The sequence below is a fragment of the Drosophila mojavensis genome, unplaced genomic scaffold, assembly GCF_018153725.1.
Source record: "Drosophila mojavensis isolate 15081-1352.22 unplaced genomic scaffold, ASM1815372v1 contig_16, whole genome shotgun sequence".
Taxonomy (NCBI): domain Eukaryota; kingdom Metazoa; phylum Arthropoda; class Insecta; order Diptera; family Drosophilidae; genus Drosophila; species Drosophila mojavensis.
In genome coordinates, this window is record NW_025318693.1 from 7,008,651 (window position 1) to 7,286,237 (window position 277,587).

Below are 277,587 nucleotides of genomic sequence, written 5' to 3' on the forward strand. Positions count from 1 at the left end.
GGCTGCAACTATAACCAATATTGCAATTACGAACACAAATGCGCATATTAGAGTTAAGAACATTTGATTGCAGAAACACGTTTAATGCATAAAATACGCCAGACATAAAGCCAGCAGCAGCAGCAACAACGCCTACAAATGCCGTCTCGATGACAACATAAATAACTAAATAAAATTTTTAAAAATTAATAAGTAATCCTTCAATTAGAATACAGACTACATAATAATGGCCAAGAGCAACAAAGCCGTGTATCACACCCCACAGTCAAAGTCAATGCTGAAGTCCGACTCTCAGCCAAGTTCAATATCAAATGTTAGACTTCTGACAGACGTGGCTCAATGAGCTAGATCCAGAGGCTTGTCACACACACACTCGCACACATGAATAACAGGAAGCATTGGGCGTTGCAGCACTATAAATCAGATTTATTATCAACTTTGGCTAACACGCCCTTTTTTTTTGTGGCCCCTTCGAGCGGGGTGAACGGCTAAGCTCGCAGTCAAATGCAAGCTAAACTCCTGGAGTGGAGTGTTAGTGACTTTAAGTCGAAGAGTTGATACCCTGTAAGTAGCGATGCCTCCATGAGCAAGTGCAAAGCTGCCGAGGTCGAGGGATACTTGCGAAGAAATCCGAATTGACAGATAGACAGAGGCAAACAAGTAGCAAAACAGACAGGTAAATAGATTGCTTTATGCCAGTCAGTCAGACAGACTGATCGACAGATGACAGACTGAGACAAGCAGACAGCTGGACAGACACGTCTAAATCAGCTCGTCAACAGCTCCACTCTATACTCTACATATATCATCAGCAAAGTCTTCCATCTATGGTTATCTAAATTCGTGCAAAATCAATATACCCCATTTACACATTTTTACGAGGCATAGCTACAACCGTCATTTACTGTAATAACAACTTCCGTATTTAATTCATGAGTCTATCATTATTTAGCTCGAACAGCAACAACAATCGCAAATGCCACACACAAAACTCAACTCGACTCCGAAAACTGCATTTGAATATGTTTCGAGATTCGATTTGCATTGACTTGCAGCGTTCATACGATCTAAGATACTCACTCGACTGGCGAATTTTTGTTTATCTACAAATTGACATAATTTGTTTATAAATATTAATTGAAATAAAAAAAAAAAAAAAAAAAAAAAAAAAAAAAAAAACCAAAACCAAAGACTTGACGTAAATCCAAATAACGTCAACAACATTGCAGATACTGAGTGTGCTTAGCATACTTTCGCATATACCCTTACACAAGTTAATTGGGGTATATTGATAAGTGAAATGGGAATAAGCGAAACTTTAACTAAGCTAAATATAGCACTCAACAAAGCAGAATAAAGGTTACATTCTCATATTTGTTATTAAATTTTGAAATTTTTTATTTATTACTTTTCACACATATACATAAATGGATGAGCATCTGCTAACAGTTGATACCCTTTGGTATGCTTCGAGCACTTGTTTAAATAAATAACTGAGCCGACAAAAACCAAATGCTAATTCAAACATCAAAGACGACGAATCGACACGCCCCGACAAAATATTCGGCTATAAACTGAAACACTTTATGAAACATACAAGCGACAACAATTAATTAAGAATTATAATTATTTATTGAGCATGCATACGTATGATACTTCGATATATAGTATTTACATGTTCAGCTCGTTGCGTATATTTTTTTTATTTTACATTAAAACTGGTATGAAATCGCATTAAATTGCAAATGATTAAAAAAATAATTTGATTGCATAATACAAATTGCCAAAAATGTACAAAGAAAAAATTATAAAATATTAGCATATTAATTTCTTTAGTATGGTTTATATTAAAAATAGACTAATTAGAGATTTAATGGAAAGATCATTTAAAAACAATTAGCTAAGTGTCATAGACAATAAATCATGAATTTTATGAAATCAAACATTTTGTAATAAATTATTATTATTTAATTTTTTGTTTTTTTATTATTTTTTTTTTATTTTATTTTTATTTTTTTTTTTTTGTATAGGAAAAAAACGAAAAGAATAAAACAAACATTGTCATATTGATAATAATAATGGAAATATTTAGCTTAATATATATTGTATTTTATGGTTATATATATTCTTTTTTGATATCGTAAAATAATCAAGTTTTGGATTTGTTTGAAAAGTGTAAATATATATATATAAATTAAGTGAAATGATGCTATTAATATTTATTTAAAATTAAGTTGCGGCCTCTTGACGCACTTGCACTTGGCTAAAAGCCGCACTTGAGTGCCCAGGAAAACCAGTTAGCTTGTCTCTTAATCGCCAAATGCCCATGCCTCTCAATTATTCGGCACACTTTTTAAATTTGGAGCCAGTGCGACCTGTTCTGATTGTGGATTATGGCTCCCCAAACAGATCCAGGCCCACATTCAGCTCATGCCGCCCAGCAGCCAAACAGAGGCTAAGTCAAAGTCAAACTCTGACGCAAATGGAGTTAACGATTTGTATTTCCAGACAAGCAGACGCACTTGAATATATATAAACGATTTTATATACTCTCTCACATGTATATACATATATAAATAAATATTATAATTGCACGTATGAGAGGAAAAATGTCAAACGGCCAAGACTTTGGATTCTTGGAGAGTGCGTGTAGAATTTAGCACCGAACGGAAGCTGTGCGCCTCGATCTCGAACTCGAACTCGATCAATGTCGGATTGGAAACGCTTAATTTATGTAGCAACAACAACAGCAACAAAAGCAGCCGCAGCAACAAGAACAACGACAACAACAACAGCAACAGCAACAAAAATGACAACAATTATTACTACATATTAACATTTGTAACATTCTTACATACTTAATACATTATTATAGTAATTTAATAACATGTTCTCATGGTCAACCTGCTGGCCAACTGAAGTGCCCCATGGATTGGATTCGATTGAATCGCATTGTCGTACCCGATGCTCGGGCTAATGCGATGCATATTTTAAAGAGTTGAAACACACATTGTAGCACACATTGAGACACCTCTCGACCCAGCTCTCCTCTTGTGATCTGATCATAATGAACAAGATTTTACGGGCGTTTACGTGGCCAACATGATGGCTCGATCGTTGGAGCCGGCCGGGCCGGGCCGGGCCGTGTGCCATGTCAAAGATACCACCAGCACCGCATAACACATCAAAAATATCACGATTTTCAGCTGTCAACAGTTAGGCGGATGTTGCGCTTTATCTATATCTGTATAAGTATATGTATCGGGTGAAAAGTGAAAATGCATCGTTCTAATTATAAGGCATGATGATATCATCAGCATCGCTTGATTTACGAGCTTATGTTTGCGGATCCAAAGATCCGGCAACAATTGGCTGCACCTGATCGCATTCGCCTTGCCCCACCCTGCACCACCCAGCGCTGCCCAGCTCTGGCCCGCTCAAGTTCAATGCGAAACAGCAAACGCGAGACGCCAGACAAGGCAAACCCTTGAAAATGGACGCGATTCGGATCGACTCGACTCGGCTCGACTTATCATAATCTCTGAGCACGGCCTGCACTTGATACCAGCTACGCTTGGCGACAATGGATCGCTGTCGCACTGTGTGTGCTGGGAAGAGATACGGACACCCAAAACCACATAGCGGCGGCCTCGTGCACACTTCGTACTTCATATGGAAATGCGGCACCGTCAATGCGCCAACAACGTGTAGGAAAAAAACAACAGAAAAAATAAATAAAACGTTTCAATTCCATTTCTTTTGCGAATTTCATTTGTTTTTTGTGTTTTTTCTTTTTGCGACAATTTCTGTTTATTTTTGCTAAATTGGGTCTAGTATATGCGGTTTGTTTATGAATCTGACCTCAGTCATGATCATGAATAGCTCTTTTTCTCATTTTGGGGGACATTTGAAGCTATGAATGGGCTGCGGCTGGGGCTGCGGCTGTGTTATTAGCGTGGGCTACAGAACGTCTGGCGTGTTGCATCAGAGGGATTGCAAATAGGTGGATATGAATCATTCATTAAAGACATTCTTATATAATACATGTATATATTATAGTAGATTGATTAAGTGATTGATTGATGATTAAGAACTTTTGGGTTTGCATTGATGATAGAGCATACTCTTATCAATTGATTGATTTGATTTGAGTAATGGACAGAGTCAGAGCAATGGGATAAATAAGGAAAGTACTATTACTACTGATTATTACACATTCATATATGCGATTGTTGATTGACTAACTGATTAATTGTTTGATTAAACAGCTATGTCAACTATGTAGGAATGATTGTCTGATTGACCAGCCAAGTAAAATAAATAGTACAACAGACTTGCATTTATCTCAATATATTTTATTATTGATCGATAGTTTATGTAATGATTGGCCGTGATTGGTCAACTTAATAGTATACTCAAAGCATAGACGCTTGACTGATTAGTTTTTGACTTTATGATTGACCAACTAACAAAGTCAGTTGCTTAGTAAGATTGATTGTGTCCTAAGAGAATGATTAATGGGCTGATTAAAGCAATAAATAATTAATTCATTCATTCACACCGTACATGAGTAATTGGCTGACTGACTGTACTTCGCACTAACAAGCTGATTGACTGACCAATTGATCGATTCATTGATTGACTATTGCTTGTCATCAACTTACATCATTTGTATACACAAATAATCAAATCTGGAATCCATTTTCTTATCGGGATTCCTCACTCAGTTAGACGCAGATTCCACAGCTCCATAGTTTATCTACTTACCATTGTATTTGGCTGAGCCATAGACTCGTCCATTGATTTATGGGTGTCGTCTCTATATTGCCGTTTTCAAACAAAAAACAAGCTCTAAATCAAGTTCAAAGTCAAACAAATTAACAACAATTTAGCTAATCAAACGACTAACTAGCTGACTGACTGACTCTTGTGGGTGCCCCAAACGAAAATGCCCCACAAAAGAGAACCGAAACATGTTTGCAATATTTAGAAACAGAAAACAAAAACTGCACAGTGAAACAACCTATGTAAATTGATAAATTATAGTAGATAAATGCAAATAAATAATTAAAAGCAAATATAATATAACGAAGCGCAGTCGCAGCCGTAGTCGCTGCTATAGCCACAATTCACAGCGGCTGGCTATTATTTTGGCAATAAACTTGTTTAATTTGCATAAAGCCAATGCCCGCCCCAGCTGCCGCCCGCTCGCCCAGCCACCCAGCCAATGCAGATCGTATCGAATCAGCGTCAGCATCAGCATCAGCTGACGCGGATGCTGGGATAGCAGACAAACAGCAGCATCTCTCCAGCTGAAGATTTTGTATAGTTGATATATACATGCATACCTACATGCATATACATATGTATGTATCGATATACAGATATGCACAGATCTATATAAATTCTTCATATTATACTATGCACTTCATTTTCGGCATCGGGAATCTGTGGCAAAACTAGTTCGTCGCAACGTTTAGTGCAGTAAACAAAACAAGTGGACCTGATCTAGTCAAGAGTTCGCGACTATCAGATACCCTGTAGAGCTGGCGTTAAAGCTTGCCTCAAGCTTATGTTCAGCTTTGTTTAAAAAATTATTATTAATATTTTGTTTATTCTTTATTTTTCTTAATTTTTCAAACATTTTTTGAAATTATATATTTTCCCTGGTGGTCAAGTACTATATTCTAAAAATGTTTTTAGCAATTTTAGATAACATAAACTATAAATATATCTCTTTAGATATTATAACAAACAACTTGTTGATCATTTGATGAAAAAGAAAATAAATATAATACTCGAAATAAAATACTTGATATGATATCATATATCTTAATATATCTTAACTTAAATGATACTTTGCCTTAATACAGGGTATATAAAATAATAATAAAAAATAAAGAATTAAATATGCACGTTTATGGTGAAACACAAATATAAATAAAAACTTGTATATAGTGTACAAATATAAGTATATACAGTATATTCTTGTACATATGTACTTGTCTCCTAAATGTATCTTTATTTAGCGTGTTCTATTGAAAGGACAATAAACTTTAAACAATACATCAAGGTCAACCACTCGCATTAGATGATATTCGTGGGCCCCTTTTGATTATTGTTTAATTCTTCAATTTGATTTAAAATTTAAAAGTGTATTATGCAAATCCGAATTTAATCGTGTTAATTTGCGATTTCCAAATTCCAAATCTCAAATCTTTAATCAATTCTGTGGCTATTCCAATGTTCTAGATTTATATTTATTAGAGATGAATGGAATTTTAGTTAGCTGAATATGCATACATGCATAGACAATTGGATATATGATCAGTATATTAAGTATATTAATTGATTAATATTATCAGCCAGTATATTCTTTACATATGATTTCTAAACTTTTGCCAATTTTATTAACATTACAGTTGCTGCTTTATAAATTGTTAACAATGCTATAAACTATCATAATTATTTCAACAATTATGTTTAGCGCATTATTATTATTGCTTGCATATTAATATTAAGTTAATTATTTTCGCCAAGTAATTGTGAGCAAATTATTTCATAGAGACTAAATTCTCTTTTTGAGCAGCGCTTTGTGGAATTTGTATTTATTTATATATGAATATACATATACATATATATTTGTTTTTTTTTAAATATGTATTTTCCTTTATTTTTAGTTTTATTAATTTGTTTTGATTTCTGTTTATCTGGCTTAATGTTTGCTGTTGTAATAATTTTAAAACATTTACAGCTGTTGGGAACTATTTTTGCAGGGCATGACTCCCATATATATATATGGGTATATATAAATACATACGCACACATACATATATATGTATATGTGCATGTGCGTATAAGATTTACATTTCTGTTTTACTTTGTTGTTGTCAGCTATGTGTTCAATGCCCCCAACGTGTTCGTTGCTGTTGTTGTTGTTGTTTCTGTTGTCGACTTGCGATTAAGTTGGTTCTGCGCTGCAGTTTTGTTTACTTTTGATTTTGTCGCATTTTTTGATTAAGTGCAACGGGCGCATAGCCGGAATAAGCATGTGTGCATATATATTTGTATATATACAGATGTAACTGGCAGTATCTGACAACTGTTGTTGCCCTCTGCAGTTGTCGTTGTTGTTGCTGTTGCTGGTGTTCCTGGTGTTGCTACTTCGAATGTTTCTTAAGTTCAACGTAATCAACGCAGAGAATGTCACATTGAAAGAGGTCAACCACCAGCGCCTTGTCATGTCATTTATGTAATTGAAAACAATTTATTTTATTTGCTAACGATATTACGATTTAATTTAATTAAAGCAGGAAGACAATCATCAGCAGCCGCAGCCATAGAAACAGTTGCCGTAGGTAGAGTACAAAATAAGGAAAACAATATCTAGTCGATATCGATGAATCAGTCAATCAGTTCATCAGAAAATCAGTCAAACTGCTGGTTTAACATTTAATCTGGAGGTTAATCAGTCAGTCAAGCAAATTATGAGTCAGTCAATGGGAAAATTTATAAATAAGTTCATCACTCTTCACTCATCAGTCACTAGTCATCAGTCATCAGTCATCAGTCACTAGTCATCAGTCATCAGTCACTAGTCATCAGTCATCAGTCATCAGTCATCAGTCATCAGTCATCAGTCATCAGTCATCAGTCATCAGTCATCAGTCATCAGTCATCAGTCATCAGTCATCAGTCATCAGTCATCAGTCATCAGTCATCAGTCATCAGTTATCAGTCATCAGTCATCAGTTATCAGTTATCAGTTATCAGTCATCAGTCATCACTCAATCAATAATCAGTAATCAATAAATCAGTCAATCAACTGTCTATCAATCAAAGTATATGTGTCTGCCAATAGGTAAATCAATCAATCACTCAGGCTGCTCAGTGCAGAGTCTTTCAATCAGTCAATGCACCTAGCTGTCTGACGGTAAGTCCCTCTGCTAATCTATCAATCAATAATTCACTCAGGTCAACCAATCTATAATATATTAAAGCTGTCCATAGCTGAATCAGTCAGTCAATCACTCAATGCGACCAGTCTAATGCACATAGATATTCAGCTATATGCTGCTATGATATATGTAAGCTTCTGCATGACTGACCGATCTTTTGGGGCGTGCCCTAAGTATGGGTTGCAAATAAAAAGCACATAATAAGCGTTTAAATGCAATTTTCGTAGCAAAGCGAATCGTTCAGGCCAAATATCATAAGGCAGCTAAGTATATGTTTTGTAGCACATTGATTAGAATGAAATATGTGGCTAGCCCAACAACAACAACAACTACAACAAGAACAACAGCGGCAGCAGCAACAGCAGCCACAAAAAACTACATCAAAAAGTCCTTTTTCTTTCTAACAGAAATATTTAGGTAGCATTTAAGGAGACAGACACACAGACAGCTCACAAATCGGACTGTTTCTGTTTTAGTTTTACTTTTTCTTATATATTTTGTATTTCTTTTTTTTTTTTTTTTTTATCTTTTTGACTGACGGTTCCTTCATTTCTTGTGGCTGCTCAATAATTTTGTGAGGGTGCCGCCAAAAAGGGCGCTCGATGTTCTTTGTTTCAAATAGATTATGGTCAATGCGAATACAGATGAACATATATACAAATATATATGTATAAACATATTTCGTCTGCTGCGAAGTTCAAGGATTCTGGACATTGGGTTCATTGAACCAGAATGCTGCTACGGCCGGAAATATCGAATTCGCTCTAATTGTGATCGAACAAATTAATAATGTTGATGAAAAGTGAAAGACAATGATCACAGATGTCATCGTCATCGTCGTCGTCTATGCGAATTGGGAAAACCAAATTGCGCCAGAGGAAGTGAAAGACATCCAATTCAATATCCGCCTGCTGTAAGTGTGCGCCCTAATGACTTGGAGGCGTGGCCAGTTGAGGAAGGTGTGCACAAAGGGTTGCGAGAGCTACGTAATACGAGCTGTCCCCAGAAAAGTGAAGAAAGTTGAAACTAGGCACGTGCCAGGCCAGCCCACAGCTGTCGAGGATACAAACGAAAGCGAACTACGACGCGCTGCCATAAGTCAAGTTGCCACGAGCGAGCGAGCGAGATAGCGAGATAGAGAGAGAGAGAGAGAGAGGGAGAGTGAGCGAGTGACGCAGTCGCAGATCAAGATCACAAATGCTGATGGCACACTGATTGATCTTGCGACTGGTTTGGATTGTGCCAAGGAATTCCTAAGAATATGGCACACACACACTCACGCATACACAAACACAAGCTGGAAAACAAAGCGAAACTAAACACGCAAAAAACTGAAAGGGTGGAATACAATATAATAATAACAAGGAGCAGGGCAGCTCGTATTATTTAATTTGGCACTGAGAGTTTTTTGCCGCCGAGTGTATCAATGAATCGAAATGAAATGCGAATGTCTCGATCGCGTGCGGCAAACATTTCCACGGATTGCTCTGCAGATCCCGCGTTCGGCATTTATTGCTGCTCTAGCGCTGGATATTATGAATTTCTTGAGAGCTATGTGACGCATAGCTAGAGAGTGCAAATAACGTATATTTGTTTATGTCTAAGTTCTTGATTGTGTTTATGTCTCGTTGGGGAAACTAGAGAGGTATCAAAATACATGTTTATGTATGTGTTCATATATCTACCTTGATCTGATTTCAGTGCATATATGGTAGACATAACAAATTGTGTATATAGATCAAGATTACTTCACATATACATACATACACATACACAGTACAAACAAATATTATGTTAGAATTATTGTAAACGAAAATCAATTAGAGTCAGTCAACTACAATATTTACTTCATTATAGTTAAAACATTAGCTTTTTATTTCGCAATATTTTGAATAATTTGATAACTTAATTGCTTAGCTTACGAATATGCCAGATATATCTACATAGAATATACATATATTCGCTTCTATATCAGTGCTTACAAAACATATCCAAGTAGTGTATTTAATCTTCGGCTTGCTCTTTATACTTTTTGTGGCGCAGAGTTCCAGAGTTTTGATTTGTCTTGCCTGATGCTGAAACGATTGGCTGATTATTATTTATTTTTTTGTAATCTGGTGGGTTGTGCCTTGTATTTAGGCTGCAAATGCATATAAAATAGGTTTAACCCATGGCGTCGCAGGGGTCAATAAGACCGCAACGATTTCAAATGAACGCAATAAACATTAAAATTTCTAAATTAAGGCTTTTTAAATGCATTTATCTAATATATAATAATTTTTAACAAAATTTACATAAATCAGTTCGTAGCCTATTGCATTTTATTCAAATATTTTGAAGTCATTCACTGTGAAGGGTTAATCGACATAGTTTTTTCTGTACATATCAAACTAAATAATATAATGCAATAATTTTGGAATATTTTTGCCGTATCAATTCTGATGACTAATACGCATGCAAGTTCCAAGAAAATTGTAGACATACCACGAATAGTTTTGGGACCAGGCAGCGCCGTCAACTTCTTGGCTCACATGCCAAATTGCAACTTAATTATAAATTGCAACAACAACAACAACAACAAAACAGAGAAAAAGAGGAAAAACGACTGAAATGAAACACAGACAGACCAAAGTTTCGGGCTGCACTGTAAAATTGTAGCGTCAGAGAGCCATGAAGCGCCATACAAAACAAAACAAAACAAAACTGAAGGAAAAAAAAAAACTGCTAATTTAACTGTTAGTTTCACATGCACTCACATACACACTCGCACACTCTCACATACACATGCGAAGTCCAATGAAAATGCCATGAAAATGCAGTCAACTTTGGGAAATCCATGAAATGTGCGAGTACAAGTATTAAAGCAAGCAAATCTTCCGCGTTTGTGTAATGCAGGAAGATTTTGCATGATTTTTCGCTTTTATTTGAGCATTATATATAAGTCTGCATATATATATTTATATATATATAGGTATATCTATGTATATGCTATAAAGCTGCAATTTGTGCATGAAATCATTAGGTATTATGGGCCTGTTTTGACTAGAGCTGCATAGCTTTGTAATATTAAAACCCTAAAATTAATCAGACAAAATATTCTTGGTGAGGTTCTTAAGGAATTACATATAAATTAATTAACTATTCACTGCCCATCATATAATAATACTCTTACAATTTTCTATTGGTCTTTACAAAATATATACAAAAAATTACTTATTTTACACTTTTAGCTCGAGCTAAAATTCAACCTTCGATCCGCTTGAACTTAAATTTATTTTGCAAATATTTTGAAATTGTTTGCGAGTGTTTAGCTGTTGAGCCGCCTAGTGGAGACCATATCAGACTGCATCCTGAAAGGCTGTGGCCAACTGAGCGCCGCAAGTCCGGTGAGAGCTAGAGCCAGAATAGTCCGCCATTTGAATGAAAGCAGTGAGAGCAGCTGAAGCGGGCGTCGCATTGCAAACCTGAACCCACGATAGAAACAGACCCCAGCGCAGTAGCCCCTGTTCAACTCGGATGGCACCTACTGTCTGCTAACCAATGCCTGGTCCTCCTCCTCACCCCTAGCCCGTCGGCAAATGCCCGCTAAATCCCCACAATCAACAAGCGCTGGAAGCGCCAGCAGCTAGCGACGTCAGAGACAGCGTGCGAAAGTGAAATCGAACCTTTGCTGCCGGCGTTTGTGCTTTTAACAACAACAACAACAACAACAACAGCGGCAGCAGCAGCAACAACAACAAGAAGCACAGCCGGTTTTAGAGTGCTGCGAGGGGCACGACTGTGCGGCTGGTTGGGGTTGGGGGGTAAGGCAAGGCTTAGGTGGCTTTAGCTGCAGCTTTGGCTGACAAGTGCGAGCACCACCCCCTCGCCTTCAATTAGTAAGAAAAATACACTCACTCACACACACGCACACAGTCGACGCTTTCTGTAAAAGTTGCGCATTTTATTTTTAAAGAGGCGACGTAGAGGTTGAATGAAAATTTCATTTCGTTATTGCTGGAAGAGATGGAAAGAGTGAGTGGGTGGCGATCTCTCGCTCTCGCACTCCCATTCTCTCGCTCTCTCTCTCTCTCTCTCTCTCTTTCCGATTCCGGTCACTGAACTTTGTCCGACTGGACTTTCGTCATGAAAATTTGCATACGTACGCTCGTACGTTCGCCAGATGACGCGACCCCCACTTGTTGGGCGCACTGAAATTGGATATTTTTGGGTGCTTGGCCCGGGAATGACGCGTCAAAAGTGAATTGAACAGGCGTCATTGGGGCAAGCCCCGTCACTGGGCGCACCGTCAGCAAGGGGGGAGAGGGGGAGGAACAGCAACTGCTGCAACTGGTCTCTTGCGCCTAATTGTGCCATTCTATAGGAAATAAATTTTGCATCTTGGCAAAATATGCAGATTTAATTAGTTAATAAGCACCGTTGGCTTGCAGCTGGCCAGGATTCCTTAGATAACGTGGCTAACGTGGCGCTCGGCCAATGCGAAACGCTGCGCGTCAAATGGGCGTCGCGCGCAATTAGCGACATATATCAATTACAATACAGAAATAAGAAATCTACACTTATTACGTATACGACTCGCTGGCCCGTTAAAATGTTTACATTATAAATCATTTATTCAAATTACACATTAAAGCTGCCTCCATTCGCAGCGGAACCGGAGTGTCTTGGTCAGTTATACAGCGGTTCAGTGGCTGGCCAGTGTGGCGGGTCAGCCTGTCGCTAGCCAGTCGCACCACGACGGCGTCTACCCAACAGCTGATCGACGTCTGGCAGCGGGCTCTGAGCAATTGGGCTCTGATTTGTTGCTCCATATGCTTGTTTGGCGCCCGAGTCAAGTTCAAGAATGTCAAGAGGTTCTTTAATGCATTTATTACACACACACACACATACGTCGATATACATGCGGCTTATAACTATGTAAATGCAATTGTGAAACATACTTTGTAGCATTTATTGGATGTTATTTTTGTTGCTCTTTTTCGTAATTATTTAAATGTAATTTCTTTTTAAACTGTGTAGGAAACATTTTAAAATATATATTATATTCAAATACAATTTTCACTTTGCACTACATTTCCTAATTTAAAACTTTGTTAATTTTAAATTTATTTTCGTTTCCTTCATTTTTTGCAAATGTATTTTTTTAATGCATCTAAACACATGTTTTTATTCATGCATAATACAATTGGCCTATATAGTAATTTCCATGACATTGACATAAGAAGCGCTGGAATACACTTGGTGTGTCATGTTTCATATTCTTATAGTCTACTTTTGTGCGGTGCGAATCGAGTTAGTTACAAAATTAGCCGCTGTGTGCAGTGGCGGCGCTAGTGTATCAAATCGATCAAAGCGATCGAACCTCTCATATCAAAGTTGACAAATAATCTTCAAAAATTGTAAGTCAAAATACATTCTTCATATAAAGTACATATATATATATATATATATGTATATATCAATAGACAATTAAAAACACTTATATAAATTGTTTATAGTGTGGATTGTTTCTTCTACAAGACATTTGTATATATTAATGTTTAACTTCTTTGAACTTAACAGCGAAGCAAAGCAGGATGTGCTCCTATATCTAACAATCCTAAGGAGGACATGCATTTCTATGCAAGGAAGCTATAGGCTAATGCCACATACTCAATTATTACAAGTACAATTACATAATTGGAAGTTAACAGAGTGTGATAACAACTTAGTAGAGGTTTTCCATGTTAATTATATTTTATTTATCTACTACAGCTGAGGCCTGCTGGCATATACGCAGATATTATCATTACGGTCTCTTGCTCTAAATATTTTGCTTATATAAAAAGAATAAAATGTACATTTCTAACACACTCAAATTCACATTAAAATGGGCTTCCAATAGATACATCGTCTACAGAAAGATACAACTACAAGGGTAACGTAGCTCCTATTCAACTATCTAATAGTCACGACTATGCCAAGGGTTTGACAAGGATGCGACAAGGCTCAAGTGGACTAGTCGTTGGGATCTGTGCGGAATGTTTATAAACTTTCTTTTGTCTTATTTACTGTTGTTATTGTTGTGTTGTTATTGGTCGGTTCTGTACTTGTATCTAGCTCTTTGATAAATGGTCTATAAAATGTATTACAAGTCTCTATTCGAGCTAATTCGTTGGTGCAGTTTATTTTTGGACACGCTTCAGAAAGCATCGTTGAGCTCCACAACTGACATTCGCAGTTCCCCTAAGGGCGGTAGCTACTGCGGCCTCGCCAGCATCTCCAATCCGCCCTCCTCCTCCATTTTGGTAAGGAACTTCGTCACTCGGTACTGCGGCTCCGATTGCCGCACCATATCGATTAGTGCCAATAGCTTCTTAATGCCAATCCATACGCGTGCACCGTTAAATTTGCGGCCAATCACTTGCAGCTCTTCGGGACTGAATAGATCGGAGTCCTCCAGCACTGTTAGCACATGGTCGGGATTGGATATATTGGGGACATGCAGAACGGAGGTGAATGCGGATAGCATTTCCATCTCCTCAAGCACCTGGCGCCTGCTTGAGGTGCACAAGATGAGCAGTTTGCGACCCTTCGGTGGCTGTTTCTTGAGCAGCACCAGCAAGGCCTGCAGTGTTAGGTTGGAGTAGCGCGGTCCGATGGGTCCGTAGTCGAGCAAACGTTCCACATTGTCCACCACAATGCAGCTGAGCGTGGAGCGGTAGGCATCATCGAATATCTTGCGTATGTGCAAGCACTTGGCGGACTCGGTGAAGCCCACCATATCCTCAGGCGAGCACACCTTGACAAAGGGAAAGTCACTCATCTTTGCCAGATTGGCGGCCAGCGCCGATTTGCCCGAGTTTGGCGCGCCCTCGATGAGCACGGACACCAAACCGGAGCTTTCCGTTGCCTTCGCCTGTTGCACATACAGCATGCCATCCTCCAGCACACTGGTCACTGGCGGACCCCAGTTGATGACGCCGCGGGCGAGCATGTTCTCAATCATCTCCTGAGCTGCACCGAATGCGGGCTTGATGTCATTTTCCAAGGCGTGCATAAAGTCGGAGCGCGTTACTTTTAGCTTCTCCATGGCCTCGGGATCTACGTGCACTTTGGCGTCGGCTTTGATCAGGCGATTCATGGCCGTGGACTGAGCAGCACGCACCAGACCCTCGAGCTCAGCGCCGCTGAAGTTCTTTGTGCATGCTGCAATCTCCTTATTATCCACATCGCTGGCAATCTTATTGAACTCGCGCATTCGCTTTGTGTGTATGTTGAGGATCTGAACGCGCCCCTCTTCGTTGGGCAGGCTAATTTCCATTTGCACCTCCAGGCGGCCGGGCCGAAGCAGCGCCTCATCAATCATATCCCTGCGATTGGTCATGCCAATGACCAGTATGTTGTTCAGCTGTTCCACGCCGTCAATCTTAGCCAGCAGCTGATTGACCACGGTGTCATGTACGCCACTGTTACCGGCCACCGAGCCACGTGCCTTACAGATGGCATCGATTTCATCAAAGATGATTATGTGCAGTCCACTGTTCGGGCCTAGACGCTTCTCCTCCTCTTCGGCGTCGGCAAACAGACGTCGAATGTTGGCCTCCGATTCACCCACATATTTGTCCAAAATCTGTGGTCCATTCACAATCTTGGGTTCACGTGCGTTCAACATGGTGCCAATCTGTCGAGCCATCAAAGTTTTGCCCGTTCCTGGCGGTCCATAGAGCAATATGCCTTTCACATGCTTAATGCCCAACTGTTCGACCAGCTCGGGAGGGAACACTCGTGAGGCAAAAGCACGTCGGAAGATGGCATTGAACTCCTTATCTAGGCCACCAATTCCCATTTTGCCAAAGTCCCAGTCGGGATTTATGATGGGGCTTCGTGTAATTTTGCCCTTGGATCTGCCCTGTAGATTGAGCACCGAGTTCTCGGCCTTCTCGAATTGCACCACCGTGTTGCCTAGCACCCGGCCAAATCGTACATTCCGCGTTTTCGCCTCCTTGCCATCCCCTATGGTTCTGGGATCTACAGCCTCCAACGTCTTGACCGCCAGACCAAGTAATTTCTTGTCCTTGAAGTGAAAGACCAGTGTTTGACCCACCGTCAATGCCATGCCCGCAAACTGCATAATGAATTCCTTGGCCATTTCATCCGAGTCGTAGGGCTCCTGGGTGATGGTCTTCTTTTGCAGAAAGTCCGTTTCGAAGGAGACCGATACAACGATGTCAGAGCTGGCATCGAATCGATAGGGGCGCACATCGATCTCCTGATTGATGGAGAGGGAGGCCCATTTGCGCTGCACCAGAGAAAAGCCCACATGCCCACGTGGCAGATCGGCGATCTTCTCCAGCGCAAATATATAATGCTGTCCAGGTCCCGGCGAGATGTCAACATATCTGTTACGCAGCAAATAAAACACAAAACGGTGATTAAATAAGCTTCACTAGTGACGCCCCCACTGAGCTGGCGTCATTTTATGAAATCATTCAAAAGTCAAACAAAAATCGAAACCCAAACTGACTTTACTTCCTCGGTGAAATCGGCAATATTGACGATAGCCTTGTTCGTCAGAGATAGTTCGTCTGTGGGGCATTTGATGGCCTTCATTTTGTGCGCCATTTCGTTAGCCATTATTGCAGCACAATTCTATTATAATTAGTTTTCTCGCTCAATTTAATATTTACGAGGCGAAATTGTTTCCAAATACTGACTCACCAACAGCTGTTCGCACTGCTGTGCAGCCCTGGTTGCAAAAAAGAGAAACCAGCGCATTATTAGTGTACACACTGGAAACGCTGCTGCGTTGGAAGCGTAAACAGCTGATCAGCAGAAAGTGGAAAAAAAAAGTTGTTTGTATCTTAATTTGCCAGCATAAACCGGCAATACTCTGCTGAGAGGCAAATAATTTGAAAATTAATCATTTCTATCTTCATAGCTATTTAAAAAAGGTGTCAAATATATTTAGCATAAATAAAGGCTATGATGTAATAGATACGAATTACAATTATTGCACTTTTGGGCTGTCGCGCTTTGCCAATAGAATTACATTCTCTAAGGTCACGTCGCGCGACACGTAGAACTTGAGGGACGCCTGGTAGCCATTCGCTCGTAAATGCTCCAAACGGCCGTAGTCCAGAACACGTTTGCATTGATAGCCAATAAGTTCGCGCTGCTCACGGCTTAATCTCTGTGTGGGCTCCTGTTGGGGCGGCTCCTCGTGTGTGGCTGCCTCCGCCATAGCCTTGCGCCGCTCGCGGCTAATACCAGTGCCACACACAGCCCAGCTCACCATCTTGGTGATGATGACAAAGTCTCGTGGCGTGATTCCCGCTGTTTGGAGCCACTTCTTGTCCACGTAGGACCGCCAGGAGCAGCGATGATGGCAGCAGAGGGCAATCAATATGTAGTCGGTATTGCATTTCTCTTTGTCGGCTAACACACAGCGCAGCGTCAAATCTGTGGCAGCGCCACACAGATGTTTCGACAGCGCCACATTGCGCTGGGTACGCTGCAGCTCTGGAAGTTCGGACATCTTGAGGTCCGCAATGTCTGCGCGTATTCGCTGCACCAGTTGCTTGTTGGTCAGCTTATTGTCCTTCTTGTGGCGCAGCGAGAGGCGATCCACCAACACCACCTGCGATTCGCCCAACTGTTTCGTATCAAGTGCCGTGGCTAAGTAGAAGGCCAGTTGGCCCTTGCCAGCGCCAAATTCAATGAAGCTAGTGTTGTCAACCAACTGTTGATCTTGCTCGAGTATGCCCAATAAAGCGGACGTCTGCACCAGATGCTTGCGTGTCTCCGGGCCATATTCGCTGTGGCTCAGGGGCTCCTCCAGTGATGAATGTTGCAGCTGCAGCTGCTCAATGTTGCCGTCTATGTGAGTGTCGTACAGCTGCTTCACTTTGTCTATGACTCTATAGAACTCTTCATCCTCCAGTTCGTGCAGTTTTAGCTTCTCATATTCACAGATCTCTTGCAGGTTGTCCGAGTCCAGTTCCTCGCCTGCATTTATATTTTTGTGTATGTAGGGCAGGTTGCTGATCTGATCTCTTGCATTGCAAATGGTCAAGTGTTTCGCCAGCTTCCGCTTGAACACTGTGTGCTTGGGATCTAGCGGGCAGGGTATGCGCTCTGCTTCGGCATTCTCTGCAGTCGCCTCACTCGGCGGCTCGTGTGCTCCACAAAATAAACTGCCCTTGTTCGGTTCCATTTTGCAGTAGCGCTTCTTGCGCTGTACCCAGTGCGCACAGTTGGCAGCTACCGGCTGAGCCGGCTTTTCATCTGGACTCATCTTGGGTTTCTTAGCGGGAATTGCTTCGGCCATGCCATCTATAAATAATCCTGCACGTGCCTTTGTTTACAATAATAAATGGTGGTGGGTAAAGTGTGACCGCATGCGATAAATCATATCATTCCATATATCCAAAGAGAACATAATTCTGCATTTAGCAATAAGTTTGTAAAATCAACATTGATTGATGAGCAATAATGCATTAACATTTGTAGGATAAGAATATATGCCGTCTATTTATCCAATTTATTCAAGAACAATTTTTAAATAAATGGCATTTCGCCTTAGGTGGCAACGCTTCGGAGTTAACATCGATAGTTTCACATAAAGTATCGATAGTTTATATAGCATTTGGTAGACACGGAAAAAAGCCGCGAGGACCAAACGTTTTGGTAAATAACACTTGCTGTATATATTTTTCATAGGCGTTAGCCGTATTAATAAACTGGTTCCATTAGTACATCAAAATGTAAGTAAAACAGCAGAGAGCGTCTGTACGGGACGGCTTTAGCGTACAGCCGGCATGCTTGGTGTTGTACCAAACAACTGATAAAAAACAAAATTTTTGCAGGGCTCTCGTTAAACCCAAATCAGAGCTCACCCCCGAGGAACTGGCTCGCCAAGAGGAGGAGGAGTTCAACACTGGCCCGCTGTCGGTGCTCACACAGTCGGTGAAGAACAACACACAGGTACTCATCAATTGCCGCAACAACAAAAAACTGCTGGGCCGCGTCAAGGCGTTCGACCGCCATTGCAACATGGTCCTGGAGAACGTAAAGGAGATGTGGACGGAGTTGCCGCGCACCGGCAAGGGCAAAAAGAAGGTGAAACCCGTCAACAAGGACCGCTTCATATCGAAAATGTTTCTGCGTGGCGATTCTGTAATTCTAGTGCTACGCAATCCATTGGCTACGGCAGCGGGCAAATAGAAGATATCACGTAAAACAAAAGCAACCTCATTCATTCAACTACAATCAATAAAATTAAATTGCAATTTTCTATAATGACGAACGATGTGTATTCCAATTGTGTCTTAAAACTATATGATGCTCATCAAAGTCGCTCAATGACCGGATAGCTGCTTGCTCAGTATGGGCACATACTCGTCGTATTCCGCCATGAAGAAGGTGCCAGCTATGGGCTGACCCAGGCGATGATGTTCTGCGAATTGTTTAATATGGAACTTGGTCCTGGAGCGGCGACTTTTGTTGCTAACGCGATTTCCGGAGAATACGAGCTTCTTCGGTTGGGCGTACACTAGAAAGACGTAACGATGCAGACCCGTATCCTTTGGCGGTCCGGCGCCCACATATTCAGCCAGCGCATCACCCTGGGCCACATTGTTGCCAGGGATATTGACCACCAGCCAGTGCTTGAATTCACGCAGCTTGGGACTCGCACGGCTCGGCGCATCCGGATCGACCATCGCGAGCGTATAGTAGGATTCTGGTTCGGCTGGCCACTCCACAGTTGGAGTGTTCTTCACCTGTGAGGGCGTCACAATGGCGCCGTTCATAATCATAAGCCGATCGTCGTAGGTGATCTTCAAGCAGAAGAAAAAATATGCCAATTATATTCCAGATGCATATGAAACTTTCTTTTTAACGTTGTGCCACACCTTTAGCATCTGATTGGGTGGCTGGGCCACTACATCCGGCACGACGCCTTGCCACTTGAATGCGTCCGTTTCTGGGTTGCATTGCACAGCAGCGAGAACGCAGACCAATGCCACAGATTGCAGTAACATTTTAATTGTTGTGTCAAATGAATTACGCAAGGCTAAACAGAAATTTACTCCGACTATTTATGGGCGTAGATTGTTGTAAACGTGAACTGCTCGCTAGCTAGCTCTGTCCTCAACTGAAACCAGTTCGTCTTGCGGCTGGGCTTATAAAACGCAGCAGCCATTGCTGACGGCAGCTGTGATTGAACATTCGTGGAAATATGTTTAATAACACCTTTTATTTATTTCTTTTTCAACAATGCACGCCAATTGTGTACTTGCCAATTTATCAAAGAAAAAGAAAAAAGAAAACCATACAGAATTTATTTATAATAATAATAATAACTCTTATCACTTGCCCGACAGCTGTTTGTACAACTTGGGCACATAATCGTCCCACTGTGCCTGGTAGAAGTTGCCGGCAATGGGATTGCCCAGCTGATATTTGGACGCAAACTTGGCCGTATTGAATTTGCCACGCTTATCGCCGCTAGTCTTTGGAATGCGCGGCTCATTGCAGGACAGCTTCTTCGGCTGCTTGAACACCAGGAACACGTAGCGATGCAGTCCCGTGCCCTGCGGCGGTCCCGAGCCCACGTAGGCGCTGAGCACCTCGCCCTTGTCGATCTGATTGCCGGGCACATTGACCACTAGCCAGTGATGCCATTCGCGGAACTTGGGCTCCTTGCGGCTGGGCGCATCCGGATCAGTTAGCAGCACAGTGTACAGGGCGTCCGGTTCAGTTGGCCACTCGAGCTGCGGTGCGGCCTTCACCTGAGTGGGTGTCAGCTCATTGCCACTGTTCGCCTCCACGCCGCCCGCATAGGTCACCTAATGTGAGGCATTCACTATGTGAGAGCAAATCAATCAACTAACGAGAATCTAGCGAAGCTCACCTTGAGCAGCTGCATCGGTGCCACTTGCAGCACATCGGGCACAATCTTGTGCTTCATAAAGAACTCGGCCATGATTATCGAGCTAGGAATTCAGTAAAATTTCTGGTTGCTTTCAATTTGCTGACTGACAGTTTATGTATGTATTTTTGTTCGTTTGTGATAGAAAATATTTACAGTGTATCTGATTTGACAGTTAGCTGAGTTCGTAGTTGAGCTTGAACTTAATTTATGCATTTCTTTGGCAATCCAATTAAAAACCGGCCAACTTGGTTTGGCTTGGTTCGTTGATTACCTAAAACGACAGCGGCCTCCCCTCAGTCTCGTGGTTGGCCTTGTGCAGCGCGGGCACATCGGTGCTCCACTCGCAGGTGAAGAAATTTCCAGCCAGAGGAAAACCCAATTCATATTGCTTTACGAACGCCTTGGTGCTGAAGTTGTGGCGGCCCTGGTCGCTGTGCTTGGGCACAGGTTCCAGATTGAACTTTAGATAGTCCGGCTGCTTGTAGAGCAGGAATACGTAGCGATGTAGGCCGCTGCCCTTGGCGGGTGTGGCGCCGGTATAGCCAACGCGCACATCGCCGAGGCCCATTTGATTTCCGGGTATGTTGACAACCAGCCAATGGAGATACTCATTGGGCTGTGGCGGCACCTTCGACGGTACGTCCGGGTCGGTCAATATGAGCGTATAGTAGTAATCCTTGCCGGCAATCCAGTTGACCTTCGGCTCATCCCTCACCTGCAAAGCCTGCAGCTGGACGCCTCGATCTGCATTTATATTACCCGGATATGTAACCTGTTTAACCACGAGGCGGAGAGATACGACTGAGTGATTGTCTCTATTGTGATTGTCTCCTCTGTTGGAGTTGAACTTACATTGAGAAAGTCTTGCGGGCCGACGGCTATGACATCGGGTATAACGTCCAGGTGCCTGAAGAATTTGCTCACATCCGTGTCCCGTATCTTTCCAGTTTCGGGCAGGCAATGGGCCTTGCCCAGGCACAGCCACAGCCAGAGGCAGAGCAAGCGAGTGCGATTGGTCCACATTTCGGTTTCAGCATCGATACTGGCCGATATCTGGCTGTGGCAGCGCTTTATGTAGGCGCTCGCACCCCGGCCAACCCAGATTGCATTATTGCTGAAAAACCGGCTGTCTCGGTCTAGGTCTGGTGGCCAGTTTGCCCAGTCTGTCGCTCGACTCGGGCTGTGCTAAAACAGCTGTTGGTCTTTAAGCCCATGGCGAAGTGTCTGACTGGATAAGCATACGGCTGTTATGATTTAATATGCATTTTCGCTAGATTGGGTATATAGGCTGGACGACTAGCTATGTAACACTATAAACTTTGGTAGAGCATGTAAACATCAATTGCTGAGTCGATCAGCATATGTACATATAAGTATTTATATCCAGTTGACTGACTATTACTTGTTAGAAGAAGAAGTTTTGCGTTAGAAGAAGCATCTACTTAGTACCACTTGTCTTCATATATGTATGCAGGATAGAAGTCTTAAATTGAAATTTTCAAAGACTAACCATTGCTTCCAAAGTTATAATATATATGTACATGAACTTCATATTGTTCATATATGTATAGATATTCATATTTTGAAGATATGGGAATTCAATACTTTTAGGTTTATAGGAACTAATAATACACCTAGTCTGAGGATAAAATAATATATTTAATAAAATTATCATTTCCTTAATTAAATGTAAGGTTTAACAAACTAAAGCCCGGAATTTCTCCTTACAATAATTATTTTAAGTTATGAAAACAAACAGAAAAAAGCTTGAATATCTAGGAATAGATTATAATCTTGTTTTAGTATTACGGTGCTCTGTTAGCTGCTGAAATTGAAAAGCTTAGCGTGTGTCAACGCAATTTTCGCTCCGAAATTTGCGTGACTCTGGAAAAAAGAAAAGCCGACAAAAATAAATCATGAAATTTATATACATATGTACGTATATATGCCAGAAACAGTTAGTAGGTCATTTAGTTCTATTTTATTCAGTGTGTAGGTAATTGGCGCTGAGCTTCTAACATGCTAACTCATAACATTAAATCCGACAAATGCTGGCAAATATCTCTATAGTAGCTCTTGAATTGTGTTTCAAAATTTAGCTCTTTACCACTTGAAAACTGGCGACAGCTATAGTAACTATAGAAAAGTTTATCTAGGGTATCACGAATGTTAGTTTTGTAATCAAATTTAAGTGTGGCAAATTAGGCAAATCGATTTGTTTGATCTGCAGTCATCAAATTAAAATTATTTCTTTTTTAGGTATTTAATATATCCGGCTAATATAGAAAATAAGTGAATCGAAACAACGTGTATTATTATTTGAATAGAACCTATGTAAATAATGTGATCAAATATAATTTGAGCTTCCTAATAACTTCCCATATAATCAGAACTGCGATAATTTTACGAAAATTAAAGCTACTTTCGTGATGGGCAAAGCTTACCTTATTATAATAAATATTGTTTTTATTTTTCAGATTTTTAAATAAATTACTTTCTGGTATATTTATAGAAATATTTTTCGTTTATAGCTGAGTCAAAACTGAACAGGTTTAGGTGCTTTAAACCTTTTTCTGTAGACAAATATTATGCATTCACGACATTATATAAAATTAAAAACCCATATTTACTTTTCAATTTTTGCAATTTTTAATAAATTAAATAAATAATATTTCAATTAATTTTCTTGATTTTTGGTCGATCTCTGAAGGGTAAGAAGGAGAAGGGTTTAGCTAGAGGTAATGCAGAGAAATGAAAGCGAAAGCAGTTAGGAAGAAGCGATAGAGAAGAAGCGTGAAAGGAAGCGGAAGATGGTAGATGGAGTAGATGGAAATCAATAGAATGGCTAAAAGTCGAGCGCTTAAACTTAACAACTAATTTTATGGCCTAGGCATGTTCCGGTTCCATTTGGTCTGCTTACTCAAAGTGCCACGCCCCCGCGGGCAGATGGTGCGGCACTCAGTTCCTTGGTATGTACATTAACAGCGGAAGTGTGATCTAAGATCTAAGATGAGTTGCTGTAGCTGGAAGAGGTGGAGGCACCGGACGATGAGCCGGAGCTGTACGAGGAGGAGCTGCTGGGGTGATATGAGCTATAGGCCAGATTCTGTGAGTCCCAACGGGCATATGGGCCACCGCTCATGGGCTCCCAGCTGCTGGGATCGTACGAGGAGGCAGTGGTGCTTGGCACACCGTATTCAGCTGCTGGCATTGGTGGTGGCATGGGCACCATGTTCATCTTCATGCCACCCAATTTCTGGATCAGATTGTAGATAAGGAAGCCAAGCACCAACTTGATGGCGATCTTGGACAGGATCAGAGCCTTGGTGGCCTTAAGACTGACCAGAGCCAACAGAATGGGCATGATGACCTTCAGCTTGAACTTCATGAGCAGCAACAGAGGCAGCAAGAGCTTGTCCTTGTTCTTCTTCTCAGCGCGGCCTGCCAAATGGGAGAAACAGTTGAGATTACGAATCTGGCTGAAAGCAAAGAGCTGAGCGAAGCTGACACACCTTCCTCTTTGGGCAACTCCAGGTCGAAGCCACGATCGGAGCGATAGGAAATCACTGAGCTGGCGAAGAAGGTCTCTGGCAGCTGGAGGCGCAGCTCGTTGGTGCGCAGAATGCGTGCCAGACGATCGACGATGACCTTATCGATGACATCATCATTGAAGGCGCGACCGCTGACCTCCTCCTCAACGTTGGCGACCGTGTCCAGATAGGTGAGCACCTTCTCCTTCAGGCAATGCATGGCATTGGCATGGAAGCACTTATCCACAATGGTCGAGATCAGCTCATCCGAGCTGTGGATGCGGGGCGTGACCGCATTATCAATGGCAGCACCCTGAACAGACGCCGCCAGCAGCAGCACACTACCGAACGCGATGAAGGATGTGAAACGTTGTGCCATCTTGACAAGATTTTCAAATATCCACTTGCAATATATATATACTATCTATATATAAGTATGCCTATATACACTACCAGAGCGCGTAGTGTTCACTGCGATGCCGATGCGACGACAATGTTGAGCACTTGTGGCACTACCGACGATTTTATACTGAGAGACGCGACAGAGGAGCCGTAGTCACTGCACTCGACATAAGTTTTGGAGCGCACCGATATATTTTTGGACAGCGGCAGCAGCACGCAGCACGCAGCAACGTCGGGCTGACGAAAGCCGTTGCCGAACCTTGGCTCTGGCTCTTCGGGGTGTCCAAAGTTTTTCACCAAACTGTGTTGGATCGGCTTTTTGATATCTGGGTTGACCAGCCCAGAGACTCCCTAGCCCTAGCCCCACATGCAAGCTTTCTCGCTTTCCATACCGGCTATACGAACACCTCCGACCCCGCAGCACCGCCATCACTCAAGCCCCCGCTCGCAGCGCGCTGATCAAAGTTGCATTATCGACGACCAATGAAAATAACTTTTGTTTCCCTCAATTAGTATGCGCGGAGGCAACTCTTACGCGAACAGCACATGAAAGCCAGACCCAAGACATGGCCCATGGCGGACCCAGGTCCAGGGCACGTACATTTTTCAGCGTATTGTGTCAAATTTCGATACATGAAATCAGTACGGAACTTGTCTACGCTTTGGTATTGGCCATTTGTCCATTTTGGCCATTTGATACGCATTAGGCCATTTGTTTATCGTCTATGCGGAACTGCGAATCGAATTATTGTCAATTTGCTTGCTTCTGTTTCTGTGCGGGATTACGAAATAGGATTTCTGCTGGCACTTTTGACACATATATTTATGACACGTTTCAGTGCTGCGCCACAGCCCTTCAATGTGGGTCAACGAAAGTGAAGAAATCAATAAATTTAATTTTCTTTACACATTTCTTAACCTTCTCATTGATGAAGGAATCTAATTTAATTTTCTCTGATGAAAACTTTGTAAGCTTCTGAGTCGCTTGAAAGTTTGTTGACTAAGTAACAGGAAAAGTTCCTCTAGATGAGGTCAGGGCTCAAAATCACAGCAGATGCTTGGCAGTATAATTGTTGTTGCCGAAGGACTCTGGGGGACGTTCGTTATTGTAGTTTGCAGGAAAATATGCTGGACATAAATTAGAAAGAAATGTTATATATATCTTATAGATATTTTATGTGTTTTATATAATTAAATTTACTATATTGTTTTGCGGAAATAGGTATTTAATGCTCTTAAAGTTTGTATTAAAATTTAATTATATTAGTTTTAGTCGTAATACGTAATACGTTATACAAAAATATATGTATATAAAACATAAAGTCTCTAGGTTCAATAATCTGTGAAAATCATTTTCAATTTACCAGGTATATATATATATAGTTCCTTAGTAAATAATAAAACAATTGTATGCATTTTCCGATATATTATCGTATTTTATTGTTTAAATATATACCACCAAAAATATCGTCTAAATCAAATACAACAGAATCTGGTTATAAGGACACTCAAGGAGCCGTCGTTATACCCGAAAAATAATCATACAATTCTGCTGTAATTAAGAAAATAAACTAAACATATACTCTCAATAATATTGGAATGTGAAATGAAATTATGAGTCGAGTGCTTGGCATTAGGAAAACTTATTTCTTATGCAGCATTGATCTTCGTTTTCTACACATTACCGGAGTTTCTATTTATTATGACAATATTTTATAAAATATACAACTCATCATGTCCAATTATAATCGAAAAATATATTAAAATTGCTCTACATTATAGAGCAGTTCCGATCTCGTAATATCCCTGAACAAAAAAACCTAAGCCATGTAAACAAATAAAAAAGCAAAGAGTTAGCCGCTGACACCACGCAGAGATTACCTAACTGATAATGTGAATAATGCAACAGGTGTCGTTGTCAGCGTCACACGATCTGTTATCATCGGATAAAAGAAATTTCGTTGACACTTCACTCAATGCGTGCCAAAATTGAAAAACAATCGAAACTGCAGTCGAAGGAAATAAAACGAAAAATGAAAATGAACAAGTAAAAGTGACACAAATGCCTGACTAAAATATACCTGGCAGATAGTTCGACAGAGCCCAATGCCGATGCCCCTTTTGAATAGATATTTAGTTGATATATGTATGTGGTTAGTTAGAGTCATATACATATATAGCTGAATGCCTCTAAATCTTGGGTATTATAAATAATGTACGCAGATAAAAGAATATATAGATAAATAGAATACACAGATAGATAGATGTATTACATAGCCATAGTAAATATAGAGTACAGGAAGTAAAACCGTTTGTAGAAATTCGTAGATGGAACTAAGGACTGCACTCCATCATTTCGACGTCATTTACGATCTGCCTTTCGTCAGTGATCCTTGGGCAAAAGTAGTTGAGCTTTTTACTATCCACTTTTAACGAGTGCAGGACATTTCCGAGTGTAAACAAGCCATAAATATTCACTTGCTCGTGTGGCTATGCCATTTGCTCCTGAATGCCAACTTGTTATGAAAGCAACGCAACGAAGTGCGAAGCCAACTGTCCCACAGCTTTAGCTTTCCCCCCCCCATCCACGCACGAGCATTTCAAATTGTCAGCTGAATTTTTAAAGTTTTTCCACTTGGCCAGCACGGCCTAGTGGCTAGCTGCTCAACAATTTGTACGGTTTATTGGCCAGAGGAATGCGTCTGGACCAGCTGCTGGTATAATATTTGTCCTTTATTGCTTGCTTTAAATGAAACGCAAATGTGTGTGTGGAAGTGTTCAGTGAAGCCTAAGAATTTTAGGTCGACTCTTGTCATGCGGCGCTGCACTTTGGCTGCGGTCCATTCTGCCCCAGCGACCGGTTATCGATTAGAATATGCAAAGACTTTCACTTTCGGGCGCAACTTTCATCGGTCGAGTGAAACGGAGTCACTTAAAAATTAAAATTAAAGGCAAGTTCATCGCATTAATCGAGCCAAGTGTGTAGACTGGAATATTTAATTAGACGCGCAGCGCCAAAGAATTTGAGCCACTTAAATTTGGCTAATTAGGACGTCCCCAAGTGCGTCTTGGCCCCATGCATAATTGAGGCTCAGTGAAACTTTGGGCCGGGCCCACTTGACGGAAGGCAGCCAGCCCTAAGTAGGCTACACTAAATTAATATAATTCACTTAAATTTTTAAGCATTTATTTGTGTTGTTTTGGTATTTGTGTTTTGCTCTTTCTCTTCTTTTCTTTTGTTTTTTTTTCTTCTTTTGTTCTTTTCAATAAATAAATAAATAGTTATTACATATACATATATATAGAGGGGGGTGTCTAAAGAATGCGCTCAAATCAAGTCACAAAAAAACAAAAACAATTTTCATTTTCTAACAATCAACAACATTTTTGTGGCCTGCTTTTGCGGCTTCAGGAATTAGGCATAGGCCTGGTAGGCCAGCTCCTGGGCCTGTTGCTGGGGCTGCTCCACGACGGCGGCGGGCAGCGCGGCGCCAAAGCTACGGCCGTCCCACGGTCCGTGGGCGGTGATGTGGGCGGTGTGATGGTGATCATTCGCAATCTGTGTGTGTGTGTGAGTGGAAGGAGAGAGCAGAGCAGAACAAAGATTTCGTTTTAATATATGAACAGCATATTTTGGGGTTTGCTTTTTGTGCTTTTTAGTGGGTGCTTTTAAGGAGGATGTAGAGGAGGAGGGTTGTGGACTCGGGTTGCTTTTTGCTTTTCTTGGTACAACTTACCCAGAGCACGCGCCCTTTTCTTTTGTGTAACTATACATACGTGCTAATATTTATGTAATATTGTAATTGAATATAAACCCGCCGCCCTCTCCTCTCCTCTCTCCTCTCTCCACTCAACTCAATCAACTCTTCTCATTCGCACTCACTAATTACCACAGCCGGCGAACGCCTAAAAAATAACAGAGATGCGGTTTTTAATTGCTGAACGGTCTTACCTTTTTGCACAATTGGAAAATGGCCAAACCAACCGAGACAATGAAGGAGAAGAAGCCGAGGGCGAGCGCATTGAACGCCTTGATCTTCAGTATGCCAATTGCCATGGGTATCACGGTGATGGCCTTCAGCAGAATGAGCACCAGAATGGGCATGGCCAGCTTGCGTAGACGGTGCTTCTTGCCTAAACATAGAGGATGCAGGTGTGCAGGTGTTTGTGTTTCAGTTTAGCTGCTTATTCACTTGACTGGAGGTAACCCACCCTTCTTGAAGATGTTGCCCTTCTTACCCCTGGCTTCGATATCGCTGGCATTGTCATTGTTCAGCTGCAGATTCAAGCTCAGCTCGTCGTTGGCCAGATTGCGTGCCGAGACGGTGATCTTGGCATCGGCCAAGGGCAGATTGAGGCTGACATCATGGCCGCTCATGTAGTTCTCAATGGCATCCAGGAAGCCGTCGCTGGTGCTGGCGCGTGCCTCGCTGACCGGAGCCACCTTCTGGCCATTTGTGTGCACCTCCAAGTTGGACAGCTGCAAGTGTTGACAGATGAATAATGAAGAGAACGATATAGAGGGAGGAAGAGGGAGGGAGGGAAATGTGCGTGTCTGCGTACCTTGAAGCTGTCTTGGCTCAACACGTTGTCCACGAAGCGCATGGCACGCTCTTTGATGCACGCCATCGAGTCTTGGCCGCTGGCGCATTTGCTCTGCTCCTCGGCTATCAGGCGTTGCAATTGCGGCGCTGTGGCGCCCTGAGTGGCTGCTGCCAGGGCTGCAATGCCCACAACCAGAAGAAGGAATTTGGCCATTTTGTTTGGTTTGTGTGTTTTATTTTTATTTTTTTGCTTTTTCGTATTTGTAGTTGACGCTGGGCACCACACAACAGACAACTCGCCTCACTGCTGGCACAATTGAGTTTAATAATCGTTTTTCTATCGTTCACGATTTTTATACTTGCCCAATGTTTCTGTGTGAGACTCGGTCGGGCCCCCGCTCGGCTGGCTGGTCGTACGCAAAGCAAAAGAAACATGGCGGAAGAAGACATAAATGAAGCAGACAACGAAAGAGGCAGAGCAACATTGCATTGTTGTTGTTGCCGTTGTTGTTGTTGCCGTTGCTGTTGCTGTTGCTGTTGCTGCTGTTGTTTGTGAGCAGCGCGTGTGCGTGCCCGAGCACCACGTGTCGTATACTTAATACGGTTTTATTTCAAACGCGTGCCGCTCTCCGCCTATCGACTCGAGCGTTGCGTTTCATTTGGTTAACTTTACTTTACTTTGATATTAAATGCATTTTCCTGCTGGATTTTGAAAAAGGTCTGAGACGCCAAACTGTTTCCAAACATGGCCCAAGGAAATTGAAGAAAACTCTAAACGAGCAGCAAATGCTATTAGGCCACCATTTACGTATGCTATTGAATAGTTAACTAGGTTTGCGTTTGAATTGCACGTTATTCACTCTTTAAAAGGCAATGTGAGGGAGAGGACTTCAGTCAAACACTCTGCACACAAATGCATTTTAAGCTGGCTAACTAAGTTTAATGTTTGGTTTCACTGCATCATTATGATTAATGAATGCAAGATTTGGCTGCTACAATGTCTAAAAATGATTAAACAGTTGAAAGTGAGGGCTAGGACAAGCTAAATTAATGAATTTATACAGCTGAAATAAATTGGAGGTGCTGGTTTGGTATAATATGTATAATATGCTGGATAGTTAGGTAAAAGGAAATCAACTATTGGGCATATAGAAATGGATGATGTATTAGAATATCATCAACTATCATATATATCCGTTATTTTTGCTATGGATATATTTTAAATTACTAAACCGATATCTAACTCTTTTATTTTCCTATTTATAATTTTATTAAATCAATGTATTATCCAAATAAATTAAACACATAAACTTGAAGATTTTGAGTATGTTTAGCTCAATAGAAGAATATCAGCTTCTGAATCTGTATATTCAGATATAGACTATCTATATTAAATAAAATGTGTAAAATGTGCTAAAGCAAAGTATTAAAGTGTTAAGAACTAAAATGTGCTAAAGCAAAGAATCTAGTATATACTACAATAACTAATTATTTGCCAAGTAATATATCATCACCATATCAATCATATTTTGATTGCCATAAAATATGCTCTAGACAGAATCCCCAATGAGCAAAAATCTCATCCATAAAACTCCACTCTAGAGTTATCATTCCTGCCACATTGTGTGGCAAGCAGAAATATAGGCAACATTTATTTTTTTGATAAGCAGCACGCAGCGAATAGGCATAGGCCGTTCAGAGGTTGCTCAAAAACTATTCATAAAATAAATGCAACGCATATTTTATACAACAAATTGTGTAATTAATAAATACAACAATTGATAATTAATAATTAAAAACTGAGCTGCGGCTCGAGCCAAAGTTGAGCAACAGCGCGACTACGCTGAGTCCATGCCAATGATGTAGAAAGTGTTTTTCCTGAACGAAAGCGAAAGTGACAGCAGATGCGCTGTAGATACGAAACGCCACCAGCGCGCCACCTGCACCACCCAGCCACACACAGCCACTTAACTACACACGCCAACGACACGCGCTGCATATCGAAATATGCGTGTTGCAACATGTAAATTATGAATCTCGTATATTGATTACGCTTTTTGGCCTGCCACGAAATTGGAATTGATATCAGTTTAATTCAGTGCATATATGTTTTTTATTTTTACTTATTTTTATTTATTTTTTTTATTTTTTTGGTTGACTGTTAACTCTTTTGGTGGAGCCAAAGTTTCACCACGCATTGCCCCTTGATTTGCAATTCCGAGCGCATTTTGGCAGCCGCTGAAGCCCTAACATTTGCCAATGAAATTGGAAAAGTTAATTTTTTGTATTTTTTATTTTTTTTATTTTTTTTTTGTATTTTTTCGTTCATTTCGCATATCAAATTGTTGCGTAGAAACGGCCAAGCGATAGCAGTCAAGTCAAATATCAATGAAGTATTGGCCAGCACGAGAAGCCATATACTCTATAGTCAATATTTACGCCCTGGATGTGATTGCAAAGGGCTAACGGTAGTACGTGGAGTAGGTGGCATCAGACATCAATTTATTTATTTTTTGACTAGCCTTTGACAATATTTGTCAATGCATATGCTCATCTGCTAAAGTCTGTCTTTCAGTCTATCTATTTATATTATACGCCTAACAGCCTGTCTACCGTCTACTGTACCTGTTAAATTCGCCAGACACTCTAAATTTTATATTTATATTTTCGGCATTACCATAAAATCGATAATATATATTTGGATTTTTTTTTTATCTTTGCATAGGTCGTAGACTTTTGTAGTCGAAGTCTTTAAATTTGCTATGTATTTAAATGCATTTTTAGGATGCATTTCATTTAAATTCGTTTTCAATACTTTGCCATCTTTTCTTGAAAAATAAATGTAAATAGTCTTAGTTAATATTTCGGTAATTGAATATAGGAAAATCAAAATTATTGAACCAAATGTAAGCAATTTCTTCAAAAAGCCGTTCTTATAGAGTGTGGGACTTTTCGAGAGCAAGAAGAAGCATTTTTACACTGAATAAATGTAGATATAATTTTATATAACTGTATATAAAGAACTGTATATAAAAAACTGTATATAATAATGATATTTGTGAGCACGTAAACATATATAAGCGTATATCAAGTAACTATATGAGGGTATCTTCCTGTCGAGCACATGCGCTCAGAGCAACCTGAACTATTGTTGTTGTTGTTGGTGTTGTTGCTGTCAGTGTTTGCTGTCAGTGGCGGCGTTGTCACTGCTGTTGTGGTTGCTGTGGTGTCTGTTGTTGGCGCTGGCGCCATTTTGCATAGTTGCACGCAGCCATTGTTGCTGCTGTCGCTGCCGTTGCTGCTGTCTCTGGCGCTGCAGCTTTCTCGATGGCCACGTGTGAGTGCTTAACTGTTCCATGGGCAGTTGAGTGATATTGAAAAATATGCGGGGCGAAAGGCAAAAATAAAATACCTCAAAAAGCAAAAAAACCAAATTAAATTTCATTTGCTTCACGAATGTGCCGAAAAAACGACAAAGAAAAACAAATACACAAATTGAAAATGGGCCGCAGGATGTGGCGCCTGTCAAGTTGAGTGCGTGGCACGTTACGCTAAGGCTCTGCGATGCAAATACTTTAAGGCCGCAGCCGTTGTCGCAACTTGGCCCAGCTGGAGTTGGACTCATTTACAGCTTACATTCGGCCAACTCTTGTTTGCCTTTTGGTTTTTTCTCTTTTGTGTTTGTGTGTGTGTGGGTGTTGGCCATCAAAGGTTAAGTGCGCTAAGACCCTGGCTAATGCAAGCATTAGCAAGTAACTCGGAGTGCCCTAATTAAGAGCCTGTTACATTTGCTAATTACAGTTCACGTTGGCCCCACAAACTTTTGCGTCCAATACCTTCAATTAGCCAAATGACTTTTGCATAGTTTTTATTGCAGTTTTATGCCCGCCCCTCTCAGCTGTCTGCAAAACATGTTCGGGATTTGCCTTTTTCCTTTTATGGATTTTATCTTACTTTCAGATTTTTTTCTTTTCTTTTTTGTTTTGTACATTTCATAAATAGTAAATAAATAAATAAATAAATAAATAAAAACAATACGTTGCACTACTTAAAATAGAGCCAATTGTAAAAGTCCTCGCATCGTGTCTTCGATTGTCGATTTCAACGTCTCTTCTGTGCTGCGTAGGCCATGTCTTGGGCGTCCTGGGGCTCCTGGGAGGAGCGAGCCCAGGCATGTGGGTCCCAGGCAGGCGAGGGATGCTCCAAGTGCTCAATGTGCTCCACGGGCAGATCCACATGATGATCCAAGTGGTGGTCCAGATGGTGATCGATGTGATGTGGCACGATGTGCTCGATGTGATGGGGCACAATGTGCTCGATGTGGTGCGGCACCACATGCTCCACCTGATGGGGATAGTGCACCACCTCGTAGTTAACGATCTTGGGCTTGGCGATCTTGAAGATAACCAGAGCACCGGACAGCACCAGCGAGAGCAGACCCAGAGTCATGGCCTTCCAGGTCTTCAGCGCGATCAGGCCCAGAACCAGCGGCATCAGCACCGTCGTCTTCAGCTTGAGGCCCAGCAGGAAGGGCAGCACCGCCTTGCGTATCATGCCACGTCCTGGGGGAGTGTATGCGTATGAGTAAGCAGATTAAAGCTGCGGCTGGGATCAGACTTACCCTCATTGGCGGCGCCGAGTGGTATCAGACCGCCTTGGGTCAGGGGATTCTGCAGCAGATAGTCGGGCACCAGGGCGCGTGCCTCGGAGCTGCGGAAGTATTCGGGCGCCTGAATTCTGAGGGCGTGGCTGGCCAAATAGCTGTCGATGCGGTCGAACAGCTGTTGCTGATGCTGCTCGGCGTTCAGCGCACGACCAGTGGTGCTGCTGGCCTCCGGCTGCTGCTGTGCGGTGCGCACCACCGACAGGCGGTCAGTTAGGCGCACCTCATTCTGTTGCAGCGCCGCGTTGAACCACTGCAGCGCCTTGGGGCGCACACACGAGATGCTCAGATCCTTGAGGCAGCCATGGTACATGTCCAGGGCCAGCTGTGTGGCCGATGGCGTTGTCGGCTGCGTTTGGGTGGTGGCGCCCTGGGCGGTGGCGGCCAGCGCGGTCAAGGCGCCAATTAGCCAGACGTAACTCTGCATCCTTTCAGTGTTTATTCAGTATATCGCTCCAAGCTGCGCACGCGTTGGCGACTCAATGGGTTATGCAAATGTGGCCCGGCCAGCGCTTGGTTTTTATACGTCGGTACTTTGTTAATTGAATTGCGTATGCGACATACGCGCCGCTCTTTGCGGCCTCCGCTTCGGCGCTCAGCTTTATTGGCCATTGCGTTTTGTTGTCAAAGTCATGGAAAGCGCAAGTTGTAGCAAGTTGTAGTTTCACCTGTGGCCAGCCAAAGGGCCCAGGCCTCCACACTCACGAGCTGCGCTCTCTGATTCTATAGACTATGGTGGACTGCTTCTATTGGGTCGACGGCTGGGCCCTTTATGGTCATGCCTCGGGCTAACTGTTCGTCCGTCTGTCTATCTGGCTCTGGTTTAATCAGGCATAATACTCACCATATCATTCCACACATAATTGAAAGTTATTTTATGGCTTCTGCGCTTCGGCTTTGTCGTAAAATCAACTTCTCCAAGCCAATGTGCGTGCCTGGCAACTCAATTAGAATGCGATGCGATACGATACGATTCGGTACGAAGCGGCTGTATCTGCATTAGCCAAAGGCCACCTGTAAAGCCCACCAAATGCACCTGAAGGCGTGGCTCGCGGAAAACAACTTTACTTCTGTCCAAAGGCCTACTCTAACGGGCAGGGTATGTGGAAATCTCAGCAGACTTGGGCATATTTATATATCAAACAAAATATTGAAATTATATCGGGATTTCACTTTTAAAAGAGTTTGACTCTTCAGATTATTAAGATATTTTTTCAGAGTATCAGACAATTTTTAGCCAAATATATGCATCAAATGTTTCTTTTGGGATAATGTTCCTTTCTGCGGGAATTAGGCTAGAATTCTTTAACCAAAAGGCGATCGTTAAATATTCGTTAGAAATTTTGTCTTTCTTGTAGAATAAGCTAAAATTTTAAATATATAGGCCTATAAATAGGAATGGTTTTCAGCCTCTTGCAAACTTTTTGGGGAGCTCTAAATTTTATCCTGTGCAATAAAACTCGTGAAATGAGCCTTTAAGCCGGCGCCTGCCAAAAACCGCAGCCCGAACCACAGGCAATTTTTGTTGTCTTCAAGTTTTGATTAAAGAATGAAATATTTAATACAAATAAAACTTGAAGTAGCTATATAAAAAGTAGCCAAAGGAGCCGGGCGTATTTATTCAAGCAGACACTAAAGCTCATAATTTCCCTTAAAATTGCAGCCATCTAATATTTATAGTTCGTTCTGGCTTAAGTCTGCAGGAGGAGTACCAGAGCAGTTGTACTTAAAGTTGCCTGAGGCTAGCCTGATTATGCCAGAGTGCCAAGTGTACTTAAGTATATACCAGTAAAAACAATCAACCTCAAATGCAAATTGAAACCAATTCAATTCCCGTTATTGCCCTAAGTATGTTTTGTTTAAATTCGAAGCTAAAATTCGGTTGCTATTGGATTGAATTGTATAGGAATGAGACTTCCACGAAATAAAACGCCCACACAGCGACACTTAAATGATGAGCAGCTCCAAAAACTTTGTTGCCAACACTTAATATTAAATGAACCCTTAAGAGCCTAGTCTGTAGAAGTGTCTGCTCGCAATAATTAATAATAGAGTAGATATATGTCAAATACATAGACATTGTTTTTGCAGCTGGTGAGGGTGTGTGTTGCGTCGTTGCTACCCCGTTCTTGGGTGTGCTGCTGCCTATTAACGATTTCTTTTGTTTGCTTGCTTCGTCTATGCATTTGTTATGGGCTGCGTATAACGGAAATATAATCGCAGCGCCCAAAATTAAGCCAAGCCTATGTTGAGCTGGGGCTAATGAGGCAAGTGGGCGGACAGATATCAGCCGGAATGTATTCAAATACTTTTACTGCTGCCGCACATAATAAGCCATCTGCGTAGCAAATGGTGTTTCGATGTCAATGCAGTCAAATAAAAATGTTTTCTTGTGCCTTTGTTTCCGCTTTTAGTTTCCTTTTCTGTTCGAGAATTCTTTTGAGAAAGTAAAAGCTGTGACATAATTGCGCACTGTGATTCATAAATATATATATATATATATATATATATATATATATATATATATATATATATATATCCTTATATATGTGTTTATATATAATATATAATTATACAATATATTCAAAGAATTTTATTTGACATTTTGTAGAGATCAAAGCTAAGAAATTTCAATAGCTCGCCTAATAAATATTTTATGCTAATGAATTCCTTTTAATTTCGGCTGTTGCAACAATTGGCAGCACGCTGTTCTGGGCCGTCCTTGACGCACTGATTTATGCAAACGGACTTATTTTCATTCCGTAGACGCTGCGTATGAGGGATTTCACAGCATGACTAATTTTATGGAACCAGATACGCCAAGGAATGTGCTGCAAGCAAAGCAAGCCAAAGAAAACCAGCCCCAGCACATTAGCCAAACTCAATACACATGTGAAAAACACAAGAGAGTGCTTTAGTATGGGCTAAACGACGTGCAAATACCCTGTATGTGGTGTCTCTTCAGTTAATTATATTTATGCGTCCAGTAAGAGAGTTGATCATGTGCATATTAGGCAATACAGATTCATTCGCATGCGTGCGCCAGACAGTCTTGTTAGCCATGTCATCAAATACTGAATGGTCTCAGACCAGCCTAAAAAGGTAGCGTGGACTACAAATGATGGTGCAAGTTATTCAGGTATTTAATTTGCCACGGTACAAGTTGGCCAGAGCTGTTCTCGGAATTTGCCTCGAGTAAAATATACAATGAAATCAAGTTAGCCAATGCAGAGACTGTTATTTTTATTTATTTATTTTTTGTTGCTGTCATCCTGAGCAGCTAATCTAAAGCCGAGTGATAAGAGGAAAAGATATACAAGCTGAGTGGAAAATAGCTAATGTATTCTGAGCTCAAAATTTGATTAGTGTTTGTTTGTCGGGCTCAAGCTAAATGCTGCTAATTTTTGTTTCTATATATAGAATGATTACTATGACAGTAAGTCGTGATGGGAGGCCTTATAAATTTAGGAGGCTAATGCAGATTGACCCCTACTTTTCAATTTGTTGACGCTCAATAACTCATAGATGGATGATAAAGTATATGCCCAGTTTAGCATTTATCGTATTAAATTGATTTCTTATATATCTTGAGGCATGCTACATAGCAGCTATGTATAAACAGGGTGTGTTAGGCCTTTAACAAATTATTGAAAACGGTTTCTACTCATTTACTCACCTGTCTCAAAGGGTTCGTTACGACAAGCTCTTGTCATTGTAACATATTAAGTTTAAATTCCTTGCTGCCAAACAAATATACTCTTGGTTTCCTGTTCTCAGGAAATTGGTTCAAGCGTTTCCATAGTCACATGACAGAAGATACTTAAGAGATATATGTGATATGTGATATGAGCTGATGAGATATCTGATGCGAAGTCAGCGGCAATCGTTAAATAGAACTAAGAATAGCCACAGTGGAAGCCAATGCCAGTTTTTTTTTTTTTTTTTTTTTTTTTTTTTTACATTTTTCAGTAAATTGTATTATTTTTATATTAAAAACCTTTTTATCTATTGTCTTAGCAGTTCACCTTTCAGTAAAATAATAATGGCTTCTATAAAATTCCAGTAAATATTTTAATATGTCCATGGCAACAACAGGCTCTCAGATCATAGACTTCCCATAGACTTCTTTAAATTAGAAAAAAAAAGTATTTACAATTTGATATCAGAGCCGTTTCTGGACAAGCGTTTACGAGCCAATCGAATTTGTAAGCTCCTATTAATTGTATATTGGCTTTTCAGGCTAACGGCATTCAGTTGCAATGAAATACTAATAAATAACTAATAATAAAGTAAATAAAATTAATTAGTTGCTTTCATTTGTGTAATGAAAATTTAAAATTAAATCCCAAAAGGGACTATATTTATGTGTATGTGTATGTGTGTGTGTATGTGACAGTAAAAGTCCATTTGATTAATAGGCAAGCGAAGGTTTGTTTGTTTGTTTGATTCTCTCCATGAGCTGTGGGAAAAATAATATACGTAATCATTGGCCCATTTGTTTTTATTGAAACAACACACCATGACAATTAAAATGCAGCCAGATATACAGATTGTAATTGATTTTTCGTATCTTTGTATTTTAATTTGTTTCTGTTTTCCTTTGAACAAAATGTAAACAACAATAATTCGATGTACTACAGAGCTGGAGGCGATTTCTCTTTTTAAGGCTCGATTGTCTTTTAATTAATGCAAATCCTGATTTCATTTCAGTTGTTGTAAATGACACAACAGTTATGCCCGCTGAATCGCAAAATGTTTCACAATAATAAATTATGTAAACTTGGTAAATTTGAAGTAAAAATTGCAACAAAATCAGAATGAATATTAATTAATTGAGGACGGTCGACTTAAGTTAAACACACACACACACAGGCTTATGTAGACATTCAATAAATACATAAATACATAAATAAATAAATATAAATATTAATATTAATATAAATATAATAAATAAATAAATAGATTAACAATTAATTTATGCTTAAATTGTTTAAGTAATTCGCATATTCACAGTTCGATTTAACAAGGAAATGTTGACTCAAAATAATTGATTGCCGCTGCAAGTGGTGCAAGTGGTGCGAGTGGTGCAGCTGCAGGCAAAGTTGATTTATCACTTCGCTGGCATATTGCACTGTGGATAGAGGCTGAGGCAATCCTTTTGGTCCTGGCCGTCGCGCGCCGCTTGGATGAGTCGGTAGAAGCGACGCACTGCCTCATTCGCATGCGTCACGGGCTCCAGCTCGCTCGTCTCTCTGCGCCGCACAAAAGAGCCAAAAATAATTGAAAGGAAAATGGAAAATTGCGTTAATTCAATTAATTTGATAGAGCAGCTGCTCGACTACATGGCAAAACAGTCCGGAACTTGGCTAATTAACTTTGCCGCATTGAAAGTAAACTTTCGCTGGCTATGCCAAAGAAATTTCGCTTTCACTCATACTATGACCAAATCCCCGTACGTGTCCTCTGTGAGTGTGTGGGTGTGTAGGTGTGTGGGGGTGTGGCTGTGCGTGGCTATCTAACTAAGCCAACTTTGCCGTGCTCTGCTCGTCTTGCTCTCTGCCTCCCGGATATGCTGTGGGCCATTGTAGTTTTGGCTTTGCAGCTTTGCAACAATGCCAAACAACAGAGCACTGCAGGAGCTAATGGGTTTCTCTTCGCCACTGAGTTTCGAATTCATATCCTGCCGAAAGGCAACTAAAATGCTACTTAAAGTGCCTGAAGTACGAGCGTGATGTGAGACGAGCTCACGCACACACACACAATGCTCGAAGGGGGTGGGAGGGAGTGAGGGAGGTGGGGCCGAGTCCTGATGTGAATGTCAGTTAATGTTGGCAAAGGAATTTATTTTGAATTTCATTAAAAATACTTTAAGAGACTTGCATTTCAATGTTAGCGGAAATTTAAATGCAAAATTTAATTCCTCTTCAGCAGAAATTTGTCTAAGTGTATGCACCTGAGCTGGGAGACTAAGAGCGAAACGGAATGCCAATACATTTTATTTATGGATTCAATGTCTTGGTTTAAGACGCTTTTTATTTAAATAGTTGAAAGTCTGTTGATTGTGCTATTTTGTTAGTCAGTTGGAAGCCTTAAAGCACTTGGCTATGCTCTGCTCCTTCGACTCCTGCTATCTCCTCTCAGAACAGGAGCGAAGCAATCGCTTTAACGGCTCTCAAAGGCTATTGCCATTTTAAAACTTATTCTCGTTGTTTCTCGACGTTGGCAGCTATTTTAATTAATTTTCTAGCGGCCCCCATTGTCTTGTCCCCACCGCCCCGACCCGCTGCCCACCGTGCTCCAACTTTACTCGCGGTTAGGATTTGTTTTCGTCTGAAATTCTGTTTTTGTTGTATTGTTATATGTTGCTTGAATCCCCGAATGCGTCTGATAAGATTATTGAACGCACTTGGGGCATTTAATTAATGATGTGGCATTAACATAAACGTTCATAAATCATACAATGCGCATTCGGCCAGCGCCCACGCGACGCGCCTGGTGGCATGCCACATTGTCGCCCCTGGCACAGGCCAAATTTGAGATTTGCTGTTAAGTGTCAACAAACTTATCAACAAAATTTTACGATCCAAATGCGCGCTCATTGTCTGAGCCATCTGCTGCGTGTAGACATTAATGTTTGTGCAAAACAAAGCCAACTAGAGAAGCCGCAAAAGCCACAGGAGCAGACCACCTAAGGCTGACTGATGTGTAGATACCCTGTACAGTTGATGTTGTCTGTAAAGTATCTGCAAGTTATTTCACAGAGCTTTAGCTAAGACAGGCTTACATATATTCGACTCGACACGAATAAACTTAAATACTGATAGAAGCTATAGATACTCCATATAAATCCGATGTTTTACAGATCCTAGACATTTTAGCATTGAATGGTATCAGCTTAGAAATTGATCGAATATGCATTTCAGATGGCTTACATCAAAAAGTTTTATATTCCAGCTCATGCCCTAATTTGAATACCCTGTATTATTTATTCAGCTTATGTAAATAGCCAAAGATGAATGCTTTGATAAACATTTAGACTAGCATGACTCGGCTGTTGATTGCATTGCAAGACTTAATGAGAAGCTATCAAAACATTCCTTGGGTAACGAAAAACTGAGTGTCATGCTGTTTACAGGGTATTTGAAAAATATGAATACATTTATCTGGCCTGTGGCACGCATGAGCGCTTTTCAGTTTGCAGTTGACCGCCGGCAGTCAATTATGAAAATGCGTCGCGTTGCGTGTGGGTAGGTGGTGGGTAGGTGGTGGGTAGGTGGGCTGGGTGGCTCGAGTGGGTGGCTCATGTTGACGCGCGCTTTGATGCCGCAACGTGGGCTTTCCACATGGCTGCCCAAGTGCAGTGCGCAGTTTGCAGTGCTCGCAGCTTGCAGCACGCTTAGCAGAAGAGATGAGAAGACAGAGCAGAAGATGAAGCGTGCTGTGACAAATGTTGCACGCTTGTTGTATGGGAGCAGACGGCGCGGGGCAGGGGATGCGAGCGCTTTCTTTGTGCACGCCCATTGATTGAAAAGTTTTTCGTCTAAAGTTTTCACCTCGGGGTAGAGCGAACACATTTGTAAAACTTGGCAAACCCATGAATGACATTTTGACTGGTCGACATTACAATTTGTTGCGCGCGACTCAAACTATTAGAGCACAAAATCCCATTTATAACACTTGACGCTTTAATAGAGCTGACAGCATTGCAGCCAGCTAAGCCAAGTTGAATGCCCAAACTGACATCTGCTCTAATTGAACCCTCTATACGCACCGACTGAGCTCCGCGGATATGAAATTACTGTGCGGGCTATATGTGGCCGGGTCCTTGTACATGCTGCATACGACGCGTTCCTTGCACAGATCGCTCTTGATGCCCATTTGCTCGATGATTTTGTCGATCTTTAGCAGTATGGGACTGTAGAATGGATCGTAGTTCAGCGGGTACAGTGGCTGCAAAAAATAAATTGAAAGTTTCAACTCGTTCGACTGCTGCATATGTCCACTATCAAACCTGTCCATCCTGCACGAAAGGCTGATGCTCCAGAATTTGTTGCTGCTGCTGTATCAGTCGCTTCTCAGCCTGAATGCGTATGGCCTCCTTCAGCTGGGCAGCCAGTTCGGGCTGTAAACGAGACGAAAGGTGGGTCAGAAAGATAGTTTTGTAATAAAAGAGATGTTAAAAATAATCATATGTTAGCTATATAAAATAATTAGAAATTGTAGAGCGAAACTCGAAATTGCCTTCTCTGATATTTAGGAATGGCAGAGAGAATCTTGAAAAAGTATGATTGGTGATCAGCTTATGAACTATTAGTAGCAAACACTTATAATTTATTTTACAAACTTTTCGCAGCTAATGAACTCTAATATAAGCTGACATGCAGAGAAAACCTTGAAAAAGTAGAATTCTGCTCAGCCTATATATAGAGATATTAAATTCATCCCACAGACAAAAACTATAAATTAAAATTTAATAATAATAAAAATTTTATGTATGGTAATTAACCGCGGAGAGAAACTTGAACAGCTCTCTTTGCTGACAAGCTTATATAGCTAGTGTATCATGTCTAGTATTAACAGCTAAAGGCCGTCATTTACTTTAAAAAGTTTCGTTAGCTTAAAAATAAATTTAAAATAATATATGAAAATACACATGCAGAGAGAAACTTGAGAAGCCTAAATGCATATTTTACAGCAAATGTAAGTACACAAATGTTAAATACGAGCCATGTCTCTCAGCATTTAATGTCTTTTAGTCATGAATGTCAAAAATCTGACGCTCAACTTAACTAAAGCTTCAGACAGCATAAGTACAGGGTGTATCCCCGTAGTACTAAATACACTGCAAGTTGCATTTAATAACATGGCCGGGAGCATAACTCAATTAGCGCTCCACGAACTGGACGGTCGGGTATTTGCAAAAGAGTTGGCATACTTTCCCAACGCACTGTCGCCAACAGTTGGTTGCACTGTTGCCCCGTGGAGTGTTTTCTGTTGGCCTTTCGAAATGTGCACTCATTTCATTAGGCCGCAGCGGCGCTGGATTTTGCAATTTAGCTCGATGCTGGGCCCTGTTAGAGTGCAATTTAATTATGGCCAAGTTAACTGGGCCCGGTGTGGCCCGCATGAAGACACTTGAAAGTGAAAACTGTCGGTGACCCAGTGCAGCTAAGCTAAATATGTGCACAGCACTTGAGCGTCGCACGACAATGCAATTTGCAAAGAGACACTAAACAAGGTCAGCCCGAACGCTAGAGCCTCAGAGACAAGGCACAATGTAAACCTTTGCAACAGAGAAAAACTATCCACACCTTAGAGCCAAAGTGAGCAAAATTGTCAATAAACACTTGAAGCCCATGCGGCAGTCTAGACGTCGCACTTGTTCAGAAGTGAAACTGCAGTCGCTTGATTGATTATGTTGTCCCACGGCTGTACGACCCCGTCCCCTCTGCCAACCCAGCCAGCCCACTAATCAGACAGCTCGACTGCTGTGAAAGGAAAGCCATCTCTCAATCATCTTCAGCGCTGGCACAGTAATTATGCATTTTAAGCCTGACATCAATATATGTATACCCGACACTAGAGCCCAGGGTACTAACTATAAGGAATTAAGGGACTTGCAAACAAAAGCTATAAATAGACTTTGTAAGTTGAGTACAGTATGAGCAAATTATTAATTAGATACGCTGTCAGTCCGAATATCTTTAATTCCTTAAGCTATGACGTTTGAAATGTGTGACATAAATGAATGTATGAATAGTTAAAGCGTATTTATCAGCTTATAAATAAAGCATTATTGTCTAATTCTCTTTACTATGTATATTAGTTTGAGTATATTTGCATTATTTTGTACTTTTACTTGATATTATATACCCTATGAATATGATTAGTAAAAGCTATATACAGTTATGTCTACCAATGCTAATTAAAGTATTATATTATACTACATTTTGAATAAACTAAATACTTTCTAAGTACTGTGTAATTTTTTGCAATTTATTCAATTTGTATCCCATATATCCTACTCAGCAATTAACGCCTCCGCCCAAACGACTCCGATGTCACCACGTCATTAGATGCCTGGAGCCCTTCACCCAACAAAACTCTCCCATATCCTCGAGTACACACTCTATTAACACCAATGACACTACCAGCCACATCCCTCAAATCGTCACTAATCACCTACTCAAAGTAGAAATCATGAACTCCTTAACTGCGAGAACATGAACACGAACACGCTTTAGGGCATGTAAATAAGTCTTGCTAACGTTGTTCACGTAGTCTGGTTTATGCATTATAAATTTGAATTTCTTCGTACTATATGCGTAAGACTATCCAAAGCTAATGTTTTCACTTTCATGAATGAAAATTTTCATATGAAGTATATGTATAATAGTTACATAAATAATAAATATTCTGCGCATACTAACGTTTTTATCACATGTATAATAATTATAATCTTTAAATATAGTTTGACAAGTCGAAGGTCCCAGTAGCCACGGCTTAAATTTAAGTTAGTTTAAATTCTACATAACCTTTAACCTTATAATAAAAAATATAAATAAAATATATCAAAAATTATTAAATATGTAGTTCTTCTATATATTACTATAAAATCACATCAAATATGCAGCTCAGCCAATTTCATAGCGTATCATCACCAACATATTCTGTATCGAAATACTATACCGTTCTCTATTATATTCTTTCTATAGTTATAACGTCTATATGCGTTATTTAATATAAGAACTTTGATGAAAAACCTGCTCACCTGTGCCCACTATTCACCTGAAGTTATACAAGATAAACCATCAGCTCATTAAAGATTAAATTATATGGATACCTATATCTGCATTTTCTAGAGTATCTCTGGTACGACTAACCAAACATCTATTGTATCTATTCCGTGCCATGTCGAATTGGCGTGTGGCATAGTTTATAGAACAATTTCCAACACACATATCTATCACAGTCAGCTTAGGATTTAATTAACTCTGCTGCCACATGCTGTGGCCAGGCACTGCTCACCGAAAGTTGTTGTTGTTGTTGCTGTTGTTGTTGTTGGTTATTGTTGCGTGCTGGCTCGTATTGAGCGGCAATTTGAGCAGCGGCTGTTAGGCTCGGTCCATGTCCGTGTCCTGGGCCCGGTCCTGGTCCAGGTCCAACTCCTGCTCCAGCGCCTGGCGCCGCGACATAAACCGGATTGTGCTGTGCAAACGCCGGCCTTGAGCTGCAAATGGCCGTCAAATATGGAAATGCGTGTGTAAATGCAAATTGTTTAACAATTTGTTATTGTTGTTTACATTGAAAGTTAATTTCAACAAATTTATATTTGCATTCGGCATGTATTAGTGTTTGTGTTTAGTGTTAACAATCGTTGGACATTATAGTGTTTATAGTACGATTAAGCAGGCTGTGCGTGTGTGAGTGGGTGCGTGCGTGGGTGCGTGCGTGGGTGCGTGCGTGTGGGTGTGTGCGTTACTTGGGCAGTTTATACCTTTGTTTGTCCAGATTGTGAAATTTGTTTAAACTGTGACTAGAGGCTTGTGCTTTTTGTTGAAAACTGATTTGTTGCTGTTGCTGGTTGTTCTGCCAACGTTGTTGCTGCTGCTGCTGTTGCTGTTGCTGTTGCGGCGATGGCTGCTTTGTGTATGGCTGCGTGGTGCCCAGACCCCAGGACTGCAGCTCATTTGCATCGTTGGCCGTGTGCGGCTTAAAGTAGTTCGCATTATCCCCCACTTGTGCATCACGTTTCATAGCGCTTATGTATCTGAGCGTGATGAACAGTGTGTCAAATGTGCGTGTAAGTGTGTGAGTTTGTGTGAGTGTGAGTGTGTTCAATTATTATAGACAGACATTTAACAAAGTTAAGACACACAAAGTACTTGTCTAGATCCAACTTACTCAGAGCCTAGTCCGGGTCCGCTGTTCTCCCAGGCGCCTTCGAAGTGCTCGTGCCCTGGTCCGGGGCCGTAGATCTCGTGGACAGGCGCGCCGTGCAGATACGCGGAGGGATGTCCCTTGGGCGGGTGCGTGTAAATGATTTCTGGCACACTATGATGCTCACCACTGTGCCAGGGCGGCACCACCTGCGGCAGACAGAAAGAGAGAGGGAGAGGGGCAGTGAGTAAGAGAGATGGGCATGAAATTAAAGTCAGGTCTTAAATTTTTCTAAAGCTCCCCTCATTACGTTACATTACAGTTATTTTGAGCAAATTTATACGGCATTTTTCGACGTTTTTTTCTGGTATTTCATTTCGGCTTGCCTTTGTGTTTTGGTTACTATTTATAGCCTCGCCCTCGAACAGATCCGCATTATTTTGGTTCGACGAGTGCTCGAGTTTGATTTCGGTCCAGTTCAATGACTTTTAAATTGCCGTAAACAACGAATCTGCGCCCGGTTGCCGAGAAATGTGGCCAAATAGCAGCCATTGCCAGACAGACAGAGCACGGCTCAATATCTTTTTCCATGAATTGAGTATTGTTGCTTTTCAATATCCTCGACACCCAAGTGACTCGATAGCTACCTCTGACACGGCTAAGCGCTTATGAGTATGGCTATAATGTCCAACAATTCAGTTTTCTTGTTTAGTACACGAGTCTGAGAAATTGTATGGAAATAATGTAATAATAATGAGCCCCCTTCTGGCTAGGCAAAAGGAAGTCTCGACTCAATCTAGATATTTCAAGTTCAAGCACCACAAATGCTATTCTATGGAATACCTTTTTAAGGATGTTTCACAAGACTTAATGAACCAAAACTCAGCTTCTACTTCTGGGAATGCTAATATTTAATTCTTCAGCTAAATTTAAGCGTCTCGCACTTCGGCATTGAATTTCTGTCTTTGACACACAATATCTTATTCAGTCTAATATATGTGTATATATGTATATGTATATTAATGGAGTATATGCTGTCATTACTCAAACTGCTTTAAGTAGCATCTGATGGCCCGGCGCTTGCCTCTTTCACCTGCTGGTTTACATATGCAGCTCGTTTTTGCCGCAATTTGTGTCAAATATTTCAGTTTTTAGTTGCCTCACGTGTGGCTCCTTAAAGGACGAAACTTTCGCCAGCTCCAGACACACAAAAAGAAAAAAAATAAAGAAAAAAGAAAAAGAGAAGAGACGAGCAAGTAAACCAGAGAACAGAGAAGAAAAAAATGGTGACAATTTTTGGCACATCTCCAGCAGATGACAGGCGCCTCGAATTACGCCAGACAAACTTGGAGCGCAAAAGTAAAGTTACAATATATATGAGCTCTGTAATACATTGAGGGGGACATAATTTAATTTATGAATACCAAGATTTGCGCCCTCTTGTGTACTGCGCGCTGGCTTAAAGTTGCCACAGCAAAGCTTAAGGAAATTGTTTACCTAGTTTAATTTACTCGGCACAGACAAAATGAAGTTGTGGTTAATTCAAAGATAAACTGTTTGAGGACTTAAATATGCCGTGAAAGCGTTGTAGAATCTAAGCTGAAATGCGGCCAGATAGTTTATTCAAATTTGTCTTTTAAAACAAGTAAGAACGTTGCAGTCGGGCGTTACCGACTGCGGAATACTCATTCACATCCCATCAACAATTTAGTAGTTAAGTTTCGCTCTAATACTGTAGAATATACAGGTTTTTCCGATTTGCCACGCCCCAACTGGGCGTAGACACCTCATTTTTGGTCAGTTTTTAGAAAGAGATAACGGTACCCTAACTGCAAAGTTTGAATGCTTACCCTCAAAAAATGTGAAAATTACAGGGTATTTTTCGATATGCCACGCCCCTAGAGGCGAAAAATTATTTTTGGGGAATCGATAGAGGAGGCTACCAGTAACTCAACTATCCAAATTTGAAGCTTCTAGCTATTATACATTAGGAGATATAAACTTTTGCGGTTTGCCACGCCCCCTGTGGGCATACATATATCCGATAAAACTTTTTGGTCTTGGGTGATCAGTCCGAGTATATATACAAAATTTGAGGTCTCTGCCATCAATAGTGTCCAAAATATAGGAGAATTTAAAAAATCACTATATCTTCAGGTCCGATTTGCCACGCCCCTAATGGGCGTTAACTTATAATTTATCTTCAGACTTTATAGAATCATACCATTAGCTGACGTGCAAAATTTCAGCGTTCTAGGTTTACAAATTTAGGAGATACAGTTTTATCCGATTTGCCACGCCCCCAATGGGCGTAGATATATCCGCCATAGCTCGTGATCTTGGGTGGTCAACGCGGACCTACATACCAAATTTCAGCTTTCTAACTCTTCAACAAACATGATTTCTGGTATATCGGAAAATGCATTTTCCGATTTGCCACGCCCCTAGTGGGCGGATCGGGAAAATTTTAACACTTTATAAATCGGAGATATACACGAGTATGTGTTCCAAATTTCAAGTCTCTAGCTTCAATAGCGCCGAAATAGATTGCGTTCATACGGACAGACGGACAGACGGACAGACGGACGGACGGACGGACGGACAGACGGACGGACAGCAAGACGGACATTGCACAAAACCAATATACTGATTCACTTTCGTGAATGAGTATAAAAACTTGAGCTGCCAAAAAATATTTGAAAAATGAAATATTCTAAATATTCCATGGGAAAATCCACAGAGAAAACTCCATTTCAATTGACTAAGTCTAGGCCAGGCTAGGCCATGTGTTAGATTAGCAGAGTAAAAACGAAATGCATTTACAGTGCTTTAGCTTAGCATCGGGGTAAAGTCGCATTATCATTTCATAAATTGGAAAATTTTCTGCTCAAGTTGCATGCCAATCAGAATTAGACAGAGTCTGCCATGCTGGAGACCAGTTTGAGCCATTAAAACAGAATTCGCAGACTGTCGAAGTTTGCTTAGCCAAAGTTATGACTCGTTTTGGCTCATCAAAACGCGAAGACGCACAAATGGGCAGTTCATAAAGGCGAAAGCAACTGCTGAATCCAAATTGAACCCAGACGGGTTCAAAAAACGCAGCGTAGCCATGTTTATCCTAAAGACGCATGTGAAATGTGTGCCAATGGTTCATCCAATTATCTAGGCTTATTCTCATATATTTGCATGTGTGTTTGTGTGTGTGTGTGGGTGCGGGTGTGTGTATATGGGGTGTCGATGTGTTCAAATGTCTGCCAGTGAGTGGAACGCTAATCCTTGTCAGTGACAAACATTCATTTGAGCTGTGAATGAAAAACAGGATTTCATTTGATGAAATGTCAAGCAGTTATCTCTTTGGCATTAGCGATGAGCGTGTGTGTATGTACGTGTGTGTCTGAGTGTGGCACATCTTTAAGTTAAAAGCAGCACGTGTTCGAGTTTTCTTGGCGTTTTTGCTAGCCCAAATTCAATTAGATAAATTTCAGCATCCACGCATTAGACATTGAAGTCTGTCATGTATTTGTTTAATTGCCTTTGAAGAGCGATTCGTGAGCGTTTTCTTATTAATGAAATCAAGAAGAATAACGAAAAAAAAGTGGGCGTGTTAGGCATAATAAATAAGCTAAATGAGATAGAAATCCAAAAAAGAAATTGTGTTATTTTTTCGAGATTTCAATGAAATTCCACACAAAGCCGAAGACAAAAGAAACAAAATTTAGGAATAATAAGAAATTAAAGATTGAGTGAGAGACAAAGAGAGAGAGAGAGAGAGAGAGAGAGAGAGATTAACTTACTTCTCTTTCGTGTACTTACCGTATGATGATGATTGATCAGATGATGATGATGATGATATTTGGTGCCATGATAGGGCTGTTGATAATACGAGCAGAGCTTGAAGAGATGCGACAGCGCGGGGAAGAGGAAGAGCAGGAACTTGAGCAGCAGCTTTTTGGCAGCCCCCACGCCAATCACAATGGGCAGCAGCCAGAACAACTTGATCTTTATGATCTTGATGATCAGCACCAAGGCAATGAACGACAGCAGCAGTTTGTTGCGCAGAAATTTGTCTACGGAAACGAAAGTTGCACTTGATGAATAAATTTTAATTTCATTTGTTTTGCTTCTTTTTTTTTCCTCAACTGGATGCACACTTTCTGCAGCCGTCCAGTTTGGCCAGTTTTGAGCTGCAGTTGTGTTACTTACTGATCTTCTTCTTGATCATGGCACCAGCCAGTCGGGCCTTGACCAGCTGCTTGGGTATTAGCTCCAGTTTGGCAATGATTCCGTTGCCTTCGATGGAGCGCGGCGAGATGCGAAATGTGGCTCCATTGAAAACGATCTCGGGCAGATCTAGCTCCATATCGTGTGTCATTGCGAATTTGATTGTTTTGCCATAGAGCGCATTGGAGACTTCCTCGATGGGGGTTTCCGGACTGGCTGCAGGAAAGCAAGAAATATGAAAGAGGAAAGTGTGTTGAGTGAAAATCGAAACGAACTACATTTAACTGACAGTTCTATGCTAATGAAAGTTGAAATGGAAGTTGAAACAGGTATACGAAATACCGGAGCTTGCATAACACTTAATGCACGTTTATTGATATTGCATTAGCCAAAGAAATCAGAAATCCGAAATCAGAAAACAGAAAACTGAATACCGAATACCGAAGACAACGAAATCAGCTGCTGCGAGCCGTGACTCACATTGAATGCGACTCGCATTTCTTGCCACTCAAACTCAAACTACGTAAAAATCAAATCAAAATGCGCCAAGTGAAAGTTGTGAGTGTGAACGTGCCAAGAAAAATGGTAAACAAAACTCAGCCAAAGAATCGAATGCCGTACGAGATGTGAAAACGTTTCACAAACACCACAAAAAAGCCAATGAAGAAGAGAAGAGGAGAAAAAAATACCCAACTCAATGAAAGCGAAATGAGCCAAGGGCTCTTACATAATAGACTCATAGATGCTCTAATGTTAGAGCATTCAATTAATTAGGAATTGCGAGCAATGAGCTAAGCCTCCAATTGTTAGTATTACAAGAGCTATTGAATTAAGATGGAACATATGTATGTCCATTGCAATATTTTTGAATTAGGTAGCCATGGAAACTATAGACTCGTAGTCTTCATTTCTATGATATTGACTGACTAATAGACACGTAATAATTGGCACGTGTAGAAATGTCTTGTCTCATACGATATCAATATTTGTGGGTATGAGTACGGTATATTAAGGCTGAGAAAAATATATCGACAGACAAAGCATGTTTATAATTGATCAGATTTTGAGCTTAATGAAAGTTATTAAAATAAATTTTTAGCTGAAAATGTAAAGAGAATGATTTCAGCGCAGTTTGCAGTCTGAGAATAGATTGAGAGATTGATATAATAATATAAAATATATTATTCAGGAGTAACTTCCTTTCATTTCCCATCAACATTTCTCATTTTCTTTACTGTAGAAGCAATGAATATAAAATATCATACACCTGTCTCATATGTGTCATCTAGATTACATAGAGGCTAGCTAGTCCCAGTTTCTCTCGAGTCTCAACTCCTACAGTTTACCTACATGGCAACAAAGTTTACTAAATACTAATAAACTCTTTTTACGGTACAAACAAGCATATGTTTGTATATGGATGTGTATGTGTTAGCATTTGTGCTTAGTGGAAAGTTACCTAAACTCTTACCGGAACGCGCCTCGTTGGTGGCCTCCTCCTGCTCCGCATCGTACTGCACCTTATTCCTGTAGAACTTCAGGCGCTGCGTTATATTTACATCCTGTATGTCCAGGGCGCTATTCAAATAGCTGTACACGTTCTTCTGGAAGCAGGACATATCCGGCTTCAGGTAGCATTCGCGTATGAGTCCATCCCAGAGCTCATTTCCGCTGGAAAACCTGCGCGCAATGCGCAGCAGCAGCGAATCGTTGCCATTGGGAAGCTTCCTGGTGGTGGGCGCTCGAGTGGCATTCACAATGGGCCGCCTATCCTCAGTGGTCAGGGCACTTGGTGTGAATGTTGATGCTGCTGCAGTCGGTGCAGCTGCAGATTCTGGAGGTGTTCCTGTTGCTGTTGTTGTGGCTGTCTCTGTGGTGACATCAGGTGTTAAAGGTGTCGTGGACAGTCCGCTTTCATTCGCCTTCGCAACGCTGAGGCAGAGGAGCGCGGAGGAGAGCAGCAAGAGCCAATGCAGCCAGTTGCTGCACTTATTGGCCATGTTTGAGTGATTTCTAATGCGATGCTTTGGTGTTGATTTTGTTGTTGAGGATGTGCACGGGCTCTCTCCCGTTGGCCAATTACGGTGTCTGCTGCTAAGTGCAGACTCTTGCATTTTCAATTTCAAACAATTTACACCTGGAGCCACAGCAGTCGGCGCTGTCCGGGACTATTTATCTAGACCCGATTGAGCTGCGGCACACTAACTGGGCCAAGGGGCAGCTCAATTACAGCCAAACAATCGGCGATTGTTGTCGCTTTTGTTGCCTCGCACAAAAACCGATTAGCACGCAAACACAATTTCAGCAATTGCTGTGGCTTTTTTTCGTATTGTAAAATATATTATTGATTTTCACAAATTTTTTTGGCAGTGCGTAGCGCGCGCAGCTTGGCTTTCTTTTCTTTTTTTTTTTTTATTTTTTACTCTTCGTTGGTATTTTGGTCGCGTTGTTTACAAATTCGCTGCAGCATTTAGCACATTTTCTATTTGAGTAAACAGACAGACGGACATTCGAAATGCCAACGGACAGCTTAACACTGTTGCCAACTTGTTGTTAGCTGCAATTACTTCATCTGTGCGCGAAACACGCCCACGGAGTAACGGTTGCTTCTTCAATTTATATCAACGGCGTGCGCATGCTTACGCGTCTGACCGACTACTGACTCGGTCGCTCTCAATGCCAGTCAAGATCACGGCGAGGCCAAGCTGCCGGCTAGCTGTCTCTCTATGCTTAGCGCGCGCTCTCTCACACACTCTCTCAGCTTTCGTTAAGTTTGCGCGCTTCGTTCAGTTTGTGCATTGCACTGACTGCGTCGGCTAGTTTCTGCCGCTGCTGCCTCTTCGGTCGCACGCGGAATTATCCAGTTGAAATTCTTCCGCAGCGCTAACTGTAGTGGCTGCTCTTCGCTGTCGATAACTTCGCTGTTGTTGTTGTTGTTGTTGAGGTTGCTGTTGGCTGAAAGTTGTTTGTGCTTTGTTTACGTTTTCCAGTTAGTTGTGATTGTTTTAAGAGCAGTTTGTCTGCTTATTATATCTTGCTAGCTGCGCTTTTCACGGCTATTTCAGATTCGCCTGGAACGAGTTTTTCTCCTGCAAAGGCAAAAGAGTTTTGTAAGCGGTTTGACTTTTCGTATACGATATGCATCGTTTTCAATTATAGGCCACTATGTCAGGGTTGCTTCGTATCAATTTACATAGCTAACGGAAATTGTGATGGAATTGTGTGCTATAATCAAATATGGAAAACAAAATCATCAAATGGAATTTCAATTAAGTTAGAAGAAGTCATTTAAGTAGACTTCATTTAAATAAGAAATAAATAAAGATTCTAGTTTGTTATTATGTTAATTGTTTTTAGGAATTATAATAGCGAATACCGTATAGGTATAGAATGTGAAATTTCCAAATACATATGAATTAAATTTTATCTCAAATAATATTATATATTATGATATATCTTATATGAATTTTATGACGACTTTTCTGCTTCAGGAAAAAAATTATCATGGTGTATACTTAATATACAAATACTTGATATGTAAATACCAAAACACTCAAATATAATTCAACTTTAAGACAAGACAAGAGTAATTGAACTTTTGCCGAGGGCACAGATGCCACGCCCTTCTTCATATATTATTGATATAGCCAACGCCTAATGTCATACTGTAATCTACCGAATGTGGCCTAATTACGCACCAGCTAATGTCCTCTGCGTACCCAGTCGTGAGCACACGAGCACAGACAATCACAGATTTACATACATACATACGTAAACTGAGCTGGCTTGATGTAACAGACTGGGCCATTTATAGCGTCTAGTATAAGAAAATCAATTAGATTAAATTACGAACACAGCTGCAGCTGCAGGGGCTTATTATGAGCAATACGAATTATGAATGTGTTTTTTAATGAGCTCGCTTGTTGTGTGGCTGCGGCTGCGGCTGAGACTGCGGCTGCGGCTGCGGCTGCGGCTGAGACTGCGACTGCGACTACGGGTCGAATGAGCAATGCGCGTTATCAGCGTCATATGCTCTAAGCGGCAGCTGTGATTGCGTTTATGTCTTTTCATATTAAATACACATATTCTTTACAAGCGACCGTGTTGCCTTATGCAATCAAATGCGAAATGGCCATAAAGCATTTCAAACAAAACTGTCATCAAAATAATGGCCAGCAAAACAAGTTTTGGCAACGAACAGAACTCAAGTTAGGTGTTACGTATGATAGGGTCTGTTGCATGATTTGTAGTTTCCAGTTCGTTTTGGGCTAGCGGCTAACGGTCGGCGCTCTTAGCCGAGAGCGGTCACAGTTCAGAGTTCAAGAGATAACTAGAACATTGCGTGAGTTTTCGCTCTTAGCAATTAAAACGTACACAAAATTTTCTGTGTTTGGTTATATAATAGCCGACATGTTAGTTCAGCTGGACTATTAATTGATGTTGGCTATTATGCTTTCACTGGATGAAGCTGATTACTCTGGCATAATGATTTCATTACATCTTTCTTAATGACACTTGGCTGGAAAAGTGGCCAAAATGCTGTGTGGCATATTTATAATTCGGTAACAAGCTTTCGCTGTCACAGACAACGTTTTCAGTCAGAGATTTTATTGCATTTTTATGTGACAATTTTGTATTAAGGTATTTTTCTCTTTTTTTGTCGAGCAGACGATGGTACAACACAAATGTGAAGTAGATGCGGGTATCTGGTTAGCAGATACCCCGTTTTCAGCATAGTCTTACTGTTACGTATTGCGAATAACAAATCTAGTTCGCTATTAGGCAACGAGTCAGCTCTACGCTGTTACCAGTGTCATGGTAGACGTGGTAATATAATTTTTAAATTACAAAATTCTCTCGATAATTCCTTACAATAAGTAACCCAAAACAAGAATTTATTAAAAAGGGAAAACAGGGAGAAAGGTAATGGACGAAGCAGAGAAGGACTAAAGACAGATTGAGAGAGAGAGAGAGAGAGAGAGAGAGAGAGAGAGAGAGACAGGCAAAAATGGAGAGAATGAGAATAATATTCAAGGAGAGAGATGTAGAGGCAGAGATATTAATTTAGGCAAAAAGTATGGTAGAGAGTAACAGAGAGAGATAGAAAGTGGATAAGAAGAGAAGTATATGTATATGTGAGAGAGAAGGACAGAGAGGGAATATATACAAATATAAAGAAAGCCAGCAGCAAAAATAAAGAGAAAGAGTGTGTGTGGAGAGAGAGAGAGAGAGAGAGAGAGAGAGAGAGAGAGAGAGAGAGAGAGAGAGAGAAATTACCATACCTTCATAAAATTAAAATACAGAAGGACTAGCATATAGAGAAGGAGTGGGAGAGGAGAAGAGAGCTCGAATAGCTGCGTAATCGATTACCTGATTAACATAGTTATTGAGTGATTGTCTGACTGACTAATCAACGGATTGAGTTACAAGCAACCTAAGCACTGATTGTACTCGATGATTGTCCCATAAATTTAATTAACTCAAGTGTGCATTCCACATCCAACAAATATATTTAGTATTACATATATGTAAATCACAGTCCACTTCACCAATTTCCTGTTTGAACAGGGTATACCAGCAAGAGAAGCAGGGAAAGAATTTGCATGTCGGTGCCATGTCAGGCTGACTTAACTAGTTGTATTGCTTTGTTGCATAAATACTCTCGTAAATTATAAAATTCCTTTTAAATTATGTTTTGCATCATCTTGTAATCGTGTTGAATCAAAACTGTGCATTAAGTATTGGCTTAAACACTTGCCAACTTTCAGTTTTAGCGCTTGTATCTAATAGATACTTAATTTCACTTTGTGCGTGTATCTTTCGGTCTGTCTTCAGTCCGTATCTCTCTTTGTCTGTCTGGCTGTCTTTCTATTTATCTTTTTCTCTAGTTTTGTTTTTTTTGTTTGTTTGTTTTTTTTTTTTTTTTTTTTTTTTTTTTTTTTTTGTGCCTGTGGCAATTTGTAAGCCGATCGCGTCTAGCGTGCAAATATTTTTATAAACTGTAACTTAGTCATTTTTTTCTTAGTTAAGAGAAATCTAGCTGGGCCAAAGCAAATTCACTTTCGTTGCGGTTAACCAACTCGACTTACTAATGGCTTATTAAGCCACAAATAGATTGGCTTAATTTTTACGAGCGCGTTTTTATGTGCAGGCGAGTGCAACGCATTTAATGCTATTCCTCAACTTAATTTGATTGTGTTTTTTTGTTTGTTTCTTTTTTATTTTTATATATATATATATTTTTTTTTTTTTTGTGATAAGTGAAGCTGAACGGCCAAAACGTGTTGATAAACCGACCATAAAAACCATCAGGCGACACAATTCGCACATTCCCAATGTTAATCGAATGCGGTAAATCGTTTCTTGGCATTGAAGCCTATACAGAGAGAAGGCTGGAGAGAGAGGGAGAGATAAGAGAGAATATTTTATTGAAGTCTATTAACTACGCACAATAAACATCCCTATTTTTTTTTAATATAGTCAGTAGGGAAATTGAATTTTTTATGAAATATTTTTAATATAAATATCTCTTTATTGGAATTGAGCGCAAACTCATCAAATAGCCGTAGGCAAAATAGCAATCGAAAGTCTTTGGCAATTAATATTGATAATTAATAATCCCAAATATCACTTTAAATGTACTCCATGCTTCGCAAACAAAAAAGTTTTTACTTTATAATAAATATAAAAAATAAACTGAAACATTTATTAAAATATATGAAAATTATATAAAACATATGGTAAATTGTTAAATATGATTAAAAAAAACAAGAAATATTTTCTATCAATTAATCATCAAAGAACGCTGTTCATTTGCCGAGTCATCACTGTAAAACGCATTAAAAATGCGCTAACCTAAATAATTCTAGGTTTTTTTTTTAAAAGATTTTTATCGCTTGTCTCAAAAACTTAGCTCGATAGCCTGTATATATTATGCAAATAAATTTTCCGTTATTTTGCAATTGGCAAGCGAAGACAGACGACTTCTGATTGGTGAATATAAAATATACTTGAATATATAGAACTGATGCATAATATATTTGCTATATTTTCATATAACAACATTATTATGCGAAATCATATCAAAGCAGAGAGTAACGGCATTTTCTATGGGTTCTGGGTAGAAAAAGTCTAAGAGTGAAAAGAAAGCTCGGCCAGCTCTAGTATATATGTATGAGTAGAGTGAAGTATATACTTTTATATTTCCTCTCCATCCGACAGTATTCGAGTATATATGACTGGAGTGGAGTATATATTTTTATATTTCCTCTCCATCAGACAGTTCAACCGACGACTGTCTGTATCAGGGAAATGGTTTATTAAGGGAAGTACATATAGAACCTGATTTTATTTGCTCGTCGTTTAGGTTGGGCAGCACATTTCATTTAATGGAGAGTTTTCACAAATCAATATCATATTTTATTGTTTGTCTAGTATGTTTTAAGAACTTTTATATAATGAAAATTTCATAAACAGCTTCTCTGAGAAATACATAGGTGATGAATACTCCTCTTTCTAATAAACTTAAGCTAAAGATGTTATGGAGTCCAGAGTGTTTTCCTGTAAGGCAGAGTACTTTCCAGAAGACTTTAGGTTGAGAAGCAGGGAAAGAATTTGACAGCAGCTCAAGCTATTACAAGCTATACATTCGAATTATATGCAGACATTTCATATACATAAAGTAAAATAAAATCTATATATACATATGTATCTAGTATTAGAATAAACTGTTATTCGTAACTAACATTTGGCATGACAAGTGAAATGTTTCTTTTCGACATTTGTCGCATTTAATAGCGAGATCTATGCAAATAGTTAATGGTGTTTAACAACAAAATACTGAATGGCACGCCAGCTGTTTATGGCCGGGCTAATTGCTAGAATAATGCGCACGCTTGGCTATAAAGTTATTGTTATTGTTATTGTTGTCGTTGTTGTTGTTGTTGGTAGGTATTAGAGCATTACGGCGATGCTCATCTAGCATGCGCTAATAACTCATGCGAGCGTAGACGAAGAAAACAAAAAATATTCTAGCTGCCAGAACTTTGGTTAAGTCTCTTTGTGTAGTCACATGCGGCATGTTGCATGCCACATGCCACAGGCCACATGCCGCATGCTCTTTTACTGGCAATACACAAAAATTTCACTTTTACATGCGCAACGCTCGTAATTCGCGCAGGAGAAATGCAGCGACAAAACACACAAAAAAAAAAAAAAAAAAAATAAATAAAATAAAACACATAAAGCTGGAGAACAGGTTTTATGGCTGCTGAGGCTGGGGCAGAGGCTGAGGGTGGGGCTGAGGCTGAGGCTGAGGCTGTGACTTGCTGTGTGCTGATTGCCAGGCGGAAAAGGCCACGTTTATGGGAGGCAACCGGACATCAGCCTTGGCCCCGGGAGGCAGCTGTGTGTGTGTTTTTTTTGTTTTTCTTGGCTAGTCATGCAGCTTGCTGCAATTCAAAACTGGGTCAAATATTTGCATATACGGCCAATACCTGGCTATGATGTGCGCTTGGTTTTTACTTACAGCTGGTCGTAGCAATTCCATTCATTTATTTCAATTAAAATCACACAAATGCGCAGGCGCGCACACATATATACACCTGTATATACACACACTTTGATCAATTAACGCATATTCTGCTCTTGCGTGACATCTAATTAGCATATATTGTTATTGTTGTTGTAGTTACTTTCGCTTGTTTGTACAGCAAACAGAAACAAATTTCACGAATTTTATATTAAGAATTAATCTTGTCAAATTACTCGCGCCGACGTCTTTCACTTTTACAGTTGTTGTCGGCTCTTTGGGTTTGGCATTATTATTATTTTGTTGTTGTTTTGTTTTAACTCGTGTTTGCTGCTATTGTTTCACCTGCAACACGCGTGGAGGCGTTGTTTGTCGATAAACTGTTGAGCACCAACTGAAGTGAGAGGCCAGCCGCATCGAACCAAGCTCCAACTGCAGAGATGTGGCCAACATTGGGTGCCAGCGAAATGGGCTTAGTAACAAAACCCATAAAGAGAGAGCGCCCATTTTATAAAAGCCTAAAAGTATGCTGCAGCATTGTCATTTTTTTTTTTTTTTTTTTTTTTTTTTTATTTGTTAAAGCCATACGATGTTTTTCATTTTTGTAAAGCAAGAATTTTTAACAAATGGGCGCTTAGAAAGACTTTTATGGGAGGCTGTCCAAAAACCACATTAAAATTATATTGTGTAATTGAAGAGCTTCATTCGTTGATTAATAATCATAAATTAATTTAGAGGTGACAAAGCTAATGACCCAATAGATTTTAAATAAAATGTTGTTGTTTCCACTTTTTTTTTTTTATTTATTTATTTTTTATATTATTTAAACAGGCTTTTTACTACCTAATTTATATATTTATGAATAAATAATTTAATAATTTAGCTAGGAGTAGTAGAAGTAGGAGCGGGGGTTGTGAACTTGTTGGCCTTATTTCTAATCCAGTTCCTGATGGAAAAATGCTTTCTACCCTTTGTGGTTGCATTTTTGTTGTAGACCGCCGTGGCATTTTGTTTGTTCCAGAAGTTGGCAATCTTCAGTAGTTGGTCGATGTTGACTACTTCAGTTGTATCCGTGGGGTCTATTGCGGCCTTCACGACGTGATTGTGGGGTGTATATGGATAGGGCGGATACATGGGCTGCGGATAGTACAACGGCTGGCTGTAGGGGCACTGCGAATATGGCATGGCATATGGCATTGGAGCCGGTGCTGCATACGTCATGGGAGCGGGTGCTGCATATGGCATAGGTGCGGGTGCTGCATAGTACGGCATAAGACCGGCTACTGGTTGGGGATGATAAGCGTGAGCGGCGGAGTTTCTGATGTGCGCCTGTGGGGTTTTCTTGGTGGGACGAGTCTCTGGCTCGATTTCATTGGCTATTTCAAGTTGCCTTGTTAGTTCTTCCTCCACATCGTCGATGGTCAAAGGCGATTCATCTGATTCATCATCCGATTTTTCATCTTCTTCTGAAATTATATCCAATGGCAAGCCATCACCTTCTTCCGTGCCGATCACATTCTTTTCACTGGCTGTCACCACAGATCCTTGAATTACTGAGCACATCCATGCTGCGCAAAGCACTAGGAATATCACTGAGAGAAAACAGTAGGTAAATATATAGTAATATATCCATCAGCACTCACCCACACTAAAACTCTGCACCAAAGCCACGATCCCCTTCATAACTCAACATAAACAAATCGCCCTAGCGACTACTTATAAACAAATCGCCTCAGCAACAATCATCCCATCGTCCACATATACAAACGAATCGCACTCCAACGCATTAAACCCTTCCCGTGGGAACTGCATACGCAGCATATTTGGGAGTCGCCGATCAGGCCACTCACTTCGCCAAAATCACGCCACCATCGATACATATTTCTAGCTATATAAGACAAACAAATTATCAATCAGTAGCTCAGTTTTAATTCAGCTCTAAGACCGCTTGTACTCTGTTATAAGTTATTAAGAATAAATTTTTTTTATTTCAACAATAACGTCGGTCTTATTATTGGCGCAGCCGGTAGGATTGGTTTGGTGAATAATTAAGATCATCATTCTAATCCGCTAAAGTACTACGTGACCTCTCGCGTGTGCATGCAGACTTCTTGTTTAAAAATAGACCCGCTGGACTATTTCGAAGTTCTGCGTAGTGGAAATCAACCACTACATAACATTTGTGTCCGGGACTTACATATCTCTCGATCCCAAAAAGTCATAAGTGTTATATAAAAAAAATTTTACAACCCGTTCAACTATAAACGATTAATCCAACTAAGTGAAATAATCGAGTGAATGAACAATTCAATCACAATTAAATGCCAACTGTGTGCAAGTTAAAAGTGAATTAACAAAACCAAAAACTGTTCAACTAATAACGATTGATCCAATTAAGCGAAACAATCAAAAGAACAGAAACCCACTCACAATTTCGTGCCAACTGTGTGTAACCTAATAGTGAGCTAACTATTTAAAAAAAAAAAACTCTCAAACAAACAAGTGCTTAAGAACCAATTAAACGGCTCCACCATGACTCTGGAATTGTCGGAGACCCACCTCAATCAGGCCCTAACTCTTCTAAGGCAGGTGCCTATATTCGACGGTGACACCAACGGATTAAGTGCTTTCATCAGACGTATCGACTATATAATGCAACTATATCCAACAAAGGACGTCCGCCAGCATAGCCTAATGCATGGAACCATCGAGATGCTACTAACTGGAGCAGCACAACGAGTGTCCCAACTCACACAAGCCACAGGTTGGACTAGTCTTCGATCCGCCCTGATCAGTGAGTTCAAAACTCACACACCTTGCGAGGAACTTCTACGACGTTTGTACAACACCAATTTCAACGGAAGCCTTCGTAAGTTTATCGAAGAATTAGAACATAAGACATTCATAATTGTAAACAAGTTAACATTAGAAGGCGACCCCGCCAATGCTACACTCTATATAAATGCAATGAATAATACAGTAAAAGAAGTTATTACTAGAAAGTTACCAGATAGGCTCTATATGACTTTAGCGAAGTTTGATATTTCAACAGTGTCTAATTTAAAACAAGTAGCCCAAAGAGAAGGCTTATATGAAAATAGTTTCGCAGATAAACCCAAGTACTCTTCGAAGTCAACTGATTCTCAAACTTATTCTAAACAAAACCAAACTCAAAGTAATTATAAACCAACACAAAATCAAACGAATTACAAACAAAATAATTATCAATCCATTTCAACAGGACAGAATAATCCTACTAACCAACAACTTTATACTGAGTTCCGTAGCAAATTAAATCACGAAACGCAACAAAATCCTCTAAACTATCAACAGACCACTCAAACTCAAAGTCCTTTCCCTAACCAACCAACTAAACGAATTAGAGAAAGCAACAGCGGACAGACTAAAATGGATTGGTCAGAAAATTTTCATCAATCTGCCTCGGATCAAACCAGACCGATAACACCAATCGAACAAACCCCTACATCAGACTCATCTTAAATGATACACCCCTTAAATGCATAATAGACACAGGTTCTTCCATAAACCTTATTAACAAAAACTTTTTCAATTTCCCAGAAACTAAAGAACATCTAAAAGTTCAAACCATTAAAGGTATAATAGAACTCAATAAAAGCGTCTCATTCGCAAGCAGCAAACTCTGCCCCACTATACAAAAATTCTATTGTCACAATTTTTCAGACAGTTACGATATACTATTAGGTAGAAATTACCTCTCGGCATCCAAAGCCATCATTAATTATGCAGAAGATAACATAACCATAGGGAACTACACTTTCAAATTCAAATATAATAAAGAAATTTCCAATGAAACCCCTTACCCTCCAACAGAATTCGAGTACGACTTATTTTCGTACGAAATAAATAATAATATTGAAGAAAAATACGAATACAGACTGGACCATCTAAATCCAGAAGAAACAAATAAATTAAAAAAAATACTTCACGACTATAGTGACATTCAGTACAGAAAAGGTGAAAATTTGACCTTTACTAGTACAATCAAACATAAAATAATAACCAAACATGAGGACCCCATCTATAAATACCCTTATAGACACCCTCAAATTCTTGACCAAGAAGTCAACAAGCAAATTAACGAAATGTTAGAACAGGGAATCATTAGAAAATCTAATTCACCCTATTGTTCACCCATATGGATCGTACCTAAAAAAGAGGACGCTTCCAAAGAAAAAAATATCGATTAGTCATTGACTATCGTGGACTTAATGAAATCACAATAGATGATAAATACCCAATACCCATCATGGATGAAATCCTTGATAAACTTGGCAAATGCCAATATTTTACCACTATCGATCTAGCAAAGGGCTTCCATCAAATTCAAATGGACCCTCAATCAATCGCAAAAACTGCATTCTCAACAAAACAAGGGCATTACGAATTCACCCGTATGCCTTTCGGGTTAAAAAACGCCCCTGCAACCTTTCAAAGATGTATGAATAACCTTTTAGAAGACTTAATCTTCAAAGACTGTCTAGTTTATCTCGACGACATAATCATATTCTCAACTTCACTAGATGAACACTTAGCTTCCATAAAAAAGGTATTTGACAGATTACGCAAAGCAAATTTAAAACTCCAATTAGACAAATGCGAATTTCTAAAAAAGGAAACACAATTCTTAGGACATATAATAACAACAGAAGGAATCAAACCTAATCCCGATAAAGTAGCAGCTATAGTAAATTTTCCAATTCCCAAGACACCAAAAGAAATTAAATCTTTCCTAGGTCTTTGCGGATTTTACCGCAAGTTTATTCCAAATTTTGCCAAAATAGCAAAACCACTCACTCTAGGATTGAAAAAGGAATCCAAAATTGATATAACTAACCAAGAATTCATCTCAGCTTTCGAGAAAATGAAAGTACTTATAACAAATGACCCAATACTAATCTATCCAGATTTCAATAAAACTTTCTCTCTAACCACAGACGCAAGTAATGTGGCTATAGGAGCAGTCCTCTCACAGGACCACAAAGCAATCTGTTTCGCAAGTAGAACTTTAAATGATCACGAACTCAATTATTCAGCAATAGAAAAAGAACTATTAGCCATCGTATGGGCTACCAAATATTTCAGACCATATCTCTTCGGTCGAAAATTCCAAATCCTTAGCGATCATAAACCACTAGTATGGCTACACAATATTAAAGAACCAAACATGAAATTACAAAGATGGAAGATTAAATTAAACGAATACGACTATACTATTAAATATCTACCAGGAAAGGAAAACCACGTAGCAGATGCCCTCTCTAGAATCAAACTAGAAGAAAATCTTTTAGGAGAAGAAATTAACAGTTCCAGAGCAACCACTCCCCGAAACTCATGCACCATTAGAAACCATACCACAATTGTACCCTATATTTTCCGCCTGAGGACAGGCTAATCTCTTTAGGATGGGGAAGTAATATATCCATCAGCACTCACCCACACTAAAACTCTGCACCAAAGCCACGATCCCCTTCATAACTCAACATAAACAAATCGCCCTAGCGACTACTTATAAACAAATCGCCAATCATCCCATCGTCCACATATACAAACGAATCGCACTCCAACGCATTAAACCCTTCCCGTGGGAACTGCATACGCAGCATATTTGGGAGTCACCGATCAGGCCACTCACTTCGCCAAAATCACGCCACCATCGATACATATTTCTAGCTATATAAGACAAACAAATTATCAATCAGTAGCTCAGTTTTAATTCAGCTCTAAGACCGCTTGTACTCTGTTATAAGTTATTAAGAATAAATTTTTTTTATTTCAACAATAACGTCGGTCTTATTATTATATATATATAACGTAGTCTAGGGACTATTATATTTTGTTACCACTACAACTAGTCTTCATTGTGCTGCAAAAGATCTGTGGAACAACTGATGCCCAGATGGAGCTTCCTCTGCCTTTTTATGACAAAACTGATTCGTGTTTTAAATTGGGTTAGCAGTGGAATTAAAAACTTTGGAAATTCGCTAATTTACGGGCTGGAGACCACTTTCGATTTGCTAATTAATATCGCAGACCTTTATTAATAAAATTTTCACACAATATTCTAAATTAAAGAAGTGATATAAATAATATTGTATATAATAATAATAATAATAATAATATTGTATATAATATTAATAATAATAACAATAATATTGATATAATAATAATAATTTTGCTATGTTTATTTAATTTGACTTACATTTAAATTTTTATACCCTGAACCCATTGACAATGGGAAATCAGGGTCGATTTGGCCCTGTCTGTCTGTTCGTATGTTCGAACGCGTCAATTTCAGAAGATATTAGAGCTAGAGACTTAAATTTTTTTTAATCCCCAAAAATCGATAACTTATTCCATTTTTGATCGATTAAAAACCGTATCGAAAATAAGTTATTTAATTATATCTCCTATACCTTAAGAGCTAAGGTCTCCAAAATTTAATTTAGGCGCATTTTTTACAATTTCGATTTTTTACATTCAAATTTAATGAGGCCATCAAGTAAGTGTGATGGATGTCATCAGGGTATGTTGGTTTTGTGAAAAGTATGTAGCAGGCAGAAGGAATCATCGCAGACCCCATAAAGTATATATATTCTTGATCAGGGCGCCGAGCTGACTCGATATAGTCCTGTCCGTCTGTCCGTCCGTATGAGCAAACTGATCTCAGAAGTTATAAGAGCTAGAGAAATTTGAAATTTGGCATGCATACTCGTGTATACCGTAGTACAAGTTTATCATATTTTTCGATAACTCATCCGATAGCTTTTTTGTCGAGAATAATCGACAAATTTATGTCGTTTTAAGCATAATTTTAATACTATTAGACCTAGAGACTTCAGATTTACTGTGGTTATACAATTTCAAACCTTGCAAAATTAAGCGGGATTGACACGAGCAAACTGGTATGTGAGAAAATAGTTTCTCAGCTCTGCAGAGCCATGTATTTTAACCATCACGATGCATCGTTAGTTATAATAAAGAAACCTCTATTATTTATTTTATTTATTTATTTATTTATTTTTTTATATATCAATTGTAAATAAATAAAAATAAAAATGAATAAGATACATAAAAATATGAAACTTAATGCAACACAATATTAATCAAAAAAAACATTTTAGAACAATTTCCATTTATAACTTAGTGGCAGGGGTTGAATATTTGTTGGCCTTATTTCTAATCCAGTTCCTGATGGAAATACGCTTTCTACCCTTTGTGGTTGCATTTTTGTTGTAGACTGCCGTGGCATTTTGTTTGTTCCAGAAGTTGGCAATCTTCAGTAGTTGGTCGATGTTGACTACTTCAGTTGTATCCGTGGGGTCTATTGCGGCCTTCACGACGTGATTGTGGGGTGTATATGGATAGGGCGGATACATGGGCTGCGGATAGTACAACGGCTGGCTGTAGGGGCACTGCGAATATGGCATGGCATATGGCATTGGAGCCGGTGCTGCATACGTCATGGGAGCGGGTGCTGCATATGGCATAGGTGCGGGTGCTGCATAGTACGGCATAAGACCGGCTACTGGTTGGGGATGATGAGCGTGAGCGGCGGAGTTTCTGATGTGCGCCTGTGGGGTTTTCTTGGTGGGACGAGTCTCTGGCTCGATTTCATTGGCTATTTCAAGTTGCCTTGTTAGTTCTTCCTCCATATCGTCGATGGTCAAAGGCGATTCATTTGTTTCATCATCTGATTCTTCATCTTCTTCTGAAACCATATCCAATGCCAAGTCATCGCCTTCTGTTGTGCCATTAAGATTCTTTTCAATGGCTTTCGGCGCAGATCCTTTAATTGCTGAGCACATCCCAGCTGCGCAAAGCACCAAGAATATTACTGGAAGAAAACATTAGTTAGATATATGTATATATAGAGTCAAGGAGCTATTGTATTTTGTTACCACTACAATTGATCTTCATTGTGCTGCGAAAGATCTGAAAGAACTGATGCCTAGGTTGAGCTTTATCTGCCTTTTTATGACAAAACTGAATTGGGTTAGAAGTGAAACTAAATCTTTTGAAAAGTCGCCAATTTATATTTCACACGTGCGCAAACTTATATTCTTTGACCGCTTTAAATTTGTTAATCAATATCCAAATTTAATTAAACAGTTTTTCGCACTATGTTGAAAATTATATAAGTGACTTACATACAAAATAATATTAAAATTTATTATAATTTTACAGTTTTATTTGCTGGAATTCTTTTGACAATGATGTGTTATACACATATATATATATATATATATATATATATATATGTATATATTTGTTGTTGTTGTTTAGTTTTATAACTACGAGTTAGCTGTTGCTATGTATGTAACTGGAGTATAGAGTATTGTTGTAGTCGCAAATATACATTTCACTTCTTAACGAGTTCAGAAATAAATTGCACAGCTTTTGTACGGGTGTGCGGGTAGTTCGTAGTACGCGTGTTGCTCATTTGATATTTGCTTAAAGAGTACAAGTTGACTCGCAATAAATAATTAAATAAATACAATAAATAACTTATATACTAGTATATATCGTGTGTGCATTACAGCATTTGCAGCTGGCTGGGCTGCTGCAGGTGCAGAGCGCGCGCGTATCCCCCGTAGCCATAGCCGCTGCCGCTGCCGCCGCCAGCGCCGACGCCGGCAAAGTGGGCGCTGTGCCCGTGGCCGTCCTCGTGGCTAACCGAATGCGAATGGCTGGACGTGTACACGGGCTTCGCCACGATCTCGTATGTGGTGGACTTGCCACCGCCGCTGGCCAGGCTCTTCAGACCGAGCACGCCGCTGAGCGTGAGCGCCATGAGAGCTGTCATCAGCGCCTTACCGGCCATCATGGCAATGGCTCCGAGACCCAGAGCCATCAGCATGCCCTTCATCATGACGCCGGCAGCGACGAGAGCCTCCATGCCGCCCTTCTTGCCAAACTTGTGCTTGCGTCCCTCCTCAAAGCTGGTGTCGTCCAGCAGCCGAAGGCGCAGGACGCGCGTCTTCAAAATGTTCTCCAGCTTGGCCAGAATATAGCCATTGAGTCGCGTATTCGGATCGCTGGGATAGCTGCGTGCGACCTCTGCAAATATGCAGCCATTTGTGAATATACAACTTCCCTTTGAATAATTAAGCTGAACTCACCTGCCATCAGCTCGGAGGTTTTCAGCTCTGTGGCATTCTCATCCTTGACCACGCTCACGCCCGGCAGCACATTGAGCTCCTTCTGCTCGGCTAGACGCTCCATAATCTTCACAAATTCTATTTTTAGGCACATCCAGCTGAAGCTGCCCGACTCGCACTCGCTTAGGCCCACTGCGGGACTCCTTTGGGTTGGCTCCGTGTACTTTGCACTCGGCTCCGTGGGCTGCACGCTTGCCGCCTCTGCATATTTGCAAAGCAAACAGAACCAGGCCAAGTAAAACAGATACTCCAAGGTCTTGAGCAACAGCATAATTCTGTATTTCTTTTATTTATTTTTTTCGGCTAATATAAGTGAGTGCGAAAGTAAGTCTAGTGATTTGTGAAGCTCTTGAGTGACTGTAGCAACTCATTTTTATGGCTTTGGTTTTTATAGGCATTTCCCTTTCACTACGCACTGAGCGCCAAGAAAAGTCATTGCCGCATTTAGGTTTAGGTTGGCCGCTGTTTTTGAACCTTTTCTAATTACACCACGATTTGTGGTCGAAATTCTTCCCAGAGCCGTTCAACTGAGTCTGACCAGCCAACCAACCAAGCAGCCAAGCAGCGAACCAACTTGGCCACTGGCCGGCACTTTCGCTTTCCTCCTCTCTGTGGCACGGCGCTCAGTGTAGCGCAACGGGCGGCTAAAATTTGTCACCGACTGCTCCAGTGGGTCCCAGCTTAATGAATTTCCTGAGCCAAAAAGAAAATTCACAAATACCTGCATAATTATGGGACAGATAAAAGTCGCGTGCCTCGTACCAAGTACCTTTATTAATTAATAGCTGGCAACAGACAACTAAACTAACTAGCTAATTGCCCCGCATTGTTGCTAATAACATTTTAATACGGCCACGTCTGGAGGCTGTGCGGGCCAAGTTGTTGAGTCATCGAAGCCGAGCAGCATAAATGGGCATGGATTTTCGCTTAAGCTAGGTGCCATGCTGATAGTAGCTCTGATTGGAATAATAACAAAACTAAAATAACTTATATTAATAATAGTGATGACAATGATGATGAGAATTCTATTGGCAACAGTTGTGAGTTGTGATATTAATGTTAATAAAATTGAAATAAAAAGTAATTAAAATAAAATTAAATAAAAAAATCAAAATAAATAAATAATAATAATATCGATAATAAAAAAAAAAAAAAAATTAAAAAAAATATATTAATTTTTCAATTAAAAATACGATATAATAATAACATTGCTAAATATTAATTATATTAAAAATATAAATATTATTATTCTGAAAAAAAAGAAAAATTACTTCATAAATAAATAAAACTGATTATGGTTATGTTAACAATAACACTGAGCAAAAAAAAATAAATAAATAAATAAATAAATAAATAAGCAAATAAATAAATAAATAAATAAATAAATAAGTAAAATATAAAATAAATTTAAAATAATGTTATTTTTTTACACATCAGTCTGATTCAAACCAAGCACGCCTTGTGTCATAATTATATTTTTCTTGCCTGCAGGCATTAATTTTGACTTTGATAATATATAAAGAGTTCAATAAATCGTCTCTAGCTTGGCTTGCACTAAGCTTGCGTGCAGAATTTATGACCCGCCCATGATTAAAGCGCAATAAATTTGCATTTCATGAATCATTTTTATTCAATTGCTATAAATTATTAAAATAAATACTTAATAAGTAAGCTCTTTAGCAGACATTTAAGTATTCCTGCTTACATTTCGTTTTCTTTTCATTATTGTTCGTTTTTTTATTTTTTATTTTTTTTTTTTTTTGCTTTGTTTTGCTTTGTGAACCTGAGCTGCATGTCTGCTTGAAGAGCATGTTTGATTGTGCAATAAATATGGCGCAAGCATTTAGTATATGTAGTCCGTGTGCGTTATCCTGAGCTAGCGAAGTCGTATTTGATGTTCGGTTGTCACCGTTGATTTATCTCCTCTTCTTTTCTTTTCTACTTTTTCTTTTTTCTTTCTGTTTTTTTTTTTGTTTTTTTTGTTTGTTTTGTTTTTGGTATGTCGCAGCTAACTAACTAAGTTAAACTAAATAATTATTGACTACAACACTACAACAAGTTTAGCCATGTGGGAGGTCTAAGTCTTTAGAGAGGGGAAGGGCAAAGAGGGAAAGGGACAGCAAGGGGAGGGGACAGCGTATAGAGCGGAAGATATTTGAATGGAAAGTTCTTGGATGATTTGGTGGATTGGATTGTGGAGAAATGCTTAGAAGGGCTGAGCCAGGCCATAATGGTTGTAGGCCAAGTCGGCAGCGCTGGCCTGACCGTTGCGGTTCCAGTCGGAGTGCACAATCTCGGCGTTCAATGGGCTGCCAGTGATGTAGGCAGTGGTGATGTGGTCCTTCTTCTTGGCCAACAAGTCCTTGAAGAAGGTGGCACCTACACAGAGTGATTCGTCAATGAAACAGCTCACTTATTACTGTCCGCCACAAGGCACTTACCAGCCAGGATGAGGGCAAGGAAGGAGATGGCCAGAGCCTTCAGAGAGATGAACTTGATGATGGTGAACAGGACCTTGACGACGACCGCCTTCTTCAGCTTCAAGATCAAGAGCAGGGGCAGCAGCATCTTCTTCATGCGCTTGCTGCGCGACTCTGTGGAAAGTGGAGAGAAATCGAAAACCATTTCTTGTTTAGCACAAAAATATGCAAAGTCGAGTGAGTAAATTGGCAGCTCTTGCTGCAGCTGCAAAGTATGCAACACGAGTTGAGCAATAAATCGGCAAATACTTGTGTGCACGCGGCGTATGCGCAATTTACGGCCACGCAGCCAAGTAGCCAAGCAGTGAGGCACTCAAGCAATCTGGCAGTCGGCCAAGGCTCGAAGGCTCAATGCTGTAGCTACAAGTGCTTGCAACAAACTGCCTGTCAATTGCACCAGCAACTGAGTTGCAAACAGTTGCCAACAAATGGCAACAGTTGCAGACAATTGCCAACTAGAGTGAAAGTTGACGCCCAGTTTTACGAGCGAGTCGTGGAATCGTTGGAGGCAACTCACCCTCCATGGCACGTCCGCTGTATGCATTCTCGGCATTCTCATCCTGCTCATCGCCGGAGAACGAGAGATTCAGCTCGTGCGTTTCCAGATAGCGTTCGGCACGATCCTCGAACGATTCGAGACCTTTGGCGGAGCCGAAGCTGCGACCGGTTTCGGTGCGATCGATGCGCAGGCCGCCAAACAATGGAATCGAATCCTCGTTATCCAGCTTATTGAGCAAATTCACTAAGTCCTTTTCGCTGCTGTCCTGCGAGGGCAGAGCCAGAGCGCCGCACACAAAGCTGGCCACGAGCACAACACAAACGAATTTCGCGCACATTTTAATATTGGTTGACTTGGGACGGGGAGAGGAGCCGTTAGCCGATTTAATTGGTTTGATATTTTTGGATAGTCCTTGGCTTTAGCAATGCGTTCAGAGCACACACTGCTGTTGGCTTTGTGATAGGGAGTTGCTTTGTGATTAATTGAATGCAATGGGCCGCAGTTTTATACCTTTCCAATGCGAACGCGTGCCTCCATTGCTCGCCGGGCACAGCGCGGCGCACTTTGTCCAATTTGGTGGCTAGAAATCGACGGGCCAAAGCACACACACAAAACAAAATATAGCAGCAACAGCCACATTCACAATTTATGCAAATTTTATGCGTATGCTAGTGCGATGGGGCACAGTCGCAGCCGATGGCCAAAAAATTTCTTGACCATATTTTCACGCACGTCCCACGACCAAACGAAAGGGAAGTCGTCGTCGAGCGGTTTGAATATTATTATTTTATATAAGCAAATGCCCCGATTTCCTTTTGACTGCCATGCCGGCGGAGAGGTGTACTGCGGTGTGGACAGGTGTGGACAGGTGGGGAGAGGTGAGCTGGGACAATTGGGTGTCGTCTCACCGTTAGCCGATCGCAATTGGCATGCAACAGCCACGCCCCGGGACGGCAAGGAACGTGACTCCATTTGCTTATGTGCCAGATTCTTTGGAGCTCCCATTAGCCCGTCCGTCCATTGAATGGCATTAAAAGCGATTATTATTATTAGGGGCCAGCGTACTTGGCCATATTTGGTATGCACCAGCCGGCGGCTCGCTTAATGCGCGCTTTGGCCCCGTTAGAGACGGCAGCAGCGCGACGCTTTCAACGCTTTCGATTTCATTCTCTTCGAGTCAAGTCTCGTTTTCTATTTCAATTGCTTCTAAATCTTTGACAAATCTGCGCAAAAGAAAGCTAAATGGTCGCACATGCTCGCATTTGCTCGATCGCATCAGCCATGTAGAAAGTTGACGGCAATTAATGTGCCCAGGCCCACATGGAAATATTTCAATTATGGGGCGTGGCAAATGCCAAAAATATCCAAACTATACTATACGCACACACGCATACATATACACAGACATATACATATCCATATATACGTGCATCAATTGGGCATGTGGCCAGCTCTGTGTCGGCGCTCAAGAACTGGCCAAAAACTTTTGTTTTAATAGCCAGAAAACAAGTTGCCTAAAAGTCGAGCGCATATATAAAAACATATATATATGTATATATCATATAAATAGTTAGCAACCAGTTGTGAGTGCCTTGGGAAAGTGTTGCCACCGTTTTACTTTTGGCCACATCTAAAAGGGTCATACGCTCTGAAAGTTAAGGCCAAGTTTAAAGTATTTATCGATTTTATTAACATGACTCTTTAGCTGGTGTCTTGTACAATGTGAAGTATTTCTTCTTCTTCTTATTCTCTTTCTCTGTTTTTTGCAATGTTGTGTTATACAATAATAAATTAGGCAATTAAATACGCGTCAGCTTCACGTCTCGAATAAATTACTACAAGCTAGATTTTCAATTAAAAGAAAAGGCACATTTCTGGCTATTGGCCGAAGTGAAACGAGGTCCGCTTACTGCTGCTGCTGCTGCTGCTCCGGCTGCTGGCCGGCGTAGGCCAGCTCCTGGGCATTGTCGACAGTGATGCTGCGTGCATAGGGATAGGCGGAGGAGGCGCCCGAGCTCCAGCCAGCGGTGGCTGGGGCGGACCAGGCGTTCGAGCTGTAGCCACCGATGGCGCTGCCGCCGAACTTGTTGCCAAAGCCGCTCAGCAGGCGGGAGCCGCCGACCAGAATGGCCAAGAAGAAAGCGATCTTGGCCACGACGACGGCCTTGAAGGTCAACAGGGCGAGGAAGCCGAGCACCAAGGGAATGACAGCGAACAGCTTAGCGCCAATGGCCAGGGCAATGGGGCCAATCATCTTCTTGATCTTGCCGCGACCTGTAAATGGAGCGGAACACGGAGAGCAGAGAGTCACAACAGTGTTAGCCGAAAGTGGATCAGAGAATTTGTTTTGATTGAATTGCTATGTACCTTCATCCAGAGCGCGTGCCACCTGCTGGGTGGTCTCTGCGGGCAGCTTGAACTCCAAGTTGTGGGTGCTCAGGAAGTCGGTGGCACTGGATATGGCCAGATCGACCAGGCGGCCGTTGCGCTCATCGCCATTCTGTGGCAGCTCAGCATAGATGTCCTGCTCGCTGAGGGACTTGCCGCTGCGCTGCACGGGGCTGGCGGGATCTCTGCAACGGGCATGAAGAAAACACAACTTAGAACACTCTGAACTCTGAACTCTGAACTCGGAGCCAAGACAAGACAAGACAAGACACAATGCGAATGCACTCGACAATTCGTTTGCAACATTTCACTTTCACACACACCTCTGGAAGGTGACGCCATTGATTAGCTCAATGTTGTTGCTCCTGGCGGCGCGATTCAGTGCGGTAATGCCCTTGACGGCCAGACAGGTGGTCATGTCATCGCTCTCGAGGCAGGCGCCCAGATAGCGGGCGGCACGTCCGAGCGTGTTATCACTTTCGACGCGATTATCTTGCACACTGGGCGCGGCCCAGGCGCTGCTGGCCGCCAAGACGAGGCACACACAGGCAATGGAAAACACTTTCATTTTCGTTTAGGTTTTTAGTTCGAGAACTTTTGATGACACGCGACGCGATTTAATCCTTGGCTGTTGACTGGGAGCTGTTGCTGCTGCTGCTGCTGTTGCTGCTGCTGCTGTTGCTACTGAGGTCGAGATGAATTTGATGAAGTTGGAAGACGTCTAGCCTTATATATTCCGGCAGCTTTTGTGACAGCTGCGCAGCCGGCGTCGAACTTGACGTTACAAAACAATTTTTAAGTAAATTAAGTAAAAGACGCAGCCGCCGCGCAGTCGCAGCAGCAGCAGAGGCAGCGACTGCGGAAGCAACCAAAAATTGTGAAAAAAGTGACGCGAAAATGAAGGCACTGAGCACATGCATAAATCTAGGGAACAGCAACAACAACAACAACAACAGCGGGCCCAAACGGGCCAAACAACAACATCAAAAATAACAAGAAAAGAGAAAAAGAAGACAACGGAAAGATAAAGTCAACTTGTTTGTTAAGTGAATATGTTCATTTCTTCTTCTTCTTCTGCTTGCTGCTGCTTACAGCTCGCGCGCTGACTGACTTTTTTCGGCAGCGTCAACGTCGACGTCAACGTTGACGTCGTCATCCGTCAAACACAAACTTGACGTCGAGCTGCGCTGCAGCGCTGCCCGAGAGAAACTTGCGCTTGGCTAAGGCGGGAGCGCGCGCGAGCGCAAGAGTGACAGAGAGCGAGGTAGAGAAAGAGAGAGAGGGAGTGTGAGTGGGCAGAGAAGTGAAGAGTGCGTAGAGATCGAATGAGAGCGGCCGGCAGAGTGCAAACAATTGGCATCATTGGCTGAGCCCATGGGCAGCGGTAATTATGGCAATGCGCGCATCGATACACGCCCTCCCAGGCAGCGTCCACTTTCCACACACGTACACACACACACACACATACAAACACACAACCCTATACACGTGTGTGTGCTACTTTATTGATCCGGTTGCGGCATATTTTTTGAGCCTGGCATTTAGCCGTCTTCATAAATGGGTCAACTCTTGTTTGCCCTTTGAGCCACGGCGCAATATTGTTTAGCACCTCTTACGATCGACATAATCACCGATTTGATAGAGAATTGAGAAACGTTGAGGCCTTCAGTGATGTGCTAAATATTTGCAATGGGAATTGTGTAATATCTAATTATGATAAGCAACTAATTATGGTCGGCAAATATAAAAAAATGTTTGAAAAAGATTAGCAAATGCTGCTATATCTGCCTATATGTCATATGTCTGTTATATATCTAGATTATGTTCATTATATACATATACATATGTTCATCTCCTTCTCTATATATACATACGTATAAATGAAATATATCTTTCATATGTATTCATTATATCAGCATTCATTATATCAAAGTGTTTCATCGCAACTATGCCAATACATTCTTAACAATTCATTCACATTTAGCAACACTGTCAGTTATAGCCAAAAGCCCGAACAGTCCAAGCCACTTATTCCCACTTATCTACACTTTTGCGTACTTATTAGCGCTTATTTATTTATTTATTTTCTTAAAGCTATTGACAAAAATGAGAGTCAATTTTAATTTAAAAAAGCCTATACAAAGTACACGATATAATTTCAATAGTAACACCAACCCGATGGGGGTATTTTATTTGCCAGTCCGGCCGGCTATGCCCACGTCTCACAGCCAAATATGGTCAGTGATACTATTGAAGCTATGAAAAGAAAGTGTTAGTAAGAAAACTTAAAAAAATAAAATATTAAAATGTAGGTTATTAAACAATATTTAGCATACTTAAAATAATTCTTAAAATAATAATAAAAAATAAAAAAATAATAATAATATTAAAAAAAAATAAAATAAAATAAATAAATAAATAAAAGGAGTTAAAAAAAAAAACAATAATAAAAAAAGAATAAAATAAGAAGAGGTAAAGTATAGAAAAAGAAAAAGGCCGGTAATAAGAGAAGTTGCAAGAAAAGTTAATAAAAAGAATAAGAAATAATAAAAAGAAAAGAGTAATGGAAGAGCCAAAAATAGAGTATAAGAATAGAATTGAGAAATCACTAACACAACATTAGCAGCAAAAGCGTATGCCAATGCTTATGCCTGGGCATTGTGAGTGATTTCCCTAAGATAAGCTGATAGTACACTTTTTATTTTAGGAGGAGAGAGCTCTAAGGAAAAAACGTGATAATATTTATTAAAATTAACACAAAGAACATGAAACGCACTGTGCAAAGAATAATCCCTAGTGCACACAGGTAAATGAAGCGGACGATAGTGTCTAGTTGCTCGGGACGGAACCAAAAAATTTAGACGACCCAACAAAGAGGACGAATCAATATCACCACTAATCAATTTATGCAGAAAAACAATTCCTAAAATTGTTCTGCGATTGGTTAGCGATGGAAGATCAATTAGCTGGAGCCTACTATGATAAGACGGTAATCGTAAATTACTGTCCCATCTAAGGTCTCTTAAGGCAAAGAGAAGAAACTGTTTTTGGACCGATTCGATACGATCCTGATACAGTTTATGTTGCGGAGACCATACGACAGAACAATACTCTAGGATAGGACGCACAAGCGAAGTAAATAAGCGCTTGGTAATAAAAGGATCTTTAAATTCCTTAGACCAACGTTTAATAAAGCCAAGCGCACTTTTGGCTTCATTAATTATGGTAGAAATATGAAGATTAAAGTTAAGTTTACAGTCAAAGAATACACCAAGATCTTTGACTGTAAAGATGCGTCGTAAGGAATTATTGCTAATTTTATAATCAACAATTAGAGGAACGGTACGACTGAAGGTCATTGTCATACACTTTGAGCAATTTAGGTCAAGCTGGTTTGCCACACACCAAAGTTGAAATGCATTTAGGTCATCTTGAAGGTGAAGATGTCCATTTGCCCTGGAGTATGGAAGGCAAAGTTTTACATCATCAGCATACATAAATATAGTGGAATACGAGATACAACTAGGAAGGTCATTTATAAAAAGGAAAAGAGCAATGGGCCCAAATGGCTACCCTGAGGTACACCAGACGAAACAAAGATAAGTTTAGACATAGCTGTTCTCAGCAAGACTCTTTGGGTTCTACCCGTTAAATAGGATGAAATCCAAGAGACAAGACTGGGTGAAAATCCTAAGCGTTCAAGCTTAAGAATTAGTATGTAATGATGTACTGAGTCAAATGCTTTACTGAAGTCCGTATAAATAACATCGGTTTGCATTTTTTTGGAAAAGCTGTCATTAACAAGCGACGTGAACTCAAGTAAATTAGAGGACGTAGATCGATTTTGAACAAAACCATGTTGAGATGGTTGAATAATCGATTTGCAAAAATGCTGCAAGGCCGATGTTATGATTTTCTCAAATAACTTCGGAATAGCAGATAATTTCGCGATGCCTCTATAATTGGAAATATCAGATCTTCCACCTTTTTTATATAAGGGAATGATGAAAGATTCTTTCCAAATTGAAGGGAACACAGAAGTATCCAAGGACAAGTTAAACAATTTTAGTAATTGTGACTGAAGAGAAACACTGCACTCTTTAATCACACAACTAGGAATATTATCAGCACCAGGAGAGAAAGATGATTTCAATGTCTTAATGGCTGCAGCCAGAGAGGATGCAGTAACTTTGGGAGTATTTATAGATCCATATTCAGGAAGAGAATAAGGATATGAGTTGCTGTAGAGATCAGCAGAAGAATAAGTGGATTGAAAAAAATCAGCAAATAGATCAGAGGAATCCTGATCATTGCATGTTTTTTCACCTCCAAGGACAAATGAGGACGGCAAACCAGAGGATTTACGCTTCGAGTTTACAAATGAGAAAAATTGTTTGGGATCACGAGTAAACTGACGTTTGCAACGTGTAAGATAATTCTCATAACAGCTAGAATTTAAAAGATTGAAGTTTGACTTGGCAATGGAATATTTGGACCAGTCAATACTTGAACCAGACTTTTTGTAATTTTTAAAACATTTAGTTTTAATGTTTCTTAAGTTCGAAAGAGTTTTGGTGAACCAAGGTGGCTTATTTGAAACTGGCGAAATACGGCGGAGAGGGACACAAACATCCAGAATAGAGTTTAAGGTAGAATAAAAAAACGATGATGCTAAATTAATATCAACCGACTCATATAAAATAGACCAGTCTGTTGAATTAATTAGTTCGTTAAGCAAAACGAAATTGCATTTACGATAACAGCGACTAAGTTTAGAAGGCATTGGAGTATTAGAGGGAGGATTGTCGATAGTTAATAAAACCTCTAAAGTGGGATGATATATATCCTCAGGTAAGGAGAAAGGAGTTGATCTCGCGACATTAATTAGCAAATCATGATTAACAAACACAAGATCAAGAGTGCGATTAAGATGGTTTGAAATAGAGTTCATCTGAAACATAGACAGGTTAAACAATTCATCAAAAAGATAGTGATCAATTGTCGGAATAAAGTAATTTGCATTACAAGTTGACACTCCACATGGATATGTCAGCTTCTGAGGCTAATCTAAATGAAGCTCAAACTTTTGAGCAATATTGATGAGCCTAATTCATATCATACAATCAATTAGCATATGCTAAGTCGAAAATAGTATTTCTTAAGCTTTTCGCCTATTTAATTGATATGTGCTCAAACACGTTTATAACTGATTCATCGTCCGTTTTGTTTTAGTTTTTTCTTCTCTGCCTGCCTCTGTCACGTTTTTTAAGCTCTCACGCATTGCGGCATTCCGACATTTCTCCGGCGTAGAGCTACATGAGATCTCATACAAAGAATGCCGCCAATAAAAAATCGAAATAACACAGTTTGTATTTTACTTTTCATTTTTAAAGCATTTAAAGCAGCAGCTTATTGAAGTCAAAACTATTCACAAGCCAAAATCCACAAAATAATAATCATAAAAACAAAACAAAACAAAACAAAAAGTCAAGCAGGAGAAAAACAAAAGTCTCAATTTACTCACTTTCATTTATATTACAACGATATGCGACACTAAATGCTGTGTAAGTATGTCGTTGTTGTTGTTTCATTTGTAGTTCCTGTTATTGTTGTTGTTGCTTTTGGTTTCTGCTCTGTGAATTTGGCTGACGCCTACGGGCGTCGCCATGTCACACGCTGCGTATGAGTGACGCGCCTTTATTTTCGGTTATTGTTTTAGCTGCCTAAAATCGAACAACAGCAACGGCAACAGCAACAATAACAGCTACTACGGCAAAAAAAAGAAGGTACGTTAGGCATACCCCACATATATACCCTATATATACCCGCACAGCACACGGCTTGCCCATGATTCACCTGCTGCGCTCATTTGCATAGAGCTGTTCGCTTGCAGCTTGCGGCATGTCAAATATTTCTCAGCAGTTGCCACACACCGCTTCTCGCACTCACCTCGAATGCTCGCAACTCACATTCATTAATGATAACTCACCTTGCCAATGTCCGAACCAAGTCTTTAGCTCCGATCATCTTTCGCTTAACTTGCGGTCCAGTTTCGCATTCATTCATTGGCGTCGTTTAGCGTGAGTGAAAGTTATGTAATTTTCGGTGAATTTTGCAATTTGCAGCGAACATCAGAAAAACCTGATTTCGCCGGCTCCTGCATTCGCAGCAACAGTAACAACAATAACAATAGCAACAACAATGAAATTGGTGCTCCGTATCGATTGTCCGGCTAAATGTCAAATCAAACGTAATTTCTAAATGCCAATCATATAGAAATTTCTCTTTTTTACCAAGCACAACTGTCAGCCAACCCTTTTGCACTCGCTGCTGCCGTCTCGCTCTCGCAAATAATGCGTTTTTGACAGCCTTACAAAGGCCTTTAACGCGCCAAATCAGTCCCAGATATAACTATCTATATATATACTATATATACAAATATATTTATACAAAACTCATAAGCTTCAATTTGTTGACTGGCATCGCCCAATTAGCCGCAACAAGTGGCCAAAAGAAATAAAAAAAAAAAAAGCAACAAAAACAAATTGGCCCGCATACTTTCGTTGTGGGTGTGGTCAGCTCTACAAGTGAGTCGTACTTGATATACCCTGTAATATACATATTTTTTCGTTTTTATGGCAAATGGTTTGACTCGTAGGCGAAGACGTTACATCCGGATGCTGACTATCTATATCTGTTATTTAATTAAAATTATGTTTTCTGATCACAGAATGTCTATGTATGTATATAAATAAACTTTATAACAAATATACACACATATATGCATACAACTTTTACTGTGCTTAGCACATATTTATTAATGCTAATATATTTTATGTGGGTTGGTAATTAGAATTTGTTATATATACTTAGATACTTAGTAAAATTAATACAGTTTTATTTGCAAATTCTCCATTGTATCAAGCAAATTTATATATATATATTTTTTTTGTATATATTTTTTATTTTTCTAATAAGCTCGAATTTGTTATTCAACATTGCCAGCTCAAGATTCATCATTCCAGGGTATCTGCAGAGCTATCCGCTGCTTTCAAGTCACAATCATCTTATTGTTGTTGCCAAGTTTACTTTTTAAATTAGCCAGACATATTTCGCAGCTCAAGTTGGCAATGCCAACCGCTGTGAGCGAGGCATTCAGCGTGCGTTCTATTGACCCAATTGCGTGTTTGCAATGCATATATAATAAATACATATCGATTTGCCAGACCGATAAGTATACATAGGAACAGTTATGTAAATGCAGGTGTTCCTCGAGGAACTTTTTAGACATTATGACCAAATATAAGAGAATATATAAGATACATATTCGAGCGAGAAATCTAATTTATAGATGAAATTGATATGAAATAAGAATATTTTCCACATGCTGCAACTCATTCTCCTCTTATTATCATATACTTATTATATATAAATATTTTCCATAAATTCGGTAAACATTTATTGAACAACTTCAACATTTTCCTGTCAATAAATCATGGATGAGGCCCATTATATTTGTGTTGTGTTTGTCCTTTACGTGTTCTTGGGGCCTCTCAAGTCAAATGTCTACCCTCTTTTCTCAAATATTCAGCCACACCAGAAAAGGAGCTTCTGCTCTGTTAGGTTAAAGGTGTTGCCCACCTTCGACTGTGCATGAAGCGAAATAAAGCTAAAAGTCGCAAGTAGGAAAAAAAAAAGTAGAAAAAGAAAAACAAAATACAAAAATGTGTTTTGCTACGTTTTTGGGTTAAACGCGTAAATACCAAGAGGTGAAATTGATTTTCTTTTCATTTGCGCAAATATGAATTGTCAATATTGTGCGTAGACGTTGTCTTGGTCGACGGCGTCATCGTCGTCGTCTGAGAAAGTGCAGCGTTATCTTCTTGCATGGGGCAGACCTTTTATTTTAGGGCTTGTCTGTCATTCATGGACTGGCTGACGAATTCAATTCACTTTGTGGTTAAATGTTGGCCTAGCAATTGGCTTGAAACACTGGGAACATCTCCTCCCTGTGGGAGTGCATGCGCTTTCACAGGGCTCTGAACTGAGCTGCGCCAAGGGCCGGACAATGGCAGCGCGTTGTTTGCCTTAACCCATTTGCCCAAGTCCCAAAGAAAGTGAAATTGATGACACAAATGCTCAAACAACAAATACTTCAACTTGAAGCTAAAGCTGCTGTATCTATGCTAAATGGTCTGGTTAAGTAATCCCGTGAGAGTCGCAAACATTGCGCACTCATCGAAGCGTCCAGCGCCGACTGCGCCGACTATGCTGAGAATATTGTCAGCCGTGCAGACCGAGATGCGACTGAAGCGATAAAATTCACGACGCCGTTGACAACACCCGCCTGCAGCTCAAGTATTAGAACCGAAGGGGGTCTTCTGATTAGGGCAGCCAATATGTAACATGAATCTCGCCTGTTTTTTTGTTATAATAGCATTAAAAAAATTAGTAATAAATTTTCTATATAAACACACACGAAAACTCAATATATTTGAGTAAAATGATTTTAAAAACTAATTGATTATAAAAAAAAAAATAAAAATAAAAATAAATTTACAAATAAAAAAAAATAAAAAATAATAGAAATTGCAAAAAAAAAAATTGTTTTTCCTCAAAATAAAAAATAATAAAAATAAAATAAAAAATATGAAACAAAAAATCAATTGAAAAAAAAAATTGTTTTTCCTCAAAATATATTTATATAAACATATATAACAATTAAATAAAATAAAATAAATAAAATTATGTCTACAAGAAAGAGAGCTTAATTTATTGAAGGGAGAATATATATAATACGGACAGAAAAAAACTTTAGGTCATAAATTGTCTATGAAGACAATATGGTTGAGTTACAATCTAAATAATGAATTACCTCATAATAATATTTTAATATAAATACACATTGAACTTGTTTAGCTCGTTACCTAGAAATCCTCCAAAATAGAAATATAAATAATATATATAGAAGTACGAAATGAATAGAAATAAAGCTCTAAAACTCTAAAGAACAAATAGAACTAATAATAAGCAATTAAAATGAAAAACAAGTTTTTCCACTTTTATTAGTCTCTCTACAGGGTATCTGACAGTCGTCGTCGCGAGCTTCTGCCGCACTTTTACTTGTTTATTTTCTGAAGCTAGAAAAAAGAGAGGCGCCGCCTTGTTGATCGATTTGTTAGATATGCGGACAGCATGCGACTTTGGTGTTGGCGTTAAACTGCCTGCAATTGTGTTTGGCTTGTATGCGCGTGTGCGTGTGTGTGTGTGCCTGTGTGTTGTCTTCTTTTTTAACCATAAACTGCGCGCCCTACAACTTTCACTTGTGTGTCGCAAGAGCCAAGCATAGCTACGGCCACAGTCCATGACTCGTGGCGGCATTCTCATTCGACTGTTGGATAACTTTCAGTTCTTCTTTCTGACTGAGCTTACGTAAAGTAATTAGCCGAGTGAGTGAAAACTCTGGTGACGACCCTCGCTGGCGGAGCCACCCAAGTGGTTGACTGCAGCTGCTGCATGCTGATTGATTTGTGACGACCTGTTTATTGACTTTGCTTGGGCTTTTACATAAGCCCTTTGTGTTTTTTTACCTGTTTACCACTTGTATTGCAACACGCATTTGCGGAAGTTCGTCTTGGCCAAGTCGTCTTGGCCGTCGCGCATGCGCAATAAACCGTTTTTTCGTTTTATGCATAACGGCTCTGTGCACGCATTGACGCATTGCCGCATTGCCGCTCTGTTCGGCCAGACGGCGGGGTCCACGTAACAGCATTTGGACGCGTGCTAATTAACTGTGAATGGAAGCCAGGTGCAGGTGAAGAGTTATGCGGCTTTATTACCATTGGCCTATTATTGGCTAAGACTAACACAGAGAGTAACACTAAAACAGATCTAGTCTCTATAGGAAGGGCTTATTATCGTAACGATACGAGTCCTTGGCCACGCCCAGCGGTATGTAGTGCTGTCTAAGTGGTATCCAGCTGCTGCCGCTCGAGGACAGATCGCCATGGTAGCTCTTGATTGTTGGCGCCGAGGCGTGCACAATTTCCAGACGTTCGTGCGTTGGACTCATCATGGACTTCAAGGCCAGCAGGCCGGCGGCAGCCAGCGCTATTTTGCCCATGACAAATGATGAGGCCGAGAGCGCCGTTAGCCATTTCAAGATCAAGGGCAGCAATATAAACTTGGCCAGCACCGCCGCGCTCACCAGCGGAAAGAGCATCTTCATCAGCTTCTTGTGTTTGTGATGCTTGCCGCGAGCTAGCCAAAACGAAAATGTTAATTATGAGCGAAAGCGCAGATGAGATGTGGATGAGTGCTGCACCTCCAGCTGCCTACCTTCGGCTGACCAATTGCCCAGCAACTGGCTCAACTGCTGGCCACTCAGCTCGCCGCTGAGCACTCGCTCCAGCTGCTGCTCTGCTGACTGCAGCCAGCGCTGCTCCGTGACTGTGGCTGCTGCTGCCAGCTCCTCTTCCTGCTGCTCCGCATCCTGTTCGACAGCTGCGACAATTGCACCACCCAGCTGCACCGCCGGCGGCAGCCCATGCGCCCATCCCACAGCCAGCAGGCAGGATATGAACAGTAAAACTTTAGACATTCCGCTTATAGTTCTATGCAGCAGCGCTCTGCTCGGGCAACTAAGCTAAGCTAACTAACTAAGTTAAAGGCTAGTGCGCCCGCATAGTGCAGCTCGTTGCACTCGAATGCACTCGCAGGGGCTGCTGTTCTGGCCAAGTGGCTAATAGCTGGATGGTTGCTGCTTAGCTGTTTTGTTCTCCTATGTGCACAGCTGTGCGGGGTATGTTGACTCTTGTATGCAGTTTGTGAGGCAGAGGAGCAGCTGCTCTATGGAAGGTCGAGTTTCAGCTGTGCTCGTAACAGAATCAATGAAACTCTTAATAAAGAATTCAAGTGCATGTACAGTAGAATCCGATTATAACGGCGCTTAAGGAACCGTCGTTATATCCGGAAGCCGCTATAGTCATATATGTACATTTACTCATTAAAGTTTGTTTGGGAACCAGAAGAGCAGTCGTTATAGCCGGATACTACTGTAGCATTCAAAATTCTATTTCTGATAATATTTTTAAATTTTATGCAAAACACACTCTCTAATGCTTATAATATATAACAAACACCTACGGAGCCCTTTCTCTTCAAAGAGTATTCAAGTTTCGTCGTTCTGCCATATTTTGTTTTCTTTTTGAATTATTTTCTTTTGCTTTCTGTTGTTCTGGTTTTCGATTCGGTTTTACTTAAGCGTGAACGAACACACATTAAGTTTTCCCTACTTTAATAAACGGTTTCATCGTTCATGTTGTTGTTGTTGTTGTTGTGATTGTTGCCGCTTGTTGGCTGTGCTGTTGCTGTTGCTGTGGCTCAGCCATCAACAAGTAAAAACTCTTTATTAACGCTGGCTATCATTTTGCTTGGCGCGTTGCGGTTCACTTGCCATTTTAGCTGAACAACACACGAATAGCATTTTTCCATTTCTAAATCGCAGTGAAATGCCACCTACAGACACGCCCCGTGCACCTACTCTTCGCCCTTCTCCTCATCTACTTCTTCCACTCAAAGGTCGCCGCGTATTTAAGGTCCGAGAAAACATGTTTTTTATTTTCATTTAACTTTAAATACACTTTAAATACATAATATAATTAAATGTGTAATAAAGAAGAGATGCAAAAACAAAAACTAATTTCATTTGCAGTTGTAAAATGTTGTTGACTTCCATAAATTAATTATTTAGCAACATTTTACGCGCGCATCGCAAATACAATGGAAAAACGAAATTAAAGCGGAATTTCGTCCAATTAGCAGACAGAAAAAAAAAAAAAACCATATACGTGCTCATATGAGCATTTTAATTGGCTTAATTAATATACGTTTTGCATTAAACATCAAATTTAAGTTCAGAAATAAAACAAAGTTTGTTGACAACATTTCGTTGGCAAACGGATCTAATTGTTGTTCAACTTTGGCTGTCGAAATGCTTCTGCGTGTGTGTGAGTGAGGGTGTGAGGGATGTCATGGTGCTAACGGTTGTTTTCAGGTCCGCAACACGCATACTAAATGGCGGCCCAACTAATGCCAAATGCCAAACGCCAAACGCCTCGCTGTCGTCACATATCATGACCAGACTTTGGCAATGCCCTGGGCTTTTAGCGTCACTTGAGTGTTAACGCGATTTTCGGGCATCCGGTTGGCGTTGCCGTCGTTGTTGTTGTTGTTGTTGTTGTTTTTGTAGCTGTCAGAAACACCCTAACAAGGTTGGGGTATGATTCACTTGATTGGTACTACAATAACTTTAGTTATCTATAATCTATAATAAATGAAGAAATAAAATATAAAATATAATAAATGGAGAAATTACATTTAAATTGTTTGTAAAAATATCAAAATTATAAACATAATATTTTTGAGAACTAAATCAAATTATATTAGAAAATAATATGCACAAAAATTCAATGAAATAAATACAAAATCAATAAACATTATATTTCCTAAATCAGTTTATTGTTTTCTTAATTAATAAATGCAATTGACAAATGCAAAACATTTCAATAGAAGGTTTAAATGGAGGTAAAATTAAAATACAGCTTTCTATGAGCAGCAATATAGTAAATGCAACTTTAAAATTTATAATAATTATTTGGAATATTACGATTACAGCTGACAACCATATTTTCTGTTTGTGACATGTATTATAATTAAAATAAATATTAAATTACTTAAACTACAATTCGAAATCAAAAGGCGGCCAAAGTGCGCTGGGTCTGATTCTAAGCTGGCGACTGTGAATACCCTACTGCACCTACACCTGAATATCTGAAGTTTGAGCTTAGGTGAGCGTATACAAATTTCGCATATCCAATAAAGTGGTCTCATCAAAAGCTCAGATAATAAATTACTTAATTCGACAGTCGACATTCGACGTTCGGCATTTTATCAATTTAATCAAAATAATCTACCGTCGTTAGCTATTGAGCTCGCCTCCCATTAAGTGGAGCTCTAGTTTTGAGGCGTTAACCTATATCCGAAATCAATCGCCGCCGCTGAACTCAAATTTTCTTCAAGACAATCGCTTTGCTGGAATGGCCAACACCTGCCGACGACTTGAGGCTCATCACGGCCGTGAACAGGGCGAAGAAGAAGCCGGCCAGGCCCGTGGTGCCCACCAGCAGTGTCAGCCCTCCAATCAGCACCGGTATCAGGGTCAGAAACTTTAACTTGTACGCAATGAGCAGTGGCAGCAGTAGTTTCTGAATTTTCTTCTTCAGTTTTTTCAGCTTGCGGCCCTGAATGCTGCCAGCCAGCTGGCTGCCTCGGCCTTGAATTTCCTTTGATGTTGTTGTAGCTGTTTCTAGTTGTTCCTCTTCTTCTTCTTCATTTTCAGTTGCTGCGTCTATGCTCCGCCCAACCAATTTAGTTGACAGGATATCTGCAAGGAGAGACAGCTCGAGCTTTTAGTTAATTAAGTGACTAGACCTTTGAGCGTCCAAGCGCAACAACAGAGTCATGGACACCGTTCATCAGCGACCAAAAAATAATAATAATAATAATGTATTGTAGTGGGATGTAACGAGCTGCTGGACACTCGCTCAAATTTTAATAAACGTTTGAAGGGAGATAACTTTGTGAAAGGACTTTAAAATATTTATATATTTTTTTTAAATATTTTACAATAGGTTTTTTCTATGAAATTTCGTAATCAATATGCTCAACAATTTAATCCTATTGTTAAATTATGTTAGCTTTAATGCTACGAGCAAAATATTATCGATTGGCCTTTTGAATTTATTTATTACACATTTTATGTGCTTCAGCTCTTTATTGTCTATTGTTGAAGATAGAGGCTCACAACTTTGGCCCCTGTCTGACCCAGGAATAATGGAGTTTCTTGTTCAGATATATAAATCCACAGCCAGCTAGACAGAACGCAATACGCTCGTTCAATTTGCTGAGCGAGCATTGATACAATTTTATTAAAAATCAAGCTTACTTGTCTCCAACGACCTCAGTTCCTGCTTTATCTCGTGGCCCTCATCCCAGTCCTCTCCATCCTCCCCGCTGATGAGATCTCGCACAGTGTCACAAAAGTTGCGCACCTTGCGCACGGCGCGCTCAAATGTTGTCAAATAGTTGTTTATGCGCTGAGCCGTTGCTGAGGTGGGCTTAGCCAGGACATCAAGGGCCTCATCAGCGGCGTTTGTGTTGGCGTATGTGTTAGTCACGCGGTTGTTGGCTTCGCGTGCTTCCGGCTCGATATGTCCCCTCTGCACGTCCGGCGCATCCTCGCCGTTCGGCAATTGATGGAGAGTGGGGCTCAGGGCCCACACGTAGCGTGGAGCCGCCGCATTGAGATTGGATCGCACCTGTTTGTAATTTCCGCTGGGAGCATCGTTTGCGGCAGCTGTCGCCACCGTTTGATAGCGATGATTGTAGGCGTAGTAATTGACAGGAAGTTGCCCTTGTGGCTGCTGCTGCTGTCGCATGGCTGTTGCCGCCGTTGCCTGCAGTATCAGCCAATTGTTGTGGCCCGTCAATGGCTGCCAGGCATTGAGCTTCACTTGCAGCTGCTGCTGCTGCTGCTGCTGCTGCTGCTCATTGTTCGTTAATCCGGAAGCGACGCCATTAAAGCGAGCATCCATGCCGGCCTCTGTCTGTGCGAGTGCCACATAAACGGTTAACACATATACCTGCCACACTTGCTGCCACATAGTTTTGGGTGTCGAGAGCACGAACCACACCGCACGCTGCTTAGAATCGAACTGAGTGCCAAGATGTAGTTCAATTCTTAGAGGCTCTCGAAAATGTTTACGACTGTTTTAGTTGAGCGATTTTAATGGCCTTTCGCCGAAAGTGGCCGGCACTAAATGCTGGGCCCCAGCTTGGCTGTAAATGCAACCAAGTTGACTTTTACTATGCCACTAAGCGTGGCTGCCAAGCGTGGCTTACCACACACTCGCACTCACACACACACACACACACACACCTGCCACACGTCTAATTATGCGGTTAGCAGGCGGATTCGATACTCAAAATTGCAAAAGTTTTCAATTGTCGAGCTCACTCACACACGTCACCATTGAAGCATGAATTCTTAATTAAAATATATATATATACAATAATATTTAGTGGGACTATTTTCAGCACTTGTTTTCACTTTTGCTGCCTGGTTGCGTGTTGCAAGCCCTCTCGATGCCAACTGCCGTCTGCAGCTGATATTATGATTCTATATAAGACCCAGTGCAAGTCCGACCTCAGCTGGGAAAGTGTGGCCAATGCAATCATTCAGCGCAAGTACTTTGGGGCAACGTGCATGCTAATTGCCAGCGCTGAACTTGCAACACGATTGCCTGCCTGCCAGCCTGCTAATTGGCGCCTGTCTAAGCTACAAACTGTCGCTGTCAGCGAGTGCCGCCGCATTAAGTTGCAGCAGACTCACAGCTGCGCCTAAATGTCTTCAAATGCCGCCTGTCCGCAGTTGCATGCGCTTTTAGGCGCTTCGCTTGGAGCTGTTGCATGTGAGTAAAACTGTTGCTAGCTTTTAAGCTTCTTTCCGCAGTTGTTGCCGGAGCCTGTTGCATACTTTTGAGGTGGGCCCCCACTCTCAGCTGTAATTGGATTCGGTCCACAGCATGTGCTTTGCATGCCACAGGATTCGGATTCTCTAAGGAGTTCCGGCCCACCTCCACCCGCTGCTGTTTCGACATGCAACAGCTGCTGCTGCTGTTGCTTAAATTGGTTACGTGCTTCATCATGCGAAAGTTGTGATTGCTGAACTTTTTCATTTTATTTAAGCGATAGTTTTTCAAGCTGAGATACATATCTGAGCGAGCTGGCTCAATCGAGTATTCATAGCAGCAATCGCAGAATGGGAGCCGAAAGGGAATTTATACAACTATTACACACATGTATATGATAGGGCCCAGTGGGTGCCATAAATTGCAGATGTTTGACATGATGTGAAATACGCTGAATTGGCAATGGATTTCTTACGGCTAAACTGAGGCCAAAATTCGACCGTTTTATAGCTTGTTTAGCTATACAAGAGTATCAGAGCCAAATCATAGCTTTATATTGGCGATGTGATATACTAGTCATATAAAATGTATCTCTTCATCAAAATAATAATAATAATAAAATAATAATTCTATATTCAGTTGGAAAATTAACCTTGATTAAGTCTAAGAAATATTTTGAAAGATGTAAGAGCTAATGTGAGCCAAGTGTTTGCCTTCGTATTCTTGAGTAAAATATGAGATGATTTAATTAGCAACCTTTATGTTCAATGATAAATCAGTAGCGCAGTGTGCCAATGATAGCACAGAATATGTCTTGATGTCGCTCTACAACATGTCAATTTTCTTATGTTTAGCGCTATTACTATTGATTAGCAATCAATCAACGAAGATATGTATATGACCTCGATCTTGAAATATTTAAAAGCTTAAACAAGTATAATATGTATATGTTAATATGACATTCTGCTGTAATGGCCTAGAAATATATAATTCATACTTATTATTAGTATTAATTATTCCTTTTGCTTCAGCTGCTGCATTTGATGGAGGGGATGTACCTTTAAAATATATAAATTTATTTACGTATTACTAAAGAATGTATTATTTCTGTTCGTTCCTTTTGCATTTTGCTGCTGTTGAGATCTTTTGTCTAATTGTTTAAAAATAATCTTTTGTGTGTGCGATTCACTCATTGATAAATTTAGCTCTTTGATGGGACAGCAAGCGAGTATTATGCAGTCGTTGTCATCTTAACTCCTCAGACAAGCAAAGTTTCAATTCATATATTTATCAAGAGCTGCTTAAAACTAAAACTAGAATTGATTATTCTCAAATTAGGTAATTAGATTATTAATTAATGGACCCCGCTCAGCAACAAATGCTATTCCTTATGCAAGTCAAGAGCAGCTTGTGTTAACTCCATCGGCCATCTGCCTTTACCTTCCTCACAATATTTCATTGTCAAGGCGAGAGGCATGGCCAGATGCAATCATGCATGATACCCACTGGAATCATTTAAGGCTTTAATGTGTTTATTTCATTTTTATTGCCGCAGTCTCATTAAATGTTTGCCAGTGTGTGTGTGTGTGAGCTTCAGAGTGTGATAAACTGGTCACATCTACCTACACTCACCTGGCGTGGTGCTCACACAGTTTGCTGTTTGAACAACAATTTGACTGTTTGACTAGCGTTCATTAAAGTCATAAATTAATTTAGCTCAACATGCAGATGTACAACAACAAGAAGCAGCATAAACCAGTGAATATTAGTGAATTTTTAAATATTTTTTTTTTTTATTATTAGTTTGCCAATCGAATTAATTGGATTGAGAGCAGAGTGTACAAAGTATGCAGTCGATTGTTATTGAACCGAATCTGATATGCTAACTTTTGTTGTATCTTTTAGTTCCAAATGAGATGCTAATTAATTCGAACAGAACTAGTTTAAGATCCACACTTCCTAAGCGATTACTAATGCAAATAATAAATAAATATACTTTCGGAGCCACAGCCACAGACCTTTCCAGAGGCCATCTCTCTCGCACACACGCAGATTCATGCCCGGCGGGCCAAATTGTGGCTGTGCTGTCTTCTCTTTGTTGGTGTTGTTCTTGGCCAGGCTAAGTCGGTTTGATGCGCAGACAGCTGGGAGGCGTCTGCTCATAAATTGAAAGCGCTTTGCTTAATTCGAATTAGTTTTTCGCCTGCTTTGACAGAGTTCGGTGCGCTATGAAAGTGAGTTAACCAGCTGCCAGGATTCAAGGACTCAACTCCTTTCACACATTGCGAGCACAGTCACTAAGTATCTCTATCTCTCTCTCTCGTTTGTTCAGCTGTTTGTGTGTCTCCTCGTGGTGGTCGCCACATTGGCAACAGCTCAAGCTGGACTCCTTGGCCTCCTAGGCAAGGGCGGCGGCGGTTACGGTGGTGGCGGCTATGGCGGCGGCTATGGCGGCGGCTATGGCGGTGGCTATAGCGGCGGCTATGGAGGCGGCTATGGCGGCTACGGCGGCGGCTATGGCAGCGGCGGTGGCGTCCAGGTCATCAAGGTGATCAACAGTGGAGCTGGCGGCTATGGCGGCGGATACGGTGGCGGCTATGGTGGCGGCTACGGCGGAGGCTACGGCGGTGGTTACTCCGGCGGCTATGGTCTCGGATACGGTGGCGGTTATGGCGGCGGCTATGGCGGCGGCTATGGCGGTGGTCATGGCGGTCTGGTCCAGGTCTACAAGGTCATCACAACTACCGGCGGCGGCTACGGCGGTGGCTACGGCGGTGGCTACGGCGGCGGTTATGGCGGCGGTTATGGCGGCGGCTATGGCGGCGGCTATGGCGGCGGCTATGGTGGCTCCTCCGGCTGGTGGAAGAAGAAGTAAACGCCCGACAAACTGTAGAGTAAGGAGAACTTAAAATAAAAACTGAAAAAAAAAAAAATATATATATATTGTTTGCCAAATTTTTAAATTGCGAATGAAGCTGAGATATCCTGCAAAAATTCAGGATCAGATATCTCTAATCAGTGACTGTGCTTGAAAATCCGGGGATTTACAGAGGGATTTGTTGAAGAGTTCATATAAAGTCTGGAATATTCTGCCATTAATTTTAGTTCAAGGTTACTAAACCAGTTATATCGCGGAACTGTTATTTCTTAAACACTATTTTAATGGTTAAAAAAGTTTCCCAAAAAATCGTTTAAACAAATAAAAATGTAAATTAGTTTTGTGCAGCATAAAGAAACCGCTTTTAAAATCAGAATTTAATCGTTTATAAAAAAACTTTAAAAGTCTCTAAACCGCATAAGCTCTTACAATACTCTGTTCGACACGCCCACCAAAATACGTAAATCAGTTCTTATAATTTGCATAACATATTGATTTGGGGCCACAATAAAATGGTCTTTCATTTGGAATACGCACGTCAATGGGCAGATGCCTGGAGCGGCAAACCTGTATATCTAACAAGTAAGAACGTTGCAGTCGGGCGTTACCGACTGCGGAATACTCATTCACATCCCATCAACAATTTAGTAGTTAAGTTTCGCTTTAATACTGTAGAATATACAGTTTTTTCCAATTTGCCACGCCCCAACTGGGCGTAGACACCTCATTTTTGGTCAGTTTTTAAAACGAGATAACTCTACCCTAACTGCAAAGATTGACTGCTTACCCTCAAAAAAAGTGAAAATTACAAGGTATTTTTCGATATGCCACGCCCCTAAAGAGGCATAAAAATTATTTGTTTGATGAATCGATAGAGGAGGCTACCAGTAACTCAACTATCAAAATTTGAAGCTTCTAGGTTATATACTTTAGGATATATAAACTTTTTCGGTTTGCCACGCCTCCTGTGGGCGCACATATATCCGACAAAGCTTTTTGGTCTTGGGTAATCAGCCTGAGTCTATATACAAAATTTGAGATCTCTGGCATCAATAGTATCCAAAATATAGCAGAATTCGAAAAATCACTATATCTTCAGGTCCGATTTGCCACGCCCCTAATATGTGTAGACTTCTAATTTTGTCCTTAGACTTTATAGAATCATAACATTAGCTGACATGCAAAATTTCAGCATTCTAAGTTTACAACTTTAGGAGATACAGTTTTATCTCATTTGCCACGCCCCCAATGGGCGGAGATATATCCGCCATAGCTTGTGATCTTGGGTGGTCGACGCGGACCTAAATACCAAATTTCAGCTTTCTAGCTCTTTAACTAACATGATTTCTGGTATATCGGAAAATGCATTTTCCGATTTGCCACGACCCTAGTGGGCGGATCGGGAAAATTTTAACACTTTATAAATCGGAGATATACACGAGTATGTGTTCCAAATTTCAAGTCTTTAGCTTCAATAGCGTCGAAATAGATTGCGTTCATACGGACAGACGGACAGACGGACAGACGGACGGACGGACGGACGGACAGACGGACGGACAGCAAGACGGACATTGCACAAAACCAATATACTGATTCACTTTCGTGAATGAGTATAAAAACCAGAATAGGTTATCAGTTGAGAGCTTAACTCATCTTCGATTAATCAGGCTTAATTTATGCCGCTGATAATTATGTAAGGGTTACAGCTCAACATTTAACAAGCGGCGCACAGAAGCATGAGCATTGAGCATTTGTCTGTTTCTTTTCATTTCATTCTTTGTAAACTTGAAATCGGTTTGTCGAGCTGCGGACTTGACATTGAACTTGAGTGAATTCTGTGGGGGATTTTTCCATAAATTAATTAGCTGTTTTTGTCGCCTTTCTAATCGGACAAGCGTTAAAGATATTTTTGCCGAGTCATTTCATAATTAACCGCAGTTGCTGGCAAACGCATATTTATCCGAGTAAATAAAAGATTCTGGTTATTTATTTTCGCATTGCATGCATTTGTCCTCTGGAATTCCCTGCAGGAGCAATAAACTTCAGTGCCGGCCTCAGCTGGCGCAGTCGTACAGAGTGTGTGGGCGCTGCTCGAGTGGGCGGACAGACGGCATATGGAGACACAGGATACGCAGGATACGCGCTGGCAGTCAGCACAAAGGTTGTCAAGGACACTGAGCAGCTTGGCATATGGCAACCGGATGGCAGGAAGTGTATACGTGTCCTCTGCGTGCAGCTACATCAGCATACGGCTGAGGACGTGAGGCCGCAGCTGCTGAACTTTAACATGACCTTGCGACAGATAATGCCTAGACACTTTAATAAATTGAGCCAAGACAGCGTTTCTACACGTAAATCTTTTATTTATATAAATATTTATATGTATAATTTGTAATTGTATTTGTATTTGTGCTTGTATTCTTCTTCTTTTTTTTTTTTTTTTTTTTGTTACTTTTGTGTTTCTTGAAAAACTTTGCTGCTTACATGCGAGACACGTCTAGAGTTAAGAAATAAATAATGTTAATAAATTATTACACTAGACTACAGTTAAATGAATTAAGCTTAAAGCTAATCGAAAAATGCGCGCGTGAAAAAATGAGCTGGAAACGAGAGCAGGAGCCGAGCAGAATGAATGAAAGAAGATAACGTGAGTGAGTGAATGAATAATTGAAAAATAACAGGAACTGGGAGTGCAGTTAGCTGGCCAAGAGAGTCGGAGTCGAGATGGAGAGATGCAGAGATAAAGTTCAGACAGACGTTGCACTTGAATAGCTGTAAACGGGCATAGAATGGAAGCGGAACTGGGTGCGTATTACGCAAATCGATTTGTGTCTTATGCAAATGCCAATGATTAAGTTAGCTTCACGTTACAGATACATTTGCAGCCATGTATCCGCAGGTGCAACTGCGCATTTGACCGTTGCTCGCCGTGTTGAGGTGTGTGAAAAGAAAAAGTGAGCCGAAGAAAGCAGTTGATGAAAATCTAATTACAATTTGCCAGCCCTGTCTCGTCTCAGTTTGTCAGCCCCCCTAGATTTATCTACAAGATAAATGCAGTCTAGGGAGCTATGAACTTTGTCTGTGTGAATATGTTTCGCTCTTTGTCTGTATATATGTGTGTGTGTGTGTGTGGCGTCTATGACTTGACCAGCGCTGGCTGCGCTCCCACTGGCTGCTGCTGCTGCTGCTGAAGGGCTGCCTGCTGCCTGCTGTGCGCACGATATGCCATCTCCTGCGCCTCGGTCAAGGAACGTCTGTCCCAGCCACCACCACCGCCACCGCCGCCCGAGGACCAGCCGCCGCCGCCGCCACCGCCGCCCGAGGACCAGCCGGAACTGCCGCCCGACGATTTGCCAGCCATCAGCTTCTTCAGCCCAATGATGCCGGCCAGGAGCAAAGCAATCTTGGAGATAATCAAAGCCTTGCCCGCCAGTATATAAAGCGCGCCCATGGCAATCGGCAGCATGCCCATCAGCTTGGTGGCCATCATCATGGCCATCATCATGCCCATTTTCTTCATCTTTCCGCGGCCTGCAACGAAGACAATAAAATACATTTAGCAGTTGAGCTTAAAGACATAATTGTAGGCATATATGTTGAGTGTGACTGGAAATCACTCTTAGCATGAATTCCCACACGCTTTCCACATAATTCCTGCAGCTGTAAACAATGAGTTTGTTCAGCTTGATGCTTGGCCTTAATGTCAAGGGAGCGTTCCTAGCTCAGGAGAAAGTTCCCCAGCCATGAAGGCAGCGCATACAACTATATATGTAATGCTTATAAATATATTTTGTTATATATATGTGTATATTTGATAAAGCTTTGTTGCTCGTATGACTTTCGTTTTGTTGCATATGCTTGCATTACTTTTGCATCAGGGACATTTTTGGCGATTTCACTTGCTCAGGTGAAAATCCAAAGGGGGGTGCGATCTGCGAGCTGTGCAAATGCAACCGAAATCCAAGTCAATAACAAGATGCGATTGCAATTAACTGCAAATGGCAGTTGGGAAAGCGTTGGCCATGTTGAGCAACTGAATATCTTGATCTCGATCAATAATATGAAAGTAAAAAGAGGAAAAATATCATCCATGCATCGTGAAAGTAAGTAAGTTCGCTTTTCATTACGAGAAAATATTTGCTGTCGCTGCGAATGCTTTAAGTGCTTCTGTCAAATTTGTAATTGATGCAAAGCGCACTCGCCTGCCAGCCAGCCAGCCAACCAGCCAGCCAGCCAGCCCACTAGAAGCCGCAAACACCAAGCGGGCCAAGTGAAACGTGGCCGACACTTTCATTGGGCTGCGCATTCGACATGGTCATGACATCTCAAAGCCCGCCACAAACTGCGTGGCGTGTCGTGTTTTCGTGTGTTTGCAAAGAGGCCGTATTTAAATGTACTTCAACTCCAAATGAGTCTTAACTTTCGGCGGTTCTTTCTATTTTTCTTTTTACTTCAGTCCATTAAAGACCAAGTATATTGCCATGAGTAATATCTGTCTTGTTATTGTTGATACGCTTTTCTTTGCGCACTTAAAGCTGTTGAGTGAAAACTTGTATGAAAATTTTATGGGATTTAAAGATTTTTTACTGACAATTAAAATGATTTCTAGCCTTCAATCAGAGCACATTGAGAAAGTTTTAAAAAGCTCTTCCATTTACCAACTATTTAATAATAATTTGAAAAATCTTAAAAGGTTCCGAATTGCTTAGAAATGATTTTGAAATTATTAGCAGTGATATATATTATATTATATTATTTATGTATGTCATATATTAAATATGACATATGAAATATATAACCTATTGATAATCTTAAGCTAAATATGAGATTACCCATTAAGATATAATGCATATTTAACAGGTTTATAGTATAAGCATGTTATTGATAGGCTGCCGAACCTAACTTAATATTCTAAATTATTCTGCTCGGCTTTCAATTTGCATAACTTAGTTGTAGCATAAAAGTTTTGTGGAATGAAAAAATCAATAACAGATTTATAAATATTAACATACTCTTATTAACATACTAGCAGAGCTAATTTTACATTTGAGAGGATTAAGAAATTGTTTTGTAATAATTGAGAAACATGAAAAACATTTGACTTTGTAATGATCTCGTTTTAAAAAAAAAAAAAATAAAAATAAAAATAAATCGAAAATTATTATTAATTTATTTTTTGTAGCCTTGCTGACTTGTCAAATTTTTTATATACCTTTTTAGCTAACGAAAATATTTGACTTTTAAATGATCTGCTATTTTCAAATTTGTTTGATAATTATTATCATGATTTTGTTTGTTTTTTTTTTTTTTTTTTTTTTTTTTTTTCTTGCTGATCTGTAAAATTGTTTACATTTCCTTAGTTAATTATTTCCATATATTCCACCAAATTAAATTCTTCTATTTTAATTATTGTTTGTATTGTGTACACAAATTGAAACTGGTTTCTGATTTTAGTCTATTACAACTTAATTCCTCTTATAAAAAATTATATGTATCTGTGCGTAGATTATATATAGTTTATGTGTTTTATATATGTCTTAATACAACAATCTTCCACCATCCACAATTAACTAAGACCGTTAGCTAGCTGTTTAGACTGGACTTTATATCTCTTTCAGCCCTGTGTTTACAATTACGAATTGAAGTTTTTCCCAAAACTCTCTACAAATGAAAATAATACATAAAGTGCATGCGTTTGTCTGTCTGCTCATGTTTATGTTTATTTGTGCGGGCTAACACGAAACTCTGGCATGACAATTTTTTTTTTTTTTTTTTTTTTGCTGTCATTGTTGTTGTTAAGGTTTATGGGTCAATGTAAGTTTTTCGAACGAGTTTTGACTACTGTGTATGTGTGTGTGTGTGTGTGTGTGTGTGTGTGTGTGTGTAGGCTTGAAAACAATTGCATATCTTCCCATAGACTAGAATTTTCCACGCTTCGCTCTTAGCATACAATGCAAGCGCGCGGCAGTTGTTAACCCACTTCCTGGCTGCCAATGTCATTGTCAGCTATTCAATTAAGCCTGGTCTGTATGTGCACAGCAAATCTAGACACATATAAGTATATATTTAAAATGTGATATGTGTTGCCAACAACGCCTGGCTCTAATAACCGTCAATTATGAGCGGAGCTCTGGCAAAATTATGTCACTGTCACGCGCAATGGTTAAGTGCATGAAGCGGTTAACATAACTGCAATTACACAGCCAACTATGTGTGTGTGTGTGTGTGGGGTGTGCTATGTGGCATGCTTACCTTCCTCGAGTCCGCGTCCAATCTCATCGGAAGTCAATTTGGGGAAGCTGACCTGCAGCGAGTGCCCGTTGAAGAAGTAGCTCAAGCGTTCAATCAGCATATTCGTCAGCTTCGCATCCCGATCGCTGCCGGAGCGGGCCAGCGAGGACTCCAGCTCGTTGTCGCTGTAGGCGGGTGGGCGTGGCGCCGTCTCGAGGCGCACCAGCTTGATGCCATCGGCCACATTGATGGCATCGATGGGCGCAATGCGATCGATAAACGATATGGCCTTCTTCTTCAGGCATGGCACAAAGCCGCTCTCGGCCCGATTGCATTCATCATAGACCCGGAGCAGAGTGCGTGCGCCCGCATTATGGCTGCTGCTGGCGGGTAGATTGCTTAGCTGCTCGGTGGCCGCATCGCAGCCGCTGCTGCTGAGGCTGATGGCCAGGCACAGGCCGAGCAGGAGCACTAAATGCTTTTGCCTGAATGTCATTTTCACGCACACTCACTGCTGCACTAGACACACGCGTCTTAGCTAACACACACACGCACACAGAAACACGCACGCACGCACACACACGCGTCTGGACTAATCCTGGCTGGGTATGTGATATCGTTGGCTTTGCCTTGGAGCGCGTCTTGCTTGCACTGCCAACTGGTTTCAATCAAACTGATGGCCAGCCTTGGCGCGCCTATTCTTATATAGACCTCGAGCTCGGCTCGAGCTTGACTTAATCGCAATTTGATTTTCTTCGTGCTGCAGTTGTTCAAGTTCGAGTTGGAGTTGGAGTCGGAGTTGGAGTCGAGACTTCGTGTCTGTAGTTGCCGTTGCTGTTGGGTAGTTGCTGCCTCTAATGATCATTGCGCTGCCAGCAACAACTGCAAAAGCAACATCAGCGGCAACAACAACCGCTACAGCTCTGGACGTGTTTTTTTTTTCTTTCTTTTTGCCAGCCGCTTTCGTTGTTTATGGCCAAATATATTAGTTGGATTTGTTGCCTGGGTAGGTGTTTAGCTTTTTGACCATTTTAAACTGGCTGCCGTTTGGTCAACATTGTCGCTGCGGCTGTTGCTGCTGCAGTTGTTGCTCTTGTCGACACTTTAATTTCAATTTGGCATTTGCCAATTTTCGCCTCGCATTTCTATTGCCATAAAAAAAGTATTTATTAACCACTAAACGCTTGCAATTTGCAGCTCAATTTTATTATGCAAATTTCACACAAAGGAGGCAACAACAACAACACCAACAGCAACACCAATAGCAACTCTATTTAGCATCCGATCAACACCCAGCCTATATCTAGCTGATGGCCAATGCAATCGAGGGCTTTCAGCTATCATGATATGCATCTATTAAAGCCAGGCCAGGCCATTGACTTGCGGCTGCTGCTGTTGCTGCTGCTGTTGTTGCTGCCGCTGCCGTTGCTGTTGCCACAAAAGACAAATTGTTGGCCCTGCCTCTGTTGGCTGTGTTTTATGCATGAGCCAGCATCCGCTGAGTTTCTCATAGAACGTGCCACATGAAGTCGCACTGGCAAACAGGCAGCCAGCCAGGCAAAAGGAAAGCTGCCGCATAATTGTGGCTTTGAGCCAACGTTAGCAACAAATATTTTCCCCAAAAAGACCAGCGGAAATACTTTGTATGTGTTTGTGTGTGTGTGGGTATGTGTATGTGTGTCTCTTTATCTTCTGGTATTCTTGTCCAGTGCTTTCGCCCAGCTCCAGTCAGCTCCAGTATTGGGCACTTTATGTGGCAGGTGCTGCGACCACAAAGGGATTTGCTCGCATGCCACTCAACCTGGCTGTCCAGCCTCCGCTCATTTTTCATTTCGGATTCCGGCCCCGAAGCTCCGCTCGACTCATTTTCAACTAATAAAGTCGCAAATTTAGGCCCCACAGCGGCACCTGTGCAGGTCCCACAGTCCAATGACTGTCGTGTGCGCCGGCTACTTGTTGCCCACAGAAGGCATTGCAGATCGGATATATACGAGTCCAAGATTTCCCTCTTGTTGTTTTTGCCGTCGCTTTCTGGGCCACTAATTTTTGATGTTGGCTGCCGCAATTTCCACTTTACTTTCACTAGTGCCCACCAAATGGCCGAGCAGGGGCCAGGGGCTCGGGATAGGGCAAGGCCTTCGATTTGCATGGATCGCTCGATGTTATTATATTTGGTTTGTTTGATAGCATTACGAGTACTTTTCAATGCTGATGAGCAAAGGTGAATGGCGCTCATTTCAAGTACTCACATTGCTGTGCTGTCCTTAAGTAAGTAGGTTCACTGACCGCTTCAGCCCGGCTGCATAATATTGCCATGGAGAGAGTTGGACGGACCCTCAAGTTGGCTAAGACCGCCATTGAAAGAGACGAGCATTTCATTATGTCCATACAAAAAATATGAACAAAAACTTTAAGCCGCGCAGACAGTTCTCATTTGTTTTTGTGTGTTTTTAATGCCCAGCTAGGGTATAGCGCTGCTGAGGTAAAGGTGAACGACCAAAACTTTAAATATATCGTAGTAGTGAGGTAGAAGGTAAGTTATACTAGAGTTTTATATATACTTTTAGATATTAAATTATTAAATTGTGCATTTTCTTCTATACCAAAGAAAGAATAATAAATATAAATTGAGACACTTTTAGAATTGATTGCTGTGAAGTCTACAACAAAACATAATTGCTTCCAATAACTTTACAGGTTATCCAATGCTATACATATGTTTGTACCCGTGTTAAAGGGTATCTACTTATCAAAACAGTGTAATTAAATAATATTACAGGGCATACTCTACTCGTACGTAACAATATAACGCATATTCGATAGTTTTCCTTATGTTTGATAATATTATATATATATATATATATTGATGATAATATTTCTATATAATATACATATTTTTTTACAGGGCATCTGATGTCAGTCAAACAAACAGAAATAATACTAAATTTTATATACCTGCAGCGAATATGCATTACTTTTCTATTCGATCTGGTAAAGATATACCTCTTAGTGAATATTTCATATTTATTACAGGGTATCTTTTACTCTTTTGCAACAATGAAACTCGCATTAGAGTATTCTCTCTCTTTCTATCCATCGCAAATGTTTAGTAAAGCATTTACTAACTTTTCCCAGGGCATCTGATAGTCAATCAATTCGCATCATCTCGTCCGTCCGCTGTTCCTTCTCTCTTTGACAGCTCCGCATATGCTTATGCTTATGCATCTGTTATGCACAAATTTCATGCCTGACATCTAATAAGCTCGCTCGTCGCCACGATTTATGCGCCTCAACCCAACTCATGGATAATGCAGACCCGTCGAAGCCGTCAAGCTGTCCATTGCGTTGCCCACACTAGGGCCGACGAGTCCACAACAATCACACTGTAGCTGATCTATTCTTGTGCGGGTGCAGCTGCCTGGTTAAACACAAGCGCATCTGTGGAGATATGTTTCTCTATATGTTTCTTGGACGGCTTCAGTGCACGCGAGCCCGGAGCTAAATTGTCTGAATGAATGCCAGCGGCAAGGCCAAGCAGTGCCGCGGCAGACATTACACTCTCTATTGGCCGCGTCGCGTCGTTAGCCGGGCCAACCGCCAGCCACTAGCCGCAGAGCATAATCCGGCATCTGGCTGTGACACGCCTTGCACTTTTCTCTCAAGAGCCATGAGATTTTCCACTGTTTCTGTGAGCCATTTTGCGGTCGAGACCAAAACAAAATAAAATACAAAGTAAAAAAAAAGTAAAAAAAAAAAAACAAAATAAAAATAAAAATAAAATAAATAACGGCTCTGCTCGAATTTGAGATATCACTTAAACTCTTATTTAAAAGATAGACATATGTATATATTAAAAGTTTGTGATTCAGATTCACTTATCAAATCAAATATATACACATAGCGAACATTTTAGATCTGATCGAGTGCATCTATGTGGACTATAAGAGAGGTTCTAGTACTAGAAAAAAATATGTTTCAAAGGTATGTTATGGTTATATGGCTATGGCATAGTTGTTATGAGATAAACGATGGATAGTCTCTGTCAAATATAAATATGGAGTAGTCAGATGAGTTCGTCTAATGTGGACAGCACTGTTTATCGATATACACATTCTATTGACAGGATCTCGATTATAGTAACCTAAATACTTTTATGTAGATGCTTTGACGAGTTAGTAAGTTGTTCCCCACCCACTGGAGAATTTTTATTTCAGGCATGACTTTTACCTACATATGCAGCTGTGTCTATCAGAAATAAGGTCTTAAGCTCAGTTAACCGATAAATTATATAAAAATAAACATAGTTATCGTTGATCTACACATTTGACCCATATTTTTACAGCCTTACATGAGCCCCCCCTAATCATCATATCCCAATAAACTCTCAATATTTACAATAACTACAGGGTATGGCAAATAAAGCATCAGCAGTGGCAACAGCGGCAAACGCCATAAAAACAATTTCATTGTGGCTACATTAAAAACAAACCAGAATTGCGTTTTAATAAACAGCAGACAACGTGACAGCTACAACAACAACGATAGCAACAGCAACAACAGCACGCAGTAAAGACAACAACAACAATATGAGCATCCACAGTGCATTTTATGTTGTTGTTGTCATTTTATGTGTGTGAAGTTTTTCATTTCTTTCCATGCCGAGAAAGTAAATAATTTGTTCTAAATTCTTGCCATAAACTTTGGGGCGCAAACAAGTGCCAAAGCGAGAAGTCGCTGACGGGTTAAAGTTCAGTTTGACTTTCAGTTTTAGAACTCAAGCCCTACATAAATATATATATACACACACACACACAGAAACATTGTGTATGTGTTTACTTATATTTAACTTTCTATTTCATGCGGGCGTTCATTCAAGCGACCCAAGTGCAATAAAAATTGCAATTTTCACAAACCGAGTCAAAACAAAAGAAAGTGAAAATGTATGTGTGCCTGTGAGTGTGTGTGTATGCTTATGTATGTTTGTGTGTGTGGGCTTTCTTATACTTGTTTAATTTAGACGCTCTCAGGGTCTTAATAACTTTGCCGACAGACTTTCAAGCATATCCGCCGATAAAGATCGGATACAGCTGCTTAGACAGTCAGAAACATGCGCCCAGCGAGTGTATATTAGATTCGGCGTTCGCTTTCATCATTTGCTGTCTTTTTTGATGACTCTTTGCAACTAATCAAAGACCAAATCTCATACTAATTAGCCTTTAGAGGCGATCAGCGATGCTGACAACTTTCTGCTTCAGCGGATGTGTCAGCAGCCATACGTGTCACCAGCTGAAGAGGGAGATGGCGATGGAGTTGGAGCTGGGGCTGGGGATGTGAATGGGGATAAGCCTGAAATGAGCTTCAGCTTGGACAGGCGTCGCTCGATGGGGATGCAGCACTCGACACTCGACACTCGGCACGAGGCAATTTTCATTTAATCTCCACACAATTTATTTAAACGCTTGGCCAATTTGAAGCCTCAAGTAAAAACAAGGCAAGCTCAAGAACAGCTTAGAGCTTGCGAAGATGTAATACACTTGCAGACAAAACGTGAGTCAAAATGATGTGGGAATTTGCTAAAAGTATTTCGTGCAGAGTTAATACGAAATATTAGAAATGCTTTTGTATACAAGTTTTTCGCAAAATTTTCCATTATATAGCACATAAAAAGGTATGTACAGGTATTACAACTTTGGCATATGAAGGACTTGATCTTTTACAGTGCAGCTCATCAATCAGTTTGTACATAGCTAAGCCGATGAAGTTGTTGGTGGAATTAGATAAAATCAATCAAAAAAGTTTTTTAGCGTATAAAATTATATAAAAAAGTTTTAGCTCAGACTTGCCTGAATCTATAAATTTCTTTAGCTAGGGGTAGCTATTGATTTATTAAATGAATATGTATTAGATACAATATATTGAGTTTCATTTTCATTATATTTGAATTTGATTTAAATAGAATGTAATATATTTTGTTTTATTTTCTTTATATTTTCGAATGTATATCAAATTTCGCGAGTGCATACTTATACCCGCCCAGAGAGAGTATACAGATGAAAAGCTTTTGAGCATTTTTCATAGCTGGCCACGCGCAAGTGTCTAGTGTCAAAGTAAATTTATTTTTATTATTGCATCAATTAATTATAATGCGTTGCTTTTGCTTTCTTTGGTGAAAATTGGACAGATGTACATTTCGACATCTGCTGCTCTCCCTCTCGTTGACTCTCACTCTCTCTCTCTATCTCTCTCGCTCTCTCTGTCGACCTATTTGCTTGTGCAGATGGGTACTTTGAGCTCTGTGCGTGCCTTGTCATTAGATTCTCAAGCATCGCATTTACAACATAAAGAGTGTGTAATGGTCGAGCAACCTTTGTTCGGCATGGCATCTCATTCTCTAATTAAAGCGATTAAATCGCAGAAAGCCACAATTAAAATTCATGCACATTTGACCCAAGTCAGTGAGAAGGAGAAGCACAAGGGGCAGAAGAAGACGGCAGTGTATAGGGCCGAAAGGGTGAGAGCGCGAAACGCAGACAATAATATATCGCAAATGTTTGCATTCAGCAACTGGAAAAGTCATTATCAGGTATACAATGTAAAAGCTCTTGAGCTTTGCCTGTAAGCATGAACGCACACACATACATACACGCACACCCAGCAACACACTCACACAAATACACGCATCTAAACATACAGTATTTACTCTTCAAGAAAGGAAAATCTGTGGCGCCTTTGGCATTTGCAACTGTTTAGCTTAAGTCGATCAGCTTTTGCGTCTTGCCGCATATTGACATGCAACAAGCTCCGCCGCAGCTCGAAAGTCTCCACAGACTTGCCACATTGTGGCGCTGTGGCTAGAGAGCAATGCATGGTGCTACAATGTCGCGGCCAAGGCAACTTGATGATGCTTTGCCAAAAGGTCGCAGCAGCTCTTCCTTGGCCAGTTTCACTTAGCCGCAGATGCTTTCACTTTTGTCTGCTCGTTTGTGTTTGTGATTTTTTTTTCTATTTTGGGGCCGTGTCACGTTCGCCTTTGCATCAATTTATCATCAACGGTTGGCTGTGCAGCCGGTCCATTGAACCCGCACAGTGCTGAGGGCTTGCGAAGATCTCTTTTTTTTTTTTTTTTTAAAGGGTTAAAGCTTCTGTCATTTGTCAAGGTGACCAAATTACGACCACGGCGGGACACAGCCGAAAATCATATTTAAATTCCACAATATTTTCCCAAATTCTTTAGGATTTGTGCAAACAATCGCGTCTATGCGGCAGGACCTTTTGTCTGCCCCCTCGCTGAGTGCTGCACAAATGTAATAAAAAATTGTTTACAGTCCTTGTTGTTGACCCTGTAAGCATAACGATGTTAAGAAGGGTAAATGGGGCTTAATTCTTGTGGTGTGTTCCAGAGAGAGTTGGAGCTGCTGAACTCACAATATTTATGCTTTACATATTTATGCAGGAAAGTTTATTCGAAGCATTGAACTCCTTGAAAGAGAAAGTAGATATTATTTCTTCCTTTATATCTTGATCATTGTATAAGAGTCCCACACAAAGAAGATTCCCGCAGAATGTAGCTAAAGTAGTAAGTACAGAGCATATCGAAGTCGGGCAGTCGATCACTCTTACTTTTCGTAGTTATTTCGGCTGCTGTTGTCTGCAGCCGTATCATGGCAGTCTGACAAGAGGCCTGCGGCCCTGAGCGAGAGCGAGCCCGGCTCTGCTCTGTTGAACAGCAACAAATGTCAAGGCCTCAAATTCATTTATAATGTGAAATTTAATGCACCGCACTCGTCTGATATTTTCTATGTCGCTTTTGCGTTTTCGGCAAACGAAAACATTGAACGGGGCTCCGGCTCTGATTGATGAGCGCTGCTCGGAGCTTGGCCAACGTCTCGCATTCGGCAGCAAACGACTGCAGCGGCCATGTTCACATTGATTGGCATTTAACATTGAACTTTGCATGTTGTTTGACTGGGCGCTAAGCAAATGATGTGCTGCCATCGAAATTTCACTGCAAATACTTTGGGGGAAACTCGAATGCGAATGTGCATATAAGGTAATCAAGCGAGAGCTTTATTTATGAATTACTCTAATGTGGCGTAACGCAAGGCGAGGACAAAAACAACAGACGCGGCTATGAGCTATGCTCTATGTTGGCTAGAAAGCCCCCAGCTGTGCACACGCAATTTATTTCCGAGAAGCTCAAACGCTAAGCCCGCACTGAGGGTGGAAAACTGCGGCTGTGCGTGTGTGTGTGTTATGTGTGTGTGTGTGCAAATGCGCAGGGGATAAATTTGAATTTTACTGCCAGAATTTGTTAAATAAAACACAAGCAAAATGATTTGTAACTTGCTGGCAGCGCATGCAAATCTACACAAAATATTTACATTAAATTGACTTGAATTGAAAGAAAATTGCCTGAGAAAACCAACAATAGCAGCATCAGCAACATCAACAGCATCAGCAACATCAGCAACAGCATCAGCATCAGCAACAGCAACAAATGTGGTTGACAGCACGGCGAGGCGTATAATAAATTCATCAGCGCAGCAGAGTTCGTCAGGCCAGAGTCACGGAGTCCGGCTTTCCACGGCGGGGTCAAAGTGAAACGTAATTGGCCAGCAGCGCTTAATTTTTGATTAACCATCGCAGCCAGGCAACCATCGGGCCAGGCCAGCACCTGAAGCAACAGAAATTGCGCTGCCTACCTGTAGTATTTTTCCAGCGGGGGCGCATTCGATGTCAACACAAAGTGAAAGTGAAAACTCCGCCAAAAATGAAAAAAAAAAGCAACAAAGCAACAAGCAAAACAACGAAGGCTTTTCCTTTTATGCAATTGCCTGGGACCCACGCTTGGCGTTTTCCCAGAGCGCCACGACTCGTTCTGGTTTGGCTTTTGGTCTACTTGCCGGGCCTGCCACAAAACAAAGGCCAAATAAATCGATGGTAAAAGTTTCGTGCTGATCTTGGCAAGTTCGTTGCCTCACTCTTTTGTTCCTAAGCGCCGCTATTGGCATTGAATGCGGCGCAGGCTGCTAAGCGTTTTGTTTGCTCTGCTGTTAACACAAATGGCAATTACAGCAAATTGGCTATTTCTGCCACTGCTGCCACTGCCACGGCTGCTGTTGCTGTTGCTGTTGCTCTTGCATTAAATTAGCTCTGCTTTTTGGGCTATTTGCAGCGGATGAGCTGCAGCTTCCACTGCGAAAGTTGCATTGCGCTTGCGTGTGAGCTCCACGTGAATTACCATAAATTATCGCCAGCGGATTATGCGGTCTGGCTTCCCATACAAGCCCAAACACATGCTCGCCTCTGTTCAGCTGTGCATGTCCAAAATGTAGAACAAGACAGAGTGCATCTTGTCTCGCTGGCAGCATCAAAATTTTCAACTTTCACGCTGCTTGCACCTGTATAAATATATATGTATATACACACATATATATACATATAATTACTTATGTATACGAGATAATATACACCTGACAGCTCATTGCATGGCATTTCTTTGAAATTATAATTAATTTAATAAAAAACCCAAATTATCCAGAAGCCAGCTGCAGCGCTTCAGGTATGCAGCTGACAAAGGCTGCCTGATATGTCATTTCAATGCGCAGCCTGAAAGCATGCTATAGTTTTTTGTTCAACTGGCCATTGCAATGGCATTGTGGGGATTGTTATATATAAATAAATGGCGACTATAAAGGAGCATGGAAAATATATTTTTATAGTGACAGAATTTTAAACCTCTGTTTGAAAAAAAATATTTACAATCAATATTGATTGTTCCTTTGATAACACGCTTGGATGTGAAGTGCTGGGCAAAAAGTACACGATCATTCACTTCACTGCATTTTCTACTGAATACGATAAATAACTACTGGCATGTTTAAGGATTTTAAAGTTTTCAGTGCCTACTATATATCATATAAAATTTAATAAAATCAAATGTTACTACTGTCAAGGCAACCCGCGCAAAATAGAAATTCTCTTGTGTTGCCCCATGGCTTATCATAGAATAATTGCCATAAACGATCATACCGATTCGTTCCGAGTTCTATAGCCCCGCACTTTCATTAACTTTCTTATTGGCGGCGACAATTTTCTAGCAATTCCGTTGGCAAGGCTGCAATTTGCCCGCAAATTGAGTCAATTTCGTTTTCTATGCAGCATGGCTAATATCTGTGCCAAAATCTTTGCGTGTCCAAATAAAAGACAAGAGCAACCAAGATAGGCTGCTGGATGTATATATTCCATATATAAAGAGTTTTTTTAGTTTAATGTCTGTATGTTTGGGGGCTGCCGATGAAAGTGGGCGTTAGAGCGAATGTATCATTAAGCGCAGCGGCGGTAATAAAAACAAAACGAAAAAAAAAAAAAAAAAAAAAAACGATTGAAATAATTACAAAGACTTGCTAATTACCACAATGAGCAATGAAAATGCCTGGCTGGCTGGCTGCCTGCCTGGATGCCTGGCTGGCGGTTTTACTGCCAATTGCACTAAATCTGCAGCGAAGCAGATTGCGCCGGCAGCTTAGCAGATCGGCAGCTGAACAGAAGTGCATCCAACATGCATATTACGCTCTGAATAGCCAACTGGCACTGGGGCGCCAACAAAAGCAAAACTGGATGCAACGGCTGCCTGGCTAATTGTGGCAACTACAAGTGTATAAATTTGTGGCACAGTCCGCCGCACAAGATCAGTTGGCCGAGCGAGTTGGCCAGAACGACAACATACAGCACACGCACAGCTGTCAAGTGAGCAGAGGCTAATCCCAAAGGATATACACATATGCACACAATGGATACGCGTTTGGGTCTACTCGGCGTGCTGCTGCTGCTGGCGGCGCCCATCTGGACGCTGGAGGTGCCCCACAATGCGACTGCTGCGGGCGAGAGCGGACTGCTGCGCACCATGCGGCACGTGTGGACGCAGTGCGCCGAGAGCGAGGATATTTTTTGGTGCTGCAAGCTGCAGGGAGCCCGCCTGCTTGGGCGCGCTCTTAAGGTGCAGCAGCTCAGCATTGTGGATGGCATTAATCTGGTGAGGCGAGCCGGCGCCGCTGGCACGGAGGACACGCGCACAGGACGCGCCAGCATTAGCGAGCACCAGCTGAACAATCGCGACCTCGAGCACATGTCCAGCAAGAGCCTGGACGCGCTGCTGCTGGAGCGCTTCCTCCACTTCCTGCACAGCCACCAGCTGCAGGTGAATCTGCCGCGGCTGCTGCGCTACGGCGAACGCAACAGCCAGGACTGGCTGCAGTCGCTGCTGGGCTACTTCATGAACGGCGAGCCGGCGGGCGTGGATAGCGAGGGCCGCAAGAAGAAGGACGACAAGAAGTATCTGGGGCCGTTCATAGCCGCCGTGCTGCTCAAGACGGCCATACTGAAGATGGCCTATCACTCGATAGCCATTGTGGCCGGCAAGGCGCTGATCGTGGGCAAGATCGCGCTGATCATCAGCGCCATCATCGGGCTGAAGAAGCTGGTCAGCCACGACGGCGGCGAGAAGACCACCTATGAGATTGTCAAGCACCCGCAGGTGCAGCAGAGCCACACCTACTCGTCGAGCCACCAGGGCGAGTATGACACCGGCGGCCACGACGGTGGCTCCTATCATCGCAGCATCGACGACGAGATGATGATGCAGGACAAGGCCTATCACGCCTGGTTGCCGCAGGCTGGTGCCGGCGGTGCAGCCGGTGGCCCGGGCGCTGCCGCTGGCGCCTCCACCAAGGTCACCCGATAAGCTCGCCCAGCAGCTCGCCCATCACCAAAGAACCGAAATTGTTTCGCATAGCTTCAATTTGTCTGCAATTGTATTTACACTTGTTGACTTTCAACTTAGCCTAAGCCTAGTTATCATAGTTACGATTATTTTTACCACAGAAATACATAAAGCTAGAGAAAACCAGGTCTGCGCACTGCGGCACTTGTTGGCTTCGCTTCTTTACTTATCGTCAATTGTCGTCGACTCGGCTGCTCCATCTCGTAGGCATAGTACGCCTGATCGTGATTCGAATGCGACTCGTCTCCTGCCGTCTCCGCCGGATGGGTGCCACTGTAGTCGTGCGTGGGCATGCTGCGATGCCAGCCGCTCTCGTGACTGTGTCCTCCTCCACCGCTCGTCACGATCACGTGCTCCGGCGCACTACTGCCACCAGTCGATCCCTTTTTTAGACTGCCCTGCAAAAATGAGCGTAGCGCCAATTGACTTGATCGGATTAAATGTGCTTAGCCTACACTCGGAGAAGTCGAGCAAAATATATGTATATATGGCTATAATATATCAAATATTTCTCATGATTTTCTTTTCATTGAAAATGAATTGATATTTTATGTTATTGGCTAGTCACTTTTTGAATTAATTTGTTAATTTTATGAATATTATACCTTTGCAAAGAGCTATTAATTGGCTGCATACAAAAGCTGTTTGATATGAACTGATTCTTATAAATGTCTACACTCAAAAGCTAATTGCTTTGAACGCTGTCTGGAGAAAGCAGTAAGAGAATAATAATACGTCTGAATTAATAAACTCGTGAAAATATTTTGATACAAAGGTGAACAATATTCGACAAGTTCATCATATTCTTCCATTCCACATTCTTCCATTCATTCCCTTAGGATATTATGAAAAGCCAAAGAGTTTACTATTCAAGAACTTTATGCATGACAATGGTGATAAACCTTTCATTACTACTCATTGTGCTTGCCTACAAATGGAGAGTTAAACTATCGAACATGACATATCAGCTCAGCAGCTGCTACTGCACTAATATATGCACAAGCTATTTCGGCTTAATGCTATCCGATTACTTTTCACATTATCATTTACTTTGCTTCCCTTTCACAGCAATAAAAATGAACAATTTAAGTTTTAAGTGCACTTTTTCTTTGAGTGCTGCAAATGCAAATTGTTTTTTTTTTTCTCTCTTCTTCTTCTTCTTCTTCATTTTGTTAATCATTTCGTTACTAAATTGACTCACCAGCAGCGATATGACGAGAGCGATTTTGGCCATTATGAAGGCAGCGCCAGCGATGATGATGACCTTGCCGAGGAACATTTGCGCGAAGGTTGCCAGCATTATCATGCCGCCCATCATGGCCATGTTCTTATCTTTGTCCTTCTTCTTGCGACCTGTTTTATTGAAACAGTTTTTGTTTTTATTTTTCTTTTTCTTCTTATCTTTACCTTTTTTCTTTTTCTTCTTCTTTTTCTTTTTCTTCTTCTTGTCTTTGTCTTTCTTTTTCTTTTTCTTTTTTAGCTTATCTTTATCTTTATCTGTATCTGTCGCTGTCGCATGCACTGCCAAACTACCAAAGCCCGCAACTATGTTATCGATTTTATCATCTATGCGAGCTATCGTACCTTGATCCGAGCCCGGTGCAGTGCCAAAGTCATCGATGGCATTCGATATGGTCAGCTGCCGTGGCAGCCTCACGCGCAGCGCCCTGCCCTGCGCCAGCTCCAGCAGCTTGGCTGGCAATCCTCGCGAGCTGCGCCCCTGCTTCCTCTGCTCCATCTGCATGGTGTTTGGCTGATGCGGCTCGATGCTGAGATACTCGCTCAGCTGCCAGGTGCTGTTATCCTGCCGGGCTGCATCCAGCAGCCGTTCCGCCTGCTCGGCCAGGCAGTGCCACGCCTCGGCGTCGGACAGGCACAGCTGCAGCAGCTGACCCAGACTGTGCCTGCTCCACAAGGAGACTTCACTCGTTCCGTTCAGCTCTTGTGCCCGGGCAGCGGCGAGCACCAGCCACAGCCAGAAGAACACGACTTGCCGCATGTTTCACGTTCGAACTACAAATAAGTCGGCTGCCAGCCTGTGGCCTATTATTTATATGAGCGCTGTGACGTCACGGGCTTCACAGCAGAATGGAACAATTAAATGGCTTGTCAAAGCGCGACACAGCCGAAGCGAGCGCTCTTGATGGGAATCTAATAAGAAAAGTTTGTCTTTCACGCCAGCTCGAACTCTTGACAGAGCTCGAACTCTTCAGTGCTCACTGAACCGCCAAATCTTTCGCATGGAGCGACTTTCGCTTTGGAAAGCGCTTAGAAAAAAAAAAACAACGATTTATTATATACCTACACATATATATGTTTATTTATTTCATAAGTTAAGTTAAGCTAATTGAACTATGTCTTAATTAGAATATGAAGCACTCTGCAACAAAATTGAGTTTTTGGATGGAACGATGGATGGCTCCAAGAGTAATTTTCACGCAGCCAACGAAGCCTTAAATGACTTTAGTTGGTTTCCATTTTCCATCAGACTCTTCTTACTTTTACGAGCTCACAGCGATCTCACATCCACAACCTGCCAGCCATTCATCTGGCTGGAGCCAGAGCTGCTCTGCAGACTGCGCACTAGCGCATCCGCTGAGCCAATGCTGTCCACCAGCGGATTCTTTACCCTGTGCTGCTTCTCATAGTCGTAGAAACGATCCTCGGTGGGTCGCTTGGTGATAGCAGCTGCCGCTGGCTGTTCCCGGGGCTGCTCGAAGCGCACCTTGCGGTCGCTGCGTTTATAGGGCTGCGGCTCGTGCACATTGTAGGATTGATGGTGCAGCTCGTCGTTGTGGCTGTAAACTGTTGTCTTGCCCGGGAAATGGCCAATGGGGCGTGGTCCGCCAAAGCCACCGCCATAGCCGAAGGCAGCGGCACCGCCTCCAAGGCCACCCACGCCACCAAAGCCGCCCAGCGTGCCCAGCACGCCGCCGAGGCCCAGGAAGCTGCTCACGTAGATCGCCAGCTTGGCCAGGAAGAGGGACTTCTTCAGCAGCAGGCAAATGCCAGCGAAGAGCAGCGGCACCAGGGCCACCAAATTGAACTTCAGACCGAGCAGAAAGGGCACCAGATACTGCTTGGCCAGCAAGCGACCTATGTGTATATATGTGTCAGTCCATTTACATAACCTTATCTGAGAGTCTCACAGCTCACCTGTGCTGGCCTCCTCAAAGCCAAACTGCCGCTGGTCGAGCGCATCAGTGTCCAGCACAAACTCCGCCACGCTGTTCGCATCGGCGGTGGGTCCGATTTTGAACATGAGGCCGGGATAAATGCCATCCATGTGCCACTCCAGGCTGCGCTGCCCCATCACAGCGCCCGCATTCTCCAGAATGCCGCGAAAGTCCACCGGATCTGTGTCCAGCACATTCACCAGCGAGCGACTGGCGGCCGTCTCCTGCTTGACGGCCACAAGGTCGGCCACAAAGGTCACATTGTCCCGCTCCTCGAAGCGCTGTATGAAGTTGAGAGCGGAGCGGCCCAGGCATTCGCTCAGTTTGCCGCGCTGCGAGCCACGCACGCACTGCTTGAAGTGCTGCAGCTCCTCCAGGCTGTCCTGCTGCAGGTCGGTGCCAGCTGTGGCTCTGATGAGGAGCAACAGTGGCAAGAGCAGAGGCGGCAGACTTTCCATGCTGTGCAGCTCGATGAACGCGATTCAACTGAGCCTGCTGGCCAGCTGACCCGTTCGCTTTATAGTTGAACCAGTCGCGTTATACAACTCACATTTTGGCCAAATCTGCTCGAGTTCGGCTCAGTTTTTGCACATGTAATGCCGCCGTGGCCCAATAACGGAAATTGTTGTACATCAACGCCAAGTGACTGACAACGTTGTTGTTGTTGTTGTTGTTCGTGTTGTGGGTGCTTCTGCAGCAGCTGGCATCATGGTCATGGTCAGTGCACACGCGCGGCCGGCGACCCACGGCGCCGACTTGCGGCCAATTTTGTTGTTGTTATTGTTGTTGTTTCATTTCGCACATCTTGGCCATTACATAATGAGCCATTGTCGAGCTCCAGAAATGTTATGAAAGAGGCGCCACAGCTCAGATCCAATACAGGCAGCTCCATCAAATAAGCGTCTGCAATTATGGCATTACCACAAATGAACGCCCATTTAAAGAGTCAAATTTGAAGTTTTTTAAAATCTTGTAAGCGCCCAAAATAAATCAGCGGATATTAGAGTTCCGATTGAGTTAAATCTGTAGCTAGCTAGTAATGTAGGAAATAGGCGTTGCCTTTGTGCCAAGCAGTAAGCCCTTGATTTTTTTTTTTTTTTTTTTTTTTTTTATATATAAAATGAGAGACAATTGTGAAGAGTATAAATGTATAAAATCTATATAAATAGAATATTTATAGCTGAAATATATATATAAATAGAATATTTATGCTCAAGTTTATACACTCTCCCTTTCTTCACTCTCTGTTCCCTATGATTTCAATATATTACTTTAATTACAAAAAAAAAAAAAAAAAAAAAAAATAATAATAATAATAAATAAATAAATAAATAAAATAAAAATTAAATTTATATATGACGCACATCTATGAAGAACTAACTTTATTTTGAGAATTCAAAGAATTGTATATTATGTAAATATTATTTTAGCTTAATTTTAAGTCATATAGCTCATATAAATATATTTCTACACACACACTTACTGTTTTAAAATATATGTCGCATCTAACTCATGATTGAATGTTGTAAAAGGAATAAGAGATTCTCCATTCTAAGTCTTCTAATTCTGTTCAACTTTTTATTGATTGCTCCGTACGTTAGTTGCAGGCTTCTCTCTAATTCTGACTATGACTATGAAAGAGAGAGAGAGATAAAGAGGGAGAGTGAGTGAGAGAGAGAGAGAGAGAGCAATAGACAAAAACATATGTTGCTGAGAGTGAGATGACTACACAGACTATGCAGACAGTCGTTATGATTTTCAATGGACGGCAGAGAGACAAAGAGAGGAGACTAAAATTTTTCCCTCTGGAAGGCTACATTTTGAGCTACAACATACCGAGAGTTTGTGGCTTTTATCGCTATAGAATTTTTCGAGCAGAGCTCTAAGTCTGTTTACTTGAAAAATTCGACAGGATTCTAAACTATTTTAATACCTGCTGCATATTTCAAATACTTAAGGCAAGAATTTTTATACCACGAATTATTTTAAGAATATAAACGCACATCTCGAGGTTTGGGCCCAAGACATTTTTCTAAGAAAATTATTTTCGGAATTTAAAGTCTGACGAAAATCCCAAGTTCAAAGCAAAAAAATGTTGTTGCTTTTAAGAATTTTATAGTTAAGTGTGATGTTTTACTTTCCAGACTCAGTTCACATTCATACTTTATTTACTAAATATTTCTCAGTAAAACAAACATTTATGATTTCTCCAGTTTCCCTTTTGTATTTGATATTGGTTCAGTTTTGCTGCAATTCATGTGTGTGCGTAAATAAACTCCCTAGACATCTCACACTTGCCTAATGATTTGTCCTTTCTAATCTTTGCAGTTGTTGTTGCTGTGGGAAAAGCAATCCGAAAGCGGTTGACCACTCGCACCGCACAATGGATCTTTTGGCTGCTCTGGGGCAACAGCAAAAAGTTGATTCGAAAGTGTTGCATACTTTCAGGCGGAACTGGAAACAAGCTAAGGTGTTGCAAGCCCGTCGGAGTGCAACAAAGCCCTTAATAACAACAACTACAGCAACAACTGTAACGACAACAGCAACTGGTAGGTCGTTAGATAAACTCTACACCGTCTACAGCTTTTAGCCACCGAGTGGTTGATAAAGTTTTGCATATTTTGCTAATGAATTCCGACAGTCGTAAACTTTAGGTAACCAGAAGTGGCACGCCCCCTGCAGCCCACTTATTTTCGAGTAGGCCAATTTGCAATTTGCCAGAACTTTAAGGCTTAGTTTGAGCCACAGCCTGGCCAAAGTTTTCGCACTCGAACAGAGGCAGCGCAAAGTTTTCAGGCTGTGTCTGGGCCAGATTTTCAGAGCGATTGCCGCAAATCTGGCCAAATAAGTGGAATTAATTTTCCCATTGCCACAGACTGTGACAAACGCAAGCACTAGAAATTGTATTAATAAACACTTTCACCAGCAACATTTCAGATTCAACGAACTACAGCAGCAGCAGCAGCAGCAACAGTTGCAGCAGGCGAAAATTGTTGACAAACAGTTAAGAAATCGTTTTGGCCATTTGGCATTTGCCATACGGCCATAAATTGCACCGACTCCCCCCACACAAGCAGGGCGTGCCCCATCTTCATGGCAGCATTGACATTGCGCGGCGGGGCGGGGCGTGCAGAGCATACGTGCTGCAATTGCACATGCAAAAAGCAGGTCGTAGCCAAATGTGGGGACTTTCATTTGATTTTGGAGCGACACCGGATACCAATGAGCACATTGGCGTGGGCAGAGAGTGGGTGGGAGGGGGCCGTGAGCATGTTGGAGAGTGTATGTGCAATGGCTAGGCCAATAGGAAGCTAGTTGGCCAGCAGCTAGCGATTGCAGCTCTCAGTTGGATCTCCTGCACGCCTCAGTGCGCTGGCTGGCAAGTGAAATTCTTCCTCAGCTTCGGCTTCAGCTTCTGCTTCGACTTCTTCGTGCAGTTGTTGCTGTTGCTGTGTGATTTTGTGTGTCGCACATGCAATTGATATCACTGGCCTCGTTCGCCTTAGTTGGTAATTCATTTTATTAGTGAAAGAGTGAAAGCATTTCACTTGAAAAACACAAGAAAAAATCCGAAAAAAAAAGACGCAAGCAAGCAAGCGAGCTGTATGCGACGCACGTTGCGTATGCGCAATATAAACATATATACGCATATGTATGCATATATATATATATGTAGTTATGCCTGTGAAATGCAAAGCGATGTTTTTGGTTACAGATAAATGCGGCTTTATTGAGTTTCATTTGAGTGTCTGTGTCTGTGTGTGCGTGTGCGTGTGCGTGTGAGTTGGGGCAATTGGGTGCGGGCGTGGGGGCGTGGCGAAACGTTGACTGGACAGAGTAGTTTGTGTGTGGCTTGTCGTAAAACAATCAGAAACTGTATATAGTTAATAGTTGTAAAAAATAGTAAAGCTATGAGCAAATAATTACACATAATACAAGTACACGAGTACAGTTAACAGTTAAGAGTTAACAGTTTAGAGTTTACAGTTTACAGTTTACAGTTTAAAGTTATAATTTATAGTTTACAGTTAACAGTTTAGTTAAGTTTAAGTTTGAGCAAGTGCCGCCCCCGCTTTCATTTAGCCGACTGCAATTACAGCCGACTTCATGTTTGTTAGAGCTTATTAACTAGGGTTTCATTTCTCTTGTTTGACAGTGTTTTTTCTTTGTTTTCTTTTGTTTTCTTTTTGTTTGTTTTGTGTTGTTGCTGCTGCTGATGGCGCCTTTCGCTTGAGTTAAGCTAGAAATAAATTAAATAAATAAAATAAATTAAACGAGCTGCGAGAGCTCTGTGCTCATTTCCTTTGCATTTCCTTCACTTTCATGAGTTTTCCTCTTCATCATCTTCCTTTGTGTGTATTGCACTAATTGTTGTTGCTCTGATGCTGTGACCTCAGCATCTATTGCTGATACGCCGCGTAGGCCAGGTTCTGTGCCTCAGCATTGTTGTGCAGCGACCGGCCGTAGCTGTGCTCGTGCTCGTAGTGCGGGTGCGCAACCACCTCGTAGTTCTCCTTCTTCGACTCGAGCAGCTTCTTCAGACCGATGATGCCAGAGAGCAGCAGCGCAATCTTGCCAATGACCAGGGCCTTGAACGAGATGAGCGCCAGGAAGCCAATGGCCAGGGGCAGCAGCGCGGCCATCTTCAGCTTGAAGAGCATCAGCAGCGGCATCAGATACTTCTTCTTCTCCTTCTTCTTGCCGCGTGCTAAACAAACAAAAAAAAAAATCAAGCAAGCAAAAATAAGATATTGAAAATTGATATATAAAATAAATTCATTTGATAAATGTCTGCTTGACATGCGATACTTTCGCTTGCTGGCTGGCCATTGGCTTGTTATCTGCTCATTAGCAACTGGAGCAAGGCGCATAATTATTAATTGGACGGCAATGAGCAATGAATAATGAAGCGGCAAACAGGATTGGCTGCTTTCTATGGTCGGAAATCGCACAGAAAAGAAAGTGCGCCCGAGCCGCGCTGAACTGGCTAAAATGCAATTAATTGCAACGAGCGGCAACAAGCGGCAACAAGGTTGCTTGCCAAGCTGCATGCCACAAGCGCCTGTCAATGCACCGCTAGACCAAGAGCCACCGCATCGGTCCTGCTGGCTGGCTCTGACCCCAATGTGTGCATGTGTGTGCGACAGCTAACAGTGAAAACAGGATTTCCAGCGATGCCCAGTTTGCGTGTGCTGCGGCTGCTGTTGCTGCTGCTGCAGGTTGGCAGCCAGACGCAACTGCATCGCGCTGACAACGATAATTGCACCACTAACCCAAATTGGCAGAATAGCGCAGAACCAGTAAGCCAGAAGCAAAGAGCAAGCTTTCCGTTTGGCTGCTTGGCTAGTTTGATATGCTTTACTCACATTCTTCGAGAGCGCGCTGCATATCCTGTATGGAGTCCTTGGGCACCTTGAACTGCAGCGTGTGTGTGCCGAAGAAGCGTGCGACACGCTCCACCAGCAGCGAGTCGACCTCACTCTCGCGTGCCTCCGCCTCCTCGGGCAGGGCCACATCGTTCAGGGAACGTCCCACGGGTATATCATCGGTCTTGACCAGGGAAATGCCCTCCGTCAGCTTCACATCTCCGTTCTCCGAGTCAAAGTAGTGCAAGGCGCGTTCCTGTTTACATAAGAGTGTATGTGTGTGTGTGAGTGGGTGATGTTTTCATATTTGTGATATGAGATAATCGATTGATAAAGCCGCGCTCTGCACACTGTTGTTGTTTTCTTTTTTTTTTTTTTTTTTTTTTTTTTTTTTTTTTTTTTTTTTGTTTACCTTCATGCACAGCACCATGGAGCGCTCGCCGCAGTCCTTGACCATGCGAAGGGCACTCGTCAACAGGCTGTCAGCCTCAGAGGCTGCTGCTGCCGCTGAGGCAAGCAGCGCGAACAGGCACACTGATTTCAGCATAATTGAATTTGTTTTTGTTTAATTCTCTTTGCGTGAGCGGGGGGGCAGCGTGGGATCTGACGCAACACACCACAACAACACTTGACACTTGGTATTGATTATCCTTGATTTGGGCACACGACTCTGCCTGAGTCTCAGCTGTACAGTTGATTGAGTGCACTGCGCTCGATTGGCTTATTCGATCTGTCGGTCAGAAGGCAATCCGTAAACTGTGGCTAGAAGACGCACGCGGATCGAGTTTTATTCCCGGCCAGCAGCGCCGTTGCTGACAACGACAACGACACCGACAACGACGTCGATGGCAACGACGACTCACGACGCGCTAGCCGCATCCCCAACACTCACACACACACACACACACACATGGCGACTCAAACAGTAGCCGAGCTTAGAATTTAAATAAACAACCTGACGAAGACGACGTCAAGCACAACTACAGCCACAGCCACAACCACAATCGCCACATTCACAACCACAGCGAAGCGCAACGGCTGCGGCTCTTGATGCAACCTGGCTTGACTTGGCTTGGCCTGGCCAACAGTGTGCGTGCGTGCATGTGTGTGCGTGAGTGTGAGTGTGTGCTATGCTGACGCAGTGCCGCAGTCACGGTCGACGTCGCAGTCGCTGCCAGCAGCGCTGCCCTGGCTTGTTAGCGACTGCTGTTGCTGCTGTTGTTGTTATTGTTGTTTGTCAACAGACTTAAACAGCACTTAGCTATTTGCACACACAGACACAAACACACACACACACTCGGACACACCTAGCCGCTAAATGATTTGAATCAGTTTAGCGTGCATTAATTTTTGACAGCTCAAAATTTTGCATTGGCGCCTGCACAAGTGGCACACTTTCGGCTGGCTGAGAACCATCGAGCTCAGAGTGTGGTCTGGGGCTGAAAGTGGTGCGTGCTGCTAGACGCTCCACTGATCGAACCATTAGAAATTGCAGACACGTGACTTGATGCGGCACTTAAAGCTAGCGCTAATCAAACGCCAGCATAGCTGGCCAATCATAGCACATCAACAACAGCAACAACAACAGCAGCAACAACAACAGCAACAACAACAGCAACAACAGCGGCTCTACTTATGATGAAAGCAACCACACGGCAACGGGCATCGCTCAAATTGGAGTAAAATAGAAAATTAACTAGTTTGCAGGCGGCATGGATAAAAAAATTTCACTTTAATTTTGCTTTTTATTTATGTATTTGTTTTTCTCCATCTCACTTATAGCCCCACCATCTGTACATCTCTCCTCCACACACATTAGCACATAAACATATCTCTATATATCTGCAATTTTGTATGCCAATCGCTAACATTTGCACAAGAGTTTCATATCACACAAAATCTTTCGCATTATGTCGCTTTAATTTTTACTCTTTTACATGAATATTATCATTTTAAATTTTTAGCACGTCTTTAAAAATACCCTGCATATGGCAAAAGCTACGATGGCTAATAAAAATTGGTATCAAATGCAGTATTTGTCTCTAACTGTGTTTATGCAGAAAATGTAAATTTAAGTTATCCCATTTTAAAATTCTTTTTTTTTTTTTTTTTTTTTTTTTTTTTATATCTAATAATATGTATTACGATTTTCACATTTCGCATCTAGTTTAGCTTTTAGTTGAGTTATAGCAAATTCAAATATGTAGTTCATTATATATTTGTATATACATAATTGAAGCTGGTGAAACTCATTTTAATTTAAGCTTCCTTTATTGTACATTTTATGCTTCGTATATCAAAATAATTGTTATATTATCGTTAAAACTAAGTTATTAGATGCTTAAATGCTTAATACCTAGAGTGTTCTACCTATTTTGTAATATTTAAAATAAAAAAAAAAAAAATAATAAATAAATAAAAAATTGGGTAATCTAAATTAATTTATGTGTATAACAAAAAATATAATAAAAATTTTGTTTCCAGACACAGTTTGAGCAGATCAATATAATTAATGTATGAATTTCTTAATCTGGAAAGATATATTTACAAGCCGAAATAAAAAGATTCTTTTTTTTAAATCCCAACTGAAAATGTTCTAAGGCGAATAAAAAAAGATAAAAATATTTTAAAATATAGTGAAACATTTTTTTTAAATTTTATATTATTATATATACCTAAAGAATACCTATAAAATATATAGCATCATATATATATATATACTTAAATGCCAAGTGATTTGAACTGGCTTAAATTAAATTCAGATTCAGATCATTAAGATAAGGCCAAGATCATTAACAATAACTAAAAAAAAAAAAAAAAAAAAGCATTAAACCTTGATTTCTCATATTTAAAGGGTTCAGGGTATAAAACTGTATTAAAGAGTATTTCATAGTCAAACACTCTACACATGCGCTTTCTCGCTTGCCTCATTTTCTTCGTTTTTTTTTTTTTTTTTGCTTCTTCGGTTTTTGTGTAATTTACGCATTAGTCAAGTACCTGAAAGAAAGCGCTGAATGCTGAGATTTGCACGCTACTTATGCTCGATTCCAGATGCAAAGCAAGCCAAATTTTTTGTAGCTGATTATCTGCGTAGCCTAAACAGCGTATAGTTGATGAGCCGAAAGGTGTTTAGTTACTGTTATTGTTGCTGTTGCTGTAGCTGCTGTGCCTGATGCTGATGGGATATTCAAATGACGTGCACGTGTATATGTAGATGTAGATGGATGTGCGTGTGACGTGACTTGAATGCCCATCAGCCATCAGCCATCAGGCTATCAGGTCTGAGGTGTTGTACACTCGTGCAGCACGCATCTAGCCTCGAATCGTGTGTAGGGCATGTGTCGGTCGACTAGCCGGCTGTTAGCCAGCTATTTAAGATTCGGGCAATTATTTTGACTGCATGTCAAAAGCAATGAAAGTGAAATAGTATTTGATTTCATTTGAATGGCTGCGGACGAGCTGAGATTTTTGCTTATGTAAGCGTCGCCGGCTAAGCGGCTAAAGTCTTAGAGAAAAGCCATTACTGAAATATTTAAGATACTTAACGATGCTTGCTCGAACATTGACTCGGCTCAGGAAACAGCTTGACAGCATCCTGTTCATTAGACGCTGGGCTCAGTTCCTCCAGCTACGCTGCGATTACTCATGGCTCCGACTGCTTTCATTTCACGCTCAGGTCCTCAGCTCTCGCGCCCAACCCTTTTTCCAGCTGCCGTCTACCGTCTATCGAATTGACACCTTTTTGAAAGTTTCACTTTCATGCCAAGCCTGAGGCCCCCTCCGGCCTCCTCTGTCCCGCAATCTGTGACATTTGCTGGCGAATTCCGGCTACCTCTTGTTCCGTCAGGCTTGAGTAATTTTCAATTAATGAAAGTGTTGCCCAGGCCCCGAATGTGACGTCAGCAATTAAGCAACGAAAAGGCCATTTGATTAGGCGTGAGAAACGTATTTAAATGAGTCTCAGGCTCAGTTTTTGTTGAATAGGTTCAATGTTCTACCTCGTTTTGGCCTGGCTGCTTGCTGGGCCAGTAGCTCATTAATATTTTGTGCAGACTGCAAAAGTGAAAATGTCGCATACCTCTGAAAGCAACAACAACAAATACAACAACGGCAACTACAACACAATTGAAGCAAGTGAGAGACGCTCGAGCATATTTGATCTATGAATATTGCATTCGACTCTAAAAAATGTGCTCGCAGTTTTATATGTAGCTCTTTTTGGTAGAAAGCGAAGACATTTTCAGTGTTTTTTTTTTTTTAGCACGCACGTAAGCATTTTTTGAAATTGTTATCATAAATTCAGCTGGCGCTGTTGAGGCGTGGCTGGGCTGGCCGAGACTGAGAAGAGGTAGGCGAAATTTTAAGCAAAAATTGTTTACTACATTTAATTAACGCTTACTTAGGCCTAACACACACATTTAGTTCGTTACACATAGATATTTATGTATATATGTATATGTATATGTATATAGAGATAATCGAATTAAGCTAAACATTATTGATTATTCAGACAATTCATGCGGCAATCGTTTCTTTGGTGAACTCCATCTCAAATGCAAATGCTAGCTCAGCTGGTTGGCTGGCCGCTTTACAGGCTCTTTGCGCTGCCCGGCGACTCCTTGGCCGGCTTCCAGCCGCTGTAGGCCATGTCAAAGTCACGGCCCCAGCCCGAATGGCCGCCGGAGGAGACGACCACCTCGTGGGAGGACTCCTTGCCGCCGCCGCCGCCGCTGAGCAGTTTCTTAATGCCAATTATGGAGGCCAGCACCAGAGCCAGTTTGGACACGATCAACGCCTTGCCCGCCAGCATGGCTAGTGCGCCGTATGCGATGGGCACGAAGGTGCCGCCCAGCAGCAGGGGGATCATGATGTAGGCGCCGTTGCCCTTCTTATCCTTTTTCTTGCGTCCCTCCACTGAGTTGCTATCAACGCCACGCAAGTCGGGAAATTTGATCTGCGAGTGAGAGAGGCAGAGCAGAGATAGAGAGAGAGAGAGAAGGAGCAGTGGTTGGGCACTTAGGCTGGCCTAAGCTGAGCCACACTCACCTGCAACGTGTGATCCTGCAGGAAGGTGGCCACGCGCTTCATGATCATGCTGTTGAGGATCTGCTCCTTGGCATCCAGGCCGCGCGGCAGCACGGCCTCAATATCCTGCTCCGTGATGGGCGGCAGCTGTGACCGCTTCTGCGCCTCATCCGTGCTGCTCACAAACTGAATGCCCTCGAACAGGGGCAACGTTTTGGCCGAGCGGAAGGCCTTCTCTAGCCCGGTCAGCAGCTTGACCTTGAGGCACACGGAGAGGTTCTCGCCCGTGCACTGTTGGTAGATGCGGTAGACCAGCGACAGGTCTTTCCACAGGCCCGTCGAACTAGCCGACTGTGCCGCCGGTTGCACTTTCTGTTGTTGTTGCTGCTGCTGCTGCTGTTGCTCCACGCTGAGGCCATTGATGTGGTGGTAGCTGGCCGTGCGCGCCGTAGAGCCAGGCAGCCAGCAGAAGATTATCAGCAGCGCTGCCACATGCCACATGTACTTGATCATCTCTGTGCTCGTGTGTGTGTGTGTGTATGTGTGACTGTGTCTGGGTGTGTGAGTGTGTACTAAGCTCCTTTGTGGATATCCTGCAGCGTAATGGCAAAACTGTTGCTGGGCGCTGCTCTTAAGTTGCTCAACTGAGTGCTTGCTAGAGCAGTGCTAGCATTTTATACCGCCTGCCCGTTTGTCTGATGGCTAATTGCGCTTGGGTGCATGTCAAGCAGCAGCAGATGAATTTCATCAAAGAGAAGAAGATGAAAAACAAATTGTAATAATGCAAGCAAAACAAAAAAAAAAAAAAAAAAAAAAACAACGCAGTTTGTTTTAGTCTAAATATCACGCCAATTAGTCGGACTGGCGGCTGCGGCCAGAGGCTTTTGGCCATTGAAGCTGCGCTTTCGTGATTTCGCTGCTGCGAAAGCAACCGAAAATCTATGCAGCTGCAGCGACTGCATCTCCATTGCTGCCAGTGCTGCAATTTCATTTGTAATTATAACAAACAACTTGCAGCTCGTTCTAAGCTATTGAGTTTTTCTGCACATGTAAAACAGAGCGCGCTGCTGCGTGCGTGACTGCCACATGCCTCATGCTACTTGCTGCACGCCTCCTCCACAGTCAATGGCATTGGCATTGGGCGCAGCTGTTAATCCCAAGCTACAATTTCTATATCTGTGTTAGGCCTGTTTAGTAGACCGAATCGCAGGGGCTCTCTTGTTTTTTCGGTTTTTATCACAGATTCACTGTCATCCCACAAATCGTAACTTTTCTTTTTATAAACGAAGAATTCGGCACTGCAACACAGCAAGCACTCGCTAAATGTACCCAAAGGCGATGGCTCGTTTATGTTTTACAATTTATTTTAGGATTGTATTAAGAGGTGTATAACAAGATTCTTGTTAACTGACCTTTTCTTATCTTTTACTGGCTTCAATAAACATTATTATATAAAAAAAATATATTGTTACTTACAACTTTAAGGTACTAAACTTGCATTGTACAGATTCAGCGCTTAAAATAAATATACAAAAAAAACTTACAACTTTATTCTTATCTTATTCAATTCCAATTTTTAGATAAATATTAATTTGAATATTTTATCCAATATTACTAAAATCTTCAACCGCAGAAGGATATTTTTCCATACTGCACAGAGACCTGAAACTCGCCACTGTCTTTGATGCGATAAATCAGCACTCTAGCCGGTATAATGATAGATTGGAGCGGCACAAAAACAGGCTAGCAAAAATGCTCATACCAAACAGAACTCCTAGGAGGCTTAAAAGGAGACAACCAAGGGACCTGATTCTCCGATCGCCCCGGATGACGGTCAACAGGAGTTGACATATAGCTGCCATCATTGTGTTATTATTGTATTATGTTGTAAATATTTGTAATTGTAAATATTCGTAAATTGCGACAGCAACGTAAGTTGCCGGCGCGCCCTAAAGGGCTGAATGAACAGATAATAAGCTCACAAAGGGGTTATCGAAAAACCTCGTATGGCTTTAACAAATAAAAAAAAAAAAAAAAAAAAAAAAAAAAAAAAAAGAAGGATATTTCGTATACAAAAAAGTGTTGCATAGTCTTAGGCTCATTCAGAAAATTACTTCCACCTTAAGGCACTGATCGAGTGAAGAGTGCATTGGCTAAACGAAAGAGTTGAGACACAAACTTTGTGAAATTGAACGAAAGTAAGAGAAAGCTTTTCTTTTGTTATGCTGATAAGACATATACATATTTATCCAATATAACATGGTTTTTAAGAGAAGTGGGTTATATGTATAAGCATCTATGAATACTTATTTTAGTTCAAAGAAAATGACAATTTAATGCGTGACTCGAGTTGTATTTGTTATTGTAATTTATAATTCAACAATGAAAAATAGGCTTAAAGAATATATGCTTGATTATGTATGTTAAGTTGACAGCATATCTAAACCAACTGGAATTTTCTCTGCGAACATGCAGTTGAAGGTGAATAATGAAGAAAATATATGGGCTGGGAATAGATAAAAAAAAGATATTAAAGTAAGAGCTATCTGATAATAAGCTGTATAAAATAAATTACATCTCATAAAAAATATCTATCAGAATCCTTACTGGAAATAGCCAAAACACATTTTATGCTTCTAGCCTGCATTGGGTTAGTAATATATTCAAGGAAGAGGAAGAGAACAGCTTCGCTCAATGAAATAAACACAGTCGTTGTCTAATCTATCATGATAATCGGTAATGTTTCAATTAAGCAATGCAAACTTAGTCGACCGTATAGATATGCTTATGGCCCATTGGGCGTGTGGCAATGGCAACTGAAACCGCATCGATAAAGCTTATGTATGATTTGCAATAAAATGAATAACTATTCAAGCAGCAAAACCACGAACCGAGCCAATCGACCGTTTGCGGCCATTGCGGCTCATCAATTAATCCACAAATTGTTATTAACTAACTGAGAAGTGCGATGTGCGGTGCTCGGTGTGTGCACGCGTAGTCGGAATCATAAATCAACCGTTAAGTCAACTGGGCGGCGTTATTTAGTTATTCAACTGTTTCAGCATTTTGCATGCGACTCGTATGCCCAATTAACTTTCAATTAATCATGACTAATAATAATCGTAACTGCGCACGGAGGCGCTTAACAAACTTAACGCTTCCATGCACAACAATAACAACAATGGCAACAGCAACAACAACAGCAACAAGAAAGGAATTACTGTAATCATAATGTGATGCGTGTTTTTCATTTCTGGGTTTTTATTTTTTTTTTTCGAGTGTGGGAAAACTTGTTCGAGTGGAAAATGATGACAGCCAGTAAAATGCTTAACACAGGTGATTTTTGTATGTTGGAAAGCGCAATGCAAGGCCGGACGATCAGGTTGTCTGTTGGCCTATGCAAACGGTGCAGCAGATCTGAGCGTGGTTGTTGTTGTTGTTGTTGTTGTTGTTGTCGGCTATGTTCTGGTGACCCGCTTTCGGATCAAACTCGTTTTCATTTCGTTCAGCATTCTGCACCGCCCTTGCATGCATCGGGGTCCGTTGACAGTGAAATTGCATCTAAATTGGGTAGCGGCTGTGGCTGTGGCAGTGGCAGCTCAGACATTGCACGATTCCCAACACTGGCAGACCTGAATTATATCTGGCATTGGAGCGTGCGTGTGTGTGTGTGCGATCGCAATTCGCTGCCGGCTTATGAATTATTGCAAATTTTGTGGCTTTTTATCTGGTTTTCAGAATGTGAAATTGGCAGCCAGCGATGCCTGCACCAGTTTTTCTCTCTCAGCCACAGCCACAGCCACAGCCACAACCACAGCGGCAACAGCAACGGCAGCTGCAGTCAATTCACATTTCTCTAGCGGAACTCTTGAGTCGAGCCACAACGGTAATTCGCTCCAAATCGCATGGGCAGCCTTTCATTTTGGGTGAGAGCCGGGGAGAATAGGGGAGTGGCAAGCGGGAATCGAGAAGCAGCAAGCATCGATTTGCATAAGACTACGAAATTCAATTCGGCACAGCTCAAATAGCTGACTAATGAAAGTGGAAAGTGCTATTTAGCACCCCACGCTGATCCAATATATGAAAGGAATCTTGGTAAATAACAATTCAAAGGCTTAAAGGCTCAAGCACCATACAAAAAAAAAAAAAAAAAAAAAAAAAAAAAGATAGCATCAGCCAAATTGAAGCAAAGTAAAGGCAAGCCCGGTCAAAGGAAATAAAAGTTCAAGGTTACCGGAAAATCAAATATTGGGTCAATGAAAAGGAAAATAAAAAGGAACGAATTAGCAAAGCTAAAAAGGGATCGAAACAGCTGGCAAAGGTGTAAGAATTATGCGTGGATGTGATTTTAGGAATCAGCCCCAAAGATTGAATAATGATTTCCAAAGAATAATGTTAAGATAACTATAAAAATATATATTATAAAAATATATAATATACATTTTATTCAAGTGCTTCACCTGCATTTCCATCCTCAATATAGCTCTTTTGCCACCTGTGCCGCCCATTGCCCAAGCTGAAATGTAAAAGGAAGTAAAACCTTAAAGCCGAGGTCAGCTACACATTAAAGCAAAATTCTTTAAAATTTCCCATAGTAAAGGCCTAAAACAAACATTTCATCAGCTCCGCTCGCACATTCTAATGACGATGCCCACGTGACACAATTAACTCGTCTTTTTCTTATTGTCGTCGTTATTATTGTTGTTGTTGTAGTGTGTATTGCTGTTGATGAGGGTTTCTAGCGAGTGGGCATTCGGTGTCACATAGTTGCCCACTTTTAATAGACCTTTTGTGCTGAATTTGGTTTGTTTTGTCTGCCTTTTGTCTTTTTTATTATTTCTACTTTGTCCGAGTCAATGGTTAACAGTTTGTCTGCTGGAATGAGCTGTTAACTTGGCTTTTGTTGCAGCACACTCTCGCCACTCCACCTGCCCCTTTTTTGTCGAGTCGTTAATGCTGATCATAAGCTAAGCCAAAAAAATGCCTTGGCCATGGCCAACAGCTTGCTAGCTTTTCACAACACGTTTTCCATGCATTTACTGTTTGTCGTTGTTATTGTTGTCGTTGCTGTTGTTGTCGTTTTTGTTGTAGTCGTCTTTCCTAACTGTTTACTTTCACTGTCTGTTGGCATCAGTTTTGGCCGCAACGGTAGCCAGCGGGGCACACTTTCGGCCACCTTTTGCCGTTGTTGCTGCTGCTGCTGCTGCTGGCTTGGCCAACTGCCTTGGCCAGACTCATAATTATTTACACCTTTTAACGGCCGGGTCTTAAATATTCGCTTAGCCAACTGGGTCGCAAATCAATTTCACTTGAAATGAAAGCACTCTCCTCTCGCTTCGCGCATTCATCCGCTGCCCCAAAGATGGACTTGTCAATGGCTCTGATCTCTGTCGGGCATTATGCATAACCATAACATGCCAGCTCCAGTGCCAGTCAAATATTTCGCATTCGGCTTTTATCGCTTTCACCTGTTGGCCATTAAGAATGTATATATTTATATGTATATGTATGTATTTAGATATATCTATGTTTACATATATACAAAGATGTAAACACATTATTGAATTTTTCATTTATTTTATTTATTCCTTGTTTTTATTTCTTTTTTTGTTTTTTTTGTTTTTGTTTTTTTTTACTTATTGTTTTTCTTCATTTTTTTAATGACATGCATTTATGACAGAGAAAAGATGCTGCTTGTAAAAGAGATTTACATTCATTGTGTGTGTGTCTTGCTGTTTGTTGTTGTCTTTGTGAATATTTGTGAATTATGTTTCTTCTGCTTCTGCTTCTGCTACTACTGTGAATTGCCCAATTCATCTCGCTGCGAAAGTGCCGTACGATTCTGCTTAAGAGTATATATGTATGTTTATAGATATATATAGATATATATATATATATATATATGTTTTCTTGAGGGTATTATAAATTAAGCGCTTAGCGACTTGGTGCTTGTGAGCAGCGCGCTTTCAAAATGACTTAAACAAATATTTCTAAAAGCCGATTAGAAATAAGTTGAAGCCAAAATGCATAAAGCGAATGCCACCAGCTGGGCAAACGGTCCAAGTCGCTGATAAACATCTAAAGTATAATATGTATTCAATAACAAATGTGTGATTTACAAAAAAAAAAAGCCTACAGTGAACTATGGTTACAGAGAACGTACGTGCGTGTGTGCGTGGAAGCTAGAGCGCTAGAAAGTGACAGCTAGAGAGCAGCAGAAAAAGTTACGATGAGAGCGTGAGGGAGAGAAGATGTCGAGTGAGAATGGGAGCGATAGAGAGTGAGATGGAGATAAGGTGACAATGAAATAAGAGAGAGCTATATTGTGAAGCTGAAGGTGCAAAAGGAAATGAGAAAGTTCACAGAGCTTGAGTGAAAATTGGAAAAGTCGTTCGAATTTAGACGAGTTCGAAATTTTTAATTTCAGTTCAGTTCAGTTCAGTTCAGCTTTGAGTGCATGAGGCAAGAAAACTATGGCAAGTTATGGCGTTTGCGAATACCAAAACTATGACTCGAAGATAGATGAGAGTTGTGATAGATTCATAGATAGATAGATAGATAGATAGATAGATAGATAGATAGATTGATAGATATAAGAGCTAGTTTGTTGAGTTAAAGCTAGTTGCAGTAGTTGTTGTAGCTGTTATTGTCGCTTGTCGCTTGTTATTGTAAGACTAGAATTGCATGTAAAGTGTACAGGATAGCGTATATGGTAGAGTAGAGTAGAGTAGAATAGTTGTAGATGTAGTGTAGAGTAGAGTAGAGTAGAATAGTTGTAGATGTAGTGTAGAGTAGAGTAGAGTAGAGTACAGTAGAATAGAGTAGAGTATTGTAATTACATAGATAGTTCGTTGCATGGCAACCAACAGAGTTTTGGTATAGTCTTTAGAGTGATAGATGTCGATAGATGATAGATTGTGATATATAGTGATAGATAGCTACAGAGAATGTATGACTCAGAGACTGTGCGGTCAGCATGTTCGTGCGTTAGAGAGAGTAGCCGATAGACAAAGAGAGAGTGTGAGAGAGATAGACGGAGACAGTGAGAGATAGTGAGTGTGTGTTGTAAGTGGGTGCGAGCTTAGACCTAAGGCTGGACGCTGCACAGAGCCGCCGCCTGGGCTTATGAGTATTTGAAACGATTTGCATTAGGTACCGACTTTAACTCTCGCTTTGTGATATTTTTACAAACTTAACTTTAGCTTTAAACGATATGGTATGTAAGTATGTATGTATGTATGTATGTACGTATGTACGTATGCCAAGCAACTAAATGCACGCACACTCAGCATGGGGGTTTCGTCTGCTCTGCTTCTTCATCTCTTTTCGCTACAATGTCGTTTAACAATTCTTTCTCAAGTGATTTGATTTGATTTTCATTTTTTTTTTTTTCTTTTTTACGTTTTAGTTTCCGTTTTTTGTGTGCGTGGCTTTGCGCTTTTTCGTGTGGAAAAATAAATAAAATAAATTATATTAATAAATTAATTAAAACGAACAATAAATAATATGTGTTCCTCTTCAAGAGTCTGTATCTGAGCTGAATGGCTCAAGTCAGTGATTGGTTGTGGTTCGTGTGGTTGTTGTTGTTGTGGTTGTGGTTGATTGACTGTGACTTCACTTAAGCCTGAGGCTTCTGGGCACCATAGGCCAGATCCTGGGCATCAATGGAGCGTCCCCAGCCACCATGGCCGCTGCTGCCGTACGAAGCAGAGGAGGCGCCCGCATCGGCGCTGTAGCCGCTGCCGTATGAGTCGCCGTGGCTGACGGAGTGGCTGCTGCTGTGATGGGGATGGGCGACCACTTCGTAGGTGACGTGCTTCTCCTGCGACAGCAGCTTCTTCAGGCCAATGACGGCCGACAGCACCAGAGCGATCTTACCAATGAGCAGAGCCTTGCCGGCGATCAAAGCGATGGCACCCAGGAGCAGGGGCAGGAGGGCGGCGGCCTTCAGTGCAACCAGAGCCAGAATGGGGCCCAGGATTTTGGCGGCCTTCTTCTTCTTGCCACGGCTCTCCTCGGGCGCATTGGGATCGTTGCTGCCGAACAGCGACTCAGAGGCATCCTCCAAAGCGCGGCCAGTGGAGCTCACGGCCTGAACGATGTCGGCGCCCTTCAGTTCCACCTTGATGGTGTGCGAGTTGAGGAAGCTGCTGATGCGGTTCAGGGCGAGCGATTCGAACGACTCATCGGCTGAGATGGAGCGTGCAGCCTCCTGGACGGGCGCATCCGGTGAGCGGACAACAGTGACGCCCTCGGTGAGAGCGAATTGGTCGCGGGCTCCCAGCACCTTGTCGACGAAGTTGAACAGCTTGTACTTGACGCACGAGACCGAATCCTTGCGCAGGCAATCGCTATAGATGCTATCCATAATGTCGTTGTCGCCGCCGATGGCGTTGCGGGCATGGCCGCGCGTTTCCTCGGCGGGGAGCGCAGCGGACAGCGTCACCAAACACAAGACACCGAAAATAACTTTATTGTTTGCCATTTTTAATTGTTTGTTGTTGTTGTTGCACTTTATTGTGTTGTTGTTGTTGTTGTTCTTGTTGTATAGTCCTTTAAGGGCTGTGAACACTGTTTGGGCTTTTGTACCGCACACAAATCGACAAAACGCACTTTCTCTTTTTTCTTGTATTTCGTTTCAACTCAAGAGTCTTGCACTTTTGGCACACAACGCTGCTGGCTGCTGTGTTGCTGCTTTGACGGGTTAGGATGAAATGATACAATTTCCCAATGCCAAGCACAACTTATATAGGCAGCGTGCTCATCTCTCTCTGCCGCCTCTCTGCCGAGGCCGAGGCGAACGAAAGCATTTCTGCCTCGGCTAAGAACTGGTCGGGCAAGTTTCTCGCTTAAGTCTTTCGTTTTGCCAGCCAACGGTAACGCGCGTCGCCGTCTTGACGCTTGGCTTGGAAAAGCATTGTTACTGTAATTTGTTGGCCTTATGCGCCGCACTGCGCTGCTTTCGCTTGAAGTTCATGTAACATTGTCAAAATCAGCTGAACCTGAAGCTGAGGCGGAGATCAGACGCTAGGCGTCTGCTGATGCCGATGCTGATGCTACACTGTGGGAACAATGTTTGGCGGCTTGGCTGCTTACTTTTACCCGAAAAAGGCGCTGAAAAGCGTAATCTTAATTGTTTTTAAATTGAAATTGAAATTGAAATCGCTTTAATGGCTTAAGGTAAAAGGCATTTCCCTCTCGCATTTCGCAATGCGTGTCTGTCCATCACGGCAGGTGCAGTGCGCCAGGTGCTGCGATAGCCGTGATCAAACACCGATCACCGATCACCGATCACAGATCACCGATCGTCGATCTCCGGTCACCGGTTCACTGGCTCACTGACTCTGCAGTCACGGCTGGAGCGTCACGCTCGTGAGTGTGTGTGCCCATTAGAATTTGTGTTACATAAAAGACGGCTAACGAGCCGCGTATGTGGGCCAGGCCAATAAACAGTCAGCCATAAAGAATAAGCCGAATTGGTATTCGATTCAAAATATCATACAACGGCGATCGCAGCCATTCAAAAGGGAAAGTTGCGACACTTCTCGCTGTGGCATGCAGCTAACCGTTGTGCGCCCTTTTTACCGCTGCCCCACCTACTGTTGTGCACACTGCTTTAGCTTCTGCTTCTGCTTCTGCTTCTGCTTCTGCTGCTGCTTCTGCTTCTACCTCTGATTTTGTTGTTGTTGCTGCTGCTGCATAGATTTATGTGCATATTTTATGCGTTGTCAAATACCGAAATGGCCAAAACAAACAGCTGGCGGTTGCGGCCCGCTGAGTTATTGACTCGCAGCCAGCAATGTGTGCCGAAAGTCCGCTGGACAAACAATCACACACACATGCATACATCACATACCATGTTGACCAGTAGCCAGCGGCTGTTAGCCAGCAGTAGTTGGATGCGACAAGTAAAAGTGCGCAAATAGAGTTGATGTTTGGACCAGGAGCAGACACGCAAGCAGCGAGGCAGCGAGGCAGGCAGCGCGCCTGCATAAATGAAAGTCATCAGGAAAAAGAGAGTTGATAAGCTGCTGCTGAGCGGCAAATCGCATTTGGGGCCCAGGATGCAAGAAAGTGTTGAGTATATGCTTAATTAAAGCATTATGAATGTGTGAAAATGCAGCTAAACAAAAGGCCGGCAAATGGTGTGAAAACGCTTTTCCAGATCAGCCAACGGGGCATCAGCATCAGTGAAAGCGAATTTCATATGTGGCAGGGGCAAGTGGATGCTGGCCGATGGCTGCTGGCAGGAGGCAGGAGGCAGGACGCATTGCGTGCTTGGCAAGTAGGGATGCAAATCGTGGCGAGGCCATCGAACGCAGTTGAATGCTAAATTATTTGACATTTAATTAACTCTTGGTTTCTTTTCCCATTTATTTCGCCTCACTCCGTTATATTGTGCAGAAAACGATGAGAAACGACACTTTCACTGCATTTCGGGGAGGAGCCCGAATTGGAGCCGAAGCTGGAACTGGAGCTGGACCTAAAGGCGGAGCTGCAGCTGCAGCTGGAACTGGAGCTGGAGCTGAAGCGGTGCTCTTCTTGTTCTATTGTGCGAGAGCAACAGGTTTATTTGGTTTCGCTTTGAAAACCAAAAGTAAAATTCATAACAGTTCAACGAGTTTTTAACTGTGCGACCATAAAAGCCAAATGTGAATATATGTACATATAAAGCCGCAGCAACAAGCGAAGTACATATTTTATTTATAATATTGTGGCTGCTGTTGTTGCTGCTGCTGCTGCTGTGGTTGGTGCTGCAGCAAAAAAGAAAGTTTAACGTGAATTTTCCTTTTTCGTAGACAACATTCACCGCCTTGCGACCGAGCCCGACGCGCCGCTCAACGCGTGCAACTTTGCAACTCGAAAATATAAGCTAACAAAGCAGCATGAATGAATGAATAAATGAATGAATGATTGACGGACTGACTGGCTGACTGACTGGCTGGCTGGCTGCCTGGGTGAGTGCTGCCCAGGCACTCGCAGTGGGTGTTCGAGTAAACAACACTGATGTCGCTGCTGCCACAGTTGCGGGCCATGTCCATGTCGCATGCAGCAGCTGCAGATGCCGCCGCACCGGCCCATCGCAGTGAAACCGTTAAGTAAACTGCAATCGCAATTGCCACAACTGCCAACTGCCAACTGCCACTTAATGGCTTAATTTCGTAGTCAGAGCGGGCTGGTCAAGTGGGCGGCGATGCCCTAGACGTGCCTAAACAGTTCAAGCATAGCAGTGCCAATGCGAGAGAGACAGACAGTAAGAGAGAGAGAGAGAGAGAGAGAGAGAGAGAGAGAGAGAGAGAGAGAGAGAGAGATAGAGAGAATGAATGAAATACAAATAAACAATATGAAGTTAGTTGTTTTTAATTAATTTATTTTAATTTTATTTTGCTTAGTCATGAACACAAAATAAAGAATTCTTATACGAAATCCTTAACTAATATTTACTCATTAACATAACTAATATAGTCATTAAAAAAAAACCTAATATTTTAATTTAATTTAATTTTTACATTTAAATACATATTAAATTTTCTTTTTTTTTTTATAAATTTTAAATAATATATAATAATGAGTTTCACCTGCATAATATTTAAATATAATTAATCTCTTTCTAAAAAACATCGTTATCTACATTATATATTATTAGCAATAATTTTGTGGAATTATCTTCTTAAGTAAAAATCTATGCTGTTTGCATTTGAATACATAAAGAGCTAAAGCTGTAAAAAAAAAAAAAAAAAAAAAAAAACAAACATATTTATTGCAACTCCAGTTTGAAATTCGGAATTCGGAAAGTTTCAGCAGTCAATGACAAGATCTAAATTCAGATTTAAATAGAAAAGATGAATATCGAAATTAAACAAATGAGAGCTTCAACTGAATTAATTACGCCAAACATTTGCGTATCTAACAGATGCAAATGTAGCTGTATTTGTTGCTAGGTGAACTCTGCCATTAATCGGGGTCTGCTAGATGACAGTCATTGCCAACTATGACCGATCAGCCGGAATTCGCTTGTGGCGGAGGTGAGGACCAGGCCATGTCACATGAGAAATTTACAGCTACTGCGGCTGTTGTAATCGCCAGCTTGGCTGCCATGGAGATTGGCATTAGCATATATGTAAGTATTTCGACATTTTAGCAACAGTTGGTCCGGCCGCCGACTTTAAGATACAAATTAAAAATGCACGAATACAAATCTCTGGGCACACTTTCACTTTCCATTACGACTGCCCGCCTCACAGATATGCAGCAAGAAGACGAGTCATGGCTACGGCTATGGCTACGGCTACGGATACAGGCACAGATACTGATACAGATGGAGGCAGATAGTTATAGATGCGAGCTACGCATATGGCTCATATTAAATTATTATCTAATACAACGGTCATAATCAACGTTTACAGCTAACTGGATCGAGACAAACGCGTTAAGAGACAGCTCACGGCGACAATTTTGATTGCAGCATTTACTCAATAAATTATTAGTCGCCGAGCTCATGTGGATGCTGCTGTTGTTATTGTTTTATGTAAGTTAGCTACGATTGAATAATTGATGGCCAAGTGTAAACAAATGATGGCGCAATACGAGCAAAGCTCTGCAGAGTCAGTCGCCAGTTATATAATTTGTGAAAAACAACTGCACTTACTTGCCGAATTTACTTCTTCTCTGCCTGCTTAAGCTTGAAGCCGATTCACACGACTTTCTTCCGAAAGAGAAAGGGTTTCGGCGAGGCTTGAGAAACTTGCCAAAAGCAGAAAAAAAAAAACAAAAAGAAAAAATGAAATAAAAATGAATCGACCAAAAAATTGCAGTTTTCTGTCTCGATCTTAGCCCCGGCGCACGTGTGCCCAGCCCTTTCGCTTTTTCAGTACCTCTTTTTACCAATATTTCTTTACTTTTGTTTTTCTTATTTGGAGGATAACGTCGAAACCCGAGGCTTTGACAGCTTCCGCGACTTTCACGAAATTGCTGCAGTAACGCCCTTGATGCAGACGCTGCTGCCGCTGCTGCCGCTGCTGTTGATGCTGATGCTGATGCTGCGCCCCACTTTGCATCATAAATAATGCAGTATGTGCCGCCTAAGGGCCCCCGGACCGGATGCTGAGCGTTTGCGTTTAATGCATTCTTCAAAGTGAAATTTCGTGGAGCGCTCGCTGACTTCATTTTAAGTTTAAGACTCTAAACGACTCGGTAAATTAAATCAAGTGAAATAAAAGGCAGCAGCCTGAGCCAACCAAGTTATGTTCATAATCGTGAAAAGCGGGCAAATTCTAAACGGCATGCCACAGATGAGCTGAGCTGCGGTCGCAGCTCGCATTGCTGAACTTTCTTCTTTTGCTTTCAATGGTATTTCGGTCAGAGACGAGCAGCGGACAAGCGTTGATCTTCTGATCAACTGATCACGATGGGGCGGGGCAAGTGGGTAGGGGCAGTGGCCCTTTAGATCAAGCTGGCCAAGCTGATCAAACTGATCAAACGGTATTTCCGGCTAGCCAATTGGAGCATGCGTTTGGGGCCCAATTAAAAATTATAATTAAGACTTTAGCTGCTTCGCTGACTGTGGGCCAAGTTAATGAACCACACATCAAGTGGGCTCATTGTCTGAGTTGGCCATTTCACATTTTCCAGGAACATCTCGCCACATATTTGCCAAATGAAAGTACACTGTTTACAGCGAATGTTTTCTTATGCAAAAAGTGAGAAAGAGAGAGATGTAGAGAGAGAGAGGGGGATGGGGGCATGTGCGGTCCGGCATAGCCGCTAAACAAGTGTCAATGTCCAGCCGGGGCAGCTGATGGCTTTTCGTCACGATTGCACGGCTTATGGCTCATGCCTCATGGCTTATGGCTTATGTCTGTGCTGGCTTATGGCTACAACTGCGAGCCATAGCCCCGGCCATGGCTCAGCATCATATCTGCTGTTCATCATCAAGTGCGCGGGCCTTTTGACAGGAGCCGCAGCGACAACGTCGCGACGTTCGCTTCAAATCAGCTTCAGTGAAAGTTTTTTTTTTTTTTTTTTTTTTTTTTGCGCTACGAAATATATATAAAGACAAACATACATATTTATAATATATATACAAATATATATGTGCATATATATATATATATATATATATGTATACCTAATGTATATGTAAGCAAAGGTGTTTCATGTATCTGTATCTTAAGCTGTGCATGTTCACATGTCCGAACTGAGCTTGCGGCACTTTGGGGCGCCCAGCTCAGAGCAATTTGTCTCCGGTTGTTGTTGTTGTTGTTATTACTTTTCTTGCTGTTGTTGTTGTTGTCGCGTGTAATTGGCATGCTGAAAGGTATTTGGCTAAGAGCTCGTGTTCGACAACACGCTCAGAGGCATGCTCATGCCGTCATGCACCGCTGGGCTATTAATGGATTAGCCAAATACATAGTGTTATACACACATGCATAAGTCGTGTGGCCGTTAATAGCGCAGCTGACCCCTAGTTGCAGTGGTTATAAATCAAATTTTGACCACGATGGCCTCTTGATGCCAAAGTAAAAGTCAGCTGCTCATTTTAGGCGAATGCAATTACACCCAACTATCGCTCAATGTCCACGGAGTGCACCCAGTGACAGGAGAGTGTCTGCAAAGGGGCGTGGCTGTAGAAATTATGCGGGCGACAGCTCTAATTGGGTCACCGAGGCGTATACGTAATATTCCGTCAGATGCATCGTTTCAATTAGCTGCTGCAAATCAATTGCAAATGAAATGCGTAAACAATTCTAATCTCTTAACATCAAATCAACTGCGTAATGCCAAAGACATTTCGTAATCAATTGACCAAGTGGCTGGGGCAGACGAAGAGACAAAGATGATCAAGACTTTTGGCATTTCACGTTTATCACGCAACATTTGATGCCACTGCCTACAACTTGAGCAATTTATGTCTGTGTGTGTCAGTTTGCTTATGTATTATTCATCCTTAGGGCGGGGCTAATGCTCAAAGAAAATATGAAAAAAAAAAAAAAGCAAAAGTTGCCATATTTATAAATAACTGTAAACCAATGAGAAAGTGAAATTTTTTCATATAATCTTAACGATTTATTTTATGCCTCACCTACGGTCATACACACACAGAAGAACACACACACATACGCACTTGTGTATATGTGTTTTGGGTCTGGCTTGCATGAATAACTGAATGGACACCTTTTTGGTCTCGGAGCGTGTGTGAGTGCCTTGATTGTGGTGTGTTGTTGGTTGATTTATCAAATGGCATAAATCGAACCAAAAACGGATATAAAACAGCTAACAGCCAGAGCGGTCCAAAGTCGAGCAGCGGTCCCAGCACTTTCTTTCGACTCGTTTGGCCGGCTGCATGGCCAAAGATGTGGTAGAAATTCAAAAATTAAGCGACACGGCCAAGCGAATGCAGCAGCCAACAAACACCGAAGCAACGGAGCAGCGAAAACAACTAAAAATCAAAACAAATATATAGCCGCAGTCACAGTCGAACGCCTCGATTCCTACTCTGATTCCCAGCCAGAGCTCGAATCAGATATGAGCTGCGACGTGGAGCGCGTGCTGCCAAATGGTTAAACTGAATGGGTTGAGGGGTTGAGGGGCGGTGGCAGAGGCGGGCGAAACCACAATTTGAATTTAATTAATTGTCAGGTGGGTTGGGCACAAATCATTTCTTGAATGAATGAATCTTGGCTTGCGCTGCCCGCATCGCCCGCATCGCCCGCCGTGCCGTATCGGCGCATCGGTTGGAATTGAAGGCGTTTAATGCGATTCTCGACTGCAGAGAAAGGCGTGACCCACATTAGACGCTGTTTAAGCCCTAAATAACAACTTCTAATTGAGATATTTAGTGTTGCTCCAAATCACACACTCAATCATCGGCCATGATTCTGAGAGGCTCGACCACTTTCATGTTGCGATCGAGCCAATCAGCAACAAAAACTGAGCATAAAATTGACTTTTATGCCTTATTTTCTAGCTGAACTGAAACACTCAAACTGCGACTGAGGCTGCGACTGCGACTGCGAAAGTCTAATATCATTATGGGACATACGATACAATAACAAAAGAAAACACAACAATAGCAACAACTTAAAGCTGGCAATGACGACCGAAAGCTATGTAGAAGAAAAATAATCGTAAAAGTGAGAGTTTCCACTTCATAATCATTTCTTTCGAGTTTCAGATTCGACTCTGTTTTTTTCCTTCAAATACCCTACTCTCAGAAACTGCATGCAAAAGGGTATTATACAATATATCGTTGATAAGAAATATTTGAAGTGATGGTCAAGTTTTATTTTTTATTTAATAAATCTTAAGACAAAATATAAAAAAAATATATACTCGTAATACATTCTTAAATTACTACTTTTTTATAGTTTCAATAAGTTACAGGGTATCAGTAGTCGTATAGGGGTTTGTTTGAATATATATTCACTTCCTTAATTTTCCTATGCATTCCTTCAGTATCTATTTCTCTCGTTTAGCTATTATTATATAGTTAAAAGTAACTAATGCTCTAGAGTATCTACAAGTCGGTTATCCACTATTATATATATCAGTTAGCATCTGCTAGTCACTCATCTTCTCCCATACTATAGGGTTACATACCTAGCTAATATTTTCACTAACTTTTTTCTCATATAAACTAATCCACCTTTACCTCTGTCAAATTTGCAAAGGGTATCTACAGTTCGTATATGTCGCTTGGCCTAGTCGCATTTGGAAATTTTATGAAAACTTCAAGCGACCCCGCACAGAAATGCAAATCTCTGACGCCCTATTGTGCAGCCACGCCCACATTGTGTAATGCCAACTGGGCTGCGAAATGAAGAAGCGAAAGCCAACGAACAAAAAACGAAAAAAAAAGGTAGTGGGCAAGCAGCTGGGCGTGGCAACTGGCCGCTCTGCTTTTAATTGCACAGGTTTCACTTTCAAGGCATTTCATTTCATTAAAAAAATTGTCGTTATCTTTATGATCAGCATTCACACACACATGCACGCACACGCACACGCACACGCCGACATATCAAATATGGCATTTCACTTTCGATTTGATGTTAACAAAGTTGCGTTTGTTCTTTTGTTGGCCAAATGAGCCGCTCGTTTAGCGGGCTCTTTTGTGGCACGCTCTGGCAATGGAGATCAAAACAGCTGGACAGTTAGGTGAACGTTATGCTCATTGTCATTGTCAACGACATTATGATCAGTGCGATCATTATGATCAATCCGACTGATCAGTGTTGATCATTAGCGGCTATATACGTTCGTTTATGCGTTTTGTACATTCGTTAATTTGTTGACAATAAAAGTGCCAAACTGACAACTTTCACACATCTATAGACGCACAACGAGCTCTAGCTGTGTGTGAGTGTGTGTGTGTGTGCGTGGATGTAGAGTACTGTCCGAACAACTGCTCTTTACACTACACTACGCACTATTTGTGTTTGTACAAATATTGAATTATTGCTGCTCGTATTATTCAATGTCAGCCTGAGCATATTCAATTAATGCTGGCTGGCTAATAGTCGTTGCATATTGCAACACTTTCACACACGCTGCCGTTGTTGCTGCAGCACCTGGGCTACCTGTGCAGTGAAATGGCCAGCATTTCAAAGCCAAATCCGTAAAGTGTGCATTGACCCATGCCCAAGCGCTAACCGCAAACCGGAAAAGCGCACGGGGCAGCGAGCAGCAACAACAACAACATGAACAACAACAGCAGCTCCATAGCAACCACAACAGCAACTGTAGCACCACTCTTTGGCTGTGGTTTATTACTGCCTTTGTGCAGTTGTTTAGACCATAAAAGGCCATAACAAAGTCGCACGTGCAACGCATTCCAAATGTTAAGCCTCAAACCATTTTTTTGGTCGAAAGCTTTTTAGCCTAACCACAGCAACAACAGCAACAGCTGCAGCTGAAGTGGTGGCATCCACGACCTAAACCGCAGCCCAAATCCACCACATAAAAACTAGTTGACAGCGGCTATTGTGGTGCGACTGTTCACGCAGACAGCAACAGCTCGTGGTCTACTTTTTAGCTGGCCCCAAAGCTGTACCTGGAGAAAGCCGCACTCAGCTGTGCTTTAAATATTTGCTAAGCTTTGAGCTGCGTCTTCACTAATGCGCTCTTTGAGGAGCGTGCTTTAAGGCGCAGCTCGAAAATTCTCAGCTTCTTGGTATGCTTTAATATTAAAGTTGTGGCTATACGTGCTGCACGCCTGAGGCTTGACCAGGATATTTGTAAGCAATTCGAGCACCCCAGTCCGTTTAGAAAGAAGTTAAGATTCATTATTGTGAATATGTGTGCTAGGAAAGATTGCTATAGCCAGGAATGCCCTAAACCTTGACAATGATATTTCAATCATTCAATCCAACTTTATTTTATGTGTACATAAATAAAAAATTTTTTTACAAATTATACAATTTTATAGTGTATATTGATAAGGGAAAAGGTGTCAAAGAAATAATACTCTCGTATGGTATGGATCATTGCGTATAAACTGATAAAGCTAGATCAATTTAGCTCATTGTTCTGCTCAACAATATATGTAAGTACTTTAGGAAGTCTGTCGCGGCTTTTCTATCTAAACTCATAATGGCTCTAGGGTATAACAAAAATAATATAACAAATTGTTTCAGTTTTCACAGTTAAATATCAGCTTGATATAAACTTGAATGTCAAGTCTTAGGCTTCACTCGGCCTTAAGTATATTGAAAATGGGCAAAGAAGCTATGCAAGTCAATGTAAATAGAACAATACGAGATCTTCTACTTTTATAACGTTGAAATAATAACAGAATAATCGAAAAATATTAATATTATTTATATAGCAAGTATTACTTTATGTCTAGAATTTTCCAAAGTAATTTTTTATTTCAACAATTTTCAATTTGTTCATAAAGCCAGAGATGTGAGTTCAAAATATAATTGGAGTTCTCCATTTGGCTACACTTTCACTTTCAATTACCTCAGCAGCTGGAACAGACGTCGAACGCTCTAGAATGGCTCTGTTGCCGGATAACGCTGACAATGGTACATGACGCCGTTAACCTGGCCCACAATGTCAATCGATTTGAGGCGTGGCAGCAGCACAAATTTCACTCGAGCAAAGTCACGCAGTTAACTGGCAGAAACAGCGCAACAAACGGCAGCAGAAAATTGTAAAAAAAAATGTTAAATGCTAAGCAAATATAACAGCGATAAAATGGCCCAAATGATCAGCAAGAGAGCGAGACAGAAAGAGAGCAAGAGAGAGAAGAAAAGAACTGCTAAATGCTCAAAAAGCAGACGCAGAGACGGCAACACATTAATTGCCGGTATTTGTCAGAAGAAAGCCAAGTTAAGAGGCGACGCTCGGTAAACGGCACGTAAATCAGCCGTTGAGGGCAATGGCAAACGCACAGCATCAGAGTTTAGAGATCAGCCATCAACCATCAGCCATCAACAATCAGCCATCAGCCATGGGCCAAGTGCGCAGCCACTTAACTGGGTCATATTCATAAGTAAAGCGCCCAGCTGTAATAGCAACAGCAGTTGGCCCTAACTGTCGCCTTGGCCAGTTGCAGTTAACCAAAGTTGCTCGGACCGCTGGAAGCTTCTTCACTTACAATTTTCAATTTTTTTTTTTGTGTGTGGGTTTTTTTTTTTTTTTTGTATTTTGGGAACTTTCTTCAAATTGTTGTTTAGCAGCGTACAACAATGCTCAGGCGAGAATATAAAAGACCGACAGGTGCAAAATGTGCGTCTATTGTTATGGCCATTATTGTTGTTGTTGCATTGTGGCTGCCCCCGTTCAGCAAGCGCCTATTGAATGAGTCCCAAAATGTTTATTTTATTTTTTAGCAAATTGCTTTTTTTGTATTCTGGCAACGAGTTAGAAAGAGTGAGAGAGATGTAGAGGCGGAGAGATGGGCGAGGAAAGTGCAATGGAAATGAAGATCCACAAAAATATACAAATATATTTATATATATATTGTGAGTGGGTGAAATTTGTAGAAAGCATCTTTGTTGGTTTTTGGGACTGATAACAAAGAATGAAATGACATTAAATGAAACGAAATGAAATGAAATGAAAGTGGAGGGCCAAGAAAATGCAAATTGTGAGCAGACAATGCTGCGTATGAGTGATGCCTGCAATTTAAATAGAATGGGCGAAAAGTCGGGGCATTGTGAAATGAAAGATTGTTTCCAGTTTGTTGATATTTTTCGGAATTATTATTTGATTCTTTGATGTAGCAGCATTTGTTAAAATTTTCCGTTTCGGTAAGAGCAGGAAAACACAGATTGAGTATGAGATACAGATAGAGAGAGAGAGAGAAAGAGAGAGATAGACAGATAGATACAGATAGATATAAGATAGATGGATAGATAGATAGAGAGATAGATAGACAGATTGATGATAGATAGCAAACAGTGACAGTTAGCTTAGGCGACTTTGATTTTGATTTATGGGCGCGACTAGTTCAAAGCATTTTGTGCACATAAATCAAAGCGCAGCCGTGGAAATACAGTTAAGATAGTATGAAATAGTGTCTTGAGTGTAGAGTGAAATTAGGTTGGGCTGTGTAGAAGTGTAGAAATTGGGTGTTGGCTTTCGTTGTTGGTTTTCGTTGTTGACTGCGTGTAAAGATGAAAAGTGAAGTTGAATGGTGATGTTGTTGTTGTTGGTTTGTTGTTGTTGTGTGTGTGGAATTGATTGTTGTGGATGTTCGACGTCTCTCAGCTCTGAGAGATTACAATTGGAAGGCACTTAATTGGTTGAGGACCACGCGGGCCCCGCTCTCGTTCACGTTGATTTTTTAGGTAAATAAATTAAAATAAATAATTTATAAATAAATATAAATATAGACATTAATGGTCATCATTTTGTGTTTTGTGTAGTTTCGTTAGCGAATTTCCCATCTGGTGACCATGGTTTATTTACCGCCTGGCCTGCTTGTAGCCCTGGTAGGCAATGGTCTGGGCAACGGGTGCGCTGTAGGCACCGTGCGAGTCCCAGCCGGAGTTGCCCGAGGACCAGCCACCGCTGGCAGCACCACCGCCCGAGGACCAGCCACCGGAGCTGACAGCGGCAGAGCCGGCGTTCTTGCCACCGAAGAGACCACCCAGACCGCCGAGCAGACCGCCGCTGCCGCCAGAGCCGCCCAGGCGACCTAGACCGCTGGAGGCGCCAGCAGCCAGAGCGAGGAAGAAGGCGATAACGGACACAATCAGAGCCTTCTTGGCCATGAAGAGCAGACCGAAGATGGCGCCAATGGCGAGCACGGCAACCTTAGCACCAACACCCAGGAGGATGGGCAGGAACTTCTTCAAGAGCTTCTTCTTGCGGGTACGCGACTCAACAACCAGCTCACGGAGATCGGCCTTGATGTCATCGGGAATGGCACGGGCAACGCTGCGGGCGGCATTGGCGAAGTTGAAGTTCAGAGAGCGCTCCGACAAGAAGCTCTTGGCATTGTCCATGAAGTAGTTGCCCATTTCGGCGGTGCGTGCCTCCACAGTGGGTGCGGCCTCAACGGCAAGAGAGTTGTCCAACGATTTGCCCTGGCGTCCATCGTTGGCCTTGACCAGAGAGACGCCGCCGAAGAGTTCGATTTGGGGACTTTCGAAGATGGACTTGGCCTTGCGGTAGAGCTGCAGAGAGAAATAGAGACACGTGGAGAGAGAAGAAGAGGGAGAAAGAGAGGGGGAAGCACAAATTAGCGAGGTTGGATCAATTGGTTCACAAGCTACAACTAAATATTTGGTAATTATTAACAATTATTGTTCATATTCCAAATGATTGTGATTGGTGCACTTTCACTTCTGCCAGGGCATCCTTTGCACTTATATAACATGTATATGTATATGTAGATGTCTATATGGTTTGTTGGCATGTCTTTAGAAGACTTTCACTTGCAGGTTCATTTATCGATTTTGCTGATGATATCATTTGCACTTTCACTTTAATTGATGATTATGATGATTATGTTGATGTTGTGGTTCAAGTTCTTGTGTAATATGTTTAATCCTTGTTAGTTAATCCGTACCGTGAGCTGCAGACACGAGATGGAATCAGCTTCCAGGCACTTTGCAAATGCGCCGGGCTGTTCATCGGTGGCGGCTGCCGCCTTAACAGGATCGGCCGAGATGCCGGACGCCAAAAGCAGGACACAAGCGGTGGCAACGAAGAACTTCATGGCTGAATATGATTTGTTTTGAACTGAACTGAATTTCTTAAGCACCACCGAATTCACTGGTGTGTTCATTCGAATGGAACAAGCTGCGGTTTGATAACTTTTCGACTCAGTCAGGCTGTTTTTAAAGAGTTTTCAACCTAACGGACGCCTCGACGCGGCATAACGTAAAATTATGTAAAAAGTGCACACACACACACACACACTCAAACGCAGAGACCGAGCCGGACAGAAGAGAGCGACCCAGCATTGGGCCCAGGCAGCGACGCCGACAGCGCGTTCAGAAATATGTATAAGAGGGCCGCATTGCCGCTCCCTACGCATGCGGGATGCGAGAGAGAGAGTGAGAGTGAGAGAAAGAGGGCAGCATCAGCAGCGCCACAGCAACAGCATCTCTGCTCTTAGAAGACACATTAGGTGAGCAGCGACGCCAACGCTAAATGCTCACGCGCTTTTGTTAGCTGTTGTTGCTGTTGTTGTTGCTGTTGTTGCTGTTGTTGTTGGTGTTGCTGTTGCTGGCTCTGCTTCCGCATTAAAGAAAGTCAACAGCGACGACGGCGACTGCGCAAGGGCTTGACGCGGCGGCGCCGGCGCAGAGTGTGAGCGCGCGAGAAAGTTTCGTCCGTAAGCAGGCAGAAGAGCGAAATTGTGAGCAAGCCCCAAGGTTGTCTGCCGTTGGCTCGCGCTGCTTGGGCTGCCTCGCTCACGCACACAGACAGAGGCTAGCATGCATACGATTTGCTGCAGCCTCCGTTGCTTCTCACTCTCTCACACGTACACACGGACACACACACACACACATACGTAGGCAGAGAGTGTGCTGGCTGTAGCATTCTTCGTTGAGTTATTGTTATTGTTATTGCTCTTCGCGTAAACTGTTGTTGTTTCTGTTAGTGGAGTTGAAGCTACACAGATTACAACACATGAGGTGATAAACAGGTGCGCAGCTCAGCCCGCCATCCCCGCGCTTACACTCTGGCCCCAAGCATATGTAGCAGTCGCAACTAGTGTGCCATATTCTTCTTCAACCTTTGTTAATTTTGAACGCTTTTTGTTGTTGCTTTCGGTTGTTTTTGGCCGCAAGAAATGAAAGTTGTGTGTATTATAATGTATTTTCATACTACTGTTACTCAGCTGCCCCTTGCCCCCTGTGGCCCCTCTCCACCAGCCCCTGCCATTGCCCCTGCCGCTGTCTCTGCCAGTTGCCCCTCTTCAGCTGGACTCATCTGCCGCAGGGCAGATGGGCAGATGAGCAGGTGGGCAGGTGGGCGTGTGGTTTATATTTTTTTATGTTTATCGCATGTGTGCGCCTTGAATTACTTTTCATATTCGTGACTTCATAGTTGTTGTGGCTGGGAATTTCTATCATTATTATTATTATTGTTATTATGTAACATCAGCTGCGATTTGTATCACAATGTGTGATAATTAAATTCAGAACACCCAGATCAAACAGTAATCATAATATTCATATACACATAAGCAAAGGGTCAGCTCATAAAGAGTGAAAAGCAATCGAGTGATAAGCACGTTCTGCTGAGGGCAGGTGAAAATCGCCCCACTCGTGTCGTTCCCTCTGCCGCACTTAGCTAACAATTAAATAGGGGAAAAAAGCGCTGGCTGACTTTGCAATTGTGACACATTAGTCAACAATTTGAGCTCAGCAAAAGTGCAAATAAGCGCGCGCTTCAATTGCTCAAGTGAAATGAAAGAGAAATTACACGAAAAGCAAACAAAAACGGATACGAGCCCCGTCCGTCCGAGATGTGCGATAAATGATGATGGTCTAGCGAGACGGCGATGGCACTGGAGTTCGAGATGCATAGATGATGTATGGGTTGCTTGGCCTGCCGTCAGAGCCATCTTCACGCCTTGAGCACGCCGTTTAGCAGAAAATAACAACAACAAAATAAGAGTCAACAATTGCTGGGCTTATACCGCTTTTTTTATATTTTATTTTATTTTATTTTTATTTTTAGCACTGTCTTCCATTTCCATTTCCATTTCAAGGTGAATGCGTGCTGAGATATGCGACACCCTTAGACACTATCAACTGTCAGGCGGATCTGTGGCTTACGAAATGCTTGACTGAGTCACAGTCATTATGCGGCATAGTCGATGAGTGGTCAAGGGGCGTATGAGTAATTCGTAATGCGTTACTACCATTTAATCAGCTTTCGTTGCAAGAAGTGTGTGACGTCAATTGGTGTAACGGTAAAAACAGTGTACAAAACTCTCAAATTGCTCGACAAATACCTGAACCCACATTTCGTAACCAAAGCCGCATCGAAAAACAGGGCGCAGCAGCCGTGCCGCTAGGGAGAAAAGCAACGCAAATCGGTTCATCAGCCATGTTGAAATTTCGATTTTCACCGGTCCGCAATCTCGTCACACATTCAAATGCAAATGAGTTCATCAACATACACACACACATACAGTGCCCCACACAGACGAAGACGTGCGCACAATTACACACACCTGCACATCCGTTTACTCTAAATTATGTTGGTCCACGCACTGGACGCCATCAATCTGCCATGTGCCAACATGGCCAACAGTTAAAGCCACGAGCCATAAGCCGTAAGCTTTAAGCCGCGGCCATTCATGCGAAAAGCTGCCGACCAAGTGTCGAGCGTCATTTTATGAATGAATTTCGCCTTAGCTGGAAAAGGCGTTGCCGCCCGCTCGACAGCTGCCACACGAGCCACACTACTGTGGCTACAGTGCCCAATGGCCAATGGCGAATGGCCAATGGTCAATGCAGTCCAAAGCAAACAGATTGCCAAATGGCTTAACACTCAACAAGAAATGGCCATAAATTGTCTGTCTGCAACAGCACATTACATCAGCTACTACACACACACGCACACCACACACACATACACATACTCGCTCACACACTGGCACATTCGTTAGCCGCAACTATTTTCTCGGTTCAGCCTTTCAGTAATTTATCAGAAAAGCTCCCTTGAAAGGATATTAAAAAAAAGATATTTTGCAAATGAATTTATGAGATTATTCGTTAAATTTAAGCTCTGAACTATTTAATTCATTCAATGCATATGCATAAAATAATTGCCATACTAAAGCTAAGCTAGTTGCTCTGCTCAAATGATTTACCTTTTTAAGTAACTAAGCTATCTCTTCAATTAAAAAACATACGTTTATTTGTTCATTGGCTTTGAATAATTTTCACTTCTTCAAATTTATTGTTTCTATCGTATCAGCTTCTATGCACACTGAAACATTGTTTGTTTGCATTGTTGCTATTGAGTCTATGAATATGTTTTCTATGCATACATTCAATATATGCAAATAAAACATAATTGAAGCTCATGTGTAAATGTTTGTAAAAAATATACTCGAATGCTTTTTTTCGGTATTACCATTTTTGTAATACCTTAAGATGCCTTTTTCTGTTTCAGGTATGGACTTGAAGTTAAATATCTTTTGACCTTTGGCATAAGGAGACTTTTAATCAACCAAGGGTATTCCTGAAAGAATGTCCCAGCATACACGTGAGTAAAGCATACACGTACCTAAAGCTAAATTCGTTCTTTGGGGCTTCTTAAGATAAGGAGTTGGTAGTTGGTATATTATTATTATTGAAACAAAATCAAAATATACATATATCAAAATCTAAAAATTTACTATTATATTAAAGTTTAAAGTTAAAAGAAAAATAAATAAATAAATAAAAAAAAAATAAATAAATAAAAATAAATATATAAATTAAGTTAAATATAAAAACAAAATATTTTCGCGTATGTATATATTTTTTATTTATATAATTATATACATACTTACATATTTATATGTGTGCATACCTTTGAATTACGAATCTGATGCGATACTTAAAATTTTGCTCGTCTGTGATATATGCACCGCTGACAGTATCTGGGTAGTTAAGCCAGTTATTTATGGATAGGGGCCGGGATAGCATCTTGGCTGCTGATGTACTCTCATCGGTGTTCTCACTTTCATTTCGCTTGGCTTCGTTTCGGACCGCACAGTCATTTGTCAGGTGATGAAACGACGTGGTTCGATGTTTTTTTTTTTTTTTTTTTTTCTGTATTTTTACAGTTTTTGGCTTTTGCTGTTTCAACAAAGTATTTGAATTAAATTAAAGTTAAAATCTGTTTTTGGATGAGAAAGTTTTTTTTTTGGACATTTAGCTTTTTGTGTTGTTTGGTTAATTTGCATAAGCAACAAAAGCGACTGTTAGAAACGGGGAAAATCTTTGCATTAGTAAACTCTTGCGACTAATTAGAAAAGATTTTCGTTTCAGTTGGCGTCGATCTTTATCGGCGGGGGCAAGAGGCTGTTAAATTAACGGTACCGTTAATGTACCGTGTCTTTGGCCAAATGACAGCTGCTGCCGCTCCGGCAGAGGCTGAAGTAACAACAGGGGCCGCATACGAATCGCAGGTAAATAGTTTCAGGTGCGATCCAATTGGTATCACAAATTCACATTGTTTGCTGACATCTTTCTTCAGTAGTTTGCCAATCAATTGCCACATTGTGCGTAAGTGTGTGTGTGCGAAAGTATGCGAGTGTCCAGACATCAGAAATATTTCAGATTTCTTGTTGGTTTTGCATTACATTTTTGTGCCGTTTGTTATTGAGGCCTCATGCAAAAAATATTTCTTGCGCGCCATGTAGGTGTGTTTACATAAATATCAACAACAACAACAGCAATAATAATAATAATAAATACAGCTACCAGAACAACAACAAGAGTGACCAAAATATTAAAAAAAAAAAAAAGAGAAGAAGAAGCAAAGCAACAAGAGCGAGGAGCAGCAACAATAGCAGAAGTAAAAATTTAATGAATAAATAACAACAATTTCTCGGAGAAAGTCGTGGTCAGAAGTAAGCCATATACAGCAGCCGTAGCCTCGGATACACAATACCAAATAGCAGATACAGATACCAAACACACAAAGACACAATTTGCATTCAGATGCCACGCAAAAAAAAAAAAAAAAAAAAAAAAAAAAAACCAATAAAACTCAATTTTTTAACTGAAATCGCGCCCGATGCTGAAGCTGATGATGATGTTTCCATTGCGGAACTATTCAATAATGGAAAGTGAAACGGAAGATGATGCAATAAGGGACTCTACGAAGTTCTGCAAACCTTGTACAAATCCGAATTCAATAGAAGCAAACTTAAGTAAGTATTTTATATAAGAGAGAATTTTTACTGGAATTTAGAATTTGTAGTGTATGTTAAGTTATATAAAATGCACACACAAGTTTTTAAGTTTCTGAATTAATTTAAGAATATTTGTAATATATTCTAGAACATTTCTCTAATTATCCAACGTTTACTCCAAATTTATTCATAGTACAGTTAGCGCCTACCTAGTATAAATTCGCTCAACACTATTCCACAATAAAATCACCTATTTTGAAGGCTCATATCATTATAACTCATAGCTAGATACTAAATGAAACCACAATATTTTTAATAGCTCAAACATAATTATTCCACTTTATCCAAAGCAAATATGTAAACCATTTTCTGGTTTTTCTAATTGGCTATGGGGCAAAGCAGACTCAATTGCCCTCAGCATATCGAGCAAACATATTTTTAGCAAATACAGCAGAGACAATGTTTATGCTGGCAACTAAATTGGTTCAAGAGAAACAAATATGCACAAAGCTAGGAATATTTTCATCAACATCCCATTACAAACCAAAAAAAAAAAAAAAAAAAAAAAAAAGAGAAGCACATCAAAGCAACTATACGCCTTATAAATATGTAATTAAAGATGAAAATTTCACAAGCCATAAACTTGGTTGGTAAACTTTAATCTCATTCGCCTTTTACGTTTATTTGAATTGTAAGTAAATTTGCATAATAATCAAAAAAGTATATATATGAGGCAAAAAAAAAAAGCAGTCCGACCTGATGCTGTGACAACAGACGTGCAGCGACGTTCCGTATAAAGAATTTGCGGTATTTGGGTTAAAAATTAATTTACATGTGAAACGGGCAGCTCAGCTCAGCCGCTACAGCTGTTCATCAGCAGGTGGGCTGACCAGCAGCAGGAGGAGAAGGAGGGGAGCGAACTTGTGGCGGAAGGAGGGGGCTCATCATTGAAAAGTGAAATTTGTGGAAGCTGCGACTGAAATGTAGGCTGCGTGACACTTTCAGTTAGCTTGGACGGTTCGGCTCTCGGTCATTTTCCAAGCTCATCGAACGACGATTAATCAGCTAATTTCTTTATGAACTTTCATTTATGCAGCAGTAGCAGCAGCAGCAGCAGTAGCAGAGCAACAGACTGAGGCAGAGACAGAGGCCGAGACAGAGACAGCAGCCGCATTCAGACACGTTGCCTTCATCTGTTCAGAGACTCGTATATTTTTATTGTCAACTGTGTGCGGCTGGCAGATTATGTGCAATAAAAAATCAAAAAGCCGAAATTTAGAAAATCAATTTGGATTTCATTTCACTTGGCGTCGAAACGGGAACTTACATAAAAACGGCAGCAGCTACCGCATAATCATATATGTATATATCATATAGACATACACACATACACACATACAGACATATTTGTATATCTATCTACTCGCATCATCATATGTGTGCTTAGAGACAAATGTTATAAACAAACAAATTCACTTTTTATGAACCTATTTTATAATTTAATTATGCGACGAAGACGCTAAACTGCAGCCGACGCCTGGCCAAAGTCGAACTCGACTCGAAATGCGAACGCGTTAAAAGCCGTTTAAAAGGGAAAGTTAACGGCGCTGCGGCGGCCACAGTCGAAGCAGCTGTCTGAGCCACAGCCAGTGCCAAGGTTCGTGGTGCGAGGTAGAGCATGTTGCGCTCTTCAAGATATCCCTGCCGTGAGCTTAACGGGTTTTTCAAGTGCCCCAGCTCAGCCCAGCCCGGCCCGGACCAGACCGGACCGGCTCGGCTCGGCCCGGCCTGGCTTTAATTGATATTGTGTAACAGAACGCAGCGTGGCCAAAATAAATGTAGGTCTCTCTCATGGTAGTAATTTGTTGTTGCCCATGGCAGACAGTTGTTTTTGTTGTCTCTGTTGTTGTTGCTGTTGTTTTTGTTGTTGGCGGTGGTGGTGCTCGTGGTGCTGCTGCCGCTGGTGATCTCCAAAAAGAACCGTTGCGCTGCCAAAATAGAGTGAAAGTTGCCTGGCCAGCCAGCCGGGCCTGTATGCAAATCGAATTAACCAGATTCACCAGAAATCCAAATCCCAGATGAAATCTGTGACGCCGCCCAAAATGCAGCCAAAGCCTTGTTATGGCATGCGCATCTGTTGCAGCCAAAGCAGATAACACATCAGCCAACAACTAACTGACAAATTAATGACACAGAGAACAAACAATGAACATGACAAAATCAAGCAGCTCAACTGACTTATGCCGACTATTGGGTGCTCTAGAAATGTCAAGTCGATTCAAGGAGAAGAGTATATCAGGTCTATATATCAGGTCCAACCTATGGAGGGAGCTGATAATGGTAAAAAATATAGAAATATATATGTATAATTAATATACTTTATTTGTATTTAAATATATAAATAACATATATATTTACTGAATATATTAAATATATATTTAAATAGGCATATTCAAGAAATATACTCAATAGGCGTTTACTCTTTGATCCCTTGAAAATATATTGCTAGGAGACAAAGAGATGAATAAGTGAACAATGGGAATGAGCTAAACAGTCAGACAAAGCTGTCTCTTTCCAGTTTTCATATACAATAGCAGACTTTATGATACCCTCTCTTGCAATGCCTCTTTGCGCTGTAAGATTTTTCACAGCAGGAGCTAAATTTATGGATTCAAAAGAAGTTCGTAGACCAATAAATCAGCATTAAGGATGGCCTATACAAATTTATGTATATTAAGTTCAATCAACTGACGATTTGATAATACCCTGAGAAAGGGTGTTAAGACAAGTACAGCCCGAGCTGAAGTGTGGCTGTTGTGAATAGGTTGACTGCTCGCTGCTCGCTGTAGTTGTTGCTGCTGGCAACACAATGCGAGCTGAACTAAAATAAACTTTCACCAATTTCATAAAGCGAAGAGCAGCAGTAGCAGCAGCCTCAGCCGCAGCCTCTGCCTCAGCAGCAGCAGCAGCAGCATCAGCCGCTGTTGAAGTAAACAAGACAAAACCATGTTGCGACAGTGGCAGCAACGAGTGTTAGACAAAGAACCAACTGGCAGCGCATTCGGTGGCAGCCAGATACTGCCCCTATTCAGAGTGATTGAAAGAGATTCCCCATTGGTTGCATATAAATTAAATTATAAATTAAGTCAATTTAAATTAGTTACAGCTACAAATACAAAATACAAAACAAATACTGATGCACATTGCACTTGCCGCTCAGCGCTGCCAGGCCCTGTAGGCCAGGCGCTGCGGCTGCTGCTCCTGCTGCTGCTCCTCCACAATGTTTGTGGCACGACGACGTCGCTTGTGATGATGTCCCTCGCCGGTCACATAGGAGATGCTGTGGCTGCTCTCGTGGCCCTGCTGGGAGGCTGCTTTCAGCCCTAGAATGCCGGCCATCATGAGTGCTACCATGGCCACGCCCAACGCCTTCATGGCCAAGGCTCCGATGCCGCCCAGGCCCAGCACAGCCATCATTTTGCCAAACATCAGTGCCATGGCCAGCAGCAGGCCCTGTCCTTTGTCCTTCTTGCGTGCCTCTGCGTAATCGAAAAGACGAAGAAGAAGAAGCAGAATTAACATTGGAATTTATGAGTCCGCGCGGATGACAAAGCATAACTCTGCGTGTTCCATGTCTAGACTTTAGTTTAATGCCTTTTGTTTGCCATATTTGATGGTTAGGATACTAAAAGATCAAGTTACTGATGGGGAATTGAAAAAAGGTGAGCTCAGTTCAAAGTGTGAAAGATAATTTGCGCTTCGGAGGTTACAGATAAAGGCTTGACAAATCATTGAAGTTATACTCATGATGATAATATATTGATGATGATTATGTATGATGATTGTATTTAAATATTTAGCTGTCGACTTGAGCTTGGCATACATATTTTAAGATGACTTTTGAAGTATCACTTTCATATCGTGTCTGGCTATCCTAAAAATAGGATGATTGGACTTAGCATCCATTTATTCCTTTCTTTACTTCTTTCGCAAAGTATTGAAATCAGAAAACAAAATTTTTTTTAAGACTGATTTTCTTAGACTTTAAATCCATTTTTAAATTGGACCACAGCATCAATATGCCAGCATGAATATTAACGAAACTTCATTAGAGCAGGGCTTAGCTCGAGTAGCTGTTAAAATGCGTGTATTTTGTTACTCCGCTCCACTCTTTCGAATATTTAATAACGCCCCCCGTCAAGTCGATGGAAGTTAGTTCTTAAGTTCGTAAACACTTCTGCAACTTTTCCGAGAACTTTTTGTTGCACAGTTTTGAGGAAAGTGCCGTAAAACTGAATGGCAACAAGTGTCATAATCGTATTAGAAACTTTTCCGGCAAATTGAACAGGAAATGCAAATCATTTGCCCCACTTTACGCATAACTTGCGCCACATCACCCACCTGCCGCTGTTGCGCCACTGGGACTGGCCTCGTCCAGCAAATCGGCCAGCTTCAAGTTCAGCTCGTGCGTGCGCAGATACGTGGACAGACTGTCCAACAGCGTGGCATCCGCATCCGCGTTGGGGGCAGCTGTCGGTGGCGCCTCCACTTCGTTGGGCAGTGGCACTATCTCCAGGCCACGCATTATCACCAGGGGCTTATCACTCTTGCTCAGATTGCGCAGCACATTCCGCATGGCGCGCTCGCCGCGGCAGAGCAGCGTGGCAGGATCCTTGCTGCAGTTGTCCAGCTGGGCGCTGGCCAGGCACAGCAGGCCCAGCAGGCTGAGCAGGCACAGTGGAGTGGCGTAGCGTGGAGGACACATGTCGCTCGAGTCTCGTTTGCGTTTCAACTGAAGGCCTTGACAATGCCATGGTCATACTTTATAGCCAACTATTCTGAGGCGCTTTCCCAAGGCCAGCGCATTGAAGCGAATTGTCACAATTGAAATGAATCGAAACAGAAGCTGAAAATGGCATAAAACAATAGCTCTGAAAATATACTTAAGTGGCAATGCTTTCTGTTTGCGTTGCGTTTTTCGCGTTTGCATTGCAATTTTCTTCTTCACTGGCCGCTGCAATTTTCAATTTTCAACGGTCAGTTGGCCAGCGAGCTGCGTCGTGCGTCTCGCTCTGCTGCGTCCGGCGGCCACTTCACATGGCCCAGAGCGGCAGTGGAAAAGTAAAATGAATTTGAAGCACGGCTCCCCACTCGCAAGATCTCAAAATTATACAAATTAGAGCTACTCAAAGTGCTACAGGTTTGTTCCTAGCGCACACCTTACAATGATTACTGTGTGGCTCACACAATTGTCTACCATCTGGGCCTAAACGGCTCTATTAGCCCGCTGCGATGTGCGTGTCCCCATACCAGACTAGAAAAGCGAAAGTTAGCTCGAATTTTGATTGCTTTGTCGAATGCGTCTCGAAAAAATACTTTAAGCTGGTTAATAGTTGTATTTTTTGTTTTTTTGTTTTTCACATAAAGCAAAAACAAATTTGAACCCATGACGACCTTTTTTATACCCTGAACCTCACGCAACTGCATAGCACGAGAGTGGGGTATCATGTTGCCACACCGACATATGTTAGAGGCAGAATAAGTCTTTCAACAGGTCTATCTATTCGTTCGTCTGTTCTGTCTATATAGGAATTGAGGCAGATCAACTCGGACTTTCATAGAATTCTCGTTAGAGATGTGAGCTTAAAGAGAAAGCTTTTCCCATTTGGATTTGTAGTCTATACTGAAGATAATTAAGACAGTGTTAATGATAATGATACGATGATATGGTGTTCAATCAGAAATACATTTTCCTTGTATATAAAATAAATATAGAAGCTTCAAGGGGCTACCTCAACACTATTTAGGGTATCTGCCAGCTTAGTCAAATTTTCCATCCACTAGATGTTAAGCTCTTTTCCCTGTACTACCTCAAACTTCTTCGGATCTATCGCATGCGTTTCATAAGCTGGCTAACACCTTTCGACTATTTTGTAATAGTGCACAATGTATTAATCAAATTGACGTGACTCCAGCTCGCAACGGCTACAATATTCCATCAAAAGAAATCAGCATCATGATGAACGGCATGATCACCATTATTATGATGACGATCGGCAGCAGCATCGAATGATGATCGACGTAGCTATTCACAAAAAGCAATAACTTTCACTCTCGATGTATTAATTTTTATATTTAACATATTGTTGTTCACAAAGCATACACACACACACATACGCACACATCTGTGTATGCACATGCTATATATTACGGGAAATTTGAAGCTACTCAAAAAAATGAAAAAAATTGTGTGTACATATATTTATATATATGTATGTATAGATATATATAGATATGGATTGTATCCGCAATAAAAACAAGTCAAGTCGAAACGTTATTGAACTGCGCTCGAGCCCCGCCGCATGTGAAGTCAACCAAAATTGATCTGAACTCGTTACGTTTGGCTTTTTGTTGTTGTTGACGTTGACGGCAATAAAAAGAAAGTATCTACCAGCCACTCATCTACCCAGCAGCAGATCATCGAGGGGCAACAGCAGCAACAACAGCAGCAGCGGCAGCAGCAGCACCATTTGGTGTCCATCGGTGGAACCCGTTGCTTGGCTGCATGGAAAGCGTTCGACGGACCAAAAGTCCGATTCGTTTCATTTGAGTGTGCGACTATTGTGAATTCATTCACAGCACATTGTTATAGATTTAATTGTTGTAATTGTTGTTGTTGCTGCTTAGATCTGTATCGGCAACTTGTTATAATTGATTGTTGTGCACCATCATCATCAACATCATCATCAACATCATCAGCATCATACTCATTTCTATTGAAGTTTTCGTGGGCCCAGCTTGAATGAGATGTGCACTGCATCTCACTCTGATTGAGTGGCACTGCAACTAGTCCATTGCAACGTGGGTGGGTGGGGGCTTCGCTGCAGTCAATGGACCATCCATCATGGTGAAACACCCTATTAGAACGAGTGGATGAATCCACAATAATAGTATTGTATTGCCACAATTGTTATTCTGAACTTCTTTCAGCATTTATCACGCTTCACTTCCTTCAATGAAAAAGTTATTAAAGTGGTTTACTTGATTTGAAAATACCGTGTATTTGCTTTAATTGAATATGAACTTTTCTCGAGTTTGACCAAAGAAAATACCTATTTTGTTCTACGGCGTTATTGAATATCGTGTTACCCTCTACTAATGCTGTTGTGTATTTAGTCTATGACATTTAAATTTCGTATCTTAAAAATATATTTGATAAAGTATGAGGGACCAAACACACTTAGTTATATCTTTAATTTCTATATTAGTTTTATATATATTCTTTGAATTATTGTTTGCTCCAATCAACTTTGCTCCACAACAATTCATCATATTAAAAATAGAAAGTGAGAATTCCCATGAATATTAATATTAACATTATACCGTTATTTTTTACTCAAGCTTCTATCTCCTTTTTTTAAATTTCTTACAATATTTATTCTTAACAACTCTCCTCTATGCGCACTTCAAGCAAAGCGCTCTGTGTGTTCTCTCATGATAGCTTTAAACTGTTTAATGCTGCATGGTGAACTAACTGTATATCTTACGATCCATTAATTCCATTCAAATATTTTCTTTTATTTATAGAAAACGTGTGTTACACGGAGAGACAAAATGCGTATTTTCTATATCTTTGCATTAATCATAAATATCTTTGACGCAGGAATACCCTACAACGAATATGAACTATTGAGTTTTCAATTTTAAGCTTCAAGCTCTTTTTTTTTCTTTTTTGTTGATTTAGGTTGGGTCAAGTCAACTGACTGTCTTCTTTAATTGTCCTGCATACTTTGATGGCAAAAGGTCGCATTCCGATTCCTTTCGCTTTTATTTTCGATTGGCTTTTTTTTTATTTTGCCTTGACTGACTTTAAATTTAATTTTCCAGAATGTTTGGTACTGTAATAAAAGTAGTCTGGTCAATGTCCTCTGTGCATTCTGAAGTTTGATTGCATTTTTAAACAATTGTCTAAATCCAGTCTGGTTGTTCACTTGCAGCTTATTGTATAAGTTCTTCCCCTGTATAAGTTGAATATGTATATGTATTAAAATCCCTTATGCCAAGCGCATTATTCTAAGTCGCATCGCTTAGTTGCTTAACGAGCTGAGAAGCGAATTGAAATGGTTTTTCATTTGTCTGTTTATTTTTATAAAAGTTTTCATTTAGTGAGCAGGTTTCGCTCAATCAGACAAAATTCATAGTAAGTGCTGCTTGACTCGGCTGAACTGTGTCTGTTAAATCCAGCCATGTAAACGAACATCTAAAGCATAAAGCAACATCCAGCTGCATATTGATGTTCTGCCCGCCGCAAAGGCTGCCACAAACAAATACGCGCCCGATAGTATGCAGTGTTTTATAATGAAGCCACAGTTCGCATTAGATTAGCATACCACATTCGGTTTAATTACACATGTCGTTGCTGGCACGCCCATCTGATGGCGTCGCACAAACACAGACTGAGCCGCCGGCTGGCTCCACCTGCAGAGTAATTCAAGTAATTCAAATTGCAAATTGAATTTGGAGCGGCTATGGTGGGAGCTAGTGCTGGTGAAATCTAATGAAAATAAGCGAGTCACTTTAATTAGAAAACAATTAGATTAAAATAAATTAAACGAATCGCTGGGCGCAGGCAATCGATCTAGCTGTGGCGAAATATAAACAGCAGCAAGCACCACACGAACACTAAACATTGGCGAAATTCGTGCCAGAGAAAATAAAACAAATATAACAACAGCAGCACAACAACATTTAGCTGCTCGACTCGCCCCAACGTCTGCCAGACTGCAAACAATTAAAGAAAAAATCAACAATTTTATTGCGAAAAAAAAAATGAAAAAAACCCATATAAATAAATAAAAATGGAAAATAATACAAATACAAATAGAAATATATTAAATAAATTTAATTGGCAATTGCCATTTTCTACTGTTTTTCTTCTTCATTTTTGCATGTCTCAAGGCCATTCATTCGTTTGTCCCGCCGGAGACATGCAACAGTATCGAACCAGAACTTTTCGTTGTTTCACGGCAGAAAACTCTTTAATAATTGACGCACTATCAAAGCGATGCATTAATTATTCAATTTTCACTTTTGTTTTCGGTTTTCGTAAGTCAAGCCTGAGGCCAATGAGAACGCTAAATTGACCTTAAAAAATTGAGAGCTTTGTATGAGCAACAATCAAAAACAGTCGGCGAAAAAGAAAATAAGCTACAAACTAAATAATTTGAGGTGTATGCGGCTTCGAATACCCTGTTTAGTTGGTTGACTGCTGGGAGCATTGTGAATTAAATAAGAAAATCCAAGAAGATAAACTAAACTTTTAATATTTTTTATTTAGTGTTTCCATTATATATTTATTTTATTTTATTTATTTTTTTTTTAATAAAAAAATCAATTTATGAATTTATCCCTTATGACAAATCCCCTAACCTCTTAATGAACTAATTACACTGAAAGTCTTTTAAGTGTATGAAATTGATGAACATAACAAAAAAAATAAAAATAAAAATAAAAATAAAAAATAAATAAATAAATAAATAAAATAAAAAAAATAAATACAAATAATAATAATAAAATAAAATAAATAAAAGAACAAAAAATAAATAAAGAAAAAACTCCCTTATGCTACTCTTAATTATATTCCACTCAAATTATACTCTCAAGCAATCAGTCTTTGATTATGAATGTGAGGATATAAAATAAACTTAAGTACATCTTTAACTCTTTTGTATAAATTTAATTGTATATAGACATTGGATATTGGATAATCTGATAATATGCTTTCACAAGTTACATATCCACTCCTTAGTTGGCCATGCCCACGCTTACTTAATCGCCAGCTATTGTGTTGTACTTCAAACAAATAGCAAAATACGCCACATTTCTGTTTTTGACAATCGCCGTTGGCAGCAAGCAACTTTTAGAGTAAATAATTTATTTTTCATATAAATTATGAAACGCAATTTCGTTAAGTGCAATTGAAAAACTTTCACGACTAACTACCGGCTGCAGCCTGCCCGCGAGCAGCGTGTCCTTTGCCTCTGTGGAAGGCATTAAAGTCAATATTGTTGCAAAGAGGTGTGGCTGTGGCCTGATTTTAAGTGGATCCGGCTGCGGTATGTGCTGCCAGTCAAGGATCATTAAACTTAAGGGACACATATGTCTACACATACCAACACCTGGTGACACACATGCGCCTATGCACGCGCACAGCTGACACAATAGATTGTCGCAACATGGATTGGCATCGGATTACCACTTTCTGTGCAATGGCAGTGGCAGTGGCAGTGGCAATGCCAACGCCCGCAACAGCATGCTGAACGGCATCACTTTCCCTACCAGGCCATTGGATGACGTGCCGTGCACGGTCACGGCCAGTGGATTGAACTGGGCTGGCTGCGATTGGAATGGACTGCTGCCTGGGAGCTGAGTCGGCAGCCAGTCGCTTTCTTGTCAAATGAAACCAGGTCCAACTCTTCGCATTACTTGCGCCTTTGTGGCCGGCACGTACGGGGCTTGGCTGGCATTGACCGCGAAGAGGACAATAGTGCGTAGAAGGGGTATCAGGTTGCCTCAGGGCATGCAGCATGCTGCCGCAAGGGCGGTAAATGGCAACGGGCAACGGGCAACCTGTCATTCGTGGCTGCTGCGTCTGGATTATGGCTATTATGTTGCATAGATAAAGCAGCCAATCGTTGGCCAGGTGCAAAATGGTGCCACAGTTTGAAACGGTTGAGGTCTGATTGCCATTGCCAGAGTCTTCAAAATTACAGTGCAACAAGCGGCAAGTGGCAAGCAGCAAGCAGCAAGCAGCAAGCGGCAAGCTGAAAACAGCCAGTGGCAAGCGCCAAAAACTACAGCAATTATATCGAGCAGTCGAGTAGCCTGCGTGACTGCCTAAGTGAATTCGTTATTAGCCAAATGCAAGATGCAGCGCCAAGTGCTGACGCCCTCCCATCGCCCCTCATCGCCAGTCTGGCCACATGTGCAACAGAATGTAACTGAGCCAGCCGCCGAGATCTGCCGAGTGCTGCTGAGTGCTGTGGTTCCAGCGGCTACTTATGAAAAACGAGAGCTAATAGTTCGTTTCACTTTTCTTTTATTATTTAGTATTTATTTATATGTGAGCAACTTTGTTACACTTGTTGAGTGCTCCCGTCTCCCCATTCGCGGCGTCGAGGCGTGGTCACACAGTATACGGCGCTCCGCAGTCTACCCCACCCCACCCCAGCTGCCTGCCTGCCCCACTGGCCCCCACTGGCTGGCTCTGTTTTAATTGTCGGCACTGGCTTTGTTTGCTTTTACTTTTGCCAGCAAAATTGTTTTGTGCAAATTACTCGCAATTTAATGAGCAGAAAATTAACCACATTAGAGCACTGCCTGGCTAATGTGGTGGGGGCCTGAGCAGCTGAACAGGCTCGCACAACTATGAGCATTTGTCGTGCAGCTACTCCAATTGCCTCTAATTAGCTCAGTCCTTGAACCTTTGACAGTGCCAAACTCTGGCAGAGACCATAGCCTCACTGTCTCACATGCAAACATATGGCGAACAAAACTCGGCAATTGGCACTGCGGCACCAGCTGCACAGTGGAACAAATAGCAATCTAAGCGAAAGTAATTTACAATTGATTGAACCCTGAAAGTGGGAAATGTAGCAGGCAGATGGAGGCGTGGCAGACCTTTTCCATCTGTTAGTCCGTCCGTCCATCTATGCGTCAGTATATCGAGATCTCGAAAGATATAAAAGCAGGAAATATCAGCTCTTTGCAGGGTTCGGGGAATCTCTCAATCATAAACGTTTATGTCATATTACCATTTACTTGAATTGAATAATTATATTACATTCTTTTAAAATAAGTACTTATATAGATAGTTGCTTAAAGGAAACTTTTTTATAATCTTAGTTTAAATTATTGGGCAGTATTAATTTAAATTAATTTTGATTAATTAAATTTTTTATTGTTATTATTACTATTATTAAAATAATAAGTTTAATTTTTTTTTTTTTTTTTCAATTTAAGAATGGTATTATTATCATTATTATTATTATTATTATTATTATTGAAATTTTCAAATCAATGCAATAATATTTACTCTGAATTATTTCTCAGCCTCGCAGCTATACAAATTTGTCTTTTCCTATTTCAGTTTTGCACCACTGTGCATGGCATGTCTAGCTGCTTCGATTGGTGGTGCCGCCCGCTGAGCGATGGCCGTCACTCAGCTGCTTGTCTTGAAATCAAAACTGTAGCAAAGTGGCTCACAGAATAATACGCCTAGGCATAGCAGAGATGCCGACGCCAACGTCGCTGGTCCGTGGATGCTGCTGCTGCTGCTGCTGCTGTTGCCGCTGCTGCTGCCGTGGCTGTGGCAAACAATAAAACTGAGTTGCATGCAACGGCAAGTAATTAGTGTTTATATCGGCGTGTTGCAACGCGCTGCAGCAGCTGCCAACTACTCGGAAGAATATCCATATGAAGGATACGCCGCGTACTCGCGCTCGTTCTCGTCCTCGTCCTAATCCTGTTTAGTGTTTCTCTACATATTTGAGTGCTGTGCTGTGCTGGCCAACTGCTGGATTAGATAAAGTCCGTTGCATCGATAAATAGACGCGCAATAATGTTGCACTACATCGCTGCCAGCTGCGCGTTGGTGGCGCTTCTGTGCGCGACGCCAACCTCTGCGGCAATCCACAAGCGTAGCGGAGCCCGTGCTGCCAATACGGTGGCCACTGAGCCAGAGGCGACGCCCACGCAAAAGCCGACGGCAGAGAATACGGATCTGCTGGATAAGCTGAGCTGGAAGTGCGCCAACAATGCCAGCTGCCTGCACGGCGTGGCCAATGGCATTATGTCTTCGTACCGCCGTGGCGAGACGATTAAGCTGGGTCTCTTCGATCTGGTTAAGCTGCCGCCGCTGGACGAGGCGCACAAGCACAAGTGGGGCACTGGGCGCGGTATGTCCAGCTTCATGGACTTCATCAGCGGCAATGCAATTCGAGTGCCCGTGGGCCCGATGGTGTTCAGTGTGCAGCGGGCCGAGGATGACAGCGACTACATTGAAGTGGCGCTGCTGAAGAAGGCGTCGAGTGGCACAGGTAATGGTCCTTGGTGCGTCTGATTGATCTGTACCTAATTGGCAGCATGTGCGGTCACTTAACTCCGATTGGCATCAAAAAAACATGTGCTGCTCAATTGGAGTACATTTTGTTCGGCGTATTTGGGATTAGTTGTTATGCAGCCCACATCCATCAGCCAGTTGGCCTAAGGCGACAGACTGGTTCGTACCTTCGGGCAGCATTTGTCAAATGCTTAACCTTGGCAGGACCTCTGGCGCATATAAATGGCCCCGCGGCCAGTAGGCCTGCTGCTCCAGCAGCCATTATTTATATTCATTAGGTGTGATGCTCGTTGAAACATCAATCATATCAGAACGCTCCAATTCAATCCAGTCCAAACTACTATTATCCCACACCCACCCACACACACACACACACACACACACAAATACACACAGGCAAACACACATCGTGTTACATTAAAGCCATAAAGCTTAAAACGTGTCCTGCTTCCATAAATTTGTACAGGTCGCCTGCAGGGCAACGGCGGCGGTGGCGGCGGACTGCTCGGCGGTGGCGGAGGCGGCGGACTGCTCGGCGGTGGCGGCGGCGGTGGCGGTGGCCTGCTGGGCGGAGGTGACGAGGGCGGCGGTGGCCTGCTCGGTGGACGTCGCCGTCACCAGCATCAGGATAAGAAGCAATTCCAAATGTATATACCCATGTATCTGGCTGCCTCAACCTTTGGCTGGACCATGGTGGCTGCCAAGGCGGTGGGTTTGCTGACCCTCAAGGCTCTAATCCTGTCGAAAATTGCCTTTGTCGTTGCAGCCATCGTGCTGATCAAGAAACTAATGGACAATGCTAGTGAAAAGTGAGTCGACAGCATCATAATCATCAGCACCTGCCTCAGAGCACCAGCCCAATCTCCATTTTCAGAATGATGTACCAGTTCCCGGAGCACACACCCTACATGATGCCCTACGGCATGGACTACCCCATGCACTCCCCCGATATCTCGCCAGAGATGTTCCCCAGTGCCCTGCATCAACTGGCTGTCGCCGGCGGTAGCCAGATGCCGCATCCAGGCCATCCCGGCCTGGAGAGCATGAGCGCTGAGAGCCACTTGCAGTCACAGGTCTCCAGCGATGGCAGCAACAACACCAATCCGCTGGCCGCCCTCGGCGCGTATGGCGGCCTGGGGCATAAGATCAAACGTGAGGACTCTTGGATAGCGAAGAGTAAGTGCATTGTGTGCGGCGTCATAAAACAGCCTTACCCTTGTTTCAGATAGCCAGGCCCACGTGGCCTCTGCGCTCTGGTAGATCGCCAGGCCAACGCCTCTGGCACACTTCTGGCCAGATCGATGCCAGCACGCTCGCCGTGGCCGCAGCCGTGGCCGAGGCGAGCGTTGAGGCAGACGATGAAGAGGATGGGGATGATTTCTGAGTAGTGTATATACTTTAGCTTTTGCTTTCGCACGGTTGTTGAATGCTTTGTGTTGGGCTGTTTTGGTAATACCCTATAAGAGTACTAGATGATCAGCACTGCACTCTCATTAGGTAAAGGAGTTACTTTGGGAGGTGTTTTCAAGCCCCTAAGCCTTTCCAATTTGTATATATCTTATCGTATGTGTCTAGTTTTAAATGCACTGAGACTGAAGGTTTATAGAGAATGAATCAGGAATTCCATTAGTCTATTACGAAATCTATAAAGAAATCTTCTAGAGAGAAACCGCAAACATCATATGCATTTCTATATTCCTTATATGAACCAATAGCCGGTAAGGCGAAAATAAATTATATACTAGGCTGATTTAATAGATAGTTAGTTAGTTTAGTGAATGAAGCTGTCAATTACTAGTTCAGTGAATGAATCCTAAAAAATTAAAGATGTGATATATGAGATAAGAATTATGTTTTTTTTTTTTTTTTTTATTGGTTCCTTAATAAAACGGGGCATGGATAGGCCAAACCAAATTATTTATATTATCATATTCTTATCTTCAGCAATCTAAATCTATACCATTTAGTCTGTTAATATTTAGGAGTCGTTTCTTTTTTTTTTTTTTTTTTTTTTTTTCTTTTTATTATGACAATATAAATATAATAAACTGAATATATTTTATAACACCAAGATAGATAACAAGCACAGAATACATAGATTAAAGGAAGAAGCGGTGTAATTATCACAGATAAAACTGAATGGGGTTTTTAATTGATTTAAAGTCGATAGCCGATTCAGTAGGTCTTGATGGTGCTAGGCTTCTGAGTTTTCTTCTAAATCTACTGCGGGAGCTAACAGATCTTTGAGCTGCAGTATTAAGACTCTAAAATCTCGAGTTATTATTTTATATGCTACACATTTTATACAATAATTTCCAGAATCCTGGGATGTTTGAGATCTCATAGAAATATCCAATTCATTAATGTTGCTTATCACAAAGGTGCAGCTTAAACTTTTTCCATACGACACTTTTAATGTAGCTCTAACAGTGAATAAAACAGGCCCCTTTCATATTACATCGGACTAAAATTTGGCTAGCAACCATCACAGATGACAGCACATGAAACTGTAAGCTGAAAATCCACTCACTAATTTCCAAGAATGCCTTTGACGAACGTACCTGAAGTGCAGGAAGCTTTTTGCATCTGCTTTGAGACCATTTTAGGCCAATTTCGGGCTGCAAAATTGCGTGTGACCCCACAACTTGTTGCACGTTCATTCAGTTGGCACAATATTGGAATATGCACTACCTATTGCTTATTAGATTGCAAATTTGTAAGCGGACAGACATTCCACACTGGGCGGAGCACATACCAAAGTTTTCCAATAAGTCGTATCACTGTTTGCAGAAAGTTTCGGTTTGAGCCAAACAAAGTGGGGCTAAAGTCAATGCTGCCGGCGTTTTGTTTCCACTTAATTCAGCAAAGCCGCAATTAAAACAAGCACAAACAAACACACATAGACTATCTCTCTCTCACACATACACAAACACACACACGAAACTCTCTCTCTGGACATATATTAAATCGCTGCATACTTTGCGGCTGCACTCAAAGCAAGCACACAAGCGGGCTATCAAGAGGAGAGTGGAAAGTTTTGGCTAGTGATTGCAAACTTATTTCGTACTTCGATGAACAATTTATGAAACCAACTAGAAAGTGCTTGTCAAGTGAGCATTGGTACTGATAAGTGTATTCGTTGCAGCCACGGCGGCCCGACGACCCCTCATCTACAACTACGTGCAGCCGCAGTTGCCCTTCTACCGCCCGTAGGGGCTGGGCTTAGGCCGATTCGTGCAGCTCTTGGCCCCTACCGCAACCAAAGACCGTGGGACGACAGTGTGGAGGAGAAGGTGAGGAGGTTCTGCTGCCATAACAAATGAACATCTGATGCCCGGCAAACGAGGAGTGCTCTAAGCTGCTTAATTAACATAATTAACTTATTTATTTATTGCTCTTTATGTTTATTTATCAAATTGTTTATAGTTTAGAGTTAGGTCTAACACACACACACACTTAGTTGAAAATACCTGAAACTAGCAACCGAAAATGCTACAAAAACTTAAAAAAAAAAAAAAAACGAATTTTAATTAATAAAAATGAAGAGCGAAAATTGTCTCGAAAATTGTAATTCTGTGTATTTTAAATGTATTTTATTTAACGTTGAATATTTAATTAAAATATTTAAATAAATAAATAAATATATGTAAATATAAATATAAATATAAATAAATAAAGTACAAGTAGAGTGAAAGAAAGTAAAGTTCAAGCATTTAAAACGCAATTAAAAAGAAATTACAAAATAAAGTAAGACAGAACGTGAGAGCAAGATAGAATCATGAAAAGAGAAAACGTGATTACAACTATAATGAGAAAAGCGCGGCCCCCACTTTATAAATGCAACAGTAATGAAAAGCTTCGCATTATTTGGTAGTGCAATTATTTGTTTCATAATTGTGTTTTTGTTTTCGTTGTTGTTATTGTTGTTGTTGTTTAGCATTCTCTTATTGCGCCACCTTGTCGGGCTGCTGCGCACTGTAGGCCATCTCCTGCGCCTCCTGGGCCATAATGTGCGCCGGCACCTGGGCCAAGCCCTCCACAAAGCCATCGAGAGCGCGCGCCCATCCTGAGCTGTAGCTGTCGTGATGCGATGGCACCTCCACAATGGTCTTCTTCTGTGAGAGCAGCTTCTTCAGCGATATGATCACGGCCAGCAGCAGCGCTATTTTGGATACAATCAACGCTTTGCCCGCGAGCAGGAAGAGACCCTTCAGCAGGATGGCGCCCACCATGCCCGTCTTGGCCGCCATCATCATTAGGACGGGGCCCATGTTCTTCATTTTGCCGCGCCCCTCCTCCAGCGCCTCGATGGGACGCACCGAGACGCCAAGGTTGAGGCTGCCCTTGGGGCCGCTGCTCAGTACAAAGTCCGCATTGTCCGAGAACTTGTAGCGCAGTGTGCGCGAGCGAACGAAGCGCCACAGCTTGTTGGCTATCAGCAGGCCGTAGGACTCCTCGTCCGAGTCCATGGCGCGGGCCAGCAGCAGCTCGTCCTCGCTGTCGTCTGGTACGTCGGGCACAGCTCTAATTGGAGCGCAATCAAATTAAGAGAGCTTAGTATAGGGAGCTCGCTGCTACGACACTCACCTGTTGCGCGAGACCCGAAAGTTCTCGCTCAAATCAATGCTAGACTTCTTAAAGAGGCGATCCAGAAAGATGACCGTCTTGAGCATACTGCACGAGTGGTTATCGTTCTGGATGCACTTCTCGTTCAGCTTAATCATGGCCTGCTCCTCCTCCTTGCCAACATAATCGCCGGTTATCTGGAATAGAGCATTAATGGCATTAGCCAACGGCTACAACTCAGCAGCAGCTGCTGCCGGCCGATAAAAATATCCAAGCAATAATTATTTGACCCATTTCTTGGCCGAGTGCAAACAAAGGTTTGACATTAATGGGCTGCAGTCCTGCGGCCATGTTTGGAAATTGATAAGATTTCGGGACCGAACGCATGGGCTATCGGCTCAAGCCAGGATATTCGCCAGGATATTCGCAGTGCCTGGACTGGGCAGCGATTTTTCACTCTTATCGCTGGCAGCTGCTTTACTTCCCTTTCCCCCTCTTAGCATGTCGAGGGGGCAAGTGCAAAACTTGTTTGACCTTACCGAGTTGTCACTTCCGTTCTGAGTGGGCGTGGCACGTGCTGTGGCAAGGACAAACGCCATGCCCAGCAGCGTGTAGAAAGTAAATGTTTGCATCTTGTTGTAAATGCTGTCGCTGTTGCTTAGTTAGCTTCTTTGTTATCTTTATTTGTTTCTGTTATTTCACTGTATACAATGTTCGATTTTATGTTTCATAAATGTCCTTGGTACTCGAGCACACACACACACACACACACTTATATACACACGCGCACAGCACTTGGCGGAAGCGTCTACGCTTGGCTCGAATGTCACGTCGACTGTTCAGCGGTTACTGTTGACATCGTCGTCTTATAAGAAAACCTAATGCGAATTTTCCGCCAGCGATTTCGATTTTATATGAAAATCGGCCAAAAGCCACGCAAACACAATGCAGGCCGAAGCCAGCGTCGGCGTCGACGTCGACTTTTGTTTTTGCAGCGTCAAACTAGTCGCAGGCTAAGTGTAAGTGCTGTCTATGTGTGTGTGTGAGTGTGTGTGTGTATTTGTGTGTGTGGAGTGTATTTCTGTCCCAAACTCACAACAAAAGCTGCAAATGTGACTGGGACTTGTTTAGCCAGTTCAAGGAAATTCTAAGCTAGCGCTGTCTATGGCCCCAAGTCAAGCGAAGCACTGAGTCGGCCAATTGACTTTGCTTACGTTCTGCAGCTGCTTTTGCTGACTTTGTTTTTGTTTTCTTTCGTTGGCTTTGCCAAAACAATGCGACTGAAAGTAAACAACAGACCCAATTCCCAACAACAAACAGGCCAATTTTCCCACAGACCCTCGGCAGTGCCACACGAAGCGCTGTGGTCGGGGACTCTGTGGCATGTTGCATGGTAGCGTGAAAACAATTTAGTTTGCATCAATTAAGCCACATGTGATCGGGGCTTTAACCACAGATCTGTATGAGCTCATAACTCAAAGGGAAAGTCGAGCTAGAGCTGCTCACCCACATCCTGCGACAGGTGCATCTTATCAAGTTCAAGTTCAGAACTCAGGCAACAAATGGATGTTTGGCTTCACCTCAACTTTGCACAACAAGGTGGGGCACAATTTATGGCCATAGTGGTCGACTGGTTGTTTTAAGGGTTCGTGCTTGGCCCACTAATTGAATTGAATCAATTTGGCTATCATACGCTAGCTGAATTAATGCACACACAGCAAATTGGCCGACAACCAGCAGCAGCAACAACAAGAGCAACAAATCAAAGAGAGCTGCGAGGCGGCCTAAGTAGGCTAACATGAGCCACAAAACGGCCGCTCCACAAAATGTGGCACGCCACGACGAAAGTGGTTGGCAGTGGGGCGCAGAAACCGCTACACGATCTGGCCATAAGCCGTTGTGCTACTGCTGCTGCGTGGTCCCAAATCAAACCGCACCAAAATCAAAAACATTGCGTCCGCCTGAGTCAGTTGGCTCCCGCCTCTTCCAGCGCTGCACCTCCTGCTCCTTGCCTGCTCCACCTGGCTGCCGTCGGCCCCTGGCAGAGTCATAACAATTTCTCAAGTGCTGCCGCTTTCTATCGAAAAATGTGGTCCACTCGCCTGAACTGACGCTGTCGTCGACGAAACGCCAGTGTTGTCACCAGTCACCAGGCGGTGAGCACAGACGCCGCTGGCCGAGCAGGAGTGGGGGGAGTGTGGACAGCTTTGCGGTTTTGGCATTGACTTTGAACTGCCAACACCATGGTCAAGACCACGCCAAGCGAGGTTTCATTCAGAAAAAGCTCAAGCTGGCAATTAATTTTATATAAATGAAAACAATTCATAAAAGCGCTGCATAGGTAAGAATACCTGTCTTACCTGCCATCTAAACACTACCTTTACGTGGTCGCACAATAATATTTAAACATATTTTTATAGCTCGTAACAAGCATAGGTTTCACAGTTGCAGAAAACGTCTAGAGTTGTTGCCATTTTAATGGAATCAATTAGTCCAGAGAACACAAATCGCCCGAAGCTTCAGCCATTTTCTTCGACCAATTAGGAATTGTTTTCTAATGTAAAATGCAATTCGTACTAGAGTAAATTATATTAGAATTATATATATTCATATTGAATGTGTTAGCTGGAGTGTTTCAAATTGTTATGAATACCTAGAGAAAGGCTCAAACTGTTCAAAAGCAATAAGTAGAGCAATAGGAAGTAATCAATCAAGCTGACTTTAACCTCATAAATAAATATTAAAAAAAAAATATATATATATACATATATTAAAATTGTGGTATCTTACATTCACTCCTTTGCTCACGCTTTAATCTTCCTTAACGAGTATTTATTGCTACAAAGTCCAAGTCAAGTCGAGAAGATTAATGATCCGAATCTGAGGTGGATTTGTGTGACTAAACCCTAAAAATCAAATATGGGTCAGCTATAAATATCGCAGGTAATCAAATAAAGGCAGCCAGTCCTTCAGCTACCTTTGGTAGGGAAAATTGGAAACTCTTATGGTTTCTCTTGTTTATTGTGGCTTCCAGAGGCAAACATTGATGGCGGCCCTCGTTGAAGAAAAGCAAGATTAAACACGCCAGGCCACTTTTCCTTTGCGCTGGCCGTCAATTTCTCGCCTTGGCATTTCATTGCCTTAATTAAATGCTGCATTTTATCTGTGGCAGCTCCAAACTCAGCCACAGCCAATGCGAGCGAAGAGTGCGGCTGCAGGGGCTCAGGTACGGCAGATACACGCGCACATTTGGAGAAACACTGAATTGTGAAATTTTCTATCGCTAATTAGTGCACCCCTTCTATTGGAGCAGCGGCGGGCACGCCCACTCAACCCACTCAGCCCACTGAGTCCAGTCAACCCACTCAAACGACGTTTGCTTTGAACTTAATATTGGACTTTTATTTACAGTTAGAGCAATAAATATTCTTATAGGAATGGCGCGAAAATAAATAACAAAGCGACCTGGTCTAGACCGAAACATCCTTTAACTCTTCTGTGGCGTCGCCTGCGGCTCGGCAGCGATATCCTTGCCGGTGTTGCGGCCATAGTAGCCATTGTAGGCGGCGTCATGCGAATCGCCGAAGCTAATGGAGTTGCCGCCCACCTGGCCCTGGATCGGCTCCTGGCCCTGGTAGCTCTTGCTGTAGTAGTCGCTGTAGGGCTTGGCAAAGGACGGCTCCGGGCGGTAGTAGGGGCCGGGTGCGCCATGGCCGCCATGGCCGCCTTCGTAGTGCTCATGATGGTGATAGTAGGTGGCAGCGCCCACGCCTTGGGGCGTGTACTCGGGGAAAGCGGGCTTGCCGCCAAAAAGGCTGGACAGGCCACCGCCAAAGGCGCCTCCAACACCACCTGGCGGGCGGCAGAGCTTGAAGTAGGCGAACAGGCCCGGCAGAATGATGGCGGCCAGGCCCAGAATCTTCTTCAGACCCGCAATGCCCAGGATGAAGGGCAGGAAGAGCAGCAGCTTCAGCTTGAAGATCTTCAGCACCAGCAGCAGGGGAATAATCATCTTCTTCAACTTCTTGCGAGCTGCAGGACGATAGTCAGAGTTAGTCTACACCGAAAACTAAAGATAAGAGCGAGTCACTTACAGAAGTGTCCAGCGCGCTTGTTCTCAATGACATCCAGTTCGTCGTCAATGTCATTGCCTATGAAGCGCGCCTCGTAGCGGCCGGCTTCGGTGAGCTCCTCGGGCCACTCCAGCTCCAGCGCAGTGGACTTGATGAATCTGCGGCACAGGAAAAAGGATGTGGTCAAACAAGAGCAAAGATACATTATGCATAAGTTGCTAAGTTCCTAAAAAGTTTCTGGCGAGTCAATTAAGAGAGCCGCGACCCACATTAATTAGCAAAAGTTGAAGTCATTTGACTAATTGTCTACCAATTACGACCTACCGTTCGGCACGGCGTAGAGCGTATTTCACCAGCAGATTCCAGTCGTCGTCTTCGGAGCGCGGCTCCTCGGAGTACTCGAAGGGTTCCTGCAGCAGCGAGCGCTGCTGTGTCTCAGGCAGCCGCACGACGCGCGCAAAGTCCGAGAGACTGTTGGGGGGAGGCAAGAGGTGAGCACGAATCGTTTTTAATGATGGGGGACAATCCCTACCGATACTGATCCTTGTAGAAAATCTCATCGAACGTGTTGAGCGCCTGCGTCTTGAAACACTCGGCCAGGTCGCCGCTCAAGCAGTTGCTGTTGGTGCGCGCCAAGTAGGGATCGTTGTCGTTGCCCAAGCCGAAGATGCTCAAAATCGAGGAGCGACCACGCTCCTCGCCCGGCTGCGCCACCTGCTGTGGCTGCTGCTGGAACTGCAGCGTCTGTTGTTGTTGTTGTGGTTGCTGTTGCTGCGACTGCGGCGCATAGATCTGTTGGATGTTGTTGGACGACTGCTGGTCGGGCAATCGCAGCCCCTCGGCGGCCACGAGGCTGATGCCGCAGCAAGACACGATGGTCAGCAAGGTGAGCGCTCTCATTGTCATGGCTAAAAGACAGAAAATTTAAGGCGCATTAGCCGAATGGCCCATAAAAACCACATAAAAAGCACAAAACAAAAAGTGAAAAAAACAAAAACACTTTTCGGCCAATTGAGTCGGGACCGGTCAATCGATGTTTTCTCTGCGATTGGTTTGACGGCTCTGAAGCTGCGCGCTGCAAGCGGAGCTCAGCTGGGCTTGAGACAAAAGTTATGAGTTATAAGTGTGTGTGCGTATGGGTGTGTATGTGTGTGTGTGTGTGTGATGCTTAGCTCTTTTTTGGCAACTTTAATGCTCATTGTTTGTTTAGTGGTCGAGCTGATTGGCTTTTAGCTAGCGTGGGCTCGGCTCCCGGCTCCCAACTGACACAGTTTGAAGAAGCGGCCGGTGTATCGCGTTTGTCACGGCCATTGGCGAAGCTTTTGGCAGCCGCAGTCGGGGCCCAACTTTTGCAGTTATTTGCGCACACGTAATAACTCTCACTTTCCAGCAAAGCGCTGCGTTTACAGCTAACAGTGCCCGCGGTGCTCGCTCGAGCCGATAGGCGAGCTTTCTGTGGCTTTGGCGCCGAGCATTAACCAAAATTTTGAACTCTGCTTACGGCCCAAAGTGAAATGCAATCAAACCGGTTTTTATTTATTTTTTGTTAGGTTGAGTTTGCCTTTTTTGTGGGTTATTTTTGTGGCCACTTAACCCTTTGTCAGCAATGAGCTGGCCAAAGCCACTGCACGTAATTGAAATTGTGTTAAATTTACAGAGCGCAAGGCTAATCGACTATAAACGGGAAAAGCTGGATCGATTTAACGAAAACTCAATGCTCTTCAATATATGTCATTTAGGATAAGATTGAATAGATGGTATATAATATTTTACAGAATGTACTTTCATTGTTATTATTATTATTATTATTATTATTTTATTTTTTTTTTTTTTTAAATTAATATTTTAATAAAACAATCAAAATTTTATATTAAGTAAATTCAAACGAATTATAGTCTCAACTACATTCAAGGCAAAAAGTATTGCCTACTTTCGGGCGGTGGTTTAAAATTATCTATCTCAAATATGGACTGAGAGTTACTTCTTTTAATTTTCAATAAAATATGTCTTATGTTATTCAAGCTATACATGTTTCATTTTCTTTTAGGTCAGCGTGTCAGAAAAGTCCGTGGTAAATAAATAAATAAAAAAAAAGACCAAAATCAAACCAAAACTTAATAAGGGCTATAAAATAAATTGCTCTCTGATCCAGGTATGACTGGAAATTAAGCAAAAATGTGCACTGTAAAAATATGTAGCACAAAGCAAGATTTATATTATGTGCTGAGTCCACAAGAATGCTGCAGAGCATACATAATGGAAAATGTTGTTGCATTTGCGAGCAGTTGCTCGTTTACTTTTCATTCGTTTGACAGCGAATCGATCGATTCCCTATTATGCCTCAATACGTCGACGGAAGTATCCTGTCGTGCTACCGTTCGGGCGGGAGAAATTTGCAGTTTAATCAATGCACGCCAGCACAAAGGAAAGCGATTGAATAGCATTTGATGCCTGGAAACGCCAAACAAGAAACTGTGCAACGTACGCTGCATTATGGCAAATGGCAATATTTATAGCAACATTAATGGGGGCGCATAAAAGTAGGCAACGGAAACTTGAAATATTCTGCACCAGCCGCAAAGTATGCAGCACTTTTTGCGTTATGACCAAACTAATGACCCCCATTGGGATGGGGTATGGTAGTAAATCTGTATTTGATTTAATGTGTGTTTTGAATAAATTAAATGGCTGTTGCCATTAAATTTAAATTAAGTACCTCTCACACAAGCTTCCAACTAATTTCTATAAATGATTGCGAAATTGAAAGCAAATATTGTGATGGCTCCATTCGCTTGGCTTTCGGATTAGCATCAACCATTGAAGGTCAATGAAATGTTGTAGACATCAGCGTTGCCAAAACATATGCAAATAGCAGATGTTGCTCAATTTATTTGTAATCATGCGTTCAGCTTGAAAACCGAGATACCTATATGGGAATGTTTATGAATCGCCTTTTGTAGCACACACTCTTGATGTTTACTTTATGCCTTTTTCCATGTCACTTTTCTTTCCTTTTTGCTTTTTCTTTCGCATATTGCATAACACGTCGCACTTCATTTCACTTCACTTTTGTTTTGTTTTCCGTTGTGGTCTGCTTTACCTTTTGCTGCTTCCTATAAACACTTGGGTTTGTTGGCTTTATCCTTAACGGCTTACTAGAGTCTTCAGACCCGGTGTTTTAGCTGGCTCTGAAGCGACTGTGCTGCTGCCGTTGCTCGGCAAAGATTTTATATGAAATGCGAGAAGTGTCGAGAAAGAGGTGCAAGCAAAAACGTTGCTTTTTTTGTGCCTCAACTCACAAACACAAACACAAACGCAACGAAACAATGGGCCAGAGCAGAGCTGAGGCCCAGACACCAGCGCAAATCTACAATGCGGATAGCTGAGAGGCACTCGCCCGATCAAGCGGCCATTCATGATGATGTTAAAGAGCCGAAGACGTCAACACGCTCGCACTTGCGGTAGGTTGGGGTTTGGCTAAGCGATGTAGGTCTGTGGGCTGCGGCGTCAACGACTTCGTCGTCCGGCTGGCCGCGCGTCGCGAGCGCCTTGAGAAATCCCCAAAATTATTGTGGCGCACGTCGAGGCCTTGGGTCAAATTCGAGTTTAATTTCAAGAGACGATGACTCACCATGCGGATCAGCGGGAAAACGTACGTCACAGCCAGAGCCACAGATTATGTAATGCTGAGCACAGGTAATAATCACTTTTACTGTTCGAGCCAGCTTGCGACTTGGTTGCGACTGAGTCCCGCCCACAAAACAGGGGGACAGCGCTCAATTTAAAGTCACGGCAAAATGTGAACAAACTGATTGCAGTCACAAAAAAAAGTTGGGATTTACCCGCATGCAGCTGAGGCTGCAACGTACCAATCTTTATTTTCAGTTTTTGCGTGCTTCGGCTGCTGTGTGAACCAATTTATGGTTTCAGGAAAGCCCCCGAGAAACCAAAACTCAGATTAAATTGGGAAATTCCCACTTCGGCTGGCGTTTCTGTTCCATGTGCCTTTCTGTTCGCCTCCCGTCAACGAGGGAGTTCTGCAGAGAAAATTACACTTATACGACACAGCGTCTAAGCAGAGCCGGGGCAGTAATTACCATTTGGAGACAAACGCAACTCGAACATTTCCTAGTCTGTGGGCCTGTGACAGTCGTGATGCGGATTGGACAGCTCTGGCAGCTGCCATGTTGCTCAGCTCCACTTGTTATCCAATTAGCCAATGCTCTGGCAAATCGCACATTCCAGAGCTGACAGATATTAAAGAATACTTAAGTGGCAGATCTGTCTACCCGGCCATGAAATCTTCATTGTAAGGTTCATGTGAATCGTGGCTCAAAACATAATATTATTCGCTTCAGTTAATTCAGATTTCATACGAATTCATTGAATAAATAAATACATTTGTAGGTCAGGCAATCAATTTTAAAGCATTTCCATGAAGCCATTCGAAAGCATAAATAGGGCCAGGCATACCCAATACCCAAATGAACACCACTGTAGGTGCTTACCAAGAATTGCGTCTATTGGTTAAGCCAACATTCACACCTATGATACACCACGCCATGAGTGTAGGGTATATTTAGATGTGCAGAACTGTGCTCGCATTGCATGCTAGTTCACCCTTCCAGCATGGCCAGCAAACTCTTTCAAGCGGAAATCAGCTGTCAGGCACATACGACTGCATAAAGGGCAAAAGCTCAAGAACAAAAGAAAATTGCAAAAGTATGTTTAGTGTGGTATAATAAACAAGTGTTTCTATGTATATATTCTATATTTTATTATACAAGAGAAGCTCTTAAGGAGTGAAAAATGAAGAGAAAGAGATGAAGATACAAATGAAAACAGTGTGTGTAAACTTAATCTATTCAATAGAATGAAATTATAATATATAATGCATTCAGAAGGCCTAGCATATTCGACTAACTTGCATGGCAGTGAGAGTTGCTTTCATAAAAACAAATTAAACTTGGTTTTCGTTTCGAGTAATAGACATAATGCACACACATACACAAGTAGAATACACACGCACACTCAGCCAAAGATACATTTACAGCGAGGGTGGTGTTAATAAAAATGACTCTTGGGGCAGACTGGCAGATTGTTAAACAAATTAGTTTTTTCTCATCAGTTTTCGAAAAATCGTTGATACTCGCTTGTTTTTGGCTGATGTACAAATGTTTTGAAAACTAGTTTATGACACAGACGTCTGTCCATCCATATAACTTTACGGCTTTGAAGTTGAATGAATGATAAAAAAAAAAAAAAAAAAAAAAAAAAAAACAAAAGTTTGAAAACATTTGCCAATCCTTTTTGTCTTTTCAATATGCGGGTAGATTTTCAAAAATACGAGAATATATAATAAAATAATAATTATGTCATGTATGAATGTTTTCTTTTTGTTATATAAAATCCAAAAGACTCACAAAATGTTTGCTTATTAATTATTTTGCAGTTTTCTCGTTAAATATTTGTAAACAATATTTACATTTCGTTTAGGGTTCACAATTTTCTATTAATACTTACATTTCTCTCGTTTCTGTCCCATTTTTCATGAGACCCCTGGGAAAAGTCCTAAGCTATAGCTCAATGAAAATCTTGTTGTCCGCTTTATACTACAGATTAATTTTTATTCATTTTGTATAGGAGCTTAAACAGCTTAAAGCAATTCAGGCTGACTAATTGGATATAACAATATTAAATAAATAAATAAATAAATAAATAAGTATATATATAGTGTATACAAATACATAAATTATATAGCATATTCAATAAATTAATCCGTTAAACAACTCAACTAAATGGCTAAAGATAACAGCAACTGCTTTGCGTGTTAATTAAACTATTCAACATAAAAATTCTCTATTTACAGCACTCTAATTAAAGCCCCGAAACACACAACCCACCGTCAGCTGACAACATATTCAAGGTACATAAATATTTATACAAGTATTTATGTCTATGCGAAGCATGTTGTATATGTGTATAGATAAATAATGTATAGTCGCTCATATGCATTCATGTATGGCTAGGCTAAAGTTAAATTTGCATAATTACAGCTACAGGCATCAACACCTGGGGTGTCCAGGTCTTGACTCGTGCGAACTTTCACCTTTCGCTCGTCTGGCTCGTCTGCTTGGTCTGGCATCCTGCGTCCTACGCGAGCTTGCGGGCCTCCACCAATTTGTTGATGTCGTTGTATGTGGAGAGCATTGCTGGATTTTCGAAATCCTTGAATTCTTTGCATTTCACGAACGACTGCTCGCAGTCGACGCCATCCTGGCCATCCTTGGCGGCGCGCATGTACTTGAAGAAGCGCAGGATGTCTGGGTTATCGGAGGTCGGCTTGCGCAATTCATTTAGCTCGCTGGCAAATGAATCAGAAAATAATATACAAATTTAACGAGTTTCACACATCGCTTAATGCTGTTTCATTGCATAATATCGGGCGTGCAGAAATACTCACCGACTGAGCTGGGCCGAGACGAGGTTGCTGTACGGAGCATACTTTGCGGGATTGGCGTACATCAGGCAGATGAGCTTCTCGCGGCAGTGCTCGTTCTCCGAGTTCAGCTTTAGCTGGGCAAACACCGAGTCCAGACGCGACAGCAGCGGACTGTAGAAGGGATCGTAGTTGGACAACAGCAGCGAGGAGTTTGGCACCTTCTGGAAGCTCTGGAATGTGTTCATATTAGCGGGCGAGGCGGGCTTCTTGGCCATGCCGGGTGCCGCCATGCCGCTGGACGAGCCCGACGACAGGCTCTGCGAGTTCTTGAAGGAGGCGGCGCCAATGCTCTGCAGCGCACTGAGATACGTGTCCTGCATCTGCTGCCCCCCGTACCTCGACAGCGTGGCCGAGTTCAACGAGTTGGGATTGAACGGCGCATACTGCGACTGCTGCTGCGAGGCCTCTGTGTGGGAGGGGAAAGCAAAAGCATATTAGCTGGGCGAATGCCATTGAATAGACAATTAAACCAACCTGCATTATACTCATAGCCAGCACTCGGCTTGCCATCATCGGCCATGGCAAACTTGTTATCCTCCTCAAAGTTAAGGCTGTTATCCCGAAAGTCCAGCTCCTGCGGCGGGTCCATGGGACGCACAAACAACGGCACGGAGCTGGCCGAGCCCGAGGTAATGCCTGTTAATGAATGGACCAGTTGCAGAAATTGAACAAAACGTTTGTCAATGTATTCTAGGCGAAAGTGAACGATTAGCAGATACGCCGCAATTATGCATTCTCAGTTTCAAAGATCAAACATTTGATTGCTGATATATATTTGACTGTAGATGCTGTGCATGCTATAGCATATAAGATGACTAACTACTTAGAGCTACTATGAGTACTCTCCTCTACTAGTCACACTCATTACTTAACGGTACACTCATGCTTCAGTACTCACCCTTGCCAATCAGGCGACTCACGCTGCCAATGATTGTGGGCAGAAAGAGGGCGAACAGCAAACTCTTTAGCACCTGCAAAGCCATGTAGATGGGCCACATTATCTTCTTGAGTCCTGTCGGTGAACGTGATGCGTTAGTGCGAGTGGGAGAATATTGTTTTCTTAAAGTCTTACCTGCAAAAAACAATAGCCGAGCGCTTTGCAGTGCACGGGGAACGTTGAGCTCCACATTGGCCGATTCGAAAATGCTGCGCTCGAGCCTGGCCGGTTTTTCCACGTGCTGCGTTGTGTGATTCTTTTGCAGAGCAAACACAAGTCCTGGCATCGCCTCATATTTGCCCTCGTTGAAGAATTGCTGTACATATTCCGTGAGCAAGTCCTCCAGGCCCTGCAGCTCATTTTGCATCACAGTCGAGCTCTCGTTAAGCTGCTTGACTCTCTCAAAGGGTTTCGTGGTTGTTGTCGGCGTCGTCGTCGTTGTTGTTGTTGTTGTTGTTGTTCTCGCTATTGTCGTTGTCGCAGTTGTTGACATTTGAGTTGGCTTCGACCTTGCCTCGGCCTGGACATTGTGTGCTCCTGCAGGTGCATCCTCTCGCATGTAATCCCTGCGCTTCATAGCGACTGCCAGGCGCAAGTCGCTTTCGCCTTCCACCGGCTGGAAGACACGGTACTGCCCCGATTTGGTAAACACATTGCGCGATATAAACTCGGCGCTGACGTCCCTGGGCAGAATGGGCCGGAAGCTGTTGTCGTCGCTACGCGCCACGCCCGTCATCGTCGTCAAAGGCTGACTGAAGGCCTGGCCAGCAGTGCCGCCTGCTTCATTGTGCCCGCCACTTGTCAACACTGACGCATGCCCCAGCTGACAAAGCAGCTGCAGCAGCAGTGGCAGCAACGGCAACAGCAGCGGGCTGCAGCGTCGCTTTCTGTGCGTGTTTGCTTTTAATTTGATCTGACGGCTGGCAACAGCGCTCGGCCTGCTTAGCATTTTCATTAAACTTTTGCTGCACCACTCGGCACCACTCTGCTGTAATTTGTTTTTATATTGTATCTCTGTGCTGTTTTGTTTTCCTTTTTCTTTTTCTTTTATTTTGTGCATCAATTTCATGCCACCGTTTCGCTGGATCGCTGTTGCACGTTCTGTTCGTTACGCTCTCTGCAATGAAAGCCAAAGGCGTTAAACTTGTTTCTCGCACTCTCACGCGGCGAGGGCGGTTTGAGCAATTGGCCACAACTGCGATTCGCTTGGCGCATAAATCATTTTACAGCACGTGCGTGACAGACGCGCCGAATGTGACCTGAAGCAGCAGCCACCCACTTGTTAATCAGCTTGTCTATTACCACAACACTTGCTCTCCCTCTCTCCTCAGGTTCCTGCCTCTCCCTCTCCCACCCCCAGCCAACCGCAAAACGCAGCCAGCGGCGTTTTGTTAGGCGTTAAGCAAGCAATGCACGTCGCACACTTTTTATTTGTCTTTGTCGACGACGATTTTTAGCACCCAGACTCCTCTCCCCCTTTGCCCCTCCTCTAGGCGCCTCAAAAGTGAAAATGTATACTGTTTGTTTATATTTGCACCACATTTCAGTGGTACAGCTGAAGCTGCGCCCGTCAAACCAAGCCAACTCACGATATTTTCATGTCGAATTTTCACTTTCGATTTTGCTTCAGCTGCTGCTGCTGCTGCTGCTTGGCTGCATAATGAATGTGCTCGATACAAAACGAATATTACAGAATTGCTATCAAGAGCTATTCGACTTTAAAGAGCAACACAATTAAAGAGTAAAAACTCTTTTCTCTCTCCGTTTCGAAAGGTCTTATTAAGTGAATAATCACATTCTGTGTGCGAATCATGGCATACCCCTTACTTCACAGAGTACTCATAGCTGAGCATAAATATGTAATATAATTTCATAATTTCACATACGTTTTCAATAGATAAATTGACAGAACTCTAATAATAAAACTGCATAGCTCAGTGCTCTCGTTGGTTTATGAAATTACGTGATCTGTGTTTACACGCATGCAGAGAAACTGATGGAATTATGCAATACATACGATATCAAATGAAATCAGCAAATAGTTGTTAACGTAATTAAACACTCTCCAACTGTGTCATGTTGCTAATGAACAGGCCTAGGCAATTGTTTCAATTCCATATATGCGGCTGACTGATTATTGACAATAATAATTGCAGTGCGAATGACAGTTGGCACCAACATAATTGATGTATTATATAAAGTGGCAGTTCCGAGTCCTTAAAGAACACTCAAGCAGCGCATCCAGGCAAATGCCCAGCAACCGATTGTTAATCAGCAGCTGACCTGGCTGTAGGCACTGTATATATAGCTTGCATATTCAATTAACACACACAGTTACAATTAACACATACATTACAATGATAATAATTCAATTATACAACATTTATATGTAGATCTTCTCTGCTTTATTTCTAACTACTTTCTTCACACATTCAAATATCAAATTTGCTGCAAATTCAAATGAACAAAGCAAAATGGAGCAAAGGCTACGCCGCAAGCACTCAACTGCTTTATTGTAGCAAATTCTTTCATGTGTGTAACCCATTGAGACTAATTTATACGTCAGCTGACTGCATTTGGCTCAAAGCCATCAAATATTAATCGACAGCAGAAGACGAACGAGCAGTTCGAGCAGTGCTGAAAAACTAATTAACACGAACAGCAAATGATACTGATGCTTTTATAAATGGTGCATTCACGTTGCATTGGCTGCAATCATTTATCATGGACAGACGCATTTACTGCCACAGTTGCAGTTGCAGTTGCAGCTGGAGCTGCCAATGCTTGGCAAATAAATTAACTTAGTTATTCACTTGCACACACGTTTTAAAAATTCGGGCTATATATTAATTATTCCAAGTCTGCTCGAGCTGTGAGTAATGTGGCGCACAGCATACTGCGATGTCTGCATGCAAATTAGCTGCCAGAATATAAATGCTTAGATGAAACCCAAAAGTCGACGGGCAGAACAAACTAACGAGACTTTATCACGATGTTTGCATCTCTCTATAGGGCATCGGAGCAAGCCTGGCTGCTAGTTTCCTATTCTCTTCTAGCTCCAGCTGGCTTCATGCTCTAATATTCTTGCCCCCATATGTGGCACGAGTTTGGCTCAGCCACTGCAGCTGTCAGACAGCAGCTTTTAATCTGCTTAGCTCTGGGCTCGTGGCCCTTTACTTTTGCTGCTTTTGGCTCAGCGTGGGCTTGGCTCATCTCAAAACGCTGTTCTAGTCGCAGACGCAAGTTTCTCAATTAATTCGCAAAACTTTTCGAAACTTATGACAGCCGCCGTCGCCGTTGCCTTAATGCAAATTGATGGAATTGGATCATAAGTCGCGTCCAAGTTGTTGCATACGAATGCCATTAGCTTTATATAAAGGCACAAAGGCCAACAGACCGTGGAGCGAAAGAGAAGGAGAGCGAGAGAGAGAGAGAGAGGCAGATAGACGTGTGTAGAGCTGTGGGGTTAATAAGCTCACTGTCAGCATTTGCGACATGCTCGAGCACGCACTGCTGTTGGTAATAACACAAAGTACAAAAGTTAGACAATGCCTTAAGCCACCGCAACAAGTTTGTGTAACAAGTTGACAAACGGCCGCCAGTTAGCGGTCAAAAGCGCTCAAAAACAAACACTTGGACGTCGCAATTGTCTCGGCCAAATGGCTGACATAACCGTTAGCAGCAGTGCTCAAGTGTGGTCTAGAACCAGTTATCAGCTGCCGCAGCAGAATCCCTTGCCACAAACAGACGCAAGAGCTGGCCAAAAGCCAAATGGGATTCTATAACCAGCAGTTGTCGGCCATTCGAGAGAAGGGTAGTTGTGTGAGTGCAGACAGCATGGGAATCGAAAAATTATGGAATGAGTCACTCAAACATACCATTCAACTATATTCATTCAACTGAATATTCAACTAAAATATTTAATTTAAGTACTCATAATAAAGTAAAATATTTAAGTGCTACTCGAGTCTCTGCCATTCATAACGTGGAATGTGGACATCGGATATTCAGTATCTGACATTCATCAGGTAAATCAATATATTCGCTTATATGGCAAGGCAAACGGACAACTGGGGGCTAGCGCTAGTTAGCTGTGTGAGCGCACATCATTTCTGTCATATGCAGAGCACAGCAAATAAATTGAGTTCCTTTCAAGGAAACGACAGCCAGTTGAGGAAATATTGACAGTTGTTCAAAGAATTCCATACAATTGATAAAAATCAAATCATTTTCCGCAATTGTTCTAACAACATCTTCTTTTTGTTCATCTTTTGTTAACTTAAACACAACCGAATCTCATCCTTAAAATAAAATCCATTCAATAAGTACTGCAATCAATCAAAAGTTAAAGTCCATCCTCAAAATAGCTCACAAAAAAAAAAAAAAAAGAGAACAATATAAAAGTAAACAACGTAAAAAGTCAATTTGGTAAGGCTTAAATGAGCTCCTGTCATACTCCGCACTCTGATTAATGGCTAAATCTGGCTGGGCATATACCTAGTCGCTGCTCCACTCCGCACAAATTTCTAGTCTATTCTTGGCTTGTGTTTGAATGTCAATTCATATCAATTTCCTGAGCCGAGCCGAGCCAAGTCATTCCCCTCCGCTCCCCTCCGTGCCGTGATTGGCCCGTGTAATGCAATTTGGGTGTGCGTCAAATGTGAAATGTTGTTTTCGCCAATTAGTTACCAATTTCGCCTGCAGCCCAGGCCCATTAAGCGCTGATTTTTTTTTTTTTCGTTTCCCCCCGGTTTTGGCCTGTGCTTTTTGGGGCGTCGGCTGCCAATCAAATTGACTAATTTGTATGCGTGGTGTATGCCTTGTTTGCCTTGCTATTGGCCAAAAATTACTTTAACTGCAGTCGCTGATCGAAGGAAAAAAAAAAAAAAACGCCATTTGATGCTGATGCTTTAGAAAGTTACATCTCCGCTTTGCGTGCGGCCGTTAAACGCCATCCAATAAATCCAAATTGAATTGTTTTAGTGCACAAATTACGCAATCCCTCCAAAGACTTGACGGCCATCAAATGACAATGGCCAACAGCTCAATTTGAGACTAGCACCCAAATCATGTTGGCATTCGAGCAGCGCAACTTTTCCGCCTGGACGATTTGTCAGAGACAAATGTGCATATGGCCTCCATCTGTCGGATGCGTATGGCACTCGTCAACCGGCGGCAGTTGCAGTCACAGTGGCAACTTTCAAAGTTGCTGCACGTCCTCAAAGCGAGAGTTGGAAATCAGCAGCAGAAGCAACAACAGCAGCAGCAACAACAGCAGCAGCAACAACAGCAGCAGCAGCAGCAGCAGCAGCAGACACTTATGCTGCCAGTAAGCAAAATGAAAGTACTTTGTGTGTATATGCTCTGCACTGAATGTATCTGGCAGATACATTTCACCAGGCCCAACCACATTTACACGCACCACCGGCCAGCGGCACAGCAGCACCACAGCAGCACATTGCGACAGTTTCAGTTACAGCTGCTTAACGTTCGGTAATCAATAGTCTCCGCATTAATGATGAGCTCTCGGTGCAGCAGTCTGTGAAATTATTAACATTTTGCAGTTGATTGATGGCAGCAACAACCACAGCTAAGACCAAAACGAAAAGACAAATAACAAATAAAAGCGAAAACAACTAAAATTAAGTTGTGGACTTTCTTGTAGGCGCATACTCGCATACACTCGGATGACTCGAAAAGAAAGTGTCATATGACATTGTTGTTGCAACTGTTGCTGCTGCTGCTTCTGCTGCTGTTGTTGTTGTTGTTGTTATCGTTGTTGTTGTTGTGGCCGGGTTCGATTCTCTGTTAATTGAGGTAGGCCAGTTGTTAAGTCTTATATAACACACAAGCTCTTCAACAATTCAATTCAAGCCCTAACTCGCTTGCGCGCTTTCAATTTCAAAGTCCATTCAACAGAGTGAGAGAGGGAGGCAGAGATGAGTGTGTGTGTGTGAGAGAGAGAGAGAGGTGTAAATTCGACGACAGTGAAATGTTAACAATTGACTTGGCTATTATTTCTGTCACGCTCGCTTTAGATCTCCGCAAAATCTCACGTAATTATAGAGCCGAATTAATTTTCAGCGCCGTTACATAGAAATACCAACAAACAGAAGACAAACTCACTTTCAATCCGCTTAGCTTTTTTAATTAGTTTACCTCTTAGATAATGCGCATTAGTTCAGTTGGCTGCAACTTGCGGCTAATTGATTTGTTTTACACATTTTACGGGCTTTGGCCTTTAGCACTGCCCACTGGGGCCTTAACAAAACTTTTGCGGAATTCCGCCAAAGAATTTGGCTCGACTTTACGAATTTCGTTGAAACTTTCGTTTTTGACTTTTGGTCTGACTTGTTCGGAAATTGGAATTGCAGTCGGCGTTGGTGAAATGCCTGCAACAAGCGACTAAATAACCGACTAACCGAAACCCGACCGAAAACCCGTTCACTTTGCGCCAACACTGCGATTCATCACTTCTGTCAATGCAATTGTTGCGTTCGCGTTCGCGTTTGCGTTTGGCTCTTTTCACTTAGCCCACTTTGAGCACAAGTCGAATCGACGATTTGTCGAGATATTCATATAATTTCTACTCGATTTGGCATTCCGTCACCTCAATCGAGATGGGCGCGCAACAACGGTTAAATGCTATCCCAAGTGTGCTTTCATTTGCATAAATTCCAAGCGCGGACCGGCACTGCGTTGCGACTGTCTCACAGCTCGCCAAGAGTTGGACTGTCGGGCGAAAGCCAACGGCTCCGATGTCGACGCGGCGGGTGCGATCAACCAGTTTAGCTGGCTGTAACGTAAGCGTAAGCGGAACGTAACGGCTTACGTCTTGCCGTTGCAGAGAGCCACAGCTGTTCGCTGCGAGTGGAGCAGCTGCTGGCGCTCCACTAAGAGCAATATCCGTCCAACCTGACATTGACGGCGCATCGTAAACAGAGTGACAAAGCCACAAGCGATTTTCTCTTTTACACGGAAATTTGAAAGGCTAATGGAAACTGAGCGAGTGTGAAAAACCTAAACTAAGACTGCATTTAACCCTGTGCCGACTGTGGCTCGTCAATGTCGGCAGCTCCAAAGATTACAAATCTCCTCCATTTGTGCTTTATCATCATCGCGAACAATAAATGTCATAGCCCTGCACCATAGATTAACGGAAATGCCGAAGTCAGTCCGGCTGACCCAGCCAAATTGACTTTCGTTTTTGATGGGCAAAAACCGAACTGCAACTGCAGAGCCAAGACAGCAGATGCAAAAAATGCCCGTTCATTGAATGCTTTACGAGCCATTACGGAATAGCTTAGACCACCCCAGCTAGAAGAGCTACTTTCCCACAGAGGTGATTGCAGCCACGCCTACCTTTCAGTATGTGGCTCAAATTATTAGCTTAATGGGCAATTAGAGAGGCAACACGTGCGGCAAACGAAGACGTCAAGGAAATGCCTCCAGAAACCATCAATCCCTTCGATTCTGGTTTTTTTTAGCTAAATTTACTAAGTCATCAAGGCAGAGAGAGAGAGAGCTCATAAAAGCTTTGCATGCTAAATTTAGAAATTTCTCACCTTTTCCTGGCAATAAAATATACTTTGGGCTTAATTACAATATGTTTGTAGAGCTTCGAAAATCGATAAATATTAAAATGAATATTCAAATATTCATGCAATATTTATTTCGAATTATTCATCATTAATATGTGCGATCTGTAAAAGAAATATTTTAACATACAAATTCAATCATGAAGAGATGTTTAATATCATTATGAGGTATACTTTTGAACTACTATTTGTGAGGTTCGTTGACTCTTTATATACTTAAATTATTTGTAAAATTTAATAACTAAATATTCTCTTCTTCGTTTGCTCTATCATGATCGATCAGTATAATAAGATATGTTTTGATTCACAGCACGCAATCTCATCATTGAAACATCAATTAAGTATCCGATTAATTAATAGTGAAAATATTAATATATACAATAAATATTTAATCTGGGAAAACTCTTGAATGATATTAAAATATATTCAATAAAATTCATTATTCGTATCGTATATCGACAGCATTTTAAAAAGTTGTCCCATGAGTTAAACCATCAATTGCGGAGTTTCACAAACTAGTCCATCGACGTTGCTAAATCAGTGGGGTGTAGTATTTATTTATTGGCGGCGAGCGAGTTTCTTTGGCCGGTTTACGCACGAGAAAGTCATAGCCCAGAATTGTCCAACTAACCGGCACATTGTTATTAATTTCTGGTGACAAACGTGGCCATTGAGCCGTGTGCCCAACGACCAGAAACTGAGTGGAGCGGGGGCTGGCCTGGCCTGCTGCCCTCAACTTCGACCACAATCATTCAAAGGCAGCAAAATCAAATGGCAAAACGAAATGAAAGTTACTTAGTATTTGAAACCACAGAATCAATAACAGTTCGCTCTCAATAACTGAAAACGTGAACAATGGCTCAGCAATGGTTTTTTGTCTTCATGTTTGCGGCATATTCTATGTAGGCTGGAAAAATGAATTGTGGCATCAGCACGTGCAAATATTGGCCAACTCATGGGAAAGTGTCAGAAAGTCATTTAACATGTTTTAGCCAAAAAGCTAGCAACTGGTAATTGGCAAATCGGCAACCTGGCAGCTTGGCAACCTGATGAGAAAGAAACCATTCGAGACGCTTATCCACGGGAACAGCCATATGTTTATGAGCTTTGAAGTGGGCACGAGCCGTGAATCAGTGTGGGCTAGGATGGCATTGAGTCACTATCTTACAATATTTTGTGGCCTGGCAACCTTGGGGGGTGCAGCAACGCTCTGGCTCTGGCAATAAATCGCATTAGATGTTGGCTGGATGAACTCTGTCAATATTAGCGAACCTTTTTTACTCTCGGTCTCTGTGCCTAGCTGTTCATTAATTTCACTTTTACTCATAAATATGCTAATCAATGGCTCACGCCTCAGTCAAACCGCAGCGCAACTTTGCCAAATTGATTTTCACAGCAAATCTTTTTCGGCTGCTTTTTAGCTCTTACCCAAATCGTTTATTATGTTTGACACTTCAGGGCAGTTGGCTAAGAGTCTGGTCAATTTTAGAATGCCTAGGCCGTCAGATTGAGTTACGCAATGCGTTCAAGAAGAAAGTTAAATAACTTTTCTTTCCCCCTCTCTCTCTCCGTCTCACTCTCTCTTGTGTACACATTCCATTCGTCGCTGCGGCAGCTGGCCACAGATCTCTTGAGTCCACAGACAGTTTTTAGCATACGGCTGACAACTGTCGTTAGTGACATCATTTGGCCAGGCCAAAACACGCCACGCCCGGCAAATAAACAAACACTTTCACATATAGCTGCAAGTGCAGAGAGCGCGACATGTCCGCTGCTCAGCTGCCCTAGTCCGAAATTATTTAATTAAATTATTGTTATTATTGCTTTCAGTCGTGGGCCGCTCTCACCTTTTGTTGGTGCGTGTCCCATGCCTCGTCTCACTCGGGTCGCACGGGTATTATTCTTCACCGTTGGAAGATGCGTTGTTAATGACGACGATGACCCTTCTGCTTGGGTGGTAAGCCGCTTTTCCAGCCGTAACAATTAACGCAATCGTCACATTATTACAATTCAAATGCCACCACCGAGAGGTTCCGACCGCCGAGTTGAAGGCGTCACTCTTATGAAGGGCTCAATCGGAGCAGCTTAACCACATGCCTGTGCTCCGGCGGCTGTGATTGATGAGCTGCGTCTGGGTGGCTTATCAATACACTTACATACACATTTGGCAGCACAAACATTAACATTTGTCCTCAACTCGGCCCCAAAGTGCGGAATTGCGGATGTGAGGCAACATAAAACCAGTTGTCTGTCTGTCTGTCTGTTCCGTATTTCGGCTGTCACATAAGTATCCATATGTAGGTCCCATAGACTCTCATACGCTCGCATTTATATTTATCACTGTGGGCCCACATTTGGGCCGTTTAATGGCCCATTGCTCTTAACGTTATGCCTCCAACTTGGCTGCTTGACTCCATATCAAGTCGAGCCAACGACAACAGCCACAGCAACTGCTTTAAAGGGCGCTAGCCAGTGCCAAATGTTAAAGGTGTACCAGGTGTATAGCCAGACGAGCAGCTCTGCGTAATGTATGTTAAATAAATCACATTAGCCGCATACAGACCACAATAATTAAAAGACGAATGTCTGAAGGCATATACATATGCATGTATGTATAATCATATATATCAGACAAACCTTAAATATTCCTAATTAGCATCCAGCTGTCAACGACGATGTCTCTGAATGAATGCAAGAAAATGTTATATAAACATGTTTCTGCTACATTTTATTTTTATATTATTAGCATTTTTAGAACTTGTGTTTCCCAGCATCTTTATGTCTGTATTAAAATGCCTTCATGTATCTTGTTTTACCTTTTACCTTTGGACTGTTATTAAATACATACATAATGCTGTAATCAAGTGGGAATTTGATGTGAAGAGTGCTCGAGGCGGAAGTGGCACTTGCTCTAAACTCTGTACGAAAAGTACCTTAATTGGGACTCGAGGTATGAATGTATATTTCAGAAACAATTTACTCAGTCATGAGTACAGGTTGAGGCAAAAGTAATCACCCAATGTTTTTTCGTTGTAATTATTTTCTTGTAGGAACAACTTTTGCTCTGCGTGCAAAATTTGCTTCTTTAATCCGTTATTGATTCCATCAAGTCGAGAAAACAAGACTTTGTACCTATATGGATCCATTTTCCTTCCATAGACCGTCAATTTTGCCAGAGTATTAGTCGACAAGATTGCTGCTAGAAATTTCCAAGAGTCTGACCCTATTTCAAAAACTCTATAAGAATAATTCTGGGACAATCTGAGAATCGAAAATCGAGGGATTTGGCGACCCGCAAATAAACCAAATCAAATCTCGACTGCACTGTATTCGGCGTTTATTTCCATCATAAATGTCAAATGCGAATTGACATTTGCAGCCATTGGCAAAAGGGTGCCCAGAAAACATATATAAAGTTGTTGAAAAATAAAGCCATACAAATCAACGGAATGCCTTAAAATTCGACTCAATGATTCCTCGAGCAACTGCGCGTAAAAAGCATTTGATGTGTGCCCCAAAGAGTTACTCTCGCAACTGTAACTGTTCATTGGGCGCCCTCGAGTACAATCAGCGCAGCCCATGGAACTCGAGAAGCCAGCGAAATGAGCAACTATGAATTGATAATCCTTGCATAACCAGAAGAAGCACAAGTACAAGCAATGTTAATTAAAACATTTATTTATCTAATATTCGTTGCCAAACAGCAAATACTCGGAATTCATTATTGGTTGAGCTTAAGCTGAGATTAAATATAACAGACACGTCGTTAGTAGTATGGACACATTGCATGTTAAGTTATATTGACTATGAATATGTATATATATATATTATAAATTTATAACTCAAGGAAATACGTTCAATTGCGAAGTACGTACAAAGCCTTAGAGTGAAAAGCGTAAATAGGAACAAAGTTGAATAATTAATCATACTTTACATATTTAACATATATATTCACATATATGTGTATCATACATAGTAATCGCTGCTTATATCTGAGGAGTTGTGTTTGCGTTTATCAATTACCCGAAATTTAATTGAAGGGCTCGTTCAATTAAATCACAGTATTTGATGAAACCTAAGTGTACTGCGTGTAGTGTGTGTGTGCTTATATTGCATAATTAATGATGCTTAATATACATATATGAAGAGCTAAAGGATCTACAAGTACGTTTTACAGCTGCGAGCACAGTTATCCCGCCTAGACTTATATTTAGCTCAGCTTTGCTTTCGTTCAGTCAACATAGATGCTTACGCCTACACACAATATTCGTCTCTAAGTCTCTAAAACTAAGTTTAAATTTAGGATTTCGAAATGGATTATGGCTGCTGCACTCCTCCTGCTCCTCGCTCCGCTCCGATGCTCAGAGTTCTGGGTAACTCAGTTGGCATTAGGCATTGAGCTTGTGCTCAACACTGCAAATCGGCATTTTAGTAGTGTTGCCAAGCTGTAAGTGTGCACAAATGATGAAATGGTCTCTAGGAAAAGCACATCAGATGCACTTTTGTTTACTTGCGACTTAAATGAAAATTATGCTACAGAATCTCTAATACAAATGCAAATGCATGCAACCTGCGGCACTCTTTCAATTGCCTTTCACAAACGTCTTGCATGCAAATTCAATTATCTGGGAGCTCCGGGGCTCCGGCACGTCCTGCACAATGTCAGTGTCTCGTATTTATATTTACAAATATTTACATATACATATACATATGCAAATACATATACGTACGACAAAGCACAGAGACTGGCTTGCTCCTGCTTAGGCAGGGACTTAGTTTAGTTGGGTTAGTATTAGTCGGATTTGTGGTCTGTTTAAGGCGGCGCCAGGATGATCAGCTCCGACGGCATGGGATTCTCGGTGAGTGCCACAGACTCCGTGACAGCGCTGCGCGTTCCATTTCGTGCGTTAAAGTCGGTGGCCGCGATGCTAACGCCGCCGAGGCAGTCGCCATCGGAGGTCGCCAGGCCGCGCGTGGCGCTCTTACCCAGCAGCTGCAGCTCGCCCTTGGACAGGTCGGCTTCGTGTTTGCGGCGACGACGCGTTGCAGCTGCCTGGACGTTGCTGCCTGTCGTGTGACCATGGAGAGCAACATTAGTGGATTCAGTGCAACGACACAAGAGTTCTTGAAATTCTTTACGGAAGTTATCGTTGAGCCATCCATAGAGCAGCGGATTCGAGCAGGCCGAGCTCATGCCAATCATGTGGCATATGGCATACGCCACAATCATTCTCGGCGTGACGGCCGAGGGCCGTTGCATGTCCGCGTACAAATTGATGAAGTTCAGCGGCAGCCACGAAACCCCGAAAATGATCGCAATGCTAATCAGCAGTCGATTCGTCCGCTGCATTCGCCTGCCCCGCTCCGTCTTGCGCTGCGACGAGCACTGCACGGCGACCACGGTGATGCGGCTCTTCAGCTTGTTGTAGATGCCGAAGTAGGCGATCGACACTATCACTATGGGCACCAGATACTGCACGCACAGCGAAAAGATCGAGTAGTAGAAGCGGCCATCGCTCATCGGCCAGTCCTCGATGCAGTACGATATCCTGTGGGGCACTCCGAACTTCTGCAGCATCAGCGGCATGTCCATGTTGATCAGCTGCTTGTAGATGAACAGCGGCGAGGCCAGAATCAGGGCGAGTGTCCAAATGCCGGCCAGTATGGTCACAGCTCCGACGAACTGCAGACTGTCCCGCGTGGGATAGACAATTACCTGGGCAACGGGTGAGCAATTCGTGTGGTAAAAAAGTAAATGTTTCAAGTGAATACGTATCAGTTGGCCTTAAGGTACTTTGTCTCAAGTTAACCCATTCATCTGCCAACTATAAGAATCTGCTTAACATACGGAAAGTACTCAATGTAAACTAACGCATGCAGCGGAGCTGAAATCATTCTGCTTGGTTACACGCTAATTGACGATCTAAAAATACCATTTTGAACTTTTATCTATACACATTAAAAATAGAACAGATAAGTGCTATGACAAACATGAAAGGAAGCAGGAAGCAGGAAACAGGAAACTTTGAAAATTGTAACCAAGCTACCATCGCAATGCTAAAACTTTTGCCTGCCACTGTGGAGGGGGTAAAAGGCTATCTGAGAACTGTTGTGTTCTGGCTTAACGTTGTCCTCAAGAGTTTTATAGTTATCTTTGCTAAACCTTTCGCCACATTGCGCCGGAACACACAATTTCTTTCACGCTCTTTGACTTTTGATTAGAAACGACAAAACGCTTCGATGTCCGCTCTATCGATTTTTCGGATGATTCGGATGTTGTCATAGCAGTTGGCCACGATTACGGTTAATGTACAACGAGGCTACCAACCTGATATCTGTCGAAGGCAATCGCTGTTATGGATATGGTGGACACGAATATGCTCAGGGCCTGCAGAGTGGCAATCGTTTTGCACAGGGTGGCACAGGAGCCGTATGGCCAGAACTTCGAAAGGAGTTCCATCAGTGTCAGCGGCATGGTAACTAGGCATAAGAGCAGGTCTGCAAATATCCAACAAGAGGGCATCATAAATGCGAAATTTCAGGTTACATAACAAACCCACACACACACACACACACACACACACACACACACGCATAAAAACGCAAACAAATTGTCAACTCACCCGATATGGCCAGATTGAGTATGAAGAGGTTGCGGGCCGTGCGCATGATTGGTTTACGCAGTACTGCAATTACCACCATTATGTTGCCCATGGCTCCGAATACAATCAATACGCCGTATATGGCGATTAGCAAGTGGTACCACGGACTGCCGATGGAACGGTTGTGCAGATATTGGTCCATCAGCACTGGGTCCATACCTGCGGGCACATAGCTCCCGTTGCTTGTGCTGTTCAGCAGCAACATAGTCATGCTGTCGTTGTCGTTGCTGCTGCTGCTGCTGCTGTCTTCGTAGTTGCTGTTGAGTTTGTCGTAGTTGTGGTTCCTAGTGTAAGCACCGCCTGCATCAAGGCCAGGATAATTAACCAAATGTCGACTCTCCCCAATCGTATCAAATGTGGCGTCGCTCGAAAGTGCTTTATACAACTCGGCTGAGCTCAGAATTTGACTGCCAAGTTCAGTGCGGTTCATGACGATAATCTACACAGAGAGAGAGAGAGAGAGAAAGAGAGAGGGAGAGAGGGAGGGAGAGAAGACAGATACAAACAGCATGTTAATCAGTGCCATGCAAAAAGTGGGCATTTCTTTCGGCTTTGCGTGTGTGCTGAGCGTGATTTAAGTGCTGCTTCCAACGCACATGCCACACGCCCCCAAACAGGAGCAAGGCATTTGACTAAAAATACACAGCAGTCACTATCGCCCAAGCCAAGGAAAATCGAAAAAAAGGATGTGCAGTGCCTGCCGTTTGGTTTATGCTAAAACTTTAGCCCGCTATTGGTATTTGACGTGAGCCAAAGGGATTGAGCCTCGTTGGTGCTAAACCAAAGGCTCAGTTGCTCTATAAAACTTTGCCAGTTTTTTAATAAGACTTCGGGCTAAGTTATGACTTATTTTTATAGTAACCAAAATAAATCGTTTGGGTTTTTCATCCGTTCCTTTTATTATATTTCCAAATAAAATTCTTCTCAATCTATAATTATAGTGAATTCATTTCAGCAAGAGCAGAAACTGATTTTAATTAAAAAAGTTTGTTTGGAAAAAAAGCCTGCATTTTTTGTTGTTTGTTTTTTCCTATAAATTCACTCCACTCCCTGTTATGTAATCTGCATTAAATTTATGCAAACAACAGAATCGAAAATATTTGGTACATTACCGCACTTCGAATGCCCTGCCAAGTGTGTTTAAGTTATTGCTCGTCAAGTTTATAAGTCAGCTAAATATCTCTCACTTTTACAATCTGTTTTCCTTTATAAAGTCTTCAACTTCAAAATAATATTAAAAACTAATTTAATATCTCTGTAAAAATGAGCATCCGAGCTCGGCGACTCCTAGCTGGAAGTGAATCTTATAATTAACTTTAGGTTTCTATGAACTCATTGAAGCTCTATTTACACCACTTGCGTCATCAATTATGCGAAGCTCCCTCATTGACGGGCGAAGTGAAGCTCCGTCTCAAATTAAAGTTCCGTTTTGACGTGTTGCCATGCTCAGCATATTCGATACACAAACAATGTGAAATGGGCGATGCAGGAGGCGCTCCAATTATCTGAGCTGTCGCGAATACGCAATGGGGGCCGCATCTCTTTTATATAGCAGACAGGCCGGCAGCTAGAATCCATTCGATTTGTACTTGGGTTATAAATGAACACAATTGCTTAAGATAATTGCGTAATTTTATGCTCCAGATGAGCGTGTACTTATCAACATCAATAAACCGACGACGGAGACCTCCTGGGCAACATCAGCACATTATTCAGATTCCACAAAGTATGCAGCACAATCGGTTGACGCGATTAATGGGCTGTCTGTAAATCAAATGGGCTGGCTGCTCGCCCGACTCGAGGGACTCACAGGCATCCCAAAAGAGTTAATGCTCTCTAGAAATAGAAATATTGATTTCCCTTTCCCTCGACTCGGCTGATGCACAACATGAAAACGGAATTGCTGAAAAAAAATGCAATTTTGAAGTTTGCAAGTAACAATTCACAAATCTTTGCTGTGTGCATCAAAGTTTACAAATAGATTCATTTCTCATAAGGATTTTTTGTCCTCTGAGGCGTTCAAGAGATACGCCATGAAAAAACAAAAGCTGAAAAAGGAACAAAATATTTACAATTGTTAAGAATGTTCAACAAGGCAACAATAGAATGACAAGGTTATACACAAAGTTTGACCAATTGTTTTTTGGTATTTTTTTCGCAGAAACAGGCTCAGTCTCGGTTAGTCATTTGCAGAGAGCCGCATAGATGGGCGACAGGATGAAAATTGAGTTTTCATGTCTGCGAAGCTGCTTCACATTCATTCTACAATTTGGTTTTAGTTTCTATTATAGAATGTTTCTTTATTTTAGCTTTTGCTTGGGTTTATCTCTGTGGGACGCTTACGAAATGACTTTTTCCAAACTTGATGACAAGAAAATTATGTAAAGTAGCCTCAAGTTCATAGAACTTGTCATGAATTTGAATAATTTTCAAACTGTCAACGTGGCTGGCGCAATGCGTGGGTCTATTTGCATTTTCACCCTACGACAACTCCACGTTAAGCTGCGTGGTAAAGATTTTAAATGCCAAAAAAATAACAAAATGTATGTAAAACAAAAATAAATAAAAACACCCACAAAAAATAAAATCAAAATAAAACTCGAACCCATTTTTCTTCTTAGCTCTGCCATTTTTGGCTCAGCCGCGTTTGTGATTTATCTGATATGTTGGCAAGTGGGCGGGGGCCTTCCTCGCCTTTCAAAGCCATTTCCATTGCCTTTTGAGCAACTGCTGGGCTTAAGCATGAGAAATGTCTCAATTTGATAAGGGAAATGTAATGCATTCATACGCGAAGCCCGGGCCTATGAATGGACTCGATCTATTAATTGGCTGCGAACGTGTTTTTCAGCTAGAGAAAAGCTCTTTCAAAGTGTAGTAAGAAAATGATTTGTATATTTTTTCCAACAATTAATTCAATTTTAGCTGAGCATACAATGTGAATTGACAAATGGAATTTGGGACAGCATAAGTCCCGTTTTTCGTGGTCAAAAAAAAAAAAACAAAAGTGGGTTAAGGCAAAAGGATTTCAATGTTTAACCAAAAGAAGCCCAACTGTAAGTTAATTAATTAAATTTAAAGCAGCTTCCACAGAGCATCTTCGTACCACTGTCCATCTGTCAACCTGTCAGAGGCTCTATGAATGTAAAATGAAACGATGCCAACTGCCATATGGCCAAGTATGTTTCGGGATGCCCTACCAAGGAACGCACGTAAATTGCAAAGTAAGCGAAAAGTTTTCGCCTTCCGATGAAAAACAAAAGTTGAATTGCGTTTCTAGCTGACATCTCATTTGTGACGGCTTCTTGGGAAGCATTTATATTGCCATTACAAACATAATGTGTTCACTCTCACTCCCTGTTCTGCTCTCTGTCGCTCCCACTGGTCACTGTCGTGAGGTATGCGCCTTTGTCTGTTATTAGCTGCATTTATTTGAGACTGTCTTCAGCAGTTGTGGAACTTGCTGTTGCCACTAGCATTTGTCTCCGGCCGTTGGCAGGAGACATTCATTTAACTTGCAACATGAAATGCACGCAAGGGACTTGTGCCTTTTGCTTGTTGCTGTAGCTGTAGCTGTAGCTGTTGCTATTGTTGTTGTTGTGGTGTGTCCTTCTAGCTTTTTGCCTTAATCCGTGTCGCACCATATTTTACTTCAGCTGCAAGGCACCAAATGGCACTTGAGCTGCGAATGATGTTATTGCAAACATTTCAAATAAATCCCTGCGTTTTGTGAACGAATAAGAGGATTGCTTTCTAAGACTCCCAGAGTCATACGCAGAGGGGATCTAAGGGATCTATATTATGTACATACATTTAGCTGCTTAGCTTCTCTATTTTTATTTCCTCGCAATGTCATATAAATATATGTATGTACACATGCCCATATATATGTATTTTCTATTGCGCTTTATAAAGCTGTCATGTTACCAGCAGGCGACAAGTTAACAAACTGTGAAAATGCAATTCTTTGACATGTCAAATAAAATGGAAAATGAAAATACTTACATCGTCGCACAGTGACTGGTGAATGCGAATGAATTTAAATACTTGCTGACTCTTAACATTTCTGGCTTGCATATTATTACCTCGACAGCACTTAGCTAGACTGCCGTATCCGCCACTATACCCATTAAAATTATAAACAAGGATGTGCCAGCGCTCACCTAATCTAATTAAGGCACTAATGGAACCATGCTGTTCAACTCCTGAGAGAGCATATTAATTTATTAGCTGCTTCGCGTAAGCTGGATAAATTGTGGAAGCTAAAACTTAACTATATTACAATTTACGCATTTACTTTTTAATGAAGTTTCATAATTCGTAAATTATGGGTAACAAGCTATTAAATTTGCCACAATTCCTACGAGTATTTACGTTTTCCATGGAATATTTATCCTTTTTTAGAGACTGTCGGCATTTCGGGCTACTCAACTAACTCTTTCTAATTGACCTAATTAGCAGAGAGCTTAAATTAGCATGGGCAATACGCCAATCCGGGACATAAGCCTGAATTCTCATTATGCTGTTTACTCTAATTAATCGTCGTTTAGCCAACTCATCGAGTGCGCTGCAATTGGCCGCGACCGACAGCAAAATAATTATCAATGGCTCGAACGCAGCAAAATTTGTTCAAGAATCGATTTTTATAATTTTCCATTATCACAGTGGGCGTGCCACTAGCATTTCAAGTTTCTCTTTAATGGAGCTGACGAAAATACATATTCAAATGCTAATGAATATTTACTGAAAGCTACAGACGATATATAAAATATATATAGAAGATATAGCGTTCAAATCTTTGTAAAATAAAATAAGTCTGATAGTTTCTAATTTAGTGGCGAAATACTCATAGGAAGAAAGAGAGAGAGACAGAGAAGAAGAAGAACAGTTAAGAGTTTAGTATCATTGTTCACATGTAGATTATCTCTTGGACTTCATTTAAATGAATGAATATGCATTGAGGGTATAATTTATATTATATGTTGAAAAATACTCCCACAACACACAATAATTGTATGCCTTTGTTCCCTTTAACTGTGCTTAAAGTGCGGAAGGAATTAATAAATTTGACAAACCAAAAAATAAACAATGAAATGAAAATTAATGAAATTTCATGTAAATATTAGCCTCATTCCACACACTCCTTCAACATAAAAAGTTTGTCAATATTATTCAAGGAAGACGATATTTTCCTTGAGAACAGATTTCATGTAACTTTCAAGCATCACTAAATAGTTCTCTGATAAACTATTGAGCTCTTGAATAGTTTCCATATGATTATTTTCTTTATGCTTCCGCTAAGAGTACGAATTTTTCACACAGTTTATGGTTATAGGGAACACATATCTTTCCACAATTAGTTACGAATCGAAAGCGTTAATGCTTCGCTCAATTTTCATAATTTTTCTCTGGCGCAATGCTTTCAGCTCACTTATACGAACTTCCGCTCTTCGTTTCCGCAAATCCACATTAACCGAGTAGAGCCCCAACCGCAAACTGTTTGTTTTTCCATTATTTGGCACTCTGCATAAATTCCGGCACTCAAATCAGATTCCGCTTGAGCTACAATTTTCTTTCAAGATTAACTTTTCTTGTTCATATTTGGAGCACTTGGCACTAGTTTGTGTTATGCGAACAGATAATTACAATCGCGATGATGAGGTTTGGCTGCCGCACACGTCGGTTCGCATTACGCCCGATTCCCATTTTGATACACATTTGGCACATTTGGCCAGAGAACGGAATACAAACTCAAATAGAGACTCGAGTACACAGAATCGCATTCACAATTCACAATTCACAATGGGAAATTGGAAAAGTGGCGTCCGGCCGATTATTGGCAAATATCCGCGTACCACTCGAGCTATTCTCTGAAATTTTCACGCCTTCGATTTTTTAATGGCGCCGAATGAAAAAACAAACAAAAACATTTTCACACATCTTGCTGGATTACCTTTTCTTTATTTGCTCAATCATTCTCCAACTGCGAATATAATTCGTATAAATATTCAGCATTCTGAATATTTATAAAATATATTTATTTATAATTTTTGTGATTTTTTTTTTTTTTTTTTTTTTTTTTTTTTTTTTTTTGTTTTTTGTTATTGTTTTGCTTTGATTTCCAGTTTTAATTACTTAAAACATTCCAGTTGAGATTTGTCGATCCCGATAACTCGGCGGGTGAACAGCCGGCGACCATCTGTTGGCTTTTAGTGCACAGTCCTAACTTTTATAGCACTGCCCCTAAACACACTTGGAAGCGCCGAGCACTGCTCGTTGCGTATACGCTGCGTGAGCCCGAACTTGCAACTGAACGTGCCGCGCACGCTGTCTGCTTATAGGCGAATGCTTTCGGGTTTGTTTTGGACCAACAGCTGTGCCGAGCTTTCTTATCAGCGCAGCTAGGGGTTGAAGCTATCCAAAAAGCTGTCAGCACAGTGGGGCAGAGCATATTATTATGATGAGTTTGTTTATATATTAAAGGTATAAGCAGAAATATATGTATATGTATATCAATTTATATTTATTTACATATATATATATATATATAATATAACCCACACTCTTACTGCTCATCGAGCAGCCCCCTGGCATCGAAGAATGGCAGCAATTTGGCTACAATACCCTGTGCTCTGACACCCTCGTACACCGAGTCCTGGAAACTAATTGCCTCGGGCGTGTCAATATACAGTTTACAAAAGTCTGGACACTCGTTGCCGTTGTAAATCATGAGAGGTTGAAAGACCAAACCTATTATGACGCCTGCATAGGAAGAGAAATTCTGCTATTAGAAGTTGATATGGAATTGGAACACTTACAGAGAAATCTGCGTCGCTCGAACTGCATTTGGAGGTCCATCAGACTGGGTACCTTGCCCTCGTAGTTGAACTGGCCCAAAGCACGCTTTAGGGCATAATAATAATACTGAACCAGCTCCGTTTCTCTGGCCAGCACCTCCTCTTGCAGCGAGGTGCAGAAAAAGTAGTGAAGGTCCAAAACTGGAGGGCCGAGGGTGCTGAACTGAAAGTCTATGGGCAGCACTGCGATTGGTTGCTCGTTCGCATCGTATTGGAACATAATATTCGTAGTCCAGCAGTCACCGTGAGTTAAGACCTGGAAATCGTCGTCTGTCACATCGAACACACGTGCTGCGTACTCCATGAGACTGACCAAGAGACGCTCCAGCTTGCCATAGTAGCAAGCAGATAGCTTGGGCTGTGTCTTGACGTAGCGCATCAGCCCCTTAAATAGGTTCGTAAATACTTTTGAGTACCCCTGAGGTCCGCGATTGAAGAAACTGGTAGTAAATCCCTTAGCAAACAGCTCGGGCTGCTGTTGCCTTAGCATCAAAGAAGCGGCATGAAACTTGGCCAGCATTTGGAGCGTGAGCTGAGTATGTGCCAGATCCAGCTGCTTCACACGATCCGCGTTCCGGTACTTGAGCGGAGCTAAGTCCTCCAACAGCATAATGCCATGCTCCCTATCGATGCAGACGGCATGCGCATGCAGCTTGTCCTCGACGCCCACCTCTCGCAGCAACCGCTGCATCCTGGGCAGGATAAACTCGTACATATCCATCTCGCGAGTGTATACGCCGTACTCGACAAACATGCCCGCCTGGGGAGCGTCGTCTGGGCAGCTTTCCTTTAGCAAGTATGTGCGCTGCTCGACTGCACCGCTCGTCAGCTCGTATTCCACATGAATGCGGGTCACCACGCCCACATAGTTTTGTCCCTTGGCCGTGGCTGCATTCGACCACAATTTGCGTACATTCAACTGAGGATCCTTGTGGTAAGCCTTCAGGTGAGTTTGCAAGTAATCCTTGGTCAGCCAGCAGGGTAAATCGGAGCTAGCCATTTCATAGAGTTGGGTCTGGCTGATGCCTGAGAACTAAGAGAAATTCGCATCAGAGATCTAGCTAATATAATGACGTTCTATCTTATCACGTCACTTTGCACTTTATCATTATATTATGGAACGACCACTAAAGTGTGCCGTTAATATACCACAAATATTAAAAATCTTTATATGACCCGCCATAAGTATATGTAACCAAAGTTAACGCGACCACATCGTCTACGTTATATACCTGAATATAATATATACTCTCTACTCTTTGTATACTCTGCTCTGAAAAGTGACCAAAAATATATCCGTATAACCATGACGAAGCTAATTTTCTTATCTCTAATGATACGATTTTGAGGTGAGTACTGAAATGATCTACTCAAAATATGTTGTCTTAGGACTTCAGCTAGTTTCTCTCTCTCTCTCTCTCTCTCTCTCTCTCTCTCTCTCCGACTCTTTCAATCTCTCTCTATATATATGTTTTCTTTAACTAATCTGTTTAACTAATCTCTTTCGCTATCTGTCCCTCTCTCGCACTTTGCATCTGTCTTTCTCTATACGTTGTCTTACGCCTTTAACTAATCTATATCGCTATCTGTGTCTCTCTTTCTCTCTCTCGCTCCCTGTCCATTTTTCCCTCTCTATCTCTCTGGATATGTTGTATTAGGAGTCCAGCTTATTTCCCTCTCGTTCTGCTCTCTCTGTCTCTCTTTCTGTATGTTGGCTTAGGACTTCAGCTAATTTCTCTCTCTCTCTCTCTCTCTCTCTCTCTCTCTCTCTCTCTCCCCCCTCTCTCTCTCTCCTTCTTTCCGCCTCTCTCTCTCTCCCTCGCTATCTGTCAGTCTTTTAGCATCTGTTATATATATGTAAATAAGTTTTCCAGATAAAAATGTAATTGTCGTTCTTTTCAAAGGTCACTCATAGGTCTTCTAGATGAGAGTGCTTCCTACATTGCATTTTTGATTTCATCATTTTTTATTTCTTATTTTTATCTATATACAACCCAATGATTGCTTCACGCTCGACCCGAGTGAAAGTTCATTGTAAAAGGTTTCTTCTCAGCACTTAACTGCATAGCGAATTTCTATTGATTCATTATTGGACACTCAGCTTGCTTATATTATTTTCTGGCCCAGGCTAGGCAACAGTTGCCGCTGCAAATTTAGCTGCTGAGGTGGATCACTCGTTGCCCGCCTCCAGTGCGGCGCTTATCATCTGTGTTTGCCGGGCGCTTAACTGCGTAGCTTCAGCTGGCTGTCATAAATGGCGCAAACAGCAGCAGAGCTCGAGGTGGCTCGGCCGTCATCCATCCAATCAATGGCAGGGGCAACAGCAGTAGCAGCTGCTGCTACATCAGCAACAACAACAACAACAGCGACAGCCACAGTGACAACAGCAGCAACACCTTCTAAATCATATTTACTCAACTAAAGCATTTACATATGTACAGGGAAGATAGCGCGGAGGCAGTCTGTTACTCAGCTAGCCGCAAGTTGTATTTATATTTTAATGGGAACCACTGCGGTACAAATAATATAAACATATTGATTTTGGCGCTGATTGCGTACTTTGCTGTCTTCTGGGCCACTTTTTCGGCAGCCAGAGCAAATTGTTGGGTAAACAAAAGCGGTCCGCTGATAAGGCGTAAGTAAACATACCCCACCACCCTCTACTCACCGCACTACCGATCCACCGACACGCCGGCATATTTGTGCAACAGTTGCTAACATTTCGTTTATTAAATACTTGCTATTACTTATGTAAATTAACGTTTATTAAGTTAAAACAATATCAGCGACGACGACGACGACGACGGCGATGACAATTTTGCTAGGGGCGGGCGCACGCCTGGCACGAATCGTTCACACGCCAGGGACCTCACTGTAATCGCTTGCTAATCGTGTCCAAATAGTTGTAGCCATGATAGGGATTGCTCGTCCTGGACCAGTCCTTGCTGTAGCCGTTGGCATTGACGTCGTGCGCACTGGACGGACTGTAGCTGTTGGAGAAGCTGCTGCCCAGGAACTGTGAGTATTCCGCCGGATCGGAGTCGTAGACGTGCGAGTGGCTCTGCACCAGATGCGGATGAATCTTGCACAGCGTCTTGTACTTCAGATAGTGAATCAGCCAGCCCGTGCCGCCCACCAGCAGCACGTTCATGCCCAGCACGCCGAGCAGCAACGTGACCAAGGTCATCTTCAGGTGAGCGATTTTCATCAGGATGATCAGCGGCAGCAGGATCAGCCACTTCTTCTTCTTGCGAGCACCACGTGGGTCTGCGTGGAGAAAGGCGTTAATTAACCAGCCTCGCATTCGGCTCTTGCTACTCACCACTCTCATCCATTACCCGGGCGGATGTGCCTTTCGGCAGCGCCAGCTGCACTGCGTGATTCCGTCCGAACGTCTCGACGGCCCGTTTAAGGAACTTGAAAATGTTCAACAGCTCACTGTCGCCTGAAAAAACATATGAAATAAGTTTAATTGTTTTTTTTTTTTTTTAATTGTTTGTTGACCTAAGCACTATTTGCTAAGCGAACAGAAACCTCTAAGCGAGAAAGCTATCTGTGGGCTATGAAGAAGCTTTAATACACTTCTGTGGATCACACGAATGTGGATCCATGGCATTTTAAATAGAAATAACAGAAATGGCTGAGTTTCATTGAGAGATTATGATTATGATTTCAAATCAAAAAGATCTATAAACGTATATGATATTCGCGAGCCTATTGCTCGACAGCTCAGCACAAAAATAAAGGCATGCCAATATGGACTCGACTATTATTAAAGATGATATGCACAAATAAACAATTTCTTCAGCAATATCTGCTTCTAGGCAGCATAAATACATATAGTCTCGCGGTGCAGGAATACTCTCGAGAAGGGAATTTGAAGATACATAAAAGAAAGCCAAGTTGCGTGGAAATTAATTAATTAGATGAGCGATAAACATCCGCGGGTGTTTATCACTTACTGAGAAGCGATAAAGCGTGGGCAATATACAGTTGCCTCTATGCGATGTTTGCATTCCAAACAAAATGTGGCGCACCGCAATTGTTGCTGCTGCTGCTGCTGGTGGTGAAAACAATGTGGCCAATAGGCCAATCTCTCGCCACGAGCAGTTAATTGCCTTTGCTCTGGCGGCCACTTTCCCATTCGAATGGCAATCAAAGCGCAGGTTGAGACCCACCTGCCAGGCTCTTGGCGTCGTTGAAGACCACAATGTCGTCGGCTGGTTCGCCGAGCTGCACCAGGCGCAGAAAGCGCGGCTGCTGTTCGCCCAGCACCCGCTCGTGCTCGTTGGGGAAGAAGCCCATGCCGTTGGTGGCCAGCTTCCAGATGAGCTTGGATGCCTTGTACTTGATGCAGGACATCAGATTTCGCGTTTCGAAGCACTGACGCTGATTGCGCGCTATGTAGACATCACTCTGACCGATCAAACCGCCGCTGGCGCGTGCCGTTTCGACATTCACTTGGGCAGTGGGCTCGGGAGACGGCGAGGGGGCTGGGTAGGGGGTGGGATATAGAGGTGCCTCTGTTGGCGCTGGCTGAGCAGGAGCTGGTGGTGGTGCTGCTGCAGGCAGCTCCTGTGAGCTGCCGAAATGCAAGAGCAGCAACAGCACCAATGCCACATAGGCAGCTATGCTCCAGCGGGAGAGCGACATGTTGCTTGGATAGTTGCGAGTCTTTGATTTTAGCGCACTGCGAAAGACCACCGCACGGCTGGACGAGTGAAACACAAATGGAAACTGAAGGCGACCGGGTACTCCTTTTATCACAAAGCATCAACCGCATGCCGGCTAACGAGCTGCAACAGTGGCACCGAGGCACAGCCACAGCTAATGCTCATGCTGCATGCTGTATGCATCGAGCGGCATGCACCGGAATTGAGATTCCTGCCTACAAGCAGCAACAGCATCGACTGCAGCATCCAGCTCAGAGTCGAAGCCAAAGTCAATGCCGAAGCCAGTGCGTCGCTTTCTGGGTCAGAGCCAGAGCCAGAGCCAGAGCCAGAGCCAGAGTCGGAGCTGTGAGCGTGTTTCGAGCCGATCATTGAACGAGCAGCAAAAGCATTCACAACAAATTGAGTCGCGTCTGGATTATGAACCAGCGACCGGCTCAATGCCTGCGACCAGCGTGCGACTGAAAGCAAAAGCCACAAACGTGAATGCCAAACGAAAGTGAATCCCGAGCCGCTAACAGATACTCGGCTACACACACGGAACGCCTTGGCGCCATTCAGGCCTTGGCCTAACAATGCCGAAGCCAGCAGCTGCGGCTGCGGAGATGCCATGTAAATGATAGCAATCAGAATAAGTGCGAATGCATTTAAGTGAGATTAACCCGTGTGCAGTAGCACATGCATATGGCTGTACACTGAGAGAAACGCACTGAATGAAATTGGAGAGTCAGCTAAATAAAATACCATTTAGATAGATACAAGATGAGTAAAGTCTAGTTACAAGCGAAAATATGTTTAGATGGAAGAAGATAATTTAAATAGTTGATTAAGTTGTAAAATTCCTTAATTTAAATAGTTTCCGATTTTCGAGCCAAAAACTGGAAGCTAAACAAATTATCTATGCAAAAAAATACAAAGATTTTCTTTTATGAAGTAACAAAGCTGTTCCTTTGTATAATGAATTTTAGTTAATTATTTATTTTCAAATTCACCATCAAGTAAGAAGAGTTCAGCTCTCAGTTCAATTTCAAGTTCACAAATTATGAGTAGCACATCCACAGTTCTCTTGAGAACAAGTAATATGTTTGTTTCTCTGAGTGTAGCCAACAAATGTGCGCACTTGAGATTGGTCAACCTTAGCATCGGCGTGCAATTTGCATATTTGGGCGAAAAAGTGTGCTTCAAATTGTTGCGAATTATGAATTGTTTCAGTGCGAATACAAATCGAAGTGGCAGTTGGAGATGGAGTTCGATCTCGATCTCGAGTTGGAGACGGAGATGGAGTCGAGGTTGGAGACGGAGTCATTGAATCTGACCGTCTTAATTACAACGCAGCCAACGTTGCCACGCGAAAGTTGTTGTTGCTGCTGTTGCAATTGTGATTTGTGCTGATGTTGCCTCTGTTGCCCCTGTTGCATTATTGACCAGTGAAAGTAACAATTGGCGCAGTTTGTCGACTGTTTTTATGGCATGCATAGCATGTAGCATGTAGCATGTAGCATATGGCATGAGGCATGCAGTGTAGTGTCCCCACTGTCTCGCATTCTCAGCCAGCTAATTAATTAGTCATTGTCAGCGGCTGGCCTTATTGCTCGGTCATGAGGTAATCCCGAACGAAGCGCAAATTTGACTGATTTATAGAATGTGCTTCGTATGCCTCGGCGAAGGTATATTAGATCTCGCCAGCTGGCAGCTGCTGGTAGAAAGTTTGTTTGCTATTGCTGTAAACATTGTGTTTAGGCAGCCGCAAAATAGTTTTTTTTTTTTTTTTTAGCCTAAACTTAGCCAACAATGATGATTGGCCCCAGATCAAAGTCGGAGCGGCTGATGGCTGCATATCAAATCATGTGGCACACGCAAACGTGCGAGCATTTTGATGGACCGCCCGGCCGCCGAAAAGCGACTTTTACGAGACTTAGATGCCATCGAAGCGAATGCGCAATTAAACAAATTAAAGCCGAGAGGACTTTGCCTCGGAGTCAACTCGCCAACCAGCCAACTAGCCAACAAGCCAACTTCCAACTGGCCAACTGACCAACTGGTAACCGGATGGTCATTTTATTATTGCCAGGCTGGAGGCTTATTAGTGTTTCCGCCAACGAGAGTTTGACTATTATTAATACGTTGTTTTTTTATATTTTTTAATTTTTATCACCAGCTGAAAAAAACAGTGAAATTTTGTTGGTTGACCGGACAATTAAAATCAGCCACTAAATTTCAATGTCAAGATCAGATAATAGGACGTTAGATTCTCTATAAATAGTGCATGCGTCGCAAACATAAGTGGCCAAATATAAATTGTATGATCAAAATAGCATAACATTAAGTGTTTGCTTAATTTTCCTGATTGATTGAAATGTTTTTCGGTACTTTTTATTTCTGTGTTAGGCAAAGTAAATAAGACAGATGACCTTGGACTTGTCTGCATTGCTATAAACATATATGGAGCCCCATGTAAAGTAAGAGGTAAATTGTTAAATTAACTAAATTCGTCAAAAAAGATCAAAAAATCTTTAGTTTGAGCGGGCCACAACGCGCAAAAACCAACTTCAAGTCGAAGAGAAGATCAAGTTGAAGATAATAAAAAATATGTTAGTGAAGTGTCAGAAATATAATCAAGTCAAATAAAATCATTAAGTTCATCATATCAAAACTGGGCAATAAATTTAAATATTTAGGTATTTGCATTAACAAGAGGTGATATACTATGTGGACCCTCTCAAACCTTTCGGCAAACTGATTTTTCAGAATGATATCAATAAATTATTTGATACCATCTATTACTCACCATACATACATACATATATATAAGAAAACATATGCATACACATACATATCTCTAACTTTTTCAGCGTCTAATCGTATTGGTTTTTGTCTACGCTAAAAGTACTCCACAAATTCCTTTTTGAGTCAAGTGCAAAACATTGCTATCTGTGGAGCAGATTCAACTAATCGTTAAGTATATACAATGGTTGCTGTATTCGCTTGCCGTAGTATGAATAAGTACTAAAAAAAAATGTACAATAGGTGGCAGTGCCATCGTACTCCGAAACTTCGTTAAGTGTGGAAGCTGAGTAAGCACAGAGTTGCGCTGGGTGCGAAGTGCGCTTTGTGCATACGGTAAGCCGATGCAACAACCACAAAGCTTAAACAATAGATGTCGCTAGGCTTCAGTTAGCAATGAAACAGTTAAAGATGCAACATTTTAATACCCCAACTAATTAATTATGGCTTAATTAAATGTAATTTAATCTAAGTAACATATAGAGCACTCATATCACTGACTCCTAAGCATCAATTAATATCATACAGATAAACTATAATACCATATTCTTGCCGCTCCTGGCCCGCAATAGGCGCATGATCAGCGAGTTCTTATCCAACCCGTATATCGAGGTCTGATCGCTTTGTGTGCTCATGGGCTCATCCGACAAATAGTCCACGTTGGATGTTGTTGATGGATCGCTTACAACTGCGTCTTCATTTGTTTTTGTCGTAGTTGTTACTTCTATGGTTGTGGTTGCCTCGACATCATCCGCTGTGCTTTGGTCCAGGCTCTCGCTGGTTGCAACATCAAAGATGCTGCTCGTGGGTAGATCTGTCGAACTCTCCTCCGTCTCTTGCTCAGGTGTGTATTCAGTGGCGTCTTCGATGCTGGGGGGCGCAGCTGTTGTTGTCGTTGTTGTTGTGGTTGGCGGGGCTGTGGGTATGTATGCTGTTGAGGCAATTGGCGCCTCTGTTGTGGATGCTCGAGTGGTTGCTTGCTTGGTTACGGCACTTGTGGTGGACTCCGTTTCGATCGTATTTGCTGTTGCGGCCGTGCTGTCCATCATAAAGAGTATTTCGGTATCGGCTTCAATCTCACCAAAGATTTCCGCCGCAGACTTAAGGTCTAAATCTAACAACTGCGCATTCGCAATGCCTTCGAGTGTGTTTAGTGGTGCTGGAGTGGTGGTGGACACAGTGGGTCGTGGCGTGGTCAGAGCCAGTTGCCAGCTGTACTGCGCATACTTCTCACTGTACGCCTTCTTATGATGCGGTCTCTTATGATACGCGTCCTTGCCACTCTCCGGCAGCAGCGGAGTCTGCCAGTTGTCCTTGGCGGACCACGCCTTCGCTGTGAATGGAGCCTTGATGGGCGCTGCTTTTTCTGCCTTGCCGCAGCTGTTCGCTTTGTAGCCTTGGAAGACGATGGGCTCTATTTTGCGTATCTTGCGGTTGCTCAGATCCTTGAGCGTGGGAGTGGGCGTGGGCTTGGACGTTGGAGTTGGAGTTGGTCGCTTGAACTTCCTTAGCATGCGAAGCTGCGAAGGAGCAGCTCGTGTTGGTATACTAGCTCGACGTTTGCCCCATGATCTAGGTCTGAATGTGGTTGTAAACAAGGTGTCATTGCTGCTGCCGCTGCGCCTGGTCGGCGGCACAGCGTAGAGCATGTGTGGTATGCGCGCCGATGGCTTGGGACTGGGTGGGGGCAAATTGTGAGCCACCTCGTCGGCGGGCAGGATGCACTCGCCCATGTGCGTGATCTTCCAATCTGTCAAATCGAGATGCCAACTGTGAGAAATTTGTGGCGAAATGAAATAAAGGCTAAACCTACTGCTATTGGGATCCTTGCAGCGCACACGCTCGAGGTAGCACTCGTTGATGATGGTGTAGCTGATGCCATTACGAGCCGCGCAGACCGGGCTGTATTTGCTGGGGCAGGGCTTATCGCAGCGCCGGCAGCGGCCCTCATACAGAATGGTCCAGGCTGTGGAGTAGTTTTAATTAGAGTCGCTGGCCAAATCCCCGACGGTTCAGTGCTTACCATTGCCCACCGTTTGACTGAACTCCATCAAAGCGCACACATTGTCGAAAGTGCGACTCTCGCCATTGAAGCTGCCGCAAACGGGTTCATTACTGAACACGCAGGGCTTTGAGCTTACGCGCCTGGCTGGCTGCAGCTCGTTGCCATAACCAGACCGGGATTTCATTGGGCTGCTGTCATAGATACGCCGAGATAGGCTCCTCACCCTGTCCGACGGATAGGGCTTGCGCGCGGGCAGCGAGTAGCTCTTCTCCATGATGCCCGATTTGCTGATGAATTGGGTGTGAAATGTGGAGGGTGCAAAGATTTGCACTGCATCCTCGGCCATCTCGAAGTCGTCCAACTGATTGACCTGCCTGTAGCTGCGCTTGCTGCGCTCCATCTCCGGCCTCGGCTTCGTCTTGGGCTTCCACTTGCGGCTGTGCTTCATCTTGGTGCTGTCCTCGCCGCACAGCCCCTCGGACACGATGCGCCAATCTGCAAAATCGTAACTTGAGCATCTATCGGGCTAATCTCTTACCGTGCGCTTACTTCTGCCCGTGCGTATGTTCTCCGCGTTGACCAGGCACTCGTTGGAGAAGGTTGACTTGACGCCCGCATAGCTGGCACAGACCGGCCTGTAGACATTCGTGCAGGGTATGGGCCGGCGACGCTTGCGACGACCCACGAGCACGGTGTGCGCCGGCTGCTTGGGCTGCTTCTGGCCATGGGGACAGACGCCCCACTTGTGCACCAGCCAATCGGATCTGGTCAGGCAGCTGGTGCGCATCATCTCGCAGCGGTTCCGGAAGCTCTTGCGCTCACCTGTGGCAACGCTCACGCCGCACACGGGCTGAGCGGCGCCCTCGCACTCCAGCTCGCAGCTGGGCAAACAGTTGTGCAAGGGGACATCAACTACAAGCGGAAGATGCAAGGAAGCTGGTTAAGTTATCTGACTCCACAGCTATAGCTGGCTTGGCGACTTACATAGTGGTCCGCCCATCAGATTTTCCCGCTGCGCCTTGCGCAAATCGCACTCGTTCTTGAACAGCAGATACTCGCCCTGGCTGCGTCCGCACATGGGCGTATCATCACTCGCGCACAGCATCGTCTCATGGTCCACAGTGGCAGCTGCCGCCGCCAGCAGAGTGAACAGAGCCAGCAGCCTAGCTGCTCGCCCGGGTTCTAAGCCAATCCAAGTCATGTTCTGGTGCATCTGCAGTAACTAAGTTCAAACTAAATGCAATTGGAGATGCGTTCGACTCTTTTATACCAAAGCGTGACACATGCCGCTGATAGAGCACCAAAAATTGTGGCACTGCCGAGTTGTTGTCGACACGTGATAATCGCACACGCACACACGCGAGAGAGATGCGAGATAAGTGCGCAGATAGAAATATGCTAAGCTGCTGGCATCACACATTGCATTCAGCTGAAAAAAGCTTATCTCTGGCTCGATATGCCAAGCAGCTGCTACACATTCAGCAAGCACTAATTTGATATTTCACTGTATCACAAAACATAATTGTAAAAGAAAATAGATATCAAAAGATTTTTTATCAAACCACAAACAGAAAATTTTATTTTAAATGGCCAATTAACACTTTTTCTGTCTGGGAACAATTAAAATATATATGATCAATTTCAAATTTGTCGCCAGTCTTAGAGTTCTCTTTCCTCAAAGTTCGATTTCTTTAAAGTTAAAATTAAATGAAAATTAAATGGTTTCAGGCTCAAAAAGTGGTTTACTAATGATTATATTTCTAGTAATTGAGAAAAGTTTTGATTTAGTGAATTAGATATTCGATTGGGCTTTTACTTGGCGACATCGAGAATCTTGTTGCGGCTTTTGCTACGTGATTTCTTGGCGATTTTGACGAAGCGGCTCGAATCTAGATAAGACTTTAAACTTGGCATTTGCATTGATTGTGCGGTCTCTGCTGCTGATACAGCTGCTGCTGCTGGTAGCATTTGGAAAAAGTTTATAACTTGTCTGAGTGACAACTATTTGGCGCTGGACTGTGCTGTGACTATCTTTTCCGCACTTCTGCAAACTGATTATGGTGCATTTCGAGCTGCTTATCGCCCCAACGGCTTTACTCATGCTGCACTTCATGCCGTATCAATAAAGTTGACCAAGCTGAAAACTACCTGAATTTAAGTTGAGTTCAGAAAGAGAGAGAGAGAGAGAGAGAGAGAGAGAGAGAGAGAGAGAGAGTATGTGTGGGTGAGTTGCTTTTTTTATACCATTGAATGAATTTTGTGCAATCGGCAATGGAAATTCTCTAATATCCGGCCGATAAGTGGGCGACGCACATATTCATTCAGCAAAATATGTCGAGCATTCGCACGCCTGCAGTCGAGATAAACTTTAATCTGGCTTATCGAAGTTGTCTTTAAGCCAAGAGGCGTGAGTGATGAGCAGATATGCATTGTAAATTCAATGTTGTTATTAATTAGTCTCCAATCTTTGGGCAAATGCTTTGCTCATTTAAAATTTAGTTTCTGTCTACTTCAAAGTCATTCATCTCAGGGAATAAAGATAAAGCGCTGGGAGGGAAACTATTTCGATTAAATTAAACAGGCTTTCGGTTTCATTGGCAGCGATTATTAATGCGATAAAAGTTGATGAGGCTGGTTTAGCTTATTGACAGCAATAAAAATCACTTGCATATTTGTCAAACTGATATACTAGTTTGCCTGCATAGAAGCACACATGCATGCAAATGGACACGCTCTTAGCGATTCGACTCGGGCTCCATATATCTTGGCTTGACTAAGGCCATCAACTAAATTAATTTGCGTTTTTAATAGCCTGCAGTTTGAAATGTTTAACTGAAAGCTCGACTCTCTTTGCATGTTAACCTTTGAATTAACACAATGAAGTCTAAATGTCAAATATATTTTTCGTTAGCACAAATAGCAGACGGTTCGTTTTGAGCTGCATTTTAAATATAAACAAATATACATACATTTATAATACTTATATACACATGTGTGCAGCGGAATTTGTACTCAGGATATTTCAGCTGTCATGTTCTGTCATTCATACAACAAATTTTGCTAGTCGTAATATGTGTATATATTAATTTTTTGGCTTCAACAAATCCAGTGACAGAAGCTTGAAACATGTGCAAAAAATACTGAATACCAGAAGCTTGAAATCGATGTGAAACGGTTTCATGGCAACGGAATATCTTATTAATTTATTTGAAAGAAACTTGATCAGCGCGTGCTATAGAAAAACCTAAGCGTGCATAACCAAGGCTGTGACTCTGAGAGACTCTGATGTCGTTGCTTCCTACAAAACTCCGAGCTGCGAACGGACGGTCAGAAAGACAGACAGACAGATGGACACACAGACAGCTCTGCAAGGACAAATTTTCTTGACTCTTGATTCTAAACAAGAAGAAGGAAAGAAGGGATCAAACTTGGCTTCTTTTGCCTGCTACACATACAGTAGAGTTCCGATAGTTGGAAATGGCAATGAACAAGTTAACCAATGAGTTTTTCGAGGCTTTCAACATAGCGAGAGACAAAGTATCGCGACTCTATTGTATTAAAATTTAAGAGTACTCCCGCATTCAATTGGTTCAGGTTACATAAACGCATACACATTTACGCAGAGCTAATCCACACTAATCCTATTACGCTCTAGCAGCCCCATTAGTGAATTGTAATGACCCAAAGCTTTTATTAGCCAAAAGGCACTTTTTAAGGCCATAAGCATTTGTTAGCTTGGCAGTCTAATGATTGTTGGGATCAATCCAGCGTTGGCCACTTGGCTATTCTTGGCAAATAGGTATTGGGATCTTGGCCGATTTTCGCGTTGACATAATCGTCGGCGAATCATTACGAACATTTCGTGCCGATCTGCTGGCAGCTGCGCTGTGCAAGCCATTAGAAGCCAGCCAGAAGCATCTTCACAGCTCAACGCTAATGGCCAACGATTTGAGAACAGCCATAGAAACGGGCGCCAAATTGCAAAAATTTAATAATGCGCGCCTAATGGAAAATACCCGTTTGCTCTCGAATGGCCCGCTCGGAGCTGCAGATCACGAAAAGAAAGCCATTGTGAGCGTTTGCTGAATCTGAGCGCTGAATGGAGTGCGCCGCATAACTAGGTGAAATGTGAAAGAGAGGGAGAGAGAGAGAGAGAGCGTGCAAATGAGAGACAGTGGGAGAGCCCGAGTAAGCGGCGATCATGGCAGTGTCTTGGATGGCTACTTGCTTGGCAGCTTGGCTGGTTGGCTGCTTAGCTGCGGCGGTGTGGCTGCGGTCTTTGGCAGCTTTGTTAGAGCAGCGGGAAAAAACGCAGCGCAGTCTAACGACAAGAGCTGAAGCAGAAAGACATGCGACGACGGGTGCAACGGCCACCAGAGTCAGTGAACGCAACGCATTAAATCAAAGTTACAACAACAACAACAAATACATAAAACATAAAAATTAGTGAAGCCCACTCAGAGTTAAAACTGTAGATCTTCAGATAATCCGACTTTAAGGCCCAGTGTTGAAACATAAACATAGAGCCCTAGATAATTGGCCCGTGTTGAATATGGTTGTGCAAAAGGCAGCCACGCCCACACTGCCAGCCGCAGCGGTGGCAGACGGCCCGGGCAACTGCTACATGCAACAGTATCAGAAATATGCCACACACTGCGAGACGGCGGACAGCGGCAACGGCAGCGATCTGGAGAGCAACGGCGGCCCCGTACAGGCCACACTCATCCTAACGGACGACAGCGAGGAGAGCGAGCCCTCCTCCTTGAACAGCGACAGCCTCAACTGCAGCAGCACGGAGTACGTGCGTCAGGCAGCCGCCAAGCCCAGCGGCCAGTTGGGACAGCGCCAACGACACAAGTCGCTGCGCATGCTGGGCACGCTGCTGCCGGACTCGCTGCTGCGCGACATACGGGACAGACGGAGTGCGGAGTACGTAGTTCAGTTCAGCAGCCCCGTCGAGGTCAAGGACAAGCCGCCAAACCGGCAGGCCAAGGTAGTGACCATAGCTGAGCCAGAGACAGAGAGGGAGACGGAGGCAGAGACAGAGACGGAGGCAGAGTCGTTGCGCTTGTCGCGCGAGTCGCTCAACGAGGCGAAGATCGAGGAGCTGCGCGCGGCGGTGCAGCGAGCCAACTTTGTGCAAACCGGTGAACAGGCACAGCTGGCAGCCACGTCGCAAACGGACAGCCGCAACAGTAACGGTAACGGCAACAGCAACAGCAACAGCAACAGCAACAACAACAGCAATCGCTGCAGCAGCAACTACAAATATGCGGACGATCAATACTACAGCTTTCACATAAACGAGCACGAGAACTTCAGGAGCTTCGTGCGGCACGGCGACCAGCGGGACGCGGCAGCCGAGGATGAGGAGCACGACGTGTTCGCTGGCTATCGAGATGTGCGCAGCAGCGCCAGCTCGACACAGTCCACAATACGCTCCGCCAAGGGAACGGTGCGCGGCGTTAAGAATCGTGTGCGCAATGGAATAGCCACGTTCTTGCAGCTGCAGCAGCAGCCCAATGCAAAGGTGAGTTGTGCAACAGTCAATTTCCCACGCTGTGTCTACATCTGTGTGTGTGTGCATGGGTGTGTGTGTGTGTGTGTGTTGCCCTTTATTGAGTCACCTGCTGTCTAAATTATGCAATCACAGCGCGCGCATCTCTTGGCAAATTGTTTACCAATTGCACGCTCCATGGGAGAAAGTGCTGCCAAACAATTGCCGTTAGTCGTGCTTGCTGTTGTTGCTCTGGTTGCTGCTGTTGTGTGTATCTGTATATGTATATCTTTCACATTTGGTATTTATGTCTGTCCGTCTGCTGCTTGTAATCTAATGAGCCACGAGTCTGGCTAACACCATAAGCACTGCATCTTTTCTCCATTCTCTGTATGTGTGTGCGTGTGTGTGTGTGTGGTGCGTGCAATTACACACTCGCATGTATAATGAATACCGTTAAGTGGCTTATTTTGTTGTCGCTCGCTTGGCTATGGCTTATTTAGATATCGGTTTTGTGGTGCTTTGCCACCAGTCGTTGGTTTGGGCCAGCGGCTTTTTTGCTCTGTCTATTTTCTGTCCGTTTGTTTTTCACCTTTTTATTTTGTTGTTGTATTTTTTGTTGGTTTTCTTTGCTCCCAGTGAGATAAATGGTTTAGCTTGAGCCGTTGAGCTGCTAATGGCAGCGCTCGGAAATTGTGCAGTTAGAAAACTTCAACGAACAACAATAGCAACAACTAATCATAGAAAGTCAGCAGAGTTGTTCGAAATTGTCAACATTTTCTTTGGGGCGGGCGCTGAGATCTCATTGTGAACGAAACGAATCAGCAAGTCAATTAATGAAACAAGCGAGTGTCATCTAACTAAGATATGATTAACATATTTCCCTGCCTCGCTAAGTATAGCGAATGTTCGAGATCAGATGTCAGCAATACCCCCACAGACATTTATTTATGCGTGTGTGCGATAACCATGGCGTATTCAGTATCCACGGGAAGACGTAGATTACATTGCTTCGCAATCAAGTGCACTTCCTATCGCCTATCGACATATATTATTTAACTCAATTACATCCAGCTCATACGAAAACTCGATTCGCGTCTTTTTTATGGCGGTTAATTGCCCATTCGCCATGCAAGAATATAGGTAAACAAACAAAAAGTTAATTGATATATGGTTGCAAGAAAACTCGGTTCTCGAATCGAGATATCTATCTTTGACAATGGAAACAGCTCTGCAGCTCTGTCAAGTCTCAAGAAAATACTCTAAAGCTAGAGTCGTAAGCTTTAAAATTTCTGGCATCTTCTCTTTAGAACATTGTTTAAGTCCAATTACTACATCATTCGTTTGATCTAGATAAATAAACAAAGTTTGTAGGCAGGAACTGTAAGTATAAATATAAAAAAAAACCCAGAAGCCTGTTTAGTTGATGTCATTGTTAATGAAAGTGTAAATAAAGTCTCAATTGTATTCAGTGCATAAAAAAAATTCATATCACGGCACATCTAGTTCTGTGAGTCTAAAAGTTAATCAGATTGTTTTATTCATTAATTATTAAATCAGTAATTAAACACATTCAAGTCGCTCTTCAAGTTTCACATTTTAGAAAACTTTATCAGATATCGTCAAAGCATTCAAATTCTGAAGGCTTCAATCATTACATTCGTAGACAGTTATTTCAGCATTTTATATCAAGCATAAAAATCAGTTCATCCACAAAGCTGATGGAACTTTCCGTTGCTCTGTAATGCTATAGATGGGTTTATTTGGGGTTTGTTTTTTTTTTTTTATGCTCTTTAACTTTTATTATTAAGTTAGTCAGCTGTGCGCATTTCACTTCCACCGAAGACCCGGAAATTTCCCTTTATCTATTTTAATGCTCAGATTTAAGATCAGTTTAATTGTTGGCTTTGTTGCGGCTGCTGCTGCTCTTGCTTTTCACTTTCAAAGCTATGGAGCTTGACTCTGGGGGCCAGATGATGAATTCTATGGAATGCTGAAGAGCTGAAGAGGCGAACAGATCGCCATAAATTGGCTAAATGCCAAAGAAAAGAAATGTGTTTTATGGCTTTATAGCGGCTCACATGCAAATTGGCCAAAACGAACTAGAGAAGAAGTCGAGCTTAAGGCCAACGCGCTGCGATCCTCATCTGCATAACAATCGCGGCACTCAGATGCTGCTAATTACGATGCAGTCAGCATGCGAGCAACGGGCGGCAGCAGTTCGTATGCAGAGCAATCGGGCTGAATCGAAAGTGAAAATCTGTAAGCCATTGTTTTGAGGATTTGTTGTTGAGTTTTAGATTCGATATTGGTGGCAAGCGGAGCCCTGCGATTTATGCCCTGCCTGGACTGGGCAACTGACTTTAAGTCGTACCTAATTAGAGCAAACTGCTGTCAAATTTGCTGTTGCCACTGTTGCTCACAATTAAAAATCATAATGAAACCAACAATCATGTTGTTGCCTTCGTTTTGTCACCTTCGAGAAGGCAACAACAGCAGCAGCAACAACAGCAGCAGCAACAACAGCAACTGCTACGGCTGTCCGATGTCCGCTGTCCGCTGTCGGCTGTCAGCATTAGCCTCGTATCTGACTCCGCTTGTTGCTCAACTCTTCGATTGCCAATCATTCGAACCGACTGCTGCCTCTTTGCTGGCCATACAAGTGACCTGCTTTCTCTTTTTACCAATTCATGCGGCTGCTGCGGCTGCGGCTGCGACTGCGGCTGCGGCTGCGACTGCGTCTTCGTATATGTTGCGGCTGCAGCTTGACATAAACAGAAACAAAATCAAAAAAAGCAACTAACTGTGCTCTAGTCAATCCACTGATCCACTAGTAGATACTCTGTAGCAATTTCACTCCAAACAGCAACCAAATCGAACAGACACGGAAACACTTTCTGTTGTAACTGCTTCATATTCATCTTCTGCATCAGCCCATTTTAAGACCTAGCGACCTTCCCGCGCTAAAATTAGCTAATTGAAACAAACGATCTCACTTTGAAATTAGCTGCTAAATAAGATCTCATTTGATATGTATCTCAAGACTGACAGAATGAGTTCGGCCAACAGACAGCAAGATGGGCAGATTGATGTGCAGATAAGCATTCAGACTGGTTTCCAGCCTAGAGCAAGAATACCAATAAATTATATAGACACAAGTTTATCTATCCGCCGACTATACCCTCTTTCTTGCAAGTATAATTACAGGGTGTGTGAAACTGTTACTGCCATGAGGTTAGCCGTGCAAATCACGTGTGTTAATTGTTTGTCTGTCTGGGTGTTATTTATTTTTTGGCAACTCACAAAATCGCATCTTAAAGCCTGCATGCTGACAACATTTCGTGTTGCAGCCAGGCGAAACGTTAATCAGGCTCAGCGGGCGAAGTGAATGGCTGGCCGCAGAGGGGCATGACAGGCGGGCGGGGAGGGTAAATCCTCGGATTTTCACCAGGGACACTCGTCGGCTTGGAGTTGGAAAAACCGCCTGGCGACATCACAGAGCGACGTTCACCGCATTGCACAAAGTGACTTTCCATTTGACCGCAGCTTGTTTTTGTTTTGCTGCAAAGTTTTTGGCTCGAGGCTTTGAACTCTATTTTGTCATTATTTGAGTGAAATAATTTTCACAATATCCCAGCTATAAATTAACAAACATGTATATTTTTCACGCCGACAATGCCAGATAGTTCGACACAAAAAGAAATTTGTATTTTGATTTTGGCAACATCATTTAAGAGCGTGAATAGTTAATTTTTTATTTTATTTTATTTATTTTTATTTATTTATTTATTAATTTTTTTTGGTTGATCTGCATTTGTGCAATGCTGAGCAATGCTAATTGGAACAGGTCTCAGTGCGCTGCCCACTTGAATCGAGTATTTGTTATCAAGTGCGCCGTGGTCTAACGGTCTAATCTCGAGTTTAATGCATTTGCCTCTGCGAATTCTCGTTGGACCGGTTTGCAAAGCGGGGGATTTGAGACTTATTTCGGAGTATACCCACGTTCGTGACTGCACTTGTACAGTTCATTGATACCAGCCGTGGCTCGGCCGGCTCGGTGCGCTCTGTTGGCTGAAAAGCGGTTCATTATTTAAAGCAGACGCCACCAAAGTTGGCCAACTAACGGAAATGTTAATTGTCAAATGAAATGAGTGAACCCGAACCGGTTCAGCGCCGGCCTTATAAAATAAGCCATCATAAATAGTCGGGAAAACGTCGCATTTCCATTGTGTGCTGTCAATTGGCTAGCAGTTTTTCCATTATTGCTTAATTGAATTGATTAATAGGATTTGGAATGACATGCAGAGTCGTTTGGTTACGTGAGGCACCACCAAGAGCTAATGAACCCAACAGGTTGTAAGCACAAGAGACTAGTGTCCGAGCCGTCTTTACATTTGGCTTTATTGCATACAAAAGGCCCATTGTCTTTGCGGCTGGTTCTGTCTTCCAGAGATTTCTCCCCCGTTGAAAGCGGAAAATGTCGCTGCGTTTTGTATGGATTATATTTGGTCATGGTAATTGTTTTATGCTCCGTTCTTTGCAGCCTCATTTGATCTTCATTTGGTCTCGCCCCATTCGGGCCATGACCAATGTCTGAGCGCTGTGGCGAATTCTGTGCCAATTTCAAGCATTTTATTTTTAGTGACCTGCTTTTCCCGTCCGGCTAGAGAACTGGAACTAACATTCTAATCTGATACCTGTTCCTACCGTTCGCAGTGCTTCATGGAGAAAGACCTCGGCAAAGTGGTGCTCTACACGACCAGCATGGGCGTCATACGAGACACCTACACGAAATGTGCCAACGTTAAGCAGATACTGCGCACTCTGCTGGTCAAGTTCGAGGAGCGGGACGTCTTCATGAGCGTCGAGTATCAGGCCGAGATACGGCAGCGCATGCAGACCTCACAGATCCGGGTGCCCCAGCTGTATGTGGAGGGCCAGCACATCGGCGATGCGGCCACAGTGGAACGCATGAATGAGTCCGGGGAGCTGCGGCAGCTGCTGAAGCCCTACAAGACCATCGCCAGCAACTACACCTGCCAGACCTGCGGCGGCTATCGGCTGCTGCCGTGCCCCTCGTGCAACGGCTCCAAGAAATCCGTGCATCGCAATCACTTCACGGCCGAGTTCGTGGCGCTCAAGTGCATGAACTGCGACGAGGTGGGCCTGGTCAAGTGCCACAACTGCTGAGTGGAGAGCAGAGCCTTTCGACCATATACATAAAATTATACAGACATATACTCGTATTTAGCACTTAAGCGCGCTATTTGCATTTTGTATAACCCCTAATCGTAAGCCCAGTTTAACTTAGTCAACAACAACAACAACAACAACAAGAACAAACAACAAGCATGCAAACATACTAACTAACCATGTCTAGATCTAAGTAGTAAATAGTTTTGAAAAGGCAACCTCTGTGTTTTATTGAGTCTCGAAGTGGATTTTGAACTATGTATTATACTATATATATTTATGGCCAGCAAAGTAATTATATTTTATTATAATGATATGCAATGATTTTTGGAGCTGATCTCATTTAGATCTGCCTCTGATCTGTCTTATGTTTAATATGAAATATTGTTGATCCGATTTATATGTCATGAGAACAGAAAGTTTAATTGATAAAATATATCTAATATCTAATATATCTTTTTCTTATCAATTATCATCTAAACAAAGATGAAGATCAGTTCATCAACAGCTTGCAGTAAAATAAAAATAAACAAAATAAGCTTTATATTTTGAAATTTTAGTTTACGCAAAGTTAAACAAATTGTATTTCAAGACTTTAAGGATTGATTTGAAATGGCTAAAGTTTGAATATTCGTTCGAAATTGCAATCCGATTATATATGTACTTTGCACTGGGCCAAGGTGTGCACACCCAATGCCGTTAACCATGTCTGATTGTGTTTGCAGTCTCTATCTCACTCACTCGGTGCTGCTATCTCTCTCTCCTCATCTATTCCTCTTTGCTTGGCAATTATGTAAACCTGCTCCACTCAGACTCCGCACTGACCGTGCAATTTTCTCGCGCCATTTAATTTCTGCCAGGCGGACCTCCGCCCCTCCGCCTCTCGGCCTTTCGACACGGGAAATGGCTTCCTTCTACGGGTCCAGCTCAGACGCCTGCTCCAGCCTCAGCTTCGGTGCTGGCGGCCCAGTCGGCCCATTTGCTATTGCCATTTGCTTTTGGTGTCTTTGTTAGTTATTGTTATGGCATTTTTAAATGTTATTTTCCACTTGGCTCACACTTGTGTTTAACATGCCGCCCACACGCACTCCGCCAGCCAGCCAATCTGGCCCGCCCAACTGACCAGGCCAACTGACCCTCAGCCAGCAGCAGCAGGCGCAGCAGGAGCAGCAAACCCTTTACATCGGCGGGTGGCGTTGGTTAAAATTGTTGTGTTTCCGCATTTGCTTGTTGGCGACTGTTGGCACTGCGGCCCGGATCGTTAAATTCACAGGCGGCTACATTGTAATTACCAGGCCTGGCGACCCGTCGAGCGACTGGCCCAAATCCTGAGCCAAGGCAGCTTGATTTATGCGCCAACAGCGACGCTGTCGGCTTCACCGTCGTCGGCGTCGTCGTCGTCGTCGTCGTCGTCGTCATACGCAATTTTTCATAAACAATTTGGCACAAAAACATACACACAATATACCGCTGGGCGTGTGGGAGTGGGAGCAGCTACGGCGGCAGGTGGGTCGGGTGGCTGCCAAAAACCGTGCAATATTAAAATAAATATTGTAAATGCCGGTAATACGGGCAAACAGTGCCGTATGAGCAGCTTGTGGCCACAGCAGGACTGGCAGAACTGGCAGAGCTGGCAGGACTCGCAGGACTCGTTCGACTGACAGCTATATGGCAGGCACTGGCTGTCGCCGAGCCTGCACTGCCTGGCAGTTAAACCTTTTCAAGGCACACGCCCCTTCGCAGCCTTATGTGGGGGCTGGCATTGTTAACTTTATCCGAGGTAATTAGTTTATGCGCGCAATTTCATGTGCATTTCGGTCATTAAATATCATTGTTGTCGTTGTTGCTGTTGCTGCTGCTGCTGCTGCTGCTGCTGCTGCTGCTGTTTTTTCCAGCTGCTGTGTGCATAGTTATTATTTTGGCATACTTCCCGGCACCGGCTTCAATATGTAAAGCGCACGTCGAAGCTTACAGTTAATGCTGCATACTTTCCGGCGCAGGTGTTTAAGTCCGCCCACTATAAATTGTGTGGGCTGCTGGGGGCGGGCTGGGAGGGGGGCATGGTGCTCCCAATTGGCGACAAATAAAATTAGGAACACATTATGTTTTCGACAAAAACTTTGAAATTGTTTGGCCCCACCGACCCGCTCCAGCCGACACCACTCGGCCACTCGGCGTGCCTTGGAGCTCATTACATTTACTGGGGCTGGGCCACAAATCACGGGCAGCTACTCAACGGATTATTAAGTGAAAATTATGGCACTCCTAAGGCTCATAAAGCATTCACAATGCTCTTGGCCACGCCAGTGGCGGCGGTTAGTTACATTTTTTATTGTCAAAGCATTGCTGATGTTGTTGTTGTTGCTGTTGCTGTTGCTGTTTTGCTGCTACTGCTGGCAGTGCCCTAACCCATTTGGTGTCTGCCATAAAACTAACATAGCTCACATTATGGTACAGCCCCGTCAGCCAGAGACTTTTATGCTTTCAGTGTGTGCATAAGTTTTAATCTGCCTTTGTTACAATCCGTTGGCTTCGTTCACTATGTGGTTCAACTGATGATGCCCCTACTCCTGCTGCTGCTCCTGCTCCTGCTGCTGCTGCAGTTGTGGCCACTACCAAACGAAAGACCGCAGCGAACCACACTGAAGCCCGAATGCTCAATCGCAAGAAACCAAGTAGAGACCAAACGCTTTGTTAACTGAGAATGCGCCATCGATAATGGCCGCTCCTTACAGCATATCACAGCTAAAGGCATTTTGTAAGATATGTGTGAAGTGGTTGGAGTAGCCCTGGGGACACATTACGAATTTCTACACGTTCTTTCTGCAGCCCCTCTTTGTCTTTAATACACGTCCGTCCCCAGAGAGAATCGGGGCTCTTTACCTATTCACCTAAGATCTTACACTTGTTTGCCCTCATCAGGAGAGTTTCAAAATTCTAAATAATTCCTTAATATACCTTATTTTTCAATAGCTATCTTTTCTCATAATTCATATTTTTATTTATTTAATTAAATTATAATTGGGTTAAGATCTGACCTGACTTACTGTGAAAAAAGAAATTGTTCTAGTTCTTACAGTAGTTAGTAGTAGTAGTTACAATAGTTATTCCCAGTGAAGGTAATTATATTCTCAACGACCTCCAAGAATGGCATTAAAATCCTATTAAAATTGTGAGTTTACATTTATATTAAATTTTTTAGAATAGTTTTCTCGTTTTATTTACTTTGTGCCTTTAATTAAAATATATATATAAATATTCTTAATTTCTTTATTTATAATTTAGTTCTTATCTTTTGAAAGAAAACCCGCATTGAAACAGATACTGCCAAGATTTCTTGGAACTTTCGCTGGTATAGAATAAAGTTGTACTTCAATTTGTGTTACCAACATCATTAGCCAGTTTTTATACCCTCGGAAGGCAGCCAAAAGTGCAAAACAATTCACAACTTGTGCGCAGTAAATAAAATAAAAGCCAAAAAAAAAAAAGAAGACTGTGAAAAGAAGAAGCTAAAAGTAAGTAAACAATTGATTAAAATTTATGCACTTTATCCGCTTGAACCGCACACACAGAGCCACACACACACACAGCCACACGCAATCGAACTGTTTCTATAGAGATATAAGAGAGCAGCAGACATACGCTTTTATTGAAACTTTGCCTTTCAGCTTATCTGTGTGCCTCTGTGTGTGCCTATGTGTGTGTATGTGTGGGCGTGTGCGGCTGGGTAAACAGCATTTTGATTAAATTATTTTAATAGTAAGTGAGAGATCTATGGTAAATGTATGTATAATGTAAGAATCCTATCTCCTACATCGCCTCCTCCCATGCACACTCGCACACACACACACACACAGCCGTCCCTGCCCGATCCTACCCTACCCTCTGGCCCAGCTGAACTCAATTAATTCAGCTGCGAACTATTAAAGCACACACCGGGCGCTCATAAATTGAGTTTGAAACGCGACTTGCGAGCAGCCGCACATGAGTCAATTCTCTGAGGGGAGTTGAAAATGAATGAATATTTCATACGAACCCAGATGCAGATGCAGAGATGCAGATACACACGTTTGCTCCCACCCACAGCCCCTTCGTCCCTAGGCCAATAAACCGTTGCTAGCCATTAACAAACTGTTTCGATTGTATTAGCTCCGTGCCAGCAGATCTCTCTCCAGCTAATTCGTTGGAGTTTGGATTTTGATATGGATTTGGATTCTGGCAATGGTGAGATTCACCTGCCCGCATGACACGGCTGCGTCTCACTCATCCAACTATCCGTTGTCTAGGGCTCGCTTGCTTTCGCCCTGCTCAGTTTGTCTCTGTTTAGCTCCCTGGCTGACTAGCAAATATTTATTGAACACGATTTGCTCGTTAGGCGAACGTAATATACACACACTCATACACGCATGCATACACTCTGTTTTTTTTTGGCTGCTGTTTCGCCTCTCTCATTCGTTTTTCGCTTTGATTCATTTTGTAGCATTTTTCAATTTCTTTGTATTGAATACTTTCCTTCATTTTGCCGTCTGCTTGCTTTTCTTATTCTTATATACATATATATATTTTTCTCTCTTTTTCCTTTTCTTGTAGCGATTTCTATCTACGACGCTTCTCAGCTGCCGAACGATTTGTGTGCAAATTTTCCACTGTCATTATGCGCATATGTGTGTGTGTTTGTGTATTGGTGTAGGTGTGTTAGTTTGATATTTGGCCTAGGCCAGGCGAGCAGCTATGCCAAAAGAAACAGTTAATAAAATCCCTTGACTCGAAGGCGTTTACATAAGCTTTTAGCAAATAATTGAGTGTGCGTGCCTTTGTTGTTGTTGTTATTGTTGTTGCTGTGGCTGGCACGTGTGCCGTGCCGGGACGAAAATTGTACGGATTGTTCCCGGCACTGGCATGGCCAGCCACTGCCCGTGGCCAGTGGGCGGGGCCAGGCACCTTTGCGACCAGTGTGCGGAGTTTCGGTTTCATTTCTGTAACTGGAAATTCAATTGAATTGGCAAAAATTGTTGTTTACATGCCGATTTGCTTGTTTGATTTATGCAAAATGGGTGCATATGTGTGTGTGAGTGTGGGTGTGTGTGAGCTCAATGTGCGCCTCGAGATTTAGCCAAACAATCCAGCTCCGAAATTAGCCAGTGCGCCAAGCCAGGCCAACATCCATTCGGCCGTTCATTCCAGAGAGTCTACACTTTTGTGTATTAAACGATATTAGCTGCCAATGGGAGTGGCCAGAGGGGGGCCAGCGAATCGGAGGGAGAGATCCGGACCCAGAGGCATACGCTGGAAGTTGTAGCCAAAGCTGGGGCAGGCCTAGATTGCCGTTTGCCGATAACTTTGCTGCGTATGCTTGATAAAGGTTTGGGACCAACTGGCAGAGCCTTAATAAGCTGCTGCTCCCACTGTTTGCCCAGATTCTTTTGCTCGGAATTCGTCTTGTATTTGAGAACAAACATGATTCGAATCTAACAACAGAAATGTTCTATTTACATATGCCGCAAATTGAGCTGCTGCTGCTGCTGCTGCTGCTTGGGATGGCCAGCACGTAAGCGCATTACGATTACGCATACGCTGCGTTAGCCAATGGCTAAAAGCTTAGCACTCAGCGCTCGCACACTCACTCAGCTCACATAATAACCTGACCCACACACACACACACACAGCAGAGCACGAGGCCAAAATGGAAAGCCAGCGAACGCAGAGAGTGAAATAAAATTTGTCTTCTGTACAAGTTGCAGTCAAGTTAGCGCTGAGTTGTGGGTAAACATTTTTCAGCAGCAATAAATAATGCGCAAAGAAGCAAAGAAAAATATTAATAATAAAAGCATGCAACAGCAGTGCGCAGCGCATAAAGGGACAGCAGAAGCCACAATAGATGCGCCTGCCAGCGGGTGGGGCGCTTCGGCGGAGCCAACAAGAAAAGTGCATCCACGAATAAAATCAAAGCCATCAACTGCAATTGCAGCAGGAGCTGAGGACGAGCTGGACAGCAGAAGAACTTGGTAAATTGAATGGTTATTGAAAGGGCTGCACGAGTGGCAGTGCACGGGCAGCTTAGGACTTGGTGGTGGTGTCGGGTGGTGCGATGGGCATGGACTGCGGCGTTAGATATTCTTGAAAAAGGAAAAAGTTTTCCACCACCCCTGGATGGCCATAAAACCATTATGCAAGCTGCACGAAGACTTTGTCAAGTGGAAAATATGAAAAACTTTTACATTTCGATGAAAAGTAATGCCAACGCAATTGGCAATGTGTGAAAATTGTGGCTCGTTGCATATGGTACGCAAGGAAAAGAAGAAGAAGAAGAAAAAAAAACAATTTATTTTTGGTTAAAGGGAAAAGAGAACTTATATAAGAAAATGTTTTTCTATGGAAGCGAGTCACCTGTATTACATGGAGATTCATTTGGAATTATTTTCAAAACTATTCCCAATTTCATCAAGAAAGCTCTAATTGCAAAACTTATGCTCATCATCATCATCGAGCGAAGGTATAAATATTTGATTCGAGTTGGAGTTATTTGCCTTCAATAAGTTTCACATTTCTTTTGGCCTTTTGGGGTATTTGGGGTGATTTGGCAGCTGTTGCCAAGTTTTGCCAAAATCCAACTAATTGTTGCACCGTAATGGTTAACAGGTTGAAAGTTTGGTTATTAAAATGCATTTAATAATAAATTTAATGGCCGATTTAAAGATTAGAGCGAAGGCAACAGCAGTGGCTGCCGGGCCAGCAGCAAAGGCAAACAATGTCTAACATGGCACAAGGCACACTTTCAATTTTCTTAAAACACATAAAACTTGATTATCTTGATTAAATTGCAAATCAAAAACATGTTTCAAGGATTACTTGTGTGTGCCACACACACAAACACAGACACACACACGCACACACACATACAATTACCTAAATTGTATGCCACAAAGGCAAATCTGTATATACATACATACATATATCAGCCTTATGTGTACACACATTGTGGGCATAAATAATAATTGTAAACTGCAAGCCACATATTCCCCCTCATCTCTCATTCTCTCTCTTTCTAGTTATCTTCTGCCCTGTTGCTATGCCAGCCTGGTGTGTATGTTAATCTGTTAACAAGAAGCTTAGATCGATTTCATTTCAAAAGTGTTTATATCAATTTAAAGTAATTACAAGCAGCCACAAGCACATGCGAGCGAGGTTGACGCAAGACAAACCCAACATCTGTCTCAATGCACGCCAGCAGAAGTGCTCAAGTGCGTATGTATGCGTGTGTAAGCGTGTGTCTCTGTGCCTGTGTGTGTGTGTGTGTGTGCGACCTGTCCTAATGGAAAATATTACGCAAATTGATTCTATAAGTGGCATGTCATACTCGTTGCGTTTGCCCTGCTGACAACTTGCACAGAGCAAAAAGCCAAATGGAGTCCCAAACAGCAGTTTTCTGCGCACATCATCTAGCATATATACATATATATAAATATATACTGAAATCGATCTGCATATATCCCAGACATATAAATGCATGTATAAGACACTCTTAGCCTTGCCAAATGGCATCTCAGCTCTGAAGTGTGTTGACAAAAGCCTTCTGCTGGGGCATGTCGACTGCCACGTTTTGTCATTAATATGATTATTGATTGATTTCCGTCGACAAGACTCAATAATGCTCTCAATTTACATGTGCCGTTATGTGGATAGTGTTAATTAATATCAATCAACTGATTAGTTCAAGCCATTGAAATTGATTGTGTCTGTCTGGCTGTCTGGCTGTCTGTCTGTCTGTCTGTCTCTAAGGCCTCTTATGCTATTAAGTAGATGCTTTGAAACAGCATTTTGTTGCTTAAAATAAATTACAATCTTAGCTAGTAAAATATTTATTCTCCAATTTGATTTGGTCTCTTTCATCCTCCCTCATTCATCTACTAATTGTTTTCAAAATCATTTATTACAACTTTGTCACATAGTTGTCTAATGTCATGCTTAATTTTATGTCCTCCTTCTGAATCATTGTCAGCAAAGTCCCAACATGGGCAATTGGTATAAAATACAATAGAAGAAGAGATGAGTTCTAGTCGGCGGCTCGTGTTTATCCGACTGTCACACTGGGGGCAACGAGCCACAGTTGCATTTGTCATATAAAACGAGGATTCTTTTCTGGGATTGCAGCTGTAAAATGCATATTAAGTAGAGTAATTAAATGTCAGTTCCACCAGCGAGTACTTAAGAGCGTACAACTTTGTTGTTCTGTTGCTAAAAGGCAGTTTGAGTTGGTCGGTCCGTTGGTGGGTTAGTGGGTGCTGTTAGCTGTGGGGCTGGCACAGATGCTACGGTTCAGCTGGTAATGCGCAGGTAAATCTGCAGATGTCAAAGGGCTCCCAAGCCAGCGAGGCTCTGGATGAGCTACAAGCTCTGCCGAATTTTCAAGCTAATCTGACCAATTTGGGGCGCATTGTCTTGCCGCTCTGCTCCCACTGGCAACACCCAATTGTTAATGTGGGGGCAGGTGAGCGCAGTTGCGGCAGAACAAGGCAAAAATCTGGCATAGAGCTACGTGTGCGCAAAAAGTAAAGTGCCCATGGCATGTATCTAAGTCTGAGTGTGTGTGTGTGTGTGTGTGTGTGCCTTTGTGTGTATGCGGGAGAGGTGTATGTTTGCATTGCACTTATGCACATGTGTACAAACAGTAAGAAGAACGTAGAGGCACTTGGGTGAGGGGGAGGGGATTCGAGAGATGCGGAGGCGTAGCTGTGGCATTACTAGAGTAGATGACGCCGTAATAGCATTCAGAACTCTTACTAATGAGCAGAGTGCAAGCGACTGTCTATGTGTGTGCCTGTGTAGGTGTGTAGGTGTGTGGGTGGGTGGTGGCTGCAGGTCGAAGAGGTGAGTGGGGGCAGGGGCTGCCGCTTGCCATCACCTTGCCACCGGCGCTGGCAGCAACGCTTGAACCAATTTTACAATGTGCGGCATCAACAAGCAGCCAGCGCTGCAGCAGAGAGCAGGCAGTAGGCAGCAGACCCGACAACCGACACCAGGATACCCTCTCTCAACCCCACTCCTGCCCGCTCACCCGGCAACTGCCAACCGGCAGCTTCAAACTAATTGTGCAATTATTTTTGCATAAAGTGGCATAAACATGGCTAGGAGAGGCATTATGCAAGTTGCCTGACTTTTGCAACATATGAAGATGTAGCAACACCCACAAACACTCATATGGGTGTATATGGGTACATGTGAGTGTATGTGTGTGTGTGTGTGTGTGTGTGTGTATGAGCGCGTGCCTAAGTGGCACTCGTACAATTTGAATGTAATATTCATTATTCTTTACACATTGTCTGTCGGCCTAAAGCTTTTTGGGCCTGGTCCTTGTGTGTTTGGTTTTTAAAGACTTCACGTCGAGCCCTGCACAAGGCACTGCGTGGCATTTCCTAAGATTAAACTTGGCTAAAAAGCATTAACATTTAATGCCAACTGCTGACCAACTAATGGTCTATTAAAGCATTAAACTAAATGAAATGAAATTAGAGCATTGTGAAAGGACAGCTCGTGAAATATTTTCAAATCTTAGTAGGATGATAAAGTCTGGAAGCATATACCTAGTTTTTCCCTTTATTTATTTATTAATATATGTTACCGTTATTGATTGGAATATGGTATAAATACGTGATCGAATTTATTAAGTTAGATGACATTTAATAAACAATTCACAGCCCTTCGAGTGAGGGGGAGAATTTTAATGATTAATTTTTTTAAGCAATGCATTCGAAAATAATTCTTTTAAGAGAATTCTTGCAATAAACCAATTTAAAAATCAAGAAAAATTGAATTTCTACAGTTTTAGAGGTTTTTTTTAGAGTTAGATTTTCTTAATGTAAAAACCAAATTACTGTTGGCATCCTCTATTGACTTGCACAAAAAGACGTACATACATACCATCGGAAAATGGATCAGCCATCATTTACGCAGTGAATGGGTATTAATCCAATAATCTTGTTTTTTTTTTTTTTTTTTTTTATTTATTTTTTTTTTTTAGTTCTTAATCCATCAGAGTAAAATTTCCACTTTGGTAAACAATTAGTCAATAAATAATTTTTAAACGGATAATACGTATTTGATCCTGTGCAGTCACTTATTTGTAAATCAATTATGCTGACATTGATTGCATATACATATTTTTTCATAACTTTCAAGTAATGCCAGTTAATCGGTCATGCTCTGTGTGTGTGTGTCAATTATAAAGTCTTTTAGCTGCTTGAATTGTTTTCAATTTATTTCAGTGTGATAATTGACGTGCATAACCCGCTTAAATCAAAATGTTTGCATTTATATAAATGTTGAAACCTGTTGAAATTCGCTCAGATTTCTTTATTGTAATTTATTAAATATTTGGCTTGCTGCTCTCGAATTATCAAAGCCTGCAATCAACGTCGTGTGTAGTAGATTTAATTAAATTTCGCAATTTAAAAGGCCACAACATAAGCAACTGTTTCTGTGTGAGTATATATATACGCCTGTATATATATATATATATATATGCCTGTATATCTGTGTGTATAAACGTAAAGTTGTTTTTTCGCTTTGTTCAATCTTGTTGTCTGGAGGCAAAGGAATGCGGCTTTTCCAGTCTCATGTCAGTGTGCCATAGTTTCTCGTGTCGGCCTGTGTGAGCCGAAAGCTTTAATTTGAATTAAATTTGCGCCCGAAGAAATTTGCCAGGACCCGAAGCTTTTGTTGTTGTTGTTCGTTTTTTAATTTAATTTTTTTTTTTTTAAGGCAACAGAGCGAACCGAGGCCGAAAGGAGCTAAAGCGAGCGCTCAATGGTTTCCGTATGGCATTTTTCGACAATTAAAATTTAAATTTAAATGAAATGAGCGCTGTGTGTGATATGTGTGTATGTGTGTATGCGTGTGTGCGTGTGTGTAGAAAAGCCACAACACACAGAACTGAGAGAGCCTCTATAGAAGGGGCTGTGGAGCTGTGGGGTTACAAAAACAAACCGCAGCAACCAAAACCAAACACAAATGTTACATAAAGAAAAAGTCGACTTCGTCATAGCCGTCGTCGCCTGGGCAAAGAACGAGCACAAATATGTAAATGAAATTGTATGACTCGACACACACACACACACAGACACACAGAGATGGAGAGAGAGGGAGAGAGACACATTTCGCACACTCTATGTTACTCATGTGCAGCAATTGCTGCAGTGCCGCGGCAACAGCAACAGCAACAGCAACACTCGAGCAACTTCTAACTAGGCAAGGTGCAAATGTACGCAGGTGTGTGGGTGTTGCTGTTGTAGATGTCTCTGTGTCTCTGTGTGCCTTGCATGTAGTTCGTTGACTTTTCAAGTTGTCGACACAGCGCCAACAGCAGCAGCAACTGCAACAGCAGCAGCAGCAGCAATTGCACTTTGCTGTTACATTTATTACATTTGTAATTGTTGTCAGTCGCAGTTGCGTTGCGAGCTGAGCAGCCAGAGCGTTAATTATGTGCCAAAAGCAATTTTCGGCAAGCCAAGCGCCACAGCTGCAATAGCAACAGCAACAGCAACAGCAACAGCAACATCTACAACAACAACAACGACAACTTTATACAAGTTGTTTTGGCGAACGTGTCAAGCGGAAGTCGTTGGCAATCGAAGTAGTTTCCGGCTTGACAGGGCGCTGCCTTTGCTGTGGCTTTGCCTTTGCCTTTGCCTTTGCATTTGCCTTCGCCTTGCCACAGTTTGCAGCCATTTTTGGGGGCATTGCATACTTAACAGCGCGCGTTGCAACTTTCACTTTTACAGCACTTACACGCACACACACACACACACACACACACACACTTACGCATACGTGCCGCATTTAAAATACCTTTGCATATTTCATTAACGGTTTAAAAATTCATGAACTGCTAATTGAAAACGTTTGTCGTTCAAACACTCACACACACACACACACACACACACACGGACACAGACACACACACACCAACAGGGAGCACAGGAGCTGGATGCGTAACAGAGGTTCGCAAAAGGGTGCCAGGACCACACTACAAAGCCGGGCAACATAGTTTAGCACTTTGGCTGGCCGTCGTCTAGCTTCACATAAGAAATCAAAAGCCGGCACGGGAACTGGAGAAGCCGTTCGAGCTGAGGCTATTTGCTGTAATGTATGCGACCTATGCGACCCAAGCGACCTGCACTCAAAGTTCACCACGTTTGCCCTGGCACTTTTGTATGCGAAAATACCGACAGCACACACACACAGACACACACACACACTCACACGGGCACACCTTCAATCACTTCCGCTGAACGATGAAGTAGCTCTTTGGCACGCTATTATTTTGCGGCCGGGGCACAGGCGAAAGCCAGGGGGCGAGAGTGGGCGGGAGAGCAGCTCTGCCGTTCGTATGTAATTGGAACGTGTGAGAAATATAAAACAACGGGTAGCAGGAGTCGCGGTGCCGCTTAAGTTGTAGCCCCGTTTTGCCGGATGTCCTGTTAGAAGCGTAAATAGGCATAAAACAACGAAATGAACATTTCTATTACACCCCATGCATCCCCCTTGACGGATAATAGAGCTTGGCTCGGGGCAGGGTGCAAGTCGGATGAGGTTCGCCTGCAGCCAGCCGTGAAAACTTGTCCAAAGTCTTTGGGGCGGCAGCGGAAACGCTGCCAGGACCTGTCTAATGGCTACGCAAGAAACCTAACAGCCATCCAGCAATACTTTGACTCCTTTTGTTATACCCTGTACACACGGCCAAATGGATTTTACCAAAAAGGCTTGATCGAAGCTGTGGTAGCTAAATGTATGCTAAAGGCAGCTGGATGCCTGGGAAGTAAGTTGCCTGTCTATATGTGTAACAATTTCTTTCATTTCTTACATGTTTCCTGCCAATTTCATTTCACATTGATACCCATTAAAAATGGATAATTATCGATTGTCCGTTCTACCTATTTTCTATATCAAACAGAATCTAGGGGGTAAAAGATATTAATTTCTTGAGTAATTTTTTACTTCATTTATCACAAATTAATATGTTTTCCATTAGGTATTACAAATTTTGCAACAGTATAATAGGATCACATTAAAGTCATGCTTTAAAATCTTAACTAGTGTAGTTTAAGGCTTTAAGAAATTGAAAAATATGTTCAATTTTCCATATTCTGTTCGGACTATCAAAGAATTTCCAGACGAATGGAAAATATTATTTGCAAAGAGCTCTTTGAATTGAAAGCAAATTATCTTTGATAAAACTTTAAATGTGCTGCATCATGTTGGTAAAGGTCAAATTCTTAACAGCAGCAAAGTAGAATCTACATTCTGACATTTTATCGGATTAGCTAAAGAACTATAAAGCTCATCCACTAGAGGGAGAGGAGCAGATGTTGCTCAGAGTGTACAAATCCTGTAATCTGAGCTTGAGAGGTTGTCCGTACAGGGCATCTCCATGAGTGGATATCTGTAGCTAACGATATTTAGCTGCTCTTGTTGTTGTTTTGCTTTGCTTTTGGCGAATTATAAATGCAACATTGCCATGGCGATTGCGGCGGCCAAAGCGCGCGACTGCACCGAGCTGATTATGCCAGGCGGCTTTCTTTTGTGTATAGAGATATATATATATATTTTTTTTCGGGCCGGCTGCCATTCAGTGGCCGTCGACTGCGCTGACACCCGGCAAGTGGTTCAGCTTGGTCACTTCTTGTTTAACTCGGCACCACAAAAGCTTGCTTAGCCAGTCTTAAAGTCTAAGCACACACACAGCCACATGCAGACGCGCGGACACTGGCACAGTCAGTCACAGAGCAAAGATGTAGAGACAAAGGTAAAGGCAACAATGGCCAAGTGCCAAATACACGTGCGCCTTGCACGTGCACAGAGCTACGCCCTGCATTCACGCCCCTGCCCCGGTGGCCAGCTGCCACGCCTTGCAGCTGGATAAACTGCTTTTAGTCAACTTTAGTTAGTTTGGTCAAGCGCCTCTACACGGCGACTGCCCGCTGCTAATGGAGAAGCTGAAGCTGAAGCTGAGGCCGAAGCTGACTGAAGTTTTTGGTTGGCTGCTGCGTTTTTTAGCTCGATCTGGGCACGAGTCCTGCTGGTCCACTATTTACAGCTTTAGTTTTGTTTGCCTCGTGTTTTGTCATGCCTCTTATGTCCTGCTCGAAAAGTGTAAACAACTTTGGGCGCTTGGCCAAGTGCAAGGTGTACATTGCATACAGCTACAACAACAACAACAGCAGCAAGAGCAGGAGGGGAAGTAGGAGCAGGAGCAGCAGCAGCAGCAGCTGTAGATGCTGCACGTCCATGTCCATGTCCATGTCCATGGACCTAATGCTGCCTCGACTGCCCCACTGACCAGCGTCGACTGTTAATCCGAGATGTTTGTTTACCTTGGCACTGCCACGAAGGCTACAGAGCTGCTTTTTAGAGTCGACTACGTAGTGGAGCGGCAGCAACTGGCATGGAGCCTCATTTATCTTGCGAATGCAATAACAACGACTTAGCTGGAGCTTTGGGGAGTCCTGTGCAAATCCATTGAACCTGCAGAGAGTATAATAAGTTAGTCGTGAAGTTTGCAATGCATCCACAGAGATAAATTAGACTCCACACTGCTGGAATATAGCTGATACGCTCGCTCATTGCGCCAAAATATATGAAGATGCGAAATTAAGTTCAAAAGCTTTTCTTGAATTAATTGAAAATTAAAAACCTGTAAATATTGTATATAAAGATGATGAGAAATTTAATTTAAACTATATTTTGAGTAGGTATTTTATCTTTTTACAAACATGTTTCGTTTACTTTTGGAGTTCAGAGTACAGAGAGGTTATCTACGGCTTTTCTTTATTTGCTATGGCCAATTAATGAAATGACCTGCAAGTGTTATTTATTTTTCAATTCATATGTGTAAATATATCTTTGTATATACAGATGTGTATACTTATGTGTATGCACTGCAATTTAAATAATGCGCAATTTGTATAAATGCATTGCAAATCGAAAATGTTGTTAAATTTTAATTATGTCGGCGATCATTGTTGCGAATTTTTTGAGTTTTAATCGGACAAGCCGCTTTAATTCGAATTTAAATTAATTAAAATCACTTACGAGCACAGGCCAAACCAAACCAAACCAGTCCAAACCAAACCGAGCCCAACCGAATCAACAATAACAACAACAACAACAACAACGACAGCAATTTCAATAATAACAACAATAACAACCATTTAAAATTGGCAACAACAAAAACCCAAATTAACTTTGTTGCGCTTCAGATTCAAAAAAAAAAAAAAAAGAAACCGCAACACAGTGTGTGCTAGGGTTGACAGAGGGGCTGCATATGGGTAGGGGCGTGTCACAGCAGGTGAGCACAAAAGGCGCAACTGCCAAGAGCTGCTGCTGCTGCTGCCAAGCGAATTCTTGCCCAGGGTCGCCGAAGGTTGACCAGACTATCGAAATGGCGCTTTTGAGCACGCTGGGCGTGGCTGCTGGCAGTTTATAGCGCATTTTATTTTAATAAAGACTTTTAATTGAATTTTCAATTGTTGCGCACGCGACACGAGTCCAGGGTTGCTGCTGCTGCTGCTGCTGTTGCTGTTGCTGTTCCTGCAGCTATAGTTGTTGTTGCAATTGTTGCTATAATCATTACAGCTTTATGTTGTGTATATCAACAGTGCATGTGGCTGCTGTTGTTGTTGCTGTTGCTGTTGCTGTTGCTGCCGTTGTTACTTTTCAATAACCTGCTGTTAAAGCGCAAGTCTGTGGTTAAACAATTACGCGGGTGCAGGGAATGCATACAGCGTCAGATAAAGGCCAGCATCATGGCATGTCATATCATATATATACATATATATTAATACATATGTATACTGTATGTATATGTGTGTAGACAAGGACAAAGGCACACACACGCACACATACGCGGGTGGGGTTTATTTACATGCGCCTCGCGTCAGACGCGAATGGCGTTCGCCACTTCCGGCTTCCGGTTCGCGCTGCTTAGCTGGGACAAAGGGGAACAACAAAAACCCCGTTAAATGTTAAATCAATGAACGTGGCAACAATTAAAATATTCCACTTTCTGCATCCGCTGCAACTGCGACGACAACAACAACAACAGTCGCCACAGCAACAAAAATGGCAACGCCCTCTCACTTATTTATGTATGTATTCTTCTTCTTCTTCTGTTCACTTGCGCAAATTATGGAATTTCAATCATTTATTTATTGCATGTAAATAATAAAATGTGCAGCCAAAGTTATGAATTTTATTAATTTTTAATATGCAGCGTGTTACAGCTGCAGCTCCTGGTTGTTGTTGTTGCTGCAAGCGCTGCTGTTGGGCTTATTGTGCACTTAACTGTCAAACAGTTATTGCTGTTGTTGTTGCTATTGTTGTTGCTGCTGGTCGATTTACGGCGTAATTTTTATTTCAATATGAGCTCTTCATGCGCATTGTTTGTACTTCAGTTTTGTTGTACCAAATTTCAAATAGTTTTTTCATGCACTTTATTGGCTATTGTTTCCAGGCTAAGTGCTTCCTCACACACATGCCCACACACCCACACACACGCACACACTGGCACGGGCAGGCACTTCCGTTAAATGTGTGTAAATTTCACAATATTCACAGTTCTATTGTGGCTTTTTGCACGCACTTGTTTTATTTTCAATAACCAATAATAAATAGCCATATAATGCATAAATGCATACCATCAAGAGTTAAGCTCTTCGTGAGACCCCAATTGTGTTGCCTAGAGTTGCATGGGCATAAGTATTTCACAAAGTAGCAGATCGTCATTTCAAATATATAAAGGTAATTTCAGCTATATTAAGAGATTAGACATAACTTACATATCAGTAATATTCACAATCATTCATTTTTCCAAATGTCACTGAGACTGACAAGCAGTCCATACAAAACTAATTAAAACTGAATTGAAATGAAAACCGTGTGAGTTATTGATTAATTATACAAATACAATTTGATACCTGGACAGATCCATTAAATTTCTGCCCCATAAAGAACTACGTGAGCTGCTTTAAAAAAATTCCATTTTAATTTAACGCACTTATTGCTATTGATTTTTCGCATTGCCATACAATACCCAATTTAGGAATACAATTGAAAATTAATTTAAAACTCAATTGTTTAGGTAAATTGCGCACAATAAAACCAAAAATATCAGAGCCAAATTTCATAGCCATTTAAGCACCACAAATGTGTGCAATGCGAACGAATTAAATTAAAAGCTGGCATTGCAGTCCGCTTCACAGTCATAATTAGCTGACCGAGCGCATTATCTACGGCCTCAGGAGGCGCTGAGCGAGCGACAAAAAGAGTGTTAAGGCAAGTTAAGCAGAGGAACTGCCAAGTCGACAGACAAGGGGTGTACAGTATATAACACATGTATGTTGTGTGCTTTGCTCTCTTTAAGCACACAAACGAAACCCCAACGACCGCAACGTTGAGACTGGCAAATAGGGCTAGAGGCAGAGGGAGAGAAAGAGAGAGAGGGCCGGGCAGCATAAGAATCTTGTTGTGGTTGCCCCAAATGCTGTCCAGAAACGAGCTCCCGTTCAAGTTGCATTTCGAGTCAGGGTCAGAGCTCTGCCCAAATGCATATAGACGCTCGTTCGCACAGTGAAACGGAGTGATGTATGCAGAGGGGAGGGCTTGTGGCAGACGTTTGCAAACAGACAGCTTCCAGGTGTCAAAATCAATTCCGGATATTAAAAAAAAATCCTTTAAAAACTGCAGCGAGGCAAGGCTAGCGCAGTGGGTAGAGGCTTGAGCTGAGTTGCGACTGCATTAATTAAAAATTTGAATGCTACGCCAGGAGAAAAGAGCAGCGCCTAACAAATTTTTCATAGGCTAATAAACCTGAATGCGGTAGCAAAAGCGCACAAACACAGCCAGCAGGCGTAAGCGAGTGAGTGAATGAGAGAGAGAGAGAGAGAGAGAGAGAGAGAGAGAAAGGCTAGGTGTGCAAGGGAGGGGAATGAGGTAAGTCGACACTCAGCAGAATGCTGGGCCACAACTTGTTTTTGCCGCACTGTCACCCAATTATGTCACACAGTGTACAACAAATTAATGCCTCGTTGCGTTGATTGCGCCGAGTGCGGCTGCTGTCGCCGTCGCAGTCGCAGCTGGCGTCGCTGTCGCCAGAGCGCACGAAAGTATGCAATGCAAAAGTAAAATCACTAAAAACAGCAGCCGACCGAGAATCCGCACTGAGCCTCGTCAGTCGCTCTCTGTCTCTCTTTGTGTGTGTGTGTGTTGAGGTCTGTCTCTGTGTATGTGTGCGTGTTGGTGTGTGATTGCGTGACAATTTCAAACAGATTTAACCGCCAATTTAAAATGAAGTCAATACAAGCGAAAGCAACTGAACTGAGCACGCAAAAAATAAAATTTAAAAATAAAGAGAGAAACTGCAAAGATCAGTAATAAAAGCTGTCCAGCTTTAAGATACTCTAAAAGTGAAGGCAAAGATCAGCCCAACTGATAAATACATTTTGGGTTAAGGTAAGGAAAGATCAGGTCAGCTGCAACGCTTGCTTTGGAAAGTTTTTAGCTCTTTAGTAATTTCTTTGCCTTGCGCTCAGCCTGCAGCACAGAGTATACCCTACACAGCACGCTTCACAGGGTAGCAGCTGACAGCCACAGTGGAGTTGTCGCCCAGCGACAGATCATCGGCCCATCAGCAGCGACGTAGACCAAATGTCCAATGTTGTCCATGTCTGGACTTCTCTGCATCTTCTGCTCTTCTTTTTTTCACTTTTCACTTTTTCAGCTCGTTTTGCTGGCAGGCAACATTTAAATGCGCACAGTGGGCGAGACAGCGGCCCACTGCTGTCGCTGGTCAGCGGTGCGTGCTCCACCGCCAACTGTAAAATGTATTGTAAAATTCACGGCTCTTTTTTTCGGCTCGCCTGTTGGCGGGTTGGCTTGACTCTGGATGTGGGTTTGCCTTCTACTTCGTTTCCGCTGTTTTTTTGTGTGTGTTTTATTGGGACATGCTGCGCGCTGTGTCAGACAAACGATTTAAATGAAATAAATTACAATAAATCACTCAATCGGTTTAAATAAAAATGTTGCTCTTGTAATGAGATATCGAGTGCGAAGGCAGCAAAAAACTGAGCAGAGGAGATTGGCAAGTGTTAAGCCAGCGGAAGTATATGAAAATTACAGCATTGATTTAGAGTTTAAGGAGTTTCGCCTTTCAGATCCATCGAGTGCGATTGATGGATTAGTTGATGGGTCGAGACGTCAGCTGCTTAAATAGATTTTGTGCGAAGTTTAAATAATTAAATCTTATTGAAACGAACTTATGGACTGCCACATAATCTAATCATTCTAGCTCAGCAAACCTGTGGTGTCCTTAACTAGGTCAATGTAAAGTTTATAATGAAGTTGCGAGGTCTAATATACATGAAGAGCATCATTAACTAAGACCTGGCCACTCAGTGGATTATTGGTATCTCTTACAGCTGGCAGCGTTTCTTGCTGGAGCCTAGCGCATAAATCTCTTATGCTCTCTTGATCAACATAGATTTGTGTAGCACACACTTGAGAGCCATTCAGTGCCAGTAATACATTTACGGGCACATTGAGCCATAAAGCAATTGACAAGGCAATCAATTGACATATAAAACTCGCTTGCTTGAGTCAAAGTCGGGCTCTGCTAAATAGTGGCTGGGTGTCTCGCTCGCTCGAATGGCGTGGCCTGGCAAGGGTCATATAGTTGGGGCTTAGTGCTTAGTGGCAGCCAGCAGTGCTTGTAAATGCCATGACAATGGCTTCTGGACAGGGCACAGGTGATGACAGTGCGGGGGCGGTGTGAGAAATGGAATACTCAGAAGCATTGCTCGCATTGCTATGAGCCCAGACAAATCTGAGTCGTCGGGGTCAGCATCGGCAGACACACAACGTTTTGTCCACCTGAGTTGTCAACAAACCGTGAAATTATCAACCCAAATTGGACGACAACTTCGACAAGGCAGTTATAAAGGCAGAGGGAGAGAGAGAAAGAGAGAGTACGAGATAGAAGTGAATAGGGCGGGCTGCGTAGTTTCTTTTTTACTCTGGCATGAAGCTCACGTCTTAATGCATATGTTAAGCTTGCCTCCCGCCTGCCAAAAGCTTTTAATACAAATTGAAAATACTTGAGGAGGCAAAGGACGCCCTGGCTCTACTTTGTGGAGCACAAAATGGCAAACGCTCACAAAGAATCAAGACGCCGCACTTGTGATAAGCAGGCCAGGTAACCCCTGACAATAGCTAGCCAGCTCTATGAATACACGAATGGCTGATCCAATGAGTGACCAGATGTACCTACGGTTCAGTAGTTGGGAGCTGCCAACTCCCAACTGCCAACTGCCAGCTAGGAACGGACTGACTTCATGTGTCTGCTCGTCTGCAGCATCTTAGATAAGCTAAAATGCACGAGCATCATGCAAAACTCTCGCTTTGTATTCATTCGCCCCACTACGGCTGTTCGATGTCCTTTTTGGCCGTGCTCTACTCTGCTCTTAGCTTCATTCGACGCTTGCATAAATGTCAGGCAAGAAAATTTGCATAGCATTCGCTTGCGGTTGCAGCTATTTATCTTTGTGTAGCCGACCAATTCAAGTGCAGCCCAAAAGTGGGCCAGCTATGGCTATGTCTCTGTGCATGACTGTGGAGTGAGGGACAGCAAACGGAAATGCGCTTTATGCAGCATTTAAATGCGCCCATTTCCGTTGCCGTTGCCGTTACCGCTGCCATTGCTGTTGCCATTGCCGTTGCCGACCTTCAGATGCCTCAATTATTTCATTAAGTAAAACGTTTGCATTTCACCTAATTCCGCCCAGTTTGGGCGTTTGGGTCTCTGGTCATATCCGCTGCATTCGTGTGCTGGCACGCAAAGTCAAGTCTGAGAGTTGGCATCGGAATTGGTGTGCCTGCCGAAACACACGAAACGAAATTTATTTCTCAATTCCCACTTCAATTTCGCAAATTGAATGAAAAAGCGCTTAAAAATATACAAAAGCAGCAGCAGCCAGACCCACAGTGCCCAAAAATAAAGTAACAAAAGGGTGCTGGGCTGCGGCGGGTGCTGGAGGGGGGAGAGGCATGTGAAGAAGGCCATGGCCAGGATCGGTAGCACAAAAAGAGGAAGAAGCAGAAAAAAAGAAAAGGAAAATAAAATAAAAGGCAAACGAACAACGAGCAGAGCGAAAGGAAATCTTACAAATAAAACGGAAGTTAATTTACTACGTAAACCGAACAGCATGGCGCAGCCACATCCGGTGAGAGACGGTGGGCGCAAGCGGTGCGGCAAGGGGCGACGCTGCAAAAGAAATACTACAGCTGGGACCGAGAGGCAGTCAGCCAGCCAGCCAGCCAGCCAGTCAGCCAGGCAGCTCTGGTCTACGCCAGCGGTTGGCCATTTAATTGGCCAAGTTTGTGCTGCACTGCTGCAACCGCTGACTGTCGCTTAAGGTGGCCAAATATTTGCTCATGCAACAGACGCGACTCAGACGGCGGGCGGAGAGACGGAGAGAGAGAGAGAGGAGGACAGGTGCAGCTCACACTTAAAACCGCTTATTACGTTAACAATTGCGAATATCGGCGCGAAATGAGAGCGCTGAGCGCCCCGAGCACAGCAGCAGACAGGATTACTTTGCATAATTTTAGGGGCATACAAATAACAGCCAGCAATACCCTGAAACACACACATGCGCACAGAGGCACATGCACACAAAGGCACACCAGCGTGTGGCTTTAGGTTGCGGGTGTGCCAATGAAAACGGAAGGAAATTTCACTAGCCAAATGCAGCGGAGGCAGACGCAGCAGCAGAAGCAGCAGCAGCAGCTGTTTGGCTATGCCTTTGTGTGTATGTGTGTGTGTGTGTGTGAGTGTGTGAGTGTGTCTGTGTGTGAGTAGTGGAGGCGTGTCAGGCAACAAAGGCGCATTAGAGCGATAGCACCGGGGCCAGCACAAGTATTTGTTATGCGGTAAAAATGCATAAAAATCCCGAGACCGGCATTTATTTAAATTTATGCCGTTATAACGTAATTTTGCATTACCCCAAAAAATGATGGCGTCTGCTACCCCAAACGCCATTTTATTGTTGCTGCATATGTGTAGGCGTGTGTGTGTGTGTGTGGCACACTTTACACAGCCATTTTCATAGAAAAATTTTCTGCACATTTTTGTGGCCGCCTGTAGCAAAAAAGTCCAATTTCCATTTTCCATTTTTATTTTCGACTAAATATTTGCAATTGTTAGTTTTTATACATTTTTATCTATTTCCATAAGCGCAATTGTATTTACTGGCTATAGTCTGCGACTTCTTTTTAACGTTTCAATTGTTCATATATCTGCGCACCGTATTACATATTTGTTGTTTTCTTTTTCGGCTGGCATTGCGGCTCTAACTCTGGCATAACACAATGCAAAAGCCATTCATTTGTTATGCATATGAAGTAGACCAAAACAGCGCTGGATTGCGGCAGCAACAAAGGCATTCCTGTTGGCTGACTGACTGTGGTGCTGGTGGTGCTGCAACTACAGTACAAATGCTTGGCAAATTGGTGAGGCGCTTAAGTGCGGCTTCCGCTAGCACAAACAAAGCCGCATTACAATGCCCAAACTAATATGCCAAACTATCCCAAATTATGAATTACATTACAAAATGCCACCGTGAAGTTTGCTTTATAGCTCTAGTTCGGGCATGTGATGGAACATATTATTATGCATATGCAGGGCTTTACGGGCGAGTTCCGAGACTGCAACTCAATATACTGGGATTAGTTGACTTTAATTGCAACTTGGATAAATGGAATCGACACCTAATGAAATAAAGAAAACTCAGTTTTTTAGTCTAACCATGTTAGTGCTATGATTTTTATCTGCACAACTTTCTTTACTATATCCCATGCTTCCGCTCTCTTCCAACAAAAATTAATTACAAACCGAAAGCCAAGACGCTGGCTACTTACAGGATGCAATAGAGAATGGGGAATCTAATTTGTTAATCCGCTCGACACGTCGATTGACTCGGTGCCAATTACTTGGAAAACCCCGAGCACGCGTCACAGCTAAAAGCTGCTCAGCTGCCTAATCCTTGACTCGGCTCTGTGGGTGGCGATGCTGCCTGAAGGTGGATATTGCTCTGAGACTGTTTCACTATCCAGCATGGCAGGAGGCATTCAATCAAATCTAACTGTAACGCCAGAGCAGTGTCTTCTGTTGCTGCCATTGCTGTTGTCGTTGCCGTTGCTGTTGTTTCTCTATGTGCTTCGAATACAAATTAGGTAAAGTGATGGCCACCCACGACATGCCGGAGACAAGCAAATAGACACGCCTCCAATCAATGAGCAGAACATCGACATTCTTGTCGACGCTGTCATTGATGAAATCGACTTAATTTAAATTCAAACTAATTAATTAAATGCAACGGCATCCGCTTGACTAACTCAAATGTCTGCTTGCAGTCGTCTAATGCACTCCATAAAGCCATTTGTCAGCCTTCACCTGAATAAATATGTGTATGCATGTATATGTTACGCTATGTAGCCTGTGGATTGCTATAGACAACAACGGGCACTGCTTAGGCTAATTAAACGCACAATTTGTGTGTACGGGCCAGTCCTATAACGGTCTTAACAAGGGCCAAGTGCTCAATACAACATATGTGTCAATATCTCACTCCAGACAGCATCAACTTTAACCTCTCTCACTCTCTCTCTCTTCTCTCTTTCTCTCTCTCTCTCTCTCTCTCTCTCTAAGTCTATCACTGCTATGGCGAGCGGGCAGAGGGGCAGGCTGAGAGCACAGGCAATGGCAGTTTCAATGATTTTGTTTAGCTCAGTGAATCGGAGAATTGAGTTCAACACACATACGCCACGTGTGTCTGTGAGGTCTGCAATGGCACACACGAACGCAACGAGACATTTGAATGTCTGTCATGAATTGATACCAATTTGCAATTGTTAATGAAACGCTTTGTGCTGTGCCGATTGCACTGCACCACCAGTGCCACGCCTCCGGGGCAAAAGCCCAGCTCACACCCGATAATATGTATAACTGAAACGATATCCCAAATACATACATATGTATGCACGCACACGCACACACAACTACCCGCCTCCGAGTGCACTTCAATCTTCGACGTTCATTTCACTTTCCAAGCTTTCTTTGACATTCGAGTTACAATTTGGCCAAGTTTGCGCCTGTGTGTGCGCTGTCTGTGTTAATGTGTGTGTGCATGTATGTGTTTATTTGTGTGTGGGTGGCAGCACTGAAAGTCTCCCAGGATAGCCACACGCCTCTCGCTGTAATTGTGTGTGTGTGTGTGCGAAGTGGCCAGCTTACTCGTGTGCTTTTGCTCATTTCAATTTTGTAATTGAGAATAGCTCTTGGGAATAATGGAGATCAGATCATTTAATTAACTTTGTTTTCGAGCACATCGAATCCGACTGCCACTGCTGCTGCTGCTACTGCTCATCTCCTTCTTCTTCTTCTGCTTCTTCTGCCATAGTGTCAAGTGCCTGCAATTGTCCTTGCGGGCATCTTTTGTGCTGTCTGTGCTCAACTGATTGAAGCTGCCAGCGTCCAAACGCAATAATTTTATGACTCCTCCCCGACTGCTGCTTCAGTTTTCTATTGTTGTTGTTGTTGTTGTTGGTGGTGGTAGTGGCGGTGATGCTGCGACCACCCGATGGAGATGTTGCCTTGTCCATCTACTTGAGAGCTGCCAGTTAATTTTCTGTGGGCCAATTTCATTTGTTAATTTGCATTACGAATATTGCAAGCATTTTGTGGTCAATTTTCAGTATGATAATTTGTGCAAAATGCTCGTATTTAAAATACCCTGTAAATTCTAAATGTGTATAATTGAGTTATATGTTTGTATCAGTATATTGTATGCATATATATTGATATGTTTATTTATTTAAAAGTATAAGTCAATCTTATTCTTCATTGCACAGCTGATTTGTTAAATGTAAGAAAGAAATTAAAATTTCGAGCGTTTGCACCTTTATTTATCATTATCATTTAAGTCTCTTCATATCTCTTCTCAGTCTTCTTTTATACCCATCAAACCAAAGCACTTATACAGTGTTTGGCAGCCACACTCTTCAAAACAGCTCCTTTGTTCACTTCTGGGTTTTCTTTGCAGCTGGAATGTTAAAAATGTGGTTGCTGCTCGTTGCAGTTGCTAGTTTCAATTTGCTCTTGAAGTGCTCGTCAAGCGGCTGTAGAGATATTTCGGGTCCCTGCATCTCATTTACATTGGCTAAGTATTGTGTTTTCTCTGGCTCTTTGTTGGCTGCTGTCTCAGCTTGCTCAGTCTCTGTCAGCCGCTTTTATTTTGCACAATTCATTTTCTCATTTTCAAATTGCATTCAGCTGTTTGTGTTTAAGCGCTGTCATGGTTATTCAAAATTACTTTCTTTTTTGAATAATTTTATTTATATTTTTACGCCATAGACGCTGCAAAACTTTTACAGCCATCTACTGTTTATGCAGCCATAGAGCAGCCTCGACGACTTTTGTCATTCATTTGTTTATTCAGTTTTTTTTTTCTTTTTGCTTTCTTTTACTTCAAACGAAAGTCGAAAGTCGTACAGCAAAGCGTCCCTTATATCCTCCGGCCAGACGATTGATGCCTCTGCTTGTGCCTTGTGCGACTTGGATTTTAATTAAAAATAGTTGCACTCTGCCAGCATGTGTTTCTGCCACATATGAGGGCCCAAAGGTATGGATATATGTTTGATTTCGGGCTCAAATTATCAAGCTCTAGACTTTTTCCTCTATTGCTCATTAAAAAAGTGGATCAAATTGAAAAAATGGGAAATAAATATGAATCGCTGAGATACTGATAATGTGAAAAATCATCATATGGCACACACACAGAAAATCGCTAGGTACCACCCTTTGGCACTTGAGAGTTGAATCTCAAGAAAAAATACCTTGGGAGCCTACAAAAAAACAAACGGCCTGGTTTATCGCCTAGGTCATAAAGCCCACAATTTGTTAGATGATTAAACTAGACCTAGGAGAAGACCCCAGACAAAACTATATAAGAATCCTTAGAGAGGCAGAGGTCACTGACCTTCAGCAGAGGTCACTGACCTTCAGCAGAGGTCACTGACCTTCAGCAGAGGTCACTGACCTTCAGCAGAGGTCACTGACCTTCAGCAGAGGTCACTGACCTTCAGCAGAGGTCACTGACCTTCAGCAGAGGTCACTGACCTTCAGCAGAGGTCACTGACCTTCAGCAGAGGTCACTGACCTTCAGCAGAGGTCACTGACCTTCAGCAGAGGTCACTGACCTGCAGCAGAGGTCACTGACCTTCAGCAGAGGTCACTGACCTTCAGCAGAGGTCACTGACCTTCAGCAGAGGTCACTGACCTTCAGCAGAGGTCACTGACCTTCAGCAGAGGTCACTGACCTTCAGCAGAGGTCACTGACCTTCAGCAGAGGTCAATGACCTTCAGCAGAGGTCACTGACCTTCAGCAGAGGTCACTGACCTTCAGCAGAGGTCACTGACCTTCAGCAGAGGTCACTGACCTTCAGCAGAGGTCACTGACCTTCAGCAGAGGTCACTGACCTTCAGCAGAGGTCACTGACCTTCAGCAGAGGTCACTGACCTTCAGCAGAGGTCACTGACCTTCAGCAGAGGTCACTGACCTTCAGCAGAGGTCACTGACCTTCAGCAGAGGTCACTGACCTTCAGCAGAGGTCACTGACCTTCAGCAGAGGTCACTGACCTTCAGCAGAGGTCACTGACGTTCAGCAGAGGTCACTGACCTTCAGCAGAGGTCGCTGACCTTGAGGTGGCCTCAATGATCTTGAGGATGCCTTGATGATGCCTTCAGGATGGGAAGGGATGTTGGAGGATTAGGGTATAACAGAAGGGAGCTATGCAAAAGACATCGCTATTAAAAAACCAATAATTACCGGAGAATCTATTAACAAACCGATAGATAATCAAAAATTAGGCAGCATTTAGATCGCATGTCCAACAAGAGCCTGCTACACGTATGCAGCGCGATTTTATTGCCACTGAAGGACTCTCGCAGCAAGCGCCACAAATTCAATGGCCTTTGTTAAACAGGCTATTTATCTGCAGGCAATGGGCTGGTCCCAGGCGGAGCAAGAAGTAGGGACGGTGATGAGCTGTGTGTGGGTGTGGCGTTTACAGTTGAGTTGTGCAGTCGAATGCATTTGGCAGATCAAACGAAATGCGATTACGCATACGCAGTGTACGGCGCCTGCTGCTTTGTGGGCATTGGCAGGTGGTGGGTGGTGGGTGTTGGGTGGTGCGCAACGACTGTGACATCTGTGTGGTTAATTAGGCCCTGGAAAATCGTTGCACGCCATTTTGTTGTCAGAATTTGCGTACCTGCAGTGCTGGTTTTTGACAGTTGGCCATTTGGTTGCTCTCAAATTGCACGGCTCATTAAATTTCAATGGGGCGCTAGGCGCTATCTGTGGGCCGCATATGATGTGTGTGTGTGTGTGTGCTACGATTTACTGCGCCACATACTTCCAGGCGTCGATTTGTGTTGGCTGCTCGCGATGCGCTGCCTACTTTCAGGCGGCAGCAGTGGCTCGCCACGCCCACTCCGATGCGCGACATGCCACTGCTAGAAGGCGCCAAAAAGTTGTCGCAACTTTTTGAATGCCTTTTGCGTTAACTTCTTGGCGCGAAAAGTTTGCTGCAAAATACTTTGCGCAAATATTGTTTTCGCATGCTTTTGTTGCGCTAAGCGCTCTACGAAACTGTGTAGCCCAGTGTAGCTAGCTAGCGCCCCACCCCAGATGCTGCACAGTAATTCAACTCGCTTGCAACGTAAATTGTATCAATGTGCGCTGTCTTTTCATGAGTTTGCTGCTACTTTTTGTTGTGTCTTCTCAACGTTGCGCCATCCCTTCTCTCTCCCTCTCTCCCTCTCGCTCTCACTCTCTTCCTGCTTTTCATCTCTTTCTATCTAGTTGAGCTTTTGTTTCCGCCCTACGCTTTGCCATGTATTGGCATTTTCAACGCTTATTTGTATCGTTTTCGCTCACTTTGTTGTTGCCTCTGTGATGGCTTGAGCTGTTGTTGCGGTTGCCAATGCAACTTGCAGCATGCAGCGTGCAGCGTGCAACGTGCAACCCTTCTTGTTTGCCACAGATTTTTGCCATTTTGCCTGCTGCTCTTTTCGACAATTTCCTTAAAACGCAAACTTGAAAAACTTCCACGAAATATTTGCGGTGCTTGTTTTCTTTGCTTTCCTATTCTTGGCTTTTTTTTCTCCCCCGAAAGTTTTCAAATCAATTGTCCCATCGAGTTTGTAGCACTGACAAAAGCCTTTCAAAGCGGATGCCATATGCTATGAGCGTCATATTTAATACAACAATTCGAGTAATATAAATTGAAAGCGGAATTATTAGAAGAGCTTCACTGTACAGTGAGCACTAACTAACGGCGACGCTTAACTGGTTGAAGTATGCCCTGCGTGATGGACAATGTATATAATTTACCTAAAAGAAATTAACCATCTCAATACTCACACGTGCTCGCTTCAAGATGGAGTCCTTGAGGACATCGTAGGGCTGCTGCTTTGAGGGTATCTCCAGCACAGTGGGCACTGGCAGCAGATGCTGGTCGATGGTGGCACGTATCATATCCGCGTATATCTGATTGATCATTATAATGGCAATATCCTCGCGTGCCACAAAGCGCTTGAAGCACTCGTCAATGGCCTCAGCGCTCGTGTCTGCGAATCAGCAAGAACAACACGAAAGTTTTGAGTGACATTCAAACTATGAAAGTGGATAATTATGCAGCTGCTCGCAGACTACCTTTCTCAACAACCATAAAGTTGGGCTGCCGCTCATCGTCGATTTCGCCAATGCCGCCAAGCAGAAATCCTACGCAGGTGTCCTGCAACAAGATGAAGGAGACTAAATGTAGAAAGGGAGAAAGCGTGCAAAGCTAACGCCCACCTCGTCGCCTATGACAGCCATGAGTTTACCATCTTCAAAGGAACTGTCCGACATTTTGATTGTAAAAATTTCACCTAAAATGAGGACTGATCGAATGAGGCTTTACAAGTAATGAAAACTTATAAATCAATGAAAATTCAATGATATACTGATTCATCTTTATTTTTTAAATATATATAAAGGTTTATGCCAAAGAGAATTATCTAGAATGAAACTAGAATTGTGAGTACTCAGCAAGTAGTTAATATTTTAATAAATAAATAAACTTTAATTTGTAGTAATTCCAGTTCATACTAAGCTACAGCACAAAGGAAAGTATTAAATAAAAACTTATCTTTGAGAGGATATTAATTTTAAATAATTGAAAATCAAATTCAATTTAATTATTAACTAAAGCCCTTTAAAATGCAATCAATGCAAGTCAATTTAAGCTAGATTATAACATAAGCTTTATTTTTGAATGCGTAAATAAATAACAGCTCTCTTATATATATAAATTGTACATTCACATTGCGAACTGTGAAAAAGAACTTAAACCAAATTCATAGCAGAAGAATTTTAAGTGGATTAAATGATTTATTAAATCTTACTTTCTGATAACTTTTCAATACAAGTTTTTAATTAGAGATGCTAAGCCAATGAGTCCACATTATTTTATTACCTACAAAAACCGGCTTAAAGTAAACAAAAAAACCTCGGCAAACGAAATATATAAATTGAATAATCGTCAAAATTTTGCTGCCATCAAAAATGCCGAAAAATGAACAGCAGCAATTCGGTGTTGATTTGTGAAATAATTTTCACTGCGAAACGTGCTATTAAAAAAAGAAAAAACATAAAACATAAAAAAGAAGAAGAAGAAAAGGCGGGCGTTGCTGTACTTGACAGCTGTGGCGCATTTGATGGCAAATCGTTGGCTGCACTTAGCTGTTGCTGTTGCAGTTGTAGCTGCTTTTTATTTTCTTTTTATTTTATTTATTTTATTTTTTTTTTTTTTTTTTTGTAGCTATGTGAAGCGTAAAACAAGTTTTATAATTGTTTAAAATGTTTGCTGCCAACGTCCATTGCAATGCAATTTTATAACGAATTTTGTCAGTTGCTGCTCGAAACTTAATCGAGAGCAACAACAACAACAGCAACAAACATCAGCAACAAATTTTGTGCCAAAACATTTGCAGCTGCCCCCTCGAGAGGCCCCAGCGCTGCAATGCCTTGACTCGCTGCCACGCCCATTGTGCTTTTTACGCAATGTTGCGCTCGAAAACTTTAATGCTGCGACAGCTCCTAATTGGATTAGATAACTTCTCAAAAGGGTTTAACACACACACACACATAGACACACGCAGCCACACGCACAGACAGATAGCTGAAAGCGCACATTACGCATACGCCGCATTGTCTCTCTGGCAAAGTGAATCGCTTCAAATCCAAAGCCGGTTATGTGCACCATTATACCTTTACTTTTCCCTGCTGCTGCTGCTGTTGTTGTGGTTGTTGTCACATTTGCGTTACGTAGATCCGAAGCAACAACGACAACAACAAGCCCAACAAACCTTTGCGCTACATTTTGCTAATCGTTGGACAAACTTTCAACAATAGCACTTTGCCCTCTGCTCTGCCCTGCCAGAAAACAAAATATTTTCGAACTCCAATCGATTTTTCAAATCAGCTCTAATTGTTTACATATCATTGGTTACTTCAGTGTTGTTGTTGCTGTTGTTGTTGCTGCTGTTGTCATGTGGCATAACTAATTATGATTAATGTATCGCCGTGAGCCCCTGACATTTACAGTTAATTAATAATTGAGACACCCGGTCGGCCATACATCTGATTCATATACGCGAACAGTTATTGCAGCGCCCTGAGGTGCATTGAACCTTTGCACTCACTCGCTAACCAACTCGCGCTGCAGACGCACAAATTGCCATCAATTGGCAAATTCAATGCGCCGAGCCGAACGAGAACCAATTCAAAAGTTCCGATTCATAGCCCCAGTCCAAATCCGCGCTGGCCGCCTGACCTTTTTTCACTCTCCTCTATGGACAGCAATTCACGTTAGCTTTGCTGTTAGCTGCTAGCCAGTCAGTCGTCGGCTAACTAACCAGGCGTTGCTGCTGTACAAGCAAGCGCAAGCGCAAGCAGCAAGCGGCATTTTATGCTACCGGTTTATTTTCTTCTTTTTTTTTTTATTAACTGGCAACAGCAGATAACAACAACAACAGAAACAACAAACTGTGAATTCAGTGGCTTTTGGTTTTTTAAATATGGTCATGGTGGCATCTAATATGGTGCTGCCTAGAAAATTTTCACTTATGCCCGGCACGTTTTGCCTATTTTCCTCTTAAGCACTAAATACTTTGGGTCAAGCTCTCGAAATTGTTGAAAATTGTGCTTGCATATGCCGAGCGTGGCGAGAGGATTATCTAAAGAAGGCGGGGCATCAATACACTGTTGTTGTTTGCTATCTGGATGATTCGATGTTGCGGTGTTTTCTCTTTTTGATTAGAATAACTATGTGGCAAGTGCTGATGTAGAATCTCAGTTTGGCTCTAAGCTTTACAACAGCTCACAATGTGGCTCAGAAATAGGTCTATAAATGAACAAGAATTACATTTACATGTTTGAAGGTAGGCAAATGTAGGCAAATGATAAACACAAAATTAGAATCATAATTTAGATAGCGATTTATTGAAACTTTAAGAAATCTCCCATTCTAATAGCATTCAGAGAATATTTTGATGGGATATATGATAATTTGTTTTATAATATTTCAGTTACATTAAGTACAGCTCTTTGCTCTTAGACTCTAGAGTGCAATTTGGCCTGTCATATTAAATTTGCACATATTTCTTTCCTTACTCTATTCAATTGTTCACTAATTTAATTTCTCCAGACCATCCAATGAATTAGAGTATGTACTCTTGTCATCCATCATCATTGATAATCAGATTAAATGCGAGTTAGTTTCGGTGCGCTGCCAGTTTAAGAAGCCAAAGCTAACTGCATTCTAAACACAATAAGCAAAGATATGAGTCAGTTGATGTTGAATATGTTGGCAATGTGGTGCAGACATTTCAACACTTCCATCAGCCACCTGTTTGTTAGCCCCACATATAATGCACTCAGTTGCGGGTCTTCATTCCCGCACATTTTGGCCATTGCGCTTGTTTATCTATGCCTTTCGCCCTTTCATTTTTAGGTCTTTTTGGTTGTTTTGAACTTTAAAGGCATACACGCTTGTTATTTATATAGTGCTTGAAAATAGCATAACATTTGCGGGCTTATATAATAGGAGTGCGAGCGCGAGTACGATTACAGCTGCCATGCCAACTGGGTTCGTCGTCGTCATCGTCGTAGTCCGTGTTGTTGTCGTATGCACATCACGCAAATCAAGTCACACAAAATTCGCAATACGCTTTCTTCTTGAACCTTTCAATGCGCGTATCACGCTGTTGTTGATGGTTGCTGCTGCTGCGCTGCTGCTGCTGCTGCTGCTACTGATTATTCAACAATTTTTATTGAAAGCTAAAGAGGCGTGCAAAACATCAACTACAACAACAACAACACAGCAAGAAAGCAATGAGCGAAATGTCAAATGCAGGCAGCAGGCAGAGAATACATAACAGCAAAGCGACATTAGTGACAACAACAACAACAACAACAGCAACAGCCTCATCAATATGAACAGAGATGCCAGGTTGCCATTCACTTGGCAGCCCAGCAAAAGTCTATAAGCGCTACACATTAATGTATATATGCTTATTTATATAGCATTCACTATAGTTCAATTCAATCGAACTGTAAAATTAGCATAACGACATTATAATAAACCAACGATAGCGACAGCAACTGAGCGATAAATGCAACATTTGACGTTTAGGGAAAGGTTTGCCAGGCGTCGAGGGCAAAAAGCATTTTCAAGCCAATTCTACACTACAAATCTGTTCGGCGGTTGTTCGTGCGTCTGCATGTGTGTGTGTGTGTGCATGTATATGTGTGCGCAGAGTTAACTGTATAAATACGACATTTGGTTGACTAAAGTTTTAGCCAGTGGAAGTCGGCTGGAATTGACTATACAATACTCTGTTTAAAGTACTTTGACTTTGGCTAGAAATACTTAGTCTTAGGAGTGCTGAATTAGAGTAGAATATGGGATCGGCTTGTTGTATCAATTTGTGGTAAATACATTGTCAAATTTTAATGGAATTCCAGAGATTAAATTGTAAGTTGAAATTCCAAAATATATGAGAAATGATGCTAATTCATTCATGTCCAAAGAAGCTTAACACAATTGTACACCTTTTTGATTTGATTTTATTTTATTATTATTTTTTTTTTTTTTTTTGTTAATAATATATTCATTTAATTATATATTATGAAAAAAAAATAATATACAATAATGCAATATAAATAATATATACTATGATATATATAATTTGATATGTTATATAGAAATAGAATTTAATAATCTATCAATTTAAATCAAAATTCATTAAAACTATAAATTCAAACCTCATTCACTCACATAAAAACCGAAGCAACTCATTTCCACAACATGAGTAGTGCATACGAATTCTGCATACGGCTGGCTGGCAGCCAAAAATTGTGTCAAAATGCATTGAACGCAGTTTCATTTGGTTGGGTTGATAACCTCAGCAATGACCAGCGAGTAGAGCCCCGTCCGCCCATTCATCCGTTTGGTCGCGCATGTCGCGTATTTGTCGATTCCGTTGACGAACTGGGTCAGTGTGCGGGCAACGGTGCGACAACCGTTAATAGAAAATGCATTAAAGCTAAATCGAATGAGATATATGACGGCGAGGCGTTTGTTCCAATTCTGAGAGCATGCCACACATTAGTCTTAAGTAATGGCCTCTCTGCCCATCACGTGGTGAATCAAAATTTATCAAAAACGTCACGTAATTACGAAGCAGCCGTCACCAATTGACAAACCCAACACACACTTGCAGATACAGATACAGATACAAAGATACACATGCTAGAACCAAGCTGTGACTTCTTTTCAAATTCCCAGCCAGCTGCCTGGCGAATTCACCAACAGATGCGTTTGATTTGTGTTGCTGTTCCATGCCTCATGTCCCGTGCCCCTTGTTGCCGCCTGCCACAGCGTCTTCCACAGACTCAACGCCATTGTTGTCGTCGTGTATTGTATCTTATTTTATATTCCAATCACAAAAGGCGTTGTCAAGCCAGCGACAGCAGCGCCAAAAATTGTTGTTGCTAGCCGAACCCGTCTTAGCCACTGAGTGTGTGAATGTGTGCGTGTGTCTGTGTGTGTGTGTGGGAGCAGGAGATTCTCAAGAAGTGATCGCCACGTCAGCTGCTCTTGGGTTTGGCAGCCTGCGGGGGCACGCACTCGGCAAGCGGCTCAGCTGCTAATGGAGTACACTTAGTCTTGTCGCGTTGACATCATTCGCGATATACAAAAATATATCACAGTGCAAAAAGATTTCAAGCTCTACAAGTGCAGAAACAGTTAAAAGCAATTAATAGCTGAGTTCGCTCTAAAAGCGATATTCCATTGATTGAATTCTTTATGAAAGATGAGGAAACACTTAGCAAACTGAGCTGGGCATGGCTGCACATTCCAAAGCTCTCTCATAATAATCAACAATTTATTATAGTGTAAGTGAATAGGAAACCAGTTTACCATAGCTGAACTTAAAATTGATTTATCTGAAGTTATCATCAATATTTGCAACGCTTTTGACAATCGGTTTCGCCCGCTAGCCAAGCCCCGCAGACTTATTATATATGTTTTTTTCCAATCCCTCAATTGGTTTGACTTTCGATTGGATGACACAGCAGACTCGGCTCTGCAGGTTACATTTTATAGCCCATCACTGAAGCTGTTGCTGCTGCTGCTGTTGTTGTTGTTGTTGTTGTTGCTGGCTGGCTGGCTGAGGCGCAGCTCACGCTAAACCTTTTTCAAATGGCTGCCGCTTAATTGCCCATTTAAATTAATATAAATTTCAATTTGTGTGCACACACACACATGGGCACACCCACACACACACACACAGCCACAGTGTGTTTTCATCGAATGGCTGGATTGGTAATATGCAAAGCACAATGTGCATACCACATGTTGCCAGCACCGCCTCTCAGCTCGCCCCTCGGCTCTCCACCACTCCTCCAGCCTCCTTTCATCCGCGCGACACGCGACGCGAGCTGTAAAAGAAATGTGAATATCAGCGCTTATAATACGCATGAAAATGAAATAAAATCGCATTTTTGTGATTGATTGAAGCATGAGTAATGAAAAATTGAACGCGCAGCAGGCGAAAGGTGCTGTGGGTGGGGATGTGGTTGGGGTGGGGGTGGGGGCTACGTGTTATGTATATGTCTGCATGACTCTGATTTTATGCACTACATTACCTTTGGATTTCAATTTGAAGCAAATCAGGCAGCAATTTACCTAAATAAAAGGAAAATATGATGAAAAACTGCAAGCACATGGGATCAACAGCAAGCGCAAACGAAAAAAAGAGACAGAGCATTTCTTCAGTCTTCTTTCTTTTCTTTTAGTAATAAAACTGTATACAATTGAATTGAATTGAACTGAATTGAATTAACTGTGTACATGTGTGTGCAGCTGCAGGGCATATCCTTATCTGTTATCTATATATAAATATCTCAATCTAAATACAAATCGCTGGCTGCTGCCTGATGACACGCACGTAAACTGAAACCGAAGCTGAAGACAACAAAACTTCCCACTAGGCAAACAGCAATGACAACATCAATACAAATGATGAGGTGGTGGGGGGTGGGTGGCTGCGAGGGCGATGCGTCTAAGCTAAACAAAAGTTACGAGCCATATTAAAATGTCATCGTGTCAATGGTGCAGACGCTTGACCAGCACAACCGAGAGCTCTCGGAGCGACCAGCAACTAACGACGACATGATGAAGCGTAAACAAACATGTTCAACTAGCAGACAGACGGCGAACTCCATAGGGGTGTCTCAGCGTGTGTCTCTGTGTGCATGTGTGTGTGGGTAAAGTAAAACAAAATGAAATTTTACTTTGCATTTGAAATGATTTCCAGCAGCTGCAGCAGCAGCAGCAGTAGCTACGTCTCTCGTCCACACACATGCTGCAGATTTTTATTTGTATTTCAAATGTTTTGTGAAAGTGCCAGCAGCATTTGAGGCCAGAGTCCATTTGCTAAACGTACTATGAATCCGTTCCTCCGCACCCCTAACAGTATTTTTTATTTGTGTGATTTTTGCAGGCTCGTAACTTCGACTGCGGCCCACTCAGACTGCCCCAAAACTCAACTTGTGCCGAGGCTGAGAAGTTGGCGACTCCCAACCAAAAAAAATAGAAAAAAGGAAAATTAAAAAAAAAAAAAAAAAAAAAAACTGCACAAACTAACGTTTGGGCAGGGAGGGGAAAAAGGAACTGGGCAGCACATGACTTTCAAATGCTGCTAGTTGTAGCTGGAACTGTAGCTGGGAGTAGATGACCCGCATGAAAATGCTGGCCCTGGCATATTTTTATGCCGCAAGCATCCAGGACAAATGGCTGAAATTTTTGCTGCTGCGTCGCTGTTGATGATGATGATGATGATGCCAACGACCAGCAGAGGAGCAACAATGCCCCTGGGCAATAGGCAATGGGCAATGGGCAATGGGCAACGTGGCTGCCTGCAGTTAGCTCCCGACATGTGTACGTGGCTGGCCTGCATCAGTTCAGCTTGGAGCCAGCAGGGAGAGAGCGAGCGAAAAAAGGATCCTTAGCCAGCTCGGACATATTTTCTTGCTGCAACCTTGATGAGGGGCGGGCTGGGGCTCAGTTTAGGCAGTGCCCGGCAAAAATATAGAGAAATTGAACAAGTCGTTTGTCGGCGGCCCTAGAATTTATGTGTGTGCAGCGCGCTGCCGCTCGAGTTGAAAATTAAACATTGCGTATACGCCTAGGTGCATAATAATTCATGCCTGGCCCAGGCAGGCAGGCAGGCAGTCAGGCCACCAACTGCAACGAAATTGTGTGTAAAATGTTTTAATATGAGCTCATAATATACGAGCCAAAGACAAAGAGCAAGAGACAGGCGGCCGCAGCCAATGGGAGGCAGGGCTCAATTTCTGATTTATTGGCAGTCGAAGAAAACAAAAATCAAAAAACCATACCTATATATATCTACACCTATGTATATATATATATATGTATAGCACAGAGTGTACGTGGGTCAGAGAGTGCTGTAAGTGTGTGTTTGCTATCGGCTTGAAAAAATGTTATTGTTTAGTTTTTGGCTGCTTTGCTGCTGCTGCTGGAGCTGGTGGTCAAGGACTCCGATATATATGCCTAAAATGGCTGCCGCCCGGATATCCTGTGCCACACGGCCTGCATGCACACGACGTCCAATTGAATTTGCATTTGACCACTACTATCAAACGCAAACAAAATGAAAACGAAAAAATCAAACAACAAAAAGATGAGTCCATGCATTGCATGCAAACAAACGCAAAGCATCGTGTAGTATTGCATGTAGCTTTTGGCATTTGCTTTTCTTGCTTTTGTTTTAAATTGCCATACAATTTTGCTTTTTTTTTTTTTTTTTTTTGTCAATTTTTATTCAAGGGAACAGCAATGAAATTCTATGACGTTGACTTTATGTTTTTCCCCATTTTACAAAAGTTAAACACGGTTAACCAGCTTTAGCACTAAGGAGAATAAAAGACGATCTGTTTCATTTTAAAGCGTTTAAATTTTTATTGTATTTCTTACATTCAGTCGAATTTTTAAGTGGATTAGCTTTATTGAATTTTTATTCTATAAGAAATTTGCAAGAAACCTTTTTCATAGAGTATAAATATTTTAATTTTTATCTAAGCCCAATAATATTCTCAGCTAAATGCACTCCCATCTTTTATTTCGAGCAACAAAATTTAATATTTTCCATGTGTGTTTGAGAAAAAATGTATTTGTGAAGCGTATTGCAAATATTTTTGAGCTGTTAAATAAATACTAGACCAGGTAATGGCAGGTGGGTGGACGCTGGCTGTGCCCCACAGCAGTTTGTTCAATTTATGGCATCAAAGTTTAAAACGATAACTGAAAATGTTGACCCTTGAAAAGAGTCGCAGGTTGATGGCCGCCCCATAAAATGCCATGCGCCCAGCGAGGAGACATTTCACATATTCATATATATATTTTTCAGCATTTTTATATGGATATATTTATTTTATACTTTTTTTTGGGCTTTAGGATTTTTGTTGTTGAACTGAATGCAGTGGCTGGCAGCTGAATCGTGCAAGGGGCTAACGGGGCATGCAAAATACATAATTGTTGCTGAAATAATGGGAGATTTAATGCAAGAGTGAAATTCAATCGCATCAATAAATAAATTGTAATAATTTATTTAATGCAATTAAATATAATCATAAAATGATTACAATTACTCTTCAGACACTTGAGAGAGGCTTTTATTATTGAACATAAAAATAGATGTCAATCAAGAGCCGTAAATTGTCTCTGGCAGACAGGGCCATTTATAAGCCTTTCACCGACTACGTCTCTGAGCTTGGGTTTAAGAACCTCGGCGCACCAATGACAGCTGCAACGGAAATTCCCTCAGGAGTCGCGCCGTTTCTGTTGTTGTTGAAGTTGGCAATTTGTGGAGCTTGTGCACCGCCTGCCGTTAATTACACAAATGCAAAAGTCCGCTGGGCAGCCAAATTGGTTGGTAATAAATAAATGCAATTGAATAATTTATTTAATTTATTTGCGGCTCTGCAGCCGCGACAAAACTAAATATCAACAAAATGTTTTGGTTTTTGTTGTCGTTGCTGCTGCTGCTGCTGTGTGGCAGGTAAAAACGGCAGCGAGTGCCCAAAAGAGGCTAACGTTTATTTTTTCATTGCGGAAGTGTGCAGCAAATGGCCGACGAGGTGTTAGAATTTGCAGCAGCTAAAAAATAGCAAAGCTTCAAATAAAAAATAATAAAAACAACAACTCACATATTTCAGCAACAACAAAAACACACTGCTTGTGTGTGTGTGTGTGTGTGTGTGTGTGTGTGTGTGTTTGTGTGCGGCAACGACCAAGTGAATTTGTGGCACAAAAACAAATCGTTTAATTGGCTCAAACAAAACGTAACCACTACATACTAAAGCCACCGACGTCGCCGCCGATTATATAACACCAGGCCAAAACCAACCAACGCGCTGCCCAAACAATGCCGTTAACAGCAAACTCGCAGCCGCAGTCGACGTTGACGTCGACATCACAGCCGCCGTCGCAGTCTTCGCCGTGGCCCAAACCCAAACCCGTTTGCTACACTTACTCGTTTTGTTTTCTTCTTCTTATTTTTTCTTAAGAGCAAACCTGACGCAAGGGTATCAACGGAGCAACAAAAGCACCAACTCCACCTCCACCTCCGCCTGCACCACTTGCACCACTATTGGACAATCCCAATCCAGTCGAACAACGGGTTTAGCATGTTGTTCACTTTAGCGTGTTGGCTCTGGTTTATTATCTAGCCGCAGCCGATTGGCTACACACAAATTATGAACAGAAATCTTGGCTCGCTTGGCACATTCGCACACAGGCCCTGACAGAAGTCGGTCCAGTTCCACTCGCAATCGCAATCAGAGTCTCAGTCTCAGTCGCAGCCTAGAAATGAAAGTCAACGCTTTATTGATCAGCATTGCAGTTGTGTTGGCCACAGTTGCCGTCGGCCAGGTAACTGAACGTGCCCTTGGCTAGCCGAACTGAGCCTTCATATTGACAACCTCCTTTCAGGTTAGCGCAAAGTTTACGATACGCACGCACGAGGACGCGGTGGAGGCGCACGAAGAGTGCCAGGAGAAGTACAACGTGCCCGAGGACATTTACGAACAGTACCTGAACTATGTGTTCCCCGAGCACCGTCGCACCGCCTGCTACGTGAAGTGCTTCGTGGAGAAGATGGGCCTGTTCGACGAGAAGAAGGGCTTCAATGAGAAGGCAATTATTGCGCAGTTCACCGCGCAGAACTACAAGGATCTGGAGTCAGTGCGCCATGGCCTCGAGAAGTGTATCGATCACAATGAAGCTGAATCCGATGTCTGCACCTGGGCCAATCGCGTCTTCTCCTGCTGGCTGCCCATCAACCGCCACGTCGTGCGCAAGATTTACAATTAAGCTCCAACTAATTATGTATGTGATAAATTCAAAATAAAATATTCTCGCCCGAGTACAGCAGAACCACATAGCTTAACCCACTACGAACTGCTTCGGGTGGTTCATGCGGTTCAACTGCTGTGTGATACATTGAACCCGCGGATTAATCTCAGCTGCCTGATAAGCGGATGCTGCGAGTGCTCATGAGCTCAGCGCTTGTATGCGGACAGCAGTTGAGATTGTGCAGTGCGAGTGTTGAGATGCGTCTGGCTGTCGGCTTATTGACCTTGTGGCTCGCTGTGGTGCGTCTGCACAGCTTCAGTTAGTGCCGCATCTTTTAAACACAACAATCCCCTCACATTTTGCAGGCTTTGGCCGATCTCACGGGCGATGCGCAGATTTTGGAGAAATGCCTGGGCAGCATTAGCAGCCCGGAGCGCATCGAAAGCGATCTGCGCAAGCTGGCAAAGTACGCCAGCTGGACCAGCGAGGAGGTGCCCTGCCTGATGCGCTGCCTGGCCAGCGAGAAGGGCTGGTTCGACATCGACGCCAACAAATGGCACAAGCAGCGCGTGGCCGAGGAGCTGGGCGCCGACATCTACAACTACTGCCACTACGAGCTGCGGCGCAAGTCGCGCGACGCCTGCAGCTACGCCCATCGCGGCCTGCGCTGCCTGAAGCAGGCGGAGCTGCATGCGGGCAACAGCATCTCCACGCTGATGCAGTGCAGCGGCCAGCTGAATGCCACCAATGTGCAGATGCTGCAGTACAGCACACTGAAGCCGAAGGAGTCCATTCCCTGCCTGTTCCAGTGCTTCGCCGATGCCATGGGCTTCTATGACGAGGCGGGCAACTGGCGCCTGCTCAACTGGCAGCAGGCCTTCGGTCCCACCCACCAGGAGCACCAACCCGACTACAGCCTGTGCCGCCTCTCCGATGAGCAGCGCAGCCAGGCCAGCAGCAAATGCGCCTGGATGTACGACGAATATCTCTGCTGGGAGCGACTCAATGGAAATCTCAATGGAACGAATCTAGTTTAAACACATTTTCGACTCTGACGCAAACTTGTTTTAGAATTTGCAGCTCAAGCGCTAATGTAATTTTATTGGCCATAAGCTGTGACTGCGTCAGAGTCGAATCGTGCGGGTAACTAGAATCAGAAGAGAAATGCAATACACACATATTACCTTTATTATATATACACATTTCTTGATTTCAACTATCCAATCGGGTAACGTAATATAAAGCTAGTCAAAGAGCATTTCCATCTAGACGGCAACCACGTAGCAGTTGAACTGCTGGTAAATGGTGGCGCAGGGATTGCGACTGCGACGCTGGGCGCAGTTGGCTATGTGGGCGCCGGGGAGGGGCACGCCCAGCGATTGGCGCATGGCGGGTATGCGCCAGCGTCGGGTGCGCTCGTCGAAAAGCTGCATCTGCGAGATGAAGCAACGCGTGAAGCAGGGTATCGGCTCCGTCTGCGGAAAGTGGGCGTAGTCGGCCATGCGACTCCATTCGACCTGGTCCACCTGCTGCAGGCACTTCTTCATCGCCGACTTGGCAGTGCGCGTGACATTTGGCATCTTTTCGATCAGTATGAACGGATCTTTCTCCAGCTGCAAGTAAACAACAACAGGCCCATGTAGTAGAGGCAACTCGAGCAGCCGCCGTTATCAGCCCAGCGGTCAGTGGCCCACGGTCCGGCTTATCGCACTCACGCTGACAATGCAGTGAAAGCCCGCATAGGCGTGCTCGCAGCTGCTCTCCTTCTGCTCAGGGCCCAGCTTCAGCCGCTCTTTGCACGCCTCGAAGACCGCGTCGCCGAAGTGCTGCCTGATGCGGCGCTCGTCGAAGCCCTCCTGATCGTGGTAGAACTCGAACATCTCGTTGAGGTAGCACTGCGTGAAGCAGGGCAACTCCTCGTAGCTCTCCGACCATTGGGTGTATCGCTCCAGGCGCTTCACATTATCCTCATTGAGTCCTCCATAGCTGCTCAGACACTTCTTTAAAGTGCGCTGCTCGCCGTTCAGCAGCCCCCAGCTCGGTAGCTGCAAGAATGCAGAGAGAAATACCAAGCAGCTAATAAATTGAACAGAGTAGGTTGTATAGGTTTCCCTGATACAGAGATTTAGTGATAAGAAAGCAAATATAACACAACACAGTACTAGATTAATGTAAAGAAAAGTAGAAATTTATATACAAGAACTCTTTACTAGCAACATTTTCAAGTTATGTTGATTGACGATTTCAGAAAAACAGCTTTATAAGCAATTCAAGCCGTCACATTATATTTATATATCGATACAGAGATTTATAACAGTTTTCCTTTTTCTCTTTCCCTAACCGTGTCTATCTTTTCTCTCATTTTAAACAATAATCCACTGTTATACACGGCAATCAGGCAGTTCACTTGGCAGCTGATCCTACTCCAATTCTTACCACAGTCAGGCATGTTGCAAGAAGCAGCAGACGCATGATCTCACTAATGAGTTCCAACACCCTCTAAGTACGAGCAAATACTGAAAAGTTGCCAAAAATGTGAGCAACTCAAATTCACAAATTTTAGTTAGTTCTATTGATAATCCGAACTGGACTACCGAAGGTTCACTGGAATGGGCTGATAAGGGGCATACATTATCAGTGGCGCGTCAAATAGTTCAAGTTTAGAGCTGGTTGTGCAAGAGTTAAAAGTTGTGCCATCTGAGAGATTCTCAGTGGGATTGCCAAAGAGCAGCATTACGCGATGGGCGGGGCACACCTCAAACGGCTTACGCAATGGGCCCGACCCAGGCCCGGCCCAAGCTAGTTGCATTTTTATTAATCAACACCTGCCAATGAGGTCACATACAAATCAACCACTTGGACTCTTTTTTTTTCATTTTCTATGTTTGTGTGTGTGTGTGTGTATCTCTTCGACTGTTAATTGTTTTGATGTTTATTTGTTGGGTTTTGGCATTTTGCCTGGCCAGTTTTCAGGCATTTAATAATATTACAGAGCGTTGCTATTGCTGGTTGATGTTGCTGTTGTTGCTCTTGTGGCTGTTTGTAAAGGAGCGACATCGTCCCACTTTACGCATATTTGAGCAACCGGATTTCTCGAGCTGTTGATGTTTCGCCAAAACATGTTTAACACGTCGCACAGTCACTTCTGCCCAACTGCGCACGAAAATCTTCATCTTCATCTCCAGCTTCAGCTTCAACTTCAGCTTCAGCACCATCTTCATCTCCATCTTCAACATCTTCATCATTATCATATTGCTTGTCATGATCATCTGCTTTATGTGCTACCGCGTCTCAAGTAATTGCAAGCGAAAAGTGGTTCTGCCATGCCGCAAAATATGAAATGAAATAAAATGAAACCACAAGTGCCTCTGCCACAATCCTGAACCAGTAGATCGCCAAGGCACGTTTATTTGCACACTGTGAGAAAATCATTTGAGTGTTTGCAAATCATTTTGTCTGAATGAGGCTTGAAAATTTGCTGCATTACTTCAAAACTCTCACTCTTTCGATTGCCCCTGCTGAAAAGATTTCTGAATTGAAAGCATTTCAGCTGATTTCGACTCCAACTGGAGTTCATAGTTATACAATCGGTTGAAGAAAAGCCAGATCAATAACCTACTCTATATCAAGATATTATGAATGAATATATAATATGTCATATTTAGTTGATTGCAATTGATTGAATATCTGCCTTTCTTTACCTTGTCTCAACAAGTATATTTTCATAATTTTAAATAAAAAAAATTCAAATATTTTCTCTCATATCGCCACTCATAACTTACCAAACATATTTTTCAGTGTAAGTATTTTTAATATCTAATTTATTTTCGTCTCCCATTTCTATTCTCTATTTCTGTCAGCTGCCAGATGAGCGCTCTGCTAAGACTTTGTTTTGCGCTGAGTTCTCAATTAGAGTTCTGTTAATTGGCTTTTTGTTAATTCATGATTCTGCTCAGTGTATTGTTATTCCACATGATTCCACAATTTCTTTCGCAGCTCTCGGCCGCTTCGCAATGACCTTGGCTTGTTTTTCTTGCGTGTTTTTAGCCATTATAAATCCAGTTTGTTTTTTCTTTTCATTTTCATTTATTTCTTTCTTGTTTTTTTTCACTCGTGTATCAATTTCTGTTTTTTTTTTTTTTCTTGTTGCTGGCTCGTTTCCTCTCTTCTTTCACTCAGAGTTTGTCAATTTGTACAAATTTTCGTTATATGGTTAATTGTTATATGGCTCGATGATGCTGCTGTTGTTGTTGTTGTTGCCAAACAGCTTTTATGCTGAATGCAGCCTATGTAGCAATGCTCATAATGATGCTAGTCATGATAATGATGACGATGATGACACACAGCTGCAGAGTGGGACACTGACTGAACTGGCTTTCGGGGATGCGCGGCTGCAACATCGTCTGCGTCTGCAGCGTCTTCTTGGCCTGACCTTTGGCAATTTGAAATGCAGGTTTACAGCTGTTGCCCGACCCGTTGGAATATTTTTGTCTGTTTCTGATGGGATTGCGAAACGCTTTTGACTGTTTAGCATTTTAATGGAGCTTAGCATGGATTTGAATATAGATTTATGCTGCTTTTTTTTTTTACTCCGTTTTTTGTTTCTGCTTCTGTTTGAGTTTTGTTTCTTTTGTTGCTTTCTTTTGATGCGCAGCCTGGCTTTGTGTCGCAGCGTCATGAATTTATTGATAAGTTTGAAATTTTAAACGTTTCTTTTGTGGGATTTCAAGGTTATAACCTAGTTTTTGGCAAAGGCGCGTTCAGCGGATAAAAATTAAAACTAAAAACAAAATAAATACAATGCATATTTTATGGGTGAGAAATCGATTCGAGTTCGATTCGTGCATGTTTAATCCATTAAATGAAACTGCAAGCGCTTTGATAAAATACTACACGATATTCAGATAACAGAGAAGCGTCCTCGGTTTACTTTCTGGCTTTTGAACTTGGCCAAAATAAAAGCTGCAGGACGTTATATATGCATATACTATATACTCGAACAAGTGAACCTCTCTTGCTGTATTTCGATTTTTATTGAGATCTGGAGAAGCCAAAGGAAATCGCAGTATAATTAAAAATACATCAGCTCGTTGGGCAAGCTGTTCGCGATTTGCGTCTGGAAAATGGAAACTGAAAGCCGATTAGTTTTTGGCCAACAAATATCAAGTGCTCGGAATGGCCATAATTAAAAATACATCTGTGTGTGTGTGTGTGTGTGTGTGTGTGTGTGTGTGTGTGTGTGTGTGTGTGTGTGTGTGTGTGTGTGTGTGTGTGTGTGTGTGTGTGTGTGTGTGTGTGTGTGTGTGTGTGTGCTTTGCAAGTGAATTGGCGAGATGGCATCGCCCAATGTGACAGCTGCGACCAATTGCATGGACAATAGAAGCAGCCAAAAGCTGAAGCCCAAACTGAAACTGAAACTGAAAATGAAAATAAAATCAAAGCCGAAGCCGAAACCGAAGCCGAAGCCAAAACCGAAACCGAAAGTGGGCCCCAGACGCAGACAAAGAAGTCAACAACCTGCGCGTGTTTGTTGCCTTCAATTTTGGCGCAAATGGTGAACAACGAGCCACACTCATTAACTCTCGACAACATCTTCGTTAGTGGGAATTAATTATGCAGATATATTCATTGTATTGCGATTTCAAGTGTGGTAAAATGCAGCGCTCCATTGTCGTGATTGGATTGGGAACGGGGGCTGGGTCTCTGCGGCTAATGGCCACAAGGTGTGGGCAAGCAGCGGCTGCTCGTTATGATGATGATGTTGCCGATGATGATGACGATAATTATAATAGTTATGACAAGCAGCGACAAGCTAGGGCGTTGGCTGTGCCCTATTTGAGCATAATAAACATGTCCCCCAAAGCCCCAAACCGCATTACAAAGGCATTTTTTGTTGGCTTTGCAGTTCGAAGTTGCCCAAACGGCGGCTCAAGAAACTTGGCGCTTGGGTTTCCGCTGGAGCTATTTGCCGATCGCTTTTCAGTCAACAGAAAAGCTGATTTTTTCTTTTTGTTTTTGAAAGTAAATTTCACTGATCATTGACCTCGACTCTCAGTGTGGCGATTGCGTGTAAACGCCGTCGCTGAGGCCTGAACGATTTTGGGATTACGTAAATCCGAAATTAGTTAATAAATGAAAACTGTGAACTGTGAAATGAGAAATGTGAAATGAGAAATATTGTTATTGTACAATAAATATACAAATATATCTCCATCTATATATAGAAATCGCCCCGTTACATTTGCTGCACTTTGTGGAGCTGCACTTTTCTATCGGCCCAAAGGTGATTTTTTCATTTTTACCCAGCCCAAGGGACTGTTCCCTAAATATCTCGTAAATGAGTCTTACGTAAAGTGATGTAAACAATATTGTTGTCAATGTGTCAATACGGCCATTAGGCAGGGGCTCTAATAAACATTAGCTAAGCCTGGTAAAGGTTGCGCAGTATTTGTTAAAGGTTTATAAATCAAACTTATCAAGATTTCGAAATGCGCTGGATCATATAAAATTCATGCTCTGAACAAGTCACTCAAACAACCGATTCTTCCAAATGAAATAAAAAAAGTTTGTTTTTCGCCAAAAGTTCCCATCAAAGAGATATCCACATTAAGATTACAGCACAGAACTGAACTTGAATCGAGCAGAGATTGGATAGACTAGAGCTATTAAAATTCTGCACCGGAAATCTTGCTAGAGTTGAGTGTAGCATAAATCTTTATAATGCTCGCTGCCAGCAGGCTCAAGAACAGCAAAATAAGAGCAATTAAACTATTTCTGGCATAAATGTATAGCACGTAGTGGACAGATAGCCTTATCTGAGCTGCTCATCGAAAACATTCTGAGACTCAGAAGTCGCAAATAAATTGGCTTTGTAGGCACATGAATGGAGTCTCAGCTAGTTCTACAACATTGCACGTAATATCTGTTCCGAAAGTAAAAATGAAGATTCAACCGGATAAGAATTTCGCAGAAGAGTTTCTGCGCAGAAAGTAAAAATATGGAGAGAGACTTTAACATTCATGAAGCTAGAGATTTCAATATAGTGCGACGATAGCGGCAAGTTGTTTGCCAATACTTACATATGTCAGCCATAAATTGCGAATGGAAATAGGTTAGTTATCATAGCATACATAACACTGGCTGTGACCTTTCGCTAAATAATAATGCCACATCTCAGCCCTAGCTGAGCTGCTCTAGCAACTCGGTCACTTACAAGCAAGGTCGTTGTCTAATTAAACAATTTGCAATTCAGCCTCAATTTATTCAGTTATTAATGAGAAAATGTCAACTACGCTAAGGTTAACCTTAGCCAGGTGGAGCTTAGCCAATTTCCGACAGACAGACGTCGAAATGGGACAGAAATAGTTGTATGAAGCTTGCCAACACCTTCACCGTACGCAAACCCGTTCTAACGGTTTTTTTTTAATGTTATTTATTTTGTATTCCTTTAGTTTTGTGTTTTGAGCGTATGACAAACGAAAGATTCAACTCACGAACGAGCGGCAGCAACAGTTAACGACAAATTACCGTTTCGAAATGCACTTGCTAAAGACGCATTAAGAACTTGCACAGCCAAATCGGAGGGGCCCCCACTACCGGCCAGGTCTTCAGCGAATTGGCTTAATTGAACACAGACAGACGCACATGCACACACATATGGCATTTACTGCATGGGTGTGCGACGAATCAGATAGCATACGAATGGCATGCAGTGCGGGGAGACAGAGAGTAGGCCAGGCCAAGCCAAGACAGGCCAAGCCACGCCAAGCCAAGCCAAGCCAAGCCAGCGTTGGTAACTTTTCTTCCGCGTTGCATATGCGACGTCAACGTGGCGGTAAACGCCGCACCCACCCACAAGCAGCCCAGCTGAACTCAACAATTAAAAGCAAAGAAAAAGAAAAACAAAAACAAAGCACTGCTCACAATCTAAGCCAAGTGCTGATGCAATTTTTGCATTTTTCAAATACTTTGGAACTGCTTGTCCGCAAATTATACAGTGCGAGAGTGAGCTTGGTGTTTGCTGTTTGGAGTTTGGTGTTTTGTTGGCCAATAAGCAGTTAGTTAGCCAGTTGGCGGGCTGGCTGGCTGGCTAATATTCTCAGCGATTTGGCATTCAATTTAGAGTGGAGCGCTGCTTGCCGCTGCCATAAACATTGCTCGCCCTGGGTAGCACACTCATCGAAATGCCAGGCTCAACCCGATCTATAACAGGCCAGACGTCGTCTGACAGCTGCATGGCAAACGGGTTTTTAGTCGTTTTTTTTTTTTTTTTTTTTATTTCCTTTTTTTTGGGTCTCTTGTTTTTGGAGGGGCTAGCCAAACAAACCCTAAAAATCGGGTGCAACATATAAAGCAAGCTAGATAGATATGCTATCACCAGCTGAGCGAAGATCTGATACGCTTTATGAAGTTAGAAGTTGTTAAATATTGATAAGCTTTTAATACGATTTTCTATATTAATTGAAACTTGATTTTGCTAATGTTTACTAGAAAATTTGTAGCAATAATTTCGTTGTTACACAAAATCAATTCTTGTATAAAAACTGTCATCAAGAAGTAGTATTAAGTTTAGTTTCATGGTCTTGAAATGGATTACAATAATCGTGCCATGATTACAAAATGTGTTCACGTGGCTATGCAATACAAGAACTTGCCCGATATGGATCTACAACTATTTTCATGGATCTACTACTATTTCTATATATCTACTACTATATTCAGGCGTAATTGTGAAAAGTGAGATATTTGTCTATAAAATATTTATAAATTTTTTGAATTGTTATAGATCTACAACTATTTTTATGGATCTACTACTATTTCTATATATCTACTACCAATGGCATAAGATATCTGATATCTTGTGTAAAGTAGTAATTTCTCAACATAAATTTAATTACTCTATGCCAGGTCAAAATGAAAATTTTGATTTTTCAATTTTGTAGGTGCTGCGGAGCTAAAAGCCATTTTTAGCTCATAGCTAAATATAAAGGCTTTAGGCAGTGGCCTTTTCTATAAGCTGAGTGTATACTTATAACTGGCCTGCAAACTATGCAGTAGCAATGCAGTTAGCAGCAGCAGCAGCAGCAGCAGCTATTGAAAGCGAAAGCATAACTCTGACAAGGTAGCTTAGTTTGTGTTTATTTCTGTTGTCGTTTTTTTTTCGCACTACTAAAACTGGTTCGCTGTCTGGGACTGTGGGTAGCCGCAGGTTTTCTAGAGACCACTTCAATAACACACTGAGCCAGGCCCGGGGTCGGGCTACAGACCACTCTCGACCGACTACTACAAATTTGCAGTCTCGAGTCGTTGGCAGCTGTAATTGTTCTGCCAGTCGATTCTTGTTTTTGTTTTTGTTGTTGTTGTTGTTGTTGACTGTGGCTATGGCTGTAATTCCATATTCTTCCTGCATTCCGAAACCTTGAATCACATTTCTTGCATTTAATTGCACACATTTTCAACAGTTTGTTGTTGTTGTTGCTGCGGCGCCGTTGAGTGTTCGTCGTTGACCGCCGCGCTGGGTCAGTTTTAATAGTTGCTGGCGTGGCTGCAGCAACTGCAATTGGAGCTATGACTGTGACTGTGACTGCGACTGCGACTGCACTGTGACTGTGACTGTGACTGGCTGGCCTACCTTTTACTTGCACGCATCGCCAGTTGACGGCCTGGTTTTAATGCCAAGCCGCAGTCAGCGAGTGCGTATTTGTTTATGTGCGAGTGCAGCGGCATATCAATTGCAATTGCATTGCCGGCCACCGGTTGGCCATCACATTGCCTTTACATTAAGAAATCATGTTAATTGCGTTGATTAACATTTAATATGACGCTGAGCCAATTGACGCAGCAGCTTGAATAGTTAGCTCTGCTCAATTGAAAGATATGAAGGAATGATGAGTGGACAAGTAATTGAGCTAACAATTCTATTTAAAAAACTTTTCTGTTATCTATGAATTCGGTATATTCAACATCACAAAATTTGTCTTATTATTAAAGCTAAAAGCTATGATAGCCTTATTTACAGTGCTACGGTATAATCATTAGAGTTCACACATAATCCTTATGAATTAAGCCTTAACCCATTCCTTTAAAAACCAACTCTGCCAGGGTAAGCCAACTACATTCTACACAGACAACGTGGCGTATACGCAACACGCCTAGAGCTGTTGCTGGAAATGCCAGGCGCATGACTCAGGCACAAGGCAGGCAACACACGCTCACACACACACACCCGCAAAACATGCACTCACACACATTCACCCAGACACACACACACACATGTATGGTTTCAGCCAATTAGGTGAAGTTCAACTAGAGATTCAGCTTTTTTTTCTTCATTTTTGCTATTTTGGGTCGGTAAGTAGAAGCCGTGCCCTGAGGCCGGCATTCGCACAAAAAGCCAATCCATAATTAGCTACAAACATCAACAACAAATCGAACTGGATGCCAGTTGCCTACACACACTCACACACACACGCATACACCTAGACATGCTGAACTTTTAGGCAACAAAATTCCATTTGCAGCTCCCGCCTCAAGATGGAAAACGTAACGGCGCAGATCAATTGAGGAATGGTTCGCTTTGGGGGCAACCGAAATACAACAATGCGACGCTGGCAGCGCAGTCGACGCAGCTGGCGACCACAGTGCGCCGCGTGCATACAAAACAAGCTAACTTACAGTTAAAAGCGACGCGTCGCTAATAATTACAATTAAACGTATACACGAAAGAGACAGAAAAAGAGAAAAAGAGAGAGAGAGAGAGACAGAGAAGGAGACACAGAGCGTAAAAGTAAGAGAGCGTAAGCAGCGCTGCATGAGCGAAAAGAAGAGAGAGAAAGGCCAATTCTCACAGGTGCGACAAGGCCAGGTAGCTGCTGTAAGTAATACCAAAGCTGGCTGCTATGAGCCCCAGACCGCCTTGCTGTGCTGTGTACCGTTGCAATCGTTTGCCAGTGAACGTCGCCTCGTCGCCACCGTTGCGGCTGCGCAGCCGGCGTGCGCGTCGCTGCCGCCGCCAACGTTCGTCTGGATTGTTCGCGGCTGGCGCGCATGCGCAGCGGTATAAAAAGCTCCCGCACCAGCCAGAGCCACACACAGTTTCAAGTCGTCGGTCCAAGTGGTGCGCAAAGTCAAAGTTTTGTTCAAGTGCTGCGAGCGCCTCCCCCCTACTCTCTCAGATTCGGTTACGTATCGGCGAGCAACGGTTAAAAGCATTATTACCAAATACACAACAGCAATAAACTAAAACCGCACAATGAAGAGATTTTTAGTTGTGTTTGTGGCATTATTCGGAGCCGGTATGTATTAATTGTTAGCTACATACATACATACATACACACCTACATGCATATCCATGTCGATCAGAGAAATGAGAGAAATTCCCAAGAGCCGAGACAGCGCTCAGGGAGCCAAAGACAGCTTGCGCTTACGCAATCAGCCAATTGCTGAAGGACACTTGACAAGCGTTCGAGCTGCACAGTGTTAAAAAGAAAATCAAAAAACCAACAAGCCAAAAAAAAAAAAAAAAATTAAAGAAAGAAGTGTTTTTTTCAATCGAGTGTGTTATAAAAGCGCCCGCTTGTGCAACAAGTGATCAGCAGCTCTGATCAACTATCGCCCAGCTTGGCCCACTTTCGAATTCGAATTCGAAAAGGCGGAAAATACAAAATGAAAATCACAAAATAGCACAAGAAAAAAATGTAAACAGAAATAAGCAAAGGCGAAAAATCCAAATGCAAACCATAAGCGTAATCGAGCCAAAGAGCCAATTGGAGTTAGCCATGTTGCAGCAACCCAACACGTTTACTTGCATTTTCTATAGCCCACCCCAACCACACAGACGATTACATTCGCTGTAGATGTATCTATAGCTGTATCTATATCTATATCTGTAGCTGTAGCTGTAGCTGTAGCTGTAGCTGTAGCTGTATCTATATCCGTAGCTGTATCTGCATCTATTGGTTCGAATCGATTTCATTACCTCATCGCGTGGCGACACCTTTCAGAGTGCAAGAAATTACAACAGAGTCAGGCGCTGGCGCTGTCTGGTTCGGCTTGGCTGCACCACTCGCTTACATCATCGTCATTATCATCATCGCCAGCATCATCATTATCTGCACGATGATCGCTGTTATAAATGATCTCAAGTCTTGGGTCAATTTATGGCCACATTTGCATGACATTCATGACATTGACATTGAAATCCCTTCTCTTCTGCTTCTGCATCTGCTTCTGCTTCTGCTTCTTCTTCTTCACAATATTTGCACAAAACAAAAAACAAGCAACAAATTTACATATTTTTATGACACGTTGGCAGCCGGCTAATTGAAAAGATAACTGCGTGATATTTTGTTTTTGATTTTCGGCACAGGAATTTCAAATACGCAGCTGACACGCCCAGGCGGCCCATTAGCCAAACTTGTTTCAACTGGGCCATCAAAGTGTTTTTAGCCGCAGCATTGTTGACGTTTGGAGTTTGTCTCTCTGGTTGTTGTTGCTGTCGTTGGTTATTCAATTGGAAAGCAACAACAACAACAAACGTAAAATCGAAGAAAAAAGTAAAATCGCCTCTGGCCAATTGCGTGACATGCATTTTGTTGCTGTATTTTCTTAGCCACTTCACTTTTAATTGGCAGCAATTTTCAAAGTTATTAAACTTAACAACAGCAAAACAACACTTAATGGGCCTAAGCCAGGCGCATGCAGCGCATTGTCAAGTTCAAGTTGCTTGTTGTCGTAGTTGCTGCTGTTGCTGCTGCTGCTGTTGCTACTGGCTAATAAATTATGCAACATCAAATGTTGTTGGCCAAATACGCAAACACTTGGCCCAAATGTTGCCACAAGCATGCTAATCACGGCGATAAACAATTTGAGCTGTTCAAAAGATTTCCGAAAAGCGACGAAAAACACAATAAATTTCCGCATTCGGTTGCGCGACTCATTTTTATTTTTCTTGCTGCTGGATTTTTGCATTGGCTGCCGCTGCCGCTGCTACTGCTGCGGTTTAGTATCAGCAGCAGCAAAAAGCGTAACAAATGCAAACAATATATGTGTGCTGCCATTTTGTTATTGCCACACCACAGCAACAACACAGCCAGCAGCAGCAGCAGCAGCAAGTCACGCTTGAAAAGTTTTTATTTTGTGGCAACAAAATCAAATGAAATGGCCAAAGCACACACACACGCGCACACACACACAGAGACACACAGCTGCGCGAGCTATGGCTTGCATTAGTGGCACAACAAACACCAGCCACACACACACTCGCACACACACATTAGCTGGGTATCTGCGCTGATTTATGGGACCAGAGGCAAGTGTAAAAAAAAGTCAACAACAAATGTCAAAAAAAAAAAAAAAAAAAAAAACAAAACACAACTCTTAAATGCGCTGACGCCACTCGAAAGTCAATTTGCGTGCCACATTTTTGCCATTTGCTGCCACTCGTATGGCCCTCTCTCCCTCTCTCTCTCTCTCTCTTTCTCTCAGCATTTTTGTGGTAGCGCAGCTCAGGCTGTCGTCGATGCGTTAAATTTGAAAAATAAATCTATAACTTTTTTGAGCATAGGCTAAGGCGGATTTATGGCTCTATATGACGCGTCAGAAACTATTTGAGACTGTGGCTTGAATGACGCACAAACTCGACAACAACAGCAACAACAACAAGAGCAACAACAACAGCAGCAAAAACAAATATTAGGCAAACAATTGAAAAGCAGATTAACCCACATACGTTGCATGCCGGCAGCAATGTGGGTAAATATTTAAATATCATTATGGCAGAAAGAAAAATAAAAATAGGAACGGCTTCTTGGCTTGGCTTAAAGAACCAAAAGCGAAGAACAGTAGCAACATTTGGCGGAAATGCTGCTACAAAGCAAAATTGTTGTTGTTGTTGCTGTTGCTGTGCAAATATCGTAGACCCCAAATTGCCGTTAGTCAAAGTAGGAGCTACGAAAGAAACGTAACGAAACGAAATGAAATGAAACGTGCTTAAATGTCAGCAATTTTCTTGATTTATATGGCCGGCAATGTCTTGGCGCCAGACAACAATGGCAACAACAACAACAACAGCAACAACAACGGGCACAAAGAATTTGCCAGAAGCCCAAATGATAGATAGTTGCAAGTGCCACAAAACACCTATTGTGAGCTGCTAGCTAGAAGACAAAAAATACGCCCCAACAACAATAACATTAAGCTGAAGCTCTGATTGCAGCCCTCGTGCGGCTAACGATTATGAGTTCAAATACAAATATACACACCAAAGACACAGCAAATACACACCACATACTTGGGCCGCGGTCTGCCAGGGCAACTTTCAGCACAGTTGACTTCGAGTGTTTTTCGCTGGAATTTGTTGCCTTTCAAGTGGGTGTGCGAGCGTCTAAGTGTGTGTGAGTGTGTGTGTGTGTGTGTGTATTTATACACATCTAGCTTGAGCAGTTCAATGCACCGGCCTCTGTTGATATTCATATTTATGAGTCACTGTAGCGCAGGCTCAATGCCTGACACGAAATGCAAATTTGTCATTATTTGTCATGATATTTGCAGGACACGTAGCCATACGAATTTTGATATGCATCTAGAAAGGAATGCCATAGATGACAGCATTGATGAATGGCCTCTAGCTGATATTGCAGTAAATATTGATATAAGAACTGCTCAAAGGCTGAGAGGGATCTCTGGCTATAGAGGCATATCGAAGATATATGGAAAAAGTGAAGAGCAAGAGCGGTCAGGAAGAAGAGAAATAACTAATGAAATATATTTAAATTTCAGAGCAAGAGCTGACAAGGAGAAGAGAACTAAGTCTGTCATTTAATTGAAATTAATTCCCAATAATCGACAAATCTATATAGCATATATATACCATCCTTATATAGAGTTTACTACTTGTATAAATCAAAGTCTTTCCTCAAATGGCAAATATAAGTAGAGTAGCAGGAGCTCAGTTAGTTAACTGCAAACATATTGTTATATATATTCTCTATCCTATACATATTTTGTCCAATTCAATCTTAGCTGCATGGTTTTCAGCACTGTAATCTGATTTGTATATTTAAATGATCCTTGTTCGAGCTGCACTGCAATTAAAACTCTCACTCTATGTGAATGCCCCATTTGGCAATTGATTGCCTTGGGGGGGCCGTATGTAGTAGTAATAATAATAGTAATAATAGTTAATGCTCTGCCATGTGCATATCACATATCAATTGGCATTGTTGTAAATAAATTATGTAGCTGTAATTTGCGAATGTATTCATTGTTCAAATTGAATTATTCATTTATTTGTGTTATTTGCATCTTGACAATGTCTGTCATTTAGGTGCAACATAAATTAATATAACTCACTTTTTTTTTCGCTGTAATATTTTTTTCTCCTCTTTGTTAATTTGAATGCTATGAAGCGCGTTATCAACTATGTGTGTGTGTGTGTGTGCGTGTAAAGTTTTGGTTAATTAAATGATTATGTTAATGGACGACCGGATAAACAGGCGTAGATATGAGTAGAAACAACAACAACAGCAGGAAAAGTTGACTGCAGCAGCTGGAACGATATGCATTCAACCGACAAGACCAATACAATTGGCGGTTTCACTGTTAAAATGTCAATACAAATTTATTATTTAAACACACACATGCTTACATACTGTTAAACAAAAATAAGTACGTAATTAAGCGCTCACAATTGATAGGTAAAACAATTATTGCAAACAGCAAATTAAACAGCATGCAACATGCGACAACAATCAGTCTAACTAAGTAAAGACCGCTAATTTGTGAGATTGGCCAATCGAGGCATTTAAGCCATGTGCGACAGAAGAATGCGCAGGGCGTGCCGGCCGGAACTGTCAGCCGCAGCGCGGCTTAATTGCGAGTGGGTTAGTAGTCGTAAGTGGCAGCAGACCCGTTGCCAATATCACGTCTAACCGGTTTAGCCGCAACTTGAATGCGGCCTAGAATCGCTTGGCTTTTGCTTTCGTTTTCGTTTTCGTTTTCGTTATCGTTTTCGTTTTCATTTAGCAGATCAGCTTCTAGAATGAATGCTTAATTAGCGCTCGAAATATTCCACAAATGACATCAGTGAGTGGTTCCTCGAAGCTTACTTCAAATCGCAACCAAGGAAATACCAAGAAATCAAAATGCGATCAAAACAATAATAGCTAAAAGCGGATTGTATTAAGAATAGAGACGAGCATTGTTTATTGTTAAAATTAAATACATGTTTGGCTTTGAAATGTACAAAAAGGTATATAAAAATAATAATAAAAATTATTGTTATAATAGAATAGAGAATAGAGGAAGAAGATAAGCATCTTTTTACTGAGCCAATACCGAGTGACCTTAATCTTCTTCTTGTATATTTATAGCAAATATATGATAATACCTATACAAATATATAGAATGTAGAGCTCATATTAGACAAGCTTAGTATTAGAAGTCGCACCTCTTTAGGTTTTTCTGTGGTTAAACAACCTCGAGCTGAGTTAAAAAACATTTAAT

At 42.2% G+C, this 277,587-nt stretch overlaps 36 protein-coding genes, 1 long non-coding RNA gene and 1 pseudogene across 48 annotated transcripts in view; 8 read left to right on the forward strand and 30 right to left on the reverse strand.

The window, feature by feature from the left end:
- Positions 1-13,432: 13,432 nt before the first annotated feature.
- On the reverse strand, positions 13,433-16,671 carry LOC6573168 (vesicle-fusing ATPase 2). Its single transcript, XM_001999223.4, has 2 exons — positions 16,465-16,671; positions 13,433-16,339 (listed from the first exon to the last, which is right to left on the reverse strand). Exons 1-2 carry the CDS (start codon positions 16,572-16,574, stop codon positions 14,197-14,199), a joined length of 2,253 nt encoding a protein of 750 aa, XP_001999259.1. The 5' UTR covers positions 16,575-16,671; the 3' UTR covers positions 13,433-14,196.
- Positions 16,672-16,863: 192 nt separating this feature from the next.
- On the reverse strand, positions 16,864-18,461 carry LOC6573167 (tRNA:m(4)X modification enzyme TRM13 homolog). Its single transcript, XM_001999222.4, has one exon. The coding sequence runs from the start codon at positions 18,265-18,267 to the stop codon at positions 16,948-16,950; it is 1,320 nt and encodes a 439-aa protein (XP_001999258.2). The 5' UTR covers positions 18,268-18,461; the 3' UTR covers positions 16,864-16,947.
- Positions 18,462-18,548: 87 nt separating this feature from the next.
- LOC6573166 (probable small nuclear ribonucleoprotein Sm D2) lies at positions 18,549-19,241 on the forward strand. The gene is made up of 3 exons (XM_032728246.2): positions 18,549-18,626; positions 18,693-18,703; positions 18,806-19,241. Coding segments are annotated over exons 2-3 (360 nt in total). The 5' UTR covers positions 18,549-18,626; positions 18,693-18,701; the 3' UTR covers positions 19,164-19,241.
- Positions 19,218-20,105, reverse strand: LOC6573165 (protein D2). The gene is made up of 2 exons (XM_001999220.4): positions 19,853-20,105; positions 19,218-19,777 (listed from the first exon to the last, which is right to left on the reverse strand). Exons 1-2 carry the CDS (start codon positions 19,979-19,981, stop codon positions 19,298-19,300), a joined length of 609 nt encoding a protein of 202 aa, XP_001999256.1. The 5' UTR covers positions 19,982-20,105; the 3' UTR covers positions 19,218-19,297.
- Positions 20,106-20,265: 160 nt separating this feature from the next.
- Positions 20,266-20,934, reverse strand: LOC6573164 (protein D2). Its single transcript, XM_001999219.4, has 2 exons — positions 20,854-20,934; positions 20,266-20,788 (listed from the first exon to the last, which is right to left on the reverse strand). The coding sequence occupies exons 1-2, from the start codon at positions 20,923-20,925 to the stop codon at positions 20,309-20,311; spliced, it is 552 nt and encodes a 183-aa protein (XP_001999255.1). The 5' UTR covers positions 20,926-20,934; the 3' UTR covers positions 20,266-20,308.
- Positions 20,935-20,963: 29 nt separating this feature from the next.
- On the reverse strand, positions 20,964-21,932 carry LOC6573163 (protein D1). Its single transcript, XM_001999218.4, has 2 exons — positions 21,727-21,932; positions 20,964-21,646 (listed from the first exon to the last, which is right to left on the reverse strand). Exons 1-2 carry the CDS (start codon positions 21,895-21,897, stop codon positions 21,146-21,148), a joined length of 672 nt encoding a protein of 223 aa, XP_001999254.1. The 5' UTR covers positions 21,898-21,932; the 3' UTR covers positions 20,964-21,145.
- A 1,639-nt stretch (positions 21,933-23,571) lies between these two features.
- LOC6573162 lies at positions 23,572-24,917 on the reverse strand. The gene is made up of 2 exons (XM_001999217.3): positions 24,387-24,917; positions 23,572-24,315 (listed from the first exon to the last, which is right to left on the reverse strand). The coding sequence occupies exons 1-2, from the start codon at positions 24,781-24,783 to the stop codon at positions 23,879-23,881; spliced, it is 834 nt and encodes a 277-aa protein (XP_001999253.1). The 5' UTR covers positions 24,784-24,917; the 3' UTR covers positions 23,572-23,878.
- A 3,151-nt stretch (positions 24,918-28,068) lies between these two features.
- LOC6573161 lies at positions 28,069-29,665 on the reverse strand. 2 transcript variants are annotated; one of them, XM_015166771.3, is made up of 4 exons: positions 29,370-29,665; positions 29,046-29,286; positions 28,759-28,940; positions 28,069-28,365 (listed from the first exon to the last, which is right to left on the reverse strand). In XM_015166771.3, exons 1-4 carry the CDS (start codon positions 29,562-29,564, stop codon positions 28,222-28,224), a joined length of 762 nt encoding a protein of 253 aa, XP_015022257.1. In that variant the 5' UTR covers positions 29,565-29,665; the 3' UTR covers positions 28,069-28,221. The 2 variants fall into 2 exon arrangements, with proteins under 2 accessions (XP_015022257.1, XP_001999252.1); XM_001999216.4 differs by having other exon boundaries at positions 29,019-29,286.
- A 3,464-nt stretch (positions 29,666-33,129) lies between these two features.
- On the reverse strand, positions 33,130-34,514 carry LOC6573160. The gene is made up of 2 exons (XM_001999215.3): positions 33,972-34,514; positions 33,130-33,912 (listed from the first exon to the last, which is right to left on the reverse strand). Exons 1-2 carry the CDS (start codon positions 34,438-34,440, stop codon positions 33,452-33,454), a joined length of 930 nt encoding a protein of 309 aa, XP_001999251.1. The 5' UTR covers positions 34,441-34,514; the 3' UTR covers positions 33,130-33,451.
- A 4,457-nt stretch (positions 34,515-38,971) lies between these two features.
- LOC6573159 lies at positions 38,972-59,028 on the reverse strand. Of its 4 annotated transcripts, none has more exons than XM_001999214.4 (10): positions 58,642-59,028; positions 51,586-53,203; positions 50,097-50,330; positions 49,707-49,960; positions 45,918-46,102; positions 45,511-45,783; positions 45,042-45,243; positions 42,025-42,135; positions 41,785-41,963; positions 38,972-39,265 (listed from the first exon to the last, which is right to left on the reverse strand). In XM_001999214.4, exons 2-10 carry the CDS (start codon positions 52,226-52,228, stop codon positions 39,124-39,126), a joined length of 2,223 nt encoding a protein of 740 aa, XP_001999250.2. In that variant the 5' UTR covers positions 52,229-53,203; positions 58,642-59,028; the 3' UTR covers positions 38,972-39,123. The 4 variants fall into 4 exon arrangements, with proteins under 4 accessions (XP_001999250.2, XP_043863353.1, XP_043863354.1 ...); XM_044007418.1 differs by having other exon boundaries at positions 51,574-53,203; XM_044007419.1 differs by lacking the exon at positions 45,511-45,783 and having other exon boundaries at positions 38,974-39,265; positions 51,574-53,203.
- An 8,152-nt stretch (positions 59,029-67,180) lies between these two features.
- On the reverse strand, positions 67,181-68,252 carry LOC6573157. Its single transcript, XM_001999212.2, has 2 exons — positions 67,806-68,252; positions 67,181-67,743 (listed from the first exon to the last, which is right to left on the reverse strand). Exons 1-2 carry the CDS (start codon positions 68,113-68,115, stop codon positions 67,220-67,222), a joined length of 834 nt encoding a protein of 277 aa, XP_001999248.1. The 5' UTR covers positions 68,116-68,252; the 3' UTR covers positions 67,181-67,219.
- Positions 68,253-69,493: 1,241 nt separating this feature from the next.
- Positions 69,494-71,286, reverse strand: LOC6573156. The gene is made up of 3 exons (XM_001999211.4): positions 70,842-71,286; positions 70,286-70,438; positions 69,494-70,223 (listed from the first exon to the last, which is right to left on the reverse strand). Exons 1-3 carry the CDS (start codon positions 71,158-71,160, stop codon positions 70,051-70,053), a joined length of 645 nt encoding a protein of 214 aa, XP_001999247.1. The 5' UTR covers positions 71,161-71,286; the 3' UTR covers positions 69,494-70,050.
- A 1,203-nt stretch (positions 71,287-72,489) lies between these two features.
- Positions 72,490-73,901, reverse strand: LOC6573155. Its single transcript, XM_001999210.4, has 3 exons — positions 73,535-73,901; positions 73,191-73,396; positions 72,490-73,097 (listed from the first exon to the last, which is right to left on the reverse strand). The coding sequence occupies exons 1-3, from the start codon at positions 73,777-73,779 to the stop codon at positions 72,730-72,732; spliced, it is 819 nt and encodes a 272-aa protein (XP_001999246.1). The 5' UTR covers positions 73,780-73,901; the 3' UTR covers positions 72,490-72,729.
- A 9,141-nt stretch (positions 73,902-83,042) lies between these two features.
- LOC6573154 lies at positions 83,043-84,161 on the reverse strand. Its single transcript, XM_001999209.3, has 2 exons — positions 83,550-84,161; positions 83,043-83,471 (listed from the first exon to the last, which is right to left on the reverse strand). Exons 1-2 carry the CDS (start codon positions 83,809-83,811, stop codon positions 83,110-83,112), a joined length of 624 nt encoding a protein of 207 aa, XP_001999245.1. The 5' UTR covers positions 83,812-84,161; the 3' UTR covers positions 83,043-83,109.
- Positions 84,162-86,192: 2,031 nt separating this feature from the next.
- On the reverse strand, positions 86,193-87,865 carry LOC6573153. Its single transcript, XM_044007319.1, has 2 exons — positions 87,217-87,865; positions 86,193-86,655 (listed from the first exon to the last, which is right to left on the reverse strand). The coding sequence occupies exons 1-2, from the start codon at positions 87,863-87,865 to the stop codon at positions 86,276-86,278; spliced, it is 1,029 nt and encodes a 342-aa protein (XP_043863254.1). The 3' UTR covers positions 86,193-86,275.
- A 3,008-nt stretch (positions 87,866-90,873) lies between these two features.
- Positions 90,874-91,674, forward strand: LOC116804366 (acanthoscurrin-1). 2 transcript variants are annotated; one of them, XM_032731494.2, is made up of 3 exons: positions 90,874-90,975; positions 91,074-91,343; positions 91,380-91,674. In XM_032731494.2, exons 1-3 carry the CDS (start codon positions 90,970-90,972, stop codon positions 91,614-91,616), a joined length of 513 nt encoding a protein of 170 aa, XP_032587385.1. In that variant the 5' UTR covers positions 90,874-90,969; the 3' UTR covers positions 91,617-91,674. The 2 variants fall into 2 exon arrangements, with proteins under 2 accessions (XP_032587385.1, XP_032587382.1); XM_032731491.2 differs by having other exon boundaries at positions 91,074-91,674.
- A 1,601-nt stretch (positions 91,675-93,275) lies between these two features.
- On the forward strand, positions 93,276-94,150 carry LOC122756789. Its single transcript, XR_006356644.1, has 2 exons — positions 93,276-93,583; positions 93,650-94,150. It is a non-coding gene; the product is annotated as an uncharacterized LOC122756789 (long non-coding RNA).
- LOC6573151 lies at positions 93,559-98,510 on the reverse strand. The gene is made up of 2 exons (XM_001999206.3): positions 97,872-98,510; positions 93,559-95,150 (listed from the first exon to the last, which is right to left on the reverse strand). Exons 1-2 carry the CDS (start codon positions 98,344-98,346, stop codon positions 94,756-94,758), a joined length of 870 nt encoding a protein of 289 aa, XP_001999242.1. The 5' UTR covers positions 98,347-98,510; the 3' UTR covers positions 93,559-94,755.
- Positions 98,511-108,642: 10,132 nt separating this feature from the next.
- Positions 108,643-109,593, forward strand: LOC6573150. The gene has a single exon (XM_001999205.1). The coding sequence runs from the start codon at positions 108,643-108,645 to the stop codon at positions 109,591-109,593; it is 951 nt and encodes a 316-aa protein (XP_001999241.1).
- Positions 109,594-109,706: 113 nt separating this feature from the next.
- LOC6573149 lies at positions 109,707-113,266 on the reverse strand. The gene is made up of 5 exons (XM_001999204.3): positions 112,789-113,266; positions 112,166-112,728; positions 111,217-111,490; positions 110,834-110,985; positions 109,707-110,030 (listed from the first exon to the last, which is right to left on the reverse strand). The coding sequence occupies exons 1-5, from the start codon at positions 113,264-113,266 to the stop codon at positions 109,746-109,748; spliced, it is 1,752 nt and encodes a 583-aa protein (XP_001999240.2). The 3' UTR covers positions 109,707-109,745.
- Positions 113,267-116,534: 3,268 nt separating this feature from the next.
- LOC6573148 lies at positions 116,535-118,944 on the reverse strand. Its single transcript, XM_001999203.4, has 3 exons — positions 118,587-118,944; positions 118,175-118,430; positions 116,535-117,516 (listed from the first exon to the last, which is right to left on the reverse strand). Exons 1-3 carry the CDS (start codon positions 118,719-118,721, stop codon positions 117,209-117,211), a joined length of 699 nt encoding a protein of 232 aa, XP_001999239.1. The 5' UTR covers positions 118,722-118,944; the 3' UTR covers positions 116,535-117,208.
- Positions 118,945-122,762: 3,818 nt separating this feature from the next.
- Positions 122,763-123,712, reverse strand: LOC6573147. Its single transcript, XM_001999202.1, has 2 exons — positions 123,221-123,712; positions 122,763-123,128 (listed from the first exon to the last, which is right to left on the reverse strand). Exons 1-2 carry the CDS (start codon positions 123,710-123,712, stop codon positions 122,763-122,765), a joined length of 858 nt encoding a protein of 285 aa, XP_001999238.1.
- A 5,108-nt stretch (positions 123,713-128,820) lies between these two features.
- On the reverse strand, positions 128,821-131,903 carry LOC6573146. The gene has a single exon (XM_001999201.4). The coding sequence runs from the start codon at positions 131,682-131,684 to the stop codon at positions 130,818-130,820; it is 867 nt and encodes a 288-aa protein (XP_001999237.1). The 5' UTR covers positions 131,685-131,903; the 3' UTR covers positions 128,821-130,817.
- Positions 131,904-143,391: 11,488 nt separating this feature from the next.
- Positions 143,392-145,465, reverse strand: Osi6 (Osiris 6). Its single transcript, XM_001999199.4, has 2 exons — positions 145,221-145,465; positions 143,392-144,825 (listed from the first exon to the last, which is right to left on the reverse strand). Exons 1-2 carry the CDS (start codon positions 145,437-145,439, stop codon positions 144,112-144,114), a joined length of 933 nt encoding a protein of 310 aa, XP_001999235.2. The 5' UTR covers positions 145,440-145,465; the 3' UTR covers positions 143,392-144,111.
- Positions 145,466-153,740: 8,275 nt separating this feature from the next.
- LOC6573143 lies at positions 153,741-155,573 on the reverse strand. Its single transcript, XM_032727940.2, has 2 exons — positions 154,926-155,573; positions 153,741-154,063 (listed from the first exon to the last, which is right to left on the reverse strand). The coding sequence occupies exons 1-2, from the start codon at positions 155,287-155,289 to the stop codon at positions 153,741-153,743; spliced, it is 687 nt and encodes a 228-aa protein (XP_032583831.1). The 5' UTR covers positions 155,290-155,573.
- Positions 155,574-162,952: 7,379 nt separating this feature from the next.
- LOC6573142 lies at positions 162,953-167,145 on the forward strand. Its single transcript, XM_001999197.4, has 4 exons — positions 162,953-163,621; positions 164,111-164,453; positions 164,519-164,820; positions 166,790-167,145. Exons 1-4 carry the CDS (start codon positions 163,144-163,146, stop codon positions 166,855-166,857), a joined length of 1,191 nt encoding a protein of 396 aa, XP_001999233.1. The 5' UTR covers positions 162,953-163,143; the 3' UTR covers positions 166,858-167,145.
- Positions 167,146-167,342: 197 nt separating this feature from the next.
- Positions 167,343-169,075, reverse strand: LOC6573141. Its single transcript, XM_001999196.4, has 3 exons — positions 168,750-169,075; positions 168,232-168,407; positions 167,343-168,168 (listed from the first exon to the last, which is right to left on the reverse strand). Exons 1-3 carry the CDS (start codon positions 168,840-168,842, stop codon positions 167,589-167,591), a joined length of 849 nt encoding a protein of 282 aa, XP_001999232.1. The 5' UTR covers positions 168,843-169,075; the 3' UTR covers positions 167,343-167,588.
- Positions 169,076-171,140: 2,065 nt separating this feature from the next.
- LOC6573140 lies at positions 171,141-175,470 on the reverse strand. 2 transcript variants are annotated; one of them, XM_001999195.3, is made up of 5 exons: positions 175,384-175,470; positions 172,816-173,191; positions 172,608-172,754; positions 172,305-172,441; positions 171,141-172,242 (listed from the first exon to the last, which is right to left on the reverse strand). In XM_001999195.3, exons 2-5 carry the CDS (start codon positions 173,187-173,189, stop codon positions 171,698-171,700), a joined length of 1,203 nt encoding a protein of 400 aa, XP_001999231.2. In that variant the 5' UTR covers positions 173,190-173,191; positions 175,384-175,470; the 3' UTR covers positions 171,141-171,697. The 2 variants fall into 2 exon arrangements, with proteins under 2 accessions (XP_001999231.2, XP_043863233.1); XM_044007298.1 differs by lacking the exon at positions 175,384-175,470 and having other exon boundaries at positions 172,816-173,724.
- A 2,733-nt stretch (positions 175,471-178,203) lies between these two features.
- On the reverse strand, positions 178,204-186,438 carry LOC6573139. 2 transcript variants are annotated; one of them, XM_001999194.4, is made up of 6 exons: positions 185,882-186,438; positions 179,858-180,839; positions 179,684-179,797; positions 179,260-179,421; positions 178,747-179,191; positions 178,204-178,647 (listed from the first exon to the last, which is right to left on the reverse strand). In XM_001999194.4, exons 2-6 carry the CDS (start codon positions 180,789-180,791, stop codon positions 178,437-178,439), a joined length of 1,866 nt encoding a protein of 621 aa, XP_001999230.2. In that variant the 5' UTR covers positions 180,792-180,839; positions 185,882-186,438; the 3' UTR covers positions 178,204-178,436. The 2 variants fall into 2 exon arrangements, with proteins under 2 accessions (XP_001999230.2, XP_015022254.1); XM_015166768.3 differs by having other exon boundaries at positions 185,849-186,438.
- Positions 186,439-190,980: 4,542 nt separating this feature from the next.
- LOC6573137 (neuropeptide F receptor) lies at positions 190,981-200,286 on the reverse strand. Of its 3 annotated transcripts, XM_044007383.1 has the most exons (6): positions 199,933-200,286; positions 195,334-195,885; positions 193,944-194,421; positions 193,649-193,818; positions 192,460-193,036; positions 190,981-192,387 (listed from the first exon to the last, which is right to left on the reverse strand). In XM_044007383.1, exons 2-6 carry the CDS (start codon positions 195,367-195,369, stop codon positions 192,134-192,136), a joined length of 1,515 nt encoding a protein of 504 aa, XP_043863318.1. In that variant the 5' UTR covers positions 195,370-195,885; positions 199,933-200,286; the 3' UTR covers positions 190,981-192,133. The 3 variants fall into 3 exon arrangements, with proteins under 3 accessions (XP_043863318.1, XP_032589649.1, XP_015022253.1); XM_032733758.2 differs by having other exon boundaries at positions 190,981-193,036; positions 199,933-200,285; XM_015166767.3 differs by lacking the exon at positions 195,334-195,885 and having other exon boundaries at positions 190,981-193,036; positions 199,933-200,285.
- A 193-nt stretch (positions 200,287-200,479) lies between these two features.
- On the reverse strand, positions 200,480-201,890 carry LOC6573136. The gene is made up of 2 exons (XM_001999191.4): positions 200,798-201,890; positions 200,480-200,741 (listed from the first exon to the last, which is right to left on the reverse strand). The coding sequence occupies exons 1-2, from the start codon at positions 201,834-201,836 to the stop codon at positions 200,545-200,547; spliced, it is 1,236 nt and encodes a 411-aa protein (XP_001999227.2). The 5' UTR covers positions 201,837-201,890; the 3' UTR covers positions 200,480-200,544.
- A 1,689-nt stretch (positions 201,891-203,579) lies between these two features.
- Positions 203,580-205,728, reverse strand: LOC6573135. Of its 2 annotated transcripts, none has more exons than XM_001999190.4 (3): positions 205,015-205,728; positions 204,159-204,281; positions 203,580-204,103 (listed from the first exon to the last, which is right to left on the reverse strand). In XM_001999190.4, exons 1-3 carry the CDS (start codon positions 205,487-205,489, stop codon positions 203,706-203,708), a joined length of 996 nt encoding a protein of 331 aa, XP_001999226.1. In that variant the 5' UTR covers positions 205,490-205,728; the 3' UTR covers positions 203,580-203,705. The 2 variants fall into 2 exon arrangements, with proteins under 2 accessions (XP_001999226.1, XP_032589608.1); XM_032733717.2 differs by lacking the exon at positions 205,015-205,728 and adding an exon at positions 204,341-204,492.
- Positions 205,729-208,695: 2,967 nt separating this feature from the next.
- Positions 208,696-211,538, reverse strand: LOC6573134. The gene is made up of 5 exons (XM_001999189.4): positions 211,280-211,538; positions 210,845-211,207; positions 210,314-210,790; positions 210,104-210,256; positions 208,696-210,040 (listed from the first exon to the last, which is right to left on the reverse strand). Exons 1-5 carry the CDS (start codon positions 211,506-211,508, stop codon positions 208,824-208,826), a joined length of 2,439 nt encoding a protein of 812 aa, XP_001999225.2. The 5' UTR covers positions 211,509-211,538; the 3' UTR covers positions 208,696-208,823.
- Positions 211,539-213,287: 1,749 nt separating this feature from the next.
- On the forward strand, positions 213,288-221,203 carry LOC6573133 (glutaredoxin domain-containing cysteine-rich protein CG31559). Its single transcript, XM_001999188.4, has 2 exons — positions 213,288-215,825; positions 220,509-221,203. The coding sequence occupies exons 1-2, from the start codon at positions 214,848-214,850 to the stop codon at positions 220,980-220,982; spliced, it is 1,452 nt and encodes a 483-aa protein (XP_001999224.1). The 5' UTR covers positions 213,288-214,847; the 3' UTR covers positions 220,983-221,203.
- Positions 221,204-249,285: 28,082 nt separating this feature from the next.
- On the reverse strand, positions 249,286-250,089 carry LOC6573132 (V-type proton ATPase subunit F). Its single transcript, XM_001999187.4, has 4 exons — positions 249,954-250,089; positions 249,810-249,891; positions 249,519-249,724; positions 249,286-249,459 (listed from the first exon to the last, which is right to left on the reverse strand). The coding sequence occupies exons 1-4, from the start codon at positions 250,005-250,007 to the stop codon at positions 249,427-249,429; spliced, it is 375 nt and encodes a 124-aa protein (XP_001999223.2). The 5' UTR covers positions 250,008-250,089; the 3' UTR covers positions 249,286-249,426.
- Positions 250,090-260,500: 10,411 nt separating this feature from the next.
- On the forward strand, positions 260,501-262,278 carry LOC6573131 (annotated as a pseudogene).
- Positions 262,279-262,348: 70 nt separating this feature from the next.
- On the reverse strand, positions 262,349-263,608 carry LOC122756790. The gene is made up of 3 exons (XM_044007290.1): positions 263,521-263,608; positions 262,800-263,129; positions 262,349-262,697 (listed from the first exon to the last, which is right to left on the reverse strand). The coding sequence occupies exons 1-3, from the start codon at positions 263,554-263,556 to the stop codon at positions 262,350-262,352; spliced, it is 714 nt and encodes a 237-aa protein (XP_043863225.1). The 5' UTR covers positions 263,557-263,608; the 3' UTR covers position 262,349.
- An 8,679-nt stretch (positions 263,609-272,287) lies between these two features.
- Positions 272,288-277,587, forward strand: part of LOC6573128 (protein obstructor-E) — a 14,863-nt gene continuing 9,563 nt past the window's right edge. For both annotated transcript variants that reach the window (XM_015166765.3, XM_001999183.4), the window contains exon 1: positions 272,288-272,378. In XM_015166765.3, the coding sequence (XP_015022251.1) occupies positions 272,336-272,378 (43 nt within the window). In that variant the 5' untranslated portion in view covers positions 272,288-272,335. The remainder of the gene's footprint in view (positions 272,379-277,587) is intronic.

What these genes read in the sequence shown, in the direction of transcription:
- LOC6573168 (XM_001999223.4), bottom strand. Translation starts at nt 16,574, where the DNA reads ATGGCTAACGAAATGGCGCACAAAATGAAGGCCATCAAATGCCCCACA. An exon ending in GATTTCACCGAGGAAGTAAA is followed by an intron (nt 16,340 to 16,464) that starts GTCAGTTTGGGT and finishes GCTGCGTAACAG; the next exon opens with ATATGTTGACATCTCGCCGG.
- LOC6573153 (XM_044007319.1), bottom strand. Translation starts at nt 87,865, where the DNA reads ATGGATGCTCGCTTTAATGGCGTCGCTTCCGGATTAACGAACAATGAG. An exon ending in ACTGAGGTCGTTGGAGACAA is followed by an intron (nt 86,656 to 87,216) that starts GTAAGCTTGATT and finishes CTCTCCTTGCAG; the next exon opens with ATATCCTGTCAACTAAATTG.
- LOC6573133 (XM_001999188.4), top strand. Translation starts at nt 214,848, where the DNA reads ATGGTTGTGCAAAAGGCAGCCACGCCCACACTGCCAGCCGCAGCGGTG. An exon ending in AGCAGCAGCCCAATGCAAAG is followed by an intron (nt 215,826 to 220,508) that starts GTGAGTTGTGCA and finishes TACCGTTCGCAG; the next exon opens with TGCTTCATGGAGAAAGACCT.
- LOC6573163 (XM_001999218.4), bottom strand. Translation starts at nt 21,897, where the DNA reads ATGTGGACCAATCGCACTCGCTTGCTCTGCCTCTGGCTGTGGCTGTGC. An exon ending in GCCCGCAAGACTTTCTCAAT is followed by an intron (nt 21,647 to 21,726) that starts GTAAGTTCAACT and finishes GTGGTTAAACAG; the next exon opens with GTTACATATCCGGGTAATAT.
- LOC6573160 (XM_001999215.3), bottom strand. Translation starts at nt 34,440, where the DNA reads ATGCAGAGTTACGTCTGGCTAATTGGCGCCTTGACCGCGCTGGCCGCC. An exon ending in ACTCGGCGCCGCCAATGAGG is followed by an intron (nt 33,913 to 33,971) that starts GTAAGTCTGATC and finishes ACACTCCCCCAG; the next exon opens with GACGTGGCATGATACGCAAG.
- LOC6573134 (XM_001999189.4), bottom strand. Translation starts at nt 211,508, where the DNA reads ATGCACCAGAACATGACTTGGATTGGCTTAGAACCCGGGCGAGCAGCT. An exon ending in GAACATACGCACGGGCAGAA is followed by an intron (nt 210,791 to 210,844) that starts GTAAGCGCACGG and finishes ACGATTTTGCAG; the next exon opens with ATTGGCGCATCGTGTCCGAG. An exon ending in CTGCAAGGATCCCAATAGCA is followed by an intron (nt 210,041 to 210,103) that starts GTAGGTTTAGCC and finishes TCGATTTGACAG; the next exon opens with ATTGGAAGATCACGCACATG.
- LOC6573136 (XM_001999191.4), bottom strand. Translation starts at nt 201,836, where the DNA reads ATGGCTAGCTCCGATTTACCCTGCTGGCTGACCAAGGATTACTTGCAA. An exon ending in CGAGCGACGCAGATTTCTCT is followed by an intron (nt 200,742 to 200,797) that starts GTAAGTGTTCCA and finishes CTTCCTATGCAG; the next exon opens with GCGTCATAATAGGTTTGGTC.
- LOC6573146 (XM_001999201.4), bottom strand. Translation starts at nt 131,684, where the DNA reads ATGGCAAACAATAAAGTTATTTTCGGTGTCTTGTGTTTGGTGACGCTG.
- LOC6573150 (XM_001999205.1), top strand. Translation starts at nt 108,643, where the DNA reads ATGGATACGCGTTTGGGTCTACTCGGCGTGCTGCTGCTGCTGGCGGCG.
- LOC6573156 (XM_001999211.4), bottom strand. Translation starts at nt 71,160, where the DNA reads ATGTGCGCGAAATTCGTTTGTGTTGTGCTCGTGGCCAGCTTTGTGTGC. An exon ending in CAGCGGACGTGCCATGGAGG is followed by an intron (nt 70,439 to 70,841) that starts GTGAGTTGCCTC and finishes CACTTTCCACAG; the next exon opens with AGTCGCGCAGCAAGCGCATG. An exon ending in CCTTGCCCTCATCCTGGCTG is followed by an intron (nt 70,224 to 70,285) that starts GTAAGTGCCTTG and finishes CACTCTGTGTAG; the next exon opens with GTGCCACCTTCTTCAAGGAC.
- LOC6573162 (XM_001999217.3), bottom strand. Translation starts at nt 24,783, where the DNA reads ATGGCACAACGTTTCACATCCTTCATCGCGTTCGGTAGTGTGCTGCTG. An exon ending in GGAGTTGCCCAAAGAGGAAG is followed by an intron (nt 24,316 to 24,386) that starts GTGTGTCAGCTT and finishes CCCATTTGGCAG; the next exon opens with GCCGCGCTGAGAAGAAGAAC.
- Osi6 (XM_001999199.4), bottom strand. Translation starts at nt 145,439, where the DNA reads ATGAACACACCAGTGAATTCGGTGGTGCTTAAGAAATTCAGTTCAGTT. An exon ending in TCTCGTGTCTGCAGCTCACG is followed by an intron (nt 144,826 to 145,220) that starts GTACGGATTAAC and finishes TTCTCTCTGCAG; the next exon opens with CTCTACCGCAAGGCCAAGTC.
- LOC6573151 (XM_001999206.3), bottom strand. Translation starts at nt 98,346, where the DNA reads ATGACATTCAGGCAAAAGCATTTAGTGCTCCTGCTCGGCCTGTGCCTG. An exon ending in TGGACGCGGACTCGAGGAAG is followed by an intron (nt 95,151 to 97,871) that starts GTAAGCATGCCA and finishes TCTTCGTTGCAG; the next exon opens with GCCGCGGAAAGATGAAGAAA.
- LOC6573149 (XM_001999204.3), bottom strand. Translation starts at nt 113,266, where the DNA reads ATGGAAAGTCTGCCGCCTCTGCTCTTGCCACTGTTGCTCCTCATCAGA. An exon ending in CTTTGAGGAGGCCAGCACAG is followed by an intron (nt 112,729 to 112,788) that starts GTGAGCTGTGAG and finishes ATATACACATAG; the next exon opens with GTCGCTTGCTGGCCAAGCAG. An exon ending in GCCAGATGAATGGCTGGCAG is followed by an intron (nt 111,491 to 112,165) that starts GTTGTGGATGTG and finishes TCCGACGCCGAG; the next exon opens with GCGTGGCACTGCCTGGCCGA.
- LOC6573155 (XM_001999210.4), bottom strand. Translation starts at nt 73,779, where the DNA reads ATGAAAGTGTTTTCCATTGCCTGTGTGTGCCTCGTCTTGGCGGCCAGC. An exon ending in AATGGCGTCACCTTCCAGAG is followed by an intron (nt 73,397 to 73,534) that starts GTGTGTGTGAAA and finishes TGCCCGTTGCAG; the next exon opens with AGATCCCGCCAGCCCCGTGC. An exon ending in GGCACGCGCTCTGGATGAAG is followed by an intron (nt 73,098 to 73,190) that starts GTACATAGCAAT and finishes CTCCATTTACAG; the next exon opens with GTCGCGGCAAGATCAAGAAG.
- LOC6573139 (XM_001999194.4), bottom strand. Translation starts at nt 180,791, where the DNA reads ATGAAATTGATGCACAAAATAAAAGAAAAAGAAAAAGGAAAACAAAAC. An exon ending in TGGCTATGAGTATAATGCAG is followed by an intron (nt 179,192 to 179,259) that starts GTTGGTTTAATT and finishes CCTCCCACACAG; the next exon opens with AGGCCTCGCAGCAGCAGTCG. An exon ending in GTCTCGGCCCAGCTCAGTCG is followed by an intron (nt 178,648 to 178,746) that starts GTGAGTATTTCT and finishes TTCATTTGCCAG; the next exon opens with CGAGCTAAATGAATTGCGCA.
- LOC6573161 (XM_001999216.4), bottom strand. Translation starts at nt 29,564, where the DNA reads ATGGCCAAATTCCTTCTTCTGGTTGTGGGCATTGCAGCCCTGGCAGCA. An exon ending in TGAGCCAAGACAGCTTCAAG is followed by an intron (nt 29,287 to 29,369) that starts GTACGCAGACAC and finishes CAACACTTGCAG; the next exon opens with CTGTCCAACTTGGAGGTGCA. An exon ending in TTTTCCAATTGTGCAAAAAG is followed by an intron (nt 28,366 to 28,758) that starts GTAAGACCGTTC and finishes ACACACACACAG; the next exon opens with ATTGCGAATGATCACCATCA.
- LOC6573148 (XM_001999203.4), bottom strand. Translation starts at nt 118,721, where the DNA reads ATGCTGAAATCAGTGTGCCTGTTCGCGCTGCTTGCCTCAGCGGCAGCA. An exon ending in CCATGGTGCTGTGCATGAAG is followed by an intron (nt 118,431 to 118,586) that starts GTAAACAAAAAA and finishes TTATGTAAACAG; the next exon opens with GAACGCGCCTTGCACTACTT. An exon ending in GCAGCGCGCTCTCGAAGAAT is followed by an intron (nt 117,517 to 118,174) that starts GTGAGTAAAGCA and finishes TTGTTTGTTTAG; the next exon opens with CACGCGGCAAGAAGAAGGAG.
- LOC6573165 (XM_001999220.4), bottom strand. Translation starts at nt 19,981, where the DNA reads ATGTTACTGCAATCTGTGGCATTGGTCTGCGTTCTCGCTGCTGTGCAA. An exon ending in CACCCAATCAGATGCTAAAG is followed by an intron (nt 19,778 to 19,852) that starts GTGTGGCACAAC and finishes TTCTGCTTGAAG; the next exon opens with ATCACCTACGACGATCGGCT.
- LOC6573147 (XM_001999202.1), bottom strand. Translation starts at nt 123,712, where the DNA reads ATGATCAAGTACATGTGGCATGTGGCAGCGCTGCTGATAATCTTCTGC. An exon ending in TGCAGGATCACACGTTGCAG is followed by an intron (nt 123,129 to 123,220) that starts GTGAGTGTGGCT and finishes TCTCACTCGCAG; the next exon opens with ATCAAATTTCCCGACTTGCG.
- LOC6573140 (XM_001999195.3), bottom strand. Translation starts at nt 173,189, where the DNA reads ATGACAATGAGAGCGCTCACCTTGCTGACCATCGTGTCTTGCTGCGGC. An exon ending in TTCTACAAGGATCAGTATCG is followed by an intron (nt 172,755 to 172,815) that starts GTAGGGATTGTC and finishes TCCCCCCAACAG; the next exon opens with TCTCTCGGACTTTGCGCGCG. An exon ending in CAAGCGCGCTGGACACTTCT is followed by an intron (nt 172,243 to 172,304) that starts GTAAGTGACTCG and finishes ATCGTCCTGCAG; the next exon opens with CTCGCAAGAAGTTGAAGAAG.
- LOC6573142 (XM_001999197.4), top strand. Translation starts at nt 163,144, where the DNA reads ATGTTGCACTACATCGCTGCCAGCTGCGCGTTGGTGGCGCTTCTGTGC. An exon ending in GAAGGCGTCGAGTGGCACAG is followed by an intron (nt 163,622 to 164,110) that starts GTAATGGTCCTT and finishes AAATTTGTACAG; the next exon opens with GTCGCCTGCAGGGCAACGGC. An exon ending in ATGGACAATGCTAGTGAAAA is followed by an intron (nt 164,454 to 164,518) that starts GTGAGTCGACAG and finishes CTCCATTTTCAG; the next exon opens with AATGATGTACCAGTTCCCGG.
- LOC6573141 (XM_001999196.4), bottom strand. Translation starts at nt 168,842, where the DNA reads ATGCAAACATTTACTTTCTACACGCTGCTGGGCATGGCGTTTGTCCTT. An exon ending in AGAACGGAAGTGACAACTCG is followed by an intron (nt 168,408 to 168,749) that starts GTAAGGTCAAAC and finishes GCTCTATTCCAG; the next exon opens with ATAACCGGCGATTATGTTGG. An exon ending in TTTCGGGTCTCGCGCAACAG is followed by an intron (nt 168,169 to 168,231) that starts GTGAGTGTCGTA and finishes CGCTCCAATTAG; the next exon opens with AGCTGTGCCCGACGTACCAG.
- LOC6573154 (XM_001999209.3), bottom strand. Translation starts at nt 83,811, where the DNA reads ATGTCTAAAGTTTTACTGTTCATATCCTGCCTGCTGGCTGTGGGATGG. An exon ending in GGGCAATTGGTCAGCCGAAG is followed by an intron (nt 83,472 to 83,549) that starts GTAGGCAGCTGG and finishes CGTTTTGGCTAG; the next exon opens with CTCGCGGCAAGCATCACAAA.
- LOC6573135 (XM_001999190.4), bottom strand. Translation starts at nt 205,489, where the DNA reads ATGTCGCTCTCCCGCTGGAGCATAGCTGCCTATGTGGCATTGGTGCTG. An exon ending in CGACGCCAAGAGCCTGGCAG is followed by an intron (nt 204,282 to 205,014) that starts GTGGGTCTCAAC and finishes ATGTTTTTTCAG; the next exon opens with GCGACAGTGAGCTGTTGAAC. An exon ending in CCGGGTAATGGATGAGAGTG is followed by an intron (nt 204,104 to 204,158) that starts GTGAGTAGCAAG and finishes TTCTCCACGCAG; the next exon opens with ACCCACGTGGTGCTCGCAAG.
- LOC6573132 (XM_001999187.4), bottom strand. Translation starts at nt 250,007, where the DNA reads ATGTCGGACAGTTCCTTTGAAGATGGTAAACTCATGGCTGTCATAGGC. An exon ending in TGGCTGTCATAGGCGACGAG is followed by an intron (nt 249,892 to 249,953) that starts GTGGGCGTTAGC and finishes ATCTTGTTGCAG; the next exon opens with GACACCTGCGTAGGATTTCT. An exon ending in CTTTATGGTTGTTGAGAAAG is followed by an intron (nt 249,725 to 249,809) that starts GTAGTCTGCGAG and finishes GCTGATTCGCAG; the next exon opens with ACACGAGCGCTGAGGCCATT.
- LOC6573143 (XM_032727940.2), bottom strand. Translation starts at nt 155,289, where the DNA reads ATGTGTCCTCCACGCTACGCCACTCCACTGTGCCTGCTCAGCCTGCTG. An exon ending in CAGTGGCGCAACAGCGGCAG is followed by an intron (nt 154,064 to 154,925) that starts GTGGGTGATGTG and finishes TCGATTACGCAG; the next exon opens with AGGCACGCAAGAAGGACAAA.
- LOC6573157 (XM_001999212.2), bottom strand. Translation starts at nt 68,115, where the DNA reads ATGCTGTTGCTCAAGACCTTGGAGTATCTGTTTTACTTGGCCTGGTTC. An exon ending in AACCTCCGAGCTGATGGCAG is followed by an intron (nt 67,744 to 67,805) that starts GTGAGTTCAGCT and finishes GCATATTTGCAG; the next exon opens with AGGTCGCACGCAGCTATCCC.
- LOC6573137 (XM_032733758.2), bottom strand. Translation starts at nt 195,369, where the DNA reads ATGAGGGAGCTTCGCATAATTGATGACGCAAGTGGT. An exon ending in TAATTGATGACGCAAGTGGT is followed by an intron (nt 194,422 to 195,333) that starts GTAAATAGAGCT and finishes CTCTCTGTGTAG; the next exon opens with ATTATCGTCATGAACCGCAC. An exon ending in TTGCCTTCGACAGATATCAG is followed by an intron (nt 193,037 to 193,648) that starts GTTGGTAGCCTC and finishes CCCGTTGCCCAG; the next exon opens with GTAATTGTCTATCCCACGCG.
- LOC6573159 (XM_044007418.1), bottom strand. Translation starts at nt 52,228, where the DNA reads ATGCAAGAGTCTGCACTTAGCAGCAGACACCGTAATTGGCCAACGGGA. An exon ending in CACAATCTGGACAAACAAAG is followed by an intron (nt 45,244 to 45,510) that starts GTATAAACTGCC and finishes GGCCATTTGCAG; the next exon opens with CTCAAGGCCGGCGTTTGCAC. An exon ending in ATATCCGCGGAGCTCAGTCG is followed by an intron (nt 39,266 to 41,784) that starts GTGCGTATAGAG and finishes TGTGCGGCGCAG; the next exon opens with AGAGACGAGCGAGCTGGAGC.
- LOC6573164 (XM_001999219.4), bottom strand. Translation starts at nt 20,925, where the DNA reads ATGGCCGAGTTCTTTATGAAGCACAAGATTGTGCCCGATGTGCTGCAA. An exon ending in CACCGATGCAGCTGCTCAAG is followed by an intron (nt 20,789 to 20,853) that starts GTGAGCTTCGCT and finishes GCCTCACATTAG; the next exon opens with GTGACCTATGCGGGCGGCGT.
- LOC6573167 (XM_001999222.4), bottom strand. Translation starts at nt 18,267, where the DNA reads ATGGCCGAAGCAATTCCCGCTAAGAAACCCAAGATGAGTCCAGATGAA.
- LOC122756790 (XM_044007290.1), bottom strand. Translation starts at nt 263,556, where the DNA reads ATGCGTCTGCTGCTTCTTGCAACATGCCTGACTGTG. An exon ending in TTGCAACATGCCTGACTGTG is followed by an intron (nt 263,130 to 263,520) that starts GTAAGAATTGGA and finishes GCATTCTTGCAG; the next exon opens with CTACCGAGCTGGGGGCTGCT. An exon ending in GCTTTCACTGCATTGTCAGC is followed by an intron (nt 262,698 to 262,799) that starts GTGAGTGCGATA and finishes GTTTACTTGCAG; the next exon opens with CTGGAGAAAGATCCGTTCAT.